This window comes from Panthera pardus, unplaced genomic scaffold (genome assembly GCF_024362965.1).
Source record: "Panthera pardus isolate Hobbes unplaced genomic scaffold, ASM2436296v1 HiC_scaffold_27, whole genome shotgun sequence".
In the NCBI taxonomy this organism is placed as follows: domain Eukaryota; kingdom Metazoa; phylum Chordata; class Mammalia; order Carnivora; family Felidae; genus Panthera; species Panthera pardus.
The window spans coordinates 2,650,806-2,866,489 of record NW_026526843.1 but is presented as its reverse complement, the minus strand read 5'-3'; the positions used below and the strand labels follow the sequence as shown (position 1 = coordinate 2,866,489).

Sequence of the window (215,684 nt, the reverse complement as noted above, 5' to 3'; positions counted from 1 at the left end):
TCACAACACATTTAAAAGTATTAGAATTATAAAACTGTGTGTTCTCTGAACCCAATGAAATTAAATTAGATTTTACTAGATTAGATTAAATTATATCAATAAAACAAAGATTTCTAGAAAATGCCTAAATATTTGGAACCTGAGAAACAAACTTTTAAATAACACAGGGGTCAAGGAAGAAATCAAAAGAAATTATAAAGCATCTGAAACTGAATGAATATGAAAACAGCAAAAATTGTGGGATGGAGATAAAGCCATGGTTAGAAGAAATTTTATGGCAGTAAATACTTATATTAGAAAACATTAAGGATCTTGAAACAGTGACCTCAAATTTCACCTTGAGAAGCTAGAAGACAAAGGACAAATTAAACCTAAAGTAAGCAAACTTAAACCTAAAGTAAAGACAGAAATCAAACACTGAAAATTAAAAACAACAACAACAACAAAGAAAAGCCGGTTCTTTGAGAATGTCAGTAAAATAGATAAACCTCTAGAAAGATTGACCAGGACCCAACTAACCAATATTAGGATTGAGAGAAAGAACAGAAGTTATAGATCCTATAGATACCACAATTAAAGACGTTATAAGAAAACAAAGACCAATACCGCTCATAAACTTAGATGCAAAAATTCTTGGGGTGCCGGGGTGGCTCAGTTGGTTAAGCGTCCAACTCTTGATTTTGGCTCAGGTCATGATCCCATAGTTCATTAGTTCAAGCCCCAAGTTGGGCTCTGCACTGACAGTACAGAACCTGCTTGGGGTTCTCTCTCTCCCTCTCTCTGCCCCTCCCCTGCTCACTTTCTCTCTCTGTCTCAGAAAACAAACTTAAAAAATTCAAAAATTCTCAGCAAAATTTTAGCTAATTGAATCTATATGTATAAGAGCTACTTCATCATGACCAAATGAGGTTTATCTGAGGAATGCAAAGTAGGTTGAACAATCAACATCACTATAATTCACCATATTAACAAAAGAATAAAGGAAGAACATATCATCATCTCATTAGACATAGAGAAAGCAGTTGAAAAAATGCAACATCTTAGCATAAAATCTCTTAGCAAAGTAGGAATAAAAGGAATCTTCCTTAATCAGAAGAAAGGTAACTACAAAAAACCTACAGCTAAATCACATTTAATGATGACAGAGTGAATTGAATGCTTTCCCCCTAATATTGGGAACAAGGCAAGGCTATCCACTTTTACCATTTCCATTCAATATTATACTGGAGATTCTAGCCAAGCCAGTAAGTCAAGAAAAAAAAATGCATCTAAACTGGAAAACCTTAAGGAGAGGAAAACATTAACCTCTCATTAGTCATGGATGATAAGTTGTCAAAACATAAAATCTTCCAGAATGCATAAACAAGCAACAACTAATAAGTGAGTTCCACAAGGTTGCAGGAAGTCAATATACAGGAATCAACTGTATTTTTACACATTAGCCACGAACAACTGGAAATTAAATTTTTTAAAGCATCAAAAACATGAAATACTTCAGGATAATTGGGTTAAAAATGTCCAAGTCTTATACACTGAAAACTACAAAAACATTACTAAGAGAAATTAAAGAAGAATTAAATAGAAAGATATACTCTACTCATGGATTGGAAGACTCAATATTAGTAAGATGGCATTCCTCCACAAATTGATAAATAGATTCAACAAATACCAACCAAAATCCTAGGAGACTTTCTTGTAAAAATTGACAAGCTGATTCTAAAATTCATAACTGGTATGGAAAGAACCTAGAATAATAAGCAAAACAACTTTGAAAAATAATGACAAAGTTAAAAGACATACTACCTGGTTTTAAGATTTATTATAAAGGTACAGTAATCAAGACAGTAGTATTGCCAGGATAGAGACACAACCAATAGAACAGAATAGAGGGTCCAGAATAGAAGGTACAGGTTGCATATATGGTCACCTGATTTTTGACCAAAGTGACAAGGATATTTTCAACAAATGATGCTGTCAAAATTGGATAACCTTATGCAAAAAAAAAATAAAGTTTGACTCATTTTATGTCATATATAAAAATAAACTAACAATCAACCTTAGACCTAAAGGTGTTAAAATATTTCTTGAAACTCTTATGTAGCAGTTAAACTTAATCTGATATAGAGGGATTCCATCATGTAAAAAAGATGTGAAGAATTATATTCCTTTCCTAAAGATTTGGAATTTAAAATAACCAATTAAAAACTGATAAATTCAACAATAAACAAATCTCTTTAATTTTGTTTAATCCAGTAACACACAAATGTATTTGATCATGGAACTCTTTATTTGCACATTAGTAATATTCTATGAAACACACTTTGGAAATCATGATTTTGTTCAACACTTTTGCTTTACTTGTGAGGAATCTGCTACCCAGAGACAGCAACTCACTTGACCAAGACCACTTGTCTCCAGGCATAAATTATCTGCTCTTTGCATTATGCAACAGATTATCATTTTCACTAGGTATGGGATGTGTCTTGAAGGTTTCAAAAACAAGTACTGCTTCTGTTTCTGTGCTTGCACTACTCCAAGGGCTGTTCCTATTATATAGCACTTGTCATCATATAGTACAGTAATCTGTCTTCCCCATTAGACTGAACACTCCCTCTGCCCAGAGAATGTGGACTGATCATTTTTGTTTTGCCCAGGTGGTTCCAGTGAGTAGAATATAGTGGAATCTCAGTAAATGTTCCATGAATGAAAGGACTTGGGATGGTTAAAGGACTTCCATGTGAATAGCCCAAAAACAAGAGTACAGACATCCAAGAGAAGAGTAGAGGACTCCAAGTTGGACAAAAAGATACTGAGGAAAAGTGACATATGGGAGAGAGGCAGGACTGGAGAAGTATTAGGAACAGTATTCGAACAACAAGGAATCAAGAAAGTGGACCCAATGAGAAGTAGTGGTATCACCAATGGAGAGAAGGTATTTGGCTCAGGACAATTAGTAGATTATTGCATCATCTCTAAATACTTATCTATTCTAGATGCCAAGAAAATGCTCTGCTCCATGCAAAAAAAAAGAAAAAAGAAAAAAGAAAAAGAAAAGAAAAATAGCACATTATGACGTAACCACATTAAAATACTTATTTCAGGGGCGCTTGCCTGACTCAGTCAGTAGAGCATGCAACTCTTAATCTCAGGGTTGTGAATTCAAGCCCCACTTTGGGGTGGAGCCTACTTTAAAAAAAATCGTTAATTCAGGGCGCCTGGGTGGCTCAGTCAGTTAAGTGCCCACCTTCGGCTCAGGTCATGATCTCACGGTTTATGAGTTTGAGCCCCGTGTCAGGCTCTGTGCTGCCAGCTCAGAGCCTGGAGCCTGCTTCAGATTCTGTGTCTCCCTCTCTATCTGCTCCTCCCCTGTTCCCACTCTGTTTCTCTCTCTGTCAAAAATAAACACTAAAAAATTATTTCAGTTGGATAGCACTGAACATCTATCATAAGTATCAGTTCAATGCGTAGAGCGAAATCATTTCAAGCTGGTTATTCTCAAAATAAAAATAGTAGAATATATGAAAACACAATTACATCGCAAAAAGAACTAACATTGATCATGACAAGCTCTTGGTATACATAAACTCATTTAGGTCTCTCAACTACGTTGTGAGGTAAACATCTCCCCACTGGTTTCAAAAAGATTTGAGGAACTAAAGCATCTTCTAAGAACCTGCATTCTGTCATCAAAATCTGGGTTGCCCCAATTTTTCCAACAATTTCCAAAACCAAAGTTGTTTTAATGTGGTGAAATTCTCCAATGCCCCAATTTTTTTTAATGTTTATTTATTTTTGAGAGATAAAGTGCAAGCAGGGGAGGAGCAGAGAGAGAGGGAGGCAGAGGATCTGAAGCGGGCTCTGTGCTGACAGCAGAGAGCCCGATGCAGGGCTTGAACTCATGAACCTTGAGATCATGACCTGAGCTGAAATCGGACACTTAACTGAGCCACCCAGACGCCCCTCCAGTGACCCCAATTTTATAAAAAGAGTTTGATTTCCCTGACTTACATAATTTCTTGTTGAGCAGCTAAAAACGATAACACGTGCATCATCTTATTCAGGACAAACTGTAGGATTTCAAAACAGCTGCCTCTCTAAGGAGCATCCAAGACTTCTTAAGAGTTACTAATATGGGTTCTGTATCAAAATCAATTTGTAACTTTTCATTGGAAGAGAAGAAAAAGAGGAATGAATGTTTATAGAGTGCTTAAGAAATTCCAGATATTGTGCTAAACACTTTAAAAAGTTTCCTGTATATAATTCTCATACCCTCCTTATGAGATCAAATGGACCTTGCTTCCGGAATGCTTATAAAAAACTGTGAGTTTTAAAAGTTAGAAAAACAAAGGACAGGGGCATCTGGGTGGCTCAGTCCGTTAAGCCTCCAACTCTTGGTTTCAGCTCAAGTCACGATCATATATGGCTTTGATGGTTCGAGCCCCACATTGGGAGATGCTCTAGCAGTGCGGAGCCTGCTTGAGATTCTCTCTCTCTCCCTCTCTCTCTGCCCTCCCCCCACTCGTGATGTCTCTGTCTCTCTCAAAATAAATAAACTTTAAAACAAGAAAAACAAAGTACACAAATAGGATAAAAATTTAATAATGGAAATTAGTCGTAAATATGCAGAAAGTAAACTTAAAGACAGCACTACTACAAAAATAAAATCTAACTTTACTTTTTATTTATTTTTATTTTTTTAATGTTTATTTTACTCTTGAGTGAGAGAGAGACAGAACACGAACAGGGGAGGGGCAGAGAGAGGGAGACACAGAATCTGAAGCAGGCTCCAGGCTCTGAGATGTCAGCACAAACTCATAAACCATGAGATTGTGACCTGAGGCGAAGTCAGACGCTTAACCAACTGAGCCACCAGGAACCCCATAAAATCTAATTTTAAATCTAAATTTCTACTTATTTGTCTCACTTATTTCCTTAACATTTTAAATAACAGTCCACAAATATAAGGCAAATATATTAAGTGATACTATTACCTAACACCACTTGGAAATATTAGTTATGTTCTATTCTAGAAAACCACTTACATGAGAGATTCTAAGATTAAGTTTGAATTGTAAAGTTTTGCTTATGATCTCCACTTTGGAAAAAAAGTAAATCTCATTACATTTACATTTACATGGATGCAGTCAAAATCGTGTCCAATAACTCTGCCGCAGGAAAGATTCATTATAACACAGTTCTATAGAGCAGGTATTGGTCCTGCCTCCTACCCAGCAGTCAACAACAAAATCCAACCCATTAAAAGTAAGGGCAGGCCCTCTGGTTTCAGCTGATATATTTTTTGTCATTAGTTATTACCTCCCTCCCCCATAAAATTCCAAAGCAGTCTTAAAATAAAAGTGCCCCGCTCAAATGGCTGGAAATTCTACCTCTGTACTGGCTTTCCTATAACTGACACCTTTCAGGTTATCATCAACTATATTAACATGATCTTGGGAGGGGAATGGAAAGGTATGTTGAAAAAAATATTTTTTTCATAGAAGACCCCTTCCCTAAATTCCTAATAAATATCAGGATCAGAGGGTGACATATGATTACACTGTTATCCTTTTAAGTGGTTAAATCGAATGACCCCTCTGGCATTCACATTTTAAATCTGCAAGGCTAGACATTACATCATTTAGATGTCAAACTTGGGGAAGCTGGACTCCAGGCCCCCGAACTACTACCCAAAGTAGATGGAGTTCACGCTACCTAGTCTCCACATCGCCTTTTTTGTTTCTTTTTCTCCTTTTGTAAACTCCAAGATGCCGCGGAAAATTCTCCTGCGGCACTGAAGTCGAGCCGATCCCTATTAGCGGCCGTGCGCTGCTGCTGGGATTCATCTTTGGCCACTTCTGGGAGGTCCTAAAGCTGAGAAGAGGGGCTCCGTGGGAGACACACCAAAGCCCAAAGTGGAGAGTGGGGAGATGGGGCAGGGCATCAGGAAGAGTTTGAAAGTTTGGGGCGCTGGGCTGGTTTCCAATGTCCCCCATTTGTTACCAAAACAGTGTGAGCAGGAGGGGGAAGAGCCCGGGACTGGGCGGCGAGGAAGGACGAGAAGGGACCGGCTTGCCAGGCAAGGACAGAATTGACAAGTTGCAGGGAACACGCCTTCAGCAGCGCTGAATTCGAGCTGCGGCCGTTAAGTCCCCAACCCAGTCTGGGGTCGGAAAGCTCCCCACTGCAGGTCCAAGGCGCGTTGTTAAAAAGGAAACGGAGACACTGACCCCTAATGTCACTCTCGCCGGGCTTCCTCCCGGTTTTGATGCCCGGTCCGCGAGTGACCAGCCCTGGACCTGCTGAGCCCACGAAGCTCGCTACGCGCCAAAGCCACGTGCTCTCCCACTTGCCCCAGAACCCCGGCACCCGCCCCAGCCGAGCGCGCCGCCCGCGGGCTCGTGACCGTGAGTCGCCGCCCCACTCAGCTGGTCCTCGTGGAGCGGACAGCGAGTTTGGCACCCTGCAGAGGAGCGCGGGCCAGGGGCGCCCCTCTCCCAGCCTGAAATTGCCTGCCGCCTTGTGGCCGCATCCAGTCATCAGGACTAAAATTCGCTTTGGCTAGGAGAGCGCCCAGGCTTACTTTGCCCCAGGGGGCTCTGGGTCCCAGCGGGGATGGGGACCCCCTCGTGGGACGAAATGGCCGCCCCCCGCCCGGGAATTGAACTGGTGGGTCTCCTCGGGCGGGCAATTGTTCCCTGGGGTGGTCTCAGCCCTGGGGCTTGGCCTCAGCTCCAGCTCTGGCGCCCGCTGCGCCTGGAAAAGCCGCTAGTTAACCCCTTAGTCACCTGCGGAGGAAGTAGGTGTGGGTGAGCGAACGCGGAAGAGCTGGCGGGAATCGGGAGCGACCGCGGACCGGCTGGAGGACAAAGCCCTCAATGGGGGTAGGTGGGGTGGGCGGGAGAGGCGCGCAGGCCCCCCTGGGGAGCGCAGCGCGGCGGGCGCCCGCATGTCCTGCTTCCCGCTCTTCTCACTCCTTCCTCCGCCCTGAAGCGGAGCCACAAGGAGAAGCAGCTGCGGACGCATCTGGATCCATTGCGGATCCATCCACGGCTGGCTACCGTCCCCCAGCGAGCCGCGCTGCATGCTGGCGACTGAGGCCGGGCGAGGCTGCGCTGCTCTCGGGGCTGAAGATGCGCGCGTGGGGGAAGGGAGGCCAGGCCCCGTCGGCCCTCTCTTCGGAGTAACGTTTTGGTTGTTCAGATTCGGTGCGGAGCCCAATGCAGAATATAGGGCAAAACCTCCCTCGAATTCTACAAAGCAGTGTGGGCTTCATGTTTCCAAACACTATAGTCACTTAACCCCTCCCCCTTCATGTTCACAATCATTTCCTCCCACCCGAATCCTGTTCGGGGCCACGGAATTGGGCAGTGGAGCCAGTCCTTGGAAATGGATCAGGACAATGCTTTTCGTTTTACAGAGGAGAACCAGACAGGTTTTGTCACATAGCCACTATCTGGCACAAGTTTTGAACTTGGCTTGAGGAAGAAGCCTCAAAGGTGTAGAAAGAAAATATTACTAAATCTCTATTACGTTCAATTCAGGGATGGAAGTTAGGACTTCTCTTCTGACATCTTTTTGGGTCAGTGAATGCAATAAAACCGGTAAGGCCTAAGCAGAAGAGACAGTGCAGAGAAAGAAGATATGTTCAGAGTAATAAATTCAAGGAAATAGTCATAGCTGAGGGCAACAACATGGCAAGAAGGAGCCATAGGTACTCTGAGTTGGATGAAAACAGGGAGGTAGATTCAATGGAAAATATATGGATATAATTCCTTACGAAGGCAGGGAAGGCAATTTTGGGGGTGGGGATTTCCAAGGTATCAGTGGCCAAACCAAGACCCTGTGCCAGACAGACCCTGTGGTAACTTCGCCAATATCCACTCCTCCTTATTTTTGTGGCCACCTCCTGTTCCTTAATGTTACATCCCTGCCCTGACTGCCTTCTGATTCCAATTTTAGCAAATTAGCATAATGCAAATCTAAATCAACATAATCCCATTCCCTGGCATTGACTGGCTAAAAACATGACCCAATTGGGGCTAGTGAGTGTAGCAATTTCCTGGGGGCTTTGAGAAAAGTTTTTCTTTCATGTTCTGGAAGAGTTTCAGAGGCAACCCCCTCTTCTGCATGTGCTCAAAGAAACAAGGAGCCCCTGATATTCTGAGCAGCCATATATCAACCATAACAAAGAGCCAAGTTTAAATAATGCAGACATCAAGAAAGTATAGGCGGAAAGAAATCTGACATTGGTTCCATTTTTGATCTCCGAATAGTGCAATTTTTCGTATCTATTATGGCCCGTGATATTTTATTTTATACTTTCTTTTCCCCATTAGATTGCATATTCCATCAGGGTTGGAGCTGTCAGGCCTCTTTCTACAACATATACCTAATGCAATAGACACTTCAAAAATTGGGGCTGGAATCATATCTATCACTCACTTGACATTATAACAGAAATAATTTTTATGCTGCAATACAGTCTTTTCATGTGTCATTTTTAATGATTTTTAATGACACATTTTTTATTCCCACCAGTGGATTTCCTATAATAGCTCTGTCCACTTGGGAAAAAGGGAACAATGTGATATAAAAATTAATAACAAAATGGGGCACCTGGGTGGCTCAGTCGGTTAAGCATCTGCCTCTTGATTTCAGCTCAGGTCGTGATCTCGTGGTTCATGAGTTCGAGACCTGCATCAGGCTCTGTGCTGACAGCCCAGAGTCTGGAGCCTGCTTTAGATTCTGGGTCTCCCTCGCCCTCTGCTCCTCCCCCACTGCACTGTGTTTCTCTCTCTCTCTCTCTCTCTCTCTCTCTCTCTCTCTCTCTCTCTCAAAAATAATTAAACATTAAAATAAATTTTAATCATATAATATGTGAGTTTTTGTGTCTGGCTTCTCTCAATTAGCATTATGTTTTAGTTTTTTTTTTTAAGTTTATTTACGTAAGTAATCTCTACAGCCAATGTGGGGCTCTATCTCATGACTGAGAGAGCAAGAGTCACATGCTCCTCAGACTGGGCCAGCTAGGTGCCCCAGTTAGCATTATGTTTAAAAGGCCCATCAATGGGGGCGCCTGGGTGGCTCAGTCGGTTGAACATCCTGCTCTTGATTTTGGCTCAGGTCACGATCTCACTGTTCATGAGATAGAGCCCTGCACTGGGCCTACAGTGTGGAGCCAGCTTGAGATCCACTCTCTCCCTTTCTCTCTCTGTCCCTACCCCACCCCACCTTTCCCTCAAAATAAATAAATAAACATTTAAAATTTTTTTTTAAAATAAAGGTCCATCAATGTTGTAGCATGCATCATTCCTTTTTAGGGCTGAATAATGTTCCATTTATGATTATGCCATATTTTGTTTATCCTTTCACCCACTGACGGACTTTTGGTTTGTTTCCACCTTTTGGCTAATATGAATATTGCTGCTGTAAACATTCCTGTACAAATTTTTGTGTGAACATGTTTTCATTTCTCTTGGGAATATACCTAGAACTACTAGATCACATAGTAATTCTATGTTTAACTATTTGAGGAACTGCCAAACTGTTTTCCATAGCAGCTGCAACATTTTACGTTCCCACCAGGAATGTATGAGAATCCCTACCTCCGTATATCCTCACCAAGATGTTTATTATCCACTTTTTTTTTACCCACCCTAGTGTGTACTAAGTGGTATCACAGTGTGGTTTTGAATTACATTTCCTTACAGACATCTCTTCATGTGTTTGTTGGCCTTTTGTAACATATCTTTGGAGAAAATTTTATTCAAGTCCTTTGCCAATTTTTCACTGGGTTGCTTGTCTTTCTGTTGTTGAATTGTGAAATTCACTTACATATTATGGATGTTAAAACTTTATCAGAAATATGATTTGCAAATATTTTCTACAATTTTCCAAGTCACCTTTTCACATTCTTTTTTTAATGTTTATTTATTTATTTTGAGAAAGAGAGAGAGACAGAGTGTGTGCATGCACGTGCAAGCAGGGGATGAGCAAAAAGAGAGGGAGAGAGAGAATCCCAAGCAGGCTCTGTGCTGATAGGGCTCAATCCCACGAACCTGGAGATCATGACTTGAGCCAAAATCCAGAGTCAGAAGTTTAACCAACTGAGCCACCCAGACCCCTGTCTTTTCACATTCTTGATAATGTACTTAGAGGCACAACAGTTTTTGATTTTCATGAAATCCAACTTATTTATTCTTTGGTTGCTTGTGCTTTTGGTGTCAATCGAAGAAACCATTACCAAACCCTTATATAATGCTTGTAAGAATGTAAAATGGTGCAGCCACTGTGGAAGACATTTTGGCCATACCTTACAAAGTTAAACATAGACTTAATATATGATCTAGCAATTCCATTCCTAGGTATATACCCAAGAGAATTAAAAATATGTGTTCATATGGGGCGCCTGGGTGGCGCAGTCGGTTAAGCGTCCGACTTCAGCCAGGTCACGATCTCGCGGTCCGTGAGTTCGAGCCCCGTGTCAGGCTCTGGGCTGATGGCTCGGAGCCTGGAGCCTGTTTCCGATTCTGTGTCTCCCTCTCTCTGCCTCTCCCCCGTTCATGCTCTGTCTCTCTCTGTCCCAAAAATAAATAAAAAATGTTGAAAAAAAAAATGTGTTCATAAAAAAACTTATACACCAAAGGTCCTAACAGTATTATATATAATAGTAAAAAATGGAAACACCGAAATATTCATCAATTGACAAATACATAAACAAAATACTTTATATCCATACTGTGGCATACTATACAGCCATAAGAGAGAATAAAGTACTGATATGTGCTGAACCATGGATGAACCTTAAAACATATGTTAAGTGAAGAAGCCAGGCACAAAAGCCACATTTCGTATGGTTAAATTTTATGAAATGTCAAACATAAGCAAATATAGAGAGCTAGCAAGTAGATTAAGGGTTTATTAGTGTTAAGGGGTGTTAGTGTTAATATGGCAATACTCCCCCAGGGTGCCTGGGTGACTCAGTCGGTTGAGCATCAGATTCTTGATTTTGGCTCAGGTCATGATCCTAGGGTTGTGGAATTGAGCCCTGTGTCAGGGTCCAAGCTAAGTGTGGAGCCTGCTTAAGATTTTCTCTCTCGGGGCGCCTGGGTGGCTCAGTCGGTTAAGTGTCCGACTTCAGCTCAGGTCATGATCTCATAGTCCGTGAGTTCAAGCCCCGCGTCGGGCTCTGTGCTGACAGCTCAGAGCCTGGAGCCTGCTTCAGATTCTGTGTCTCCCCCTCTCTCTGACCCTCCCCCGTTCATGCTCTGTCTCTCTCTGTCTCAAAAATAAAAAACATTTAAAAAAAAAGATTTTCTCTCTCTCTCTCTCTCTGTCTCTCTCACTCTCTCTCTCCCTCTCTCTATCTTCCCCTCTCCCCCACTCATGCTGTCTCTCTAAAAAAATTGGCAATACTCCCCAAAATTGTACCTCCAGATTGAATGTAAGACTAGTCAAAACATCACCTCCTTTCTTTTTTATTTTTGCAGAAATGGATGAGCTGGTCATAAAATTCATATGAAATTGAAAAGGATCCCAAATATCCAAAACAAATTTGAAAAAGAAGAACAATGTAGGATTAGTCCCATTTCTCCATTTCAAAACATACTACAAAGCTACAGTAATCAAAAGAGTGTGGTTCTAACGTAAGGATAGAAGTATAGAGGGGCGCCTGGGTGGCTCAGTCGGTTAAGCATCTGACTTCGGCTCAGGTCATGATCTCGCGGTTTGAGTTTGAGCCCCGCATCAGGCTCTGTGCTGACAGCTCTGAGCCTGGAGCTTGCTTTGGATTCTGTGTCTCCCTTTCTCTCTGCCCTTCCCCCACTTGTGCTCTGTCTCTCAAAAATAAATAAACATTTTTTTAATTAAAAAAAAGAAATGTAGACAAGTGGAGGAGAATGAGAGCCCTGAAGTAAGCCCATACAACTATGGCCAATTGATTTTGACAAGGATGCCACAACCATTTAATGAGGAAAATTAGTCTTTTCAATGAATGCTTCTGGGACAAGTGATATCCACATACAAAAGAATGATTTTGTACCATGTTTCATACCCTATTAGAAAAATTAAAATGGGTCAAAGACCTAAAACTATGATATTCTTAGAGTGAACTATATGTATATATCTTGACTTTGGATTATCCAACTTTCTTAAATATGACACCAAAAACACAATTAAAAAAGGAAAAAAATAGATAAAGTGCACTTCATCAGAATTAAAAATGTTTGTGCCTCAAAGGAAACTAAGTGAGAAGGCAACCCACAGAATTGGATAAAATATTTGCAAATCATATATCTCATACAGGTCTAGTTCAGAGTACAGAAATAACTTTCCAAACTCAACAACAAAAAGATAAACAATCAAGTTAAAAATTGGGCAAAGGACTTGAACAGACATTTCTCCCAAATGGCTAACAAACACATGAAAAGATGTTCAACATCATTCCAACGCAAATAAAAATTACAATGAGGGACGCTTGGGTGGCTCAGTCAGTTAAGCATCTGACTTCAGCTCAGTTCATGATCTCATGGTTCGTGGGTTTGAGCCCTACATTGGGCTCTTGAAGCCTGGAGCCTGGAGCCTGCTTTGAAGTCTGTGTCTCCCTCTCTCTCTGCCCCTCCCCCACTCACTCACACACGCTCTCTCTCTCAAAAAAAGAAAAACTACAGTGAGATACCATTTCAGACCCACCATTATAAGTATTAAAAAAAAGAGAAAGTAACAAATGTTGGTGAGAATATAGAGGAATTGGAACCCTTGTGTATTGCTGGTGGGAAAGTAAAATGGTGCATCCCATAGAAAACAATTTGGCAGTTCCTCAAAAGTTAGACATATAATTATTGTCTCAGTCTGCGTGGGTGGCTTAAACAACAGATAATTATTTTTCATAGTTCTTGAGTCTGGGAAGCCCAAGATCAAGGTGCTGGCCAATTCTATTCCTAGTAAGAGCCCTCTTCCTGGCTTACACATGGCTGCCTTCCTGCTGTATCTTCACATAGCTCTATTTCTCTCCTGTCTCTTCTTTTTTTTTATATAATACCCACTTTTTTTTAAGTTTATTTATCTTGCAGGAGGAGGAGCAGAGAATGAGAGACAGAGAGAGAGAGAGAGAGAGAGAGAGAGAGAGAGAATCCCAAGCAGGCTCCACACTCTTAGCACAGAAATTGACACAGGGGCTCGATCTCACAAACCATGAGATCATGACATGAGCTGAAATCAATAGTAGGACGCTTAACCAACTGAGACACACAGGCGCCTCTCTCTCCTGTCTCGTCTTATAAGGACACCAATCCCATCATGAGGATATACACTTATCACCTCATCTAAACATAATTACCTCTCAAAGGCCCCAACTTCTAATACCATCACATTGGGGGTTAGGACTTCCACATATGAATTTAAGGGGGACACACAAACATTTAGTCCATAACAATACCATATGACCTATCAATTCCACTTCTGGATATACACACAAAAGAATTGATAGCAGGGACTCAAACAGGTATTTGTACACCCATGTTCATAACAGCATTATTCACAATAGCTAAAAGGTGGAAGTAACCCTAGTGTCCATTGACAGATAAATAGATAAACAAAATGTGGTATATGTGTATAATGAAATATTATTTAGCTTTAAAAAGGAATGATTTGTGACACATGCCACAACATGGATGAAACTTGATAACATTATGCCAAGTGAAAGAAGCCAGACACAAAGGAGACATTATATTATTCCATTTATATTAAATGTTCAGAATAGGCAAATCTAAAGAGAGAGCAAGTAGATTAGTTGTTTATTATGGTAAAGGTTTTGCAGGCTAGGGAAACGATTGCTAAAGACTATGAGATTTTTGTTGAGGTGACAAAAATAAGTTAATAATAATTGGCTGTGGTGATGTTGCACATATCTATGACTATACTATACTAAAAATTATTGAATTGTACAGTTTAAATGGGTGAATTGTATATTCACAAATTATATGTCAATAAAGCTGTTTTTTAATATTTTATTTTTTATCCTAAATATTCTCCCTTTCTTTTTTCTTTTTTCTTTTTATGAATATAATTTATTGTCAAATTGGCTTACATACAACACCCAGTGCTCATCCCAACAAGTGCCCTCCTCAATGCCCATCACCCATTTTTCCCTCTCCCCCACCCCCCCATCCACCCTCAGTTTGTTCTTTGTATTTAAGAGTCTCTTATGGTTTGCCTCCCTCCCTCTCTGTTTGTAACTACTTTTTCCCCTTCCCTTCCCCCATGGCCTTCTGTTAAATTTCTCGAGGTCCACATATGAGTGAAAACATATGATATCTGTCCTTCTCTGACTGACTTATTTCACTCAGCATAATACCTTCCAGTTCTATCCACGTTGCTGCAAATGGCAGATTTCATTCTTTCTCATTTCCAAGTAGATGTGGTTTATATATACAATGGAATAAAGATTTTATTTTGAAATAATCTCTACACCCAATGTGGAGCTTGAACTCACAACCCTGAGGTCAAACGTCACACACTCCACCAACTGAGCAATCCAGGTGCCCCTGGGTTTTTTTAAATTGTATTACTATATACTTACATGGAACAATTGAAAGCAAATAAGAAAATAATTGCATTTAAAATAGAGTCAATACTGATTTAAAAAATACTTAGGAATATTATTAACTAAAGAAGTAAAAGACTTATTATAAACTGAAAACTACAAAATATTGTCAAAATAAACTAAAGAAGACATAGAGAATGGGAAAGTCATTCCAGTTTCATGGACTAAAGTACATAATATCGTTAAGATAGCAAATTCCCCAAATTGATTTAAAGATTGAATGAAAAGCCTATCAAAACCTGCATTTTTGGGGCCCCTGGGTGGTTCAGTCAGTTAAGCATCTGACTTTGGCTCACGTCATGATCTCACAGTACGTGAGTTTAAGCCCCGCATCAGGCTCTGCGCTGACAGCTCGGAGCCTGGAGCCTGCTTCAGATTCTGTGTCTCCCTCTCTCTCTCTACCCCGCCCCCGCTCGCACTCTGTCCGTGTCTCTCAAAAAACGAATAAAATGTTTAAAAAAATTTTTTTAAACCTGCCTCTTTTTTGCAGTTATGGACAAATAAATCCTAGAATTCATATGGAATTGAAAAGTACCCTGAAGAACAAACATCATATTGAAAACATAGAGGAGTGAAATAAAATGAAAGTACAGAAGTAACCTCACACATCTATAATCAATTGATTTTCAATGAGGATGCCACAACCTTTCAATGAGAAAACAATAATCTTTTCAACCAATTGAAAAGATTAGATTGGAGAATTGGATATCCACATGCAAAAGGATTTTGTCCCCTACCTCATACCATAACCCAAAATTATCTCAAAAGAGATCAAGACCTAAATGTAGGAGTTGAAAATCTAAAATTCTTGCAAGGAAACATAGGTGCAGATCCTTGCGTTCCTGGATTAGGCCATTTGTTCCCACTCCTAATTCTATACCTAATGAACTGAAAACATATGTTCATACAATAACTTGTCCATGAATGTTCATAGCAGCCTTACATTTTGAAACTTTTAATTTATACTCTGCTTTTTAGGGTGATGAAAATGTTCTGACATTAGATTGGTGATAATTGCACAATATTTTGAATATACTAAAAACACTGAATCGCACACTTTAAAATGTACATTTTAATTTTAATTTTTATAATTCAATTTTAATTTTATGGTATGTGAACTACAACTCAATTAAAACTATGCTTTATATAAATGAACAATATAGAAACAAATTAAAAAATTATATTTCACTTCTAATCCCGCCAAACAGCTAATAAGAACTTTTTGGTATGTTTCTTTCTCTTCTAGAGTGTGTGTGTGTGTGTGTGTGTGTGTGTACATATATAACATATATTTCAAAATTAAAAGTGAGATCATATTCAAATATAATTTTACAATCTAATTATATTTTATAAAAAATTCATACCCTTGGGGCGCCTGACTGGCTCAGTCGGTGGAGCACGGGACTCTTGATCTCAGGGTCGTGAGTTGGAGCCCCACATTGGGTGTAGAGATTACTTACATAAATAAAACTTAAACTTTAAAAAAAATTACGTTTTATTTTTACTTAAAACTTTTAAATAAAAAAAACTAAGCTTATTTATTTATTTTGAGAGAGAGAGAGAGAGAGAGATCACACACATAAGCAGGGGAGGTCCAGAGAGAAGGAGAGACAGAATCCCAAGCAGGCTCCGCACCATCAGCACAGAGCCCAATGCGGGCTCGAACTCACGAATCGTGAGATCATGACTTGAGCCAAGATCAAGAGTCAGATGTTTAACCGACTGCACCACCCGGGCACCCCAATAAATAAAACTTAAAAAAATTCATTTCCTTACAATATGAATAGAACAGTATAATTAACCCCCATGAATCTACTACCTGGATCAACAAATATTAAACTCATGGCCAATTTTCCTTCATCCTCACTTCCTGAGTAATTCAAAGCAAATCCCAGACAGCAATTCATATTATCCATAAATATTTCAGCATACATATATAAAAGGTAAGGATGCTTCTTTTTTTTTTTAATTCTTTTAAAGTTTATTCATTTTTTTTTTATTTATTTATTTTTGGGACAGAGAGAGACAGAGCATGAACGGGGGAGGGGCAGAGAGAGAGGGAGACACAGAATCGGAAACAGGCTCCAGGCTCCGAGCCATCAGCCCAGAGCCTGACGCGGGGCTCGAACTCACAGACCGCGAGATCGTGACCTGGCTGAAGTCGGACGCTTAACCGACTGCGCCACCCAGGCGCCCCTATTTATTTTTTTTTAAATAGTGTTGTTGAAGTTTTTTTTTTTAATTTTTTTTTAACGTTTTATTTATTTTTGAGACAGAGAGAGACACAGCATGAACGGGGGAGGGGCAGAGAGAGAGGGAGACACAGAATCCGAAGCAGGCTCCAGGCTCTGAGCCATCAGCCCAGAGCCCGACGCGGGGCTCGAACTCACAGACCGCGAGATCGTGACCTGAGCCGAAGTCGGACGCCCAACTGACTGAGCCACCCAGGCGCCCCGAAAGTTTATTCATTTTTGAGAGAGAGAGAGAGAGAGATAGAGAATGTGAGCAGGGGAGGGGAAGAGAGAGAGAGAGGGAGACACAGAATCTGAAGGAGGCTCCAGATTCTGAGCTGTCAGCCCAGAGCCTGATGTGGGGCTTGAATTCACAAACCCGTGAGATCATGACCTGAGCTGAAGTCGGACACTTAACCTACTGAGCTACCCAGGCACCCCAAAGGTAAGGATATTTCTTAAAACCGTAACAAGAATGTCAATATTATAATTTTATAATTATTTTATTTTATTTATTTGAGAGAGAGAGAGAGAGACAATGAGGCGGGGGGAAGCGGCAGAAAGAGAGGAAGACAGAGGATCTGAAGGAGGTTTCATGACCTGAGATGAAATCAAGAGTCAGACACTTAGCCACCCAAGGACCCCTGGATTGTCTGTTCTGTACAGTTTTCCATAGTCTGGGTTTTTGCACTGTGTCATTTGGTGTGGTTTTTATCCTCCATATTTTCTGTGAACTATTATTTAGATTTAGAGGCTTAATAGACTTTAGTGTGATTTTTCTTTTTAAAAAAATTTTTTAACATTTATTCATTTTTGAGAGACAAAGTGCAAACAGAGGAGGAGCAGAGAAAGAGGGAGACATGGAATCTGAAGCAGGCTCCAGGCTCTGAGCTGTCAGCACAGAGCACGACACGGGGCTTGAATTCAGAAAGGCAAGATCATGACCTGAGCCAAAGTCGGACACTTAACCAACTGAGCCACCAAGGTGCCTAGTGTGATTTTTCACAAGAATACTTCATATGTGGTGCTGTATACATGCCATCAGGAGGCAAATAATGTCTGCTTGTCTGTTCTGAGGGAAGTTAACAGCCACTCAAGATCCTGTCCTAGCTGTAATTTTTCATTAAAGATAATAAAATTATGACATTCTATCATTTCTTCTCCATTTATTAACTGGAATACTTCTGTTAAAAAATATCCCCTTATTAACTCCATGGATACCCTTAGGTACCATACGGAAATGAAAAGCGAGATAAAATACTTCATTCTTTTTTATTTTCCAGTTTTTAAAATTATGAGTTGGTTCCCTAGCATTGTTTTTAGAGTATCAGTCAGATCTAATGCATTGAAATAGATTTGATATGTTTCAATCCATTAGAGTTATTCTTCTCATTGCTACTCTAATTGTCCCCTCTTTGAGCAGCAGGAGGATCTTCAAGGTGGTTCCTGAGTCCTTTTTAGCATGAGCCAGCATGAGCCAGCCATACTTCTGATATGACAACATGTTCCAGGATCATCTTGTAATTTTCTGCTCCAATCCTAAAGTCAGCTATATCTCCAAGGATGCCTGGACAAGATTGCTTTTAATGCCTGCAAGTTATGGATGTGCTATTATTTATTTAACCAATCCACTATTTGCAGGGAAAGAGCTTTAGATAGTTTCTAACTGTTCTGCATTATGAATTAAACACTGAGCTATTTTATAGAAATAGTATATATAAGATGACTGACGGCATGCTTATATTTTTCTTTATTATTTAATATTTAATGAAAGCCTAGTCAGTTGACTCATTTATGGCCTGACTCATAAACTAGTGTGCATCATTAACCTATTAAAAACACCTGCCTCTAGAGCAGGGCTTGCAAACAATGAATTAAAATGTGGCAGCAAAAAAAAATTAATTAAAAAAATAAAAAGTGGTACCAAACATGAAATAAAATCTCTGCAGGGAAAACTATATATATTTAGTCCCTAATACTCATTAGCCCTTAACGATACTCTGCTTCCTGGAACTATAATCCCTCTGACAGTTCCTAGACATTTCATCACCAGCCAGGAAGATAAGACTTGGTGGGAATAAGTTAACTGAAAGGTTTTTATTGTTAAGCTTCATTGGAGGTGGCTCACTTCTTGTGCACCTCTCCAAGAAGTTTTTATCTAGAAAACTACTCACTTACTCCTAAGAATTATAAATGGAAAGTCACTGGCTCCCAACCACCCAAAATTCCCTATTTGTTTGCTTGGCAATTTTTGTATTGGCTGAAATGTTAGAGTGAATTAAGCCATCTCATACTTTATACACACACACACACACACACACACACACACACACACACACCAAGGCAATTGGTATATATTTTGGAGTACTAAAAGTTTTCTTCAATTTTTGAACATGATGCCTCTAGTTCCTATTGATACATTATAGAATTTCTCTTTTTCTCAGACAGAATGTTTGAAACCTATTTTTCTAAGACTCCCAGACATGGGCAACAATCTTTAGGAAGAAAACAAAAGCATTCTCCAGAGATGCCAGTACATACTTTCACATTTTTTAATTTATTGCGTATTTTCTTTTCTTTAAATTTTTTTAAATGTTTATTTATTTTTGAGAGTGAGAGAGAGTGCAAGCAGAGGAGGGGGCAGAGAGAGAGGGAGACACAGAATCCGAAGCAGGCTCCAGGCTTTGAGCTGTCAGCATAGAGCCCACCGCAGGGCTTGAACCCACAAACCATGAGGATTAACTGACTGAGCAACTCAGCTTCCCCTACTGTGTATTTTCTTTACTTACTTTAAGACTCATTTCATCTGTATTTTGAAAGAAATGTAAGTCAGGTTCTATGAGATAAAGGCGCTTTCGGTCAAATTTCATTAAGTAAAAGCAGTTGCAACTCATAGTGTACTTTGGCGTGGGGAAGACTTCATTCTATGGGATAGTTAATAGGAGAAGCCACTCTTCCTTCAAATTATAGAGACCCCAGATATGGAATGCTTACAACAGAACCCACTGTTCTTGAGACTGGGTGGAGTGTACATGTCCTGCTGTCATGCCGTCTATAACCTTGCCAAAACAAACAAACAAAAAAACTGGTTTGCATGCATTCGTGTAGGCTATGTCAATTTTTATGTTTGTTCATTTTGTTAATTGTGGGGAAAGGGGTATATGGTTAAGTAGAGTCGTCAGATAAAATACAGGCCATACTTACACTAACAATTATTTCTTGTTTATCTTGAAATTCAAATTTAACTGGGAATCTTGTATTTTTATTAGCTAAATCTGACAAACCTACTTATGAGTAGACAGTAATAGTGATTGATCTTTGGAAATTAAAAAGGACTACATATTGTATAATGCAGAGGGGCACTTCTAAAGTTTAATGTACATACATAATTATCTGGCGTGCTTGTTAAAAACCAGATTCTGATTCTGCAGATCTGGAGGCGGGCCAGAGGTTCTGCATTTCTTTTGTTTCTTAATGTTCATTTATTTATCTTTGAGAGAGACAGAGAGCAAGCAGGGGAGGGGCAGAGGGACAGAGATCATTTCAGATCCTGCAGACACCAAAATGATAAAAAAGGAATATTACAAACAATTCTACACACATGTATTTTAGAATTTAGATGAAGTAGACCAATTGCTTGAAAATCACAAACTAATAAAGCTCACTAAAGACAAAAGAGATACTTTGAATGCTCCTTCTTATAACTATTAAATGATAATTAATTCAAAATTTAAAACCTTCTTAAAAAGAAATCCCCAGGCTCATAGTTTTACTGAATAATTATACCAAATATTTAAATAGAAATAACACAATTCTACCCAACCTCTTACGAAAATAGAATAAGAGGTAATACAGTGCAAAAAAAAAAAAAAAAAAAAACAAAACAACAACTTCAGATCAATATCTGCCATGAACTTACACACGAAAGTCCTCAGCAAAATACCAGTTAACAGGATCTAGCAGTTTATTAAAAGAATTATACACCATGACCATGCAGGATTGATCACAGGTACGAAAAGCTGGTTCAACATTTAAAAATCACTCAAAGCGGAGCAGATTCTAGCTGAGTGGCGGCGGGAGCGCAGCTCGCTGCAGCACCCCCCCCCCCCGCCCCCTCCCGCCATCCCGGCCTTGGCCAGGCCCCAAAGGCAAGGAAAAGGAGGCTGTCACAGAGGCTCCGCTCGAGCCAGGCTTACCTGCGGTTTCGGGAACCGCCGGCTCCAAGATGGTGTGAGGGGGGCTTCTCGTGTTCCAAGAACTGCCTGTGCGGCGCTCAAGCTGCTGTACACAGGTCGGCTTTTAGAAAAGTTGGTCGGAACAATACAGCAAGTGCTCGAAATGAAATCCAGAGAAATTTAGACTGATGTGGGTTTCGAACCTTTAACCCAAATGACACCTGTCTGGCTAGCTGTGTGAAAAGCAGTCACCCATGCTCACCATATGCTCCAATAATAGGAAAATATGAAAAAAAAAAAATAAAAGGAAAATATACCGGGGAGGTTTTGAGATTTGTTGGTGGCATTGACCTCTTCTTCAGCTTTACAGAGATTCTGGGTGTTTGGCTGACCTACAGATACAGGAACCAGAAAGATCCTTGTGCTAATCCTAGTTCATTCCTTTGATGCAAAAACAAGGCACATCTTTCATATTCTGATCTTTTTCACTTTCTCTAACTTAAATTTCTGCTAATTTGTCTGTTTAAGAAAGCAGTGTCTGAAAAGTCACATTATTGACAGTGGAATTATATATTTTTACTCTTATGTTTCTCTAAATGTTTTCTTTTTTCCATTGCTTAAAAAAAAAATCAGAAACTTGTGGTCTCCTCTGAATCTCAGTGGTACCTGTAATCTGTATTCTCGGTGTCTGTCACTGTCCACTGTGGCCTTTCTTAGCATTTTTACCTGCAGAAAAACTTTTTATGGCACTATTGTGCTGATCATATTGTAAATATAAATATACGTCTCACTGGAATAATTGTTTGTAGTACTGTCCTGTGTAGATAGTTCCTACTGGAAAAAAGAGTTGAAGTTTATTAAAGCCAGAAAGTATCAGATTTTATTATGTTAAATTCAGTAAGGGAAATCCAAATTCTCAATTTTTTTGTCTTTTTAGGAAAGCTGTATTGTGAAAATTGTTAACATAAAAGTGATAATTTAGTTCCAGTAGTCTTTTCTGATTAAACTAATGTAGCCTAGAAATAGCTATGTCTTTAGGAAAGTGTGGTTTCGTTTTTGATTTTTATAGTTAAGTACAAAGGAGAAATGAATGGTCTCATGAATGTTCTGATGTGTAACATTTGCCTTCAGCCTTCGAGATGGAATGAACTTGAGAAATTTAGAAAGTATCACTATATAATATTCATATTTTTTTATAATAATTTGAAGTCCAAAAAACTGCATTTTTAAAAAACTTACTATTAATGCATTGGCCCACATAGCAAAGAGATACTTGATTATCTTACAAACTGTTAAATACCTTTTTCATGAATTTTCCCAGTATTATAATCCAAGCATATCTGAATGTGAGCTCCCATAATTTGAAATTGAAATAGTATTGTGGTTCTGTATATTATGTTAAAAAATTAAAGAATGGAAACCTTAAAAAAAGAAAAAAAAAAGAAAAATCATTCAACACAACAAACCATATCAACAGCTTAAAGAAGAAAAATCCTCTGATTGTATCAATTGATACTGAAAAGTATTTGTCAAAATCCAAACTCCATTCAGAATAAAATCTCCCAGTAAACTAGAAATAGAGGGGAACATCCTTAACTTGATAATGTACATATATAAAACCCTACAGCTAACATTACACTCAACAATGATTGAGCATCAGACTTAACTATAGAAACTGAATGTTTTGCCCAGGGAAGTACAATTCATCCATGTGGCCCCAGGAGTGGAGCTGCGGTCCAGTCCACTCACCTCCCTCTGGCCCAGCCTCTGGTCAGTGGAGAAGCCAGAGAGAGAAATTTGTCCTTCTGCAGCAGGGGTCCAAGGCTCTGAGGACCCAGTGCCCATGTCTGCTCTTCTGGCCAGTTGAGTGGCAGGAGATTAGCCTAGGGCTAATGCAGAATCTCTTCACTCTGGATAGAGCAGCCTCCACCCACAGCCTTGCTCCCCTTCGTCCTGGGCATTCTTTCTTCCACACCCACACCATTTCTCCTTTGAGCCTTCTCCAGGTCGGGACCCTGTCTTCTAAACACCTTGATATTTCTCTCTACAGTGAAAATGAATGATGAGTGAGCAAAGAATGTGTTCGTGAGAATAGTAATTAGCATTTCTGTCAATGTTTATACCAAACGTTCCACTGCCATCCAGGCTTTCTTAACAGACTACATGTAAAGTGATGCAATGGAGACTTCTCAGTGAGGAGGAGTAAAGAATGCATCCCTTCTGATTCTTTAGTGACTCAGTGATGAACCCTTTCAACGTTCTTGAGTGTTCTCTATTAAGAGAATCTTGAACTGGTGAATTTCTCACTTGGTGTTCAGCTGTGGTCCAGTCAGAGCATTTGATATATCTTTTACTCATTACATCTGAGGGGGGAAAACAGCACCACTCCCTCCTGCACACATTTCAGACTTATGGGCATTTTCAGACAATTGATACGTTTGAAAGAGGAAAATACTATATTGTACCTTGTTTTCTCACTTGCATTACATCCTCCTGAGACTGTGGCTTGACCTGTAGCCTGTGGTGTTCCTGAATATGATTGGCATGGGTAATTAGCAAGCGACTAAGAAAGAACAAAGAAAGTGATATCAAACAAGTATATGCAGGGACATCGGAACAATGGCTTCAGAGCCTGAGGACTTAGTGGATCACTCTAGCTCTGCACACAACTCCATGTACCTTCACTTCTTCTTGGTAAATTAAATTAAATTAAATTAAACTGTTCTTACCTTCCCTATATCATAAGTATGTTACAAAAATAAACTTAGATAATTGAGGTGAAAATACTGAAGGTTTTGTTTGAGGAGGGAAGTAGTGGGTGAAAGGAGCTCTCTGAATGGAACATTCAGTAGAAGAAAGCCATTTGACCTTCAGTTTAGAAACCATTCATTTAATTAAATTCAATGCACATCTTTTGAGCACTAACTCTGTATATGTGGCATTCTGGGTCGTGTGCTATGTGGTCTTCATAGAAGTTATGACCCAGGGGAGCAATGCTAACTCCTATGTACTCTGACCTTCTCTTATACCTGTGCCAGTTCCCAGCCCTGAGTCCGGTCCATTTTCATCTCTTTCTGTTTGTGCTCAAAACAGCATTCTAGATACAGGCCAAAACAATGATGTTGAAGTTGGGGCCCCCCACTTGAGCCTAAGTTGTGGGTTGAGATTTAGACATGTCTGATTACCCCAGTGACTGAGGAGCCTCCTGGGAGAGAACGTGTCCTCAAGGAAGAAGAAACCAGACACAATAAGCTTGAGCCAAAAACAAAGACTAGGTCATCAGAAGGGAGAGATTCTCTGAGCCCAGTTCTGTGTCTCCTGGCCCTTGTCCAAGTCCAAAGGGCGGTGGGGTGGGATAGAGTGAAGGAAAGAAGAGGGAGTGGGGCTATAGGTAAAAGCTGAAATATCTGTTTCAAACTTTTCAAATCCCAAATTTTGTATGTATCACACATGCTCTTATTTCTTATTTTACTCTGAAAGGATGAAGGCATCAATACAAGTGCAAGCAATAGAATACCTGATTGGAGGTGACTTTTTAAAAATAAGAAATGTGTTACCTCATAAAATAAGTTTGGAGGAAGATGATTCCAAGGTTGGTTAATTGAATAGCTCAAGTACATCATCAAAGGCCCAAGTGGATTTCTTTCTGCTCTGCCATCTCCAGCATGACGGTAATATTTCCTGTCATCTGTCAGGGCTATACCATGGCTTCAGCATTCTTTGGCATCAGATGCAAATAGAGGCATCCAGCAAAGAGGGATGATGCCTCCCAGACCTGTGATTCATTCCCTACACCCTCCCTCTAAACAAAGGAAGGAAAAATCTTTCAGGAGGCCTCTAGCCGAATTTCCCTTGGGTCTCATTAGGCAAAACTGTGTCATGTACCCATCTTAAACTGACTCCTTATAAAGACAATGAGACTAATCATAATCCACTCCTCATACTGAGAAGAGAAATCACCTTTCCAGAACATGCAACAGAGTAGGCTCCAACAACAATCATATTTTTCCAGAAATAAGGATAGGTGGCTATGGCTTAGGCCTCAATGAGTTCCTTCACCTTCCTTCTCCACCATTTCAAAGGTTTGTACATAGTCCTATCTACTGTAAAATGTTTCTATATCTATCCCTCTTCATCACCTCTAAATTGTCCTGTCTTTACCTAGATTCTGTACTATCTCCATCTGAGAAGTAATACCCCTCCACTTCAAGACCTGGCCCTCTGTGTACTTGGTGTATCCTCGACATTGCTCTTGTCCTAGACCCTCACTCTATTCCTGAACCACACCTATAGGCTGCTCCACCTGGCACTCCATAACTGAGAATCAGAAGAGATCTGAAGCCCTTTTCTTTGTCCCAGGAGAATACAGATTTAAAGATTAGAGAACACTTTTAAACCCTATGAGATGGGGCAGGAGTGGTGGTGGAGAGGCAAAGACCAAGAACATGCTTTATTGTGTCCTACCAGAATTCTATACCCAAAGATTCTCTGTCCCACTCTGGTATGTAGGACTGCCATGTGGCATCCACAGCCACTTGACTGGGGTCTTTTGGGGGCCATTTCCATTCCCCACCAGCCACAATCCCTTGGAAATTGAGTTTCACTCTAATTTTCTAATTTATCCTGGAGGAAATCCGAGAATGACTGAGAATGACTTGGTTTGAACTCAAAACTTGTTCCCTTTTCTTACACGCCATTGAGGCATTTATTCATTCAACAAATATTAAACTCTGTTCCAAGAACAATATGCTAGGGAGACATTGGTGAATGAATCAGGGTTCCCAACCTTCATGGATCTTACATTCTGGTGAGAAAAACTATTTTTCCCACAAGACTTGGCTTGAAATTCATGTCTCTCTGACAGGGACCAGAATGGAAACAGAAGCTGGCAGCAATGTTGAGTTATTAACTCTATACAGTACAACCCATGTTCTAATCCTTCACACACAACTACTATTATTAGTATAAAGTATTTTGATCTTTATACAACTCTTATCAAATTTTCCACTGAGGGCATTGTTTCAGTCAGTCACTGTTTCCAATGAGATAAACACTGTAGGATATACTTGTGGTACAATATGCCTTATTAACAGTATGTTTGTCATCTGAGTGGAATAGGCCAAGGATACAGATTACAGCAAACATGGAGCCAGTATCTGATCCAAATTTATGTTCCATCATCGTTGTTACCCTTTCTCTGCTCATAGTCAGGAATAGATCTGACTATTCAACAGAATAGCTTATAGATGTATTTTCAGGAGATAAAATATTTACTGTTACATACCCTCCTTTGGTTCTACTTACTGGGGAATATATAGTAAAATAGAATTTTATTTTCTATTTTAATGTTTCAAAATTCACCCCAGTTAATCATTCCTATATTTTCTCAGAAAAAAACAATTTTTCACAAAAAGTGCTACATTGTATGGAAATACAATACTGCTTTTTTATATGCCTTATAAACGCCCTCTATTCATTTGAGGAAGTCCTTAATTGTTTCTAATTTTCTAAAAATTTTTACCAGGAATAAATATTGGATTTTGTCATATGCGCTCTGAATCTATTGGAATGATTGTATGGGTATTCTCCTTTATCCTGCTATTATAGTGAGTTACATTGATTGATTTTTGGATGTTAAATTAACATTTAATTATCCCAGAGGATAAATCCTCCTTAGTCTGGAAGCATAATTCTTTTTATATGCTGTTTATTTTATTTGGTAATGTTTTGATAATGAAATTTGCCTCTATATTTATGAAGGATATTGATCTGCAATTTTTTAAAATGTTTGTTTATTTTTGAGGGAAAGAGAGAGAGCGTGCAAGCGGGGAAGGTCCCCTACTATTATTATATCGCTACTATTATTGTATTATTAGCAATGAGATTCTTTATGTTCATTATTAATTGATTTATATATTTGGGTGTCTCAAGTTGGGAGCATAAATATTGATAATTGTTAGATATTCTTGATGGATAAATCCCTGTACCAAACATTTAAAGAAAAATTGATACCAATGTTTCACAAATGCTTCCAGAAAATAGGGTGATGCTTCGCAATGCATTCTATGAGGTCAGTGTTACCCTAATACCATGACTAGAGAGAGACATTACAAAAAAAGAAGAAAAAGAAATGAAAATTGTAGACCATTATCCCTATGGATATAGACTCAAAAAAATCCCCCAAATTTCCCACTTTCCAAAAGTGGAAACAACCCAAATATCCATCACCTGAATAATGGATAAACAAAAATATGGTATAATCTACTATATAATGGAATATTATACAGCCATAAAAAGGAATGAACTACTGATACATGCTACCACATAGATGAACCTACCTCAAAAACATCATGGTAGGTGAAAGAAGACAGACAAAAAAGCTATATATTGTGTGATTTTATTTATATGCAATGTCCAGAATAGGCAAATCTGTACAGACACAAAGGTGATTAAAGGTTTCCAGCATATGTGGGTAGAAGGGAATTGGGAGTGGCTATTAACAAGTATGAGGTTTCTTTTTTGGGAAGAAGTAAATGTTCTGAAATAAGATAGTGATGGTTACACAGTATTGTGAATGTATTAGAAGCCACTTTATTTTTATTTTTATTTTTTTAATTTTTTTTTATATTTATTTACTTTTGAGACAGAGAGAGACAGAGCATGAAGCGGGGAGGGTCAGAGAGAGAGGGAGACACAGAATCTGAGACAGGCTCCAGGCTCCGAGCTGTCAGCACAGAGCCCAACGCGGGGCTCGAACTCACGGACTGTGAGATCATGACCTGAGCCGAAGTCAGACGCCCAACCGACTGAGCCACCCAGGCGCCCCTAGAAGCCACTTTAAAACAGTGAGTTTTTTTATGCAAGTACCTCAATTTTAAAAATTGCCCCCCCCCAAAGGCTATATAGGAGTAAATCCTCATTTAATGGCAGTCCTGGGGAAAAAAAAAACACCAGTGGCCAGTTCATCAAAAGTACTAACAGAATGGTTTTCTAGAAGCTCGGGGAGGGGTTTTAAGCAGAGTCAATCATTCACATAATTTCCCATGTGTTAAGTACATTCTCACCAGGCATCCTTTGTATTATAGTTGGGCTTCTTGAGTACATTTCCTTTTGAGAGAAAATTTGCCAACCAGGTTTCTGGTCTTTTTGGTTGTTATATTTTTCACGAAAACAGAATAACTTGCATTGGAATTTTGATTTGGTTTATAAATGTTTTCTGATCATCCCATTGAGGAGAAATTGACCCTCTCCTCTACTAATTTTAGTTTGGATGTGGAGGCTCATGACACTTTATACACTAGGAGAATTAGAAAGAAATTTTATTACTCAAGGAAACTCCTGGAGAGCCGGAGGGCCAAACAGGCCTGGGGTGGCTTGAGAGAGGCAGAGAGAGTGCACTGGACCTTTATAGTGTCTAAGGGATGGAACTGGGGAAAAGCTTCCCCTCATGGGCTGTAGACTTATAAGTTTTAAATTTCACACCTGTGCCAAAGGATATGGCAGGCAAGCTGCAGTTAGTTGCCAGGTTTTTTTTTTTTAATGTTTATTTATTTATTTTGAGAGAGAAAGGGAGGAAGGGAGAAGGGAATAGAGAGAGAGAGAGGGAGGGAGAGATTCCCAAGCAGGCTCCACACTGTCAGAGCCTGATGCGGGGCTCAATCCCACTAACCATGAGATCGTGACCTGAGCTGAAACCAAGAGTCAGACACTTAACTGACTGAACCACCCAGGCGCCCCTAGTTGCCAGTTTTAAATGTTCCATCAACACCAAAGGAAGAGGCTGGCTGGAGAGTTGCAAGTTTTAAATTCTCCACCAGCACCAAGGGCAGGGGTGCCAGGGCTGTAAATTTGCTAGTTTAAATTTCCCACTAACAACAAATGAGAAGGCACTGGGCTTTCCTATCAGCCTCTCTAGAAGTGGGGAGCAATCTCTGAATGCCTCAAGATTTTGGAACTTAACTTTCCATATTTGTTACTTTATTCTGTCCTTTTCTGTAAAGCTTATTTTCAGTACTAATAGCAAAGGACAGTATAGATGAGAAAGAAGAAACTAACTTAAATAGAAGAATTGGTAGGATTCAGTGACTGACTGAACTTATGTATGTGTTAAGGAACTAGTGAAACAAGATTCTAAGTCTGGGTAACTCTTGAGAACAGTACCACTAGTGCCACAGACTTTCTGAAATTCTATTGGGAGAGGAAACTTTCTTAACTGTTCAGAACACACATATTTAGAAAATGTTCAAGCAGTATCTTGGAAAATGTTTTTCTTGTAAATGTATATTTTTCTTAACATTTTAATAACTATTATAGATATCTATATGACAGGAATAACAAAGAGTTGAAAGCAAAGTTATATGGTTTAAAACAAACTTACTGGCAAAATTAACCAATAATTTAAATAATCTAACTTTTATTCCTTTTATGCATCTGGTTTATGTCTTTGCCTCTAAGGCACAGTATTTTTTTTTTATTATTGGTGTTCCTAACTCTTATACACAAGGAACACATTTTCAGGGTGTGCAGTCCAAATTTCAAGAATGCAACTCAGGATGAAGAGTAGATTCCCTGAGGACGCTGGCATCAGCCTAGGACCCTCACCCTGTCCCTCTGCCTTCGAGAATGTGTAAGTCCGTGCACATGTCCGTGCCGCCCTCCCCGATCGGTTAGAAAAGAAACCCGGATGTGCATGGGCGGGGAGGAGCTGGCGTCTACCCATGAGGCAGTGCGCGTAGTTATACATTTCTGCCTTGGTCTGAGGCGCTCATTCCGCGCTGGGAGTCGTCGCGGCTGCCGCTGTTTCGGCGGCGGCCGCCTAGTGTTTTCGCGCTCCTCCCTTTCCTCCTCCTCTTTCTCCTCCTCCTTCCAGTTCCAGTCGGGGCGACCTGCACTGCTCGCGGTAAGTGTCCCCCGCCCCCGCCTGCTTAGGCAGCGGCTCTGCCACACGGCTGTGGCCGCATTTCTCCGAGGGTGGCCGCATTGCTCTGAGGGTGGCGGCAGCGGCCCGGCTCTGAGGAGAACAGGTTGAGGGTCCGGTTGCCGGCGTGTGTTGCTGGGATCGCCCAGGGAGCGGGGGAGGGGACGAATTTGGCGGCGCGGTGGCGGGTGGGCCACCATCTTGCCGCCAGCCCTGGCGGGGGAGGGATCGCGGAAAGGTAGCTGCTCGGCGGCCGGCCGGGTTCGGAGGCCCGCTCACGCCATGGCCGGCCCGCCGGGCCGCCGCCGCTGCTGCCTCCTCACCGCCCAGGGCCTGTGCGTCTGTCAGCGCTCAGCCTGGTTTTCGCTTTTCTTTCTGGTGGCAACTCCCTTTGGTCTTTTGTATATTTGATACAAATGTTTGGCGAAACCACAGAAGGTTCCGAACTTTCTGGCTTCACGGCCCCTCGGGCTCCTCCTTTCAGCCCTTATTCCCCCCATCCAGGTTACCGTTCATTCAGTGCTGATACCCTTGTTCTTGCCAAAGGAACTGTGCTCCTCGTCATAGAAATCGTGCTCCATTCAGTTATTGTCTAGAAGAGCCCTAAGGAGAAACGTGGAGTTAGGTACCTAGTTTTTAACAGTACAGTTTGTACCTTTTGCTGAGATGGAAACAAATGTTTCATTTTGCGGTCTTATCCTTCTCTAGACACAGAGGGAATACCTCTTAACTTCTCTCAAGTTTTAATGCTTTTTAAAAGGAGAAATCAGAGAAGAAAATGTCAAGTGAACCAGCTTCTGCAAGAACGGGGGATGTTCATCCAGGGGATTCTCTTTGTTTGCAAAGATTTTTTAGTTTTTTTAAAAAAATCTGTGAACTTAAAATTTGCTTTTATTGTCTTCAGATTTGAACTGTGAATTTAAATATCTTTTAGTGTCATTAGACGTAAAATGTAAACCAAGAAATAGAGTTTCAAACTAGCATAGTCTTCTAGCATTTGTGAGATGCCCTGTTTGGGGGGGTTACTGTAAAAACTCAAGCTGTCTCCTTAAGCAGAAACTTTACTGAGCTTATGAGGGAACTGGCTTGCTTATAAAATTAAGTTAGGGCTGTGTGCCCTTGGTGCTTTAACATCTGTACAAGTTCTGCTATCATTGCATCTTGCATTTGTATATTTCATTGACAGTCCTTTTAAGATGAGCTGTGGAGTGTTGGTAGAACTGTTTAGAAAGTGAGAAAATAGCCTCAAGGAGAGGACTTTCCCTGAGGTCACTTTGGATAGGAGGTGATAGAACCTAGGTCTTCTGACTCCTCCAATGCTCAATTCACTATAACATGCCCCACTTTTCATGGGAATGAGGTGGTCAAGGAGAATAAGCAAGGACACTCACTTAAAAAAATATAGGAGACATTTTTCAATTCCCCTTTCCTTTATATTTTCATTTTAAGACTTCGTATCGTTTCAACTTTGTAGTATTTAAATAATAAATAATATCATTGTTTCCAAGCATATTGAAAAGTTGAAAAACAGCTCATTCTTCCAATAACCCATTTTTCCATCAGAAAAAGTTCTGATGTTGAAGGGCTCCAAATTTCAGCTTCCCTGTTCAACCCATTTTCCTCACTTAAGTTTTCTGGTCCAATGTGATTTCTTCAGCCCAGTGTTTTACTACCCAGCACCAGCATTTTAAATAGAAAAGCAGAGTAAGCAGAAAGAGTATATAATTCTGTACCCCTGCTTCTCTCCAATTTGTTTTCTTTATTCAAGAGGACATTTAGAACCATACCAAAGAATTTTTTGTTATATTAATTGGACAGGAAAATTACTTAAATGAAAAACAATTGTTATAAATAGAAAGTAATCCATAGTTTTAGTGACCAGATATAGGAACTTATATTGAGAAAACCTGTTTTGTTATTCCAAAAGTAACTTTTCAAAGAACAGAAATATTTATGATACATTCAGTAATTAATATAGCCCTGAATATTTTTTTCTGTACTCCTGCTTCAGAGAGGGACTTAAAAATGTTTGGTTTTCAGTCAGGTTTTAAATAATGACTCAGGGAGATGTGGTTTACTCATTTGTATCAAAAATGTGTTTTTGATTCATTCTCTGCAAAGCAGTTTTCTTTTAAGGAGTGGTTTTATTAACCCTCAGTATGTCAAGAAAAATAGTCATCACTGTGTATCATCTGGATAAAATGGACCATTTTTATTTTATTTTTTATAAGTTTTCTTTTTAGTGCTTATATGCATCAACTTGTAGTATGACTTTCAGTACAGAAGGAAAAGTTTAGTAAAATAATGTGAAGTACTCTACAATAATTTTTCACGTGCTTTATTTAGTCTTCCCAATAGTGCTGCAAGGAAGGTATTACTGTTTTTTATTTTACAGGTAGAATAACTAAGCTCAGAGAGGTTGATTAAAAATCCTATAGGTTTGGGGTGCCTGGGTGGCTCAGTTGGTTAAGTGTCCAACTTCAGCTCAGGTCATGATCTCGTGGTTTGTGGGTTCGAGCCCTGCGTGGGGCTCTGTGCTGACAGCTCAGAGCCTGGGGCCTGCTTTGGATTCTGTGTCTCCCTCTCTCTCTGTCCCTCCCATGCTCATGCTCTGTCTCTGTCTGTCTCTCAATAATAAATAAACATTAAAAAAATCCTATAGGTTTGGTGATCATAAAGTGGTAGATTCAAAATTCCCAGTTATTCAACCCCTATTTCAAGTTTTTTCATCATTGTACTCTACTTTTTTTCTTGATATTTTCCCTAGTAGATAAGTTTTACTTCTATAAAATGTGCATTAATTAATAAGCATACTTCCTGAGGTTACTTTAGTAATTAGTGATTATAGAATATTTTATGAAGCTTATATAAAATATTTATTATATAATTTGGCTTTGAAAAGCCAATTATTAGTCTTTTTCTAGGTTATGCCTTTTACATATGCACTACAATAAAAACACATTCTTATAGGTAAAATATTTACCCTGAGTATGATATACAAATTACTTTGCAGAAAGTAAATTTTATTATTGTGTCCCATCCCAAAAACTAACATAAAAGAAAATGTTTTAAAATATAAGCAATCTTTGCAAAGTATTATGTGAATGAACTTTAATCTTAGTGTCAACTAGGTGTTTTCTACAAATAGCTGAAATATGAAAATCAACAGAAAAATTGAAAACCTAAATAAAATTAGGGAGAAAATAGTAAAGTTATTAAAGAAATGTCTTCTCAAAATGTGCCTGGACTAAATGGGTTCAGACTTTCAAAAAATAATTCCCATAATATGAAAATTTCTTAAATAAAAAAAAAGGTGAGCCTGTGTTTTTCTTCTAAATAATATGTGATTTGTTCCCCAAACCTGGTTTGAGAGTTTGAATTGTTTAGATGCCAATGAAATTGTCTAAGGAACTAAGGTATAATCCAGTGTTTCTTGCATGTGAGTACTGGACCAATTAATTTCTATTATAAGAAAAGGTTTTCACAGACCTCTTCCTACTAAAAATGTTTAAAATATCTCTGGAGCTCTTACACGATCATAAAATAGTCCTATAAAACTATAAAATCAATACTATTTGAGTCAACTTTAATACATTGAATGGATAATACATTTTGATGAAACAGAGTCACTGCCTGCTTATTATTGAGTTTTTCATACCTATCTTAAACAATAGCAAGATTTTTCTATTTGAATCTTTTCAATACCATCATTTCTGTAGCTAACTATACTGTCACTTGCCCTTCATTTGGTGCAAATTCGTCACTTAGATATTTTCTTCCTATGTTCTTGAGTTTGTTACTAGCCAGCAGCATTAAAAGTGGTAGTACTTGATGAACATGCTGTAGTAAAGACAGACAAAAACATGAGTATTAATATGCTCCAACAATTCCACTTCTGGGTGTTTATCTGAAGGAAATGAAAACGATAACTCAAAATGATATTTGCATCCCCATGTTCACTGCAGCTTTATTTACAATAGCCAAGACATAGAAACAACCTAAGTGTCAATCCATTGGGTGAACGGATAAAGAAAATATGGTATATAAATATAAAATGGACTATTAAAAAGGAAAGAAATCCTACCATTTGTGACGTGGATGGACCTTGAGGGTTTTAATCTAAGTGAAAAATCAGAGGAAGACAAATACTATATGATCTCACTTATATGTGGAATTTTAAAACAAAGGAACTTATAGAGAGCAGATTGGTGGTTGGGGGTGTGGGATGGGCAAATTGGATGAAGATGGCCAAAAAATCTTGGGGATGTAACGTATAGTATTGTGACTACAGTAATAAGACTGTATTGTATATTTGAAAGTTTTTAGATAGACAGCAGAACAAAAATTTATTTTATTTTATTTTTTTAATGTTCATTTATTTTTGAGAGAGAGAGAGACAAGCACTAGCGGGGGATGGGCAGAGAGAGAGGGAGACACAGAATCCATAGCAGGCTCCAGGCTCTGAGCTGTCAGCACAGAGCTGGACATGGGGCTTGAACTCATGAACCACAAGATCATGACCTGAGCTGAAGTCGAATGCCTAACCAACGGAACGACCCAGGTGCCCCAGAACAATATATTGTTTTAGAGCTCTCTTGCACCATTTTCTATATATCTATTTTCCCCAGAGGTCTATTAGTTTGAAAAATATTGGGGTATAAGCCATTGGTAAATGTATTATTACTGTTGAATGCAAGTACCAGAAACCTGGCTCAAAGTAGATTAAACCATAAGTGAACAATTATTCCCTTTTTTAACTGAAAAGGCTTAATAATTTACTTCAAGCATGGCTAGCTTCAGGTGTTTAAATGGTGTCATCAGAACTTGAATATCTCCCTACCCTACCCTCTTTCTCTACCGCCATAATCTTAAGGCTTTGCTATTTTTTTTCTTGGTTTCTTTCTTAGACATTCTTTCTCCACACAGTGACTCCATTCCTCCCAGGCTTATATCCTTCCAGCTTATTATTTTCTTAACAGCTTTATTGAGATAAAATTAATATAACATACACTTCACCCATCTGAAGTGTATAATTCAGTGGTTTTAGTATATTTACAGTGTCATGTAACCATCACTACAATCAATTTAGAACATTTTCATCACCCCTGAAAGAAAACCCATATCCATTGGGAGTCACTCCCCATTTCCCTCCAATCCTTCCAACTCTAAGCTGTACTTTCTCTCCTTATGAATTTGCCATTTCTGGACATTTCATATAATGAAGTCATACAATACGTGGTCTTTTTGCTGTCTTCTTTCACTTAATATGTTCCCAAGATTCATCCATATCATAGTATGTGTCAGTGTTTAATTTCTTTTATGACTGAATATTATTCCATTGTATAGGTATATCGCATTTTATTTATTGATTGGGCATATGGGTTGTTTCTACTTTATAAATTATTATATTTATATTATTATTAATTATTATTATAAATAATATATATTATATTATATATATATTATATATATATTATAATACTATTATATATATATATATAATACTATTATATATATATATATAATACTATTATAAATATATATAAATACTATATACTATATAAAATATAGTATTATATATATATATATAATACTATTATATATATATATATAATACTATTATAAATAATGCCGCTACACACGTTCCCATGTATAAGTTTTTGCATGGGCATATGCTTTAAATTCTCTCTCACTTGGAGTGGAATTGCTGTGTCATATGGTAACTATTTTTAACTTTGTGAGTGACTGCCAAGTATTTTCCATAGTGTTTGCACCATTTCATATTCCCACCAGCAGTGTATGAGGGTTCCAATTTCTCCATATCCTTGCCAACACTTGTTATTATCTGTCTTTTTGATTACAGCCATCCTACTAGGCGTGAAGTGCACATAACATACAGTTTACCATTTTAACTATTTAATCTATTAATGTTTTTTTTGAAAATATCATAGACTTGAACTCTTAAAAGTGAGTCTTAAATATGTAGAAGCTGAAACCGTAAAATATCTAAATGGTAAGTATTGATACAGGCAGTCTCCAAAAACGATCGTATTCCAAGAGGTCTTTCATTAGTTACTTGGAATTCGCTTTTGCCCCATAGGAACAGTGTATTATGGGCATAGTAACTCTGAGTCAATAGCTGAAGTGGAGACTTCTGTTCTGCCTGTTTTGGTGCCAGTTCTGAGTTGCAGAACGTAGAGACCCTCTGGAGTTGCTATTATGGGAGCTCTAAGATCCTCATTGCATGTTTTGCTGGGTATTTCATTTCTCTAACAGATTATTTAATCTCCCACAGAATTCCCCGCCAAAACTCTGATGAGAATTTTTTGTGGTGATAGTTTTGGAAGGCTTGATTACCTTACTGTATAGCACAACTTTAGATGAAGTTATGATTCTAATGGCATCTGGGGATTTTTGACTTTTTTGAGTGTTTATGAATGTACCAATTGAAGCTCCTTGGTGACGGTTATGGGCCTCAAAATTCATCTTTGTAGATATAGGCGGTGTATATGACTTGTTTATATAAACTACTTGCACATTTAGTACTAATTTTAGGGTATTTGTGCCAATAGACATTTTATTTGAGCATTTAATAAAAGTGTTATACATGAGTCTCCATAGGCTATGTGGTTATGACTCTTAAAAAAAAAATCCGTATTCCTGGTAGCCGTAGGTCTTTAATGCTGAGCAAGAATTGACATGGATTTATCTATGGGATATATGCATTACCTTAATTCTAGTTTAGGGAGAAATGGTAACTATTCAAGTAATTGAGTTAAAGAGATTTCGGTAGTCAAACTTCAACAAGGGAAATTTACTTAAGTTCAGAATTCACTTGAGATCTTTGTGATAGTAATTCAAACATTTATACCAATAACAACTTCTGGAGTGAAAGTGGGTTTTTTTTCCCTTTGGTCTAATGCAGTGTAAATAATTTGGAATTGGAAAAAGCAGGAAAGTTTGCTTTTGCCAGTCTGAAAATAAAGACGCATGTGAAGATTCAGCTCTGTTCATCCTAATACTTTAGGTATCTGATGACTATTTTTTAACTTTTTTTGTTTTATAACTGAAATAGTTTTTTACAGCATTTATTTTGTCTGCAAAAAAAAATGTGTGTGTGTGAATTCAGAACACAAATACCTGCTTTAAAGAAAACAATTCAAAACATTTTTGATAATGTTTACTATAACAGCTTTTTTTAAAAGCTCAAAGAACTGTAGATATATTAAATTGTAATCTTCTGAAGGCAAGGACTATGCCTTATTCATCTTAACTTTTTCCCGAGAATTGAGCACATCATTTTGAACACAGAAGGCAATGAGTAATTATTTTTAATGAGTTAATCTATGATGAAGTATATACAACTAATTCTTTGTTTCTTGTAATTAGTGTGAATAAGAAATAAAAATATATAAACTAAAAATTTTTTAATGTGTTTTGTAATAATTACATTTATTTCTGAAATATGAAGAATAAGTAATGGTTAAAGATTGTCACTTAGCATTTCAAAATTCGGATTTACTAAAGCATGTATATTACATGTATTAACTAAAATATGTATTTACTAAAACGTGTTAGTCATATTTACAAAAAGGTATCTTTCAAAATTTATTTGCAACTTAACAATCGTCAGATTTCTTCAAGTAATAAATGCTTAATACATTCAGCATTTTATTTACTAAATTTGCATTCATTCAGGAATGAGCGAATCATGGAAAGTGAGTAGCATATGTATATCAAACATAATAAACTCAAAAGGTAAATTTTTCGTAGAACAAGATTAAATGTGTGTACATTTAACAAATCCACCCTAATAGTAGTTATCCTTATTTTTTTATAGGGCAGAAAACTAAGACCTAACTTGCTATCTTGTCTGGAGTCATATGGTGAGTTTGCTGGAGATCAAGATTAGACCCAAAAATTTCTGAATCCCAAGTCTCATGTTTCAATATTTGGTGTTAAAGTAACTCATAAAATTGATTGTTGTCATGTGTTGGTGTCTTAGGTGACTCTGCAACTTGATGGATGACGACAACCCTTTTCCATCAAAAAGTAAGTATTGCTGTTGCAAGTGATACCAATGTGCATGGCTTTTATACCGATAACTTTGTTTTATAATAAAAGGTGAGAGAAGCGGTGATAGGCACATTTTTAAAAAAAAATACCAAAACACTTAAATTGATTAAAGTAATACATGTGCATAGTAAAAAAGAACAATATACAATAAGAATGTCAATACAGTAGAAATGAAGTGTGTCTTCTTCATCTCCAGAAATAATTACTATTACTGGTTTGGTATACATTATCACAAACTTTTTTCTATGCATAGACAAAAAAATAAATTATTTCTAAATAAGATCATACTATTTATGCTATTATGTGGCTTTAAATTTTTTTTACTTGGGGCGCCTGGGTAGCTCTGTTGGTTGAGTGTCTGACTCTTGATTTCAGCTCAGGTCATGATCCCAGGGTCGTGGGATCAAGCCCCATGTCAGGGTCCGTGCTGAGCATTGATCCTGCTTAAGATTCTCTCTCCTTCTGCCCCTCTTCCCCACTCGCACTCACACTCTCTCTCTCTTTTTCTCTAAAATTAGAAATAATAATAATTTTTTTTTTACTTTTTTACTCTACAATCTATCTTGAATATATTGACAATGGTAGTACCCAGTTAAAAAGAATGAGGAAGATCTATGTGTTAGACATAGTATCAAGACCATGGTATCAACATAGATATAAATGATTTTTTAATTATCTGCATACATGAGTGTCCCTCATTTTTTTTAAATTTGGCATTGCCTGACTGCCTAGTTTCTTAGCTTGTTGATTATCGTGTTAAGTGTCAGTGCTTATTCAGTAGACTTCTGTGTATAGGAGGAAATACAAAGGAAGAAGAAAATATGTTTTTCATTCTCACTTTGGATCTTACTTTGGAGTTAGATGCATACAGTTAAGAAATCCACATTAAGGGGGCACCTGGGTGGCTCAGTTGGTTAAGTGTCCAACTCTTGGTTTTGGCTCAGGTCATGATCTCACAGTTCGTGGGTTTGAGCCCCACATCAGGCTCTGTGCTGACAGTGCAGGGCCTACTTGGGATTCTCTCTCTCCTTATCTCTGCCCCTCCCCTGCTCACTCTTTCCCTTTCTCTCAAAATAAATACACATTATTTTTTTTATTTTTTTAGATAAAGAAATATTAAGAAATAGTGAGCAGTTTGAGATCATATATAGTAAGTCTGGAACTGCATGGCATAGAATGTCAATGTAGTAAAAGGTGGAAGAAAAACAGGTCTACTGGTTTACTAAGGAGGTTGTAACTGAACCAGGAGTTGGGAATTAAGGTACTGTTGAGTATCTGCTTGAGGTTAGGTTAGGTACTTTATATGGCATTTTCCTCAATCTACATTACCATTTCCATTAGGTAGATATTGTACACATATTAGAGGTAAGAAAACAGATTGAAGTAATTTCTCCAGAGTCACATCATTAGAAATGGTGCAGTGAAGATTTGAACTATTAAATTTTATGTGAGGTCCATGCTCCTACTATACTCAACGTGGACAGTATAAGGTAAGGAGGGAGGATATTTTAGGTAGAAGAAAATACAAATGAGAGGTCCAGGAGACACAATGAAGATGGCGTTTTCAAGTATTCAGGATATGTAAATGATAAACTATGAATTACTCTTTATTTGACTTAGAGCATTCTGTATATATGTTTTTATTTTTTTATTTTTTTTTATTTTTTTTAATTTTTTTTTAACGTTTTTATTCATTTTTGAGACAGAGAGAGACAGAGCATGAATGGGGGAGGGTCAGAGAGAGGGAGACACAGAATCTGAAACAGGCTCCCGGCTCTGAGCTGTCAGCACAGGGGCCCGATGCGGGGCTCGAACTCACGGACAGCGAGATCGTGACCTGAGCCGAAGTTGGCGCTCAACCGACTGAGCCACCCAGGCGCCCTATATGTTTTTAAAGTAAAGTTAGAAAAGACAGTTTGTAAAATTGGTTACATTTGGAAGGGTGGGAAGGTTTTTGTTTTGTTTTGTTTTATAGTAAGTAACTCAACAAACATTAAACATTATGCAAGAAATAATTTTGGCATACCTATATAGAAGAGCAAATTAAGTTTAAATAATTTTAAAAGAATAGTGCCAATTGATTTGTTAAGGTGTTTCTTTTGTATGCCATCCCCACATCATTGTTTTCACACACTAATTTTGAGTCAAAATTAGAAATGACATTTAATCTAGCAAAATTATGTTTAGAAATTATTGCATTTAAAAGATAAAGATATCATTGTCTTAAAAAAACCAGATGATCATTGTCTAAGCCAGATCCTGGAGTTATTGTTTTGTTACTTTTTAGTTGTCCCCCCATCAGCAGGCATCTCACTCCACGTATCTAGTACCACTTGTATCCATCCTCCTTGCTATTATATTAAATTAGGTGCTTCCTCAATACTTTTTTAAAACCATAACAATACATGCATAGTTTTAAGAAACAAATAATCTGAAAGTTATAAATTGCATAACCACAGTTTTTGAAGGGTAAGAATGAGAGGTGTGTGTGTGATCTGGATGTATGTATTCCCTATTTTTTCAGGCATTCCCTTTCAATAGGTTAACTTTTTTCTCATAATTATTTCCATATTTCTAAATTTTTAACACATATGTGTACTGCTGTCTCTTCAATCAATTTTTTTGCCATTATCTAATAATTTTTTTTATCTAACATGAGGATTTTAGTTTTCTTACACTTAGCCCTCCCTCCAAGCATCTTTCACTGCAGTTATAGCTCAAATTTTGGTTAAATCATTAAATGTTTTTATTACGATGACCATAATATTGTTCACTGATGAACATAGTACTATGGTATTAATATGCTATGCATACATTGCCTTTTTCTCTTTTTTATATACTCAGAAATTCAAATATTTCATTTTTAAAAATTTGCTAAAAGTTATATTGTTTATTATAGTTGACTAAATTTGCTAAATTTCATTAAAGTCTATAGCCAAGTCTTCTCACACCCTTCTGTAGCTTCTTAATTCAATTTTCTATATGGTAAAACTCATCAGGTAATCTAACACTTTGTGTGTGTGTGTGTGTGTGTGTGTGTGTGTGTGTGTGTGTGTGTTCTCCTGGAGACATTCCTCCTGGAGTAATGTTCTCTTGTTTTACTCTGGCTGGTTGTTATCTAGACCCATTGAACAACTATTATCCTGGGACTTTCCTTTGTCTTGGTATTGTGCTGAATGCTACAATTTCTGCATTCTGTATCTTCCTCCTTCCTAAGTCCCATATTTTGGTGGATTCTTCCTAAGAAAGGAAGAGTGAATAGGGGGTAATTTTCTGTGATCTTGGTGATCTTTATTTTTGATGAAAGAATATGTACCTCATGCTTGATGAAAATCTTGGCAGGGCACAGAATTCTAAATTGAAAATTATTTTTACTAATACTCCTGAGAACATTATTCTAACTTTCTTTCTGATTATAGGATAGTTTCTATGTCTAGCATTCACAAATCACGTGATATATTCCTATAGTGTAGATTTTTTTCTTTTCAATCTGGACATTTATGTCCTTTAGAACTAAGAATTTCTTTTGTATTTTTCCTTTGATTATATCCCCTCCCCTTTTTTTCTATTAATTTTTTTGAAACTTCTGTTAGGTGACATTGATTAGTATATATATATTTTTTATCTTTTAAGTCCACTTATGGGACATTTATTCAACTTTGGCATTTGGGTTTGGGGGCTTTTCTTTTACTGAATTTTGTCTGTCTTTTTAATCTTTTTGTTTTCTGCATGTTATTTTTTATAATCTTATTTCTCTGAAAATGCTAATTACATTCTAATAACACTTTTTTGAATTCTGTACTACCTCTTTTTTTTTTAAGATCTTTTAACCTGCAGGGCGCCTGGGTGGCTCAGTAGATTAAGTGTCCGATTTCAGCTAAGATCATGATCTCACGGTTCATTAGTTCGAGGCCCACATGAGGCTCTCTGCTGTCAGCGTGAAGCCTGTTTCAGACCCTCTGTCCCGCTCTCTCCCTCTCTCAAAAAGATTTTAAAACATCTTTTAATCTGTTTCATTGTTTTGGTTTTTCACGTTGGAGGTTTAGTCCTATTTCTGGTGTTCATTGGCGTGTCCATATTTAACAATGAGGCACTAAAATGTTTCCTTGGAACTCTGAGTGCTTGGTCAGCACTTGTAGGCTGGTGGTACTAACAGTATGTTCTTTGGTTAGTTTCTCCAGGTGAGAAATGTCTAATCTTTCCTGGGATGGAATAAACCTCACCTTAAGTCCCCTGTTTTCATTCTAGCACCTCATTGCTGCTTTGCTGTGTGCCTAGTGTTTCTGAAGCTGGTTCGGTTTTTCTGGTAAAAATCTAACCTATTGCCTCTTGTTTTTAGTTTATCTCCGTTTTGTTAATGTAAAAGTTTATGGGTTTTTTTTTTCAGATATAGTTAGGTAGTTAATAGGTATAATCATATTTTATTAATAAAACTGAAACTCATTTTGATTGGATTTGACTATTTAAGTTTTTATTTAAATTCTAGTTAGTTAACATACAGTGTAATATTAGTTTCTGGTATACAACTTAGTGATTCAATACTTGAATACAACATCTAGTGCTCATCACAAGTGCCTTCCTTAATTCCCATTACTTATTTCACCCATGTCCCCACCCACTTTCCCTCTGGTAGCTGTTTGTTTTCTATAGTTGAGAATCTGTTTCTTGGTTTGCGTCTCTCTCATTTTTCCCCTATGTTCATTGGTTTTGTTTCTGAAATTCCACATCTAATTGAATCATATGGCATTTGTGTTTCTCTGACTTATTTTGTTTAGCATAATACTCTCTAGCTCCATCCATGCCATTGAAAATGGCAAGATTTCATTCATTTCATAGCTGAGTAATATTCCATTGTATCTATATATACCACCTCTTTTTTATCCATTCATCAGTCGATGGACATTTGGGCTGTTTCCCATAATTTGGTTATTGTAGAAAATGCTGCTATAAGCATAGGGGTGTATGTATCCCTTTGAATTAGTATTTTTGTATTCTTTGAATAAATACCTAGTAATGCAATTGCTGGCTCATTGGGTAGTTCTGTTTCCAACTTTCCGAGGAACCTCCATACTGTTTTCCAGAGTGGCTGCACCAGTTTGCATTCCCACCAGCAGTGCAAGAAGGTTCCCGTTTCTCCACATCCTCATCAACACCTATTGTTTCTTGTTGATTTTAGCCATTCTGACAAGTGTGATATCCCTTTGTAGTTTTCATTTGTATTTCCCTGATGATGAAGGATGTTGAGCATTTTTTCATGTGTCTGTTAGCCATCTGTAGATCTTCTTTGGAAAAATGTCTATTCATGTCTTCTGCCCATTTTTTAATTGGATTGTTTTTTGGGTGTCGAGTCTGATAAGTTCTTTATAGATTTCTGATACTAACCCTTTATCAGTTATGTCGTTTGCAAATATCTTCTCTCATTCCATAGGTTGCCTCTTAGTTTTGTTGTTTCCTTCACACTACAGAAGCTTTTATTTTGGTGAAGTCCCAATAGTTTATTTTTGCTTTTGTGTCCCTTGCCTCAGGAGACATACCTAGTAAGAAGTCGCGACAGCTGATGTCAGAGAGGTTACTGCCTGTGTTCTCCTCTAGGATATTGATGGTTTCCTGTCTTACATTTAGGTCTTTAATCCATTTTGAATTTGTTTCCGTGTATGGTGTAAGAAAGTGGTCCAATTTCATTCCTTTGCATATTGCTGTCCAGTTTTCTCAACACCACTTGTTGAAGAGACTCTCTTTCATTGGATATTCTTCCCTGGATTTGATTACTGAAACTTTGATGTTTCAAGTTTTTCTTGGATTTGATTATTCTTTTTTAAAATATTTATTTATTTTTGAGAGAGAGAGAGAGAGATCAGGAGAGGGGCAGAGAGAGACAGAGGATCCAAACTAGGCTCTGTGCTGTCAGCACAGTGCCTGATGCGGGGCTTGAACTCACAAACCTGAGCCAAAGTCTGACACTTAACTCACTGAGCCATCCAGGCACCCCTTGTATTTGATTATTCTTAACATTTATTGGCCACTACTGATGACTAATGTTACCTGTTACTTAGCCAGCTAGCTTAATTTTATTACTATAGATCTTAGAGATTGAACTGAGTTTCTTTTGCTATCATGTACTGACTGCAAATATCAATTCAGTAACTAATATTAGGATTACTAAAGTAGATCTTAAATATCATGCTATGCATTGCAAAAAAGTTACTCAAAAATATGTTTCTCTCCTTTTGACATTTAGATAATTCAAAAATGGCAGAACTCTTTATGGAATGTGAAGAAGAAGAGCTAGAACCATGGCAGAAAAAAGTAGAAGAAATTCTGGATGAAGACGATGATGAGCTGATCTTTGTTGGAGAGATATCAAGTTCAAAACCAGCCATTTCAAGTAAGCATTTATTTCAGTGAAGTAAAGTTTTATAGAAGATGCTATTTCTATTAGAAAAACCTGTGGGCTGTCTTATCTGTCCTTGTTATTCTGTAAGGAGTTGGAGCACACAGGTCAGTAAGAATTGGTAAGAATCAGAGGGAGGATGTGGTTGAGGACTTGAGTAAGGAGGAGAGAGGTTAAAATATCATTTGAAAAAAATGAAATGTTAACTAAGTTAACTAAAGGTTAAGATTACCTAACAGCATTGTAAGCCTTCTCAAGTTGGAAATCGAAGTTTTAGTGGAGCTGAGTAGCCTATTCGCCGGTTTTCTTTTTCTCCCTTAAGCCCAAATACACCTAGAAAAGAAAGCGTTTGGAATGTTTTGCTTGAAATATCAGAATACTGGGTGGCTGGGTGGCTCAGTCAGTTAAGCATCCAACTTCAGCTCAGGTCATGACTCATGGTTCATGAGTTTGAGCCTCGCATCGAGCTTTCTGCTGTCAGCACAGAACCCTCTTTGGCCTCTGTCCCCTCTCTGCCCCTTTTCTGCTCGTGCACTTTGTCTCTCAAAAATAAGTAAAACATTAAAAAATAAGGGTGCATGAGTGGCAGCTGGTTAAGCATCTGACTTTGGTTCAGGTCATGATCTCCTAGCTTGTGAGTTCAAGCTCCGCGATGGACTCTGCTGACAGCTCAGAGCCTGGAGCCTGCCATGGATTCTGTGTTTTTTGTCTCTCTCTGCCCCTCCCTGGCTCATGCTGTCTGTCTGTCTCTGTCTGTCTGTCTGTCTCTCTCTTTCAAAATAAATAAATAAGTAACATTTAATAAAATATCAGAATGTTAAATACGTTTGTGTTAGTCTCTGGGATGCTCACATACAGGCAACTGCCTTATCACAGTGTCATCTTGATTCACAGCTACAAAATGAACAGGCACTGCATGATTCTCCAGTCTCTTGTTTGTGTACCAACATGGGCGATAGTTTTTGGCCACACGTATCTTCCAGCAACTCTTGATTATATTCATGAAGGAAGGAGGGTCTGGTCTTTAGCCACTGTGCTTGGACAATGCAGGCAGTTAGCTTACTTAATTATCATGGCTTTCTAGTAGAACATGTCCAGTAATTTTGTGGATTGTTAGGTTTCAGTTAGAGTAATTAGTCTTGACGCTGTGATAATGTTATAGTGAAGTTTTTGATCACACTTGTTAAAATGTCCAATCAACAATGTGTAAAGTGCAGAGGAGCAACATAGAGAATTTCAAGGGAGAAAGAGGAAATAGATTCTTTTCCTTTATATTTACTTTTTTCAAGCCAGGAGAATTTTGCAAAGAATATAGCCAGCATACCAGTGTTCTCTTATTTACCATGGCAGTACATTATATTGTGGTTAAGACATGAGTTTTTAAGTTTTTTGAAAGCCCAGTTCTTGCTTTTCTTGACTCCAAACTTGGTATAGCACTTCTATTCAGTTTTATCAGAGATAGAATAATTTAATTTAATTCTCAATATAATTTCCTGTAGCAAATTGAGAAGTGCCAAGTGGAAAGCCACTTCAGTTATAAACTGAAGTAAGTATGTTGGCATGTTGGTTGCTGACAGTGGAACAGAATATTATAATTATTTCCTAGTTGCTGTGATTATTTTTATCCTGAACTATTACGATATTTCAAAATTATTATTCAAATAATTCTACTGAAATCATGGTAGTTCAAGTCGGATTTATATCAATTGTAGATAACTTAACAGTACTCAACTAAAATAGTATGTATTAGTTTTAAGTAATTCTATCTAGAATAATGTGTATTAGTTTTAAGTAATTCTATCAAAAAGAAAGTTGACCTCAGTGAAATTTCTCTTCTAAATGAACTCAGAATTTAAATGAATTTATTGATGTTTAATTTTTGAGCCAAAAAATATTTTTGGCATATGGACCATGAGCTAAATATTGATATAGAACCATCATAAAGTTAGGGGTGGTGGTAAAAAGTTGTGTTTGATAGATTACAGTCACCAGAAAGTACTGTAGGATTGACTCTTTAATGGTTTGAGTAAATACCTACCTTAATTTATGAATGAAAACGGTATCAAGTTGTTTGAGCAGATTTTTCTTCCAGAAGACTTCTGTGGTGCCTAGTCTTAGAGAACTGAATTTCCATTTTCTTAAAAAAAACCCTACTTTTGTGTGACCCTTTACTTTACAGAATTATTCTATGAAATCTAGCTCTTTTCCCCTAGGAGGGGGAAAAGGAAATATTTTGAGGTTTTATGTGATTTTTAAAATGTTTTGTACCTTTTCCTGATTAGCAATTTTAAGCAAATGTCTGCTCTTCCAAAATTGTATTTGATTCCTCAATAACCTAGAAGTTATGGGTTTGCATGGGTATAGGAGTGAACAATCTTTAAAAATTTTTTTTTTACCTTTTATTTATTTTTGAGAGAGAGAGAGAGAGAGAGCAAGTAAGGAAGAGGTAGAGAGAGAGGGAGACACAGAATCCGAAGCAGGCTCCAGGCTCTGAGCTGTCAGCACAGAGCCCAATGCAGGGCTCGAACCCACAAACCGTGAGATCATGACCTGAGCCGAAGTCAGACACTTAACCCACTGAGCCACCCGGGTGCCCCAGGAGTGAACAATCTTAAACTGATTCAGAGGGTCATGTCAGGCTCAGATTGACTTTTGGTATAATAGTAGGTTTAAGACACTCTGGTAAATTCTAGGTTAAGTTTAGTCCGTGGTCTTCAGTAGTGTCCCCTTCAGAACTCGAGAGCAGTGGCACAGATAATCTAATCAGCTTGCCCATAATGAAACTTTCAGGCTTTGGGGTATATACTTAAATTATTAGTTGTATATGGATATATTGGGAAATTTTTTTCTATTATCTTAATATATATTTAATTCTACTTGTAGATATTTTGAACAGAGGTAACCCCGGCTCATCTTCAAAGGGAATAAAGAATGAGACACTCACTCAAGGTATGGTATTATTGTACTGATTTTAATTCTAAAATGAAATATTTTGATAAAATTGGTTGTGTGGAACAATATTCAATATACTGTGTAATTTTAAAATTCAGGTGTTACTGATACATTCAAGCCTACGAGTCAACACTACAAAGATCCAACATCAAATCCAGTGGCTGCCTTGCCTAGATTTCATCCTGAATCTAAATCTTCACAAAGCTCTGTTATTGTTCAGAACGTGTCTAAACCTGTAAGTGTTTCTGAAACTACACAATTAGCTCAGGGACACATTGGATAGTATAATATCCAGTTAGAATTGTGGACTATCATAGCTAGTCACCATTCCATTAGAAGCATAATTGCAATCAGAGAATGTCAATATCTTTATGATAGCTCAATCAGTACCCAAAGTAATAACTGTAGGAACTAGCCAACTTGTCAATATCAGGTAATATGCTTAAATAGGTAGAATATTGAAAACTATGCTATCTAAAGGTGAGTAAAAAAGATCAGTAATGATTGTTGCATACTAGCAAAATTCTTAAGACAGTAAATTGAACCAAGTATTCTTATTTGGGAAGATTGTTCTGAGGTCATTGTTCCTGTTTATTCTGAAAACATACTTTCATGGCTTAGCTTTTATTTTTTTAAAGTTTATTTATGTTGAGAGAGAGCGCATGTGTAAGCAGGGAAGGGAGAGGGAGAATCCCAAGCAGGCTCCACACTCAGCGGAGAGCCTGACATGGGGCTCAATCTCAAGACCACGAGCTGATATCAAGAGTTGGATGCTTAACGGACTGAACCACCCAGGTGCCCCTTTGTGGCTTAGCTTTTAAAACTTTTAACAGATATAATAGTTAATGGTAATATTTAATATTTGTTATTATGGGTCCTTATTCTAAATGCTGTATGTAAATTAATTTCATTTAATTCTTATGATTTCTCTATGAAGTAGGCATGATTATTATCCCCATGTTATACTTGAGGAAACTGAGACTCAGGCTAAATAATTCACTCAAGGCCATATAGATGGTAAATAGATTATGGATATGGGATTTCAATCCAGGTTAACCCAGAGGTGTTTTGGTTTTGTTTCTTGTATTTTGGGTTTTTTTAAAGCTTAAAAAATTTTTTTTCATGTTTATTTATTTTGAGAGAGTATGAGAGAGAGAGAGAGAGAGAGAGAGAGAGAGAGAATCCCAAGCAGGTTCTGTGCCATGAGCACAGGGCCTAATGTGGTGCTCAATCCCACGAACCATGAGATCATGACCTGAGCTGACATCAAGAGTCGGATGCTTAGCCTACTCAGCCACCCGGGATCCCCTAGCCCAGAGGTTTTAAAATATGCACGTACACACATCCATCCATACATTTAGCATTGCTATACATAGAAACATTGCTTTAGAGCGGTGTTATAGTCCGCATACCATTGGCATTCCCCGAGACCCTTTCAGGGGTTTGTGAAGTTAAAACTGTTGTGATAATTACACTGAGACATTTCCTCTTTTCACTGTCAGCATTTGTACTGATGATGCAAAAGCAATGGGGGATAAAACTGTTGGTGCCTTACTATGAGTCAAGGCAGTGGCACCAATTGGGTGCTAGTAGTTTTTGTATTAGTGACCACCAAACACTCATAGAAAAATTTCACTTTCACTTAAGAATAACCTTGAAGATGTAATAAATTACTAATTTTATTTTTTTAATTAAAAAAATTTTTTAACGTTTATTTATTTTTTTGAGACAGAGAGAGACAGAGCATGAATGGGGGAGGGTCAGAGAGAGAGGGAGACACAGAATCTGAAGCAGGCTCCAGGCCCTGAGCTGTCAGCACAGAGCCCAACGCGGGGCTCGAACTCACAGACTGTGAGATCACGACCTGAGCCAGAGTTGGACGCTCAACCGACTGAGCCACCCAGGTGCCCCTTAAATTACTAATTTTATTAACTCTCAGTCCTTGAATACACTTCTTTTGAAATACTGTGTGTGATGAAATAGGTAGTATGCATAAATGATTTCTGTATCTACAGTATAAAGGTTTTCTTGAGGAAAACCACTTGAATTGTAAGTTGAACTAGCTGCTTTTTTTTTTTAATCCAAAGCCATTTTTGTTTGAAAGGATGATCGGCAAAGCACCATGTATTAATTATTGCTGCATAACAATAGGATCACAAACTTAGCAGTTTAAAGCAATATGCAGTTATTATCTCATGGTTTCTGTTAGGAGTCAAGGCATGGCTTTACTGGGTCCTCTGCTTCAAGGTCTCACAAGGCTGCAGTTAAGGTGTCAGCCAGAGCTACCATACCATTTAATATTGCTTCCAAACTCACATGGTCATTGGCAGTATCTAGTTCTTTGTGGGTCATCAGACTGAAGGCATCTGTTTCTTGTTGCTGTTGGCCAGAGACTGCACTCAGTTCCTTGTTATGTAAGCCTTCCTAACATGATTGGTTGCTACCTCAAAGACAGCAAGGGAAAGTGAGTCCTTAGCAAGATGAGCTATATACCATAGTCATGTACATTCTGTCACATTTGCCATACTCTGTTGGTTAGAAACAATCACAGGCCCAACTCACACTCAAGGGGAGATAACACAGGGTGTAAATATTAGGAGGGAGTCATGGGGGCCACCTTTAGAATCGCCCACACAGTTTTTCAGTCCTCAAAAATGTACAAAGTGTGCCTGTCACAGAAAAACAAAAACAAAAACAAAAAAAAACCTGATAGTACTCTTGCCAATGATAAGATTTGAGCTTTCAAGCAAAAATTAGATTTTTGTGGGGGCATCTGGCTGACTCAGAGGAGCATCTGACTCTTGATTTCAGAGTTGTGAGTTCAAGACCCATGTTGGGGACTTTAAATAAAACTTCTTTAAAAAATAGATTTTGGGGGCACCTGAGTGGCTCGGTTGGTTAAGGGTCCGACTCTTGATTTCGGCTCAGGTCATGATCTCACAGTTAGTGAGATTGAGCCCCGTGTTGGGCTTCGTGCTGACAGCGCAGGGTCTGCTTGGGATTTTCTCTCTCCCTCTTTCTCTGCCCCTCCCCTGCTTGTGTGCACACATACACACTCTCTCTCTTAAAAAATTAAATTTTAAAAGATAGATTTTTGGAAAACTTGTATCTGCATTTTGAAACAGTTATCAATAATAATATGAGTTCTGGAGTAGTAGTTCAAAAAACCTGAATTGAAAATGAGAGAGACATGGGGCGCCTGGCTGGCTTAGTCAGAGTAGTGAATTTTAGCCCCACATGGGGTATAGAGCTTACTTAAATCAAGCTGTATAAGAAAAACAAAGAAAATGAGGGGCTTGAGTGCTAATTCTAGCTAGAGCATTGTCACAACCTCAGTGGCCCTCATTTTCTTCATTTCTAAAATAAGAATATTTACCCAAACTATGGCTCTCAAACTTGGATCCTCTAAGCATCCACAGGATGTTTTTCTTTTTAATTAAAAAAAATTTTTTTAATTTACATCCAAATTAGGTAGCATATAGTGCAACAATGATTTCAGGAGTAGATTTCTTAATGCCCCTTACCCATTTAGCCCATACCCCCTCCCACCAACCCCTCCAGTAACCCTCTGTTTGTTCTCCATATTTAAGAGTCTCTTATGTTTTGTCCCCCTCCCTGTTTTAATATTATTTTTGCTTCCCTTCCCTTGTGTTCATCTGTTCTGTGTCTTAAAGTCCTCATATGAGTGAAGTCATGGTATTTGTCTTTCTCTGACTAATTTCGCTTAGCATAATACCGTCTAGTTCCATCCACATAGTTGCAAATGGCAAGATTTCATTCTTTTTGATTGCCGAGTAACACTCCATTGTATATATATACCACATCTTTTTTATCACAGGCTGTTTTTAATAAAAAGTTAGTAGGTGTTCTTGATAATGGTAGGCTGCCAAAAATGTAAAAATTATTTTAGCTGGAATCAGACTAATTCAGTGGTTTCTCATGCTATCATAAGCTGTTTGGCATTTAGGGGAAAAAAAGCAAAAAGGAATATAATCATTTACATGGAGATAGATGAAAGTCATTCCTACCTTTGACCTAGGGAAAAAGAATAATGGAGTGGGTGGTATCTTTCATATTAAAAAAATTAGAAACTAGAGTTTACTCAGACTCAGAATTTTTTGTTTTTGTGGGTATGGTTGTTTAATCAAAGTTCCTCAGTTTCCGAATCCTAGGGAGCTTTTAGAAAACAGTTTTGTTTTTTTTTTTGTCATTTGATCTGGGGTGAGGCCTGGGCATGATAGATTTTTTTTTAACTCTCCAGGTGATTCTAATGTGAGCCAGGATGGAGAATGACAGATATATATTTTCAAATCAATTGAGAATCCTATGTAAGGGAATTTTCTCTGAAAACGTTAAGCTTCATTCTTCTCTTACCACAACAGCTCTTTAGGGCAGTCTAGAAGATAATTTTGTGTGTGTGTGTGTGTGTGTGTGTGTGTGTGTGTGTGTGTTTCATAAAAGTTTATGAAACAAAATAATTATAACTTTTTACAGGATTTTACAAAGAATTTATCACAAGTTGAATCGGATGATTCTTCAGATTTACTGTTTGACTTGACCCAGGATACAATTCCACTGTCCCAGGAGGGATCAACAATTTATATAGAAGGTTTGGCTTAGCACATTTTATGAATATAATAAAAAGAAACTTAGTGAATATACATGTGGATTGAATTTCTATTTTGAAACCCATACCTTCATGTTAAGTTTTTCATATACCATAAGATAGAAGCTAATAATCCCTAACTGCCTTTCTTGTGTGATTTCTTGTGTATAAATTTGAATTTAATAGTAGAATATTGTATTTCTTTCTATTAAGTTAGCTAACGTGTATTTTTTTAGCTCATTCTCACTTGGAACCAGCCATGGCCTGAAAAATCTTAATATAATTTCTGTGAGTCAAGAAAGTCTCCTGATGTCCTAATACTATCATTTTTAAAAAAAAGTATTAATCATTTGGAAGGCCATTAGTATGAGAAAAAGCACATGGTTATAGTTGATTTTTTAAATAGGCTAGTGTCTTTCTTTCCAAATAAATCATGTTGATGTGATAGTTAAATATGATTATAGAGTATTATTATAAAAAGGCAGTCTTTAAAAAAATGGTTATTTGCACATAGTAAGTACCTAGTAAATATCCATTGAAGGAATAATGAAAATTTTCAATTGAAGTATTACAGTTCTTTGATTGTGTACCATAACAAAGTTCTTCATTAACCTGAAATAAATTAGTATGCCATGAATTTTATTTAGTTAAAAATTCCCTTATAAATCATAGCAATTGCTATTTGTATATTAGTAAATTTGTTATATTTCACTAAATGGACAGAGGTATGTAAAGATTTTTTTTAATATTTAAATTGTTTACTAACAAATTCATGCACATTTACCAAACCAAAATAGAAAAAACATCTATAGTAATATGTGTGCAAAAATATTTTTCCCATTTTGATAATACTTGGTTTATTTACCAATCTAGGGTCACTTATCTAAGTTAGTAAAATAACCAAGAACCAAAATAAATGAGAAGGTAAAATAGTTGTCTGAAGTCTGATTTTATAAAGCACATGGTCTTTATTCATAGAAAATGTCTGAAATCTTGAAGCTTCTAGGGGGTAACAACAGTGACACCTAATCCTCTTGTGAATTGTTGTACTATAGGGAGTGGAACTTTGCCTTGATGGTAAATGGGGTTATAGTTGATTAGCAAAGTATAGGTTTGAGCCTGTATTCTAAAGGTTTTTGTGGCCTTTATCATGTCACATCTTTATGTTTCAGATTTCTCATTTTATTGAAATAGATACTTTTATTTTTGTCAGATAATACATTCATTCTCCAGACCTGAAGTCAGCCATTTGGAGATATAATTTTAATTCTTGCTCTACTTATCTCAGAGCTTTTTTGAGGCTCAAATGAGATAAGTGAGAAATGATAAATGCATTAAAGCTTTAAAGGACTTGACAGTAAACAGTTGTTAGAATGATAATTGCGAATGATAATATGTATTATGTGTTCAGAAGCCTGATTAATGGACTCCTGTCTAGAATAATCATAGAAAGTCCTTGGAGAAGGTTGGATTTGAACTTGATTTTGGAAGAATGAGAATAGGATTTTTATTGGCACTGTTGAAGATAGTGAATGGCACAAGCCAAAGACAGTAGAAATAAGCAGGTTAAGGGGTTAGAATTTAAAACTATTGAGCTCAGAGTGATTTTATTTAACTTGGGAATTTACTCATGCTTTAAAAAATTATATATGAAACAGTCTATATTTATTGTACAGCCTGCTAGATAATCAGTTGCCAAAATAACAGCAATCATTGGTTGTTCAAGTAACCTAAGTATCTGAGAAGAATGTTGGTGATTACACAGAAATTGATCCCAAGTGCCTGCAGTATAGCTGTCAGTAAGCATGTGCTTGAAGATGGGAAAAATCATTTCTGTGTTATCTTAAAGAATGAAACACATATTTGACAGTGGAGCCCACTAATACAATACTCTCATTTTCTGTTATTTGTCTGTTCTACTGCTTCTCCTATTACTGTACAGTTGGGAGCATTAAAATAGGATGTGCAGTTTTAGAATCTTTATCACAAAGTACAATTGTGTGTTATTTTCTACAGGACTTTTGCTGGGTCTGGTTATAGCCTAAATAGCCCCACTTCTCTTGAAAATACCCTGAATTACATGATTCTTTAGCCTTTAAGGTGATGGTTTTCAAACTCAAAACTGTCTTTAGTAATGAAATCTCCTCTCAAACAAAATTTTATGTAAAAGTCTAATTTCTTTAAAAAGGTAAAAGGAGAGTTTTTCTATCTGATTTGCCTACTATATTCCCTAAGACAAAACCATTAACCTCAGGGGAATACAGTTTGAAAGCCATCATACTTTTTTAAGTTTTTCATATGAATGTGTGAGGTATTATCATTCAGGATTAGTTGTTTGTACTTTGTTCATGGGTTTAAATTACTTGTTTATTCCCTATCAGGTTGTTAATAAGTAGAAAAAGAACTTTTTATGAGTATCTTAAAGGTTTTCTCTAAATTTTTAAAATAAAAGTTGTTTTTGTTTACAAGCCCAAAGGTGTTTAAGTATCTGAAGGTAAATCTGTTTATGGGAACTGAGCTTAGAATGTTCCCTGTGCTTCAACTTTTTTTTTTTTTGCTGAGGATTTTTTTGGTCTGCCTTCTTTTATGTTACCTATTTATATATATTTCTTTATGTGGAAGTATTTTTAGAATTTTCTTGCATAAAAAGTTTATTTCATAAATTGTTCAAATGTATGTAGTTCATAATGACTATTTGTACAATTTCTATCTTGATCATATAAGTTTTGATCATTCTGTATTGTCATTTGTATGCTATAATTCATTTATATTATCTTTAATTTAGCTTCAAAGTATTTTTACTTAAATTTAAATGTAAAGCCATTTTAGTAGCATTTGTAAGCAATGGTCTATATTAAAGTATTTACAAATATTTTCCCCACTATTTAAATCATTGTAGGTATAGATGAAACTCTGCCTATAATAAAACGTTCTTCTACTTCTAAAGTAAACAGTGTTAATCCAAAAAAGCCAAAGACCAGTGAAAGTGGTTCTGACATAAGTCCTTGTGCTTCGTTGTCCTTAACTAACTCTCCTTCGGTGGCATCTTCCCATGTTATGATATCAAAAGGTAAATATGAATCTAGCATGTGAAATAGAAATTATATTACTTATACATAAATTTTAGACATTCTAATGAATTTTTAAACTTTTATTACTGGTTGTTTCACGTTTAAAAAAGAATTTGAGTCACGAAAGTCCTTAATCTGTTTTAGGTACAAATACCTCATCACCTCACTATAAAACTGGAGCGCCTTTTCTAAGATCTTGTCCGAGGTGCAATGTAAAGTTTAATCTTTTGGATCCCTTGAAATATCACATGAAGGTAAAATTTTTTCAAAATTTGAATTTTAAAAATACTGGCAAGTTTCTGAAAACATTAAGGATCGGTCCATTGTAAATGCTCGTTTGTCCGGGTATTTAGATAAGGAATCTTCTCATTGATATTTTCATATAACTTAAGTAAAAATTGATATTCATGATCATTGTCTTTATACAAGATTTAAGAATCTTTCCCAATCATGAAATTTTAAATTTAGCTTATGTGTACTATAGTATATGTATATTGTATTTTACCGGGGGCATTAGAGGATACCAAGTAATCCTTCATTAATTTTATTAGATGTGATAATAGCTTTATCAGCCATAAAATTATCAATAAAAATATCCATTTTCTGGAGCTGGATGATGAAGTAAGGTGAAATTGACAGTGTTTGGGAATTGCTTTAAAACTAAGGATGCTAGACCAAAGCTTTAGATGTTGCTTTTTCTAAGAGATGTGATTGTCATTGATCTCTCTCTGAGGCTTTAGAATATATGAATACATTAAACACAGTGTGTAGTACTTTAAGAAATAGAATAGTCCCGAGTGAGGAGGAGATCTTCCCTACCTCTGACCCCTTTATTATTTTTTTAATGTTTATTTTTGAGAGAGAGAGAGAGAGCTGGGGAGGGGCAGAGAGTGAGATAGAGGATCTGAAGCAGGCTCTGCAGTGTCAACGCAGAGCTGGATGTGGGTGGGACTTGAAATCATGAACCGTGAGATCATGACCTGAGCTGAAGTCGGATGCTTAACCGACTGAGCCATCCAGGCACCCCCCTCCAATCTTTTTAAAGTATTATATCTAGAAGACTGTAAAAAGTCCAGTGTTTCTTTTAGCGACAGCCCTCAGAATGTTTGCAGGTATTGGAGCTTTCCCAGGTGAATCATTTATTTCTCAGATCTTAACATTTCTTTCTCTTCATTTCTGGCATTTTTTTTTAATTTAAAAGTTTTTTAAGATTTATTTGTTTTTGAGAGAGTGCAAGCGGGAAAGAGACAGGGGGACAGAAGATCTGAAGTGGGCTCTGTGCTGACAGCAGCGAGCTCAATGCAGGGCTCGAACTCACGAGCTGTGAGATCATGACCTAAGCCAAAGTTGGATGCACAACTGACTGAGCAACCCAGGTGCCCCTCGTTTCTAGCATTTTACCACTTGCAGGACAAATGTCTATGGCAAATCTCATTTGCAAAACCATTTGCCCCTACCCATGAAATGGTTCATGGGTGGAGGAATCCTCTCCTGCTCCTGGATGGCCTCCAATCGAATTGCTTTATTCAATCCCATTGCTTTATTCAATCCCAAATGGTTCCCAGATAAGTTAGTCCCGTGCGCCACAGCTACCAAGTCACGCAGGGGCTGCAGCCTTTGTCTGATAAGGCCCGCCAGGCCCTGGGCCGAGGCACCCTTAGCCAGCACTCACACACGGTGCTTGAATCTCTGTACATACTATATTTTAACTTCTAATGAAAATAATGTATTGATCAGAATATTTTATTGACTAGGTCATGCCATTCTTCAAACCTCTTGTAAAGCAGACATTTTGTTAGGTGCTTAATCTTTCATGGTACTTAAAAATTCTTTTCTTTAACGTTATTTTTTTTGTCTGGTGATATACGCGTGTCACGTTACTCAATGAAAATCTTAGTCTTGGCATTTTAGTGTTTATTCATCAGGCAGAAACTAATGGTAGAACATTTCATAAGTAATGCATGTTACTAGTTGTTACAGGTTAATTCTAGCTTTATGTTGGTGTAGGAAGCTCTTGAAATTAGGTTTTAGATAATTTTCTTTTTAAAAAAAATGTTCATTTATTTTGAGAGGGAGAAAGAGAGAGTGGAGGAGGGGCAGAGAGACGGGGTAGGGGTGGGGAGAAAGAATCCCAAGTAGGCTCTATGCCCAATGTGAAGCCCGTCCCAGGGCTTAATCTCATGACCATGAGACCATGACCTGAGCTGAAATCAAGAGTCAGATGCTTAACCGACTGAGCCACCTATATTGCAGTGTTCTGTGTTGTCTGTGGAAAGATAGTCTGTAGTCTTGTATGCCCAATATAAATGGCAGGCAGGGGGAAAAGAGGCAAGAAAAAAGGCCATGTAGATTATATTTAGGAAAGACGGGATGAGAAGAGTGCAAGGCAAAGAAGCAACTTAGGAAAAGTTCTTGCTGTTTCAAAGACTGGCAAATTTTTCACTGAAATTCAACATTTTATAAAAAATGTAGAAAGAAGTGTCCTAAAATTCCAAGTACAATCTTTTTTAAAAATTTTTTAACGTTTATTTATTTTTGAGAGACAGAGAGTAGGGGAGGGGCAGAGAGAGAGGGAGACACAGAATCTGAAACAGGTTCTAGGTTCTGAGCTGTCAGCAGAGCCCAGTGCAGGGCTTGAACTCATGAACCATGAGTCATGACCTGAGCCGAAGTCAGATGCTCAACCTACTGAGCCACCCAGGTGCCACTCCAAGTGCAATCTTTATTCTTGGGCAAAACTGTATTTGAATATTGAATATTTGAATATTGGAAATATGGTTATTTCCACCTCCCTGAGTGTGATTCCCGTTAACTGAACTTTGGGTTTTGGTTTTATATGAGAATTAGCTTTTACCAGCATTTTCAGTTTTCCTATCTATGTAATATAGAGATATACTTGATGTTTCTACGTTTTACATTATAGATGGAAAGTGAAAAAAAGGGCTGACTTTTTTAGTTATCCTTGGTTTATTTAATTGGGGGTGGGTGGGTAATATAGTCACATGATTCAAAAAGTGTAAGAAGGTAGATATTCATCATCCCTTACCATCAAGGAAATGCAAATTAGAACTAGAGTGAGATATAACCTCACACCTGCCAGAATGGCTAAAGTCAGCAACAGGTGTTGGCAAGGATGTGGAGAAAAGGGAACTCTCTTGCACTGTTGGTAGGAATGAAAACTGATGCAGCCTCTGTGGTAAATAGTATGGAGGTTCCTCAGAAAGTTAAAAATAGAACTACCCTATGATCCAGCAATCACACTACTGGGTATTTACCCAAAGAATACAAAAATACTAATTCAGAGAGGCACATGCACCTCTATGTTTATAACAGTATTATTTACAGTAGCCAAGATATGGAAGCAGCCCAAGTGTCTATTAATAGATGAATGGGTAAAGAAGATGTGGTATATATACGCAATGGAATATTATTCAGTCATAAAAAATTAAATCTTGCCATTTGCAGTGACATGGATGGAGCTAGAGAGTATAATGCTAAGCAAAATAAGTCAGAGAAAGACAAATTCCATATAGTTTCACTTATATGTGGTATTTAAAAAACAAAACAAATGAGCAAAGGGAAAAAAAGAGAGAGGCAAACCAAGAAACAGACTCTTAATTATAGAGAACAAACTGATACCTACCAGAGGTGAGGATGGGTGAAATAGGTGATGGAGATTAAGGAATGCACTTGTTCTGAGGAGTACCAGGTGTTGTATGTAAGTGTTGAATCACTGTATTTTACCCTGAAACTAATATAACACTGTATGTCTACTAACTTGGATTAAAATAAAAACTTAAATAAAAAAGAATGTATACAGTGAAGAATCCCATCCTGTCTCCTATTTGCCTGGTTCCCAGTATGAGTTGCAAACGAAATAATTTTTTTAATGTTTTGTTTACTTTTGAGGGGTGGGAGGAGCAGAGAGAGAGAGAGAGAGAGGGAGGGAGGGAGGGAGGGAGGGAGGGAGGGAGACCAACAATCCGAAGCAGATCTGAGCTGAGAGCCCAGAGTCCCATGAGGAGCTCAAACTCAGAACCTTGAGATTATGACCTGAGCCCAAGTCGGACGCTTAACCAACTGAGCCACCCAGGAGCCCCAGAATATTTTTTTATTAATTTTTTTATATACTCTTTGACATTCTTTCTGAATGTATAGGCACACGTGAATGTTCTTATTTTTCATATATTTTATACACAAATCATAGCATATTACATATATTTCTTCACTTGAAGAAAGTGGCACACACGTTCTCTAAAATGTAGCTTTTATTCATTGTAGTATTTGTGATTAAAACTATGTGAGGGTTTTACATTTTAGCTTTACATTTTTATATTTCAGTTAAATTTTTATAATATTACAATAAGGATTTCCGTTTTGAAAAAAATGTGAATTTTAGATTATTTGTGGATAATCTTTTGCTGTTATTATACATATGTAGATTGGAATACCACAAAGATAATATTTTCTTCCAAAGGAAGTATTTTAGAGTGTAAATGAAACATCCTATTTATCTAAGGCACATTACTTAGCTTTAAAGTATTATTTCATTTAATCCATAGAAAATTCTTCAGGCTCGATCTTTTTCTCCTTGTTTTATAGCCAATTAATTGGTATAGCTGGGATTCAAACCTCAGTCTCTTTGATGGCAAAGTCCAGGTTCCCACACTTTTCTCTCTGTTTTGAAAATTGTATGGGCTCTTTTCTTGGATGTTACATAGAAACTTGAAAATAAGGGTTGTTATTTGTTTTTAAGAGTATGGAATTTGATAGTTATCAGTCAGTTCTAACATACAAATATGTTATTTAGGTTCCTGTATCTTCATTTATATTCATCTACCTGCTCTGTCATTTTTTTAAGTTTCAAATTAACACTATTTTCTTTGATGTCTTCCAATTCTGTTTTATGGCTGCTGCTATTTAGGATATAGATGGATCTATCTCTTTTAACTTCATTGTGAATGTATCCTATATCATTTTTATAAAGTGTTCCCTTTTTGGCCTGGATTCTATTTTGTTTGACATTTATATTCTTTATCTTTTTATTTTCACCCCTTCCAAAGCACTTTGTTTTTGGTACGTTTCTTGCTTCCACAGAGTTGTTTTTTCTTTTGTGATCCTGTGTGAAATTTCTTTTTTCAGTAGTTGAATTAAACCCACCCATTTGTATTGACAGGATAGATTTAATTGATCTGGTAGGTTTAATTGGTCTTGATTCTGTCACAATTTTTTTGTTGTGTTTTATTTTTCTAAGCTTTTCATTTTGTGGTTGCATTGTGAGTATGTAGTTTGAGTTTTTAGAAAAGTTTATATTTTTGATCTCTAGTTATTCTTAAAGAATTCTTCTAGAGAAACTCCACAACTGCAAATTGTGTATAATAAATGAATTAGTTTTATCTAATTGAAAATTAAAAGTTTATGTATGTAAGTATTCCACATTAGGGTCAGTTTATATGAGGTCTTGGGTTTTTTTTTTTTTTAAGTTTATTTATTTATTTTGAGGGACGCCTGGGTGGCTCAGTTGGTTGAGTGTCCAACTTCTGCCCAGGTCATGATCTTACAGTTTGTAAGTTCCAGCCCCACATCAGGCTCTGTGCTGACAGCTCAGAGCCCAGAGCCTGCTTCAGATTCTGTGTCTCCCTCTCTCTCTGCCCCTCCCCCGCTCACACTCTCTTTCTCTCAAAAATAAATTAAACATTAAAAAAATTTTTTAACTTTATTTACTTATTTTTGAGAGAGAGAGAGACAGAGAGAGAAAGAGCATGCACACTAGTAGGGGAGGGGCAGAGAGAGAATCCCAAGCAGGCAGTGTGGAGCCCGTTGTGGAGCTCAAACCCACAAACTGTGAGATCATGACCTGACTCGAAATCAAGGGTCAGACACTTAACCCACTGAGCCACCCAGGCACTTCTAAGCTATATCATGACAAATATGAAATGAATGACTTTAGGCCAAGGATCAAATTATTATTAAATATTTATATCTGAAAATTTTACTTACAAGGAAAATGGTATTAGATATATAGCTATCCCTGGTCTTAAGGTTTTTAATTTGTTTTTGAAATTATTAAGATATGAGTGTTTATTGTTTGAATTTTTTAGATTATATGAAGAAAGAAGCAAACATTTTGGTGACTCTCTCTCCAGATATATTGCCAAGCATATTTTTACCTAAGCTGGCCCTAGTTATAAACACAGAATCATTTTATGGCACCTAACTTTTTAGAGAGATGTAAATAAAACATACATATATTTTTTTCTCTTTCAGCGTTGTTGTCCAGACATGGTGAATAAATTCTTGGAAATGATTAAAGCAGAACTTATAAATACTGAAAATAAAAATAAGACTGGTGCAGAAAAAGGAAAATTAATTATGTTAGTTAGTGACTTTTACTATGGAAGACACGAAGGAGCTGTCGATGATGAACAGAAGACTTACACAACTTTTAAATGCTTCAGTTGCTTGAAAGTTCTTAAAAATAATATTAGGTATGTAAATATTTGTTACTGTTTCTGTTTGAAAATTGGTATGCTACTGATGTAAATATCGTATCTTTATTTTCCTGTGCTATCCTAGATAAGCAATTTTAACACTTTCTACTAAGAATAAAGGCAGATTATTGTGTCGAAAATCTTTTGTTTTTTATTGTATTTTAGGTGTTTGACACTTAGATCCACTTTGTTGTATTTTTTTAATAAAGCTTAAGAAAGGAAAAAATTTGTTTTAACTTAGAGAAAAATCACATTTGTCTGTATTTATCATTGAACTAGGAATTTTCAATGAGATATTTTTATTGTTTAGCTACTTTTGAATCTACTTTTCCTGTCACAAGAACTACTTCATCCAGTTTGACCTCCTCCATATTAGTCTTATTTAATGCTCTAGTTTTCAATTCATATGTATCATTTTTACCACATTTACCTTGCAGAGAAAGTGATATTTTTAAAATATTTTTTTAATTTTTTTTTATTTTTGAGAGAGAGAGTGCACAAGAGGGGAAGGTGCAGAGAGAGGGGGGGACAGAGGTTCCAAAATGGGCTCCACACTGACAGCAGAGAGCCCGATGCAAGCCCAAACTCACGATCTGTGAGACCATGACCTGAGCTGAAGTCAGACACTCAACCGCCCCTAGAAAGTGATATTTTTTGATGATCTTCTTTTTTTTTTTTATTTAAAAAAAATTTTTTTAACGTTTATTTATTTTTGAGACAGAGAGAGACAGAGCATGAACAGGGGAGGGTCAGAGAGAGGGAGACACAGAATCCGAAACAGGCTCCAGGCTCTGAGCTGTCAGCACAGAGCCCAACTCAGGGCTCGAACTCACGGACCTCGAAATCATGACCTGAGCCGAAGTCAGCCGCTTAACCGGCTGAGCCACTCAGGCGCTCCTGATGATCTTCTTTAGAGAAGTTCCAGTTTATGAAACTTGTCTGCTTTTATTTTATAATTTAACATATTTTAAAAGTAGAGATATAATTCTCGATTTTGAAGATTTATACGTGTATGGTTTAAATTTTAGGAACTTACACTTTGCAGTCTTTGAGTAATATGGCATATTACTGTCATCCTAAGTAAGATAGTAATGAACAAAGTAACAAGCAAGACACACTGACTGGTATTTTTCATTGGGTATGTAGTCTGACATTGTTTTTTTCAACATTTTATTATAAAACTTTCCAAATACTCAGCAAAGTTGAAAGTATTTTACAGTGAACATCTGTATAATTACCACCTTGATTCTACCATTAGCATTTTACCTCACTTGTGTTGCCATGTACCTATTCATCCATAGGCTCCATTTGATGTTTGTGTTTTTTGGGGGGTTTTTTTTGTTTTTTTTTTTTTGTTTTTACTTTTCAGAGTAAATTGCAGGCATCAGTGCACTTCCTTTAGATGTGATACTGATATGTATATATGTGTATATTGTCACACACACATGTATTTGTAAACTTTTAAAAATATTTACCCTTGATAGCTATGCTTTGTAATTAGCATTCTTAAGTATCCTGCAGGTCATTTCTAAGCCTAGTATTTATTTTATTTTCTGATGAATTCTTGGGTCCAAAATGAAGTACCTGGAAAATCCTGAAATGCACTGTAATATAAACCTAAAACAATTATGAATGCTACATTTGTGACAGTGCTTTCTATTCAAAGACCTTTCACATATATGATTCATATGAGTTTTTACATTTCTTTACCTCCTTTTATTAAGCCCTAACAGCCATCAATAGCTAATGGCCAGTAGCTTAACAGAAGAGAATTGTGCTTTGAGATGTAACACTGAAACAATGTTATGATGAGAATTCTGTGACTTCCTTCTATATCTTTACCATTTTTACAATAAAATACATCAGAAAATAATAGTGAATTTGGTCAAATGCATAGGAAAGCGGTTCACTGTTTAAGTATTTAACTTATTATAGTTAAATGTTAGGCATGTGATACTGGAAGTTCTTTCAGCAACAGCCTTTTGGTTTTTCCTTTAAGATTGGCCTGTTTAATATTAAACATGAAATTTCCTTTTTTGCTTCATTTCAAAAGACTGGTTATAGATTTCTAGATTATCAGAATATCTAGAAATTTTAAGCTAACCATATTTTATAACACTTAGAAATCTTGTAAGATTTTTGTCATATTGTTTAGTAAATAAAACCTGAACAGTTAACCAAAGATGTTGTAGATGTTAAATAACATTTTACCTTAACAGTAAATCTAGGATGGCAAATTGATGGTTTTAGAGGGTGATAGAAGTGAATAGGTCAAGATTTCTACTCTCTGCCCTGTCAAGATATTGTAGGATTTTTTTTCTACATTAAGTGTTACCAAAACCAGTTAGGGCTATTTTATTCTGAGAATGGCTTTGTGAGGTGGTTACTTTTTTCCACATCTCCATCTCCTGGCTTGAGAAATGTGCACTGCAGATGGGGGCAGTGGAATAATTGAGAGATAGCTAGTTAACAGATCACTTTATGCAGGTAGATTGTACTACTTAAAAGTTATAAGCTGAAAGTTTAATGGCTCATGACCTTTATATGTAAATATTTAGGCAAAACTTGGATTTTTAAAAATAGATTTTAATAAAGATGATGTTAAAATTAAAGAAGGGGGAAGGGGGGCTGCTGGCTGGCTCAGTTGCCAGAGTATGTGATTCTTGATCTCAGGGTCGTGAGTTCAAGCCTCACATTGGGCATAGAGCCTACTTAAAAAAAGGAGGAAAAAATATGTCAAGGTGTACTATAAGCAGGACGTGTCAGAAGATAAATGTTAAAACCTCCATATTATGATTGCTATCTAGGCTGATGATATCATCACTTCAAGATTGTATCCTTTGGGGACTCATAATGAGTAACTGTTAATATTTGGCTCTGTATTAAAATTGTTAACGTGATTGAATAGCTTTACTTTGAAATTCAGTAAAAAGTTTCAGTGAGCCTTCTGAAATAGATCTGCCTTTTTATATTGTACTCTCTGCCATCGAAGGTCATAGTTTCCTTCTCGTAAGAAACCTATTAGGGAACCTGACATAGCAGAATGTAAAAAATGAACTGTGCTACAGGGGGCATGGCCTGCGGGTCAAAATGAAGTGTTTGTGCTAATAGTAAACCACTATCATGAAATAAAACAAGATGTTCTTGTAATTACGAAAAGCTCTTGTAATTATAGGTATTAAAATTGCTACTACATGCATTTACAAACCAAAACACAAATAAAAATACTAATTTGTCTTTTAAGCAGCTGAAACCTATTGTATGTCTTTAAGACCTTTAAAAGACTTCTCTCTGGCTCCGTAGCCGCTTTTGGTGATAGGGTTTTCTCTCTTTATGTATTTAATGTATTTAAAATGGAAATAGTATTTCATGTATGGAAAAGAAGCCTGTTGTTTTTCTTTACAAACTTTTTAAAATCTGAATGAACGATGAAGGCTTGTAGCAAAGTAGTGGTATTTCATATGAACTACATTAATGGATGATTCTCAAACAAAGATGCAGAGAGAAATGTTTACTGGGCCACCTAATGAAAGTGATTATTTAAAGTGCACACTTTTCTAGAAGCCTTTAAGGCTTTGCAGATACTACTTTGAGTAATATAACTATATTTTTAACATTTAAGTTCAAATACTTATCTGTGAGTTTTTTCCTTGGTTATAAATCTGAATATTTGCATCTATTGACAATCATTTATAGGTTTATGAACCACATGAAACACCATCTGGAACTTGAGAAGCAGAACAGCGAGAGCTGGGAAAACCATACTACCTGCCAGCACTGCTACCGTCAGTATCCCACACCGTTCCAGTTGCAGTGTCACATCGAGAGCACACACACTCCGCATGAGTTTTCTAGTAAGTCACCATTTTGCCGAAGTCGTGAACATCCATGACTTTGGTTATCTAAGCTCTGAGGACTCCTTACGATTTCTGATGAGAAACGTAAGAAAAAGAAATAGACTTTGGATTGTGGGCACAGTTGAAAATCAAGTTTTAACGTGTATAAACTCTTCGCTAGAATTGCTTTCTAAAACTGAAGTCTTGTAAATAGAAACTTCCTTTGCATAATTCGTGCATCGTACATAGGGGGCTAATGTTAGAAAATTCGGATGCCCCAGTTTGCAATTATGGAATCAATGGCCTTGATTTACACCCTAATAAGAAAAGTAACTGCGATGATAGTTAAAAATCATGGAGTCTGGAGTTAGCTAGGATTTAAATTCCAGTTCTGCATCTTAATATAGCTGTTAAGACCTCCGGCAAGTTACTTAATCTTTCTGTGCCTCAGGTCCCTCATCTGGAAAATGGGGATAAAAATCGCAGTACCTCTCTCAGTGACGGCATATAAGTAAAGTCCATAGAACAGTGTTACAGAGTTAACAACTCTAGAACCGTTGGAACCACCATCACTATTACTATTACTGTTATTATTGCCATTGTTATGGGTATACAAAATGCATCTTTTATTTCTATACATCCTTAAAATGGTGTAATTGTTTTCTCCACTTTCAGCTATTTGCAAAATCTGTGAATTATCATTTGAAACCGAACATGCTCTTTTGCAACATATGAAGGACACTCATAAACCCGGTGAAATGCCATATATTTGCCAGGTACACATTTTATCATGTACTTAGGTTTTTGTTTTACTTTCACGTGCCACAAAATCATATTCTGTTGCTCTTATTAACTGTTTGAATAAAACGAGTTACTAAAATTGAAGACACTCTTCAATAATGGAAACTCCATTGATGTAACTCATATGCATGGGCAATGGTGGCTTGGACTTTGTAGGCCATAGTTTACTGACTCCTGGACTAGACAAACAAAATGCCCTGCTGCAGAAAGACACATGTATGGATTTTCTTACCATGTAGAGAAGAATATAGATATGACAGAGAAATAAGAAATGCTATTAGTTATGGGGAACTCAACTAAATGCTTTGAGACCAGTATTTTTCCAGAATTTGAAATGGTTCCCAATCAGATAGCAAGATAAATTGCCTCTGTCATAGCCTGGGTGCCATTTAAAACCCAAAGAAGAGAATACTCTATTTTATATAGCAGGAAAAACTTTCTAGGACAAGAGGTGTCAAAATTTGGAAATTCAAACAAGATAGGGGGGCAGTAGGTCTGAAAAAAAAGAAGAAAATCTGGTTATATTTAGGAATATATCCCCAAACTTTGAAAGATAATTTTTGTGTCAAAGATTATACTTATTATTTGCAGTAATAGAATTCTTGGTTGTATACGCAGCAGAGCTGAATTAGCGTTTCATAATATTCCTCTAAATAAATGACTCATCATTACTACTTTGATGTAATTGCATGTCCGTTATAAACTTTCAAGTTAAATTAAACCTTCTTTATATTTCTAGGTTTGCCAGTTTAGATCTTCAACATTTTCCGATGTAGAGAATCATTTTAGAGCATCCCATGAAAACACTAAGAACTTGCTGTGTCCATTTTGCCTCAAAGTTAGTAAAATGGCAACTCCCTACATGAATCATTACATGAAGCATCAGGTGAGATTTAGCAGTTATTTGTTCATTTTGTCTTAGTAAAAAGGCGTGTGCGTGTATATATGTATGTATGTGCACATATATGTATGCATATGTATATATACGTATATGCATATATGTATACACACACACACACACACCTTAGAGCATTGGTTAGATTTGTTCTAAAAGGAAAGTTAAGTGGTTCCAAATGACATGATTAATTTACAATTTATGCTGAATTACTTGTGAAATTTCCACTCCTTATCTCTGTCCACTTCCTATTGGTGGTGAGGCTCTTGAATAGAGAGAGTTCTGAGGTAGAAATGGGAGGCCTAGAGCAGAGGGGAAGAGGGAAGATGAGGGAAATATTGAAGTTGAATATTTCAGGGGTCTACAAGTGGTGAAAACAGGAATGATTTTAAAGGTAGTGAATCAAGAGCAGGGAAAAGGGTATTTTTGAACTGAGAAAGATAAGCTTGAGGACTCCATTTTTTTTTCTCCTTCTCCAAACTTCATTTCTACTTTCTAGCTCAGTTTTTATTATGAAAAGACATGTGGTTGTCTTAGCAACCTAGAATGGTCTTTTGTAGCAGCCAGTGACAAAGGAAATAGCAATGACACTTGTTTCTAGATATGTGAACTCTTCCAGAGGACTATATTTAGGTTAGAACTTGTTTCCTAGATGACTTTTGCCAGTTTAGCTTTGTCATTTCTGGGATACCAGTGTTAGTGCTGGCACCTTTCCCTTGAATTCTCAGTTTATTCTTGCTGGGTCTTTTCCTGACACAATTAGACCATCCTTTATTTAGGCTGAAAACTTTGATGAGACAGTAAACCTATTCTTTTTTTTTTAATGTTTATTGATTTATTTTTGAGAGTGGGGGGAGGGGCAGAGAGAGGGAATGAGAATCCCAAGCAGGCTTTGTCAGCTGTCAGCACAGAACCCAGTACGGGTCCTGAACTCATGAACTACGAGATCATGACCTGAGCCGAAATTAAGAGTCAGACACTTAACTCGACTGAGCCACCCAGGCACCTTTAAACAGTAAGTCTATTCTTGAGTGTTTGAAAGAGCAGTGGTACCTTTGCCAAAATTAGAAGTCAACGAGTTTACCAAATGCAATTATGTGATCGAGTTTTGTCTCCTCACTCATAAGCTCATTACATTGTCTTATTATTGATTGCGTTGTCATGGCCAATTTACTCAGCACTGGTTTTCTCAGCATTGTCTACTCAGTATTGTTTTCAGTTCCACTCATTAAATGACCATGAAATCAACTTGTACTTGTTAATTGAAAAAAAGTATAAAAAGTAGAATACCCAAATATATTCAGGATCACCTGTGTCATGACTGGGATGGTTCCAACATGCTGGGTATGCCATCTCACCCTTAAGAACCTGTGGCAAAATCTTTCTTTTTTAAAAAAAATTTACATTTTTAAAATTTATTTTTGACAGAGACAGAGACAGAGCACAAGTGGGGGAGGGGCAGAGAGAGAGGGAGACACAGAATCCAAAGCAGGCTCCAGGCTCTGAGCCCGATGTGGGGCTCGAACTCACAAACTGTGAGATCATGACCTGAGCTGAAGTCAGACGCTTCACCGACTAAGCCACCCAGGTGCCCCCCGGCAAAATCTTTCTATTCTAGAGTTTCCCAGGAGTGTTCCATCAGGTGTTAATAGATGTTCCACTCTAAAATTGCTCCTGGAAAAAGAAGTTCCGTAATTGGCTGGATTTACAAAATTAACAATTTTTTGTTTATGTTTAAAAATAGAGCTTTTAATATGCTAGAAAACCTTATAAATCCCCAAGGAAGGGATATTGTCTATATTGTTCCCAAAATTTATTTAATCCTTTATTTGCGCAATGCCTACTAACATTTCTTGAGGAATAGTTTGGAAAACACTGGTCTTGGTGCTTTATTTCATGTTTTGACCTTTGATTTTGAAAGGAAGAATGAGATGTAAAACAGTAGCTCTAACTATTTCATTATGAAGCTTTTAACATAATTCTTCCTACCATGCTTTACTAATCTCCAGAGTGAGGTACAGATGCAGAGGAAGTAAGAATGTCCTTAGAAAGGTAAAGAGATGGATGGGCCTGCCATGTGGACTACGTCTCTTAAGTGGTTTACCTGGTCTATAGTCACTCTTCATACCCTAAATTGTATGCCTTATCTTGCCATGTATATAGGAAAGAGTTGACCCAGCAGGTCTGCGTTGTTCAAATCATGTACATTTTCAGAAGGGTCTGTTTGCATATTGGCATAATTAGCCCGTGGCTAACTCCAGGAAATTGAGCCTTTGTTATTAATTGATGAGTGTTTTACATGCCTAGGACCTTGAGCCACATTGTGCCAGCTTTTCTAGATCATTTGTACAAAGATATGATTATGGTGAACACCTGCTTTTCTTCTGGGAGCCTGAAGATTTGGTGACTGAACCCTTTAAAAAAAATAAACCTGGCTTCTGGTGACTGAACCCTGTAAAAAGAACAAACCTAGCTTCTTAGACTCAAGAGAGCTTTCCTCGTAAAAAGCACTTCATACGTATTGCTGCAGTTAGTTGCCGGGGGATTGATTAAACGTGTCCTATGCAGCTTGTTGGGAGAGTGCACTTGGAAACTGGTGCCAATATCCTCCAAACTCCACCCAATGCATTTTTCTTCCTTTATTAATCCTGTTCTGTATCCTTTCACTGTAATAATTGTGTCTATGAGTATAACAATTTCTAAATCCTGTAAGTTCTTCTGCATCATCAAGCCTGGGAGTAGTCTTAAGGACTTGGTGCCCAATATTTGTGAGTTTGGAGTACCTAAGAGGTAGCCAGTGAGCAGTCAACAGAGGAAAGAGTCTAATAATAGGATCATCAAGAGTTTTTCAAAGTACTTTCAGTTTATGCAGTTGTTCACAAAAGACTCAAAAACCATAGCTGAGCAGAATTATAAACTTGTAATTGAGCTAACATTAGTGTGATTTTAGATAATAGGAATTATTGAATCTGTGGCTCATTTTATTCTTTTTGAAGACTTTGGTTGTAACCTTTTCCTAAAAAGAATATATTAGTATGTCTTAAGTGATTTTAAGAGCTATCGATATGGTTTGTACAACTTTTAAGAAAGGATGAAGGATTTCATATGTTAGATATTCTTATTAAATCTTTATAGAAATAACAAGTAGCTAATATATACTAATCACTTGTTGTATGGCAGTCACAGTGTTTTTACTTGCATTATTTTCTTCAATCCTCACAAACATCCTACAAAGCAGGTATGGTCATTTTCATTTCATAAATGAGGAAATAAAGCTTTATAGACAGTAAGTTACTTTGCCCAGTGCCACATTCCCTAATAAATGGCAGAGCCAAAAATTGACTTAGAGCCCAAGGTTTTACCATAGAGTCATATCCTTTACCAACATTAGGTCTAAAAGCAGATATTACAGATAGTCAGAATTAGCCTTGAAAATTCCTCAAATCACCTAAACAATATAGTATGTTTGTCAGAAAGTTCAACGCAGACGGGTAATTCTCTATCCTTGGAATAGATCACCAATTTTTTGGTTGAACATCATATTATTTAAAACTGTACTGTATTATCCTTTTTTTTTTTTTTTAAGTAGGCTTCATGCCCAGCGCGGAGCCCAATGCGGGGCTTGAACTCACGACCCTGAGATCAAGACCTGAGCTGAGATCAAGAGTCAGACGGTTAACCGACTGAGCCACCCAGGCGTCCCTCTGTATTATTCTCCTTACCACATCTCAAGCATATATGCATAAGAGAGATATGCAAGACTCGAGTCCAACTAAGGGAATAGTAGATTAATGTCTCCCATCCCAGGGCTCTGGGCAAATGCTCATTGAATGGCATGGCAGACATTTTGAACTAGTTAAATTGTGCCTGCTTCTCATGTGCATGCTCCTTCAGTCTCTTGCTGTCTTCCTCGTTATTTATTTAACAAATACTTATTGAGTGCTTAATATATGCCAGGGACTGTTTAACAGAAGTGAACAAAACAGTTTGTGCTCTCTGGAATTTGCATGGTAGTGGAGAAAGAGTATGTGTATTATGTCTGAATGTAAATGTATGCCAGCTGGTGATAAGTACCATGGGAAGAAAACATGTGAGGTTAGGGAGTGCCAGGGCTTAGGAGGTGAAGGAAGCCATTTCTGTTTTTATATGGGATGGTCAAAGAGGGCCTCTCCAAAGGACATAAGAGAGTTAGCTATGTGGATATCTGAGAGAGGATATTTCAAGGAGAGGGAATAGTAAGTAGGCAGAGAGGTGAGCACCTATCTAGATGTCCAAGGAACAGCAAGGGGCCCGTGTGGCTGGAGCATGGCAAACAAGTGGGAGGGAGAGTAGGTTGAAATGAGACTGTAGCAACAGAATGCAGAGTAAATGGCGTAGGGTCTTGTGAGCCAGAGTTAGGATTTGGATGTGGTGTGGAAAACCATTGGAAGCTTTAAGCATGTGAGAGATCACTCTGGCAGCTATAGAGAGAATAGACTGTTAGGAGGAAAGGGTGGGAACAAGGAGAAGGTAGGAGGCTATTGGAAAAGTCCAGGTGAGTGGCTTGGACTGACATGGTAGCTGAACAGGTGATAAAAAGTGGAAAGATTGTTTTTGAAGGTAGAGCTGACAGGTTTTATTAATGGGTTGGTGGATGTGGGGTGTGAAAGAAAGGCATGAATTAAGTGTAACTGAGTTCTTTTGTCCTGAGCCACTGCAAGAATGGTGTTCCCATACACTGAGATATTGGGAAGACTAGAGAAGGAACAGGTTTTTTTTTTTTTTTTGCAGGGTGGATGGGGGAAAATCTAGAGTTCAGTTTTGTTTATGTTGATTTGAAATGACTGTTAAATATCAAGTAGTGATGTCAAGTAGGCAGTTGGATGGATGCTGTTTAAAATCATGAAACTGGATGAGGTATATGCACAGGTAGAGAAAAGGTTTCTAGGAATTGTACTCTGGGGAATTTTCTACCTGTCCTGTAACCTTGCTATCTGTTTCTTGACTGGGATCTTTTTCCCTCTTTCCTTCTTTCTCTTGAACACATGTTAGGTGAATCTGTTTACATTGCCTATACCTAGGATATGATCCAATGCACCATACTTCTAAAATTGTCTTAAAAATGAAACTAAAATAGTAATACAAACATTATATTTATATATTGCTTTGAAGTTTTTTCAGAACTTTTATTTATCAAATGCCTGCTGTACACCAGTAACCACTAGCTACTTACACATGTTAACTCATTTGCTTTTCCTAAATAATTATGCTTTACATGAAACTAGTGATGGGCCTGTGGAAATACACCTTTGGAGAAAACATTCTTTTGCATTTGTATGTTGTTCTAAATTTACCTATAAATATAGAATATATTTTTTAATTAATGAAAGCATATACATAAAGATTGCAGTTGATAATGTGTAATAGAAAGAACATCAACTAGCTATGAGCAAATGACTTAGATCTCTCTTGGGTCCTATTTCCCATTGATAAAAAAATAATAGGCCTAAGTTTGAGAAGGGATGTAGTCAAGGGGTTCTCTGACAGTAGATTGGGATCAATTGTTCTCATTTGTGCTTCTGTAGCCATACTGGCCAGTATCACAGCCACTAGCCATCTGTGCCTACTTAAATTAAGTAAAATTAAGTAAAATTGAAAAATCAGTTCCTGTGTTGAACTTTTTACAGTTCAGGTGGTCAGTAACAACATGTGGCTGGTGAATACCATACTGGACAGTGCAACTATGTAATGTTATCAGACACTGTAGAAAGTTCTGCTGGACAACACTGCTTTATACAATCATTTCTGTAACAGAACTTTTGGAGGGGATGTCTGGTTAAATTTGTTTTGGTTTTAGGAAGTTCAAATCTTTTAAAATGTTTACTTATTTTGAGAGACAGAGAGAGAAAACATGAGTGGGGGAGGGGCACAGAGAGAGGGAGACAGAATGTCAAACAGGCTCCTCCACACTGTCAGCACAGAACCTGATGCAGGCTTGATCTCACAAACCACGAGATCATGACCTGAGCTGAAATCAAGAGTTGGACCCTTAACTGACTGAGTCACCCAGGTGCTCATAGAAAGCTCAATTGTTTTTGTGAAACAAATAGAAATGTAAAAAATTGGGACACCTGAGGGGTTCAACTGGTTAAGTGTCTGACTCTTGATTTCGGCTCAGGTCTTGATCTCGAGGTTCGTGAGATCAAACCCCACATCGGGCTCTGCACTGACAGCACGGAGCCTGCTTGGGATTCCCTGACCACCCCGCCCCCATCCCCACCTTCTGTCTCTCAAAAAAATAAATAACATTAAAAAAAGAAATTTTAAAAATTAAAAATAACTTCACCTTTTCTAGGATAAAAATATAGTATAACTCATTTTCACTGTATCGTGTGCTTGAATGGTTTATACTTAAATTTATAATTAAAAAAGCTTTCACACTACAAAGGTATAGGACTTGTCACATTTGAACCTAACTGATAATAGCTTTTGTTTTGATTGCCTATATGGCAATAAATACTTATTTTAAAGATTTCATTTTTAAGTAATCTCTACACCCAGTGTGGGGCTCAAACTTTTAAACCCTGAAATCAAGAGTTGCCATGTGTTACCAACTGAGCAGCCAGGTGCCCCACAAATACTTTTGAAATACAAATACTAATGCAAGCAGTGTTCTTGAAAAAAAATGAAAGAATATTCTGGCATTGTTTATGATGGGATATAGTAAAATACTGGTTTATAAAAATTATTTAGCTATTACAATTAAGAGTAATTTCAGATTCCAGGATTTGTGGTGATAGAAGTTATTATTTCTCATAGTATTTTTAATGTTTCTTATAAACAGAAAAAAGGAGTTCATCGTTGTACCAAGTGCAGACTACAATTTTTGACCTGCAAAGAGAAACTGGATCACAAGACCCAGCATCGGACATTTATAAAGCCTAAAGAGCTAGAAGGATTGCCTCCTGGTACAAAAGTGAGTTTTAGATATGTTTTATTTTAACATTTTGTGTGATAGTAGAAGTAAATTCCTGCCTGGTTTTGTTTTAAATGTCTATTTATTTATTTTTAGAGAGAGAGCACAAGCAGGGGAGAGGGGCAGAGAGAGGGGGAGAGAAAGAGAATCCCAAGCAGGCTCCAAGCAGCATGGAGCCCAACACGGGGCTTGATCTCACAACCACGAGATCACGACATGAGCCGATATTGAGTCAGTGACTGAGCCACCTGGGCACCCCAGATTTTATTTTCAAGTAATCTCTATACCCAATGTGGGGCTCGAACTTACAACCCTGAGATCAAGAGTCACACTGAGCCAACCAGGTGCCCCCTGCCTGGGTTTATCTATTGACTATAATATTAAAAATTAACTTCTGCTTGTCATTAAGATATAAGTTTAGGTTTTACCATTGTTTTGCTTGGAAAGAAACCTATCCTTTTTTTTTTTTTTTTTTTTTTTTTTTTTTTTTTTTTTTTTTTTACTTAATTGACATGTGCTATGTTGGAGCATATTCCTATGTAGTGAGTGCAACTAGATTAACCATAGGCTGTGTCAGTGAGTTGTTTCAATATTTTATAGGCTGTTTCTGAGTTCTTCCAGTTGGCAGCATATATGTCTGCTTTAGCTGCTAGACTGTAAGGTTAGGAATCCTCTTTAATTTATCTTTGTGTCCCCAGCATCTGTCATAGTGCCTTGAATGCCATACTTTGTTGAAGTTGGTATTACTGAATCTACTCTCAGAAAAGCATCGCTCCTCAATAGCATTGCTGTCTTAAGTGAGCAAACATACATATCTGACTACAAAACTTCCTTTTCCCTATTTGTCTTATGTACACCTGTTTTTCTCTGACTTCTTATGTAAGTAAAGTCACCTCTTGATTATTTGCTCTGGTAGAAGGATACATAATCCAAAGTGAAATAATTCCCAAACATTTATATTGGCTTTGAGTGCTTACCTTTGAATGTAAGTATGTCCACTATTTGAATTAATTAAAAAATGTAAAGCAGTGCTCTGAAGATCTAGAGTGAAAGAAGCTATCCAGTATCCTTACCTATAATCCATTCATTCCATGCTGGGACTAGACATGCAGAAGACTAGTATAAGCAGTACAGTCCTTTCCCGTATCTTCTCTTATTAATAATTAATAATAATAACAAGTGTATCATGATATCGTCATCATCATCATAGTAATAGGTGTCTTGTAACACTTTAGAATTAAGCTTTCTGTGTGATTTTTTGTACATTCTATTATTTAATAACAATTTAGTGAGGTAGACAAGACAGGTATTATTTCCATTTTATAAATGAGGAGGCTTAAAGAGGATAAATTACTTACTCAAGGTCAAATGGCTAGCAAGAGGTAGTATTGAGATTTAACCTGGGTCTTTTGACCCCTAATTCAGTGCTTTTTGTATGATACCAGGTCACATGTATTTCAAAGGACTTCCTCATTGGCTGGTCCTCAAGTACATGGGAGTAGTATAGTCAAGTGATTAAAGAGAATGTTAATAGGCAACTGTGTTTTCCATTATTAATCAGTGGGTATAACCGAACATCACCTTTTTTGAACACTAAATGATAAATGTTATGTTAGTTCCCTTTAGGGAAATTCTGAATATTTTCAAACTCTTCATTCTGTATAATTAATTGATGTAACCTCCACAATAACCTTTGGAATTATAAATCCTGACCAATGAACCTCCAGATAGAGCAGGTCACATTTACTGGAGATCTGTTTTATAGTTACCAAAGAGTAATGCAGGGCTTTCCAAGGTTATTATTTCTGGTTTTGAGATTTAAATTTTGACTTCTGTGTTTGTGAAAGCTACTTAGTTGTATCAGAGAATAAAATAGACATGGAATGTGCTTTTTTTGATATTCATATAATTTGCACTAACTCCTAATTATCCGTTAATATCTGTTAACATAGAAACGCTATCAATACAAAACTGCAATTTACAACAGTAAATAAATAATGAGGTAAATGTCATTTAATTGGTATGACCATTTAGAATAAATGGGATACTTAACTGATTGTAGTTTATATTTACCATTTTCAAAATAATGATATTTAAATTTTGAACTGCAGTGATTTTTTGGTAAAACAGCTTTATTGAGATATAATTCAGTGGTTTTTAGCATATTCACAGAGTTGTGCAAACATCACTATGACCCATTTTTGAACATTTTTGTCACCCCCAAAAAAAACCCTATAGCTGTTAGGAGTCACTCCCTATTTCCCCTCCACCAGCCCTAGGCAAACTTTACTTTCTGTTCCTATGGATTTTCCTATTCTGGACATTTCATAAAAATGGAATCATATAGGGGCCCCTGGGTGGCTCAGTCAGTTTTAAGCATCCGACCTTGGCTCAGGTCATGATCTCATCATGATTTGTGGGTTCAAGCCTTGCCTCGGGCTCTGTGCTGACAGCTCAGACCCTTGAGCCTGCTTCGAATTCTGTGTTTCCCTCTCTCTCTGCCCCTCCCCTACTCGTGCTCTCTCTCTCAAAAATAAACATGGAAACAAAAATTTTTAATGGAATCCTACAATATGTGGTCTTTTATGATTGGCTTCCTTCACTTAGCGTAACATTTGTGAGATCCATCAATATTAAAGCTTGTATCAGTAATTTATTCTTTTTTATTTCATTTATCCATTCATTATTTGATGAGCATTTGGGTTGTTTGCACTTTTTAGCTGTTGTAAATAATGCTCTTATGAAAGCTCATGTACAAGTTTTTGTGTGGACTTACTTTTTCATTTCTCTTAGGTGGAATTGCTTAGAAATGGACCACTAAGGAGTGGAATTGCTGGGTTATATGAGAACTCTCTTTTTTTTAAGTTTTTATTTTCATATTTTTGAGGGAGAGAGAATCCCCAGGCAGGCTCCATGCTGTCAGTGTGGGGCCAAATGTGGGGCTTGAACCCGCAAACCATGAAATCATGACCTGAGCTGAAATCGAGTCAGACACTTAACCAGCTGAGCCACCCAGGCGCCTCATATGATAACTCTTAAGTTTAACATTTTGAAGAACTACCAACTGTTTTCCAAAGCCACTGTACCCTTGTACATTCCTACCAGAAATATATGAGCTGAGCATTGCAGTTTCTCTACATCTTGTTAATACTTATTATTAATCTGTCTGTTTTTTACTGTAGCCATTTTAGTTGGTCTAAAGTGATACCTCACTGGAGTTTTGATTTGCATTTTCTTGATGACTAATGATTGTTGAGTATGTTTTCAAGTGTTTATTGGCCGTTTGTATATCTTTAAAGAAATACTTGTTCATTCAGATCATTTGCCCATTTTTAAATTCAGTTATTTGTCTTTTTGCTGAGTTGTAAGCATTCTTTATATATTGTGTACACAAGTCCCTTATTAGAAATATGATTTGCAAATATTTTCTCTGATTCTGTGGGGTGTCTTGTCACTTTCTTAACAGTGTCCTTTGAAGCACAAAAGTTTAAAATTTTTATGAAGTCCAGTTAATGTTTTTCTTTGGTTGCTTATGCTTTTGTTGTCATATTTAAAAAGTCATTATCTAACCCCAAATCATGGAGATTTACTCCTATGCTTTTTTCTAAGAGTTTTCCAGTTTTAGCTCTTACAATTTGATTCTTGATACATTTTGAGTTAATTTTTGCATCTAGTATGAGATAAGGATCCAAATTCGTTCTTTGCATCTATTTATCCTGTTGTTCCGACACCATTTGTTTGATGACTATTGTTTCCTCCACTGAGTTGTTTTGGTACCCTTTTCTTTTTTTTTTTTTTTTTTTTTTTTTAAATACTTATTTATTTTTGAGATAGAGAGAGACAGAGCATGAACAGGGTAGGGCCAGAGAGAGAGGGAGACACAGAATCTGAACCAGGCTCCAGGCTCTGAGCTGTCAGCAGAGAGCCCGACATGGGGCTCAAACTCACGGACCGTGAGATCATGACCTGAGCCGAAGTCGGATGCTTAACCGACTGAGCCACCCAGGCGCCCCTGGTACCCTTTTCAAAAACCAATTGACCATAATGTCAAGGTATGAAGTAATCTTTTTAATATTAATGCGATGATTAATTTTCTAAAATATGTATATATTGTCTTCATTATTATAGGTTACTATTCGAGCCTCAGTTGGACCTCTTCATTCAAAACCAGTAACTACATCTCCCAGTAGCAGTGTTCCAAGCACTTCTTCTTTTCAAATCTCACCTCCAAGGTCTAAAAGTACAACTGCTAAAAATATAAAATCTACTACAAGTAAATCCAAGACAAGTAAGCCTCATGCAGCTGTATCCAGTGCAAGTAAACCTCATGCCAAAAGGCAAGGTAGAGTTGCATCTAAATATAAGACCAAAAAAACCTCTTGTAAACAAAAGAAACAACGCAACAGAAAGAATAAAATCAGCATAGCTTTGAAGAACTTAAGGTAATATCTTTTATTCCTGATATGTAATATTTATTGAATATTAAATATTAAAGGTTTATTTTAATATAATTTACCATATCACAGAGCTCCCTTGTACATTGACATGATGATCATTTGTCTGGCCTAAAGGCCTAGAAGATAATAAAAAGGTACTTTTTACAACCTGCGGAGCAGAACTAGAATTAGCGTTCATTGTACAGTTGTCATCATTTACACTAGTCTTCTGTTTTGTGCTTATATCTTGTCATAATTGAATTGATTAATGCAGTCGTTTTATTCCAGGGAACATTAACTGGTGTTTGATTTTTGACACTTATTCTAGCTTATTGTTTCCAATCAAATTTTCAAATTATGTCTCTATTTAAAGATGCTAATTTAAACATCTTAGCTTCGATTAATAAAATGTTAAGGCTTTACCTTATTATTTTTGTTTCATGAGAAATTTTCATTATTTTTTTTCTGTCTCCATAAGGTGCCGTCGGGGAATTCACAAGTGCATTGAGTGTCATTCCAAAATAAAAGATTTTGCAAGCCACTTTTCAATATATATCCACTGTAATTTTTGCAAATACAACACTAACTGTAACAAAGCCTTTATAAATCATATGGTGAGGTAAGTTAAACATGTACACCACCAATCAAAATTGCTATTTAACAATTTTGTTTTTTAAAAATAAGGTTGTTTTTTTAGAAGCCAGTTTGTCACTTAAGGGGCTAAAAGGATCTAGCAAGAGGGAACATCTAGGATATTACTTAATATTATTTTCCAATGTAATACCTCATGAAATTAAGGGGACCAAAGTTTTAAGAGCAGTTAGACCAATGAAATTAGAATAGGTTTGTTAGGAAATTTGTTTTTCTAAGTCTTTTAAGAAGTGGTATTTTCAAACATAATATTTTTAATGTTTTTAAAATATTTGTCAAATAAATACATGTAACCACAAGAGTGTTAGCCTCTTCAAAGGAGTCACTTTGAGAGACTCCAGGTTTGTCAAAGATGCTAAGAACAATATTGGCACTCTCATGAATGGACTCTCTTCCTCCCTTCTCCCTCCCTTCTGCCCCTTCCCTTTCATCCATCTTTCTGTCCATTAGCCTTTCAAGCCATTTATCTTTGTATTCATTCAATGAAATGTGAAGTGAGAGACTATAGGTATATTTTAGTCATGATGCTACTGTTAGAATTCCTTTTCAGACAAAAGTTCAGTTTGAGCACCTACCATGTACTCTGTGCTAGAGAAAAACTTCAGAGACCACACTACTTCACTACTTTCATTTGAACCTCATTAGTAGTAGCTTACTTTATTCTTTCAGGAAGGATTTTTTTTAAATATGTAAGAATTGTTCAGATATAAATATGCTAAGTTGATTATTCAAACTGATGTCGTTCCATGTATTTTCAGTCAGAAATAAAGTGGTTTTCTTGCAGATCATAACAAGACCTCTGTTACCTGTTACCCCTCCTTCCTTACCACTGTCCCAATGTACTTCATCATATACAATATTTATTCATTTTGAGTTCTCATTACCTGATGATTTTGAGTCTTGACCCTTCTTTCCAGTGCAGCAGCACCAAACTTGATATCAACCTCACCCTTAAGGTCATCTGTTTTGAATGTTGCTTGCTTTTTGTCTTAGAATCTTTTATATCTTCAGTCATGTTTAACCTTACTATCCTTGGATCTCTTACCCTTTTTGATCTTTCTTTCTGCTGCTTTCCAAACTACCAAACTGTGTTTGATTTAATTATCTCTGAATCCATGATTTTTTTAAAAAAATGTTTATTTTTGAGAGAGAGCGAGAGAGTGCAAGCAGGGGAGGGAGGGGGGGTGAGGGACGTTTCAGGGTATCCGAAGCAGGCCCTGAGCTGACAGCAGAGAGCCCAATGCAGGACTCGAGCCCGGGAACCACAAGATCATGACCTGAGCTGAAGTCTAACACTTAACCAACTGAACCACTCAGGCAACCCTCTGAATTCATCATGATTTTTAACTTTAATTTGGTTGTGCGTTTTTAAAAAGACCTCTTTATTTTTTTCTGCAGCACCTGTTTAAATCCTTTTCAATACCCTCAAGGTTTTATTTTAGTCTCTTAGTTGTTAGTCTCTTTCCTAGTAACTACCCAGAGGTCATCTTCTCGTTTTTCCCAAGATTAACTTTTTTCTATCGCAAGTTTTTCCCCCTTTATCCAGGTATCTCAGAAAAAGACATTTCTCACTTTTCGAAAGCTAATCCTGCTTTCATTTGCATTCATCTCTTCCATTTGCTCCACAACCTTACTCCTTTATTTTGTGCCTTCATTTCATCTCTTTCTCTCTACCACATTCCTTCTGCCTGCTAATATTTTCAGGTATTTTTCTAGAATGAAGGAGATTTGCGTTTTCTTTGTGTATTTTCTTGTCTTCCTTTTATTGTCAACATTTTCAAGAGTTTCTTTACTATCTTATTTGCTTTTTCTTTACCCTTTGTAATTTGAGTATCGCCCCCACCTATCAGTTAAAGCTTCCCCTTTAAAGGTTATCAGTCATATCCTAATCATTAAACGTACTCATTATTTTTTATTCTTACTTTTCCATGACTTCTTTAGAATATTTGATACTTTTCATCACTCACTTTTGAAAATCTTCTTGTCAACTTAAACTGTTACCATCACTTTTTTTCTTCCCTTTTGGCTACTTCTCTATTTCATTACCTTTTCTTTTTTTTGTCTCAGACTATTTTTTAGTTTTTAAGTTTTTAATTTTAGTTCCAGTATAGTTAACATACAGCGTTATATTAGTTTCAGGTGTACAAGATGATGATTCAGCAATTCCATATATTACTGGGTCCTCATCATGACAAGTGCACTCCTTAATCCACATCACCTATTTCACCCATCCCTCCTACCTCCCCTCTGGTAACCATCAATTTGTTCTCTGCAGCTAAGCATCTGTTTCTTGGTTTCTCTCTCTCTCTCTCTCTCTCTCTCTCTCTCTCTCTCTCTGCTGATTTGTTTTGTTTCTTAAATTACACATACGAGTGAGATCATCTGGTATCTATCTTTTCTGATTGACTTATTTCGCTTAGCATAATACTCTCTAGCTCTACCACATTGTTGTGAATGGCAAGATTTCATACTTTTTTGTGGCTGAATAATATTCCATTTGTGTGTGTGTGTGTGTGTGTGTGTGTGTGTGTGTGTACATATATATATACCACATCTTCTCTATCTGTTCATCTGTTAATGGATACTTGGGCTGCTTCCATAATTTGGCTATTTTAAATAATGCTACAATAAACATAGGGATGCATGTATGTATCCCTTTGAGTTTTTTGGGAGGGGTAGAAAACCAGTAGTGTGGTTACTGGATTCAAGGGTAATTCTGTTTTTAACTTTTTGAGGGAACTCCATACTGTTTTCCACAGTGGCTGCATCAGTTTGCATTCCCACCAACAGTGCATGAGGGTTCCTTTTCCTGCACATCCTTGCCAACACCTGTTGTTTCTTGTGTTTTTGATCTTAGCCATTTTGACAGGTGTAAGGTGATATCTCATTGTGGTTTTGATTTGTATTTCCCTGATGATGAGTGATGTTGAGCATCTTTTCATGTGTCTGTTGGCCATCTGGATATCTTCTTTGGAGAAATGTCTATTTATGTCTTCTGCCCATTTTTAATTAGAGTGTTTGGTTTTTTTGGTGTGACTTGTATCAGTTCCTTATATATTTTAGATGCTAACCCTTTATTGGATATGTCATTTGCAAATATCTTCTTCCATCCAGTAGGTTACCTTTATTTCATTACCTTTTCTTTTTTTCAATCCTTCTTGCCTCTTTACTTTCCCTTTCTTGGCACCTTAATCACTCTCAGAATGTTATTTTACTTTTCTACTGTAAATCCTCCAATTTCAGTGCTGAGTTTTTCCTAAGATCCATCTCTTCATCAGCTTGACAGATATTTTTATCTTTGACCCACTGGCATCTATGAAGAACAAAAATAAGTCAAACATTATTGTCTGTCTAGGATCCAAACTACTATCACCCCCAATACTCTTTAAGCTCAGTTTGTCTCAGGGTATCATTTGCAGAAATGTGGAGCATCAGCAAAATATAATACACTTTAAGTTTCTGAAGCCTGTGGTGCTCTCTTGATCTGCCACCATTCATAATGACTTCCTGAATGTCTACCTGCTGCAGTTTGCCAGTCTGCGTCCCATCTACTGCGGGGGTTTCCATTCCTTGGTTGCCCTAAACCAGGCCCCAGCCAGTCTCTCTCAGTATACTGCTGGGAGGAATGCTGGTGTTTTCATTAATTGAAGTATAATTAACATAAATTAGTTTCAGGAGTACAATATAATGATTCTACAGTTCTATATATTGCTCAGTGCTCGTCAAGATAAGTGTGCTCTTAATCCACTTTATTTTGCCCATTCCCCTCCCCCCTCCTCTCTATCAACCACCAGTTTATTCTCTGTATTTAAGAGTTTAGGGGTTTTTTTGACTCTTTTTTTGTTTCTTTGTTTTGTTTCTTAATTTGCACATATCAGTGAAATCATAATGGTATATTTCTTTCTCTGACTTATTCTGCTTAGGATTATACCCTCTAGGTCTGTCCATATTGTTGCGAATGGCAAGATTTCATTCTCTTTTATGGCTGAGTAATATTCCATTTTATAGAGATAGATAGACACACCACATCTTTATCCATTCATCTGTCAGTGGACATAAGTTGAGTTGCTTCCATATCTTGGCTATTATAAATATAATGGTGCAGTAAACATAGGGTTCGTTTTCTTGGCATAAATACTCAGTAATGGAATTACTGGATTATATGGTAATTCTATTTTTGTTTTTTTGAGGAACCTTCATACTTTTTTCCACAGTGGCTGCACCAGTTTGCATTCCCACCAACAGTACATGAGGGTTCCTTTTTCTCCACATCCTTGCCAACACTTATTTCTCATGGTTTTTATTTTAGCCATTCTGACAGATGTTAATGTGATATCTCACTGAGGTTTTAATTTACATTTCCCCAGGCGTGCCTGGTTGGCTTAGATTGATTGCAGGGTCTTGAGTTCAAGCCCCATATTGGGCATAGAGCTTTCTAAAAAAATTAATTTGCATTTCCTTGATGATTAGTGATATTAAGCATCTTTTCATGTTATCGGTCATCTGCATGTCTTCTTTGGAAAAATGTCTCTGGACTATCTTGTTGTAGTCCCAGTAGTTTAATTTTGCTTTGGTTTCCCTTACCTGAGGAGACATACCTAGAAAAATGTTTCTACAGCTGGTGTCAGAGAAATTACTGCCTATGTTTTCTTCTAGGATTTTTATTGTTTCAGGTGTCACATTTTGGTCTTTAATCCATTTGGAGTTTATTTTTGTGTGTGGTGTAGAAAAGTGGTCCGGTTTCATTTCTTTGCATGTGGCTGTGCAGCTTTCCCAGCACCATTCATCAAAGATACTGTCTTTGTCAATATCTTGCATCCTTTGTCATAGATTAATTGACCATGTAAGTGTGGGTTGATTTCTGCGTTCTCTATTCTGTTCCATTGATCTATGTGTCTGTTTTTGTGCCAGTACTATACTGTTTTGAACACTACAGCTTTGTAGTATATCTTGAAATCTAGAATTGTGATGCCTCCAGTTTTTTTCTTCTTTTTCAAGATTGCTTTCGCTATTCGGGGCCTTTTGTGGTTCCATGCATATTTTAGGATTATTTTTTTCTAGTTCTGTGAAAAATGTTGTTGGTATTTTGAAAGTGATTAAGAATGCTGGTCTTTTATTCTGTGCCAAACACACAACTGCCCCAGTGGAGCTTTAATTCTACCCATAACTTATAGGAGATTAAATTGGAAAATATTTTTAGTATTTCTTAAACCCATGGTCATTCCGTCCTCCTATCTCCCATTTTCCATAGGCTCCTTGGCTGTCTTGTAGGACCTCCCATATCAGTTCTATCCCCACATACTTCCAGTTGGCCTCAGGCTTCCTTTGTAACCTTCTCCTATTTTCCAGTGAGCCCCAACCCTACATTGCATTGTCATCACACACACACAGCACTTATTATTAGCCTCATATAGAACCAAAAGCTTCCACTTCTACTTTTCTAAGGGCCTTTGCATTTCCCCTAATTCAGTGATGCCTTGCTTCCTTTGTTGCCTCAGGTACCCTCCCCCTGACTGGTACACCCTGACCCAGTGTGGACTTTTGTCATAGATTTGAGCTCTGCATCCACAGAAGCCTCATTTTCTTAGAGGTTGAGTACCTTTATTCCCAGCCCATACTAACTCTATAACCACAAATCAGGCCCCCCAAATTAATTAATCTTCCCCAACATATAGTTTGTTTCATATTCAACATCTAAAGTGTCTTTCCTTATTTGTTATTCCTTGGAATCCCCCTCTCCTTCCCTTTCAGTTTACCTTCTTTTGTGAGGAATCTGATCCCCACAGCCACTTAATAGGAATCATTCCTTCCTTTGAGTTCTGTACCATTCAGCTATTCTGCCTCGTATTAAATATGTGTCTGTCTTATCTACTTGAGAAACAGTTCTTTGCATTCATCATGGCACCTATTCTGCAGCTGTTTTCACAGGATTATAACTAGCCAGAATCTTTCTTTTCCCATGCATAGGTGGTATGCTGGTGATAGTTACCTTGTGTCTCAGGATAATCATTGATCTGGTGTGTTGGCTGGTTTGGGTCTGTCAGTGCAAGCTAGGGCCAGTGTTTCTCAAACTGTAGCTTGCATAAGAATCACCTGAAAAACTTGAACTGATTTCTGGGCCTCACTGCCAACGATGAATTCAGTAGGTCTAGAGTGGGACCTGAGACTTTGTATTTCTGATGATTTCCCAGGGGGTATGGATGCTGCTGGTCCATGAACCACACTTTTGGATGCTATGGTATGCTAGTCCTTGTTAATCCTGCCTGGTTTTCTAATACAGGAAAGCTTTCCTTCTCAGTTTAGAAGGGGATATAAAAGCTATTACCATTTGTTGCAAAATTTGGTTAGTGTTTTTTTTTGTTCTGTGCATAGAGCTCTGTTTTCTTTAATTCGCTTTCCCTAAAGGCTCTCCTAATAATTGCAAAAGATTCTTTAAATGTTTCATTTTACTGATGGCAAGTAATGTAATTTATCCCAAGTAGCATTTACCTCGAGGATCATTCAGATTCTCTCCCCTTGCTAATAAGTATAAGATAAGAAAGTGATAATTATTATTCATAACAATTTATATTATAGCAAAATACATTATTAGCAAATACCTTTTAAATTGTTTTCAACTCTTAGGGCACCTGGGTGGCTCAGTCGGTTGAGCGTCTGACTCTTGGTTTTGGCTTCGCTCATGATTTCATGGTTTGTGGGTTTGAGCCCCACATCAGGCTCCACGCTGACAGTGCAGAGTCTGCTTGGAATTCTCTCTCTACAAATGAATAAATAAATAGTTTTCAACTCTTAATAGTTGAAAAAATTTAATTTTATGCTCTTTGCATTTTTAACTTTGAGGGTTTTTTAAATAATGGTGAGGGTACTGATCATTTAAGAATATTCTCAGGAAGGGGCACCTGGGTGGCTCAGTCAGTTGAGCATCCAGCTGTTGATTTCAGCTCTGGTCATGATCCCAAGGTTGTAGGATCAAGCCTCACATTAGGTTCTGTGCTAAGCATTGAGCCTCCTTGAGAATATCTCTCTTCTTCTGCCCCTCTCTCCTGCTCACATGCATGCACACACTCTCTCTCAATATAATTAATTAATTAATTAACATTAAAAAAGAAAATACAAAATAAAAGTCTTGAATTAGGGACACCTATGTAGCTCAGTCAGTTAAGCATCTGACTCTTGGTTTCGGCTTGGGCCATGATCTCACGGTTCGTAGGTTCAAGCCCCGCATCAGACTCTGCACTGCCAGCGCTGAGCCTGCTTAGGATTTTCTCTCCCTCTCTCTCTGCCCCTCCCTCTCTTGTACACGGTCTCTCTCTCTCTCAAAATAAATAAATAAACATTTTTTTAACCTTGAATTAAACAGATGAATAATAGAATTTTAATAATTTAGCTCATGATCTTTTATTCAAAGCTAAGAAACTAAACATGTACTTGAAATATGTTCATAAAATTAATATGAATTACTGTATAATAACATCTCATCTGTCTGTTCTTTTTCCAGCTCTCATAGCAACCATCCAAGTAAACGGTTTTATATTTTTAAGAAGCATTCTGGAATTCTCAGGTAACTAGTTGATCTTTTTCCATTTTCTCTATTGAAAAATTCTAGTAACTTTTTTAACCTGATTCTTGAGTACCTTGTTTGGAAAATGAAGTGATTACTACCAGACGTAATACAGTTCTCTTCATTATAGCATAGAGCAAAGCAGAAATAGCCTATATTCTCTGGCTAAACTTTGTTTCAGTGGTGTTAGGCAATAAGGCGAAACTTTCATGGATTTACATTATAAAATAAAAAATATTTGAAGATCAAAAAGAGGTTTAAGATAATCTAGTAAATTGACTAACACATTTTGATTTTGAGCAATATATAGCCTTCATAATTCTTGGGATTTTTTTTTTTCATTTGTAAATAAAGTACACAACCTGTTTACAAAAGGAATTGCTGATGAACATTTCGAAAGGCACTGATAATTAACCCTAATTATACCACAAGCGCTTAGCTCAGAATCCACTATGCATCATTTTTCCACATTCTTCTGCTTTCTTTTTACTTCATCTTCTTTTGTTTATTTTGTTCATGTTGTCATTGCTATTTGAAATATCAGTGCCAAGATTTTGGTAGCATCAAGATGTCTTATGGCTAAGACGTAGACTTAAGTTTAGCCAGTACTTGTTTTGATGCTTTGGATTAATGGAAAAGCGGAGGGGGAGATGATACATCTCAGGACCTTTGTATTCATTATTCCTTCTGCCTTGTTCACTCTTCCCCAGATATCTGCATGGCCAGCTCCTTCCTTTAAATCTCTAGTCTAGTGAGTGAGACTTTCTTTGACCACTCCACTTAAAATAGCATCCTTTCCCCTAGGCCCCATCCCCACCACTACCTATCTCCATTTATTTTATTTTTCTTCACTTTTTGCTTTCCACCATATTGTATACTTCACTCTTTTGTTTATTGTCTGTGTCTTCTCACTAGAATGTGTGTGGTTTGGATATTTGTCTATGCCATATGTTTACTGAGCATTGAATAGTGCCTGACACATGGTAGGCATTCTGTAAATATTTGAGTAAATTAATGTACATGTTGAAAATGACATATGTGGATGATGTTGGACCAACAGTTCATAGGCAGAGGAAAGTTTGATTCTATTTTAAAAATATATTCATGCTATTTTAAAAGTATTACTAAATTTAAGGAAATAGAATTTTTAAGAATGAAAAAGGACTTGTTAATTCTAAAGATGAGCATTTGTTTTATTTTTACATCATTGTTATCAAGCTCAGTTGTGTGGTTGATTCTTAAATTGATTCTATGACTTTAAAGATCTGAGGCTTTTTTTCTCAATTTGGATGGGCCTCAGATTTAAATATAAAATTGATTAGTTTCTGTGTATGAGACTTAGCATATTTGTAATTCTATAGAACAATAAATTTTGTAATTATTATTTTGTTAAAAAATGCAATGTTCATTTTTTTAATTTATTGTGTACCTATTATGTATAACACATCGTAGCAGTTCCCATAAAGATGACAGTGATGAAGAAGGCTTGTCCAACCTTCAAGGAATGTACAATATATGTTAAGGTGTGAATATAAGTAACTACAGTAACATAAGAAGGTTTGCAGGGGCGCGTGGGTGGCTCAATTGAGCATCTGACTTCAGCTCAGGTCATGATCTCGCAGTTCGCAATTGCAGGAGGCACATGGACTGTTTAAGATTATTATGGTAGTTAACATTGACTTAATAAGAATCTGGGTTAAGGTGGTGAAGTGGTATTACACTGTTTAAGAACATGGGCTCTGAAATCAAAGGGCTCACTTTCAAATCTAATTTTGGCCTTGATAGGTTTTTAAACCTGACCCTGTCCTCTATAAAAAAGTAATAACTATAACACCTACGTCTTTGGTTTGTTATAGCATTCAGATAAGATGATATATCTAAAACCCTCAGCATGGCACAGAGTTAAGTGCTCAATAAATTGTTAATAATGTAAAATATTTGAAATATTGACTATTTTAAGAAAAAAGAGAGTCAGAGATAATTTTGAGCCATCGTGTTGGGAGCATGACATCATAAGAGAGATTGGTTAGGAGGAATGGTTTTGGGGGCTGGGGAGGAAAGCACAATTTCAGTGTATGAAGATCATTTTTGATGTTCCAGCGTGACACCCAGGTATAAATATATAGCAGGCTGTTAAGACTAGAACCACAGGGGAGCAGTCAGTCTAAGGTATGCTACTGGTTTTTATTCCTTGACACGTCGAAGTACTTAAATTTAAAGCATCCAGTGAACTATAAAACTATGTTTACGCTCGTTAATTGGTAATAACAATAATTAAATTATATGATTTACTTTTAAAGCCTTCCCATTTCTTTTCTAATTTTATCACCTCTAAAATAAGATACTAGATTATAGGCTCCAGAGGTTGCCCTCTTTTGTTCACTCTTGTGTCAGTAACATCTAGCAGTAGAGTGTGTGGAAAGAAGGTCCTCAGAAATGGGCCAAAGCACGGAAAGAGTGTGACTTGCACAAGCTACACAAATTGTTAGTGGAGCCACGATTAGGCTTTAGGTCTCTTGACTCTTGTCCTTTAGCAACCGGTATGAGAGGAAGTGGTTTATAAAGCAGTAAATGTTAGCGTAACTTAAATGTGGCTATGTCATTTTCTAGGGTACCATTTCAGATAAATCAGGCTTAGAGAACAAAATTGGCAATTGATGGTCATAACACATAAAAAGCAAATCAAGAGTTATTACGTGGAAAAATAATTATTGAACGTGCCTCTGGACTTGGATAAAAGATGAAAACCTTTGCTTTCCTTTTTTCTTCATAGGGGCATTACTCTAGTGTGCCTTAAATGTGACTTCCTAACTGATTCTTCTGGCTTAGATCGTATGGCTAAACACCTAAGTCAGCGTAAAACTCATACTTGCCAAGTTGTAATAGAGAATGGTATGTATTTATAATTGTGTTACTTTGAATTTCTGATATTTATTCCAGTGCTTTTGATCAGCCACAATATGGGCTCTTACATACTAAACTGATAGTGTCACTCATCACCTATACTACTGTAAATGTAAACCTCTTCTTCTAATTTCAGTTCCTGAAAGTACCTCAACTTCTGAACCCTCGTCTGAGTAAGTTCAATTTCCATTTCGTGCATTTTTCTTTGATGGATTTTAGCACTGTTGCATTTTTAAATGTACCATTAATAGAAATGAAAAATATTAAAGTATTTTGTTTTTGTTTTTGTTTTTAAAGCGCTTGTTGAAATAGATTCCTGCTCTATGGAGCTCGTGCAACCTGGTGCAAGACAAGTTGGAATTTCCTAAGTTCAAAGTTCTGAAGTGTTTTCTTACACAAAGGCAGTTTCCTAAGTTCAAACTTCTGAAGTGTTTTCTCACACGAAGGCGGTTAAGCAGTTCATGACACTAGTTCTGATTCAGTTCTTTTCAGCTTTCAGATGGCACTAGATTCTTATTCCACCTTATCTTTGTGTCAGGTTAACATATCTTAACATAAGCTTTTTTCTCCAGTTGGCTCTCTCCAAAAATAGCTTTTGTTGCCATGGTCGTTTTTGCTTTGCTTAAAATAGTTTGTGTTTTTCTCTGCTGTACTTGCCTTCAGAATATTGCATTCCAAATGATATGGCTATTCATTTTCTTTGTCTGTTTTGTCTGGTTTCTTAGTTAATTTCTTATAAGTCTTACATTTTTAGGTCAGATAGCTGTCTTTTTCCTCTTTCCTTGTCTGTCATTGTTCTATTTTTCATATTTTTCAGATGCAGAAGCAACACAGAAATTTCAAAAAATGTCCAGGATACTCCTGGTCAGTGTCCCCCTTCGATGGACACAACTGATGCCTGTTCTCTCTTTCCAAGGAATGTGAATTATTTGACTGTGAGACCTCCTCTAGATTGTGGCCTTAAGAAATCAGATCTTGGGGAGAGTCCCTTCCTTCATGACTGGCCTCCCATAAGGCTGATGCTAATTTGGCCAGAGATGACCTCAAGGCCCACCAAATTGAGCACAACTTCCCACTGGGGGCTTTGGTTCTTGATCTTACGCTTATGGGTTCATTCTGACCAAGAAAGGCCCATCAAATCAATGCTTCAACGTCCAAGTTGGAGTTTAATCATTTTGGCTGCTGCCCTTTAATCTTCGTCTAGTATGCATGCAGTCCAAGGAATATAAAAACTGGTTGTGTAGGGAACCAAGGTTACTTTCATGTTCTTGGAAAATAAGTTTCTAAAATTACAGTTCCAAAGTTATAGTTATTTGTACTGTCATTTAAAGTTTTATCCAGTATTAATCCTAGGAGTTTTCAGCAATACTAATATTCAATTTTTTTAAGTTTAATTTTGTCTTGATTTTATGTTGTTCTTCACCAAATTTATTGATGTGTGTTTTGTTATGTCCACTTTTATCTCTTTTCTTTAAAACTTTTGTTTTGTGTTTGTTTTGTTTTGTTAAGAACTCCAAGAAATTCTTTAGAATTCTCTACAAATTTCACGTAGCTACCTATTGATAGCTTCTAGATTTGGTAGTTGTTCAGACCACTAGACAGGATTACATCTTCTGTCTGTCTTGGGACTATCATTAACATTATCTTAGTGATTAGGAGCTCAAAGACATAAAGAATTGGCAAAAAACACTTCCTACAGCCCTTAAAACAAATTTTAAAGTTATGTTTCTGTACATCTAATACATAATATCTTCTTAGCCATTAATGTAATTCCTTTGGATAAAGATAATATATTCAGAAAATATTGGGACCAAAAAATGCACTTGTTTCTTGCCCATATATATATAGATGTATATTTTTTTTAATTTGGTGTTTGTTTATTTTGGTTACATTGAATATAGATTTGCTGAACAGTTTTGATGTTATTACTTATTTTTTTAATAAAATTTGTATTGGTAAAGTGCCTCAGGAATTATTTTCTCATAAATAACTTCATATAAAAGCTGTAGATTTTACCGTGTGACTAGGAGCATTGCTTTGCTTCTTACATGGAAGCCTGATTCCTTGGCCTACAGACTGAGAGCTTCACCAAATGCATCTTGCAGTTTTTCCTCCAGCACAGTTAAAAGTTCACTATTTATACTTTACTAATTTCTTGGACTTTGGAGGCTGACAAAGCCCCTTTGTGATCTTAATAACTATTAAGGTGGTCAGGCTTTGAAGTTGTTTGACTCCATCATGAGTGGTTTTTTCATCCTAACATCAGAACTTCTTGTACTTTTTACTTGCACCTTGAAACTGTCTTAGTCCCTTTGGGCTGCCATAACAGTATCATAGACTAGTAACTTATGAGCAACAGAGATGTATTTCTCATAGTTCTGGAGGCTGGAAAGTCCATGATCAAGGCACAGGCAGATTGAGTATCTGGCGAGGGCCCACTTCCTGGTGCATAGAAGGTCGTGTTATTGCTGTATCCTCCTGGCAGAAGTGGGGAGAAAGTTCTGTGGTGTCTAATTTATAGGGGCATTGGAGCGCCTGGGTGGCTCAGTCGGTGAGGTGTCCAGCTCTTGAGTTTGGCTCAGGTCATGATCTCATGGTTCGTGAGGTCAAGCCCCATGTCAGGCTCCATGCTGTCAGTGCTTGGGATTCTCTCTTTGCCTCTGTCTCTGCCCCTCCCCTCTGTGCAGCTGGCTTGCAGGTGCCCTCTCTCTCTTTCAAAGTAAATTAACATTTTAATTTATAAGGTTACTAATCCCATTCATGAGGGCTCCACCCTCATGATGCAGTCATCTCCCAAAGGCACACCTCCTAATGCCATCACATTCAAACATTCAGCTTATAGCAGAGACATATTGAAAGCCAATTTCAATGACCACCTGTTATGTAATCTATTTGTAATTCAGTCAAAAATGTGGAATCTATTAGTTTTAATTTTCCAGACATTTTTTTAATTTTAATGTTTATTTATTTATTTATTTTGAGAGAGGGAACATGAGCAGAGGAGGGGCAGAGAGAGGGGGAGAGAGAGAATCCCAAGCAGGTTCTGCATTGCCAGTGCAGAGCCCAACAGGAGGCTCAGACTCATGAACCATGAGATCATGACCTGAGCCAAAATCAAGAGTCAGACGTTTAACCGACTGAGCCACCCAGGCACCCCCAGACTGATTTCTGCTGTAAATGATTTTCCAATATCTCTAAAAGTGTGGTTTGTTAGTAGTGTTTCTACTACTACTTGTTTCTTAGTAGTAGACTTGACAATATTCGAGTCTTTATTTCCATATCTGTCCCTCTAGAATGTTTTTTCATTCACCGTCTTTTTTTTTACTTTTCAAAAATTGTAATGAAAACATATAACTTTTTGCCATATTAACCATCTTCAAGTGAAAAATTAAGCACCAATTACACCAAGTTTTAAACTTTTACCCAGAAATAACTTCTTTGTGGTTTCAACATAGATTCTCTTTTTATATACAGATATTTTCTCTGGATCTGTTATAGTTCAAGAATATGATAAACCAAAACACATTGTTGCTATAGCAATATTTTAGATAGGGGTACAGCTTTTTGTTCTTCCATAAGATTCTGTTTCTTACAGTTTGTATTAGGTTCATTTTCTCAAAGTATAATACTCTTAAAAAGTTCTGTATCCTGTAGCATCATTTTTTTTTTGCTTTGTTTCAATAAAACATTTCAGTCACTACTAAGCTTCTTATTATAGGCAGTTAGTTGAGTGTTAATTGGTGCAAATGAGTATTAGCTCTACATTTTGATCCCATTGCCCTCAGGGTATTCTAAATAGTTCTTTCACTTGATTTAGAAATAGCCATCTCGGGGCGCCTGGGTGGCGCAGTCGGTTGGGCGTCCGACTTCAGCCAGGTCACGATCTCGCAGTCCGTGAGTTCGAGCCCCGCGTCGGGCTCTGGGCTGATGGCTCAGAGCCTGGAGCCTGTTTCCGATTCTGTGTCTCCCTCTCTCTCTGCCCCTCCCCCGTTCATGCTCTGTCTCTCTCTGTCCCAAAAATAAATAAATGTTGAAAAAAAAAAAAAAAGAAATAGCCATCTCTCACATGTGTGCTTTTTAAAAGGTTACAGCTGAATAAAGGTGTGATTGGCTCAGTTTCAATCCATCACCATTATTAGAAAAATAACCTCCGAACTACAGAGACTTAGCTTCTTGTCCTTTTTTGTCACACTTTGCCAAAACATCTCTTTGGGCTTCACTTCCTTGTTCAGCAAGTACTTATTGAGCACTTACTATGTGCCTAACACTATTCTAGGTTCTGGAAAAACAGACTGAAATCTCTTCCCTGGTGGAGCTTATATTTCAGTGGCGGAAGACAAGACAATAAAAAATAAGAAATTTATATAGTATGTTAGATGATGATCAATGCAACGGAGCAAAATAAAGTGGGCAAGGAGGATGGTAAGTATGGGCTGGGGTTGGGAGGTTGCCATTTTAAATCTGGTGGTCAGGATAGGACTCTGTGGGAAGAGGACCTTGAGTAAGGACCTGAAGGAAGTGAGGAAGTAGGCCACTTGATTATCTATTGGAAGAGCATTCCAGAGAGAGAATAGCAAATGCAAAAGCCCTGAAGAGAAAATTGAAACCCCTACACATTGCTGGTGGGAATGTAAAATGGTTCAGCAACTGTGGAAAACAGTTCAGCAGTGCCTCAAGAAATTAAAACGTGGAATTACCATATAACCCAGCAGTTCTGCTCCTAGGTATATCTCCAAAAGAATCAAAAAGCAGGGACTCAGATACTTGTACATGCATGTTCATAGCAGCATTCCTCCCAATGGCTAAAAGATGGAAACAGCTCAAGTGCCATCAATAGATGAAGGAATAAATAAATTGTGGTATATTCATACAATGGGATAATATTTAGCCATAAAAAAAGGAATGAAGTACTGATTCATGCTACAATGTGGATGGACCTCAAAAACATGCTATCACAAGAGATCACATATTGTATAATTTCATTTATGTGCAATATCCAGAATAGATACATCCATAGAGATAGCAGATTGATGGTTGCCAGGGCCTGAGAGGGGAAGTGGGAATGGGCAGTGACTACTTAATGGGTACACGGTTTACTTTGGGGTATGATGAAAATGTTTAGGAACGAAATATAGGTGGTTGTACAACATTGTAAATGAACTAAATGCCACTGAATTGTTCAAGATGGTTGAGTTCTTAAATTTTGATTTTAAATTATGTGAATCTCACCTCTACAAAAACAAACTTAAGTTTAGCAAATTAGGAATTTGAAGGAAACCTTTTTAACCTAACCTAATAAAAATCAGCTAACATAATGTGATGCAAGGTAGAAATAATGAGTCCTGAAGTAAGGTCATGCTTGGCTCATGGAACAGCAACAAGACCGATGGGGCTGCAGTGGAGGGGGTGTTGGACAGGAGAGCTTGTAGTAGGAGATGGGGCCTGTGAGATGATGTGGGCCATGTAGTATAGGGACTTCTAGGCAGTTGTAAGGATTTGGCTTTCACTCAGAGATAGGAAGCCATTAGTGGATTTTGAATGGAGAAGTCTTTTATACCTCAATGAAAAACAAAAATTCTGAGGTGCCTAGGTGGCTCTGTCGGTTAAGCAGCAGACTCTTGGTTTCAGTTCAGGTCATGATCTCAAGTTTTGTGAGTTTGAGCCCTACATCGGGCTCTGCGCTGACAGTGCAGAGCCTGCTTGGAATTCTCTCTCTCTCTCTCTCTCTCTCTCTCTCTCTGCCCCTCCTCCACACACATGCACAGGCTCTCTCTCAAAATAAATATACTTAAAGGGAGAGGTCCCTCAAAAAAATTGAAAAAAGAAAAACATTCTTAATTACAGTCTTAACAGGATCACTAGTTGCTGTCTTGAAAATAAGCTGTAGGGGACCAAGGGCAGAATCAGGGAGGTCAGCTAGGAAGCTGTTTTAACAATCCAGATGGAAGATAGTAGAGGTTTAACTAGGATAGGTGAAAGTGTAGGTGATAAGTGGCTCAACTGGGCGACTATCTTGAAGGTTGAGCCAACAGAATTTGTTGGTGGTTTGGGTATGAGGTATGAGAGGAAAAGTGTTGTGGAGGACAGCACAGCCATTAGTCTAAGCAACTGGAAAGGTGATGTTGTTAAATGAGATGGAGAAGACTAAAGGAGGAGTAGATTTGGAAGGGAAGATGAGGACTTTGATTTGGGACATGTTTGAATTTGAGATGCCTATTAGATATGCTAGTGTGGATGTCATGGACATCCTGATGTGTGAGTTTGGGGTTTAGAGGAGAAGTCCAGGCTGTCAGTAACATTTAAATTTATTAAAGAGTTAAAGGCTATGAAATCACCAGGGGATAGACTAGGGATAGAGTAAGGACAGGGTTCACAGATTGAGCTCCAGGGCATTCCAACAACAAGAAGTTAGAGAGATGAGAGGGAATCAGCAGAGGAGAGAGTAAGGAGTTGCAGGTAATGTGAGAGGAACTCCAGGGTAGTGACTGTGTCCTTGATCTCAGAGGTCCTATTTGTACACCATGGGTACTAAATTGTTCTAGAGTTCTTGGATTCTATGATGCTATTTTGGTTATACCTAAACATCAGTTATAAATTGTTCTTAGAAGAAAGTGAATTCAGAATGCCACATACCACTATCCCCAATAGCAGAAACAGGCACTCTTTCAAAATTAATAGAATGAAATTCCCCAGTTAGTCCTAGGCATGGTTAACTCCCCACCATGGACTTTTGTAAAAATAACACTCTTCCACTTCTGCAAAAGAAAGTATCTATATTGGGGCACCTGGGTGGCTCAGATGGTTAAGCATCCGACTTCGGTTCAGGTCATGATCTCACAGTTCATGAGTTCAAGCCCCGTGTCAGGGGGCTCTGTGCTGACACTTAGAGCCTGGAGTCTGCTTCAGATTCTGTGTCTCCCTCTCTCTCTGCCCCTCCGCTGCTCACACTCTGTCTCTCTCTGTCTCTCTCTCTCTCTCTCTCTCTCTCTCTCTCTCAAAAATAAATAAACATTAAAAATTTTTTTAAAAAAGAAATCATCTAGATCTAGAGTGAATGTCCATAATTTATAAATGGTCTGCAACATAAAGGTGTCATGGTCAAATAAACTTAGGAAATACTGGGTTATACTTGCGTAGATTATTATTGGATTGTTCATGCTACATGTGTTTGGTTCTCTAAGAGAACTCAGCACTTATTTTGACCCTGGAATTTCTGCCCCCCCCCCCATACTTAATAACTTCTAACCATTAATCTCCACAAGATACAGTGGAGAATGCTGACCTAGATTAGTTATTAGTCAGATTTTCTGAACTGGAAAATAATAGTTGAATGAGGGTGTTGACTAAGATGAACTTCTAGACATTTCATTCATGTTCATGAATCATTTGTAAGGTGGAGTATGTAACAGGTTAGCAGTATCCATTTTCATAGTCTTAGAAATTATATCAGGAAAAAAAATTTATGTTCATTATGATGTATGTAAAATCTAAGAAATGAATAACTGGAACAGACCAGTAATTTGTGTTGGAGGGTATGGTCATCTTAAATTATTTCAAACTCAAGAAGCTTCAGGCTCTTATCGTAATAATGTCTAGCTTCTCTCTATAACTTGTTATGCTTAGCTTATCAGTCTACCCGCTTGCCTACTTTTCTTACAACTGTTACTATTTTTAGCCTATTATTATCTATTAAGGGGTTTCTTTGTGAAGTTTACTTCCTGCTTACACAGCTTCAAGAGATCTTCCTTGATATGAGCTTTGATATCTGACCCCAGAGTAAACCCTCCCTGTACCATAAAGGGGTAGTGTGGGTGAGTGGCTAAGAGCCCAGGCTCTGCAGCAGACTGCCGAGGTTGGATGGAGTTCGTGGCCCTACCAATGTCCAAATGTGTGTGACTTTGAGCTCCGTGCCTCAGTTTCCTCATTTTTAAAATGCAGACACCAGTACCTACTCATAAGGCTGAGGGAATTAAATGACTTAACACTTATGTATACACACTTAGAACAGTGGTTGGCACACAGGAATGTAAGTCCCATTGTTACTATTATTGTTAGTTTATTACCACCCTTCCTGATTTTATTTGTTTTCATTTTATTCAGATAGATCTTCAGCCTATTTTTCATTATGACCTTTCTACAATGATTTCTGATAAGCTTCTTTTCCTAACCCATTGTGTCTTTCTTGAGAGTCATTGTTGAAGCACATAGTACTGGGTGGGCATGCCATTAGATTTTTGGTGTCGCAAGCACACCAGACTTTTATTTTTATGGAAGTTATATGAGTGCTCCTAGGTTCATCTGAGTCATAACTGCCTTTTTAAATAATATTAAGGTATTTTCCCTAAATTATACTGCCTTACTCTTGACCACACCATGGTTTGCCTCACACTCAAACTCACACACCTCACTTCTCTGATTCTGAGATCCTTCTGCAGCCTCACCCCTGTCACTTTGTTATTCGACCACCTGAAAAGCTTGCTGTCATTAACAAACTCAGGCTAGTGTGTATCACTTCTGTTTTTAATCTCTCATGCTGAAACATGCGTGTTTATCCATACCACTGTAACGTATGGTGGTGTAAACAGAGCTAAGCCTTGAAATAAGACAGTCCTAGGTGTAAATCCTGGTTGTGTGTCTTAACCAGTTGTGGAGCCTCAAATAAACTACCTCAAACCTCAGTTTCTCATCAGTGAAAGGTATGTAATGACAATTTCCTCACAAATTTGCTATAAGGATTGTGTGTGTGTGTGTGTGTGTGTGTGTGTGTGTGTGTAAGATTTGGCACTGTCTTTTAAAAATTTTTTTAGTGTTTATTTGTATTTGAGAGAAAGGGACAGTGTACAAGGGGGGGTGGTGCAGAGAGAGAGGGAGACACAGAATCTGAAGCAGGCTCCAGGCTCCAAGCTGTCAGCACAGAGCCCGATGTGGGACTCGAACGCACGAGCCATGAGATCATGACTTGAGCTGAAGTTGGACGCTTAACCAACTGAGCCACCCAAGCGCCCCTGATCTGGCACTGTCTTGACAAAAAGTAGGCATTCAATAACTGCTGCTGCTTACACTACTACCCCTAATGTTAGTGCTATTCCTGCTGCTGCTTCTGCTGTCACTGCTTTCATTGCTGTTGCTGCTATTACCACTGCTGAGAGAAGACCCTGGAAGCTGCTCGTAAGTGGAATCTTCTCATTGACAGTTTTAGTGGCAATCCATCAGGACTGTGGTTATCTGTAACTTTGTCTTATAGTGCCCAGGTCTTGTAATACATTCCTCCAAACTGCTGGGTGGGTGATGTGTTATCACAGTGCTTCAATTACGTGTGGTATAATTCTCTAACATTGAAAATGAGTGTAGTTCTGTCTAAAGGCTATGAAATGACACTGTCTTGTTGAAAACTAGTATAGAATCCAGTCTACTGTGGAGGAAAACATTTCTTTTGTGCTTAGAGAGTCCTTTCCTTACAGGAAACTTTTAAGTAATTGTTAACCAGGAATTCATTTCCAGGAATTTCAGCTACTTATCCAATACTATTAATTTTGTGGAAAAGTATAATTGTAAATACCAGCAGTAAAGTGGCACATTGGACTCGCTGCTGTCAACACAGAGCCCACTCTGGGTCCTCTGTCCCCCTCTCTGCCCCTTCCCCACTTGTGCTCTGTCAAATATAAACACTAAAAAAAAGAAGTACCCTTGTTTTCAGAGGTAAAGGATATTGTCACTCAATCTTGGAATTTCTGTTTGCCCCTTATCATCTTCTCCCTTCTCCAATTCTCCAATATATCTACCTGACTACACTCATTATAGAAGGAACATTTTAAGTTGTACAAGTTTCTTTTCTTGATAAAATGTTGACAATAGAATGAGGTAATTCTGTTTCGCAAACCTTTGGAGCCTCAGAGCATAAGAATTCTTGAGTGAATCAGTAAATATCTTAAGCTTAGAAAATTAGGCTAATCAGTTGTCTGATATTGATTGGATCAAATGTCCTAAAGACCACAGTGTGAAGTGATTTTCAAAGTTTATTTAGTTCTTTTGGTGACTTTCAAGTGGCTTTGTGGTCAAATTATCTCAGTTCTGAATAATTTAAAACCAGAATATATTCAATGCAGATTCATTTTCAAAACTGAATGATCAGGAAAAACCTGAATGTCTTCCATTTTCATTTGTTCCCTGTGCCCTTTGTATCAGGGAAATTGAATAAGTATAACATATGAATTTTTTCTATAAACTACATTTCACATATGTTATCTTAGTTAAACTTTCAAAAAAGTCTTGTAAAGATGATTTTCAATCCCATTTTACAGATAAACAAACTGAGTTCACTTGTCATTCTGAAAATCAAATGGTATCAGAAAGTACTGACTTGTTCCTGTTACGGAAACATCATCCTCCCTGCCCTGGTTTTAGTCAAATCTGAGCATTTTCATTAATGAAAACAAGCACAATTTCAAAGCTGACTTCTTTTTATTTTTTAATTTTTTAATGTTTATTTTTGAGAGACAGAGTGCGCACAAGCAGGGAAGGGGTAGAGAAAGGGAGACAGAATCTGAAGCAGGCTCCGGGCTGTCAGTGCAAAGCCCAACGTGGGGCTCAAAGCCACGAACTATGCCATCATCACCTGAGCTGAAGTCGAATGCTCAACCAACTGAGGCACCCGAGCACCCCAGCGCTGACTTACAATTTGTAGACAAATAAGCAATCCTTATTCAGAGGACTAAAACTGCATTGTCTTCATAGGGGGCTTAAAATACATGTGGACCTTGAAAAAAACCTGATGCATGATCACACTGTACATTGGAATGGAAAACTGGAAAGAATCTTAGAGGTCATTTCTTCCCATCTCAAATGGTGCAAAGAAGCTCTTCTAAAATACCCCTTTTGAAAACAGTTCCAGGGGCTCCTGGGTGGCTCAGTCGGTTAAGTGTCCGACTTCGTCTCAGGTCATGATCTCACAGTTTGTGAGTTCAAGCCCCACGTCGGGCTCTGTACTGACAGCTCAGAGCCTGGACCGTGCTTCGGATTCTGTGTCTCCCTCTCCCTTTGCGTCTCCCTCACTTGTGCTCTTTCTCTCTCTCTCAAAAATAAATAAAATGTAAACAAAAAAATTTTTAAATGTAAAAAAAAAACAAAACAGTTCCAAGTGTTAAAGCCAGCCCATTCCTAGACTTTCCATCTCCCTATCCTGCCCTCCCTCCTAGGAGGACAGTTTGATCCCTGGCTGCCTACTCAGTCCCTGCCCCCAGGTTCTGGGCCTATACCTGAGCTAATAGCGATTTCACCAGCTCAAGACCCAGTGCCTAGCATCCACTCCCATTTCATCTATTACTTGGTGTAAGTTCAGCAGGGGTGGAGTCCTTAGTCTCAGGCCCAGGAGCGCATCTTTCTCTCAGGCTTACGAGAAGTAGAGAAGAATAAGAGAAGTTAGCATTGTGGCTCTAGCTGTGCAGTTAGACGGACCTGGGCTATACCCTGCTCTAACACTGGGCAGCATTGTGACCCTGAACAAGCTACTGTGATCATTCTGTGCCTCAGAGGTGGTTGTGAGGATTACACACGATAGTTCCTGTTAGGCACATAACAGAGTACTTAGTGCATCGTAAACAATGTCAGCTGCCACTAATAATTGTCGTTATTTCAGTTGGAGGTATAGAGGTTGGAAACTAGGCTAGGTCTGATATTCTTCCCATCTAATGATCTCCCTGGAAGGATAGGCGAGACCACAATAGCTGGGGTCCATCCTCTTTATCTGAAGCATTGAGAGTTCCACCTGGGATTGGTGGGTAAGGATCAGGTAGGCCAGATTTCTTACCTATGCTTTTACCTGGCACTTCCTCCAGTACTTTAAGATTAAATGCAAAGGGTCACATACTTAGTCACTAGGGAAGGGATTAAGTACCAACTGGAGAGCTCAGGTCGTGAGGTCTGTTTCCCAGTCTATTTCAAGACTGTGTCATGGTGTAGAGGAGCATCCTTGTGCCCTCAATGGTGTCTCTTAAGGCTCTCAGGCCTCCTTACCTACCCAGCTTCAAAACTTCTCTCCCTGGGCAGATGAGCTGCTTCTCAATGTCTCCTCTCCCTCCCTGCTGCCACGCTAGTAGTTCCTACCAGGGTTCACAGATTTCCCTTTGGAGAGTTGAACCCCAGTGATTTGGTAGAGGTAGCTTACTTAGAAGAGTAAGCTTAACATGAGCTCTCCCCTCTTAACGAATTTTAAGTGTTCTTAAACAAAAAAAAAAGCACACACAAAAAAAGCACAAAGAAACTTTTGGAGGTGATGGATATGTTTATTACCTTGATTATGGTAATGATTTTATGGGCATATGCCTATGTCCAAACTCATTAAGTTGTATAAATTAAATAAGCTCAGTTTTATATATATGAATTATACCTTCATAAAGCTTTTTTTTTTTTTTTAATTAGTAACCCTTCTAGTTTCAGGTGTCTAAGTGCCGAGACTGGGACCAGGATTAGCTCCTTCAGATGGGCTTCCAACCCAGGAAATGGTCAGTACCAGTCAGAAAAACTCCTACTGGTAAACACTTTCCAACCTTCATTCATTTCAACCAGCAGAGGGCACACAGCAGACATGCAATTTCTCTACTGAATTAATCTGTGTCTTGCATCCAGCATGGTCCTCACAGCATAGAGGTGTTTATACTCTGGATTAGTTCTTCAGTTGTCTCTCAGGGTTAAAAGGCACTTGCCTAGTAATTTCAGACAAACAGTGCAAGGACATTTGATATGACTGAAACACTTTCATTTATCCTAAGAAAAGACACTGAAAGGATCCACCTTACCAGGCTGGGTTCCGTGAAGCTCTGGCTTGGGAAAAGTAGTTTCTGATTTTAGAGTTCATCAGGAAGCCTGAGGATACCCACTTAACCACAGAGAGGGGGAGAGAGCCAGAGAGAGGAGGCCTGGAGGCACATGAGAATCAACTATAGACATTTTAAAAATACAAATTCCAGGGTGCCTGGGTGGCTCAGTCAGTTTAGCGTGCAACTCTTGATTTAGGCTCAGATCATGATCTCACAATTCATGGGTTCAAGCCCCATGTAGCATGGAGCCTACTTGGGATTCTCTCTCTCCCTCTCCGTCCCTGCCCCATGCTCTCTCTCTAAATAAATTAATTAAATAAAACTTTAAAGAAACAACAAATTCCTGAGCCCTGCTCCCACATGTAGTAGATCAGAGTGGCGTTAGTGTCCCAGGAAATCTGTATTTTAACACGTTGCCGACAGTTTTCATGCAGTTGTCTATGAGCCAGTATTTGGAAGCCTGTAATCTAGGGAAATTTCTGGGATCCTGTCTCAGTACTACTGCCCCACTGCCAGTCATTAGGGTCGTGGACAAAACAAGATTTGAGGGCCCCCTGGGTGGCTCAGTCGGTTAAGCATCCAACTCCTGATTTTGGTTCAGGTCATGATCTTGCAGTTAATGAGCTCAAGCCCCATACCAGGCTCTGCACTGACAGTGTGGAGCCTGCTTGGGATTCTCTCTCTCTGCCCTTCCCCCCGCCCCCCCCCCCCCCCGGTCATGTTCACTTGCTCTCTCGCTCCCTCTCTCTCTCTCTCAAAATAAATAAATAAAACTTTAAAAATTAAAAAAAAAAATATTTGAAACCAGTAGAGCCTGGGCCAGCCCTCCAGAGAGCAAGGCCTCTCCCAGTGGGGGGATGAGGGATGGTGAGTGGAGAAGAGCCTCTAGAAGTTAAGGCAGCAACGCTGTCCCCTCAGGGGTTACAAGAGAATAATCGTTGACCTCTTTCTGCATCTGCCATTGTTGCTAGAGAAGCTGAGCCGTGCTATCCAGGGAACTCTCGGCACACCTCCACGCCCTCCATCCCACCCCGTAGTCAGGGTGGTCTGAAGTCAGCTTCACGTGGGGGGTGGGCTTCTCCAGCTCTTCTGGGCTAGGTGTCCCTCCCGGGCACTGCTCTCAGTGATGTGCTCAGAGCAGGATCTGGTCCTGGGCTGTCTGACTGAAGGATCCTGCTGAGATAGTCCTCTGCCTCATGAACTTGGCCAGAGCCAGTCGTCAGGCTGAATGTGGGGGCCTGAGCAAATGCACAGATGCTGGGGGACGGGTAGTTCTGGGGGGCCCAGTGAAAAATCCTGTAGCCCTAAAGGCTGAGCAGCAGAGTCCACCTGGCTGCGTGGTTCCCAGCTTATTGTCTAGGGCAAGGACATCTTAGGGGGTCCTTTGTCCCAGAGCTGACACTTCTGTCAGCCACTTGGGCTTCTTGGAAGAATCTGGCCAGGGGCATCCCATTCAAGGAGGAATGTCCCAAGCTGGCCACCTGATTATTGAACGGCCTGCTTGCCAAACCCCCGTGGATCAGGGGGACCGGCTAGAGTGAACCTGAAATCCCTGCAAAGGTTCTGGAGCTTGGAACTAGCTGGAATGACAGTATAATATCATAGAAAGAGCCCAGACTTGAAGTGAGACAGATCTTGCCTCACCACTTACTATATTGGACAAGTCACTAAATCAGTACATCTATATTCATATATGTAAAATGGAAATTGTTATCCGCACCTCACGGGGAAGGAGCACTAAATGAGCTAGTGAAGGAATGTGGTGTGTTAGCACAGAGCCTGGCATATAATAGGCATTCAACTGTTGGTAGTTATTTCTCTGGGTCCTCTCTCTGTTACACAGGGGAAGACTCAAGGGTGTAGCTCTGAAAAGTGAAGACGATCTGTAGAGGAGACCTACTGGATCATTCCAGAGACATAGTGAGACTGCATGAGAGGCCTGGAAGCACCTCACTTCACTTGATTCTCCCTGCTCCTCACCACCCTCAACAGCAACAAGGGTGTCATGATTCTCTGGCCTCCTTAGTCCCCTTCCTCTGGTGGCATTCTGGGATCAGCCCATTCCCAAATCCTTTTGCTCCTTCTGATGGAGGCTTGAGTGCCATTGTGCCACCCTGCTGATGCTAGCAGCAAGCTCTAGGGCTAGGAGACTGGGCGGAGCCTGGAGGTTCTCAGGATTCCCGGGGTCACAGTGGGAAGCCCCAGGACTTCTTGGCTGTTCCCAGGCACCTGAGGGAGAACAATGTCATTATTGCAGGAAAGGACAGGATCATGCAGGTGAGGCTCAGAGGACAGAGGCAGGTAGGATTGGTGAGCACCTTCTATTCAGAGCAAAATTACCAGAGCCTTGGCAGGACCAAAAGATGATAGTCTTGGGGAAGTTCAGAGTCTGATTTTTAAGATGGGGGGCAGCCAGTATGGAAATGACAGTCCTAAGGCCCACATTCAGGAGTCATCCAGGAAAGGTGTCTATTCCTCTCAGAAGAGCTAAGGAAAGTAGAGGCTTTTCGCTCTTGCTGGTCAGCAAGCCTGCTGAATCTTACCAAAGGCTATTGAGTCTAGGTGATGATAAAACCTTCCACTCGCTTCTCACTGCACTTAAATAAAACTCCAACCCAACAGACGTGGCCTCACCTACTTCTCAACCTCATCGCCCACATGCTCTCCCTTGCTCCCACTAGCCTCCTTTCTGTTTCTCAAGCACACCAACCTCACTTCTGCCTCAGGGCCTTGGCATTTGCTGTTTCTTCAGCCTGGGGTTCTCGTTCTGACCTCATACCTGGTTGCTCCTCTCCATTCGGGTCTCAGCTCAAATGTTACCTCTTCAAAGATACCTGTTGTGATCGCTGTATCTAATATGTTGCCCTCCCCCCACCTCCCTCACTTTCCATCCATTTACCCTGTTTTATGACCCTGAGAGTCCTTATTGCTCTCAAATTCTCTCATTATGTATCTCACTTCTTGTATAGTGTCTATCTCCTTTGTGAGAGCAGGATTTAAATTGTTCACCTGCATTATCCCCAGGGCTTAGCACAGTGGCTCATAGTAGATGGTCAGTAAATATTTGTTGAATGACTGAAAGGTGTCAGAGGCAATTCCGGTCTAGAAGAGGCAATCCTGATTAGAGGACTCAGAATGTTGTTATCTTGACCCTGTTACGGCAGAGAAGGACCCTGAACAAGACAGGCCAAGACCCAGACTGAAATGTAACCATCAGAATGGATAAGTGTACCTGCAGCGACTGAGAGATGGCCCAGCCCTGCAGCCAAGTCAAGAGCCAAAAGACACCACACAACAGCAGGTCGTGTCCTGGGTAAGGACTCAGCATCTGAAGTCTGAGACAAGGCTCAAGGCCCAAGTCAGTTGGGGAGAAGTATAGCAACAGGGGGTTCAGCAAGCAGCTCGCCAACAGACAACAGGCTCCTAGCCCCTTGGGTGAGATTCAGGGGCAGGGTGTTAGGTGGGGACAACTAGTAAAAAAAAAAAAAAAAAAAAAAAAAACAAACCTAGCCCTAACTGGGGTACTAGGCAGGCTTCAATGATGGATCAAGGCAGAAGTCAAGTAATGAAAACCAAACCGGTGACTGGGACTCAGCCTGAGGCCAGGTGGGGGTGGGATGGGGATGGGGTGGGGAGTTAGCCAGTTCTGGAGGAAGAGGGCTCTAAAGACAACTAGGCAGGACCAGACAGGCTATTTGTTTGGGTGGGAGGTGCTTCTGGTATGTATGATCTTTTGCTGGGGTGGGGGTGGGGAGAAGGATAGGGGACAGACCTGGGTTCACCTACCAGAGGAAAGTGCTCAGGGGTTGTCTGCCTGGGACCCTCTCCCCATGGGCTTCTGACAAGAGAGCAGCCTTAAAGAGTACCCCTGAAACACCTGCTTCTGATTCTGTGTCTCCCTCTCTCTCTGCCCCTCCCCCACTCATGCTCTGTCTCTCTCTGTCTCAGAAATAAATAAACATTAAAAAAAAATTGGGGCTCCTGGGTGGCTCAGTCGGTTGAGTGACCGACTTCGGCTCAGGTCATGATCTCACAGTCCATAAGTTCAAGCCCCGCGTCGGGCTCTGTGCTGACAGCTCAGAGCCTGGAGCCTCCTTCTGATTCTGTGTCTCCCTCTCTCTCTGCCCCTTCCCCACTCATGCTCTGTCTCTCTCTGTCTCAGAAATAAACATTTAAAAAAAAGAGTACCCCTGAAATAAATCTTTTTGAGGCTGTTATAGCTATGCCTTTATAGCCACTCTTAATTACTTTAACAATTGGACAAGGGACTCTCACATCCATAGGACCAGACATTTAACAAATACCTACAGGATTCCTGCTGGAAAACCACAAAAACTCCCACTGCCTCAAAGAGCAACAAACTGTCCTGCCTCTTTTTGTAGGCCTCCCTATCCTCAGCTCCCCCACTAGGGCTGCTCAGCTTTTGTCCTTTCATTCAACCCCCAAGGTCATTCCTGCCTCCCTACTTTGGCCACTCCCCCCCGCCACCAAACCAGATGGAACACTTTATTCAACATACAAAATAAGTTATTTTTCAGTGGCTCCTCCCTATCGTTGAGTACATAATGCTCTCAATTCCCATAGCACAGCCTCAAACTTGGTGATATTGTTTAATTTTTGTTCTCAAGTAGTTTCAGTATGGACATTGTTTCCACAACCAGATCAGAGCGTCTTTGGAAACAGGGGACAAATCCTCCCCTTGTTATGTTTCCTCCATAGCACCTAGCAAGGATCTGGGGGCATAACAGGTATTTGTTAGCTTGAGCCCTGCCCTCTTCAAGAAAGGGTAGGGGGAAAATACCACTCTGGCTGTCACAGACTGATTGGTAAAAAAAAAAAAAATGGGAGGCAGGATTTAACTATTTTGGAAGCAACTGGGCCCCTTGGGCAACCTATACTTTTTATTTTTAAACTTTGGGAAATGAGGAGAGAGCAGCCTACTCTCAACATCCAGGGAACCTAGGAAATATTTATAAGTTAGCATCTCCTTTCAAGACTTCTCTATCCTTCCACATATCTGGTCTATATCCCACCCTCTCTGGGTGTTTCTGCCCACTGAGGACACTGAGTGACAGAATGAATTAGTCCTGAAGAAGTGACTCAAATGATTCAGGTGGCATAGAAGTCTAGTAGGGAGTGTGCCTTGGCAAAGCATTATCGTTCTAGTAGGGCGAGCTGCCTCTTCTACTCCTCACAATCAGAAATGTCTTCTTGGCGGAAAGCAAGACATCAAGGCGTGTGATAATCTATACAAATTTTATTTTAATATCAATTTGTATGGAAACAAGCAGATGTCAGCATTTTTGCAGGCACAGGAAAAAAAAGGGAAAGAAAAAACTCCAGTAATAATTGATCTTGTATTTACACCATTTGGTTTCAACAAGGACAGGAAGCTTTGCTGTTAGCTTCCTGTGGGGACTCCAGTTTCTGCACCTTCCCCTGCTGCCTCTCAGCATCACGATAGAGCAGGGATTTCTGAGCCTTTAATCGGCAAGCCAGGCACATGAAAATTGACTCCACGTTCTGGCTCTCTTTGGGGTCCTTGGCCGAAGTCTCAAACAAGAGCATGTTGTGGGCATCAGCAAATTTCAGGGCTAAGTTGGAGGGCACCTGGATCTGTTCCCTCAAGTCACACTTGTTGCCCACAAGCACTTTGGGGACTAGTGGGGGCACAGCATGCCCGTTGCATTCTTGGATCCACATTTTGAGGTTGGTGAAGGATGTCATCTTGGTGACGTCATAGACGAAGACCACTGCATGCACATTGCGGTAGTAATGCTCGACCATGCTTTTGCGGAAGCGTTCCTGACCTGCTGTGTCCCATACTTGAACCTGGAAGATACAAAAACCCAAATCTGGATTCAGAAAAGGAAACATGAATGGATAGGAGAAAATATGGTTCTGTGATCTTATAAAAATGAGGTGAAAAGCCCTGACACAGTAAGGGGTTCTTTGAAAGACTGGCAGAATGGACTTTTCGAAGTATACAAAGAAGTTTCTTTCCAGGTTTTAACATTTTTCTCAAAAATTTGAGTTGAAAATCTTGAGTCGAAAAATCTTAAGGCTTTTAGTTGAAAAACTGGGATGTAAATTGGTCACCTTTTCTGGAGGAGTATTTGGCAATATTATCAAGAACCTTGAAAATGTTCAAAACTCTTCAAGCCTATAATATCACTTCCAGAAATCCATACAAAGTAGCAGAGATGTGGTCAAATTTCTGTACAAAGATTTTTTTTTAATTTTTTAAAAGTGTATTTATTTTGAGAGAGAGAGCGTGCACACACACGAATGGAGTTGAGGCAGAGAGAGAGAGAGAGAGAAAGGGAGAATCTCAAGCAGGCTCTGCACTGTCAATGTGGAGACTGATATGGGGCTCAAACCCACAAACTGCGAGATCATGACCTGAGCTGAAATCAAGAGTTGGATGTTTAACTGACGGAGCCACCCAGGCTCCCCCTGTACAAGGATCTTAATAGCAGTGTTTATACTTTTTTAAAAACAGGAAACAACCTAAATGATCACTAAGAATAGCAAAAGTGTATGTACATATCTATACAGTGGGCTATTATACAGCCATTAAAAATAATGTTTTCAAAGAATAAATGGTGGACGAAATTCTCATAAAATATCAGGAAGTGAAAAAAGCAGTATACAAAAATTTTTATATGCTATGGCCTTAATATTTTTAATATTAAAAATAGACATATGCCGGGGTGCCTGGATGGCTCAGTCGGTCAAGGGTCCAACTCTTGATCTCGGTTCAGGTCATGATCTCATTGTTCATTAGTTCGAGCCCTGTGTCGGGCTCTGTGCTGACAGTGTGGAGCCTGTTTGGGATTCCCTCTCTCTCCCTTGCTCTCTGCCCCTCCCCCACTCATGTGCACACACGCGTCCTCCCTCCCTCTCTCTGTCTCTCAAAATAAATAAACTTAAAAAAATAGACATATACCTAGGAGAAACTGGAAGTGTACACACCAGGAAATTAATGGTATATATGTGCAGTGGGACTATAGGTGTTATTTATTTCCTTTTTTTTTTTTTTTTGGTATATTCCAAATTTTCTAAACACTTTGTCTTGTATTTTTACCTGGCTTTTTATTTTTTTAAATTTTTTTAGACAAATGATTTTTTAAATGTTTGTTTATTATTTTTAAAAGAGAGGGGGACAGGGGATCTGAAGCAGGCTCTGCACTGACAGTAGCGAGCCCAATGCCTGGGTCGAACTCACGAACTGTGAGATCATGACCTGAGCCAAAGTCAGACGCTCAACTGACTAAGCCATCCAGGTGCCCTTTACAGGACTTTTTAAATAAAACAAAGTGTTAAAATCTCACCTTTTAGGGGCACCTGGGTGGCTCAGTCGGTTGAATGTCCAACTTCAGCTCAGGTCATGATCTCATAGATCTTGAGTTCGAGCCCCACATCCAGCTTGCTGCTGTCAGCAGGGGCCCACTTCAGATCCTCTGTCCCCCTCTCTCTCTGCCCCTCCCCTGCTCTCTAGCTCCCTCTCTCTCTCAAAAAAAAAATCTCACCTTTTAGCTCCATTTATTCTAAGTTCACTTCTTTGATGTGAAAAAGGCAATTTAGCTCACTGGATTTTTCTTCTGCATCTCAGCTTTTGGGATAAAGGCCAAATTATGAAGGAAAAAATGCTGATCATCAGTAACACATACAAAGACACAATTCCCAAGGGATACTCTGGAGTAGAAGACACACAATCACCCCATCTATTTCCCTTTATACATCCAAGGTCTTGGACAAGAGAAATTTATTCTCAGAATGATGGCCCAAGGCCCTATGCAATTCTCAGTTATCAAAGAAAATTTGATTATGGTCACTAATTGACTACTATGGCTCTTAAAACCAAGTATAGCCTTTATTTGCAGTTAGCAGTCAATAAGTATAATCTGGTAAATATAATTGAATCTCTTTGCTGAGTGAAGATCTTACAGGGCCCCAGAGTCATCATCATTCTGAACATCAATTTTCATTGTCTAGGCTCTCCTTCATCTCCTCTATTGACATGACTGCCACGTTCCTTTGGCACAACTGTCAAATTCACTCCTTCTGTTTTGATTTTCATGTCCCTAGGCCAGACCCTCCTTTCCTCACTCCTGGACTACAGCAAAGTCTTTTGGATTCTTGATGTCTCCACTCCAGTGTTTCCTGCATGCTGCTTTCAAACTAGGCTTCCTAAATCCCTGCTTGTATCAGCGTGACACCCTCCTCTTTAGGAAATTGACAGCCCTCTTCTGCATGTGGCCTCAAATGGAAAAGTTGTCTGACATCATTCGGCCCGGCCCAGCCTGGTTTCAAACTACTCAGTTATACCCGGTTCGTTCCCTCCTCTGTACCTTTGGTCCTGCTAGTCCATCCTTCCCCAGCAGAACAGGTCGCCCCCTTGTTGCCCTCTCCAAATCTCACCCATCCTTCAAGGTTCGGCTCATGCCCACATTCTTCCTAAAACTCCATTCTTCTCCACCTTCTCTTCAATTCTCTGTTCTTCTAACTTTCTATTGTACTTTGAGTCTGTACCACACCATTTAGAATATATTATTTGTTGTCTACTTGTTTCATCAGTGCTCTTGACATTTCTCCAGCCAAACTTGTAAGCAGCCTTTTTCTGCATCAGATCACTTGTCACCATGGTCGTCGTCGTCATCATCATCATCATCATCATCATCAAAAGGCAGTATTGAGCCACCAAAACTACAGTCTGGCATCCTACGTATCTCCCAAGGCAATTTCAGAAAGAACATTCGACTTTGGTTACACAGAAAATGTAAGTCCTTGAACACTGATTTGCTTCTGAAAGCAGAGAGAGAAAAGATTTTCACTTTTCCACCTCTCCAGTGCTCTGAGCAGAAAGAAAGAGCAGGCCAGGAAAGGTATGGAGGTCAATGGGAAGAGAGCAGGTATAGCACAAGAATATCATTACCACTTGGCTCCTGATCCCCACCTCCACCCTCCACTAGTCCTAACTCTTGCCTCTGAGTAAGGCTGAATCCCTACCAGCCCTCAGGCATGTGGCAGATGCTTTAACACCATGAGCTCAGAACTCTAAAAATACCTGCCACCAGCAGGAACACGGGTGGGAGTGTGTGAGGTGTTTGGGGCTGAGTGGGTTGGCTGTTTGGCTTTTCTTTGCCTTCAGAATTGTATACACCATCCAAACTGCCAGAGCTGCAGGGAGGATCCTTCCTGCTGTAGACCTCCTTGCCTTTCCAGTGCCACGGGGAGCCTTGGAGCTTTTATTTGGAGGCTCAGAATTTAAAGTGTAGCACTGCTCCCATTGCAGCTTTTTATAAACCCCACTCTAAGTTCTTTGCACCCCCGTCAATGGCAAGCGGTGAGTCCGGAAGCAGGCTGCTCATAGCACAAAGTCAGAATGGATGGTGTGGCCTCAGAGCCATCACAAAGGGAGAGCGCAGCAGTCAGTTCACTGCACACAAATGACCTCATTCTGTTTGGGAGTTTGGTGTCCCTGTTCTTAGCATCCTCACAAACCCCTGATCCCTGCCAGACAGCGAAAGCATCTCCTCCTGCTTTCCAGCTGGCACTCCTCTCATCCATTCTTCCCTTTCTGTGGGCACCGCATCCACACGGTAGCCAGGTGTGCTGGCTGCTTCCTAGCCACATACATGCTCCCCAGATCCTCTTTTCTCTCCCAGGGCTAGTGAGGGCATCGTGGAGTCAACCAACCTGGGTGCAAACCTCAACAGGATCATGTACTAATCAGGTGCTCTTAGGTGAGTTACTTACTCTGTCTTCAGTGTCCTCCCCTGGAAGCTAAAGATAACCTCAGCCATCTCCGTGGGGATGCTGTGAGGATTAGCATTCCTCATGAGTACACGACACAGCGCCTAATACGTACTCTCCCTTCCTCCCTGGCCCCAAACTTCCACCATCAAGTCTGGTCCAACAGCTAATTGAGCGGGTGCTATCAGAGATGCAGCAGCAGTAGGCATGGCATTGAGAGACCTGGGTTCCAGCTCCTCTACTTAGTAGCAGAGTAAATGACAAGGCAGATTAACACATGAGAAAGAGCTTTTGCAAAATAAAAGTACTCTGTAAGTGCTGGCTGTTGCCATTGTCTCAGAGGGCCCATCGGCTGTCCTGGTAGCACTGTTCCCTGGATGCACTGGTTCTCCTCCTGGAAAGCACAGAAAGCCTGGCTTCTTGATGATGGCATGGAGCCAAGGCCAAGGCAGTCAGTGGGGAGGGGGAAAGAAAGCAATGCCAGCAACGTGCCACAGGCGGCTGGGGGCAGGCCCAGAGTGACAGGGGTGTTGGAGGAGGCTCCAGGGGCACAGTGTGGAGAGCTGCCGAAGAGAAATCTAGGCTTTTAAACCATTATCCTGGGGCTGCCGCTGCCTGAGCAAGCTTCAGCAAGTCCCCCACCCCTGCACGTGCTCCTAGCTCACACGGGTATTTCTTTTCCCTCTGGAACATATCTGGCATCTTTCTATAGATGAGGAGTGAATGTCCTTTTGTTGGAGGCCGGCGGGGGAGGGTAGAAGTAGAAAAAGGGAGACAGATACATCTGTAACCTTTGGAGGATGCCCAAGTGGATGATGGGAAAAGTCGAAAACAAATCTTTTTTCATTTAGCTGGACTGTCCCATCTGCACCTAAGATACACACACAGTCACACACAAGGCTGACACAGAGAATGGCAAAGGAGGACAGAGACAAAGAGAAACTCACACACAGAAAGAGAGGCAGCAAGGCAGGCAGAGAAACACACACTGATGGATAATTAGCCATTAAGTGAACTGGCATAAGATGGAAGTTCAGAAGCCCTAAGGAAGACATGATGTCATTCTGACTGCAGGCAGCTTCTGAGGGAACACTGAGCTCAGCCTCTGTCCCCTCAGTAATATAACACAGGAAGGTGTCTGTCCAAGTGCTCAGCAGAGGAAGAGAGTCCACAGTCCTGGGTGACACCTGCCCACAGACGCAGCTGACCTGCAGTTTGCCTGGTCGGGAGGGCTGGGGCAGAGGGGTACCAGCTGTTGGGGGAGCTAAACGAGACAGGAGCAGGGGTGCTTCCATGAGAATTTACAAAGAATGGCTCAAAAATTAGTTCTGAGCCTCTCCTCTCTTACCTCCCTCATCCCACCCCTCACACACTCCTATTTGGCACTTTCCAGTGCTTTTAGACTGAGGCAGGCTTAATATGATTTAGCTAAACCTGTAGGAGATGGACACATCATGTCATTAAGGAAAGCTCCACCCTTCCTTTAGGATCAAGAAGGCCTCCACACTTCCTAGGCTGATGTCATGAAGGGCCGTCAGCTTTCCCATATGACGCCCCTCTGTATCCCTATCACAGGTAACTGCGTGGGTTGGGTGCACCATGGGACCAGCCCAAATTGCTAGGGAAGAGCACCCACAAGGGAATTGGGAAACCTGAGTGGAAGGCCTGTCCCTGTGTGATCTTGTCACTTTCCCTCTCCAAGCCTCGGTTTCCTATCTGTTAAATGAGCACATTGGATTAGAGATCTTTAAGGTCTCTTCCATCTCTGAACATTCTCGGGTTCTCACATCCAAAGGGAGACAGTCAAGATGCAAAAAGTAAAACCTAGGTACTCAGCTCAGTGTCTGGGGTGCAGTTGAAGGAGACATCTTGCAGGCTCCTAAGTTCCAGGGCTCTAACCCTGGACCCTTGGCCTAGAAGAGACCACAAGGCCAGCTGTCCAGCCTGCCATCTCCCGCTGAGCACACTCCCCACCTCCCCACCCCCCAGGCTAGAAATTGCCCCCTAGAGCAGAGAGTGGTGTTAAACAGCTTGGGCTTTGAATCCACATTGAAGTTCTGACCCTGTCACAGAGAACTCAGGATAGTGAAAGAGACAAGTGGTTGGGCTCAAGGCTCAAAGACTGAAGCTCAGATCCATGCGCCTCTGGGCAAGTTATTTAATCTCTCTAACTTTGGTCTCCTTATCTATTGAATAGGAATGATAATAATAGTCCAAATTGCATAGGGCTGCTGTGAAGATCAGATAAGATAGTGCCTGTAAAGCACCTAACCCAGGCTCTAGGTTTAGTCAAAATGTAGAAGTTGTTGTTGTTGTTGTTGTTGTTGTTGTTATTATTATTATTGCCTACTCATTGGAAGCTTTTCTTGATGTTCATGTGAACCAGGAAACACTGGATTATAAATGCTGTGATGGGGAGGGGGTGGGACACATTGATTGGAAACACCAAATGGGGCTTCGAAGCCCTAGAGATGGCCCTTGTAATTAAGAGAGTAGCCCTAAATTTGAGAACTCAGTCACCCCCCTGCAGGGGTTGATGTATGTGCTACCTTGGGACACAGGGAGGCTGCCCAGGAGAGGCCACACCCTACCCCTGGACTGAGAGAAGAGTTTGCAGAGACCTCTCTGCCATCCTCCTGTGAGGCTGGCATTTGTTGCCTGACGGCCTTCTATTGCTGGCTGTGGCCTGGGGCCACTTCAGCCTGTCACATTGGACTTCTCTCCCTCCCCCAAAGGGAGAAGCCTTTGGCAGTCACCTCCTAGCATGGATTTGGCATTTGCTCCTTGAAAAACTCCAGGCCAGCCGGAGTGTGGGGCAAAATCTCCTCCCATCTAGATCATGTGCTAGCTGCCTTGCTCTGCCATCTTCCCACAGACATGCTGGTCTCGCCTGCTGCCTTTGGCCCTGAAGTTGCAGCAGCTCTACAAGAGGCAGGGTCACTATCTCCCCACTCCCACACCCCACCCTGGGCTCCTTCGGAATCTGCACTCAGAGGGCTCCTCTATGAACAGTGTCACAAGGCTTTGCCCTCTCAAAAATATCATCTTCCCAAAAAAGCCTGTATTAAGCACTTATCGGCACATGGTGTTGTGCTGAGCTCTGTTTCTAGTGAGTCACACTGTCACAGGCTCTGCCCTCTGGGAAAAAGTCTGGAATCTTTGGCAAAGACTGTAAACTCCAGTTTAGCTAAGTACTTGGTTGTTAGGAAGGAAGGAGTCTTTTAAAAATGTCCCCAAGGCCATTGGGCAGTGACCCTCTTCTACTTGTTTTCACCTCCCTTTTCCCACTTCTGGCTTTCTCCTCTCCTCTCCTCCTGTTCTCTCTCCTTCCTCCTGCCCCAAACTCCCAAACACTTTCTTTCTCCTCCATCTGAATTTCAGGTGGACTTATTCTCCCTCTTTTAAATCCAGAGAATTCTTTGGCTCAATGTGACACTTGATTTTAAGCAAGCAATAACATTAAATTTTAAGGTCTTTGAGGGTTTAAGAACACATCCATAAGTATATTTCTACTTTAGATATAAAAAGGCATGTTTCAGGGCGCGCCTGGGTGGCTCAGTTGGTTAAGCGCCTGACTTCAGCTCAGGCCATGATCTCATGGGTTCATGAGTTTGAGCCCCACATTGGTATCTGCTGACGGTATGGAGCCTGCTTGGGATTTTCTCTCTCTGCCCCTCCCCCACTTCTCTCTCTCTCTCTCTCTCTCTCTCTCTCTCTCCCTCCCTCCCTCCCTCTCTCTCTCTGTATCTCAAAATAAATAAACTTAAAAAAAAATAGGGGTGCCTGTGTGGCTCAGTTGGTTGAGCATCCAACTTCGACTCAAGTCATGATCTTGCGGTTTGTGGGTGGGTTTGAGCCCCACACCAGGCTCACTGGTGTCAGCACATAGCCCACTTCGGATCCTCTGTCCCGCTCTCTCTCTGTCCCTCCCTCTCCCTCTCTCTCAAAAATAAATACACATTTTTTTAAAAAATGAAAATAATAAAATAAAAAGCCATGTTTCAGAAATTCCAAAATCTTTTTTTTTAGTTTTTTTTAATGTTTATTTATTTTTGAGAGAGAACTCAAGCAGGAGAGGGGCAAAGACAGAGAGGGAGACATAGTATGTGAGGCAGGCTCCAGGCTCTGAGCTGTCAGCACAGAGCCTGACATGGGGCTCAAACCCACGAACTGCAAGATCATGACCTGAACCAAAGTCAGACACCCAACTGATTGAGCCACCCTGGCGCCCAGAAATTCCAGAATCTTACAACCTTACATTAAAGAAGTTAGACACACTAGAGAACGTCCTAACCAAGCAAACGTCAATATACGAGCCCTAGAAAAAGATACAGACAGCTACTTTGACTTTAAAAACGAAATGTAGCAATTCCCCCCAAAATGCAAGGGACAAACAAGGTCTCTATTTCAAAACAGTGCCCCATCTTCCTGACCCTGGGGCTCAGTTGCTCTCCAGAGCTCTCCCTTACCAGTACCTAGCTGCCCATCTTCCTGACATCCAGTGCCTCGGCCCAGTTTCCGAAGCCATTTTAAAACACATTCATTTTAATAATCAAGGAATCTGGAGTTGTGCACAGTTTAGTGTTTCATCATTCTCCCCCGTTACTCAGCCCTTCTCTCCACATCACTCAGAAGAGGCACCTTGGGGTCATTTGGGCCCCTGACCAGCAAGAGGGAAATTGACCTCCACCCAACAGCCAGCGTCAGACCATAGGCTCAAGTAAAACCCAGCTGTGGATCCAGTAGAGTTGGTATTTAGTGCCCAGGGCCTTTTGAGGTGCATTCCTGCCCATAATCCTGCCCCCTCTGATCCCCTGACACATGAAGCTGCCCTTGCCATGTCCTCCCTCTGCACCTAGAAATGTATCTGTCCTGTCGAGTTTCTACCTTTTCTGAACCAGCGTGAGCACAAATGGTCAGATGAGAATATCTGTACTTAGCCAATTTGATAAATAAGCTAATGGGGGTGGGGGTGGGGAGGAGCAAGACACTTTCCTTGGCCCTCAGATAAGTTGCTCTGCATTTTTACAAGGGCCTGCTGAAGACAATACCAACAGAATGAGTAATGAGGTAGTTCATTCATTAGGTATCCCAGACAAATAAACAAGATACCATTTGAGAGGAGACTGTTCCAAAAGAACAAGTTTGTTATGAAGGGCTGGCGGGTGACCCTGCCTCAATTGCTTTAAAAGGGCTCATGGCTTTGTGCCGGAACCACCCCACTTCACCCCTGTTCCACCTCAGTCCTGATCCTAACCATAAACTGTAGTTTAAAATAAAGCGGTTTTCATTCACTGTGGATTTCCATGTTTTCCCCCTCTCTAATGCCTCAGGGCTTAGCCAAAGTGGGTTTTTGCAGCCCACCAGCACCCAAGAAGTAGAAGAGACCTCAGGATGTGCAAAGTGCTTTGGGATCCATCCCACAGACTGGGACCAAGAGATGCCTTAGCCTTATACCTCCCTCTGCCCACAGGTGCCACTGCTCACGGCTCAGGGTCAAGGATGGGATCAAACATGCTTTTCCTATGGCAGGTGGCAGGCATGGGCAAAGGGCAGGAGTGCAACCACTCCCGCCAGCCCTAACAAAACGGGTGAGGTGGGGACCATGCCACTTAGAGAAACGAAAGGGAATGAGGAGGTGCCGAGGGTCTTCGGCTCGGCACGCGGCGACACGGCCACGCGCTGGACGTTTACAACCACTAGAGCGATGCCTCAGGCGAGGCCCCCTCCCAGGTCCCTCCCTTCCCGGACCTGACCGTCTGGATCACCTTGATCTTCTCGCCCTCGATTTCCACGGTCTTCTCCCTGAAGTCCACACCAATGGTGGCCTCAGTCTTGTCCGGGAAGGTCCCCCCGCAGAAGCGGAAGGTCAGGCAGGTCTTGCCCACGTTGGAGTCCCCAATCACGATGATTTTGAAGATGCGAATCTGCACGTACTGGTCCAGCGAAGAGTCGAGCTCCAGGGACGCCAGGCCCGCGGCCGAGGTGGGCTGCAGGCTCCCATGGCCCAGGATGGGCTGCGCCATCTCCCCCGGACCGGACCGGGGCCCCAACCCCGCTCGAGGGCTCCACACAAAGAGAGCGGGCACGTTAGTGCGCTCGAGGCGAGCGAGCTTTGTGCGTGTGTGTGCGTGTCTGTAAGTGTATGTCCGCGCGTGTGTGCGTGCGCCGGCGGCGTGTGCGCGCGCGCGTGAAGGGGGTGCCTCTCACCCCAGGCCCCCCTCCTCCGCCAGCGCACCCTCCTTGCAGCTCCCAGGCACCGGCACAAAAGCCGGCGAGTGCGCGAGAGACGGAAGGGGCCGGCCGCGAGCCTCCTCCTCCTGCCCGTGCCCTGGACCGGACGCTCGCGCGGGCGGCCCCACGGCGCTCTCCAGGCGGCCGCCGCCTAGGCCCTCCCCTGCCTGGACCCCTGGGACACACCGGAGGGCGGAAGCCTGAGGAAAGGGAGGGGATGTGGAGAGCGGCGCACACCGACCGGGGAAGGTCTTCCGTTCTCCTCGCCCCCATTGATTTTATAGGTTGCGGGCTCCCCACCCCCGCGTTCTCAGAGCGCGCGGGGTCGGTGGGCAGGGGGCACAGCTGGGGAGGACAAAGACAGCTGCACCCTAAGGCTTCTCGGGAGCACTTCGGCCTCGGAGCAACAGTACCCGGAGGGGGGCGGGGAGGGGCAGAGACACCTCTTTCACCTCCTGAGCACGCCTCCTCGGCTCCCTCCCAAGCCTGGGGATAAAGAGATGCTCTGTCTTTTTGAGTAAGCAGGTGCACTCGCGCGCCCCGAGGAGCCGGGGAGGGTGCTGCCAAGACACGCCTTGGGTTGTGGGGGCCGGCGCAGCTGACAGGAGGGAGCCGGGGGCGCGGGGTGTGCGTGTGTAGGGGGAGTTACTGTTTCTGTCACCGACTTGCCAGATGTAGGGGGGGGGGTGGTGGCGCGTGCCAGGCGCCAACCTCCCTTCATCACACCATGAGCACCCATCCTCTGAATGTTCAGGAGAGCGGCTTCCATTGGCTGTCGCGGTCGGTTGTGTTTGGCTGGCCAATGGGGAAGGCCCGCCGCCGGAGAGGGCCATACAGGGTAGGAGAAGGGGGGAAGCTAGTGGTGGCAGCTCCAGCAAAAGGGAACCTTGTTTCTTGGACTAACCCTTACAGACCCAGGAGGAGGGATCTTGGGACATAGCATAAACCTTACAGTGTCTTCCATCTGAAATAATGTCCATAAAATCATAAGTCCTTCCAGAATGGTGCAGTTTCAAAAGGAATTGGAAACCTCAAGGAGGGTTCACCCCTCTGCAACTGAATGTAGAACAAAGTGGTTGGGTCTACTTTTCCCGAAGTCTAGATTATGCTTGGAAGATGATAAATGAACAGAACTTTCTTACGGTATTAGGGGGCAGCTTCCCAAAGCTTACTAAGCATCACACATCTTGGTGGAGACCTATATTCCGTCTCCCAAGAGTGATTTCCAGGTTCAGAATTTGCTTGTTTGAAACCAATTTTACTGAGGTACAACTTACATTCAATAAAATGCACCCATTTTGTTTGCTTTTAAAACTTTCTCCCTCCTCTCACACATTTCATAGGCTAAGGCAATTTTGACATATGTCGATTGCACTGACATATGAGTTATTCACTAATGCCTTCAAAGTCAGGGATACCAGCAGCACACAAGAGCTGCCATCTTATTTGTGTGTGAGGCTGAGCTGCAGAAGAGACAAACGTGACTAAATCCATTCCCACTATGAGAAGAACAATTCAGTGCATCAGTGATAGATCTATATGCAAATTGGAATGTGATTGCTCAGCCAAATTCAAGTTACTCAAGATGGCTGTGAAAACTTGGGTCTTCTAGTTAATAACCTTTCTTAGATGAGTTAGCAGATATATTTATAGCTAACTCTTCTCATACATATGAGTCACTCACTAAACCCTAGAGTCACTCTAAAACCCTAGATTATACTATTCAATATTAAAACCATTTCGAGAAGGATTTAATCTTAGTTGGCTAATCCAAGGTCATCATTATGAATACCAATTATTCTTGTACAGTGTGAATAGCAATCTTCATGTGCAGTATTTTGTTTTTTTGATTGGCTGATATATAAATAATAGTTTCCTGCATTATTCTCTTCTGCATTTGTAATGCTCTTGGTGAACATTATCTACAGAAGAGTAGCTATAAAGCAGGGGGTTAGGGGAGTATTAATTAGTCATACCCCAGTAGGTAGAGTGGAAAGGAGCTCTGCCAACTCACAGCCAGAATCAGTGCTCACTTTCTGAGGGATATAAAAACATTACATCCTCCTAAGACTATTTACATGTGTGCTTCCACCAAAAACTTGTCACTATGTCTGAGAGTTTATATATTTGTAAGGTAGAAACATTGATTTCTGGCATTATGGTATCTCAAAATGGGCTCCATACCCTAATAAAGAGCATTTGTTACCTCTGTGGGGTGAGATTTGGGGGGAAATTCCACTTATATTTTGGAAGTAAGGTTGTTGTGTGTATATTGCTTTTGCAAAAAAAATGATGAAATATAATTTTTCATTAAAGAGATTTTTTAAGTACCTCATTGCATCTATTGCAAAAATAAATGTGCTATACACCACCTTTTCTTTGTGTTAGTTGTGCATTATTAAATGATGGACTTTCAAATACACCCAGCTGTTTTCATAGGTACCTGATCATCAGTTTGACACTGTTTTCCAAAGCCTCTGTCACCAACAGATATGATTTTGTATTCCATATTTATTATTGTTATTGGCTTTTAGAAATAGCAATAAATATCAATGTTAGGCATTTAATATATTAAATAAATATAAACAATTTTAACGACCTATTGTGTAATTGGTATTTTCAATATTTATCCCCCAAAGCAGTCCTAGGTAAAAAGTCACCCATTGCCTGCACTTCTGAAAATTATTTTTAATGAATAAGGGAACCCTGGATTATTTTCCCCCAATTAAGACTGCTTCCTTGGTTAAACTTCCAAAAACGAGGCCTTTGTAATTTCATTCTCTATCCCTATTCCACTAAAAACAATAGGGGCATCTAGGTGGTTCAGTTGGTTGAGCATCTGACTCTTGATTTCAGTTCAGATCATGATCCCAGAGTTGTGGGATTGAGCCGTGCATCAGGCTCTGAGCTGAGTGTGGAACCTGCTTAAGATTCTCTCTCTCAGGGCGCCTGGATGGCTCAGTTGGTTAAGTGTCAGACTTTGGCTCAGGTCATCATCTCATGGTTTGTGAGTTCGAGCCCTGTACTGGGCTCTGTGCTGACAGCTCTGAGCCTGGAGCCTGCTTCAGATTCTGTGTCTCCCTCTCTCTCCCACTCCTCGCTCGTGCTGTTTCTCAAAAATGAATACACGTCTTTAAAAAAATATATTCTCTCTCTCTCTCTAGGGGCGCCTGGGTGGCTCAATTGGTTGAAGCATCAGACTCTTGCTTTCGGCTTAGGTCATGATCCTAAGGTTGTGGAATCAAGCGCCCATGTCGGGCTCCACACTGAGTGTGGAGCCTGCTTAAGATTCTCTCTCTTTCTCTCTCTCTCAAATACAAAATAATAATACTAACTTCATCACCTACAAGATTAGCGCCAAACTCTTGCCAGGTCACATCTGGTCCCACCATGTTGGCCTGTCCTTATCTACTTCCTAGTAGGTATTTGAGGCAGTTGTCCCCTGAAAATATGCTAGGGTTTGTTTGTTTTATACCTCTGAGCCTTTTAAACAGCATGGTGTTTCCTTTAAAATACTTTACAAATATTAGTTCATTTAATCTTCAAAACAACAACCCTATGAGATTGGTAGGTGAGGAAAGTGAGGCACAGTTAAGTGATTTGCCCAAGTGGTAGAGGCAGGATTCAACCTTTAGGAAGACTGGATCCAAAGTCAAGGAGTACTTAACCACTAAAAATATTACCTTTGGTCCCAATGTGTTAACCCTTTGAAATATCATTCCTCCTCCTCATTTGAATTTTACTACTCATCCTTCCAGACACACTTAAAGAACCACTTGCATGAAGTCCTTCCGTAGCTACTCCATCCCATACAGTTTCTCTTGTTCTGGCTCTGAATTAGTCATTCTTATTACCTAAGTGAGAATTAAATGATAGTATATGTCATCTCCCTAACTAGTGACCACTTTATACTTTTCCACATGCCCCAGAGCCCCTTTGGTAGTACAGTCCAAGTGGCAAGTATTCATTAAATCCTTGCTAAATGAATAAGTAACCCCAAACCTTGGAAAAGGCACGTTTATATTTTGCATAAAGTCAAATATTATTTCCAATTTAGCTTACATTTGGGAGAGTCAAAACACCTATTTACACTCAACCCCTCACCCTACTATTCCTCCCACAACTCTAAAGTCCTGCTGAGGATTTCTCGGTGAAACACGAACTCTTTTTGCCAGCATCCTTGCTCTCAAGCACAGAAGTCCTAACAGGAAACTATCCGCAGTACCTGGTACAGCATCTAGGACATAAAATTCCACAATATAAAAAAAAGATATGGGGAAAGAGAGCACGGAAGGATTACTTGCAGAAAAAGGGACTGGGTGGGAAAGTGCCAGCAATTTGTAAAAGACGGAAGTCCACTCCGAATCTGGGAAGCCAGGTGCTCTGGCTCAGACCTATGGAAAAACTGGAAGTGGAATACAGCCAGAGAATCCGGAAGGCTTAGTACCTAGTAGTTAGCAGCCTAAGACAGAACAAAATGCGGTGCTATGGCCACGGCAGCAGCACAGGCCACAACCGCCAGGCAAAGTGGCTCCACGGCTCCCTCCTTGGACAGTTTTCCAAACTCGATGAGCGGAACACTTTACCACCAACCCGTTGAAACTTGCAAAAACCTCCGGCCGGGGTCTTTGCAATAGTGCGGGCAGCTAGGCGCATGCGCAAATCTCTCACCGTGCGAGCCAATCGCAATGCGGCGCTGAGTACTACGCCTGCGCATTAGGCCGACAGTCGCGCTTCCCCCTTCTCCTGCTCTAGCTGGCCAGGGTAACCGTCCAATACTCTCCCGGAGCTGGGAGGAGGAGTCAGCGTGGAGTGCGTGTGAAGGGAGCTGGGGGGAGCGGGTCGGGGCCCACGGTGTTTGACCCGTCGGTCGGTCCGTGAGAAGAAAGGAAAGGAGGAGGTTCAGAGTAGCGGTTGCCGAAATGTTCCGGTGTGGAAACCTGGCAGCGGGTGCCTTCAAGCAGAAGCTGGCGCCCTTGGTGCGGACAGTGTGCGTCCGAGGCCCGAGGCAGCGGAACCGGCTCCCAGGTGACTGACCCATCCCGGGCAACCCCGACCTCGCAGACCAAGGGCCAGGGTTCCATAAGCTCCCTGTGCCTCGCAGCCCTCCCCCTGCCTCCTTCCCGGGAAAAACTTAACCCACTCACAGCCGCGTGAATTCTGAATGGCGGGATCCAAACCCTGAGTTTCACAAGCCGTGCCGACCTGACCTTCAAGGGCTTTGAACCAAGTAGTCGGCTTGAGGCCTTTTCCTAGGAGGGTTTGCTATTCAGGGATGACAGAACAGCTAGCTGTCTCGTATTGTCCAGTGCCACCTCCCGGCCACCCCTAGTCCGCCTTTTTAGAGCAATGAGGTCAAGTAGACTTTGTCATTTACTGATTGTGAGACTTGAAACAAGACATTTAAGCCCGATGCCTTAGTTCCTTCTGTAAATGAGGATATTACCTGCTCTACTTTCCAAACTCCAGATGAGATCCATAGATTTGAGCGCCCTGTGAAACAGAAGCAGCGCAGTTCAAGTAAGGAGTCGTTCGGTTGTGCGCCAGACACCAGGAGAGTCCTCTCAGAATTAATGAGATGTCTGGTCCGTGTAATTCTTGGTGGTCTTTAATTCTTCAAAGAAACAGTTTTCAGGGCACATTGTGTTTGTCCTCCGTGAAGTTGTTTCCCCAAATTTTAGAGCTGGAAGGGATTTTGTGGTAAAGTTCAACCCACTCATTTTATAGATAATAAATCGAGACACAGAAAGGTGAAATTATTTTTCCAAGGTCACATACCTAATTAATAGGTAGAGCAAAGGATAGTTTGCTGGTCTCTAGGCCCCTAATTCACTTGCCACAACTCCATACTGCTTCCTAAATTTGACCTCAAAAAATTAAGAATTCATCTGATTCTCCTTTAGCCCACCTTGCATGAGATATCCATGTACTTATCTGAGCATGTCTTGAGCTTGCTCATTTTCAACCTGCACAACTTAGTGGGGGTAATGAATTTTCCACCTGTAAGAGGTGCTGGGTTTTTTAAAATCTGTTTTTGAATGATCACCTGGTGACATTCACATTTGCAATGTAAGGAGTTATCCTCGAGGCCTTTCCAGTGCAGAACCACCTTCTGGGTGCTTTAAAAATAAGATGTGGAAAATATTTCCCTTAGATGGTTAGTCTTTGCAAATGTGCATTTGAAAAGTTTTTCCAGTTGCTATGCCTCAAGAAAACGTTTCCTAATGGGTGTATCTGAGGACACATCCTAAAACATATTGCTCTTGGAACTTAAAAACCTCTGCTTTAGGTTTTAAACTAATATGCCATCTATGGTGTTATCTGTATGGGTTTTATGCATTGAAACGATAGTGTTCTATGTAAGCTGTACATAAATTTACACAGAAACTTAGGTAAGCTGAAGATTTTCATCCACACTAGCCTTTCAAACTCTGTGTACTTATTTTGCTTAAAACTCACAATTTTTACCAGTACTCTGAAGTCTGACCAAAAATTCTCATTAAGTAAATATGGATTTGTAATGTTAAATTGATTTATTAGATATTTGAAGGTGGTTGGTGATGTTAAAACTACTAAAAAATACAGACGTTTTTCCATTGCATGATTTTGTTTGAAAGCAGTCTGCTGTAGAATATGTTCTGACTTCTTGACATATCCATCCATGTCTTTGTATACACTTATTCTTTGTCCTTTGGCCAAGCACCAGAGTACAACATCATATGCCTTTAGAAATGGGTGGGGTGGGGTTACAATTTCAAAAAGAAATCATATAATTTTAGGAATTAACCCTGTTTTGTTAGCTTTATTATTAATTGTTTATAATCTGGTTTCTTTTTCAAGTAGTAGCATCTGCCGTATGTTTTTGCATAGGTGGAGAAGAGGCGCTCTTTGTTTATATGCCAATTTCCCTTTGTTTTTTTCCTTTTCTCCTCCCACCCCCATTTCTTTGTCAAGATGTTACCAAACTTTAAACCCACCTTGAAATGATCTCATCCACATCTGTCGCCATTGTCAGGTTCATTTTCATTATATGTTACCTTTTGCCTTAAAACCATAATTGCTGTTATTTATTTACTTTATTTGGATGCTCTGCCTCTTTCCAGAAATGATTGAAGGCAGTTAATGGTGACTACTTTATGTCTGCATTCAGCACTGAGGAGCAGATAGGTTAGGTAATGGATATTTTCTGTTCTGTAGTATTTTATTAGGTTACCAAGCATTGTGTTGCCCATGTGATCAAACTGATCACCAACCCTTGACCTGAGGGTCAAATGTTTGAACCATTTTTCTCTAATCAGAAGAATTCTCACCTCCTTAAGAAGGAAACTGGACTCCTAGTGGGCAAGGATCTAGAATTACTGGGAACTGCCAAATGACACTTTCTTTTTTTGAAGCCCAGAAGATGAGCCGTTCCCCACTCTTTTCTGCTGAGGCAAAGCTTTCCAGAAGAAAAATTTTGGCAAGTCAGCCTTTTCTGCATCCAGTTAATAAGTTATATTGTCTAGGCATTTTCTAACATTTTAAGGGAGTTGCAGCATATTGTAACTTTTTTCTAGATCATGTTTCCAAAAGCTGCCTGGTCTTGTAAATCAAAGAGGGCTGACCCCACGCCTACTGAATGAGAATGTCCTGGAGAGACCCCTGGGAATTTATATTTTAACAGGTCCCTTGATGTAATTCTTATGATCAGGCAAATTTGGGAAATACTGTTTTAAGGTTTAAAGAAAACAGACTGAGCAACTTTGAGTCTCTTGTGATTTGTGTTAATCCCATTTTCTGATACTCAGAATAGTGGCAGCCATTGTCCCTCCTATGCTACTGCACTACCTGAGGCCAGGGATTATGTCCTATTTATTTTTGTGTCCTCAGTGCTTTGTACAGTCTCTGGCACGTGGTAAATTCTCAGTGGCAGAGCCCTAGTACTGTGAAGGACTTAACTTTGTAGAACAGAGTTAGATTTCTTTTTTTGCCCTTTAAATCATTTTTCCTCTGTTGCCTTTCTTCAGAATGGTTCACACTGCACTGTAGTTATTACTACTATGATTTGTCTAAAATAACAGCAAGGGTTTATGCTAAAGAAAGGGGGGGAGTTGATAAAGGGAAATAGTTGTCGCATTCCTTATAAAGAGATACCTGGCTACAGTGGACACACCGTGTAGGCTTGTCCTGTCTTGTGTTTTATCCATGTCAGAAAAATCAGTTTAACATTCAGAAAATAAGACTCAAGAGCATATAGACCTCTTAATTATTTGAGATTCCAGGTTTCTCAATTATGTGGATGTATTTCTAGAAAACACTTTCTGGGAGTATGGAAAACAAGAGATTATGAAACCTACAGAAATGAACTTGCCAATTTAGGTACTATTCTAATGCTAGTCTGTAGTTGTAGTTACAAGAGCTTACTAATTTATTATTATTATTTATTTAAATTCAAGTCAGTAAACATACAGTGTAGTATTGGTTTCAGGAGTAGAACCCAGTTATTCATCACTTACATACAAGACCCAGTGCTCAGGGTCACCTGGGTGGCTCAGTTGGTTAAGCCTATGACTTCGGTGCAGGTCATTATCTCATGGTTCGTGAGTTTGAGCCCCACAACTGGCTCTGTGCTGACAGCTCGGAGCCTGGAGCCTGCTTCACATTCTGTGTCTCCCTCTCTCTGCCCTTCTCCTCATGCTCGCGCTCTCTCTCTCTCTCTCTAAAATAAATAAACATTTAAAAAAATTAAAAATAATAAAAATAAAAATTGTTTAAAAAAAAAGACCCAGCGCTCATCTCAACAAGTGCCCTCCTTAATGCCCATCACCCACTTAGCCAACCCGCCCCCCTGCCACTTCCCCTTCAGCAATCCTCTGAATTAATTCAGAGGAATTTAATTCAGAATTTAATTCAGTTCTCTGAATTAAAAGTCTCTCATGGTTTGCCTCCCTCTCTGTTTTTATCTGATTTTTCCTTCCCTTTCCCTATGTTCAGATCTGGCTAAAACTTATTTGCAAAGACTTCTTCAAATTGTTCAGTCATTACCATAGAATTGGAAAGAATTTGTGTTTCCTTCCTTCCTTCATTAATACAACAAATATTTATTGAGCAAACACCTACTATGTGTTAGGCAATAAATACAATTGTAACAACAATTCAAGAATTGGGTCCTTGTTTTTAATGTTTATTTTTGAGAGAGAGAGAGAGAGAGAGAGAGAGAGAGAGAATGAGAGGGGGAGGGGCAGAAAGAGAGGGAGACATAGAATCTGAAGCAGGCTCTAGGCTCTGAGCTGTCAGCACAGAGCCCAACGTGGGACTCGAACTCAGGAACCATGAGATCATGACCTGAGCTGGAGTCGGATTCTTAACCAACTAAACTACCCAGGCGCCCCCAAGAATTGAATCCTTGAACAATATAGTGAATATAGACAACAATATTGTATTATAATCAGACTTGCTAAGAGACTAGATCTTAATTATTCCAACCACTAAAAAGAAATGATAATTATGTGATAGAGGTGCTAATTACTGCTACAATGGCAATCATAATATAAATGTATCAAGTAAAAAAATTGAATCCCAAGTATGAGGAAGGAAGTGCTACCTCTCTGTGTGGTCTGATTGCAGAAAATCTCAGACTGGTGTTGTAATGAGAAGTCAAGGAGTAAGTTGGCTTCCCACTTTGGCAGGACAAGTGAAAAGACATGTTTAGTCATGATGTAAAATTTCCTAAAATTTTGAAGCTATGGGGGAGAGGTGTGGGAGTGATTTTATGGGCAAAAGAAGACTGGGGGTGGGAGAATATAAACATCCATCCAATACTTAACACCTCTTACAAAATTAAAATCAGTTGGTAGGTATGTAAAAATGGTTTATTAATAATAGTGTATTACATTTATTTCCAGGCAGTACTTTAAATGTTAACCAATTGACTTTTTAAAAACTCAATTTACTTTTAAGTGTCTTTTTTTTTGGCAAATCAAGGCAAAAACTGCTGAACTTTACCAAATCTACACTCTTAGTTTTATCAGTTTGTGAAAAGCTAGCAAAAACAGAATAAACACTAGTATCATTACCTTAAAACAAACTTGTTATATCTGGATTTAGGATCTTCTAGAGGGGTAATCAGTGGAATTTTTTAAAAAGCCACTTATTTTCAATAAATAAACATATGGTGGAGGTGGGGAACACAACTAAATTCATTGAACTAAACTGCGTGGAACTTTTTCTACCCAGTTTCATTTTCTAAGCTCTGAGAGTTGTCAGTTTCTGCTTCTGGTGCTTAATCATTCTATGGGTTTCTGAAATTCAAAAGCTTGCCCATATTGAGATAAGCTTCTCCACCCCTGCATGTTTTTATTTTCATGATTTGTTATTTCCAAATATAAACTATTTTATTTCATGTGGCGATGAAGGATTCTAAAGCAGGTAAGAAATAAAAACAGTAAAGAAAAATACATTTTCACTTCTATGGGTGTGGATTTATAGTCTCTTATCTGTAATTCAGAAATCAAAATAGGACTCAAAAAATCAGGTTTTTGTAACTCATTTGCCAGTGAAACCTGACCTGAACTGGAGAGAAAGGCTACTTATTAAATCTTTTGTTCATCCCACTCAGTCAACTTTGTCAGGGAAACATTAATGTGTGTGACTGTGGGTTGCTGCCCCTCACTGTGCTGAGTGTTATTTACGGTATGGTATCTGTATTATATACTTAAAACAAACAATTCTGAGCTCTGGAATACAGTTTCCTGAGGATTTCAGGTAAGAGACTACAGACTCTGTTTTTACTTTTCTGTGCCCTGAAATTGTGGAAGCAAGGAGGAAAGCTCCATATTTCTACTATGAAATGCTACAACCAGTGCCCATTCTGTTTGTCTTTCAAAGCCTGGTCAGACCAGGAATAGATCTATCTGCCTCTAGACCATTGGTTCTCAAAGTGCAGGCCAGCAGCATAAGCATCACCTAGGAACCTGTTAGAAATGCAAATTCTTGAGTCCCCATTCCAGATCTCCAGACTCAGAAACTGGGGGTAGGTCTGGCCATCTGTGTTTTAACAAGCCCTCCAGTGGATTCTGATGCACGCTCAAGCTTTAGAACCACTGCCCTAGATCGGGATCAGCATCGGCAAATGGCAGCCCACAGGCCAAACCCACGTGCTTTTTGTAGGTATGCCCCTTGAGCTAAGATTGATTTTTGCATTTTTTAAATAGCTGAAAACAATTAAAAATATACTATTTTGTGACATACAAAAATTATTTAAAATTCACATTTTAGTGCCCATAAAGTTTTATTAGAAAACAGCCATACCCATTCATTTATATCTTGCCTGTGGCTGCTTTTGTGCGACATCAGCAGAGACTGTATGGCCTGCAAAGCTGAAAATATTTGCTATCTGGTCCTTTACAGAAAGTTTCCAAACCCCTGCTCTAGGTCGGTAGTCAACATGAGGAGTATCAGAAGCAGAGAAGGTTCTGACACCTTCCTTCATTTCCGTGTATGAGAGTTGTTATATTCCTCAGGTAATTACATGGATATACAGAGTTTTACATCAACATAATATTTATATTATTTTGGAGGACTAACAGCCAAGTAGTTGATGGATATTTAAAATTTTGTCATTCTAGAAAATATTTTATAATCTGAAATTATTTAGTTCTTTGGAGAAGATAAATCCACTTAATTTTTTTTCTTATTTTGTGCTTTAGCATTTCCATCTTCCAGGACACATTACCTTTCATGAAAGACTGAACTGTGTCCAGGTTCGATTATGTTGTGGGGTTTTCTTATTTTGTGCAGGATTCGAGCCAGCCATTTAGATTATTCCTTAAGTGGTGGTTCCAATGAATGTCCCAGGTAGCCTGTAGTTCACTTTTTGTATCTATTCAGTCACCTCTCTGTGTTTACTTCATTTGTGATGAGGATGTGAAGAGAGTAGTAGTAGTGTTTGATGAACTGCCTGTTGGTTTTTCATTATCTTTTCTGTAAGCTGTAAATTTCTTCCCTGGGCAGCATTCAGTTATACTCCTAAAGTCTCCAACAATTTGAGGATTCAGTATCTATAGTATTCGTACAGTTTTAATTATTTTTTTTCTTGGTCATTGAACAGTAACATCATGCAGCCCAGTGGGCAGTAAGTCTTGACTTCTACAGTGCATTGACCTGTAGTCATAAACGTGTATTAACTATTTTATTTTTGTATGTGTGTGTGTCTTAATGAATTGTGTTCCTCAGGCAACTTGTTCCAGCGATGGCATGTTCCTCTAGAACTCCAGATGACAAGACAAATGGCTAGCTCTGGTGCATCAGGGGGCAAAATCGATAATTCTGTGTTAGTCCTTATGGTGGGCTTATCAACAATAGGAGCTGGTGCATATGTAAGTAGAAAAGCAGCGTGTGTAAAGAAGCTGCCAGACAGCTCCCATTAGTAGACTCAGTACTCCCCTGCTTTAACACTTCTGCAACTAACTCCCCTTTCTCCTTTTGCAAAAATTTCCAAAAAGCCTTCTTTAAAGTGCCTACTATCTAACATCCCGTGAGAGCCAACATGGGAATGACTGAAATTTAATCTCATGTTGATTAGCTTTGCTCTTTTCACTTGTCTTTTTACTCATTACTTGAAAGCCACTGCGTTTTCTTAGATTTGACTAATCTACAAAATTGTACCTTTTCTCTTAGATATGACACACTAACCTGTGAATAGGTCAGAACTCATTGCAGCTCCTTAGCACAATATTTGATTTTGACCCATTTGTCAAATATTCAGTGTTTTCCTCGGCTTGGGATAGACATTAAAAAACAACAACAGCTTTCAATCCAAACTATTAAATGTTCCTAAAAGGAAAACTATCCCTGAATCTCACCCAAAGACTCAATTATAGAAGTAGGCCTAGTATCTCCACTTTTAGAATGGAATTTGTGTGAGGTGAGAAATATGGTTTTAAATGCTATGTAGTATTAACACAATTCTGTCTCCTTAAATGAACTCTGATCAGCTTTGTTGGTCACAGAGGAATTATTCCATAGGTGTTTTGTTTTGTTTTGTTTTGTTTTGTTTTGTTTTGTTTTTAACTTGGCAGGGTTTACTGTGACTAAGCAGATCAGTCTAAAGTTGGATCACGTAAGGTTGAGTGAACCAACTTAGATAACACCTACTATCACCCTTGATTGAAGGAAGCTGTTTCACTCCCCAAGAGCAAATTTTGGATGCCATTACGGTGTATGGCACATACATACGGTGTATGGTTCTTTCCACACTGGTAAGACAGTGAAATTATCTTTGTTCTTTGGTCACTAGGTTATAAAAAAGGGGTGTGAAAATTACTTGAAGTTACCTAGATTGACTGACCTGACTCCCAAATGCACCAATAGACAGTTTTTGCAGTTGTGAATTGACTCAGAATAGGAAATAGGTGAACTCTGATAGCAGACTTTGAGGAAGGACACATTCTCCTCTAGTCCTGGCGCAGCATGTTTTTTTTCTTTTTTAGCACAGGGTTACCAAAAATCCTTCCCTGCCTTTGTGTTGAATGCTTCTTCATTAATACTTAGTGCTTTTTCTATTTCCTTTTGTTTCTTTCTTGGCCCTATCTTTACCTACAGTTGTGCAGTGTCATCACCTAGGATCCCCTTCTAGATCACTAGCGTCTACAGGTGCTCCCGTGAAAGATGGCAGCAGCCTAGTATACTTCTTAATTGTAGGAGCGACAGTCACTGGGGCAGGAGTTTATTATGTAAGATGCTTACACTAAAATATATTTCGGGGTAGGGTGGGTGAGACCATGGTACTAATGAAAACTTGATCCATTAGAATACAGTGAAGTATTCACAGCATGTGCTTTCTAGGTATTTATCAAAGGGACATTGTCAGTCACTAGGGAGCCCTCAGATCTCATCTTTCAAACTGTTGAAGCCCTACCAGATGTATCTAAAGCTATCATACATTTAATTATTATAGATCATTCTCATTAACCCTTTCTTTGAAACTTTTGCCAAGTTCATAATTCTTTTTTAAGATGCTAAATTATATTGTGCTTCAGTGCTGCAGACCTAACAAGATAGTCTCAAACAGTAAACATTGAATAAGCAAGCAAAAGGAACTTGAATACCATCCATTTTAGATCATTTTAGGTAAAACGTAATTTTTGTGTTTTGTCAGAAATGATCAACCTGACTTTTATTGTGAAAAGGCATTTTATTGAATGCTTCTGAGGAGGTCCAAAAAAGCCACAGAATTACAGTATTCTCCCCACCCACCCCCAGCCTCTATTTCAAAGTAAATTCATTTGGCAGTGTCCCTTTTGTAATCTCTAATTTGGTCAAACTAGTGGCTGAAGTGGTACAAGCTAACACATTTGTGTAGACTGCTTTCATAAATGCCTCTCATTCATAATTGAGATACTACCCTCTGAGCCTTACCTTTTCCATTTCCTAGCTCTCAGCATTTGCCATCAGTTCCACCTCATTCATTCAAAACTGGATTTAAAGTGTTTGCATCTGATATGTTTGTAACAACTGAAACCTTATAAGCCTCTGGTTTATGTTGCTGTACCAGAGTTGGATGGCCTTCACAGAGCTGGCCAGGCAAACCTCTTGATGCCAGGCCACAAGACAGGGGCCATTCACTGTTGCTTTCTCTTGCCCTGGAAACATCTACGAAGCACAAGTTCCTCTCAAGCCATTCACTCAAATGCCTCATTGCCCTCTGTGTTTATCCAACACTGGTGATAGTAAAGCTAATTATAGTGCTTTCAGGTTAAATGATAAGCTTTTGTCTACCTACAACTGTTATTGAACTATTCTGTAAGGTTTTATATTAGGTTTTAAATAATTTAAAATGTGATCTCAGGCAGCTTAGATTTTCATCCTCTGAAACTGGTCTTAGTCTCACAAGAACTGTTAACTTAAAATCAGAATTCAGATTTGATGAGATATAGCTATAAGTTATTTAGATTTGATGAGATATAGCTATAAGTTATTTAGTGTTTGTATGAGTCTGCTCTGGCTGCTGTAAAAAGATAGCACAGAGAGAGAGAGAGTGATATTTACTTAAAGCTAGATCCATAAATATATGTGTATATAAATATATAAGTATATAAATATAAATATATGACAAACCCCACTAAACTTCAAGATATTTCTTGGTCTGCTCTACCCCTCATGTGTGAAACCATTAGGAGGTGTAAGAGAGCCTAGGCTATTTTTGGATGTTCCTCTCTGTCTGAGCATGACGCATTTCTTTTCACTCATGTTGACCAGCTTCAGCCATCTTTTTGGTAAAATTCCCTTTCTTAAAAGAAATAACTTTTTAGGTGCGGGTAAGGTAAAAACTTTCTTCCTGAAATTAATGTTAGTTGAGTTCAGTGTATTAATTTGGTGAATTTAGTGGTAAATTCAAGGACTAGCCATTTTCTTTTAATATACAGTACTTAATTTTCTAACCCATTCATATCATATGTTAGATGTTCCCAGGCTAATGAATGTTAAGCCCAGATCTCAGAGTATAGATTCCTCATTACAGCCCATTGCCTAATGGGCTGCTCTGTAAAGGGGCTCATAGAAATATTCTTAGGACATGTCTTATGACACTTCTTCTGATTGCCCTTACTTTCTCCTCCAATTAATTAATAACCTAGGATTTCAGTTGACATAAATCACTTAAATTTCTGTCTTGTTGAGCCTGTGGAGTACAAAAGAACAAAAGTGTTGTAATTAAAATAAATCATTCTTGCCAATTTAGAAAAAACATCTCCAACAAACTCTGATGCTGTATTAAAAAAAAATCTAGTCATAATGTTAAGGGACTCTTTTTCAAGTTGAACAGCTAGAAAAGATAGTATATTTGAAATAGGTGATTAAGCAGGGTGTTTCACCCTTGGTAAATATCTGAGTGTCAAAAAAAGGAGAGACCATTGAGGGAAAGATTAGTTACTCTAGAAGACTAGGATACAGGGAGTCATGTTTCAGGGCATTATCTGAGTACCCAGAAAAACTTGGGACATCTACCTGGAAAACTTAATGTCCCAACTTCGTACCCAAAACCGTATAGCTTGGTTTCACAACTAGTATCCAGCATGGTCCAAAACCCCTTTTATAAAGTTTAGCATTTTATTCTTCTAGTATAAAATGATTTTCTTTTTTTCTTTAGCTGTACCTTCAGACTTAAATATAAGGAAAATTCTTTACATAGAGCCTAAGGAAATTTTTTTTAATTTATTTTGAGAGAGAGAGAGAGAGAGAGAGAGAGGAGGGGCAGAGAGAGAGAGAGAGAAAGAATCCCAAGCAGGCTCAACACTGCCAGCGTAGAGCCTGATGCAGGGCTTGAACCCATGAACTGTGAGATCATGACCTGAGCTGAAGTCAAAAGCCAGATGCTCAACAAACTGAGCCACCCAGGCACCCCAGAGCCTAAGGAAATTTGAAAATGGAACATTTTCATCTGCTTACCTGTAGTCTTTCTAGGCCAGTGTGTACATACTCAGTTTTTTTTTTTCTTGAGAAAGTAATTTTGCCTTAATGATGTTAACATAGAAGAACTTACTTCATGTAGACAAAAGCTTCTCATTTAATTGAAAGATACTGATATTACTTACGGTGTGAGCTGACTTTATGATAAAATAAATTTTCTCCATGTTTGGATCTGCAGGCCTACAAGACTATAAAAGATGACCAAAAAAGATATAATGAAAGAATGTCAGGGTTAGGGCTAACACCAGAAGAGAAACAGAAAATGGCCACATCACCTGGTGAGTATCATTTGAGGCTCAGTATGTGAAGGGCAAGTTAAAAACAGTTTGGGTGTTGTGCTTTGCACATGTCTTATAGACAGGACAATGCTATGAGATGGTAAGATTCTAAAAACTATGGAATTACCCCAGACATGGGAGTAATTTATTAAAGTATTTGACTGGAATTTGGGTTTGAGAATAGTTATTAATGATGATTATGTTGGTTGGTTATTTTTCTTTATATTGGACTCTTAAAAGGCAAGCTTTAAATTACAAAGGCAAGCTTGGTGAGGAAAATTTTTGGAAAAGACATGAAAGCCTTTTTTTTGATGAGGAAATTCTTTTGGTCTGTTTTGTTCCCCGTTAGAGTCTTTGGAGTTTTCTATTTGTTAAAAGATACATTTGTTTCCCTATAACACATAGCCCTAGCAATCAGTTCCATCCCCATGACTGGCTTGAGTTTTCAGAGAGGAATGTTTTAATCCTTTAATAAGTCCTACAACTCTGGGTGGGCGATTTGCATCACTTTCTTCAGCAACACCTCCTTATTCCTGAACACTGTATAATAATTCCCAATTGGCCTGCTGAGTTTCCCCCCCTTTATTGCTAACAAAAGCTGAAACTGAACTTGATATTTCTTCTTTTTTAAATTTTTTTTACATTTATTTATTTTTGAGAAACAGAGTGAGACAAAGCGTGAGCGGGGGAGGGGCAGAGAGAGAAGGGGACACAGAATCTGAAGCAGGCTCCAGGCTCTGAGCAAGCAGTCAGCACAGAGCTTGATGGGGGGCTCGAACCCATGAACTGTGAGATCATGACCTGAGCCGAAGTCGGATGCTCAACTGACTGAGCCACCCAGGCACCCCTGAACTTGATATTTCTTGTTGGTCAGTAGGAAGTGAATGGAAAGAGCAGAAGCTTTCTTTTTTTAAAAATTTTTTAAATGTATTGATTTTTGAGAGACAGAACACGAGCAGGGGAGGGGCAGAGAGAAAGGGAGACACAGAATCCAAAGCAGGCTGCAGGCACTGAGCTGTCAGCACAGCTGACAATGCGGAGCTTGAACTCAGGAGCCATGAGATCATGACCTGAGCCAAAGTCAGACGCCCAACCAACGGAGCCATCCAGGTGCCTCAGAAGCTTTCTAACATATTTCCAATAGCTAGACATTTAAGCTAGGTTCTAGTTCCGACAGACTTAATGAATGAACAACATTGGCCAAATCAGTCACCTCTTCAGGGGCTATTTTTCACTTATGAAATGAAAGATATACTTGTTTTTCCTGTCCCATCAGGTGGCTGTGATGTTTGTCAAGATTAACATAGGTACAGCATTTTGCTAGCCTCACATAAAGGGTTGAGACAAGTGCAAGCTGATTTTCTTTTTTAATAGTGGCAAGGACTCATCTGAGATTTCCAGAAAATTAACCCTGTCTGGTCTGTTGTCTGCAGCTCCAGAAGGAGAACCAGTTCCTCAAGTCAGGGTACCAAGTCATGTTCCGTTCCTTCTCATCGGAGGAGGCACTGCTGCCTTTGCTGCGGCCAGATCCATCCGGGCTCGGGATCCGGGGGCCAGGGTGAGGCGCACAGTCTTGCTTGGCATGGAGGGTGTGGTCCGCAGGCCCTTAGCCCGTGTGAACACGTTGACATCTGCCTCTTAAATGACCTGGCTCTGATAAGTATTATTATTTTATACCTAAAGGTACTGATTGTGTCTGAAGATCCAGAGCTGCCATACATGCGACCTCCTCTTTCAAAAGAGCTGTGGTTTTCAGATGATCCAAATGTCACAAAGACGTTGCGATTCAGACAGTGGAATGGAAAAGAGAGAAGGTGTGTTCGCTTATGTAAAATGGGCCTGTCTAGCAACTTCAGCTAAGCATAAGGAATGGGTCAGGATTTTGCACAGAGCCGTGTGCAGCACATAGGAGAGACGACATGGCCACACAGCGGAGTCTGATGTGGTACACGCTTGGCACAGCTCAGAGGCAACAGGATACAGTGGCAGGAGGCCTGGATTCTGTCATCAGATCTGCCAGCAAGTAAAGCTGTAGTGTTGGCCTCTGAAGTACTACTGCTCCTATCTCCGGGACCTTTCTGTTAGACTTCTACAGTGAAGATCGGCTTGGCCACTGTTGTCCCTCCTTACATGACACTTCCCTAGGTGTCTCCCAGAAAAGTAAAAGAAAGACACTGTTCTCTGGCATTTTCTTTGATGCCCTAGCAGGGTTTCAGAATTGTGGGAATGCCGTAAGGAAGAACCTCTTTATTAAAATGTTTACATGAAAGACTTGGAAATACAGGTCCTGAAGCCTTTTCCTTCTAAGGGACTCCATGGATCTCTTGATTCCAGTACTGCTTTGGGGTTCCAATGTTTTTCTCATTAGTGTTTGTGTTGATACTAGACTAAATTTTACAAATCTACCTACCTCCCTCACCCCCATTATCATGTTCTGTTCTCAAGCAGGATGCGTGCTGTCAGTTATATTAGCCACCCCTTGATTAGTATCTCATAGCTAATGTCTGCTATTTGAGGCAAAATCCTCTCAGGAGCTAGATGTAGCTGTCCATTGACCAGCCATTCTAGACAACTTATTTGCGTGGATGTGTGAATACCAGCTCCTTGGGTGGTCTTCCTGTTCTAATTTTGAAATGAGCCTAAATCCAGAGCAGGGTTTCTCAGCCTACTGGCTAAGGTCTGGATAATTGGCATTTAGGTCTTGATAATTCTTTGCTGTGGGGGCTGGTGCATTATAAGATGTTTAATAGTATCCCTGGCATCTCCCACTAGATACCAAAAGCATCCCTCCCCCTAAGCTGTTACAGCCAAAAATGCCTCTAGACATTGCCAAGTGTCCTTGAGGGGGCAGAATTGCACCCAGTTGAGAACTGCTGTCCTAAAATACATCTGTGTACTGGGTGCTTGGGTGGCTCAGTTGGTTAAGCGTCTGACTCTTGATTTTGGCTCAGGTCGTAATCTCATGGTTTGTGAGTTTGAGCCCCATGTCCAGCTCTGTGCTGACAGCGCGGAGCCTGTTTGGGATTCTCTCTCCCTCTCTCTCTGCTCCTTCCCCGCTCGTGCTCTCTAAATAAATAAACACACAAACAAACTTAAAAAATAAAATATCTCTGTATAAGACACAACTAAGATTTAGTGGTCTTGGAAACTTACTCTGGAAAATGTTCCTGAAAGTTTTTCATGATGAGAACAATTTTACTAAGGCTATGGGGGAAGTTGATAGCAGTTCCGGATGCTTATAACATTTTCTCCCTTCCTCTTTGTACAGCATTTATTTCCAGCCACCTTCTTTCTATGTCTCTGCTCAGGACCTGCCTCACATTGAGAATGGTGGCGTGGCTGTCCTCACTGGGAAGAAGGTGAGCTAACATGCTGCTTCCCTTGTCAAGTTCCATGTGGGCGGCAAGTATGGTGACCTGTATTCCCATGACCATTTACGTCTCTCCTGCCATTGTAGTTCATCAAAAAAGGATCAAGTCATTTTAGGTTTAATATTGCCAGTCTTCACTGCTTAGTGTTTCTTCCTGGGGAAAACACTAATCTCAAAGCCTAGAGTAGCATCCCAACTAAACATAGAAACTAAACATAGTTTTTCCACACTAACATTTCCTTGGGATTACTGATGACAAGAGACTGACAAATGTATATTATTCAAGATAGTAAGATAATTTAGAGGTTACATCCACATGGGAAATATTGTTAGACTTTACAAAGGTGAGTGCCTAAGTAATGGGAGCAGTTATTGGAGGGCATTTGTGAGGTCCAGGGAGGGTTTTGGGGTTTTTTTGTGCTATGTTTCATTTTTGTTAATGTGGGGGTACTAGGGTATGTTTGTAAACTAATGACAGTGTTACAGTAGAGAGGAGCAAAGCCCAGAGTAGATGGGATCCAGAGCACAGGTGGTGGCATTGACCTTTGATAGGGATAAGCCCACTTTTCTATAAGGAGCCATAGGCAGCGGAGGTGGAAATAGGTTTATGGATAAGCTATTAACGAGATGTAATGTATGTATTAAGTACCCTCTGTGTGTAAATAGCACACAGGCCCTGACCTCCAGGGGCTAACAGTATTTAGGCAGAAACATGAACAGATGATTGTAACACATAGATGTGGAGTAAGAAAGATAGGCATAATGTGTTTTGGGAATTACTAGGAAGCATGCCCTGTATAGTGATGGTTTCAGGGAAGGCTTCCTGGAGGAGGAGCTCTTATAGAATGGGAGATTTTATGGAATGAAGAGGGATACACTAGATTCGTGGTAAGTGAAAAGAATTCAAGTAAAACACAGCATAAGCAAAGACACAAGGGTATGAAACAGCACGTTTGGTGCAGTGAAACAAGCAGCCAGCTACTAATAGAGCAAAGTATAAGTTAAAGTATAAGTTAAAGAAAGTATAAGTTAAAGAACAGCAGGAAATGACACTGAGAAGTCACACAGGGGCCCAATCATGGACGGCTCTGTTGTATAAAAACTTGAGCTTTTTCCTGTGGGCATTGGGGGGCTGTTAAGTTTTAGACAAGGACATAAAACAGATTGAATTTTAAGTAATCACTGTATTGGCTATGAGAAGGATGGATTTCAGAGGGACAAGACTAGAAGTAGAGCATTTTGAAGACTATTGCAATAATCCAGGCAAGAGATGATAGGAACCCAAATTAAGGCAATAATGGTAGTGATGGTGTAGTGGTGATGATGAAGAAGCAGCAGCAGCAGTAAGCACAATTTTAAAATGCTTTACAGGTATTGTCTCATTTTGTCATAATAATCTTCTCAGGTAGGTAGTATTGTTGGCCATTTTATAGAGAAAGAAATTGAGATTAAAAAGAGGTCAACCAACTTGCCCAAGATCATACAGCTAATAAGTAGTGGATTACAGAATTTGAACCCAGATCAGTCTGACTGCAGAGCCCACGCTCTTAATAACACCATTTTAGAGCTTGCCTTTTTTTTTTTTTTTTTGGCTATAGCTTCCTGATAGAGAGGTGATGGGGAGTGGGAGGCAGACTGAGACCTGCTTAGAAGGCAGCCTTGATAGGGCGTGGCGATAGACTGAAGGTGGGCCGTGAGGGAGAGGGAAGAGGCAGAGATGACTTTCTGATTTCCAGCTTGTGTGGTAGGTGGTGGTTACCCCCAGCTGAGAGAGATGTTACAAAAGGAAGACCTAGTTTAAGGGGGAAGGAAAATTTAGTTTTGGACTGTTACGGATGAAATGGCGTATAAGTGTAGAGATGTCCATGGGGCAGTTGGATATGTGACTGTGACACTCAGAAGAGGGGTCTGGGCTTGGATAGGGATTCAGGTATCATCCACGTATGTGTAGGGGTTGAAACCATGAGAGTGGGTGAGGCGTCCTGTGGAGAACTTTGCAGTCAGAAGGGAAATGCGGCAGGGATGGAACCCTGGGGAATCCAGCTTTGAGGAGGCAGACTGAAGAAGAGCCCCCAAAGGAAAGTAGGAAAGAAGTTAAAGGAGGAGAGCCCAGGACAGGTGCCAAGTGAGACTGGAGAGAGTTTCAAGAAGGAGGATGTGGGGGTGCCTGGGTGGGTCATTCAGTTAAGCATCCAACTCTTTGGATTTTGGCTCAGGTTGTAATCTCACATTTTGTGGGTTCAAACCCAATATCAGGCTCTTCACTGACAGCGTGGAGCCTGCTTGGGATCCTCTCTCTCCGCCCCTCCCCAGCAGGTGCTCTCTAGCTCTCAAATAAATAAACTTTAAAAAAAAAAAGGAGGAGGATGTTATTGACCTTCCTCCTTGCAGCAGAGGGATCTGGTAGGAAAAGAACTGTAAGATGAGCCACAGACTCAGTGGTTCAGATGTCATCATGAAGTTCGAAAAGAGGATAAAGTACTCCTTCAAAATGTAAATGAGAAAATGGAGACTGCAATTGGACAGGCCCTGGAGAAGGACATAGAGTCAGAGGTGGGGCTCTGAGGATGGGACAGACCTAAGCGTGTGAATGGGCCAAAGGCCTAAGATGTCAGCAGAGAAGGACAGGAGTGTGTGGTAACTAACAGGGGGTGGGGGTCAGGCACAGAAACATCTCAGAAAGGACACCTCATCCCAGAAGCTAGAAGGAAGGAAGTAAAGTTTTTATTTGGGGGTTGGGAGGTGAGAAGCCTTATGGGAACCTGAGCAAGATCATATCCTATAGCTTCACTTGTTTTTGCAGTAAACTAGGATACCAGGTGGTTGGTTATCTGAGACTGAGCAGTGTGCCAGTTGAGTCACTGACTTACTGGGGCTGTATTGAAGAGAGAGCTTACCCAAGGACAAACCGGAAGTGTCTAAAGCAGCTACTCACCCAACCAGTCACAGTTTACATCATTGCCTCCAGAAAGCTCGACTGAGGGCATGTGTCACATGTCTCTAGAGCTACCTGTACAACCTTTATCAGAGCATTTCTCACTCTTGAATGTAGTGTTTGTTAAATTGTCTGCCTTGGCTACTGGACTCTGGAGGCGGGGAAGGTAACTTTTTCTCACCATTGTGTCCCGAACACTTAGCATGGTCCCTGACATAGTAGGTGCTTAGTAAATGTGTCTTGAATGAATGGCCTCACAGCTAGTAAGGAGGGGAGCAGAGACTGGGTCTCTAGTCTCTCTGACTACAGATGTCAAGCTCTTCACCGTAAGGATTAGGGTTCAAGGAAATTAGAGGTGGTAGCAAGAGAACAGTTTGGGTGACCTACCATGAGCCCAGATTAGTTGGAATGGATTAGCCCACTGGGTAAGCAGAGAAAATTAAAAGCATATATAGATGACAGTGGGCCTGAGAAAAAGCTGGAAGAATGGAAATTTGTGACCAAAAAGTGGGATATTCAAGGTAGAAGTAGAGCTTTAAGATACAGGATTCTGGATGTGGCTCACAGGAAAAGTATGAGCCAGATTCCAACAACTTCAGTGAATGAGGAGTGACCGGGAGGTGGCTGGATAGCAGTGATTGGTAGGATACAGGCTGGTGCAGCATGAGGGTACAAGAATCTGGAAGCAGCTGCAGCAGCAGCAGCAGCAGCCAATACCTGCCCTGGGTGTGATGAGGAGTGTGGGTGAATAAGCAGTCTGTACGTGTGAGGTATCCTTGGCGGGAGAGCTGAGTTTTAGTGAAGGATAGAAGTTGGACAAAATCTTGTAAAAATGTTGAGAATGTAGGAGCATTGTTAACGAAGAAGGTTTCCAAAAAGCCAAATAGAAAAGTCTGTCTCTGTTCTCCATTTCCACAAATTGTGCAGGGACTGTGGGGACTGTAAGGATTTGTTTTAATGTTAGTTGCGTAAGACTATGACCACTCGGGGCACCTGGGTGGTTCAGTGAGTTAAGTGTCCGACTTCGATGCAGGTCATGATCTCATGGTCCATGGGTTCAAGCCCCGCATTGGGCCCTCTGTTATCAGTGTGTAGCCCACTTTGGATTCTCTCACCCTTTTTCCTCTTTCTCTCTCCCCCAACCCCCGCGTGCGCACACACAGACACACACTTTCTCTCTCTTAAAAATAAACAGTAAATTAAAAAATCTTAAAAAAAAAAAAAAAAAGCAACTGTGACCACTTGAAGAGGCTGGATATCAGAAACCGTGGTGCCAGTGATTACTTAGAAATGGTTTCTTGGGGCACCTGGCTGGCTCAATCGGTTGAGTGTCTGACTTCGGCCCAGGTCATGATCCTGCGCTTTGTGGGTTCGAGTCCCATGTTGGGCTCTGTGCTGACAGCTCAGAGCCTGGAGCCTGCTTCAGATTCTGTGTCTCCCTCTCTCTATGCCCCTCCCCCACTCTCTCTATCTCCCAAAAATAAATAAACATAAAAAAAATATAAAAAAATATAAATAAATGGTTTCTTAAGCATCACCTTAGGTCAAGAACTAATTCTTCTCACTAGACTGATGGCTAAAAGGTACAGGGTTCCTTTTTGGGGTAATGGAAATGAGCTATAATTATAGTGGTGATGGCTGCACAACCTTGTGAATATACTAAAAACCACCAAATTGTACACTTTAAAGTGGTAAATTTTATGTTGTGTGAATTATGTCTCAATAAAAAACTGTTTTAAGCTAATGCATTTCTCCTTTCTGTGTATGTACCAGGTAGTGCAGCTGGATGTGAGAGGCAACATGGTGAAACTTAATGATGGCTCTCAAATAACCTATGAAAAGTGCTTGCTTGCAACAGGTGAGTGTTTCTGGACAGGGAGTTTGTCCCTGGTACAGCTCATTCGAGTTTTAGTATAGAAGACATGACTTAATCTTAAGAAAACCAAACCCAGTATCTCTGAAGTGGTCCTCTTCTCTTGGTGCAAAGCCCAGCTAACTACAGGCATCTGATCAGTAGCCCTGCCAAATTATCCTTGCTGTCACTTCCAGTAAGGGCATGGATGGGTATTGAAGAGAGTGGCCTTTTTTTTCCCTGCTCTCCCTGTTAACCCTTGCCCTCTGCTCTCTGCCCTGTGCCCTGAAAATGATACAGCCTCATGGCCACTACCAATCAGAAATCAAAAGGGGAGATCAAAGCTGTCCCATAAACAAAGCATGCTTTCTGGTGAACCCCCTAGAAGGGATTGGAGAAGCAAAAACTGAGGCCTTGTGGCCATCACTGGAGAGGGCAGGCCCTTTGTAGAGAGACTCTCAAATGGCTTGTCGAAGAAAATTGACAGAAGCCTGCCGGGAGAGAGGTGAGGTGAAGGGAAACAGCCTTCATGCCCTGTGAATGCTGAGGTGGCCCTGGCAGAGAACACCACAGCACCACCTTTGTGAGGGGATTTTCTGGACTAGCTCCAGCTTGTTGGGCTAAAGGGTTTTCCTTCTTCTATTTCTAGGAGGCACTCCAAGAAGTCTGTCTGCTATTGATAGGGCTGGAGCAGAGGTGAAGAGTAGAACAACACTTTTCAGAAAGGTAACTTCTGTAGTGCTTTGGTTGTGTTGGTTTTTGAAGAGGTAGCATAAGCTTGTGGTCCCCAAGCAACCATCCAGGAATCAGGGGACGTGAGTTCCTATTTATCGCTCTTCTACAGACTTGTTATCTGGCCTTGAACAAGTCACTTCCTCTCTCTGCACCTCAAATACCTCACTCAAGGGTTTTCTACTCCTAGGTGAAGAATACATTTACTGTTTTTGATTACTTGCTATGGTTCCTTCTGATTGCCCTTCCATAGTTGTTTTTTTCCTGATACACTGGAACTCCTTATAGCCTCTTGGCATTTTGCATTATAAATGCTACCGTGGAGACTTTGAGGAGAAAACTTAAGAATACCTAAGTGAAGGGGCACCTGGGTGGCTCTGTCGGTTAGGCGTCCGACTTCGGCTCAGGTCATGATCTCATTGTTTGAGAGTTCGAGCCCCGCATCAGGCTCTGTGCTGATAGCTTGGAGCCTGGAGCCTACCTCAGATTCTGTGACTGACTAACTCTCTCCCTCCCTCTCTGTCTCTCTCTCTCTCTCTGCCCCTCCCCCACTTGCACTCTGTCTCTGCCTCTCTCAAAAATAAACAAAACGTTTAAAAAAAAAATAATACCTAAGTGAAAAAGGAAGTGGGGGCTTTTCTTCTTAACACTGCTTTACTCATGAAAACAGCTGAAATTTTCCAGCCACTCTTACGGGTATTTGAAAAGATGTGTATCATCCTTTAAATTCTTGATAGAATAAGGTTAATCAGCCTTTGGCACTATGGACATTTGAGGCTGGATAATTGTTTGTTGTAAGGGGCTGGCCTGTGCATGTAGGATATGTAGCAGCATCCCTGGCCTCTCCCCACTAGCTGCAAGTAGCACCTCTTCACACCAAGTTTTGACACCCAAAAATGTCTCCAGAAATTTCCAAATGTCCACAGAGGGAGAGAGGGCAAGACTGCCCCCAGTTGAAAACTACTGACACTAGAAGGAATGTTACAATGGAGAAAGAAATTTATATCAATATCAGAGGCTTGGGCCACCTGAGTGGCTCAGTTGGTTAAGAGACTAACTCTTGGGTTTCGGCTCAGGTAATAATCTCACAGTTCGTGAGTTCACGCCCTATGTGGGGCTCAGGCAAAGAGTCTGCTTGGGATTTTCTCTCTCCTCTCTCTCTGCTCCTCCCCCGCTAATGTGCATGCATTCTCTAAGTAGATAGATAGATGGATAGATGGATAGATAGATGGATAGATAAATAGATAGATAGGCAAAAGCCTGCTTGGGATTTTCTCTCTCCTCTCTCTCTGCTCCTCCCCTGCTAATGTGCGTGCATTCTCTAGATAGATAGATAGATAAAGAAATAAATAGATAGATAGGCAAAAGCCTGCTTGGGATTTTCTCTCTCCTCTCTCTCTGCTCCTCCCCCGCTAGCGAACGTGCATTCTCTAAATAAACAAACAAACAAAACAAACAAAAAAAAAATAACAGAGGTCGGGTGCCTGGGTGGCTCAGTTAACCATCCAACTTTGGCTCAGATCATGATCTAATGGTTCGTGGGTTCGAGCCTTGCGTCAGGCTCTGTACTGACAGCTCAGAGCCTGGAGCCTGCTTTGGTTTCTGTGTCTCCCTCTATCTGCCCCTCCCCTGCTCGTGTTCTGTCTCTCTCTGTCTCTCAAAAATAAAATAAAACATTAAAAAAATAAAAATAACAGAGCCTATAATTGAGCCACTTTATACAAGAAGAAGATTTTATATGCAAATTACTATTATCAAAGATTTAGCAGAAAATTCTTCTCAGTATTATCATCCTATACGTCTTTGGAAAATCAGTGGACTAAACTGGTATGATCCTGCAGATTGGAGACTTTAGAACTTTAGAGAAGATTTCCCGGGAAGTCAACTCAATAACAATAATCGGTGGAGGCTTCCTTGGTAGCGAACTAGCCTGCGCTCTTGGCAGAAAGGGTGAGTACTAGGCAGTGACCTCGATTTTCTCTCTCTGGTCTTATATCCTATGCTTTTTGGGGCTCTCACAAATTCCAGGGATGCATTTTCCAGGATCAGTAGAAAGAGTTTGATTAAGATTTATATGGTAAGGGGCACCTGGCTGCCTTAGTCAGTAGAGCATGCACCTCTTGATCTTGGGGTATGAGTTCAAGCCCCATGTTGGGGGTAAGGTTTACTTAAAAAAAAAGATTTATATGGTGTAAAGCTAAGCACTGAGCTTAGTTCTCATGAGGAATCCCTTAGTGAACAAAAAGCTGTCATTTGAGCAACTGAGCAGAACTGCTTTCCTTCCCTTCCTCTAGCCTCTAAGCCAGGACTCCTTTGAAACAAAATATTAAGGAAAGTGAGTTATTAAGATGGTAAGTGCAATATAGACTACAGAATCATATGTATATTTGAACTGCTATTCCCTGTAAAAGTCAGTCTTCAGACACACAGTGGTTCCCAGTTGGGAACTGTGTGTTCCAGTTTGAATGTTTCATTGCAACCGTTTTTCTTAATGTTAGTTTTCAGCTCTGTGAAATCAGGGCATCTTTCTCAGGAGGGTGCTTACTGTTGAGAGGTCGTAAGGCACCTGTGTAAGTCTGAGGTGATGCCTGGGTGTAAGTGCACTTAATTCACTTATAGATGAATCCAGGGATGGCAGTTCTGGCACCTGTTATATTTGCCTTGTCAGTGCCCTCGTGCCCCAGTGACCCACAGATAGGAGCTCTGGCCTGGGTCGCAGCATTGCCCAGCATATAGTGAATGGCTACCTGCTGCTCCTTTACTTCTCTTCCAGTCTTTCCAGGATTGGCTTTCACCTCCCACTATACACTCTGTTTCTTCTTCCCAGCTCGAGCTTTGGGTACAGAAGTAATTCAACTCTTCCCTGAGAAAGGAAACATGGGAAAGATCCTCCCTGAATACCTCAGCAACTGGACCATGGAAAAAGTCAGACGAGGTAGGGAGACTCCTTCCATATGCTGCTACTCTTTCCTTTGAGTTAGGCCTAAAGCAAAGTTAGCTTCTTTGGGAACCCCCTTGCCATACACCATATCACCTGACAGATGAAGTATTTCCACCATTCTCCAGTCATCCAAGTTCACGTAGGTGTTCTGAATCTGATGCACCAAATTTCTGGAAGTACTGAAAGTGAACTGTGGGTGTGGGGTCTCCAAGGCTGCCTGCATACTGATGATTACCGGTTTTATGATAGCAGATGCTTTAGTCATCTTCTCTACTTGTCGTGAAGGTGGTACGCTCACAGACTCAGCCTCAGGTCTCATTTGCCTTCACAGAGGGGGTTAAGGTGCTTCCCAATGCTATTGTGCAGTCAGTTGGAGTCAGCGGTGGCAAGTTGCTCATCAAGTTGAAAGACGGCAGGAAGGTAAGGAGGGGAAGATGGGCTGCCAGATCTTCCAGCTCTGCCCCCTGCCTTTCCTTATTCTTACTCCTTCATTTGATAGCAGTAGTTTTCGGGGCAGCCACCATTCACCTGTCATAGTTTTCTGAATGAACTTTCCATCCATTAACATAAGAATGATGAGGGGTGCCTGGGTGGCTCAGTCCGTTAAGCCTCCAACTCTTGATCATGGCTCTGCTCATGATGACATACTTTGTGAGTTCAAATCCCATGTTGAGCTCTGTGCTGACAACGTGGAGCCTGCTTGGGATTCTGTCTCTCCCTCTCTCTGCCCCTCCCCTGCTTGCGTGCACACACAATCTCTCTCAAAATAAATAAATAAACTTTAAAAAAGAGGCCTTTTTAAAAATAAAAAAAAAATAGGGCGCCTGGGTGGCTCAGTCGGTTAAGCGTCTGACTTCGGCTCAGGTCACGATCTCACGGTCCGTGAGTTGGAGCCCCGCGTCGGGCTCTGTGCTGACTGCTCAGAGCCTGGAGCCTGTTTCAGATTCTGTGTCTCCCTCTCTCTCTGACCCTCCCCCGTTCATGCTCTCTCTCTGTCTCAAAAATAAATAAACGTTAAAAAAATTTTTTTTAAATAAAAAATAAATAAGAATGATGAGAGCCAGAGTAGACACCTGTGAGCCATTTTCCCATAACTCCCTCCTGTCTGTAACAGATTTTTGAGACCTCACAAGGGTGGCAGATTTCTGTTCTGATAATGTGGGGTTTATTTGTGTTTGAGGGAACTTTATGAAGTAGAAGTTTAAATCTATTTATCAGAGTTACCTAAGTTAACCAGTGATTTTTTTTTTTAAGTCTCCAGTTCTGAGTAGAACAATGTGCAGTTGCTATGTCCATAGGCATACATGGAAACCGTGGTAATTGGCTGAAGTATTTCTTTTTTTCCTCAGGTAGAAACTGACCACATAGTGGCAGCTGTGGGCCTGGAGCCCAATGTTGAGTTGGCCAAGACTGGTGGACTAGAGATAGACTCTGATTTTGGTGGCTTCCGGGTAAATGCAGAGCTCCAAGCACGCTCTAACATCTGGGTGGTAAGTGTGCTACAGCACGAGCAGGCATGGTTCCTTGTCCCCAGCCTGTGAGCAGGTCTGCCTGGCAGTGTGCAGAAGCTCACCGAACTTTCTTACCTGAACAGAGCCGGGGTGTAAAGCCCAGGGTAAAGAACAGGAATGTAACTACTTGACTTAGGAGATCAGGTATGGCCTCTTGCCACAAGCCGGTGGAAAAGGAAATGAACAGTGTACATGCCTGCAGAAAGACAGTTCTTCCCATTCTCCAGTTGGCTGCAGCCATCAGCATTACCCGGATGTGCTCATGCCCAGCTTTCACATTGATCTTCTGTTCCCTTTGCCCGAACGTGAGTCCAGGGAATGGAGGATGAGGCAGCTTTATAACATTCTGGAAAGGAAAATTACTCCATTTTCATTATCCTTGAGCACTATTTTTAGCTGTCTTAAAAAAATCTGTTATGACACAAACAAGACTATAGTGTGTAGAAACCATGAGGTAATTTCCCCATTGTTAGATCATTACGAGTGTATTGTGTTTGATTATGGACTCTGCAACTAAGGACATGGGAACTTTGAAGGGTGTTTTTCCCTTAAAGCTTTTTTTTCTTAAAGATAAAGTGTACTGGATTTTTAAAAACTTGTCATAAAAGCAATCTGCACTCAATATGGAAGACACAGACAAGAAGGGGGAAGGTGGGAAAATCACCTATAGCAAGCACCAGTATTTTGGTGTATTTCCTTCCCTTCATTTTCTTGTGCATCAGATTTTTTTCCTTTGTTGTAGATGGTCATGGTGAGTGTGCTTTATATGAACACTTGTATTCTCCTCTTTTTCACTTTCCCTTCTAACGTATCTTCCACGTTGCTTCATAATCTGCAGTCTAATGACTATATAATAGTCCACCAAGTGGATTTCATCATCCACTTCACCATTGCTCACATGTTGGATTTTTAGGTTGCTTTGGGGGAGTCTGAATAGCCACAAAGATGAACAAAGGGTTAGAGCACTCACGTGCCACATGTTGAGTGAAGGTGGCCTTGTTCACTTCCAGCCGGAGGCCCTCTCTCTGCTTGGAACACTGAGCTCACTCAGTCTGTACCTCTCACCTGGTACCACACTCATTTCCACCGTGCTGTGGTGAGGGGCGATGCTGCATCTTCAACTAGGTGACACCCTCCTTGTGAGCAAAGTGTGGCTCGGGTCTGTCTCAGCCACCCAGACAGGATAATGCTTTGTACAGGAATAAGTTCTCCGGAAATATTTGGTGAATGAAGGAACTGAGGCCGCATGACCAAAATAAAATCTTACCTTGGAAAAGATTTCTAGGTAAGAGGCAGTCACACCTAAAAACTGGTTTCCAGGCATAGGAAAGCATATTCTGCAAACCATGGCTATTAAATATTTGGTCTCTGCTAAGGGCAGAATAAGAAAAGAAATCAGTGTGAGCTGGAGCATAGAAGATTTAGGTTAGCTTTGTGGAAGCACAGATTCGTTTTTTGATTTGTTTTTTTTTTTTTTCAGCCTAGAATACTTTTTTAAAAATGGAATCTCAACTGTTTTTTTTTTAATAGTGTAGGTGTGATTCTGGCCTATAAATGGAAAACATTAGGTAACAGCACAAGGTTTTATTGAGCCCCCAAAAGTATGTTCTGTCTTCAATTTGCTTTTTTATCGTGTGCTCATGTAATGTATTTGTCTCCAAAGGCAGGAGATGCCGCATGCTTCTACGATATAAAGTTGGGTAGGAGGCGGGTAGAGCACCATGATCATGCTGTTGTGAGTGGAAGATTGGCCGGAGAAAATATGACTGGAGCTGCTAAGCCATACTGGCATCAGTCAATGTTCTGGTAATAGTTTTTTGTACCTTGTGGATTCAACTTATTAGAACACAATTACTGAAACCACAGTTACAGTTTGGTTTCCATGTGGGCCAGTTAGCTTAATACAGAGGGGGAAAAATTTCCATCTCATTTCCATGTATTTTACACCCAAGCAGTGTTCCAGTAAAAGGCCCCACCTGGCATAAGTTAGACTAGGAGAATGAGTGGAGAGGGCATCAGCACTTCTGGTAAAATAGGTCAGAGTTTGAGCTCTTAGCTATAGATGGCAGTATATTTTTATTTGTTCTTTGCTGAGCCCAATGTACTGACAAAAAAGGCAGCCCAGGGGCACCTGGCTGGCTCAGTCAGTGGAACATGCGACTCTTGATCTCGGGGCTGTGAGTTGGAGCCCTGCACTGGGTGTAGAGATTACTTTAAGCAAAAAAAAAAAAAAAAAAAGGCAGCCCACTCATATGTAACCCTTAAGATCAGCAATTCAAAGTCAGACATAGGTAGGCAGTTCTCTGGATAGCAAAAAGTTAGCAGTGGACATTCCTGAGTACTGGGACTGGCCTTACTTGGCACGCTCTCATCTTGTTCCTTTGAAAGATGGAATACATAAAAAACTTCAAGGTTTCCAGAACCTCTAAACAATTTCTGTTGGGGAAATTCTCAGCTGGTGAGAGTACATTTTAGGACAATCACACACAGTTTTGTGAGTGGGCAGTAAAAACATAACAGATGGATTTCAGGGTCAACACATGTAAGATAATGCGGTTAAGAAAAAAAATAGTCCGTAGCTATACAAGTATCAGTTAGGTCTCAGGAACACAATCCAGGAGGTCATTGTGGACCAATCCCCGAAGACACCAGTTCATTGAGCTTCTATGGTCAGGAAGATGACAACATGGGAATAAAAAGCAGAACAAAGGGAATATAGTCAATGATATTCTAATAGTGTTGTGTGGGGCAGGTATAGCTCTGCTTGTGGTGAGCATGGCATAATCACTAAGTTTTACACCTGAAACTAACATAACATGGGTGTCAGCTATACTCAAACATTAATTAATTAAATGATGGCAAACTGTAGAGCACCAGAAACAAAACCATGAGTAGCCTCCATGATTTACAAAACCATGGTGTATCTGTGCCTCAAACACTCTCTGAAGTTCCTGACATACTAAGAGCAGGGTATGATAATGATAGGAAAAGTTTCCAAGAGGGACAATTAAAATGACCCAAGTGGATGGAGGCATTGCAGCCTTGATAAAATGAAGGCTCAGAGGAAATACTGTGAGTTGATGAAGCTGTAAAATATCTCAGATTCTGAATTCTAGAAATACGGAGTACTCCTTAAAGCTTCAAAAAGGCAGTTTTAGGATGAGTTAAAGGAAGGTAGTGAATAGTAAACTCAAAGAACCCATCACTCATCAAGTATGGTAAGGGGTAAAAGCATAGATAAATTTAGCAAAGTGTAGATCATTGTATGGATATGTGATATGTATAATGGCTTCCTAAGGGAAATAAAAACTGGTTTGGGATAACCCCGGATGCTCTAGCAAGTGGACAGATCAGTTTGGCGTTTCTCTTGTTGCACCTACCAAGTTCTCTGGTTGGCACGAACCAAAGTGCGGTGTCTTAGAAAAAATACGCCGTTGTGTCATTCTTTGCAGCCCCTTGACAAAACACCCTCTTGTCTCTCTTTCCTTAGGAGTGATTTGGGCCCCGATGTTGGCTACGAAGCTATTGGTCTTGTGGATAGTAGTTTGCCCACAGTTGGTGTGTTTGCAAAAGCAACTGCACAAGACAACCCAAAATCTGCCACAGAGCAGTCAGGTAAGGAAGCCCAACTACTTCTCTTGCAAGAGTGTTGAGCAGCAGTGGTCCAAATTCTCCTGAATAAGGAGTTTCTGTATTGACCAGAGGGCACTGTCAGTGAAAGCCTTTCTTCATGTTGTGCTTTAAAATAAACCATACCCGGGGCGCCTGGGTGGCGCAGTCGGTTAAGCGTCCGACTTCAGCCAGGTCACGATCTCGCGGTCCGTGAGTTCGAGCCCCGCGTCAGGCTCTGGGCTGATGGCTCGGAGCCTGGAGCCTGTTTCCGATTCTGTGTCTCCCTCTCTCTCTGCCCCTCCCCCGTTCATGCTCTGTCTCTCTCTGTCCCAAAAAAAAAAAAAAAAAAAAAAAAAAAAAAAAACGTTGAAAAAAAAAAAATTAAAAAAATAAAAATAAAAAAAATAAACCATACCCGAAGTTCTCACACTTTTGTGGTCTGAGAGCTGGCAAAATCAGGTCTCCTGGTCAAAGGGTAGACTCAGATGTTGTGGGTATCTGTCCTGGACTCTGGACAGTGGCTGGCTCAGCAACTCTTGTTCAGTTTGCCTCTAGGGGATAGGAAGCCCTGTGTGATGAAGAAAACCTGAACTTTTTAAAGATTATTATTATTATTATTATTATTATTATTATTATTATTAGCTTCCTACTAATCCAAAGAACCTTAGTTTAGGCCTGAGAACCGTAGTTTAGGACCTACTATCCTCCACGGACCCTGGGTGGTGAAGAACTGGGCTGAGTAATTCTTGAGCTGCCTGTAATTCCATCTGTCAGGTCTTACTGCCAGGTTTTCTTTAGATGGGAGGCATCTCTCGTGGAATGAACTTCTCTCCCACACACAACTCTCATTAACTCTTAGACCTATTCTCTCTGCCTTCCATGACCCTGGATTAAGTTATTTAACCTTTGTGTCCTCTTGTTAGAGGCATTTCAGAAACAGGTTGCTCTTTAAGGAGAGAGCAAGACATCATAGGGACACGTAGGTCCTTTTTCTGTACAATCCAAGTGATAACATCCACCCGCTCCTTCATTCAGCCCTCCGGGGAAGTGGATCCAGGAGAGGGACTCAGGGACTTATAAACTTCAGATCACCACTCTGTGCACTGGGCAGTATTATTTGGAAACTGGTTGTTCTCAGAGGACAACACACTTCCTCCCCAGAAGGAAACACCTCCACTGTGGTTTTTCCATATTAAAGTGTCCTTTCCTGCTTTGGCCAGAGTGCCTCTAGCAGTACTGCCCAATAGACCTTTCTGCTATAATGGCAGTGTTCTATTTCTGCTGTGTCCAGTACATTAGGCACTAGCTGCATGTGGCTATTTAGCACTTGAAATTTGACTAGTGCAAATGAGGAACTCAATTTCACATTTTATTTAATTTTGGTTAGGGGCGCCTGGGTGGCTCAATTGGTTCAGTGTGTGACTGCGGCTCAAGTCATGATCTCCCGGTTCGTGAGTTTGAGCCCCACGTTGGGCTCTGTGCTGACAGCTCAGAGCCTGGAGCCTGCTTCAGATTCTGTGTCTCCCCCCACCCCCGCCTCTCTCTCTCTCTCTCTCTCTCTCTCTCTCTCTCTCACTCTCTCTCTCTCTCTCTCTCTCAAAAGTAAATAAACATCAAAAAAATAAAATTAATTTTGGTTAAAATAAATTAAGCTTTAATTAACTTTTATTTATTTAATTTTATCTAATTAATTTTAATTAGAATAGCTGTTTGTGGCTAGTGGCTATGATACTGGACCGTGCAGCTCTAGAATGTTTCTCAGAGGGCAAGGGCAAGTCTTCTGCAGTGTGAAGAAATCTAGATACCAGGAAATATCCATAGCATAAATTTAAAATGAGATAGTAAGGGAGGGAAGTTTGGGGTTAGACTGACCCAGTGCCCTGGAGCTGGCAAGGAAGACCTTTTGTTAGCTTTGTCAATGGAGAGGATCTGGAGAAGTCAGTGTTCACTAAGGGGGCATAGAAAAACAAATCATCTAGAAGCAGCTTGAATGAAGCAGGTGTCAAAAGATGCTTGCCTTCTAGAATTTCCTAAGTTCATAACTGACTTTGTTTTGTTTTGATTTTGTCTGTCATGTGGGTTGGCCACAGGGACTGGTATCCGATCGGAGAGTGAGACAGAGTCTGAGGCCTCAGAAATCGCTGTTCCTGCCGGCAGTCCCACAGTCCCCCAGGCCCCAGCTGAAGGGGAGGACTACGGCAAAGGTGTCATCTTCTACCTCAGGGACAAAGTAGTGGTGGGGATCGTGCTGTGGAACATCTTCAACCGAATGCCAATAGCAAGGAAGGTAGGTACCTGTCAGAGCTCCTAGAGGAAGATGGGCAGTGTGGACCAGAAAACGCACTTGGGACTCCATCAAGGTGCCTTGCTGTGCATTGTCCACCTGGGTCAGACTGAGCCTGAGCAGAACAAAGGTGTAGCCTTGCCTCAGGAGCGTTTCTTTTTCACTCAGGACTTGGCTGCATGGCCTGGGAGCTGTTACCCGCTCATTTGGGGTTAACAGAAAGCTGTTCCCACAGCCCTCTCCCAGTGTGATGTGGGGGCTGGCCTGGGCTGCCCCCATTGTGCGGGCCCGCCTGAGTGCACATGAAGTGAGTTAGTGACCCATTGTTACTCTCTCCCTCAGATCATTAAGGATGGTGAGCAACACGAAGATCTCAATGAAGTAGCCAAACTGTTCAACATTCATGAAGACTGAAGCCCCCCACAGTGGAATAGGCCAGCACTTTGCTGTCCCTGACAGCAGTTTGGATGAGCATTTTTTATTCAGCAGACTTCCTCTGTGTGTATGAGTGTGAATGGTAAAATCTTTTGTGAATATTTCAGCCATGTAGACAAATTCTTAATGTTCACATAACTAAATAAAACCTGATTCTTCTAAATTCAATTCTTTTCTGTTTGAAAGGGAGCAGGTGGGTGAGGGGAGGAAAGCTGTGCATATTAGCGAGCAAGCGCACTGGAGCTACGACCAAGTGCGTGATTTTCCTCAGCCTCCTGTTCCCTGCTCCACGCTCTCAGCTTTTTTCAGTTCCCTGAATGTCTCTCTTGCCCCATCCATTGTTGAGTGAGCGAACACATAAACATGTGGAATAGACTCTGATTTACCCAGAATGATTCCTGTTGTCCTGCTCAGAATTGGATTGGTCCTGCAAGGGGCCAGCAAGGTCACTTACTGCAAAAGAAACGGGTTCAGAGACCTGGCGCTTCATGGCTAAACCTGGAGACTGACTCCTTGAGGGATCGTGATCTCTGAACTCCATCTCTCAACTCCTCCATGCACTGTCCCCCAAACTAGAAATCTGCTCTCTCCTAACCCTTTTTACCTAAAACAGGCTTATAGACAACATCTCACTTTCCTGGGGACAGAAGTCAGAGTTTCATAAATCAACTCATTTTTTTACATTTCAATTAGTTAACTTTTAAAAATCAAATCTTGGGGTGCCTGGCTGGCTCAATGGGTGAAGCATATGACTCCTGATCTCGGGATCGTGAGTTCAAGCCCTATGTTGGGCATAGAGGTTACTTATAAAAAAAAAAACAAACAAATCTTGGGGCGCCTGGGTGGCTCAGTCGGTTGAGCAACCGACTTCGGCTCAGGTCATGATCTCATGGTTTGTGAGTTCAAGCCCCACGTTGGGCTCTGTGCTGACAGCTCAGAGGCTGGAGCCTGCTTCAGATTCTGTGTTTCCCCCTCTCTCTGCCCCTCCCCTGCTCATGCTCTGTGTCTTTCTCTTAATAATAAATAAACGTTAAAAACATTTTTTTAATCAAATCTTATTTTTTTTAATGTTTATTTATTTTTGTAGGAGAGAGAGACAGAGCGTGAGCAAGGGAGGAGCAGAGAGAAAGGAAGACATAGAATCCGAAGCAGGCTCAAGGCTCTGAGCTGTCAGCACAGAGCCTGATGCGGGGCTTAAACTCACGAGCCATGAGATCATGACCTGAGCCGAACTCGGACGGCTGAGCCATCCAGGTGCCCCAAATCTTATTTTAATTAAGAAATTTTTACTACTTATAAGAGTCCTGTTATGAATATTTTGTAAAAAGAAAATTATTACCAGCCTGGATTTTTTTCAATATTGGGTTTGCTTAGAGATTTGCAGCTACAACAAATTCCTTTCCAAACACTAGAACAGGATGAATGTCCACTTTAAGAATTAGCTGCACTACTGGAGCACCTGGCTGGCTCATTTGGTGGAGTGTGCAACTCTTGATCTCAGGGCTGTGAGTTCGAGCCCCACGTTGGGTGTAGAGATGACTTAAAATCTTTAAAAAAAAAGAATTAGCTGCACTCGGACAGGTTCTTACCATATGTATACAGGTTTAGTGAAATACTATCTGATTGATGCATAGCATATCCAAATCCATATGTAGGAAACTTATCTAGCATCCTATGAAATAGGACTTATTATCCAGTAATAATTGCTACTACAAAGATGGTGGTAGTTCTAAGATCCTAAAGCATTTCACAAATCATTTTTAAAAGGATCAAATTGTGGGGCTCCTGGGTGGCTCAGTCAGTTGGGCATCCGACTTCAGCTCAGGTCATGATCTCACAGTCTGTGAGTTCGAGCCCCGCATCGGGCTCTGTGCTGACAGCTCAGAGCCTAGAGCCTGCTTCAGATTCTGTATCTCCCTGTCTCTTTTCTCCTCCCCTGCTCATGCTCTGTCTCTCTCTGTCTCAAAAATAAATAAAAACATTAAAAAATATTTTTTTAAGATCAAATTGTGATGTATCTTTTTTTAGTGTTCTGTGAAGTTTAGTCTTAATTTTTTTTGACAGTTGTTATCCTTATATGGAATGTCATTGTAATTCAGTTAAGTAAAATGAAATGATTTATTCATCTAGCCAGGCAGTAGTTGAGTGCCTACTGTGAGTCAGGTACATGTCAGAATAGGAAGATGGAAAAAACCTGGCTGCTTTAGGAATTCCTGGTGTCAGTGAGGAAGGCAGGCACATGAGCACAGAAGTATAATACGGGGAGATGTGTCCATAGAAAGACACAAAAGTATATGGACACACCAAGAAGGGAGGTCACTCAGAGCAACCATCCTTAGTCAACTACTGCTGCTAGATCACTTCCTAAAGCGTAACTTGGTCCTCCTAGCCCCACCTCCACCCCCCAGTTGAAGAATAAAATGACTCCTTGTCACTAATCGGATCAAGTCCAAAGTCTTCCATAGTGTTCCTGAAGCTCAGCCCACAGTGCCCCATCCAGCCTCCTCTCCTGCAGCATACACGTGTATGTGGGCACACGTACACATCTGGTTTCTTGCGACCTTTAAACTTTTTTTCATGCTTTTCACATCTGGAATGTCATCCCCATTCCCTTTTACTTATCCAATCCTGCTCACCTCTCAAGGCCCAAATGAAATCGCACCTTGGTAACGTGGTACAAGTTGGATTAGTGCCCATGCATGATTTCATCTCTGAACTCCAATTGCACCTTCTACCTTTGAACTTGATTGTTAAGTCATTCTCTGCATTATTAGTTCACTCCCTGAATTGATAGTAAGCTGTCCCAGAACAGAGACTTTTTTTTTTTCTCAAAATGAGGACAGCGTGCCCCATCCCCCAAAACCCTGGCAGAGTCTTGAACAAGTTTTTGGTTGCTTGGTTGGATGACACTAGATAACAGGGCTTCCTGCAAAAATGACCCTCTGCCTTGTAACCCCTGTTCTCTGTGATCCAGGTTATCAGATGCCCATCACTTCACCTGCTGCTGAGACTTGCCACATAACCCGGGATGCATTTGATCTGTTCAGGCCCCCAAGGATTGAAGAGGTCTATTTCTAACCATATAGATGAGCGGTACCAGTGGAGTTCTGGCCCTGGACAGCTGGCCTGTGAGTCACTGGGCCACAACACCATTTGGTACAGGGCTAGTCGTGCCCCACAAAGAAGAGTTGGGGCTCTGACAAAACCCTGGACATTTGGAGCCCATCCTCTTGGCCTCAGTTTCACTTTGCCATTTTGCAATGCTATCCGATGGCACCTCGGCATCACATAGTGGTGGCACTGGCCTTTGCCTGGCCACCTGTAAGGCCCTCAGGAGGTATCCTCATACTTCAGGTGGAGAGATGGACCTCAGTGAAGGAAGAGCGTCTAACTGGAAAGGGGTCAGAGTAGGCCTCTTGGTGGAGGATGAGGTCAACATATGTGACTTTTTTGTCGTTCTAATCAACGGGGCCCGTTTTGGAGACAAGAGGCTTAAAGCAGAAAGGGATGGGTGTGGGGATCCACAGTGACCTACTGCAGGCTGCTTCCTCGAAGGAAAATCAGCAGCTTCTCTAGAGACCCATTTATACAAAAGAACTCTCCCCTCCCTTCCACCACTACCCCCTTCCCTTTCCCGCTCCTCTAAAGTTTGGCTGCTGCATTATCCCCTCTGTCCCTCCCTGACCCTACCTAAAGCTGGGCACCCTCACTTCCCTGGAGATTGTTGAGACTCAATCCCAGCAACTCGCTCCCTGGGCAGAGGGGAAGTCCTGCTGGGCCCAGAGGTGAAGTAGGACCGCCTCTGGCCTCTTTCCCAACTTATCAGGGAATTTCTGGCGGGCACAGACACATGTACACAAAACCACACACATCGACACACAGCCCAAGCCAGTGATGACGTTCTCTTGCCTGGCTGGTTCTACAGATGGGTGTGACTGGGTCAGAGTACAGGGAGGGTCTAAATATTTAGATACCGGACTGCCAAGCTCTTGTTGGAAAACAGGGATCATCTCAAAATGGACATTTTGAGAAAGAGAAATGCAGCCCCTGACAATCCGGAGGCCAGCCTGGGACTGTGGGCTGGGCGGTGGTGTTATAACCTGTTACAACCGGCCTGGCTCTCACCATTAGGCCTCTGTATTCTGTTAAATGTAAACAGATTCACAAGACGTTAGCATCATACAAGGCCACTCTGAGCATGGTGGATGGAGACAAAAACAAGAGCACTTCATAATCATGTGTGAATTCAGACAAAAACATGAATGTTGCCCAAACCACAGAAATGACCAACACCTACCCACCCACACACTGGCTAATGTGAGTGATTGCTGCTTCCTTGCCAATTACAGCTTTAGCCTCACTCTAGTCTGCCCTCCTATAGGATAAAATTTATTTAGGAGGCGTCTGGGTGGCTCAGTCGGTTAAGTGTCCAACTCTCGATCTCGACTCAGGTCACAATCTCACAGTTCGTGAGTTTGAGTCTCACATCAGGCTCTGTGCTGATGGTGCGAAGCCTGCTTGGGATTGTCTCTCCTCCTCTCTGCCCCTTCACTGCTTGTGCTCTTTCTCTCTCTCTCAAAATAAATAAACTTTTAAAAAAAAGTATTTGCTGGGGCGCATGGGTGGCTCAGTTGAGTGTTTAACTTTGGCTGAGGTCATGATCTCACAGTTTGTGAGTTCGAGCCCCGCATCGGGCTCACTGCTGTCAGCGCAAGGCCTGCTTCAGATCCTGTCCCCCTCTCTCTCTGCCCCCCCACTTGTACTTCCTCTCAAAAATAAAAATAAACATTAAAAACATTTTTAAGTATTTGTTTAGGATAAAATTTATTTAGTAAGGTACCTGATCCTCGGGTTAGTCATGCCTCTTGACAGCATCCAATCCAGAGTAAAGCCCTGCTTCTTTCAACCCTCCCCCAAATCACCCAGCCTGGCCCACGTCCTCTAATAAATCCTTTCTAGTACATTTTTCCTGAGATACCCCATGGTTCCCCATGGTATGCATTCCCTGTCACTATAGTGAGCAGAATAAACCCAACTTGCCCAACCACAGGAATGTCTTGGTGGCCTCTGGCTGGTGGGCGTTAGCAATTTGGAGACAAAAAAGCCAAAATACGTGCCAGAAGCCCACTACCAGGCAGAGACCCTCATGGATTCTGCCTCATATTGTACCTTCTCCAAGATGTCTCAGTGAAGCCTCCCAAGGTCTCCGTCTCACAGGGGAAAAGCCCACAAGTTGTACCTGATGTCTGTGGACAGAGGTGCCTGGTTCCCACATACTGCAATGCCTTGGCATTTGCTGTGCAGCACAGAGATGCTTCTGGAGGAGCACCGAACATGGGCATTGAATTTATAAATACATAGACTCATAAATGGATTTACTGGTCAGCTAGCAAACTTGTGCTGCACAGTTACTGCAGGCCATGGTACAGGTACAATAGGCCCCGGAGATAAGACGATGAGTAATAGTCCCTGCCCTCAATGGCCATATAATCTAGTAGTGGACACAGGTCAACAGGAACGATCTGTGCAACACACAAGTGCTGGGAGTACCATGTAGGAGTTCAGATCAGAACTTCATGATTCCTCACGTCGCTTTATTGCTTCTATCTTCTATCTTGGCTAAGCCTTTCTTTCACTGACCAAATTATGGTTCTGCCTCCATCCTATGGTTGTATCTTCTCTGTCATGAAACATGAATATGGGGGCACCTGGTTGGTTCAGTCGGTTGAGCATCTGACTTCGGCTCAGGTCATGATCTCATGGTTCATGGGTTTGAGCCCCGCATTGGGCTCTGTGCTGTCAGGATGGAGCCTGCTTTGGATCCTCTGTCCCCCTCTGTCTCTCTGCACCTACCCCCCTCGCACGCTCTCTCTCTCTCCCTCTCTCAAAAATAAATAATAAAACATTTTTAAAAGGATGAATATATTTACTGTGCTTAAATGAATATGTGTAATATACTTCATGCAGAGGATAGAGCTGATGTTCTTCTTGCCCAAAGAGATTACACCTCTTTGTCTCCACTTTCCCTCGGCCCCATCATTTTCCTTCCTTTCTCTCAGAATCTCTGCAGTCTCCCCTGCTTGTTTTCCTCCTCTGTTTCTTCCTCAGCTTCCAGTAAGTGCTCCCTGCCCATGTGTTTTTCTCCCAAAGCAGTGGAGCACAGTGTAAAGAGCATTCCTGGATTTGAGTCTCAGCTCTGCCCTGGATGACCCAGAGCAGCTACTTACCTAGGTCTCAGTAGGTTCATCTGTAAAATGGGGAGAACAGACTAGATTATACCTCCACCCTCAGTTCTAACCTCCTGTGTATGGAAAAGTCTCTCAGGTGCTTGCACAGGACTTTGTTCACCTTGCCATGGACTCAGTTGCCTTTCGTCTCTAAGATCTAGAGCAGATGCTAATGGGACTCAAATCTCTTGGTAAATGTCTCTCCACATTGCCTCTGCTGTCCCTTTGACTCAACTAGATTTACAGGTTTGGGGTTGGGTTTTTTTCTGGTGGTTTTTTTGTTTGTTTTGCTTTATAGTTAATGGCTTGTGATTCTTCTTTGACCTAGCAAGTTACAGCCAGAACCCCCCAGGACCCCTAAAAATTGCAACTTGCCTTATTTACTCTCCATGGAGAGGTTGACAGCCTCAAAACTGGGATCCATGAAAGGTGGCATCCTTCAGCCCCTAAAAAATGTTGACTTCAAGCCCAGAATTTCCCCAGGAAGGCTTTATGGTGAGACTATTCTTAGCCATGCTCCTAGCAGGTACATCCCTACCCAACCATTTAATGGCTCCCAGTCCCCAAAAAACACACCCTGCAGAGCTAGCAGGTGGATAGCCACCATAACCCAGGGCGGTCAACTTGATGCTGACATGAGAGCTCACAACACTCCCCCCCCCCATGCAATATAAGCACTGAGCCTCAAGATCAGCCTGTACACCCACTTTGTTCTTGGTCCATGGCCATCTTCACATTGGTTATGGCCTTGGCAAAGCCCTGTCCTGAAGTGCAGTATCAAGTGAGCCAGGAAGCTTGCAAGCTTTACCACCCAGCTTTTACCATAGAGACAGCTGGAAACTACACAGGGAAAGAAAGAAAATCCAGTACCATGATTTGCTGGGTGAACAAGAATGCTTAAGGATCACTGCCCCTCCAGAGAGGAAGTGGAGCTTCAGGTGTTTCACAGGAGACTAGCAGAGCCCCTCCAGCTTGAAGCCTACTCCCACCAGGCCCTGAGGCCCTCAGCCACCTTGTTGAGACTAATATCCCAAGCAACAGGTGTAGAATTCTGGTCTTCTACTCCAGTGGGAGACCTCAAACTAGCAGTACAGTGGGGGTAGGGGGAGGAGGGGAGTGCTGCAAACAGGGAATCCTTGGCCTCAAGTCACCCCCTCAACCTGGACTTGGGCCAATACCAAGTCCTAGGAAGAAGGGCCACAGCGACCTTTCAGGTGATCAGCTCGACTTCATGCAGGGGTGGAGGGCAGCTCAAGGTTCAGAGCACTCTACATCTGTCACCTTTGGTGGCGCAAGCCCTGGTGCCGGTCTGTTCATCCGAACAGGAGGTCCCAAAGAGACCTCAGCTACTAGGTGAACTCCCGGCCCGACCCCCGACCCGAGGAGGCAAGGAGGTCCCCAGACGCCCTCCTCTCCGCAGGCACGCACTGTATGAGGTGGATAATTGCAAAAGAATACTTCAGTGGGAGTTTTGCCCAAGGTAACAAGCATGCAACTCCCCGAGGGCATTCCATGTGCGCCCCAGAAAAGCGCCGAGTGGCCGGTCTGGGATAGCAGCGCAGAGGTCTCCCGGGGACTCTCGCCCGCCACCCTTTCACAGCTGACCCACTGAGTCCTCCCGGAGCCGCCCTCGCTCGCCTGATGGGACGGGAGGAAGGGGGGGGGGAGGGAACAGGAAAGAAGAGATTGAGGGGGAAGTTTCAAGGGGTGTGCCCGGGAGCGGGGAGGATTCTCGTGAGTCAGCCGAGCTGCTGGAGTGTGACTTCATTGCTTCCCGAGAAGAGGCGCCCGGGGCAGGAGGCCGCTCGGAGTGCAACAGCAGGAGTAGAAGGTCGGAGTCCCTGGCCCCCTGCGCGGGGCAGGACAGGGACAGAGCTCGGGGATGGCCAGGTTTCTTGGGGCTGGGGCGGAGAGGGAGACCGCGCGCGGGCCCCGAAAGCTCAGGGCAGAGGAGCCGACCTCTCCTCTTCTCTTCTTCCTCCGGCTGGGACGCAAGTTCCCGCCGCCCGAGACGCCGCGCGGCGCGCGTTCCGCCTGCAGGTGGCGCTGCAGAGGCGCCCTGGGCGCACTGCTGGGGGTTGGGGGTGGAGCTCTGCCCCAGCGGAGAATCTGGGGTTTGGAAGGCGCGCGTGCCCAGAAGGGGCGGGAGCGGGGGGGAGGGGGCGAGGGAAAGGCAGGAGGGGCCGCCAGAACCTCCACGCCGCTTCCCGCCCCGCTCTCCCACCCGAGTGGCGGGAGAGGCAGATTTGACCTGCTGTGGTAGCGCCACAGCGTGGGGCTGGCTCCTGCGTGCTTCTTAATAATCCCTTGGGCCACTTCCCGGGCCCCGCAGAGCTTCGGGCGGCTCACCTTCAGCAAAGGGATTGTGGTTTAGGGGCCGGCTTTCCTCTCCGGGGATGGCGCTCTTGACCCGCGGGCAGTAGAATGGAAACTTTGAGTCGCGTCTCGCGCGTTGGGGGTGGGTTTCCCTGAACAGCCACTCTCTAGCCTGGCTCCCCTGAGACCCAGAATGCTTCGCCTGCACAGGGATAGACCCGGGCTAGGGTTGGGGCGCAATCTGGGACCTAGGCTCAGCCTAGGTGAGGGTCAGGAGCTGAGCTTTGGGCTGGATGTAGGGCGATGGTTAGGGATTCTGCGCTCCACAATCCGGTTTTTGGCAGCTGTATAAGAAACAAACAAACAAACAAAAAAACTAAGAGGCCCATCTGGGGCTCAAACTTGCAACCTTATTTTCAGGAGATAAAGCCCTGTATTCTACTTTCTTGCAAGGCCCTGAGCTCTAGAAGTCATGATGCTGCTAACCTTCCCATGTTGGTTCATGGTTATGTGGTGGCTCTTTAGTTAGCATATTGAGAGTATCAAAGCACAAAAATAACCTGTGGCCAGACACCTTTAGGCTGACAAAAAAAAAAAAAAAGCTGTTGGGGGCTCCAGCCTCATCCTTTCCAGAGGCTCCAGTGGTTATTCCCATGATACAACTTTACATATAACTATATGGCTACATTGTGTCTCCCGTGCGTGAGCATAAAAGCTATGCTCTGGGGGGCTAGTGTTTTGGGGGGGGGCCTCTTCTCCGCTATCAGTCAGTCCACCTCCCCTGCTTTCAGGATGTCCAAAGCCACCTGAGAAGTTATCCTTAGGATTTTCCATAAAGAAGAGGAAAGGGGTTTAAAAGAAAAAAAACGAAGGATCCTAAACGTTTCACTGTGTTTCACTGTGTGCCAGGAGAAATACCGTCTGTCTCCCGCCCAGACCTCAGAGCCCGGGCCTCCTTCCTACAGGGCGGTGCCCAGCTATTCCTGGAAACCCCCTCCTTTCTACTAACCCCTTCCCCAAGGTGTCTCCTCCCAGAGCACGACCTAGGAAAAGTATCCTACTGTCAAACCTGATGTCTCTGTCCTCTTTCTGTCCCTAACCTGACCTGCCACAGTCCTCAGCCTCCCCTTTTTCCCTTGATGCCCTCGTGCTGTCTTCTCCTCCCAGAACAGGGCCCGAGCTGTGACCTCTCCTTCAAAGCCTGGCTCTGCACCTCACTAGGAGACTGGGAGAGGATCTGATATACTAATTAGTGTTAATGTGATAATGGGAGTTAATGGGGTCACGTGGTAACCACAGGCCAATTTCTAGCCCGGCCTCACTGCCTCAACCCCAAGTCGAGGCAGTGGGGATGGGAATTTCAGGCTGACTAATCTCCACAGCCCGCTGGAGGGGGCGGGGGAATGGGAGGAACCGAAGCCCCAGGACGATCCCAGAGTACTGGTGCCTCGGTTTCAGTTTCATCCTTGGCTGACACTTTCCTCCGACGAGTGGAATTGCTTTGGTTTTCCTCCAGCCCCTCTCCCCTCCCTGGCTACCCCCCCTTTTGGATTGCTAGCTTCCCTCGGCCAGCCCTTCACTTCGTGAGGGGAGAGATGGGAAGATAATTTGGCAGTGACGAAGAAAAAAATGTACACGTAGACACCCTCAGACGCACAGGCTCACATACCATGCTGCCTTGCAGACACACACACATGCGCATGCCCTCCACAAACACACTCGCACGCATGAGGGGACTCCCTACTCACATCTGGGAGTCAAGCTCACACGCATGCACACACAAACACACACACAACCCTCCTCCCCGCCATGGTTACACCCTCACTCACATCTGAAATACCCTCACGGACACACACAAGGCCCTACAGAGGCCCATCCCACACACAGACCCACACACACACTCTCACACACAAACCAGCAGCAGCAGCCGAGCTGGATGCCTTCCTCAAAAGAGGGCTGGAAAGTTTGTTTGCTGCCAGCGAAGGGGCCTAGACATTCCGTGAAATGACTCATACTGCACCTTTACAGACATTAAATGTTGTATTTTTCTGGATGAAACAACAACCCTCGACCCCTGTTGTGATGGCAGAATGGGGAAACTGAGTGGCTGCACTCCTTTTGGGTCTCTGTCTAGTGCACATCTCTGGCTTGTCCTTGCCTCCCTGGGGAATGGGGCAATCCTGAAAGAGCAGAATCATCTATCTCCTGACACAGACCTCAGCCCAGCACCGCGCCTTGGCAGGATGTGAAGTGGGTGAAATTCAGGCTAACAAGCCCCCCTCACAGTCTTTCCCCACTACTCCATCCCCAGACTCGAGGATCTGGAGTCAGGCTTGGTACCCCCACGCTGGTGACCCAGCCTGAGCCCTTCCTGATCTCTCCTTTCATTCCAGCACCCCTCCCCACCTCCCCTTACTCCAGTAAGGGTCTGTCCTTACTGCCACCTCTGAACACAGCTCCAGGGGGTGCCATTCACCATGTAGGTACATAGCGCCCCCTGAAATGTGACTGGAGCCTCTTCCACTGCCCTGAGCCTCCTCTCCACCTCTCCACCTGAGAAGGGAACACCTAGCTTGGTGGCTTCATGCTCCCTGTCCCCCAGTACATTCAAGGAGCCCCAGAAATCACTTGGCACCTCCTCCAGGAAGACCTCTATATGTCGACATCTCTCTGCCCCCCCATCCCAATCTCAGCCCCCAAACAGCACCCCCTTGGGCCAAGGCCCCCTTAGACCCACTCATTTTTTCCTGCAGGCCATGAGGGGAGATGCCTTTGGGGTGTCGCTTGGCATCTGCGCAGGGCCACAGAGCACAGTGAGGCTGCCAGCCACACAAGATGACACATCAGAGGTTGAGGAGTTAACTCTAGTTCCACTGGATCGTGGCCTCAACACTCTGGATGCTGCGCTGCCTCTGATAGGTGCCCCAGAGTAGGTGCCTGCCCTTGGCCCTGGTCCCAGGGACTTTTCCATGGCTCCAAGATAGGGGCTAAGGGCCAGTAGGATTAGACTTCAGCGGACTTGCTCTCATTTGCTGAACTCTGCTTGAAGCCACTTCTTCCTTCTTTTTGGCAAATGAACCAAAGGATTGAGTCTCTCCTCCTCCTCCCACCTCAGAAATCTCCCACCAACCCAGAGGCCTGGCCTGAAGGGCACTAAATCTGTTTCCCAAACACTAGGCCCACTCCTGGCAGTGTATATGGTGGGGACAGCGCCTCCCAGGAGCCACTGCACTGAGTATGGACATAAGGAGCAGTGATTCAAGGCTGTAGCACTTGCTATGTGAGGCTGTCATCTCACTCCACTGGACCCTTGAACTGCTCACCAGCCCTCCAAGAGGTGAAGCCCAGAGGTCCTCTGAAGTTTTGTAGGGGATATTCTGGTGCCTGAGCCTGTCACAGCAAAGGCCTAGAGTGGAACTGTGTAACTCTCCATTTTAATGAGAGCAACTTGGGGTGGGGGGACCAAGTGGTTTTCCAAGATCCCCAGACAAGGAAGGTGGCTGGCCAGATGAAAGTCATGATCTGAGAAGTTGTTCCCAATGAAATCTTCCCATCTGCATGCCTTTTCTTTGGCCTGGGCACACCCCCCCCCCCCCCGTAGTCCCCAGTATGGACATGGGCAAGAGACCACCATCTGGGTAAGGAGCAGTTTGGTATATAACCTACCTCAAGGAATTCTTATATTGCAGCTACCCAACAATCTTTTTTGAAGTTTATTTATTTTGAGAGACAGACAGACAGAGAGAGAAGGGAGGGAGGGGCAGAGAGAGAGGGAAAGAGAATTCCAAGCAGGTTCCACACTGTCAACGCAGGCTGGATCGCACAAACTGAACTGTGAGACCATGACCTGAGCTGAAACCAAGAATCAGGTGCTCAACCAACTGAGCCACTCAGGCGTCCCCTGAATAATCTTTTTATTTAAAATTTTTTTAAATGTTAGCTTCCTTCTGTTTTTTTTTAAAGTTTATTTATTTATTTTGAGAGAGGGAGAATGAACATGAGCGAGGGGAGGGGCAGAGAGAGACGGAGAAAGAGAATCCCAAGCAGACTCCACTTGGTCAGCACAGAGCCCAACGTAGGGCTCAATCTGACAAACCTTGGGATCGTGACCTGAGCCAAAACCAGCAGTTGGACACTTAATGGATGGAGCCACCCAAGACCCCCCTCCCACAATCTTTTTAGAATACTCATTATGATGGCCAGCCACAACCTGGGATGTAGAAATTTCTGTCTGTCATTTGGAGCTTTCTAGGGCCTCATCACATAAACCCAATGGAGGCAAATCTGGTGTTATTGAACATATCAACAGAGGAATGATTGTTGGCTGTTTAGAAAGGATTATAGGGGGCTTCTCAGCTTTACAGGTGGGAGGATTTCTTTTAAACTATAACTTCTCTCCTGGCTTTTGAGTATGCTTCTCATTCTGAAAGTCTGATTGATGGGTGACTTTTCTAGCTTGTATCTGTGGTGGAAAGTAAGGGCCATGGATGGCTACAGTAAGTGTGGCACTGTGGTATTTTGTTCTAGCCACAGGTTTGAATAGAATTTGTTGAGGCCAAGGGGTTAAGAGGGGGGGAAGCAACGAGTCACTTTGTCTCTAAAGAACCTGGGTTATTTGCAGGAGAACATAGGCACTGCTTGAAAGAGGGGAGAAAGAGAACCTGAGAAAGTTGCCAAGGTGGGAAGGCAAGTTGAATACTGGAATGGCGAGCTGGCCCTGCACAGGCTGTGGGCAGCCAGGAGGCCCTCCACTCTTGGAAGGATCCATGTTCTGAGGCTCGAGAGGACTGAATCGGAGTTGGAGGGGTGGGGGGGGGGACGGGCTGGAAGGAGAAAGACTGAGAGTGCACGCTGGATGGTGCAGTCTGGGCATCCATGGACAACTCGAGAAGGGGAATTCCTGCCAAGTCAGGGAATGAGACACTGGCAGAGACAGCATGGCTGTCATCAGGAGTAGTGATCTCAGTCGGCTGGTCCCTCCTGGCTGGGGCTCACCCAATGGGTAAATGGAAGAGTGGGGAGCCAGGTGGGGAAGGGCTGGCAGTCTGGGGAGCAGCAAAGTCATTGGGAAGGGCAGCCTGGTTGACCTGGAGCCATGGAGCCAGGAAAGTCACTCGTGTGGCCCATGGCTCCCCAAGGCTAGGTCAGCACAAGATATTCATCAAGGGGGGTGGGGTTTGCTTTGGCTGCAACTCCCAGATTACAGGGCTGTGGTTAGTTCCGAGTGGCTGGGGAAGGTGGGAACTTACGGGATTCCCACTAATGGGCTCCAGGTCACTGGCAGGTATTAGGACCAGTCACTGTTAGTTGGTTGGCACAGTGCTTGACCTCTTTCCCCGCCCTTCCCAAGAGGAAGACCTCTCCTCTGGCTTTGCCATGCCTCGAAGCTTCAGATTTGGTTTAAACCACAAACATTTATAGGAGGGATCTCACCATTCGTCCTCAGCAGCTTCTGGCCTGGACCGATCAGACTCTCCTGAGAGCTGGGTTAGAAAAGTGCAGTGAGGATGAGGATGATGCTGAAGGTAGCTAACATTTATTGAGGGGTTACTAGACACCAGGCACTGCCATAGACGTGGGTTATGTTATTCAGTCGTCACTACAGCCTTTTGATGTAGGTTCTTATTATCCCCAACTTAAAAATAAGGAAAGTGAAGCTCAGGGAGTTTAAGTGACTTGCCCAAAGACACATAGCTGATAAATGGTGCCGTTGGAATAGGAACTCAGGCCTGTCTGATGTTAGAGACCACTGAACTCTTAGCAAAATGGAAAGGTATGTGTGTTTGTGTCCACTGGTGAGTTTCAAAGTCAAGATAAAGGGGGTTTAGGGATAGGTGGGACCTACCATGACTTCGACCTTGAGAAGGGAGCCTCACAGACCAGAGACCAGCAGACAATGATGTGGCTCCAGGATCTGGAACCCCCCCGGGGAAAGCATGCCCACTTAGAAAAGAAAAAAAAGTGGGAATCTGCTCTTGGTGCTTATTTCAGGGACTTGGCTATATAGGTAGCCAAGAGATCTCGAGGGCCAGTGCCCCAGTCCAGTCCCTAGGTTTTTCCCTGGAAACCTGTAATCTGCAGCTGCCTTCACCACCATCATCCACCACCACTCATGTCCCCAAGTCCTGTGCCAGGGACCATCCTTTCCCAAGGCTGGGGAAGCAGGCAGATGCTGGTGGTTGAGCAGGTCCCTGAACTTCAGGCCCTTTGGCCACCCCTACCCCACAGAAAGCCGTTGTCCTCTGGGGCCCCTTCAGCTTTCCTGCTTTCTGCCAAGGAACTTCAAAGGCTGAGGCTTGGGTGCACCCGTCCTCCAGACCATGTAGAGCCATAAGAAGTGACAATTTCCAGCCATTTCCCTCCTAGAGCCTCTTAGTTGTGGGACCAGATGGGGGGTGGGGGCTTTTATGGTTGCTGAGGCGGGTCAGAGGAGAGGGTAAGGGGGAGATAGAATGGGAGCCTGGGGTTCAAGTGGTTGCCTCAAACAGGGCAGCTTGGCTTTGGAGAGAAGGGGAGCCTGAACTTTTTCCCAGCACCCCAGCACTGCCTGCCTTTGCACCTGTTGTGTCAGCCCTACTCTCCCCACCCAGCCCTTCCCCTGTTTCATGTCTGCCTGGTCTCCCCCACTAGGAGCCCTAGGCTCGACTTCCCTAAGAAGTCCCCCAAACTCTCCAGTCACCCCAAGCGCACGATGATGCATTTGGCCCGGGATCCTGCGGTGTTTGGCATATAGCTCTCAAATTGTATCCTCTGGGCATCTCCTTGTCTCACCCACGCGCTCCGCCCGCCCTCCCGCCAGGTCCGCACACAGCAGGCGCTCAATAATCTGGAGTGCAAGGGTATGGGCCAAAGGCGTCAAGCGAGTGGTGTGTGCAGGCCGCGAGGGGCCTGAACATAAACACCCGGGGTCCCCTGGGAATAGATTTCTCTCCCGGGCATTGTGTGGGGGCCTCTCACCGGGAAGGGCCCCGACAGGGATAGGTGAGCCCCGCACCCGCCACGCGCTAGCCGACTTAGGGGCACTGGCCAAGGCAGGGGCGGGCAATACGGGCTCTGCAGGGGCCCTGCTCTCGCGGTCCCCGGGGGCGAGCGAGCCGCTAGGGGAAGGAGAGGCCGCGCGGGCCCCTGGCACGGCTCCCCCTGCCGTGCTGGCGACCGCGGCGGGCCGGGGGTGGAGGGGCGCTGTTTCCACCAAGACGCCTCGTCCCTCCCTCGCTCCCTCACCCACCCCGCCCGCCCGCGGTCCCTCCCGTCGGTCCCTCCCTCCGGCTCTTCCCTCCCTCCCGCCCTGCCTCCTCCGCGCCCGCCCCAGCCGCCGCCTGCGGGGACGTGTGTGTTTCTAGTGCAATTTCCCCTTTCGCTCGGGTGTCTCAGTGCAGGTCTCCGCCGGCTCGCGCCCCCTCCCCGGGCGCCCCCGCTGCCCCCTCCCTCGGCCTGGCCCTCCCCGGCGGCCACCCAGCTCCCCCCCGCACTCCACCCCGCCCCCCGGAGTCGTTTTATCAGGGGCGCCGGCGTCTCACCTGGTATTTGCATCTCGCCCTCCAACTTGCCATTGGCGGCGCGACGTGTGGGAGAGCCCTGTGCCTCGCCCGCCCGGACCAGCCTGCCCCGGCGCCGAGGTGAGTCACGGGCGCGGGGCCGCGGGGGCAGGCGGGCAGGGAGGAAAGAGGGAGGGAAGGAGGGAGGGGGACGGTAGCCCCGGCGGCCGCGGGGACCGACCGGGCGCCGCGCTCAACTTCCACTTCTCCTTTCGCCGGCGCCGAGGTCCCGGCGCCACCGGCCCGGCTGGCTTCTGAGAGGAGAAGGCGAGCTGGCGGGGGTGGGTACCCTCCTCTGGGCCCCCGGAGCGGGGAGGGGACCATAGCGACCGATCCCAGCCCGGCGACCGAGCCCACTCGGCCTCAGGTACGTCGATGGCGCCAGTTCTTCGAGCCATCGGGGACCTCGAAAAGTTTGCCCGAGGGGGCGGGATCGGGGGCGCTGGGGCCCCTGCGTGTAGAGTTGGGGGCCCAGGGAATGGTGGGAGAGCCCTGGCGTGTTGAGTCCCGCCCTTGCCTCGCCCCACCGCGTGTGTGTTGGGGAACCCGGGCTTCTGAGCCGGGGTTAGAAACGGAATCGAATTCCCCAGTCAGGGCGGGGGGCCGGTTTTCCGGCGGCCGGGGGGCCAGTTTTCCCGCGACCCGGGCAGCCCGGGTTCCCTGACAAGGCCGATCGAGACAGCAGCCCCCCAAAAGCTCGAGGCTCGAGGGCGGGAGGTCAGACCGCACAGTGGCTAGGCTGCCAGATTGATCGGCAGCCGGCCCCTGGGGCCTCTGGGGCCAGGCGCCTTAGAGTAACACACACACACACACACACACACACACACACACACACACACACACACACACACACACCTATGACTTGGATAATTGGATCGCCAAAATAGAGACCTCTTGGCAGAGACCAGAGTTTCCGTGTGAGCAAGCCGCCAGCCCTCCCGCTCCCGCGTTCCCGCTCTCCCGGTTTCTCCCGCCTCTGTGTTCCTTCCTCTTCTGCCGGCAAGGAGATTGAGCAGATACACAGCGTGGGGTGCCATACCGGCAAGCGCCTTGCTTTGGGGAACTAATGAGGCGGTAGCCGCTTTATGAATTTCTGGTCCCTCCACCGCACCATAACTCTGCTGCCATTTCCTCATGACTGCGTGTAGGGACATGGCCTTCCTCACCAGAGTCACCTTCTGACCCCTTGGTACCTCAGCTCAGCCAGGTTCTCCCTGGCTCCCCCCACCCAACACCCCAGCCATGGGATTTGATGGCAGTTTGAGTCCTGCCCCTCATCCCCGTACCCCAGATAGAGGCCTGTCTGGTCCTGCAGCTTCTTCTGGTTAATGTTTGACAGTTCATTGTAGCTAATCATTTTAATTAGCTCTTAAAGTGGGGAGGAACAGTTAACCTTGGACTTCTTGATTTTGGCCTGGTGGGGCCTCAAATGGGAGGAGTGCTAGGGAGGTGGGGAGGTAGGAGCGGAAGTGAGGTCACCACCCCAGGGCCTGAGCCACCACTGCTTGGCCCCAGCAGCTGGTGGGCACGCCCATCGGGCACTCACCCCCTGCAAGCTGACCCCTAGCCTGAGTGCCAGGTTGGACGGGGTTGAAGGGAACAGATCTAGCTCTCCCCTTTGGGGAGACAGGACACTTTGGCACTAAAAATGCCTAGGGAACACGTATGCCCGGCAAGAATGCAAATCCCTCCACGCAGTTACATGGTTATAGCAGTTAGTTACATGGTTATAAGGCGCTTTCTCAACCATTGATTCAGTGGACCCAGAGCAGGAACAGCTTAGTGGGGGAGCTGTCTTGAGTTAAGTGAAGGACTTAACTATCTTGGAGGACTTGTGTGGGGAAGAGGCTGCCTTGCATGTGGGTTATTTCTGGGGCTGGGTTCGATTCAAAACCTGGGATGTTTGGGGGGGGGGGGGGTTGAGCAGGCTCCATGTTGCCACCCTCACCCAGCCTCTAGCTGTGAGCAGAAGGAGTGGCTTGTTTGCAACTATGTCTGGCATTCCTCCCACTGCTACACTGTTTGCTCGGTGGTTGCTCAGGAACTGGTGCCCACCCTGGACAAGCTGGGGGCCTGAAATCCACTCTCCCCCTGCCTAGTGCTAAGTGGTGGCTCAGTGGCTTCTGTCTTCTCTAAATTGGGATCTAAACATGAGGGTGCTGTAGTCTGTCATTCATAGGCCTGATTGATAGAATATCCAATATGTCCCAAGCCTGCAAAATTCAGGGCTTTTGTCTCTGAAGAGGCCCAGCCAGGCGCAGGCTGATGGGATTGCTTTCCCAGGGAAATCCCTGCTCCTAAGCTTGGCCTTGGGCCTTGCCACTCCCCACCCCGCAGCCCCCAACTTTTTCATTTTATCTTCCATCCCTAGAGCCAGACTGTCTGGGTCTAAAACCCAGCTTTGGGGGCGCCTGGCTGGCTCTGCTGGTTAAGTGTCTGGCTTTAGCTCAGGTCATGATCTCGTGGTTTTCATGAGTTAAAGCCCTGTGTTGGGCTCTATTCTGCACTGGTGGTGCGGAGCCTGCTTGGGACTCTCTTTCTCTCTGCCCCTTCCGCGCTTGCGTGCGCTCTCTCTCTCTCCCTCTCTCTCAAGTAAATAAACTTAAAATAAATAAATAAATAAATAAATAAATAAATAAATAAATAAAACCCAGCTTTGTTATTTACTAGCTACGCGATCCCAATCAATTGTATGCCTCTGTTTCCTCATCTTTCAAATGAGCCCTACTTCATAAGGATGCTCTGAAGATCAAGTACATCAATACACATAAGCTGCTTATTAGAACAGCATATGGCACATAGTGAGCATGAATTAGCATTATGGTGTTTTCTAATACAGTGCCTAAAACTGAGACTCCACTCAGCAAACATTTGCGGAGAGCCAGTCATGGTAGCAGGCATCAATGAAGTGGCAGTGAGGAAAATATGGAGGTGAAGAAGACACCACATGCCTTCCAGGATTGTGTATACCTTCTGTTGCAGGCTGGAGTTGGGATGTGGGGTGTGGGGTGTGAGAGGGAGCCAGGGAGAGTGGCTAGCTCATCTATACAAGTACGCATAATCCAAAGCCAGCCTCGAATATCTGAGCTAGTGTGAGGAGCCAGGCGCCCCAGACTTGGAGGCTTCTCCTTGCCAGGGAACCCTGGCTGGGTTCTGGTCTGGATGCATCACCTGAATTGCCTTGGGATTTGGATGAATGATGGGGCAAGGGAGACCTGCTTCCTTCATGGGCTGCAGGTGTTGAGCATTCAGTGGCCTGATTTGTTGGGTTCCAGGGCAGGATGGCATTACTTAGGGCCACCCCCAAACACCCCTCTAGTCCCCTGCCATGCACCCCCCAGAGATCTCCTGCTGAGCTGGGAAGGGCCTCCAGCAGCCTTCTGTCCTCAAGCTTGGGCCTGACCCCAACCTGGGCTTGGTTATCTCTCCAGGATTTCTAAGCTGCAAAGAGGTTTCTGGCTTCGCTGCCAATTTATTTCCTTTGTGGTTCTCAGACTGAAAACTAGTTCTGCAGGGGAGAAAGGAAACTCATCCGAGGTACCCAGAATCCTATGGGCGCTTTCCTAGAGGTCAGAGGCTTTTCTCATCAACACCAACCCGCCTGCAAATCTCTGGCTGCTGAGCCTCACATGGTCTGTAATAGTGGCCACACCAGTAATGCCCTATAGCTCAGGCCCCGGCGCTGGTTGCCAAGGAACTGCTGGTCGGGGTGCTCGTGAGGGTTCTGACCTCATAGGGGCTGCCGAGTTTCAATTCAACAGCCATTTATTAACACGTACTGTGTGCCCAACCTGTGCTAGGCACTGTGGAGGAGACAGCAGAGGAGGTGGTGGTGTAAAGATGACTAAGACGCTGAAATGATCAGAGGCGAGGACAAGTAGCCTGGACTGCGACTGGTCAGGTGCTAATTGTGCTCCTCAGAGCAGGGGCCAGAGGCGGCCAGAGCTCTGAGGTCGGCAGTTGGAGGGGGGAGGGAAGGCTTTGTGAGGTCCGAGGCTCAAATCCAGCTAGACCTTGAAGCAGGAGGGGTCGGCGTGGGGGAGATTTGGCTGGGCAGAAAAGGGAGAAAAGACGCCTTTCTCTGTCTCCCCTGGCCACAGACTGACCTTCGAAGTCTGGATAATTGTTTGGCAAATGCATGTCACATAAAAGACCAGGTCAGGGGGTGTGGGTGTCTCGGAGCAAACCTCTGATCTCCCCTCCAAGAAGAGATAGAAAGTGGCCGACCCAGACTGGGAGCCCAGCGTGTACTGATAAGACACAAAGGGTAGGCAGGCTTCCTTGCCACCCAACCTGAAGGGATTTTGTTTTGAGCTACCCCACCCCCACCAACACACACACACACACACACACACACACACACACTCACACACACACACCCTGGGGAAAAGAGGGGAAGAGAGGTAGAAGGCACCAAATGCACGGGAAGATTGACACACCAGTAGTGTTCACAGCAGGCTTGGCCTGGTTGGGTCCCACCTTTCCCAGGAGTTCTGGGATTTCTCTGGAAGCCTGGAGGTTCAGGTGGAAGACAGAGATTTTCATTTCCTCAGCCAGCTTGGGAACCGAAGAGTCTAGAGAGTCCCACAGGTTTCTGCCCAGACTATGCAGACAAGGGCAAGGACTAGCCATATATTTGTTCTGCTGCTTCTGTGTCTCCCATCGGTGAGTGTAGAGAGGAACTTGGCTCTTGTTGGGTTTAACTGGAGAAAAACACCCAGACACACACATCCCCCCTCCCCCGCATCATTTTTTTCTCTGTCACTGCCCTCTTTCCCTGCCCCCTCCCAGCACATGGCAACACCACAGGGACACACCAGAGTGCCCTGAGTTCTTGGCTGGGAAATCATGTTCTAAGGTGAGTTTCTTGGCAGAGACTCCAGCCTTCTATCAGAGGAGAAGGAGGCTCAGGGAAAGGTGTTTCATGCAGGAGGGTCTGTAAGGGAAAGTACTGGAACGTTTCTTGAACCAACAAGAAGAAAGAGGTTAAGCAGCCTGCCTGGGTTGAGCAAGCTTTGCCTTAGGTTCCCACCTTCTTGATGGACCATTTTATTGTCCCAGTGCTGGTACTTCCTGCTTCTCAGTTCACCTGCCCTTCCAGAAGCTTCCTTTCTTCTTCCAGGCTAACCCAATGTACTTCCAGTGAAGCGTGTTGTCTAGAAGGGGGAAGAGCACAGGCTCTCTGTGTCCATATTCCAGACCTGCCACTTACTGACTGTGTGAGTTTGGGCTAGTCACTTAACCACTCTGGGTCCTGGTGCCCACCTGCCAGGGTTAGAATGTGGATTAAATGAGATAAGGCATGTGAAGTGCTCAGCATGGTGTCTGGCCCATAGTTCCTGCCCAATAGGATAGGTGTTAGCTGCTATTATTCCTGTGGCTGATGCTGTGCTTGTTGTCACTTACCCCTTCACACACCCTTGACTCTGCCAAATCCAGGGATCCATCGCTTCTCTGGCAGTACTGGCAGGGCCTGCCATACCCATTCCTAAAACTGAGATGGAGATTTCCCGTATCTTTCTGCTAACCCTTTGTTAGCTCTGCCATCACACTGGAGAAGGAGGGGATACGGAAGAAGACGTGTGTGTGCAACATACAGTCTTTCCATGTGGCAGGCGGTAGTGCTGTGAAGAGCAAAAAGCAAGTCTTTAGTGTCTTTATTCACATTGCCATCTTTATCTCTTTGCCACTTTCATCTTGAGTATCATTGGCTGTGGGAATAAGAGTTAAGTTAGTTCCTCTGAGAGAAGGCCTCATATTCCATCCCTGGCAAGTATTTAGCAACCATCGGTTTGTTATTATTACCCTGCTGAGTGATGAATTCTGGGAGCCAACTGGCCAACCGCTGCTCACTTTCTCCCTCCTTTTACTAGAATTAGATTATGCATCCATTTGGGGCTAATGCCCAGAGGCCTTGGGTTGGAGCTGGGGCACTGCCTTTGCCCAGAAGAATTCCCAGGGTGCTGAGTGCCATCTCCATTCCAGAGGCCTCCCAGAAAGTACCTTGGAGGTTCCATCTGCTGTTAAGTGGATCGTGTTTGCCCAGGATAAATTAGACCACCCATGGACCACTCCTGAGCCAGTTACTCAGTGCCTTTGTCTCTACCCCTCAGGTTTAGAACTGCTAGGCCTTGGGGGATGGGAGAGTGGGCAATTAGTCTTAACCTCCCCAAATTCCTGATGACCTGATAGCAAGGAGGTACTTAGACATAGATTTAGGAGATAATCAGTCTTTTTTCCCATGTTGCCCCCAGAGGATAAAACAGGCTAGTTCAGCTGTGTTGATTCTGTGAGAATCCATGCCCAGAAAACACCTGTCTGTTACATTAGGTGACCAGTTTCTTGGCGCCACTCTGATCCTAAAAAAACAAAAAAACAAAAAACAAACCCGGGGCGCCTGGGTGGCTCAGTGGGTTAAGCGTCTGACTTCAGCTCAGGTCATGATCTCACGGTCGGGCTCTGTGCTGACAGCTCAGAGCCTGGAGCCTGCTTTGGATTCTGTGTCTTCCTCTCTCTCTCTCTCTGCCCCTACCTCTGCTCATGCTCTGTCTCTTTCTCTCTTAAAAATAAATAAATGTTAAAAAAAAAAAAATAACCCAACCACAGCAGACCCAGCCCCCTGCTCTGAAGGATCTAAACCCAATTCTAGAACTTTAGTAATACACATGCACTTAGCCCCATAGTGGGCTATTTGCATATTGTAATATGGTTGCCATTGTAATGATAATTAGCACTTCTATCATTACATCATTACCCTTTTTTTTAGTGATTAAAGAGCAGTTCAAGACCGTGTAGGAGTAAGAGACTTTAGTCTCCCAACAAGTTTGATAATTACAATACAATATTGTTACCTATATTCACTATACTGTGCATTAGAGCTCCAGGGCTTATTTATGACTCATTGTAACAGTTTGCATCTTCTGGAGTTCTATATAAATGGAATCATGTAGCATGTTCTCTCCTTTTGTATAGCTTCTTTCAGTCAGCATGTCCATGTTGTTATATACATAAGTATTTCATTCCTTTTTATTGCTAAATAACATCACATTGTATGGACATACCATACATCATTTATCTATTCATTGGTCAACAGACATTTCGTGGCTTCCCCTCCCTCCCCACTCCTCGTGTTGGGCTATTACAAACAAAGCTGCTATGAACATCTGTGTACAAATCTTCGTATAGCTGTATATATGTCCTTTTCTCTTGGTTGAATACCTAGGACTGGAATGGCTAGATCATGCAATAGTTGTAGGTTCAACTTCTTAAGAAACTGTCTAACTGTTTTCCAAAGTGGTTGCACCATTTTATACGCCCACCAGCAGTGTATGAGTTCTGGTTGCTCCGCACCCTCACCAACACTTGGCGAGTCTTTTTAATTTTAGCCATTCTAATAGATGTGCAGTGGTATCTCATTGTGGTTTTAATTTGTATTTACCTAATGATGGATGAGGTTGAACATCTTTTTATATACTTATGTGTCACCAATATATCTTCTTTGGTGACGTATCTGTTTGAATCTTTTGCCCATTTGAAAATTGATTTGTTTTTCATGTTAGAGTTTTGACAGTTCTTTATACATTCTAGATACAAGACCTTTATCAGATGATGCATGCTTAGTAAAGATTCCCACCCCCCCCCACCCCGAGTCCCTGGCTTGCCTTTTCATTCTCTTCACAGCGTCTTTTGAAGAGAATTTTTTTTTTAATTTTTATAAAATCTTTTTAATGTTTATTTACTTTTGAAGGAGAGAGATACAGAGTGTGAGCAGGGAGGGGCAGAGTGAGAGAGAGAGAAGGAGGCACAGAATCTAAAGCAGGCTCCAGGCTCCAAGCTATCAGCACAGAGCCCGACATGGGTCTCAAACTCACAAACTGCAAGATCATGACCTGAGCCGAAGTCGGACGCTTAACCGACTGAGCCACCCACACTCCCCAAGAGCAGAAGGTTTTAATATTGATGAAGTCCTACTAATCAATTTTTATTTTTATGGATCATGCTATTTGTGTTGTATCTAAGAACTCTTCACCTAGCCGTAGGTCACATATTTTGTCTTATGTTTTCTTCTATAAGTTTTATAGTTTTAGGTTTTACATTTTGGTCTTTCGATCCATTTTGAGTGAATTTTTCTATGTGGCAAGAGGTTTGAATCCAAATTTATTTTTTCTCTTTTTACATATAGATATCCAATCACTCTAGTACCATTTGTTGAAAAAGCTATTGTTAGGCTACTGCAGCTGTCATCATATATGTAGGCTTATTTCTGGACTCTGTATTCTGTTCCACTGATTGATCTATTTATTTATCTTTACACCAATGCCAATTTTTTTTATTAATTTAACTTTGTAATCATTTTTGACATCATGTAGTGTTAGCCTTCCAACTTTGTTCTTTTTCAAAGTTGTGTTTGCTTATTTTAATTATTTTGCAATTCCATATGAAGTTTAGAATGAGATTGTCAATATCGTTTTCTTTTAACACTTGAATTTACCCTATTTACAGTAATTGTTATAACAGATATGTTTGGTTGTGCTTTTGTGATCTTGTTTTATAACCATGGATGACCCTGATGTAACTGTCATTTAGAAGATGCTTAGGGGTGCCTGGGTGGCTCAGTTGGTTAAGTGTACAACTCTTGATTTCGGCTCAGGTCATGATCTCGTGGCTTGTGAGTTCGAGGCCCATGTTGGGCTCTGCACTGACAGTGCAGAGCCTGCTTGGGATTGTCTCTCTCTGCCCCTCCCTCTCTCTCTCCCTGTCTCTCTCTCAAAATAAGTAGATAAATTTAAAAAAAAGATGCTTGATCTTTTCATTGATATTCTTCAACTAAAGAGTTCCATAGTTCACAAACTTATGTATTTGCAAAATAGGACTATTTATTTGCCCTTCATTTACAAACCATTTTTGGTGACTGGGCCCATGATTATCTGCTCCATACATCATTTTGTAGATGCCAATCATATTCCTTCTCCACCTTTTCTGTCTGGACAACATAAGGCCTCTTCTAAAAAAAAAACTTGTCTTTGGGGCATGTGGATGGCTCAGTTGGTTAAGCGTCCAACTTCAGCTTAGGTCATGATCTCACAGTTCATGAGCTCAAGCCCCACATTGGGCTTGCTGCTGTCAGCAAGAGCCTGCTTCAGATCCTCTGTTCCCTTCTCTCTCTGCCCCTCACCACCCTCTCTCTCAAAAATAAATAAACATTTTTTAAGAAAAGCTTGTCTTGGGGCGCCTGGGTGGCTCAGTCAGTTGAGCATCCGACTTTGGCTCCAGTCATGATTTCATGGTTTGTGAGTTTGAGCCCCGCGTCGGGCTGTGTGCTGACAGCTCAGAGCCTGGAGCCTGCTTCGGATTCTGTGTCTCCATCTCTCTCTGCCCCTCCCCTGCTCGCACTCTGTTTCTCTCTCTCTCAAAAATAAATAAGCATTAAAAAAATTACAAAAAAAAACCCCACTGTTTAAAAAAAAAAAAAACAACACAGAAAAGCTTGTCTTCATATAGTTATCCTCACTCCCTGTTCTTCTGAATCATTTTAGGTCTTAGACCTGATCCAGAATCATGAAATCTTTCCAGAGGGTCCAGTGATCAGATCAGCACCCAATATGCCCAGGGTGGAAACACTGTGGTTTTGTACAAAGAAAGAATGCTTTGGTGATGATCTGATTGATCACCAACCGCCTTCTTGATGCAGCTTGGAATAAATGACTCTAGCTAGCGTGTGTTTCCCTAAACAGACTCATGGAGCAAGAGAGGACAAGTAATGTTTGAGACTGGAGACCTTTGTCCCCCAACTCTATTCCTAAATAGATCGTGGCTCTCAGATCAGTCAGGACCCGGGATCTCTATTTTAGAGATCTCACTTGAAGAGACTTCACATGAACTTAATTCACAAATGCCCAGGCCTGTGCTAGAATCAGGAGAAGATGAGCTAGGCCTTGGTTCCATGGATTTGACTGCCTATTGGGGAAACAAGATACACACATGAAATTATTAAAGAGTTGTTCAAGCCTGTGTGGCATTAAGAGCTTCTGTGGTCGAATTTGGGCTAGCATCTAGAAAAGGGGGCTCCATAGGTGTGCAGTCTAGTTATCAGGGTATCAACAGCTCCATGTGTTTGGGGAGCTTGGGTGGGACATTGCTGGATGGGCATTATTTGATTAACCAAAACAGAGCAGCAAGGGCATGGCAAGCCTGAGAAACTCCGTGAATGAGCCTGGAATGTTCCCTCAGGGGACCATGAGGAGACCACTGGGCTTGAAGCCCAGGCTTGAGTTGGGAAATCATGGGAAACAAGGCTGAGTAGGTAGGGTGGAGTCAGACTGTGAAGGACCTTTGGAAACCAAGCAGATGAGTTTGGACTGTAAAGCTTTGTGGAGTACAGCTGGTATGGCCACAGCCATTGATCTAAATGTGTGCCCTGGAGTAGGAGTTGGTGCCGGCTCAAAGGCTGAGGGAGGAGCTAGGCAGAGGCAGAGCCGTGACTAGGACTTACTCTTCCTCACTCCCAGTCAAGTGGGCTTTATGTTGCACCAGGCCTGGTTGTTAGTCTTTCTAAGGCTTTCACATCAACTCTATACAGTTTCCTCACATGGACCACAGGCGTGGGGAGTAGATGGTGAAGGCCGGATTGCTCCACGGCTAATGGTGTGAGAGGAGGCAGCGCCATCAAGAAATACCTGCCTGGCTCACCTGCCCCCACTATTGCCCCAGAGCCACTCTTTAGGTTAGGGTAGGGTAACTCCAGATGGCCTTTTAAAGGGAAATGTGTTAAGGAGAGAGGTGACACATTAACCTAACGTCACCCATTAACACATTGACACGAAATGGTTTGTGATTTTTCAGAGTGGTGGGGAAGTCATTCCTGGGGAGATGGGATGGTGGTTTGTGGAGTCTTGACTGCTACCATGGTCAGTCAGAAGAGTGCTGGGCAGCATGAGATCTATAGTGCAGAGCAGGGTAGGAGGCCCAAGTCTGTGAGAGCCACATGACTTGACATGCCTGTGGTTACATAGTCCATTAATGGCAAAATTGCCTTAGCAGAGTCTTTCCAAACTTTCCCACCCAAGCGCCCCAAACTATTGAATTCTATCCCAGGGGCCTAGAAGGACACAGTCACATAAATTTCTTTGAAGTATGGCATTTTATCTTAAGTGAGAATGTTGCAATCTACTGCCTAAATCTATTTTTTTTTACTGTTTATTTATTTACTTTTGAGAGAGAGAGAGAGAGAGAGAGAGAGAGAGAGAGCAAATGAGGGAGAGGCAGAGAGGTAGAGAGAAAATCCCAAGCAGGCTCTGCGCTTAGTGCAGAGCCAGACACAGGGTTCGAACTGATGAACTGTGAGATCATGACCTGAGCCGAAACCAGGAGTCAGACGCTTAACCCACTGAGCCACCCAGGTGCCCCTGCCTAAGTATATTTTAATAGATTTATCAGCAAACAACATGAAAGCTCCTGAAAGATGAGCTGGATTTGGACTGTGGCTTTGATTCCTACTGTGGGGCTTGGTCAGCTTTACCAAGCAGGCTGTGTCCCTGTGAGACCTGCTTATGGACAGGTCAGAACTTGAACTTTTGGGATCTTAGCCCAAAGTTCTGGAAGGCATATCCATCACCTGCAGCTTGTTCATTTGTCTGCTGTCCCCATCTCTGTCCCCCTCCTTGGTTCAAACTTATTTGATGGAAGAATCTAAGCCCTTATGTTCCCAGGGAAAGCTGTTGGGCTTACTCAGTGCTTAGTTAGCCCTGGCCTTATCTTAGCCTTTAGTGGGTGAGCAGATCCCAGGGTAGGATAGAGACAGTATGGGCCTTATGAAACTCTGATGTCAGCATGGATTGGCTAAGGCCATACCTACAGATTCCCCAGCCTTCCTTCCTTCACCGGGTTCAGCCTATGACCCCTCATTCTGTCCCACCTTTAGCTTGGAGTGTTTACAGTTCTCCTCAGTTAGAAAAAAGAAAACATGCGGGTACTCTCAGAGCCTGGTGTTGCCCGTGCTCATCTCTTCTTGGTGGAGAACAGAAGAGCCGTCAAGGCCTCCAGGCCAAAGTTATCCTTCTCAGTGACCCAAGCACCTCATTCCTGTCCCCATAGCCTGCAGATAGAGATGATGACAATATACAAAGAATGCTTGCCCTCCCCCAGCTTGGGCAAAGTGGATAAAGCACTATGAATATTCAGGTTTCACTCTGGCAGGCAGCAAGACTTCATCCACACCCCCTGCCTGCCAGGGGTGTAAGGGGGTTCCAGACTCATGTGCCTGCAATGGCGAAACCACGGGCAGGTAGGGCCCTGGGCAGACTGTCTGGGCTGGGCGGGGCGGGGCAGCCGACTGGGTGAGGCACAGATTCCCCAGGCTGATAAGACAGCCTGTAAACACCCAGCAAGGGGAGGGGGCAGAGGGCAGGCGACCAGATGGCAGGAGAAGGGGGGAACCGGAGCCCAGGCCTAGCTGCAGGAAGTGGGGTTTGATGTGGAAACATCCTGTCCAGCAGGGGCTAGACCATCAGCAATCACTCCCTCCACCAAGGAGGCAAGCTCAGCACAAGGTGGGGCTGCCTGGGCACCAGGCCAAGAACCTGGTGCCTGATATCTCCAAAGGACATGATCATTGGGTCTCTAGGATGGCTTATTCTCCCACCTAACACTGCTGGTGGGGGGAAATCAGGACCAAGCTACCCACCTCCCATGCAGAAACTCAGCAGTAGAATTGTCTGAGAGAATCTGACTCTCACAGGAACGTCTTGGTCATCACTATCAGTGAAGAGCATCACTTGGAACACCTAATTGTGTCCAAGACCTCCTGCAGCTCTTGGAGAAGAAGCACATATCTGACACGCCATTCTGTTGCATCTTGCAGTACTTTATAATTAGAACCTCGGAGGGTAACGGGCGCCTGGGTGGCTCAGTCAGTTAAGCGTCCGACTTCAGCTCAGGTCATGATCTCACAGTCTGTGAGTTCGAGCCCCGCGTTGGGCTCTGTGCTGACAGCTAGGAGCCTGGAGCCTGCTTCAGATTCTGTGTCTCCCTCTTTCTGTCCCTCCCCACTTGCACTCTGTCTCTCTCCCTCTCTCTCTCTCAAAAATAAATAAACATTTAAAAGTTAAATAAAAAAAAAGAACCTGAGAGGGTCAGAAACATTAAAAAGTTAAATAAAAAAAAAAGAACCTGAGAGGGTCAGAGCTGGTATAGCCTTTTGCAAGGGACCACCAAACTCATTCACTTCACTTCACAGATGGGGACAGTGGGGTCCAGAGAGGGGCAGGCACTTGGTGATGCTCATGGCAGACCTAAATGAAAGTCCCTGGCCTACGGAATTTTCTACTGCCTACCTTATTGCTTAAGGTCCAGCCACCAGCCCTCCTGCATGAGGCTGGCCCAGCTTTGCACAATCACTGAACCTCAGCATTTATCCTTGCTTAGGGTTGTGAGGACTCTGATAGAAGGTAAGAGCCTCAAAATCAGAAATCAGAAGACTTGGAGTCTGGCCTGAGCTGCTCTGTCAACTTGCACATGGTCTTGAGTGAACTGCTGCCCCTCTCTGGGCCTCATTTTTGTTTGCTTGTTTGTTTTAAATAACAGTTTAATTCGATTTAGTTCAATGCCATACAGTTCACTCAATTATACACTCAAAGTATACAGTTCTGTGGCTTTTGGTATACTCACAGAGTTGTATCCATCACCACAATCCATTATAGAAGATTTTCATCATAAAGAGGCTCTATACCCATTAGCAATCACGTCCCATTTGCTGCCAACCTCTGGGCCTCAGTTATGGAGAGATATTTGTTATAGATGTATTTTGGGGAGAAAAACCCAGCAATATTATTTAGGCATATGGGCTAACCCAGCTTACTGGGAACTTAGAGATGAAGAGACCATACCAGGTGCACCTGGGTGGCTCAGTTGGTGGAGCATCTGACTCTTGATTTCGGCTCAGGGTATGATCCCAGGGTTATGGGATTGAGCCGTGCATCAGGCTCAGGGCTGACGGCCCAGAGCCTGCTTGGGAGTCTCTGTTTCCCTCTCTTTGCCCCTCCCCTGCTCATGTGTGTGCGTGCACACACACACACACACACACACACACAACACATACTCTCTCTCTTTTTCTCTTTCTCTCTCTCTCTCTGTCTGAAATAAAATTTAAAAAAATGAACAGACCCTACCATAGAAAAGAATAGGGTGGGCCTGGTGTTAAGTCCCTGGCCATGGGCCTGCCATCTATGAGGTACTCAGGATTGACTTCCCATAAATGTTTGAATAAACATGTGAATGAATCAACACCCTGAGATAAGAACCCAGACTTACATTATGTGTAAGCTGAGAGCAAGTGTATATTTATGGGGCAGGGACCATGACATGACCACTCCAGGTCTGGATCCAGGAACTCTCTGACAACAGTAGGCCCTTTGAGGTACAGGAATAGAGACAGCCTCCTTCATCAACAGAGCTGGAAGCCTCCTATTCCATGTACCCTTCCTCCATATCTGGCCACAGGAGCTCAAGTTGTAACTATTTTGGTGCAGACTTGGCCCAGAAAGTTAGAATTCACTTATTAGATGGAGCTTTGCTTCAGATTGAGACCCTGAGGGGGATGGGTCACAGACCTGGGAAGCTTTTGTTGAAGGGGCATCACAGAGGTTCTGAACATTCAAAGTTGGGTGTTGTGAGCAAACCTTGGGCTAAGGATCTGAGCAAATGATCACCAGCATGGGACAGTAGGAAAGGCGCAGGCTTTGAGATCAAAGGCACACAGGCCTGGGTTTGAGTTCTGCCTCTCTTCTTCTTCTTTTTTATTTATTTTTTATTTTTTTAACATTTATTCATTTTTGAGAGTGAGAGAGACAGAGCATGATCGGGGGAGGGGCAGAGAGAGAGGGAGACACAGAATCTGAAGCAGGCTCCAGGCTCTGAGCTGACAGCACAGAGCCCGACGCGGGGCTTGAACTCACGGACTGTGAGATCATGACCTGAGCCAAAGTTGGACAGTTGACTGAGCCACCCAGGCGCCCCTTCTTTTCTTTTCTTTTTTTAATCTGCTTAGGAAAATCACTTTATTTTGTTTAGAGGTATGAGCAGATATCTAGTCTCAGAACTTCTGGAGTTGCTTTTTGGTGCTGGCAGCCTTGCTGATCTTAAGCATTTGAAGCGCTCAGTCTTACTCAAGGGCTGGCAGCCACCCACTGTGACACTGTTACCAATCTGGAGGTCCCTGAAATGGGATAGGTGTATAGACATGTTCTTGTGGCATTTCTCGAAGCAGTTGTATTTTCAGATGTAGTGGAAGTAGTCTTGGTGGATGACAGTGGTCTTCTGCGTCTTCATCTTGGTCACCACACCAGATACAATCTGCCCTCAGAGACATTACCAGTGAAGGGTCACTTCTTGTCCGTATAGGTGCCCTTAAAGGCCTTGAGCGTCTTGAAACCCAGACCAATGTGTTTGTAATATTGTGGGAGCTTCTTTTTTCCAGAGTCTCCAAGCAGGACCCTCTTCCTATTTTGAAAGATGGTCAGCTGCTTTTGATAGGCACTCTCTGTCTGAATGTCCGCCATCATCCCTGCTGCCTGAAAAAAGGTCTGCCTCCATTTTTGATGGGAAGTGTGACCTTGGTCATGTTACCTAGTCCTTTCTGAGCCTCACTTTTGCTGTTTTTAAAACTGAACTATTAAGGGACACTGGGGTGGCTCAGTGGGTTAAGCGTCTGACTTCGGCTCAGGTCATGGTTCTGTGGTTGGTGAGTTCAGCCCTGTGCTGGGCTCAGAACTGACAGTGTGGAGTCTGCTTGGGATTCTCTCTCTCTCCCCTGCCCCCACCTCTCTCTCGGCTCCTCCCCCACTTGCACACGTGCTCACGCGTTCTCTCTCAAAATAAATTTTAAAAAATAAAATAAGGGGCGCCTGGGTGGCGCAGTCGGTTAAGCGTCCGACTTCAGCCAGGTCACGATCTCGCGGTCCGTGAGTTCGAGCCCCGCGTCAGGCTCTGGGCTGATGGCTCGGAGCCTGGAGCCTGTTTCCGATTCTGTGTCTCCCTCTCTCTCTGCCCCTCCCCCGTTCATGCTCTGTCTCTCTCTGTCCCAAAAATAAATAAAAAAAAATAATAATAATAATAATAATAAAAAAAAAAATAAAATAAAACTATTAAAATACTATTATTACCAAAAGACAGTTGTTAAGAGAGTGTAGTAGTTGGAAATCAACCTAGCTTCAAACCCCAGCTCTGCCACTGACTAGCTACATTGTAAGGATGTTGTTAAGAATGAAAGGAGATAGGCTATGTAAAGTGCCTGGCACAACACCAACCCCACAGCTCATACCCAATAAATGTAAATCCCTGCCACCTTCCCTACATTCCACCCTGTCACCCTGTAAGTTTTACTGTTTGGCCCCTTTCCCCAGATGCAGACAGAACAACTTCAAGTGATATCAGAGGGCAAAAAAGAAAATCTTACCCATGTTTAAACAAGTACCACACCCCTCTGCTCCTCCCGCAATGGGCCCATGGTGAGACCACAGTGGCCACACCCGCCATCCCAGCCGGCGATAGTTTAGATCTGTGCCAGCCCCGCAAGCACTTGCCCTGAGTTGGCATTGATCTCAAGTGCTTCCACCCCCTCCTTCCAGTCTAGATGTGCTTTCCAAACACGTGCCACCAGCTTTGAGTTGGGCTTGTAACCAAGCCCTGGCCCTGGGTTTGCGCTGCAGACGTAGGGAGGGGCTGGCAGAAGCCCAGGTGCTCATCCAGATGTTGTCTCCAAGGCTTCCTTGGCGTCCCCCATACCAGCTGTGCAGCAGTGCTCGCTCCGAATTCTGGGGGTGGAGAAGCAAGTTTGTGTGGGGCCCTATCATTGGGGCACTGGGGCCTATTTGCCCTGGGGTGTGTGTGGAGGGAGAGGGAAAAGAGAGACTTTGTTCTCTTGACAGGCGGCCTGGCTGGGCAGGGATCCTGGCCAAAGTCGTAAGAGCTGAGAAAAAAATCTCAGAACTGAGAGAGGTGTCAAGACCATCTTCCCATCCATTTTTTGTCGGCTCACCCAGTACCATCATGTGTAGGAGTCCCCTTAACTTCTCTCACCTCGGACCTCATGGAACAATATTAACATGGAGGGACCAAAGTGATGGTATGTATCCACTATGAGCCCCCCATCCCAGGCGTCAAGGCTTCTAGAACCATCATCATGTACTTCTAACCTGTCCTCAGAAGCACTGGCAACTAGGCAGAGGTCCAGGGCCTCAGGCTTCCACTGCTTCTCTGACCCACTGCTTTGGAAGGGCCTGGCAGAGCTGGTCACATGCCTGCAGGGTTCCTCACAGGCACATCACCCCAGTTCTGGAAGCCCCACCTTGCAAGGGCAACTGGGAGGTATTTACAAGTGGAAGTCACCGCAGCAAATCAGTAGCAGGTATGCGGCACCTGGGTGGCTCAGTTGGTTTAGCATCCAACTCTTAATTCAGCTCAGGTCGTGATCTCACAGATCATGAGATCAAGCCCTGCATCAGGCTCTGTCCTGACAATGCGGAGCGTGCTTGGAATTCTCTCTCTCCCTCTCTCTCGGCCTCTCTCTCTCTCTCTCTCTCAAAATAAATAAACTTAAAAAAAAGAAAAAAAACCAAGTCAGTAGCAGGTATGGAATGTGATAGCTTCCTGTTCTATCACCCAGAAAATGCTGCTACCTTTGGCCCACATGTTACTGTACTTTGCTCTCCATTGTTGTCTCTGTCCACTGGTGCTAGGGACAAAATTATGCAAAGTTGTGAAGTGGCATTGATTTCCCTGTCACCTGCCCCTCCCAATTAACCCCTGTTGTCGGCCTGTTTTCCCCAGGCTCTTGCTTCAGCTCATCCCTCCATCCCAAGCCACCTGGGGCTGAGGATCAGCTCCAGGTGGACATTGACCTGAGCATACAGTCGGGTCTTTTATCCAATCCTCCAAGGCCTGGCTTATTCTGCACCCGCCCCCTCAAGGTGATAGCTAGGTAAAGTGATAAACTCACTCCTCATCCACTTAACCAGAGAGGGTTTGCAGAGACAGCTCCTACTCTCTCCCAGTCCCCATACCCCTAGCTCTAGCAGGCTGGCAGTGGAGCTGCTGGGGTGTCCCCTTGTGTAGACAGCTGTCTCCTCAGCCTTCCTGTGAGGGATCCTCCCCCTCACCCGCAGTGCCCCTCCCCTCTCTGCACTTTCTGACCTGTGTGGGGCAGGGGCGGGGCCGGGAGGGCCCCGTAGGCCCTGAAGGGGAAACTGCTCAAACCCCTGGGACAGGAAGTGGCAGAGAGGGGCTGTTTCCTCTGGCAGAGTAGGGGTGCGGTGAGAGCTGGCCCTATCCCCTGCTTCACTGCCTGTCTGCTGTGGGCCCTGAGAGGCTGGGGAGAGCTGAGAGCCCTTCTTTCCCTGCCTCTCCCCCCACAAAAAATGGATACTCCTGGCCCACCGGATTGGAGAGGTGGGGGGCTCTCAGAGGAAGCCATTTCTATTTTGATGGGAGAGGAATTCAGAAAGAAGGGCAGTCAGGTCAGCTAGAAGGGAAGGGTGGGGCGAGGCAGGTGAATATGGGGTGAGGGGGGCCCACGGTGGCAGCGGAAAACCACAGCTGGGCAGGGGAACCTTCTGTAAGCTCTTATTCTGAGAGAAAATGATCAAGACTGCCTGCACAAAACTGCATGAGTTGGAAATGCAACAGATTGCTGACTCTAAGTCATAGGGCTAGAAAGGGCTTTGACTTTCCAGTCCAACCCCCTCATTGTGCAGCTGAGGAAACAGGCCCACAAAGCAGAAGTGACTTGCCCAAGGTCACACCATGGGCAGAGACAGGGCCAGGATTTTCTTTCTGATGACAACCTGCCGAGTTTGTATTTGGTGTTCCACACCTCCCTCCTGGTGCCTTCTGAGTGCTCTGTGACATTCTTCTCAGAAATGAACTTAACCTCTTCACAATGAAGGGGAGTGAAGCCTTTAGTCCAGGAGCCAGTAAACTTTTCCTGCAAAGGATAGATAGTAAATATTTTAGACTTTGTGGCCTATATGAACTCTTGTCACAACTCAACTTACAATGCAAAAGCAGCCACAGACAACACGTAAACGAGTGAGCATAGCTGCATTCCAATAAAACTTTATTTGTGGACACTGAAATTTGACCTTTGTGTAATTCTCCCATGGCATGAAATATTATTCTTCTGTTTATTTTTGTCCAAATCATTAAAACATGTAAAAGCCATTCTTAGCTCATGGGCCATACCCAACAGATGATAGGCTGGACTTGGCACGTGGGCCATAGTTTGCCAACCCATACTTTGGTCTAAGAAGTCAAGCTCAGGTGTTGGGAGGAGGAAGAGGAGGAGGAGGAGGAGGAGGAGGAGGAGGAGGAGGAGGAGGAGAGAATGTACTTGGTGGGGAGGAAGCAGGTGAGGCTATGAAAAGGAGGTGACATTTGCTTCAGATCTTGAATACTGTATGGGAATTAGGGCTGCAGAAATTGGGGAAGGGCCTATCAAACCCAGGGCACAGTGGGAGCAAAGGCCTGAAGGAAGGTGCTGCAAAAGTTAAATGTGTTCTGCACATGTGTGGCCTCATTGTTATTTGCCAACCCTGGGGCTCTGGCCGCTGTCTGGTCTCACCAGAAGAAAGGGTTGGCTTTACTGAGGATGCTGAGAGACAATGAGGAGGAGAGGAAGAAAGGTCACCTGGGAGTCATAATGACTGGCTGTGTGACCTTGAGCAAGTCATTTCTCTTCCCTCAGGAACTTGTTGTCTTTAGTTGGATGACACAAGGGATAGATGCCATGATCTTTCAGGCCCCTTTTTACTTTGATATCGTGGGACTCTGAGTCATGAAGAGGTTTTGAGTAGTGTAGGTGAGGGGGAAGGAGGAACCCCAGGGTTTCACAGTGACATAAGAACTGAAGCTGCCCTCCCTATTTGCCTGCACCCCAATAGGCTGTCTTTCTACCTCAGCCTTGCACCCTCCCCTCTGTGCAGGCAACATCGGACTTCCCTTTGCTTTTGCTGGCCTGGGAAGTGGCCTGTCGGGGAATGGGGCACTTGAAAGGGACCCTCTCCCCCCGCCAAACAGGCAGCGAACCCAGCCCAGCCCCTCCTGCCTGGGGTAGTCCCAGATCTGAGCAAGGAGCCTCCACTTTAGTTTCTAGGACACGCGCTGGCAGGGGCTTTGAGAAAGAACACTGTCCCTTCAATAAAAGTTATCTGGCTTAATATCCTGTTGGTGCCGAGCCACAGATTGCCCCAGCTTCTAGAAAACCCACTAATAAATTTAATTAGTCTCTGGTCAGTGTTTCTGTTACCCCACCTATGGAAATAAGCAGGCCTTCCTAGGCAGAGGTGGGGTGTGTGCCGTTTGAAGCCGCCTTTCATTCATCGCAGGCCACTTTCTGCCATGGGACTGTGTCTGGCTTGCCAGCCTCACCAGGCCAGGCCTGCTCCTTTGGCCACTGAAGGCCTGTAGCGGTCCCTCCTGCTGATGCTGTGTGTGTGTGCACGCGCAAAATGTCCACGTCCTCTTTTTTTCCACCTGGGTTTTTTTCAAGATGATCCCAATTTCAAACTGCCCAAGTTGAGTTCATTCTCCTGCCATCTTTCCTGTCCCAATCACTTCATATCTTTTAACATTCTTTACCGCAGGCTCCACATCTTGGGGTCCCCACAACTACTGTCTTACCCCACAATCTGTCATTTTATTCCCTTGGAGTGGCCTTGGGCTTCGCCTCCTGGGTTCCAGCTGCCCCACCAGATCTCCTTCCATCCACTCCACTCCTACACTCATACCAAAGGGACCTACCTAAAGAACTGCTTGCTTTATGCCCTGCCTTGCTCAAGAATCTCCAGGAACTCCCAGTCGCTGTGTATATCAAGTTCAAATCCCAATCCCACCACCTGGTGGATCTTGGGCCTATGCCCTTATCCAACTGATATCCCTGATCCCCCAGCCAACCCCCCTCCTGCACAGTCAAGCTTGTTTCCTCCCTTTCCCATGAGTTTCATGGCTGTGGTTATGTCCTCCCTCGCCTTCATCTCATCCTACCACCTCCATGTCCTGTCTTCCTGTCCATCCAGGTAAAGATATGCCAAATGTTTAATGAGTGACTGTAGCCAAAAAGACACCAATCACACCAGGAAATTGAAAAACACGTTTGGTACATAACAAAGTTTTCACCCACATGAACTCACTGGCCTTGCATGACAACTCTTTGAGCTAGGGAGGGTGTCCCCATTTCACAGAGGAGGAAGATCACCTGACTAAACCCCAAGACAAAGCTGGATCTTCTCCCTTATGATCTGCAGGGACTTCTGTGGTCCCCTCCTAGGCTGTGGCTGGCAGCCCACCGAACTGGGGTTCATTCAGTAGCTGCTCTGGACTCGACTTTGCCTTCTTTCCTGTTGTGTGTTCTCCTTGTCGTTGGCCTGTCCCTCATTTCCCAGAAGAGCTTAGTGACTCTCTTGGTGAGGCCCCTGGAGTGGTAGAGATGAGGGTGTGGTGGCCGCAGGCTCCTCCAGGGGGTGCTCTTTTGGCTTTCTCAGGCAAGGCCCCTGGGAGTCAGCGCTGCTGGGGAAATAGGTTCAGTCAGTAACCCTTCCCCCTGACCCTGCTCCCCTACCGGGGCTTCTGTAGAGCCTTTCTTGCCACATAACCACAACCGAAAGTGTTGGGGTGGGGTGAAGGCAGCTAGGACAGGGGCCTGGGAGCACTGCTTCAACCAGAGCAACCTGCCCCTGCCTGCGGGGGCCCCCAACCCCAGTGAGGGGCCTGCCCCTTCAAAGCCAACAACTGGAAGTCTCCAGTTGTCTATGTTCTCGAGCCAGTGGGGGACTTCTGGGGCCTTAATGGGGCCCCAAGCCCCATTTGCTCTTTGGGGGTCACCTGAAACTCATCATCTGGATGAGTGTTTTTTAATTTCCAAAGTGCTTTCCCACCACCATCTTCATTCACCCAAGACGCCCTAGTGAGCATCTGCTAAACCTGGATTACCCTCAGCCCTCGCCCTCAATAAGGATGACAGAAGCCACAGCCCAGAAAGATGGCTGCCTTTTCCGGGGTCTCACGTCGGGTTGGGATACAACCAGATGAGGGCTTCCCTCCTCCTCCTCGAAACCTGGGCGGCACACACCATGGGTGAGCTTATGGGTCTTCTGGAGAAAGAGGGGACCTACCATCTCCTGCAGCCCTAATCGCCCCTCCACTGGGACAGCTCAGGGCCTGGGAAGGTAGAGTCAAGAGTAGAGCAGATAAAGGATAAGGGCAGTTGGAGATGAGCTCTGGGCCTCCCTCACCATCGGAGTTGTGGCAAGCCCTATGCTGGAAGCAAGCAGTGACCGAGGGCCAAGGAAGGAAACTGGGTTTCTTGTAAATAAGCAAAGAGAAACCCCAACCAACAGAGCTTGCAAAACCTTTATGTTTTTCCTCCTCTTCCTGATTTCATCTCATAAGGGGGTGGTGAAAAGAAAGGAATAGAGGAGAAGGAGCTGACAAAATAGTTGTGGCTGGGGCCCCTTCACTGCGCATTTGCTCAAGGAGGAGGGTTTGGCTTGAAGATCAGGGTCAAGGTTGTAGGGGGGTATCCCACAGACCGGTTACTTCGGCTCTGTCCAAGGCTACAGACTGGACCCCTGGCTCTGGCCCTCTGTCTCTTAAGTACACACCATTGGTCACATGGTGCCGCATGCAAATTTGCTTCTGGATGACTATTAGCCAGAGGAGGGGCTGTTTTTAAGAAGAGGGTACAGCTGTTCCTGGGGTAGTTTCCATTTTGTTTGTGGTTGTGGGGGAGGGGTGCTGAGGGAGTGGGAAATGGCATGAAGGAAATTGTCACTTCCTTTCCAGAGAATTCCAGAAAGGTTTCATGGAGGGCTGGGTATTTCAGGAGTGAGGGCTGGCTCCGAGAGGATGAGGAACTGGAGAAGGAGAACTCTGCTTTGTGGCCTGGCTGACCATCTGGCCCCCATGTTTCCTGGCCTGCGTGAAAATGCCACGGGTGTTACTAGCGATTTTGTGAGAGCCAGTGACTGAACCGGTGTAGATTTAAACTCACTCCACAGAGACTGTGGATGTGGCTTTTACATAGGGGCTGCTTCCTGTATGCAGAGGAGGCCCAGATGGGTGGGTGCTGGACACTGCTTGACTGCGCTCCAGTGACAGCCCCAGAAAGGGTCTGTACTTCTGAAGGGGGCCCAGCTGTGATGACGCAGGAGCAGCTCAAACCACTTCTATTTTGCTATTTTGGTTTTGAAATGCAGTCAGAACCACAGTGAGCCAGAGGTGTGCATTTGCAGGCTGGGGATGTAGGCGCCCTCGCTTGCTTGCTCCCTCCTGTGGCACAGACTCACTTGCTTCCTCACACACGGTGTCCGGAGCCATATGCTCTCCAGACGCTTTGCTTTCAGTGCAAGTAGGACAAGGTCCTGGGAGCCAGGGATCCTGCAGTGGCCTCCAGGGGAGTGAAGGGAGTGGAGCTCTTGCCACCCTGGGAGCAGACTCTGACTGGAGCCAGCTGTGATCTGTATGATGACAGGGCGGGTGGGGAACTTCCCAGGCCCATCTCTTACTCAAGCCCGGTGTCTGTGCCGCATACCCATCTAGCGCCCCACTCACCGTAAAGGCAGCGTCCAGGGCTCTAGGCCCTGGAAGAGCTGAAAGGACACCAGGGAGGAGAGCCCCCCCGGTGTGGGCCTCTCAGGCCTCCCTGGCCTCCAGCAGGGCGGGCCTTCTGTGGTGGTGGTTTTTTTTTTTTTTTTTTTTTTTTTTTTTTTTGGTTTCAGGTTCCTGGGAGAGGGAGGTTATTTTGAGGGACTGGGGGGGGGGTCACTCCTCTGCTGGGGAGAGTGAGTGAGCATGCAAATGGGCTTCTCCCCACCTCTCACTTTCAAATCCTCAAACATCTGACGGGGGAGGGGCAAAGGGCAAAACTTTATGGTGGAGAAGGTTCCATGGTGGGGCTGGGAAGGGAGTTTTCTTAGCCTTGACCAAAAAAGTAGGACAGCTACTTCCTCCCTCCACCCCGCCCACACTCCTTCACCTTACTAGCTTTAGGCTGGAGCTTGGGCAGAACAAGACACCAGGATCAGCCTTGAGTGCTGGGTCCTGCAGCCTTGAAATTCTCACAGTCCTGGGTCAGCAGAACCTGCACCAACCCAGTCCTGAATTTAGATACTTAGACGTGTGGACACTTAAAGAGTGCAATTACATTAGCCTCTTCTTTCAAACCTCTCTTTGCACAGATGGCTAAGGATCCCATCCAGTACAGTGCGGTGCTGTCTTCCCTCTCCCACCACCTCCTTAGCAGAGTGGACCTTGGTGGACTCACCCCAAGAACCCATGAGCCACATACATATTCTGTTGCTAGCTCTCTTCCTGGGAAGCGGCAGGAGGGAGCAGCGGCGGTGGCCATAGCTCGGTCTGTCATTGTCATTCTGCGAAGGCGGGACTGGAGGAGGGGGGACCCACCACTGAGTTTGTGGCTCTGCCGGTCCACAGAGCGTCTCATGCACACATCCCCATACTTGGGACATGTGCGTGCACCCTGCACACAAGTAAGCCCATGGTGTGCGTGCACACCCACAGTGAGAACTCCCATTGTAAATTACAGTGCACAAACACCCAGATGTAACACAGACCAGAGCACACATCTCTCTCTTACCCCAAAAACAATGTACACACGGATATACTTCTTGCTCAGAAAACACACCTCACTGGTACGGACTGACCAGTATCATTCATTTGTTCGTTTGTTCATTAATTCATTCATGTGTTTGTTCTGCAAACATAAGTTGAGTGTCTGCCACATGCCAAGCACAGTGCAGCTTGGTAACGTCTCACTGATGACCAACACAGTTGCCCCTGCCCTTAAGGAAGCCACTGCCTAATGGGGGAGGTGAGAAAGGTACAGGGAAGGTCTGCAGGCAGCGAGCAGCAGTGAACTCGCAAACAAGAAGTGCTGATCTGTCAAGAGAGGCCAAAGCGATGAGCAAACCTGAAGGGAAGGGCTGCCGCAGAATGACCTTGTTGCGGGGAGAGGGAGCAGACACCAGAGTTTCGTGTTTAGACAAAGTGGGATTAGGTGAAAGTGATCCCTTTCATTTGATTAGTATGAGAATGCTTCCTGGGGGCAGACAGCCGGCCTGAGGGAGGGCGGGGAGCTGCGGAATGCGAGCCTTGGGGCGCTTTGGCTACAGGAGACAGACCTTCCAAGCATAAATGGCCCTGGGAGGCTTCTCGGGCAGGCCACTGGAGACAGGGTCACAGGCAGGGCCCGGTGGGGGTAGGGTGAGGGCAGGAAGGGTGGAACTGTGTTTTCCCCAGGGCCTCCTCTTCGTCCTTGCAGGGCTGTCTCCTTAGCCAAAGGGAAACTCAGACCTGCCAGGTTGAGTTGAGTGACTTCTCGAAGTTTTTTGTTAAGGGTGGGTGAAAAGGTGCGGGGGTGGGGGGTAGGGTGAGGGCTGGGGTGGAGAGTGGGCGGAGCCAACCCTGTGGGCTAACGGAAAGGAAGTGGGAGAGGCCTGGGTGTCTTCTGTGGGGGAGAGCGGTCATCAGAGAGGTCACCCATGGTCCTCCTCCCTTTCCTCCCCTTTGCCCCTCTCCGAAGTTCCTCATTTCTTTCTGGGCCAGGAGAAGGTTCTACCACCCCGGCACTACCAAAGGTGTGTCAAGGAGGTAGGAGTCAAATGTGTCTCTCGGACTATGGTGCATGGACCCAGTTCTTCAGGAGCTGGTGGTTGAACCGGGCTGTTTGTAGACCCATTGCGTGCACGCACACGCAAGGGTACCATTAAAATCAACCCTAAGAGTCAAAGATGTGGTACCTGGAGGTGTAAAAGCCCACGTGTTCGAGAGCAGAGGAGCAGAGCAGGCTGGCAGGAGGGCCATGGCAGCAGGAGCTAGGCTTTGGGAGGTAAGCCTGGGTGCCGCCGCAGACCACATGTAGAAGAGCAGCAAGCATGGCCCTGGGTGGCGTGTGTGCGCCTGAGGTGCATACTGTGAGCTCCGGAGGCACCGGGCGCCCGGGAGAGGAGAGACATGCGGGCTGCAGCAGACAGGTTTCCTGGAAAAGAGGGGGAGGTCCTGAGCCGGCCCTGCAGGATGGGGAAGGTTCTGTGCCCCCCCCCCCAACCTGGGGCTCTCCTCACAAGTTCCCAGGGCGAGAGTTCAGTCTTGAAACTGAAAGCAAAGCTGAAGCAAGAGCAGGGACACCCCCCACCCCTCCCCGAGGCTCAGAAGCCATCCTCTCCAGTGGGCGGCAGCGGTGTCAGGGCAGCGATAAGTGCACAGGGCATGTGCCCCGCCTGTCTCGGGGCCGTCGGGGCGTGGCTGAGACCAAGACTCCCCTCCTGGAGAGCTGCTGGCTCTGACAGCACAACCCCCACTGAGAGACATTTCTTCCTCCCTAGACTCTGCCCTTCAGAGCTAAGTGCCCCCACTTTTGAGGTAGACCGAACCAGGCAGAGTCTGGAAGAGCACCTGGCACAGCCATGTGTCGCTTCCCACACCCCTGAACACACGATTCTTTCCAAGCCAAGGGGCTTTTAAGGATTCTTCATGCTGCTGCTCCGTCTATAAGGCCAGATGGGGTGCCCTGATTTCCCCTGTGGCCACACCCTGGGGATTAATCTTTGGGGTGGAGAGAGCCCAAAGTCCCTCTATCTGTCACCTTCTCCAGAGGAGGCAGGAGAGAAGGGAGGGAGGCTGTGTGTCTTTAGGGCCAGCTCAGGTGCAGATGCTGGTGACCTAGACTGACACTGAGGCTGAGCCACTTCCCACTGGAGGTAACTCCGTTAACTTCATCTTTTTCGTTCATTTTTTACTTGCCTCTTTTCTTCTTCCCCTTTCTTCTCCCATTGTCCTCCCCTTTTGGCAAGCCCCCTTGGTCCCTCTGGTTCGACTGGCTGTCGGCTGTCCTGTCGTGGGGACAAAGCTCAAGGAAGGTGACTGATTCACTGACCCTGTGACTCCCTTCTCCACAGGTCACTCCTGCGGTTGGCCCAACCCAGCATGCAGCCTTGAACCTGGCTAAGGCCACCACCTACTCCAGTTCTCTACACCCCCTATCTCCCTGTGGTTCGGGCTGTAGGCTCTAAGCTCCAAAGTACCTGAACAGCATCTGTTCGTCAAGAAACCCCCGCAGCTCCAGAGGGCCCAGTGAACCCTGCTTTCGGCTCTCTGAGAAGACAGCATGGCTATTACCCTGCAGCCCAGTGACCTGATCTTTGAGTTTGCAAGCAACGGGATGGATGATATTCACCAGGTATGGCCCCAGAGAACAGAGCCTGGTCACCCAGGCGGACGATCAGAGAGGCACACACTGGCAGGCAGACGGCAAGTCAGCTAGCCATCCGGCTAGCCAGTCAGCAAATGTTGATCAAGCACCTACTAGGTCCAGGCCACTGGCCCTGCATACCAGCCAGACTGTGCACCAGCTTGTCACTCGTACGGCCGTCAGTAGTCTTTGAGTGGTCATTTCGTGAGCCACGTGCCCGTGTGCAGTTCTGGGGCACATGCAGTCACCAAGTCAGCCATGCGGTCAGCATGGTGTCAGCCAGTCAGCAATGTGGGCTGAATGCACAGGTACACCTGGGCCCTCACGTGCATTCCTGTCCCCTTCCCTTCTCCCGCAGTGTCACAATGAGAAAGCTGCTGGGACAGCCACATAACGAGGGTGAGCACTGCCAGCTGGACCCATGGGCAAAGACCAGCCCCCCACCCCCTTCAGACACCTGTCTCTAGTATAGCCGATGGGCCCTTCCATAATCATCTTTTCAGCCTTAGTCTGAGGATTCAGATCTGGAAATGGGGCTTTCTGGTGGGGGAAAGTTGAAAACTAGGACAGAATTCTGGCACTTAGGTCCCCACTGCTCCATATCTTGCTCTGTACTGGGGCCAAGGGAGCACTTTTTCCGTGCACTTAGCTGTACTCATTGGTGGGTGTCCTGGCACACCCATTGCTACCTACTCCTCTCCTTCCAGAAACTGGAGAAGAGGCAGCCAGGTACAGTAGAAGGAACAGAAGATTAAGTCAGGGGTCCTGTGTTCCAATCCCAGTTTGGCCACAGTTACACGTGGGCAAGTCCTGTCCCCTACCTTACCTGGCTGCCCTCTCCCCATCTTCACCAAGAGGAGATCCAGTTGGATTATCTCTAAGGGCACCGCAGCCTAATACTGATGCTCTCTATGCTAAATCCTTGTGAGGATAGAAAACTTTGTCGGACTTCTGGCGGCCTACCAAAGGCTGCCCCCTAGTGGACTTTGAGCACATTGTCCTTTCTGTCCCGCTGGGTCTTAACCTAAAGTTGATCAGTTTTATGCAACACCTGTGGTGTGCCTAGCCTTGTGGAAGGCATCATGGGAAGAGAAGGGAAGAAAAATCTAACCAAACATGAGTTCTCAATACTACTGGTCATTTTTTGCTTGTTTCTGATCTGCTCAGCAACTGTTACTGTTCTTTTTTAAAATGTTTATTTAATTATTTTGAGAGAGAGCGAGCGCATGAGCTGGGGAGGGACAGAGAGAGAGAGAGAGAGAGAGAGAATCCCAAGCAGACTCCAAACTGTTAGTGCAGAACCTGATGGGGGGCTCGAACTCACGAACTATGAGATCATGACCTGAGCCGAAATGAAGAGCTGGACGCTTAACCAACTGAGTCACCCAATCCAAATCCCACACCTGCCCCTCCACCCTCAGCAGACAGCTTCTCCTCCAATCCACAGAGAAGCTCAAAACCAAGGATACCCTCAGTTTCCCTCCCTTCCCCCTTTTATTGATAACATCACCATTTTTGTTTCCTTCCTGCTGGCCCAGGAGAAAGAAGTGTCCCTCTTCTTTCCAGGGCTATCTCGTACCCATCCTTAATCTCTTCTCTCCTGCCTCCGAGACCTCAAACCATTGGTCACCCTTCTTAGCTCCTTTCTGCTCATTAGTATAGTCTCCACCCTCTGTGCTTATGTTCTCACCTCCTTTCTTTCCCTCTTTTTAGGAAACAATTTTTATTAAAAATGTATCATTAATACAAAAGAGTACATAAAACATATATATATATATATATATGGAATAACTATAAAAAGAACACTCATGAACTCACCACCCATGTGAAGAAATAAAGCATTACTAGTCTCCTAGAAGTCCCTGATACCTAAAACATTTAATGAAAGCCTACTCTACACCAGGCCCTGATGTACATGCTTTATGCACATTGATCTGTTTAAACCACCCAGTGGGGTTGTTTAATATGACCACCCCAATTTTATAAAGTAAGGAAGCCGATGTACAGCAAGATTAGGTACCTTGCCCAAGGTCCCACTGTTACTAAGTAACAGTTTCAAACCCAGGAAGTCTGGCTCTAGATCAGGACAATCCAATGGAATTTTTTTAATTAATTAATTAATTTATTTATTTATTTATTAAAAAAATTTTTTTTAACATTTATTTATTTTTGAGACAGAGAGAGAGAGAGAGAGAGAGAGAGAGCATGAACAGGGGAGGGTCAGAGGAAGAGGGAGGCACAGAATCTGAAACAGGCTCCAGGCTCTGAGGTGTCAGCACAGAGCCCGACGCGGGGCTCGAACTCACGGACCGCGAGATCATGACCTGAGCCGAAGTCGGACGCTCAACCGACTGAGCCACCCAGGCGCCCCTAATTTATTTATTTTTGAGAGAGAGACAGAGAGAGCGAGTCAGGGAGGGGCAGAGAGAGAGGGAGAGAGAGAATCCCAAGTAGGCTCCGCACTGTCAGCACAGAGCCCGATGTAGGGCTCGAACTCACAAACCGTGAGATCGTGACCTGAGCCAAAACCAAGAGTCAGACACTTAACCCACTGAGCCACTCAGGTGCCCCTCCAATGGAATTTTTTGAGGTACTAGAAGTGTTCTGTATTTGCCCTGTCCAGTATGGGGCCACTAATCACATACGGTTATGGAGCACTTGAGCTATGACTAATGCAACTAAAGGACTGAACTTTTTTCAAGGTGATATTCTTTTTTTTTTAATGTTTATTTATTTTGAGAGAGAGACAGAGACAGAGATAGAGACAGAGTGCACACAGGAGAGGAGCAGAGAAGAGGAAGACAGAGGATTCGAACCGAAGTAGGCTCGGTGCTGACAGCAGAGGGTCCAATGCAGGGCTCAAACTCACGAACCCTGTGAGAGCATGACCTGAGCCAAAGTTGAAGTCGGACACTTAACCGACTGAGCCACCCAGGTGCCCCTGAACTTTTACTTTTGAACACATTTTACATTTACATTTAAATAGTCATCCATGGCTTGTGAGTACCATATTGGACAGACAGCTCTCAACTCATGGCCTTCATCCTGACACCCGACTGCCTGCCTCAGTCCATCCTCTCTGAGATCTGTTGTAATGTGCCTTGGGGCCCTAGCACCCCCCTGGGAGTGCTCTAGCCACGGTGACTGCCCAGTGGCCAAACCCAAAGTCGTTTTATCAATTTTTATTTTTCTGGATCCTTCAGGAACATTAGGCATAACTGAGCATTCTCATTCTTTTTTCATGAAGAAAGAATTAAGTCCCATGAAAATTTGGAAAATACAAAAAATTTGAAAGAAAAGGAAAAGAGTCACCCAAAGTCCTACAATAAAAACATAATTATTATAATTATTCTGGTATAATTCCTCCTATACATAAGTTTTAACGTTTATTTATTTTTGAGACAGAGACAGAGTGTGAGCAGGAAAGGGGCAGAGAGAGAGGGAGACACAGAATCTGAAGCAGGCTCCAGGTTCTGAGCTATCAGCAAAGAGCCTGACGTGGGGCTCGAACTCACAAACTGTGAGATCATGACCTAAGCTGAAGTCAGACACTTAACGACTGAGCCACCCAGGCGCCCCTATACATAAATTTTAAAAAGACAGTTGCAATCACACTCCTTTTTCATTTAGCTTTGTTTGATTTTAGAACGACTATGTCCTCCAGTGGTCCAATTCTCATCCTGATGATTATAGCCGCTCTAAGGGATTTAGCGACCACTCTTTTGAACCCTTGGTCACATATTTTTCACTCCCTGATAGGTATCTCCATGTTAAATATTTCAAAGGTACCATATCCAGACACTATTCCCCGTATCTTTCTCCAAAAAACTGTTTCTCCTCCTTCTGGGTCCCCCTTTCAATGAACAGTGTCTTCATGCACCCAACAAATCAAGCTGGAAATTGGAACCTTCTCCCCCACCCTAACAGGGACTGGGCCCTAACCTCCTACCTATATAATGCCTCTGTTCTTCTGTCTTCATTGCCAGAGACTGAGCCCTAAGATGTCCACAGTCTGAGCCACTAATCCTGGATACCCAACCCTGACTATGGGCTGAGTCCCTCACCCTTGCCATTGACTAATGCTTTCCCACTGGCCTGAGAATGAGCCTAAGCCTTCTCACAGACCAAGCATAACCCTGGCCAAGGATTAACCCAGAACTACAACCAATTAAAACTGTGTGATCTTGGGGGCTCCTGGGTGGCTCAGTCGGTTGAGTGTCCAACTCTTGATTTCAGCTCAGGTCATGATCTCACAGTTCATGGGATCGAGCCCCGTGTTGGGCTCTGCACTGAAAGTGCAGAGCCTGCTTGAGATTCTCTCTCTCTGCTCCTCCCCAGCTCTGTCTCTCTCAAAATAAACATTAAAAAAAAAAAAACCCTGTTTGCCCTTGATTGAGTGCAGGTGGTACAGAGCTAACCCATCTCTGTTAATCAAGAATCCACTCAAAGCATCACCTAGTGAGGTTGGACCCAGAACAATGTCATCCTACAAAGGACAGCCTTGAGGGCTCCAAGAATTAGGAATTGCAAGACGGGCCAGATTCTGTTGGCAGGGCTTCCTGGTAGAGGCAGGTGAGCCTTAAACCAGATTCCTATCTTGTCCATAGCTGGAAGACCCCTCGGTGTTCCCAGCTGTGATCGTGGAACAGGTACCCTACCCCGAATTACTGCATCTGTACTCAGGACTGGAACTGGACGACGTTCACAATGGTATCATAACAGACGGGACGTTGTGCATGGCACAGGATCAGATCCTGGAGGGCAGTATTTTGCTGGCAGGTTTGTTTCCTTCCTGGGCAGGGAAGATGTGGAAGAGAAAGTGGTTCTGTCTTCAGGGAATCGTAGCCTACGATTGGCTTCTAGTGACCTTACGCAGCAAGGGCAAGGCCGGCAAGAGTTGGAAATTAGATGGGGCGGTTAGGACAAGCAAAAGGTAGTACCACTTCATAGAGGAGGAAACCACCTAAATGGATCCGTGATCTCTCAAGATGGAATGGGACGAGGAAGAGTGGAGACCAGCTGAGGTGAGTGTAGAGAAAAGGTGGAGAGTTACAGTAGGTGGCACACCATCCCCTTCCCACTATCCCTTGGCCTCTTAGCACCATTCTCTGGGCTGGCCCTGATGACTGCTCTATCCCTGCCCTGTGCCCTGAGGGAACTTTTTTTCTGCCCCACGCCCTCTGTCAACCCCACACCATGGAACCTGGAACCAGATGACAATGAAGCAACCTCACAAACCATGTCAACCACTGAAGTCTTACTCAACGTCGAGTCTCCCAATGACATCCTGGATGAGAAGCAGATCTGTAAGTTTGAACCCTGGTGCCTTAACCCAAGGCGACGAAAAATGCCATTGAAAACTACCACATCCACATACTGGATTGCCAGGCACATGTGCATGCCAGCACACATACCCACAGCCACTGCCACACGTGTAAATGTGCTCTTGAATTGTGGCTGGAACAGAGGGTGCCAGAGGGCACCGTAGGCAAGGAAAAGTTGGCCAAGGTGACTTCCTTTCTCCAATGTTTAAATCATGCTAAAATACTCATAACGTAAAATTGACCACCTTAACCATTTCTCAGCATACAGGTCAGTGGTATGAAGTACATTTGTATTTTGCATTCTCACCACCATCATCTCCAGAACCTCCATCCTGCAAACCTGAAACTCTGTGCCCATTAAACAGTAACTCCTCATTGCCCCTCTCCCCTCAGCCCCCGGCAGCCAGCACTCTACTTTCTGTCACTATGAATTGCACGACTCTAGGGACTTCACATGAGTGTAGTCACACAGTCGTGGTCTTTGGGGACTGGCTTATTTCACTTAACATAATGACCTCAAGGTCTGTCCATGTTATGGTGTATGTCAGAATTTCCTTCCTTTTTAAAGGTGACTCTTCGGTCCCCTCTGCTCTCTTGCCCGGCTCCCAGGAAGACTGTGCAGGGTGTGGCTTATTTAGAAATGCGCCAGGCTTGAAATCCCCTCCTCTCTTCCCTATGCTTGGAGGCTGGCCCCTACCTCCCCAGAAGGCCCCCAAGGCAGGCTCCTCCCCCAGATCCCCCTCAGGCCTTTGCCTGACTCCTGGACAGGAGGACTCCCAGCCCTAACTGCCCCTTCCCAAGGGGATGCTGAGATCCAGTGGGGGAAAGAAAGCCTGAAGGTGTAAGAGTACTAGTATTTCTGTTGACCACCCTGTCACTAATATACACTCAGGCTTCAGCAGATACTTACCGAATGCCCACATGTACCAGGCACCAGCTTGCTGTGTGACCTTGGACTCATGCCCTGCCATCTCTAGATCTCAGTTTCCTTACCAGGAAAGCAGAGGAGTTGGGCTAATTGATACCTTCCAGTTGTAAAACAAATGAATGACTAAATCAAGGTGGCCTTTTACCCTGGGTGTCGCCTGGAACTTCCCCACCACCAGCAGTGGCTGCAAATGTGGCAGCCGTGATTGGGACAAGCTCATGCCCACAGCCCTGCAGGTGTTTCCTCTCCTCATGGTGCAAGACACATGAGGCATTTTCAGGTGTATCCTGAATCTGGGGCTGTGGGGAACCGCTCCCACCGCCCTCCTTGGGAGCCCACCATTCTCTTCAGTGCCCTCCCTGCCCCAGGCCACTGGAACTTCAGGCCTCTCTCCTTGCAGTCAGCACCTCCGAAATGCTTCCCGACTCAGACCCTGCTCCAGCTGCCACTCTGCCCAACTACCTGTTTCCTGTCTCTGAGCCTGATGCCCTGAATGGGGCAGGTGACACTGATGACCAGGAGGGACACTGTCTGGAGAAGGTCCCCAGAGAGGAAAGTGCCAAGAAGACTGGAAAATCAAAGAAGAGAAGTAAGAGAGATGGAGGTGGGGAATGGGGAGAGGAAGTGTGTATGTGTGTGTGTGTGTGTGTGTGTGTGTTCAAGGGGGCGCAGTAGGCAGGGGGCAGGTCAGGGACACCATAAGGGGTGAGTGGGTTGAGGCTCTTAGACACATTAAGAGGACAGCTCTCATGACACGGGTGGATGAAACGTCCTCCCTTCTGTAAAACCTGGCCTCATCAGTTGGCCTGACATCTCCCATGCCATTGCTGTCGGCCCAGCATATATGTAAACTCTTCCGGAAATGCCAACGATCCCAGATGGGTTGAACCCTCGTCTTGGTGTTTGGACACCATCCTTGGCCTCCTGGCAAGTCCCTGGCCCTCTGGGGGCCTCTGCCTATAAAAGAGGCCTCATCCAGGGGTGCCTGGGTGGCTCCATCTGTTGGGTGTCTGACTTCGGCCCAGGTCATGATCTCACAGTTTGTGAGTTCGACCCCCCGCGTCAGGCTCTGTGCTGACAGCTTGGAGCCTGGAGCCTGCTTCGGATTCTGTGTCTCCCTCTCTCTCTCTGCACCTCCCCAGCTCATGCTTGCACTCTGTCTCTGTCAAAAATAAATAAAAAAAATTTTTTTAATAAATTAAAAAAAAAAAAGAGGCCTCATCCTGTGTGCTTATCTTCCTTCTCCAAGCTTTTGGTGCTTGGGCCATATGTGGGAGAGGACTTTGGGCTTTCCCAAGTCCCGGTGTTATTGATTTCCTTAGGTAATGACTGGTTGCCACTGCCTTGTCAGCGAGGGAACCAAAGCCTCAGTGTCACACTTACCTGCACAACAGCTGCCCCATTAGGCTGCCTTCTCTCTCTCTCTCTCTCTCTCTCTCTCTTTTAATGTTTATTTATTTATTTTCAGAGAGAGAGAGAGAGAGAGCATGAGCAGGGGAGGGGCAGAGAGAGAGAGAATTACAAGTGCAGATGAGATCATGACCTGATCCGAAATCAAGAGTCCGACGCTGAACCAACTGAGCCACCCAGGTGCCCTGAGGCTACCTTTCCATTTCAAACATTAGGCTAGGTGGATTGTGTTCTTCTAAAGGGGACTCATTTGTAACCACTACCGCATTGCAGTCGTGTTCTGGTGTACCTTTGGGGCCTGAAAATGAGGGCGGGCCATTGGGCAAGTGCAGGAACTTGAGGGCTGTGGTTGTGGAGGGTGATCGTGGGCCTCTGGTCTTGTTGACCCGGCTCTTCCTTGTCTGCCCTGGCACCCTACTCGAGGAGCTCCGGGGTCCTCCCTCTCGGGAGTCCACCCTGGAGCACTCACTGCCGTCTCGTCTCTGCCTCATCCTCCTCCCTGCTTCCCCTCACAGTCCGGAAGACCAAGGGCAACCGCAGTACCTCACCAGTCACTGACCCCAGCATCCCCATTCGGAAGAAATCTAAGGATGGCAAAGGTGCGGCTGGGAGTCAGGTGAGGTGGGAGGGGCACTGGAGGGCCTAGGCCGCCCCTCATCACGTGCCCTTCTGCAGGCAGCACCATCTACCTGTGGGAGTTCCTCCTCGCACTGCTGCAAGACAGAAACACCTGCCCCAAGTACATCAAGTGGACCCAGCGAGAGAAAGGCATCTTCAAGCTGGTGGACTCCAAAGCCGTGTCCAAGCTGTGGGGGAAGCAGAAAAATAAGCCTGACATGAACTATGAGACAATGGGGCGGGCGCTAAGGTAGGAGCTGCTGGGGCACCGAGTCCCTGCCCGGGGGGGTGGGGGTGGGGGGTTACCGAACTCTTCTCCTTGTTCAAGATGTCCCTCCTGCCTTAGGGTCTCCCAGCTCTCCCACGTGCTTGCCCCTAAGCCTGTTCCCGGACCCCTGGGAGGAACAGTCCCCTCCCTCGTGTATCTCTGTCCTGGCTTTTTCTGTTTTTATAACAGAAGAGCCCTTAAGGACCCCGCATCCCCAGGAAGGGCCTTCTGCCAGCCAGAGACCCAGGGAGACAGGCCCAAGTTACCCACCGTTGACCTTTCAGGCCGGGGGACAGCTGAGCTTCCCAACGTCCATCCCCTCCCATCATTTACTCACCCCTTGTCCTTAGCCCCAAAGCAGGGCAGGGCTAACATTTAAAACCCCTTTTCGTGGCCCTTTGTGTCCTCAGGGGGAGATCTCAGGAATTTCATAAAAGCCTTCCAAGTCCAAGAGTTGGCCTTGGCTGGGCTCCCTTGCCCTGGGCTCCCATCTGGCTGCCTGGCTGCCCCCTCTTCCTGCCGGACCTGCCCTGGAGGGTGGCGTGTCCCGGCCTAACTCCCCACATCCCCGGCCCTCGTCCCCCAGATACTACTACCAAAGAGGCATCCTTGCCAAAGTGGAAGGGCAGAGGCTGGTGTACCAGTTTAAGGAGATGCCCAAGGACCTGGTGGTGATCGAAGACGAGGATGAGAGAAGTGAAGTCACGGCGGCCTCCCCTCGGGCCTCCACTCCCTGCACCTCCTCCACCAGCACCACCAGGCGAGCCAGCTCCAGGGTCTCGGCCAGAGCTGTTCCCCAGGGCAAGGCAGGCCCTTCCTGGGAAAAGCCAAAGGTTCAGAGCGTTGGCTTACAGCCGTCTGCAAATCTGGAAGTGGGACTGTGTGCAGATGAGGAGATCCCCACTACCTCCGCCGTGCTCATCCCTCCCCCGGAGAGCCAGGCCAAATTCCCCAAAGCCATGAGGTAAGGGCCCTGGAGTCATTACAGGTCTTCTACTAAGACCGTGTTTGGGGAGAGTGTTCAACTTCTTGAGGAGTTCTGCTGTGTCTCCAGTCTCACGGGACACTCCCAGAATCCCTGGGAAGCCAGTAGGGCACCTGTTGGAAAAGAGGGGAAAAGTGACTTGCCCAAGGTCGCACGCTAAAATAATGGCAACGCCAGCACTTGACCTGGGCAGCTTCTGTCACCAGCTGGGGCTGTTTTGGTTATTTCAGAGTGCTCCCCAAGTAGCCACCAGGTACCTCCACATCTGGGCCCATCTCCCCAAGCCTCCTCCATTCCAGAAAAGAGACAATGGCAGATGGTACAGAGACACCCATTCTGCTTCCCTCAGGCCCTCCAGGGCCACCTGGAAAGCTCTTGCTACTTCTTGTCCATGCTCAGTGCCTCCAAATTTTCCCTGAGAAGGTTGGGCTTTGAGTTATGTGTATGTTACTCTCACTACACTGGCGTGGATAAGGTGCTCTCCTGAAGAGGGAAGGCAATAGAGCGGAGTGGTGAGCAACATGAGCTTGGGGGTCAGAAAGCCTAGATGTGGTCCCTGCGACTAGCTGTGTGGTCTAAGGCAAGTTACATAACCTCTCCGTGCTTCCGTTTCCTCAAGCTGTAAAATCACATTATTAATCTTATTCAATTTGTGGGTTGTTTGGGAGATTGAGTGAAATACCACATGCCAGGCATTTAGAACGATTCCTGACCTATACTAAGTACTCAGTAGGTGTTGGCTGGTACAACAGCAAAGAAACCACACCTTCAGCTCTGTTCCTCCTGTGCCCTGCTCCCTAGCCAGTTGGGAGATGCCTTCTGCCTTAACCAAATCTGTTTTCTGTTTCTTCTCAGTACTTCTTCAGTGCCCAGCAACATCCACCTAGGAGTGGCCCCTGTGGGGTCAGGCTCGGCCCTGACCCTGCAGACAATCCCACTGACCACAGTGCTGACCAACGGGCCTCCTGCCAGTACTACTGCTTCAACCCAGCTTGTTCTCCAGAGTGTTCCGCCTGCTTCGACCTTCAAGGACACCTTCACTTTGCAGGCCTCCTTCCCCCTGAACACCAGTTTCCAAGAAAGTCAGGTGGCAGCACCAGGGGCTCCGCTGATTCTTAGTGGTCTCCCCCAACTTCTGGCTGGGGCCAACCGTCCAACCAACCCAGCACCATCCTCCGTCACAGGGGCTGGAGCAGCAGGGCCCAGCTCTCAGGCCCCTGGGACTGTCATCGCTGCCTTCATCAGGACTTCGGGTGCCACAGCAGCCCCTGGGGTCAAGGAGGGGCCACTGAGGCCCTCCTCATATGTGCAGGGCATGGTGACTGGGGCCCCCATGGAGGGGCTGCTGGTTCCTGAAGAGACCCTGAGGGAGCTCCTGAGGGATCGGGCTCACCTTCAGCCACTTCCAACCCAGGTGGTTTCAAGGGGTTCCCTTCCGGGAAACCAGACTTTCTCTTCTCCCAGCTGCCCCACTGTTGGGCTGACCCCAGTGGCTGAACTTGAGCTCTCCTCAGGCTCAGGGTCCCTGTTTATGGCTGAGCCTAATGTGACCACATCTGGGAGCCTGCTTACCAGATCCCCAACCCCAGCCCCCTTCTCCCCATTCAACCCCACTTCGCTTATAAAGATGGAGCCCCATGACATATAAATGAAGGGGGTCGGGGGAGGTGTGTCCCAACAAGCAAAGTTGAACAGCATTTTTATATGGACTTCCTGTAGCAGAGACTGACTGAAACAGCACACCTGCCCTTTTCAGTGGGATGTCAATACACCAGATCCCCTGTCCCCAACCCCTGCCCGGTGTCACCACGGCCAAGCCATGCCCAATTTGAGCATCCGTGGCGTCAGACCATGGCCTTCAAGAGCACTAGGGGATATGCTCTTGTCAGGGTAATGGGCTGACTTGGTGATGGAGCGAAAACCTCCTGAGAAGTTTGTGGCCAGGGCTGAGGCAGGGGCTCTGGGGGAAGAGTCCTGTCGTGGGGCTATATTTCACCATCTACGTTCCCTCCACAGGGAATTTCCTATCCCGTATGTGAATATCTCTGTATGTATTTGTGTGTACTTGTGGGTCTGTATCTCTGTTTCTTTGGGGAGGATGGGCGTGTAGCTGTGAGGTATTCAAGGGTGTGTGTCTTTGCGGGTCAGCTGCAGAGATGGGGAGTGTTTTTTAAGGGAAAGCATTCTCTAGTGCCCTCTGTACAAACCGAGATTCAGTTGCTCTGAGGCTGTGGGGTATATGCTGGATCCCCCAAATTGAGAGAGATGTCACAGAGCTGGAGCAGGTCCAGGGTACGAGGATTTCAGTGGGCATGTGTGCTGGCGAAGACGCGGTTAGAAGGGCCAAGGTCAGACCCAGATAGAAAGTCCCCAGGCAGGGGCTGAATTAATTGAATGTGCCGAGGGTGTGGACTCCCTCTTGATGAGTGTCATCCCGATACCTCCCTGCTGTCAGGCATTGCTGGGACAGCCGTGTCGCGGTGCATGCTGGCTCTGCCTCCGTCCTCACTTGTGTGTGCCTGCTGCTCAGCGTGCCTTCTACTCACCTTGTAGGCTTGCCAACCCACTCGCCCCCACAATGGCTATCACAGTCCTCGAGTGGACCGTTGACACTCATCGCCAACTTTCAGTTGCACCTAGCCCTGACTCTTCCTGCAACAAGAAGACAGGAGCCAGCAGATGTGAGCCCCCATGGCACTTCTCCCATCTCTACATGGTTCCTTGCTTCCCTCTTTCTTCTTTCTGAGGAAGTTTCAACTGATCCTCTATTAGGTCAAACCCTTGGCCTAACTCCTCCTTCCCCTTTGAATTAGCTTGCCTCTCTCCCGCGAAAATTGGGGGGCAAGGCTAAGAGTTAAAACATGTTGACAGCCTCAGAAACAATGATATGATCTGGTGAATTTGGTTAATGTGAATCAGTGCCTCAGGACCTTTTCTGTGTCCTCAGTATAAAACCATCCATTAGACCTAACTACCTCCCCAGGTTGTTCTCTCTCTCCTTCTGGTCACTGCCAAGCCTCCTATCATTCTCTCCCACTCTCTTCTTGTGCTTCCCCCTTCTCTCCCTGGAAAGGAAACATATATGGATGTGCAGGTGTATTTATTACACATCTCCAACACTCGGCATTAAAATGCCTTTTTCTAATATGATCAGGTTATTATGACAAATTCCCAATGATGGAAAGTGAAACATCCCAAGAAAGAGTCACCTTTCAAACAAAATTTGCACAAAGTCACTGCATGGATTAGGGGTGGCCCTGCCCCCGCCCCAAATCCGTAGAACTCATCATCTGAAGGTCACTGATACCCTCACGGTGACATGAAGTGTCTTCTTCACAGTTCTCAGTCCCTGTGAGCCCTCATGGCTCGTGACACTACTTTCTCCCCCCTCCTGCAGTAGCCGGGTTCTTGGGCTACCCTCTGTACCTGTGCTGGCCCCACATCTGCCACTTTAAATGTGGGTGCCCACCAAGGGTCTCAGCCGCTCTCCTGGCTCTGCCTTGGCTCTTTGGGGATGGGGCTGAAATTGAGAGAGTCAGCCCCCACTTTTCTCCTCAGCTCCTGCTTGCATTTCCAGCGGCCTGCTGGACATTTCCATCCAGATGCCTGTCATGCCTCAAACACAGCCCTTCTATCAAAAATGGATTTGAAAGTCTTCACACACACACACACACACACACACACACACAACCTTTCCCTCCCCCAAAACAAAAATCTGTCATGACTTGCCTATTTCTGTGAAAGGTGCCACCATTTTCCTGACCTTCTAAGCTTGACATTTCAGAGCCATCTGACAGCTGCCTTCATTTGACCCTAACCCTCCCCCATCTCTTGAAGTCCAGGCCGTTTGCCATGTCTCCGAAATCTAGCCTTTCTTCCACATTCTCAGAGCCTCCAGCCTAGCTCAGACTTACTCGAGTGTATCTCTTTCCCGGATACACCAACACAGCGCAGTGTGACCTGTCCCCCTCTCTGATCTGCCTGCTGGGGCACCAGTCCTGTTCTTTCTCTGCTAAAAAGCCTTCAATGGCTCTTCATTGCCTATAGGTAGGGGTGATACTCAAAATACTTTAGCCTCCTATCTGTTCTGGCAGCTGAGCATTAAATTTTAATTTGCTGAACCACAAAGCAGTCCAGGGGTCCTGGAGGAGAGGGGAGGGAACATTTGAGGGCTCAGGGCAGTAATTCCAAAAGGAAGGCCCCAAGTCCTTGGACCTTCTGGCAAAGGCCCTTCACCATCAAGCCCCAACTGACTTCCCTAGTCATCTCTCACATTCCTTCCCTGACCCCCGGGGTCCTGCTCCAAACAGGGATCCCCCGGCCTTTGAGTTTGCCTCTGTTTGAAGTTTCCCACCTCTGCGGTTTTGCTTTACTTGGTTCTGCTCAACCAGGATGCTCTTCCCACCCTGTTAAGTACCAATTAAATCGTATCCATCCTTTAAGACTCTGTTCACGGAAGCTGCCTCCCCAGACCAGACTACCCCTGAGTTCTTCATTTGAAATTCGCACCAATTGCCACTCTTTTGGCAACTGCTCATGAATAGTGACATCTCCTCTGTTATAATCACAAACTGTTACTTAAATCTTCAATGACCTGGGCCTATTTAGTCTCCCCACTTAGTGTGCCACCTTTCGAGGGGCGGGGGGCTGTACCACCCACAGAGCGGGGCAAGCTATGAACCATCTAGTGAGCATCAGTGAGCCCACTGAGCTGCTGAGAGATGGGGACAAAAGTCTGAGGCTGGTGACCTCTGACCTCCCCTCTGCACAGGCACTCACCCTAGGTGCTCCACTGCCCAGGGCCAGCCCTCTCTGGCTCAGTGCCCTCATGATGCCCCCACTCCCACCCCCCAGCCTTATCACCCAAGAGTTGTTACTACTTTGAACACCCCCTGCCCCTAAAGAAACTTCCCTGTCCAGTTTCTTTCCTAATTCAAAGTGTTAAAGTAGCTAATCTGGTCAACTAACCTGTGCTGATCTAGTTATGGGAGAGGGCCGGAGGAGACCCTCAGGAGACCGGTTCATTTTTGCCAGGGTCATGTGGCAACAACCTCCTTGCCTTTGCGAAGACGGTGTAATGGGGTCAGGAGACCCGCTCCTCACCCCCTAGCAGCTGATGTATCCCTCCTTCCTCTGGGCTCCCGCAGCACTTTGTGTATACCTCTTCCTGTAGCACTTAGCACATGGTAGCTCCTTAGCTATGTGTTTATGTATGTTGCCTCTCTAATAGACTGTGAGCTCCTCAAGGACAGGGACTGTGTGTTAGTCACTGATGTATCCCCAGCGCCTAGCACAGTGCCTGGCACACAGTAGGTGCTCAATAAATGTTTATTGAAAGAAACAATGAGTCATGTTTCTAATCATGGGGATTTCAGCCATATACTGTAGCAGGCAAAAGGGGGAGGGGAAGGACAACCCATACTTGGGGGCTCTCACAGCCTTTTGGCCCCTCATATGACTGCAGGCAGCTGATTCCTTGCCCAGGTCTACTTGCCCCCCTCCTAACAGGGTCCAGAGGAGCCTGAGGCTGCTTCTAGCTGTGCCTTGCTGTCACCAGGAGCCACTGGGGACTCCTGAAACTCCCCACCCCTTTGCCCTGCCCTTTTCAGCTTCAGCACTGGTTCCTCACCTCTGGCTGGAAAGGAGTGGCAGAAAGGTCAGGACCCATGGAAAGGGCGAGGCAAGAAGTTATTCTTATACCATCATAGGTTTTTCTGACTCCATAACATATTTGTTTTTATTTGAGAGAGAAAGAGATACAGAGAGCAGGGGAGGGGCGGGGGGGGGGGGAGAGAGACAGAGAGAGACAGAGAGAGAGAGAGAATCTTAAGAATCCATGCTAAGTGTGAAGCCTGGAGCCGGGCTAGATCCCACACCCTGGGATCACGACCTGCCCCCAAATCAAGACTCAGATGCTCAACGGACTGAGCCCCCAGGCATCCTCAGTAATGTATTTTTATTATTTTATTTTTAAAGTTTTAAAAATGTTTTTTAATTTTTTTTTTTTTTTGACAGAAAGAGAGGGACAGAGACACAGACAGAGCATGAGCAGGGGAGGGGCAGATAGAGACGGAAACACAGAAGCCGAAGCAGGCTCCGGGCTCTAGACAGCACCGAGCCCCACGGGGGGGGGGCTCAAACTCAGAACCGCGAGATCATGACCTGAGCCGAAGTCGGCCGCTTAACTGACTGAGCCACCCAGGCGCCCCTGTTTTTATTTTTAAAGTTTATTTTGAGAGAGAGAGAAAAAGAGAGAAAAAAGTGCGGGAGGGGCAAGGGGAGAGATAATCACAAGCAGGCTCTGCACTGTCAGTACGGAGCCTGAGGCGGAGCTCGAACCCACGCACCACGAGAGCATAACCTGAGCCACCCAGGCGTTCCCCCCATAACGTATTTTTAAAGAGGTCTCTGCTTCCAAAGCTGCTGGACCCGAGGTGAGTGAGCTCATCTCCCTCCCACCGCTCGCTCCCAGGGCTGAGAAGCCAAGACGATCTCAACGTTCGAGAGTCTCTGCCCCTGGCGTGCCGGACGTGAGGACCAACGTCCAGTAGGTGGAGCTCTCGAGCTGGCGATGGCGGGCTGACGACCCGGGAGAGCCCGGGAAGGGGGAGGCGGCCAGGGTGGGGCCGGCGCCCTTCCGTCCCTCTGTCCTGACTCTGAGCCCCCAAACTGTCCCTGAGCGGCTCCGGGCCCCACCAAGGCCTTCCATTGCTCGGGAACTTAGAATTCCCCCCTGCACTCCACCCCTCTACTTTCCCGGGAGAATTTAGCAGTGGCCTGAATGCCCTCTCCCCATTGGCCTGTCGCGCCCTGGCCCCGCCCCCCCCCAATCGGCCCCCTCACCCAGCCTCCCCGACCAGCAGGTGAGCTTGCGGCGCACCCGGCCCCGCGCGCGGGCCGCCGCTCTTCCCCGGCTTCGGGAGGGAGCCTCCGCCTCCGCTTTTCGCCGCGGGGGCGTCCGGCCTGGCCCGCCTCCCCACCGCGGCCTGCCTATAGCTGCACGTCCACGAGGCGCCGCTTTCCACCTTGAAATCGGAGAGCGATCGAGGCGCCCGCGGCATCCGTTTGCCTGCGGAGGGCCCCGGACCGCCCGCTGTGGTGTGAGCCTGGGCTCCCGCAGGGCCGGTGCCGGGCCGGGGAGGCGTCCGCACCCAGCTACCCGACGCTGCGGCGCGCCCGCTCGCCTCGCGGTGTAAACCCGGAGTCTAGGGGAACACGTGGAGTCCTGGGCTGCCCATTGCGGGGTCCAGGAGGCCCGAGCTCGGCACCTCCCCATGGCAGCTAAGCAGGCTGCCCTTGGGGCAGACCCCATTCTCCCTAAAACACACACACACACACACACACACACACACACACACGTCTTGGCAGGCTGGACACAATAAAACACTCAACAAGCTTCCCTGTTAAAGGTTAGAATGTGGAAGGGGCAGTTTACTGCCCAAGTGACCCCCCTCCGACCCAAATAGGGATGCGCGGATAGCGGATGGCCCGTTCTCCGGAAATACGGAGACTTGAACAGGGCCTCCCTTTAACCCTGCACCCCAAAGAGGAACATTCTGGTAAAACCATCATTAACTGTTGGCCCACGACACGTAGGAGGAACTAACTTCAGCTAAACAGCCGTGTTTACTCAGTATGATTCTCTTCCTTCGTGGGTAAATTGAGCCCTATTTGGCAGACGGAGCGATGAAGAGTCAGAAAGATTGGGTTCTCACCCAAGGTCAGCCTAGGCGGCAAGTGGTGGAGCTGGCTCCTTCCCCTAGGCCGCACTGGAAGGATTAGATCACCCCAATCTGGAGCAGGGATGCAGGCTTCATATCACACAACCCATACCTCCTGCCTTGGTCTTCCCACTCTGGCTGAAGGGCAGTGAGCCCTATCTGGGAAAGGTGTGTGGAAAGGAGCCCAAAGGCAAGAGAACAAGGAACTTTTTGGTTTTGCTTTTAACTTGCCTCCTTTCTGCAGGGAAATAAAGGGGTGTGTGCACCCACACACCCAAACCCAGAAGCGCAGGGATGTCCATGGCTCCCCAAAGGACCCTCACCTATTTATTTGGGGT

At 43.0% G+C, this 215,684-nt stretch overlaps 4 protein-coding genes and 1 pseudogene across 14 annotated transcripts; 3 read left to right on the top strand and 2 right to left on the bottom strand.

The window, feature by feature from the left end:
* The first annotated feature begins 29,763 nt into the window (after window positions 1-29,763).
* On the top strand, window positions 29,764-117,088 carry ZNF280C (zinc finger protein 280C). Of its 4 annotated transcripts, XR_008418193.1 has the most exons (23): window positions 29,764-29,907; window positions 37,766-37,811; window positions 37,931-37,977; window positions 44,240-44,386; window positions 47,276-47,341; window positions 47,443-47,579; window positions 51,839-51,953; window positions 54,850-55,020; window positions 55,166-55,275; window positions 61,289-61,509; window positions 65,209-65,366; window positions 66,024-66,124; window positions 66,889-67,035; window positions 73,868-73,999; window positions 78,128-78,441; window positions 78,914-79,054; window positions 86,585-86,647; window positions 89,421-89,539; window positions 89,688-89,724; window positions 93,828-93,973; window positions 101,981-102,051; window positions 104,210-105,679; window positions 110,999-117,088. XR_008418193.1 is itself a non-coding variant. In XM_019427013.2 (20 exons), exons 3-20 carry the CDS (start codon window positions 37,947-37,949, stop codon window positions 89,856-89,858), a joined length of 2,220 nt encoding a protein of 739 aa, XP_019282558.1. In that variant the 5' UTR covers window positions 29,764-29,907; window positions 37,766-37,811; window positions 37,931-37,946; the 3' UTR covers window positions 89,859-91,511. The 4 variants fall into 4 exon arrangements, 1 of the variants encoding a protein (XP_019282558.1); XR_002074522.2 differs by lacking the exon at window positions 110,999-117,088 and having other exon boundaries at window positions 104,210-105,846; XR_008418194.1 differs by lacking the exons at window positions 29,764-29,907; window positions 110,999-117,088 and adding an exon at window positions 30,244-30,550 and having other exon boundaries at window positions 104,210-105,846.
* Window positions 107,609-118,231, bottom strand: RAB33A (RAB33A, member RAS oncogene family). 2 transcript variants are annotated; one of them, XM_019427014.2, is made up of 2 exons: window positions 117,882-118,231; window positions 107,609-108,198 (listed from the first exon to the last, which is right to left on the bottom strand). In XM_019427014.2, the coding sequence occupies exons 1-2, from the start codon at window positions 118,149-118,151 to the stop codon at window positions 107,743-107,745; spliced, it is 726 nt and encodes a 241-aa protein (XP_019282559.1). In that variant the 5' UTR covers window positions 118,152-118,231; the 3' UTR covers window positions 107,609-107,742. The 2 variants fall into 2 exon arrangements, with proteins under 2 accessions (XP_019282559.1, XP_019282560.1); XM_019427015.2 differs by having other exon boundaries at window positions 117,894-118,231.
* Window positions 118,232-123,111: 4,880 nt separating this feature from the next.
* On the top strand, window positions 123,112-154,918 carry AIFM1 (apoptosis inducing factor mitochondria associated 1). 2 transcript variants are annotated; one of them, XM_019427018.2, is made up of 16 exons: window positions 123,112-123,387; window positions 131,941-132,071; window positions 134,984-135,083; window positions 136,517-136,641; window positions 136,767-136,897; window positions 138,352-138,442; window positions 143,162-143,246; window positions 143,890-143,966; window positions 145,814-145,922; window positions 146,800-146,907; window positions 147,245-147,333; window positions 148,263-148,403; window positions 150,088-150,230; window positions 151,915-152,039; window positions 154,127-154,323; window positions 154,663-154,918. In XM_019427018.2, exons 1-16 carry the CDS (start codon window positions 123,282-123,284, stop codon window positions 154,732-154,734), a joined length of 1,830 nt encoding a protein of 609 aa, XP_019282563.1. In that variant the 5' UTR covers window positions 123,112-123,281; the 3' UTR covers window positions 154,735-154,918. The 2 variants fall into 2 exon arrangements, with proteins under 2 accessions (XP_019282563.1, XP_019282561.1); XM_019427016.2 differs by lacking the exon at window positions 131,941-132,071 and adding an exon at window positions 130,573-130,715 and having other exon boundaries at window positions 123,114-123,387.
* Window positions 154,919-162,713: 7,795 nt separating this feature from the next.
* Window positions 162,714-212,969, top strand: ELF4 (E74 like ETS transcription factor 4). 6 transcript variants are annotated; one of them, XM_053891308.1, is made up of 9 exons: window positions 162,714-162,813; window positions 197,800-198,080; window positions 202,700-202,871; window positions 203,306-203,398; window positions 204,745-204,948; window positions 206,270-206,353; window positions 206,430-206,622; window positions 207,227-207,604; window positions 208,481-212,969. In XM_053891308.1, exons 2-9 carry the CDS (start codon window positions 198,009-198,011, stop codon window positions 209,271-209,273), a joined length of 1,989 nt encoding a protein of 662 aa, XP_053747283.1. In that variant the 5' UTR covers window positions 162,714-162,813; window positions 197,800-198,008; the 3' UTR covers window positions 209,274-212,969. The 6 variants fall into 6 exon arrangements, with proteins under 6 accessions (XP_053747283.1, XP_053747286.1, XP_053747281.1 ...); XM_053891306.1 differs by lacking the exon at window positions 162,714-162,813 and adding an exon at window positions 170,585-170,917; XM_019427019.2 differs by lacking the exon at window positions 162,714-162,813 and adding an exon at window positions 170,587-170,917 and having other exon boundaries at window positions 204,745-204,933.
* On the bottom strand, window positions 185,925-186,461 carry LOC109253761 (40S ribosomal protein S11-like; annotated as a pseudogene).
* Window positions 212,970-215,684: the final 2,715 nt, after the last annotated feature.

What these genes read in the sequence shown, in the direction of transcription:
- ZNF280C (XM_019427013.2), top strand. Translation starts at nt 37,947, where the DNA reads ATGGATGACGACAACCCTTTTCCATCAAAAA. An exon ending in GATTGCCTCCTGGTACAAAA is followed by an intron (nt 74,000 to 78,127) that starts GTGAGTTTTAGA and finishes TCATTATTATAG; the next exon opens with GTTACTATTCGAGCCTCAGT. An exon ending in AAGCATTCTGGAATTCTCAG is followed by an intron (nt 86,648 to 89,420) that starts GTAACTAGTTGA and finishes TTTTCTTCATAG; the next exon opens with GGGCATTACTCTAGTGTGCC.
- RAB33A (XM_019427014.2), bottom strand. Translation starts at nt 118,151, where the DNA reads ATGGCGCAGCCCATCCTGGGCCATGGGAGCCTGCAGCCCACCTCGGCC. An exon ending in AGATCAAGGTGATCCAGACG is followed by an intron (nt 108,199 to 117,881) that starts GTCAGGTCCGGG and finishes TGTATCTTCCAG; the next exon opens with GTTCAAGTATGGGACACAGC.
- AIFM1 (XM_019427016.2), top strand. Translation starts at nt 123,282, where the DNA reads ATGTTCCGGTGTGGAAACCTGGCAGCGGGTGCCTTCAAGCAGAAGCTG. An exon ending in CTCGGGATCCGGGGGCCAGG is followed by an intron (nt 136,642 to 136,766) that starts GTGAGGCGCACA and finishes TTATACCTAAAG; the next exon opens with GTACTGATTGTGTCTGAAGA. An exon ending in GAACAACACTTTTCAGAAAG is followed by an intron (nt 143,967 to 145,813) that starts GTAACTTCTGTA and finishes ATGATCCTGCAG; the next exon opens with ATTGGAGACTTTAGAACTTT.
- ELF4 (XM_053891308.1), top strand. Translation starts at nt 198,009, where the DNA reads ATGGCTATTACCCTGCAGCCCAGTGACCTGATCTTTGAGTTTGCAAGC. An exon ending in GAAATCTAAGGATGGCAAAG is followed by an intron (nt 206,354 to 206,429) that starts GTGCGGCTGGGA and finishes GCCCTTCTGCAG; the next exon opens with GCAGCACCATCTACCTGTGG. An exon ending in AAATTCCCCAAAGCCATGAG is followed by an intron (nt 207,605 to 208,480) that starts GTAAGGGCCCTG and finishes GTTTCTTCTCAG; the next exon opens with TACTTCTTCAGTGCCCAGCA.